Source organism: Sporothrix schenckii (genome assembly GCF_000961545.1).
Source record: "Sporothrix schenckii 1099-18 chromosome Unknown Cont42, whole genome shotgun sequence".
In the NCBI taxonomy this organism is placed as follows: Eukaryota; Fungi; Ascomycota; class Sordariomycetes; order Ophiostomatales; family Ophiostomataceae; genus Sporothrix; species Sporothrix schenckii.
In genome coordinates, this window is record NW_015971143.1 from 1,428,004 (window position 1) to 1,695,650 (window position 267,647).

Sequence of the window (267,647 nt, forward strand, 5' to 3'; positions counted from 1 at the left end):
ACCCTCCACCACCCAAAAGCCGGTGACGACGTCAATGTAGTTTAGTTGGGTAGTTGACATCACCTTTTGCTGCGTAGCTCGTCCCTTCCCTTTCTAGACAAGAGGACCTGGCCATCGCCAGTCTCTCCTTCCCTGCTCGTGTCTCTCGTCTCCCCACCTCCTGCTCGCTTTATTTTATTTTTCCTCGTCTCCCTTGCTCCTTCTCGCTCTTTCTCTGGATAAAACCTAGTCATACAAAAGTAAAATCCTCTTTTCTTCCCTCATACACACTTTCTCCTTATCATTTCTTCCGTCTTCTTGCAACGCTCCCACGCTGCTCTCGATCCTCCGCATCATCAGCGCCACACCAAGGTCAGTTACCACGCTGTTTGCTTGTTTGCAGTGTTTGCTGCGTTTGCTCTCCTTCCTGTTCTGCACCTACGCTTCTCGTCCCGTATGGGCACACTGTGACTTGCTACTCTCACATGCTACCACCCACCCCCTTTTGCACTTCCACTCTTCCCGTGTCTGTCTCTATCCTCCCGCGCATTTTGACTGTCTCCCTGTCTCCTGCGCGTGCGGTTGTCCCGTGTGACCATTCCGTGTGCACAACAACACAACCAGTTGCACTTGGTGCGTCGTCATCACAAGCCCAGCAAAAATCGGGTCAGAAAGGCTCCCACAGAGAGAAGGCCAGGTCGCCTGAACGCGAGGTCCTCCCGGGCAGGCAGCAATCCAAGCGCGAGAGAGCTTGCATTTGCTGTCTCGATCTTGTCCCGAGAGGTATTTGCTTCTTCGGGGCCAAGGGCCTAAGCTGCAGATAGAGAAAGACGTGTGTTTTCTCCTATCGGGGGCGGTAGTACGAAGCTCCAGAAAATGCTTTTGGCCACTGTTGCATCATTCAAACCATTTTATTTCCACCCCTAGTCCTTCCAAGCTGGGCCCCCTTTTCATTCCCATTTTTTTTTCGGCCTTCTGCCTCCTACGATCTCCTTCATTTGACTTGCATCGCCTGTTTCTGTCTTCTGCTTCTCCTATTTTGCTCTCCCAACTGCACACCAGTGAAACCGCGCATTTTCTCCCTTATCCGAACCAACCTACAGAATACTTCGCCCCTCGCTACGACAGCCCCTCCTGTCTTGCGCAACAGCTAACATTGACCATTTGGGTTTAATGGCACAGGCTTGAAACAAAAGAAACTACGAACATCCAAGCACATCCAGAGACCCCCTCTCTTGCTCCTCTTCCTCCTCCAAATCATCTACGCGATTCTGCAGACTCGCTGCCCGCTTTCGAAGCTTCCAAACAACCATCCATCGTCGGACTCGATTCTCGACTTCCCTTGTCTCCCGCACATCCAAGCACACTCGAAGCTATGGCGGACACAGCCGGTTACTCCACCAACGGTGGCGTCACGAGTTAGGTATGTATTATCCATAAGGTTCAACGTTTGCACGCATCGCGATGCTGCTTCGGTTCCCAATGCGATGTTCATGGACGATATGCTAACAAGCCCGGATAGTTGTCCTCCTTTGCAGTTTGAGCCCTTTCGTGCTGCCTTGATTGTTGTCGTGTACTGATAAAGCTTCCCCTTCTATTTAGATGACACTTTTTCAACTGGTACGCAGCGCACCTTGTTTGAGTCAGAGTCCTGCCATATACCAACAGTGCAGCTAACACGTTTTGTCTCTTTTCCACAGGCCCTATTGCCACCGCCGCCAAGGGCGAGGCTGCAAAGACCTCAAGCGAGTTCAACAAGCTGGCCAACGCCCGCCAGACCCCGTCAACACCCGCGGCCACTGGTCAGCCCCTGACGCACTACCACTCATTCTTTTCCGAACTTCTGTCGTGGAACAACCCCCGTACGTATATCCAACGGACCCCATAAACCGACTGCGGCACATGCAACTTGAGCTCTTCATCTGCTAACAGCGCTGGGTAGGCGCCTCCGGAATTGCCTATGCCTCGATCGTGGCCTTTATTTTTGCCGTCAGATACCTCGACGTCATCCGGTGGGGTCTGAGGCTGACGTGGATGATCCTCGGCGTCACTGTCGCCGCTGAGACTGCGGGCAAGCTGGTCCTGAACAAGGGCCTTGCCAGCCAGATCCGCCCCCGCACGTACTACACCCTCCCGCGCCAGGCGCTGGACAATGTTCTCGGCGACGTGCACGAGTTGCTCAACTTCTTTGTCATCGAGGCCCAGCGCATCGTCTACGCTGAGAACGTCGCTGTGTCCGCTGCTGCCTGTGTTGCTGCTTTCCTGTCGTACTACCTCGTCAAGATCGTGCCGTACTGGGGTCTTGCTCTGATCGGCACTAGCATCGCCTTCATCGCGCCGCTCATCTACAAGACCAACAAGGAGCTTATCGACGCCCAGGTCAAGAATGTGTCTGATCTCGTCGGCGCCCAGACCAGCCAGCTCCGCGACGTTGCGAACAAGCACACCGCCCATGCCACCGAGGTTACGAAGCAGTACATGGGCGACTACACGGCCAAGGCCCAGCAGTTGCTTGGCGGCCGTTCTGCTCCCGTCTCTGTCCCGACACCCGCTGCCTCCAAGCCGGCTCCCGCCGACACCAAGGCCGCGCCTTTTGCCTCCAAGTCTGTGCCGGTTGCTAAGCCTGTGACCGTCGTTCCGGCGGTCGTGGCGACTGCCCCGTCTGTCCCCACGACCGAACCCGTGACGAGATACGAGGAGACCGACTTCCCTACCGCTCCCAAGGTGGATCTAAATTCGCAGCCGCCCAAGGTTTCGGCTGAGGAGCCCCTTGTCTCCCTGTAAATAGGGCGGTATATATGGTTTTCTCTATGACGAGGCCACCTTGGTTGTGACCGTTTACCACTCACGCTGTTTCCTTTTAGCTCTCCGGGGTTGAGAGGACGGGCGTCCCTTATTTTTAATATTTTCGGCTCCTCCCTTTTTTTGTTTTTCCTTCCTTTACGTTTTATCGTCGGCTGGCCGCCTCAAACTTTCCGGTTCATGGGCAAATAGACTTCAAACGACGAGGAACCAGCTGTCTTCCTCTCTTTCCTTGACGGAAAAGGGGCCGAGCCGAGCTGTATGACTGACAAATGACCTATGGTGAAATTACTTTTTGTGTTCGGTAGTTTTTCGTTGCGTTTATATACAAAGGAAAGGGAAGGAACAAGGCTGCAGGGAGAGATCGAGTTTGTTCTGCTATTGTTACGTATTCATTTTGCTGTTGGGAGAGAATGCGTTCGGAGAAGCTTGGCTGGCTTGCGTTTTGCATTTTGCCCTTTGCTCTAACTCTTTTTTGCTTTCTTTCTAGGGCAGGACGGGACGAGTTTTGGTACGTTGTTGAAATGCTTTTGCAAAGATTGTACGAAATATTCGTTTTGCCTCGTGTTGCTACGAACGAGAAGTTGCTTATGATGGAAGTAAAGTTCGTTTGAATGTCCTCCTATGCGTGCTGGCCACTAGTCTCTAAGAATGTTGTGATTGTTGTCTTTATGGTACGCTTTGTTCGTCGTTGGCGTCGATGCTCCAACTATCTATCTCGTTGACGTCATTCGATCCGACAGGTGGAACAACTGCTGGTTTTTTGGCGATTGCGGGGCGCACACGACTCTTGACACAACGTGTGAGGCTTTGTGTCCTAAGTAGTAGAGAATTGGAAAGGTAGAGTTTTTATGCTTATTTTTTAATGGCTATGAAAATAGCAAATAGTGACATGCCGGGCGCCTTGGACAGTAGGTTCTAGTTAGTAGGAAGAAGACGTTCCTTTTTTTGTTCTCGGCCTCTATTTGACGAGCCATTTGATATTATGAAAAAAAAGGATAATAAAAACATCCAGTAAATCGCTTTTACATGCCAACGCCCTCTTTTTTGTTGTATTTAATACAAATGATAAGCAAAAAAAAAAACCTGAACCGTGCCCATGATAAAAGAGGATTGAACAAAATCAAAGACATGAAGAAAAGTAAAGAAATCGTCACGGTCCGGCCACGTTTAATGGTAACTCGACAAGTTGCGACGCAAAAGAGGCCGCTGGTCCCGCTCCTCGTCCGAGTCGTCGACGGTGGCGACATCAACTGCGTCAAGGTCAAGGTCGACCTCGTCGTCGTCGGCATCCGTGTCGTAGGGGCCTTCGTCTTCGACGTCGTAGTCGTCGGCGCCCTCCACTCGGTAGATGAAGAACTGCACAAAAATGCACATGTCGAGGAACAGCGTGCCCAGGCTGCCGGCGAGCCACGACAGGTTCACCAGCAGGTAGCGGCCGTAGCGCGCCCGGGCGTCCTCGGGGGTGCAGAGAGCGCGGACCTGGCCACTGCAGCCGTCAAAGGCAAAGATGGACAGGACGTAGGTCAGGTTGCCGAGGCAGGCAAACAAGAAGAAGAGCATGCTGACGCCCTCGGTGGACTGGCGGCGCCAGTTGAGCAGCAGCTGGGGCACGCGCGAGCCCAGGTAGAAGACGGCGCAGAGGTAGCCAAAGACCTGGCCCCAAAAGTTGAACGACAGGTCGCTGTCGCCATCCGAGCCGTCGGCCGGTGGTACGGCCCCGCTGTTGTCGTCACGCTGGCTGCCACCGCTAAGGTACCAGCCAGCCACACCAGCCGCGCAGACCATGAGCATAGACATGGCGTTGAATACAACCGCCTGGAACGCGCCGGCGCCGCCCTCTGAGGATCTGGTCCCGGCCGCCGTCAACGTCGTCGCCGTTGTCGAGGTATGGGCGGCGTGATCGACAGTCACATCGAGGCTCCCCAGGTCAGGCACAAACGGCACGGCTGGAGACAAGGTGGACCAGTTGGAGCCACGGCGCTCCTGGTGATGGTGGCCTTGGTGTTGGTGGCCGTGGTCGTTTTCTCCAGTTGTGCCGATTCTTCTGTTCCTCTCGGTGTTCTTGGCCAGGAGCGATGTGCGCTCGTTGGGGCGGCCATTTTTGGTGGTCGTCGTGTTGCTGCTGCCGCCAGCAGCATCTACTGATCGCCGCGTCTTTTTGGCGCTCGGCTTCGGTGGCACCACGTCGTCGCGCCAGGTGAATCCGCGGTAGTAGAAGCACTGGCCCAGCAGTACAATGTCGGCAATCGTGTAGTAAACGGCAAGAATGATCTGTGACAGAGACGGATGTTAGCAAAAGAAGCAGATAGTCAAACGCTCGAGCGCTGGCGAGTGCCATACCATTGTTGGCAGCACGCCTTGCAGGACGGCGCCCAGGATGTTGAAGACGTCGCCGGCAAGCCAGACGATAATGAATTGCAGAGACAAGCCATCGGCACTGCTACGGCGGAAGTTTTCGATAATCTGTGGAGAAAAGACGACGACCCAGCAAGCAATCGAGATGGATCTAGACAACAGGGCTGTTAGCAAAGGCTGCCAAAGACGGGCCACACTGACGAGGAAAGGAAGAATAGTCATTTGGTATCACGCACCCGCAAATGCCAGAGATGGCCTCAACGTCGAGGTTGAGCGGTCCCGTGGGAGGAACCATGATGGACAGGAAGGACGCCCAAGGGCACCGCCGTCGTTCGCTTGGCGCTCGTTGTTCCCGTCCTGTCCACACAGAGCAGCTTGTCGAAAAGCTACGAGGCGACAAAAAAAAGAAACAGAAAAAGATTCGAAGGATGCACGAGACGACTGTTCCTACAGCCCAGTAAAACAGAGTGGAACCGAAATGACGTTTTTCACAGTGGGTCGGCCTCTAAAATTTGGATGGTCGTAGCGCGTCGGCGGTGTCGGAGGGAACCGAACGAGCTTGATGCTGGTGATGGCGAGACGTTTGAGAAAGAGAAAATGAAGAAGAGGACAGAAGAGAGTGGACGTCAGAAGCGATACCGAGAAGGAGCCTACGACAGAAATTGGCAAGAAGTGAGGGGACGCGCGTGGCCGAAAAAAGCTGGCAAAGTGGGAACTTGGGGAAAGAGCTTCCCGAAGCTGACGTTGGACTTGCACCTCTTGTTAATCTGTGACTGGCAGAAAATTTTTGAGCCGAACAAAGACGCCGCTGAATTCGCTTACATTCGGCGAGGAAAGAGCTAAACATACGGGTGGAATCTTCACCGCCTTCCAATGCGGGCGGGCGTGGGACATTTCTCTGGAGTGCATAAGACAGACACCAAAAGACGTGACAAAACCGGGACTTGACCGTATCAAATAAGCTGCTGTACGAATTATCACAGTGTATTCCAACATAAGTCCGAAGAGTATCCAACAAGTCAGGATTGAAAGAGAAGCCAGGGTAGACGTGAGCGTCTACTTCTAGAAGCTATTCCAAGCTACAACCACGTGACCAATAATCGTACTCATTCCTGCCAAATCGTTTCTCAGTGCTGCAACAATTGACACCTCCTCGCCTTGACCCCAGCCGCCAGGGACGACCTCGGTTGACGTCCCATGATTACTAGAATTTCGTGGTCTCTGTCCCATCTCTGTTGTGGTGTCTGGCTCGCTGTATTTATTTACTTATTTTTTTTTATATATTTTTGAATTCTTCAATAATTTTATATTTTCTTGTCCTACTATTATGTCCGGTTTCTCTCTTCACCCTTACCAACTGTTTTCCTCGTCTCCTTCTTTTCAAATCTTCCGTCTTCCTCTGCTTTCTTCCCCTCTTTTCCCATATACCCAGACATCGGGGACTTACTTCCACGCGGCTGGCCGTCATCGCTTGCGCTAGGCGGTGGCCCGCCGTCCGGGGATTGCGACACTTCAGGCCTCTCCACGTTCTTTCCCTTTTGGGCCACTACGCTGATTTATAATACCGGTCCGGGCAGTTTCTCAGTCGTCAGTCCTCGTCTCTGCTGTCCATTTTGCTGTCCATTTTGAGAGCAATAAACACCCACCGGGCTATCATCGCCGGCCATTACTTTTTATTTCTTTTATTTTTGTCTACTGCGTCTATTGCTATAAGCCCATCTCCGCTCCTGCTTTCCCCTCTTAGCGCGCTATCGTTCACTATCCCCTCCGAAGCGAAATCCCCCCTCTCTGCTCCTCATCGGAATCCGGACAACAGGGCTTTGTTATCAGGACAGTTAATTTGCTTCTGATTTCCTCTTGTCTCTCAGCACGGAAGAGAGGCACTGCGCCGAACATCGCTGGCGAAATTGAACCAAACGCCGGCACAACTGGGCATCGGGGGTTTCGTTTGCCTTTTCTATCTCCCATCTCGGATCCGATCGTGACGCAATTTCGGCAGTATTTCAACGAATAAGCTGAAGCACGGGAAAAGAAACTCCGACAACGCTCCCCTTGCTGATATTGACGCACGACCGCAAAGTTGACCGCATCTCAGTCCACCGAACACAAAAGCTTTCCGACCTTCCAAGAAGCACTCCGGAATACAACGCCTCAACATCCACGCCACGCCACGCACAGTACCACACACCTCTACCACCAGATATGTCGATTCTCCCTGTTGCCGACCTGCCCGAGTTGCCTCCCGACGACTCAATGCTGTACCGCAAGTTCGGCCGGGAGGTGGCCAACTACTTTTCCGGCAGCCCGCTCAACCGCGTGTCGTTCCTGCGTACCGACCACAAATTCCTCCGAACCGCATTCGCTCACCCCTCGGCCCGCTTCCTGCTCATCGACAACCTCGCGCCACTGGTCCACGACACCACGCCGCCGCGGCTCGCCTGGAGCACGCGCGCTGAGATTGCGTCGGTCGTCGATGCCGACCCGTTCGAGAAGACCGAGGAGGAGGCCATCAAGGCATACAACTCCGAAAAGGACCCGCTGCCGATCGTGCTGTTCCTGGGCATCGACGAGAAGAACAAGTTTGCCGAGCCCAGCGACCCGGCCGCCGCCCCCACGCCCGAGGCGCCCTTTTCCTTCAACAGCTTCTCCGGCAGCCCGTACTTTGCCGTCGACATTACGCCGCGCGGCGGCACCGCCGACAAGGCGCGTGCCCTGATCGAGGCCTGCAAGGCCAAAGGCTTTTCGTTCTTTGCCAACCCCCGCAGCATGAGCCTGTCGGCTGCAGAAGGTAGGCCCCCTCTCCGCCCTCTCTGCCCTCTCCGCCCTCTCTGCCCTCTCCGCCCTCTCTGCCCTCTCCGCCCTCTCTGACCTGCTGCCCTTGCTCTTTCTCCAGTGTTCGCTGTCCGCTCTCTACCCTCCGCTAACTGCAATGATCAGCGGCTGTGTATGGCCAGGCGCGCGGCCTGTTCGACTGGAACGCGCGCAACCCCTTTTGCGCCGGCTGCGGCCAGCCGACGCTGTCCGTCAATGCCGGCACCAAGCGCACCTGCCCGCCGACGGACTTGGCGGGCGTCGAGCCCGGCGGCGCGCCCAAGGAACGCCGTCCTTGCGAGACACGCAAGGGCGTCTCCAACCTGAGCTTCCCCCGCACGGACCCCACCGTCATCATGGCCACCGTCAGCGCCGACGGCACGCGCATCCTGCTGGGCCGCAGCAAGCGCTTCCCCAAGTACTGGTACAGCACGCTCGCCGGCTTCCTGGAGCCCGGCGAGTCGGTCGAGGAGGCCGTGCGCCGCGAGGTCTGGGAGGAGAGCGGCGTCACTGTCGGCCGCGTGGTGATCCACAGCTCGCAGCCGTGGCCGTTCCCGGCGAACCTGATGATCGGCGCCATCGGCCAGGCGCTGCCCGGTGAGGGCGAGAAGATCTTCTTGGGCCACGACCCGGAGCTCGAGGACGCCAAGTGGTTCACGATGGACGAGGTGCGCCGGGCGCTACAGTACGATACGGCCGCCCTCGACGACCCGGTCCGCACGGGCTACAAGGAGGGCGACCTGCGTCTGCCGCCCAAGACGGCCATTGCCAATCAGCTCATCGCATCGGTGGTCGCGGGTTTCCACGAGCAGCCCAAGATTTGATTGTGCGAGACAATTTGTGGACTGAGGCGTGAGGGGTAGGCGAAAAGAAAACAAGAGGAAAAAAATCACTGAAATCATGGCACCACATAGAGATAGAATCACAAGAACCTTTTTCTGTCAAACGTTCGTCTCTGCTTTGACTACAGGGCGACAGTGTGGTGTAATCGTGTATACCTTCAGGGCTCCAACAAAGGTAAAGGTTCAATGAGAAGCTCTGGGAGCGGCAGCTGTAGGCCAGCCCAGTCATCCACGACGACACTGTGCTGCCGTTGCCAATTCGGTATCCATGAAGTGATATCAACGTTGAAGTCGGCAGCTTCAAGACAGCAGTGCTCATTCCGCAGCTCACCATTTGCTACATAGCCCATGGCGTCCCGGTTGCCGCATGCTAACAGTATGCAATGGTGGTAACATGCTGTAAAGCGTGACTTCTAATAAATAGTAGCGCTCACAGTGGTCGTGAACTGAAATCAGCGGATGTTTTTGTCTGGTAGCCTCTCGTATCACTGACAGTCTAATTTCTCGCGAGCAGCATATCATCTCGCTTGACAGTGAACACGAACCGAGGAACGTCCAGCGCGTTTCTCGTAAGATGCGAAATAGGGGCAAACCAAGGGGGAAAGCAAAACAAGTGCTTGCGAACACAAGCAAGATTCGTCGTCAGATACGATGTAGTGTGCCGTAAAAGGACTGAAAAGCCACAGTAGATCCCGTTTCAGATTTTCAGGGTCTGTTTTGGCACGGCTTGTCAGCGAACGGCAAGCACTTCCAACGCCCCAAAAGCACGAGGAGGCCGGCATTTTGGGCCCGACAAGGATGTCAAAAGGTCTGAATTGTGTGCCCCTTTTCGACATGCGTTCTTTCTTGTTTCCTTCCTTTTTTGTTCTCCGTATTGTGAACGCAGGCCTCCTGCGGCCATCATTCCTTCACGGAAAATTTAAGGGTGTTTCTAGAAGACGTGCAGAACGAATCCTTGTGCCCCGATCATGCAGGTCGTCGAAGCTGGCAGGAGAGAGGAACACCAGGGGTGGCCAGCAGAAGCAGACAGCCCAGCAAATCATTGTCCTCTGTGACCCATAGTCGCCTTTGTCTATCTGTTCTGCCTCTTCACCTGTTCACCTGCATGTACTCAACTGCTCAATGTCCACATCCGTCCATACAAGGAACATCAGTCCAGCTTCAAGCTAGACCGACAAAGCAGGGCCCAATGGCAGATGGCAGAGCACCCCTATCTCGTCTCCGATTTTTTTGTTTGACGAGCCATTGGTCATTGGATGCTTTTGTCTTGTGCCACCAGCGGGAACAGGCAGCTGCAGAAAGAGGTCACGTCGGCCTTGTGCGCTCGTGTGATCAACCGCAACGACTAGTCGTGTTGGATGGAGGCGGTGAGTAGAGTTGTCAAATAAAACCAGCAAAATTGCACATTAGCACAACAGTAGCTGTCCTCCGCAGACATGCTGCCTACAATCGATTCACAATGGCACAGCGCAGGTAGCCGAATGCTTGGCTTGCGCTGTCGAGAGTACATTGCCCTGCAACCTTTCCGGCCGGCGCGAACCCTACCGAGAGTGTCGTGCGGGACATTATGCAGGCGGATGTGATACTCGGGGCAGCCTGCTTCATAGTTTTGTACTTGTTCTGTCGTCGTTTGAATTTCGCGCGTTCGGTCAGTTTCACGGCGACGTGCTTCTGTGTACATTCGTACGATACGAAGTACTAACCCTTCCGTGCATCGTATCGCATCGTGTCGCAATCTGCAATCACAGGCTGTGTCCACATGGAATCTCTGTATTTCGTAGGTCCTGGGTTTATAGCGTGGGTGGGGTGGGCTTTTCGACGTGACAGGGCAAATTAAACACGAAAATCACAAATTCAACGAAACGAGGAAAACAACAAGAACCGGGTGCACTATGTGCCCCGTGCTTTCCTCATTGACGTACAAGGACCGTGTTTCACCAGGAGAAATTGGTGCGGCCAGCGAAAGAAAGCAGGAGCGAACAGGGGCTGTTGATTGGGGAGGGAGTATCACTCGATACTTGGTCCCCAGGGAGAGCAAGTGCAATGGGGTTGCAGACGCCCTGAAGTACGAATAAGGAAAGAGCAAAGGGGGGAACGTAGGAGCAAGGGAAAGAAGGAAGGTCATGCTCCCATACTTCGTAGTTTCCTTCTTGATCGCCTTGGATGCGGTGTTCCGTTTTCGACAAGGAAAGTGCGCCTGGCCGTGTCATTTTGACTCTGGCCAGACTCGTCTCAGTCCGAGAGCGTTGCCAAAGCTTCAACAGCAGTAAAAGCAGACAGCAAGCAGTGGTGAACGCGGCTTCAAAACTTAGCGGCTCTATTTTACTACGCCCGAAATGTGTTGGACTTTGGGGCTCGAGGGCAGCAATGCTTTACACTCCGATTTTGCCCTTGTCATGGACGTCGTCTCGAGAAACAAACCAGGGAAGGAGGCAGGAAGCAACAAGAGAAGGAGCCACTCTGCGCTTGCCAGCGAATAGAAAGCCAGAATACGTGACATTGTCGTTCTGATAGTGGAGACGTCTCGTTTTCTTCTCTTTCATGAAATAATCATTTCTTCGTCTCCGTTCTTTTTCTTTTTTTTTTTTTTTTTTTTTTTTTTTTGCCTGAGCGCGAGCGGTCTGCAATCTGCCCAATACCAACCAACAGACACCGCCAGCCGACCTTTGGCTACCGTGGACAGCTAATTTTTTTGCTTGGTTATGCCCCCAAAACGGCCGCCATATTATTACAGGCACACAGCCTGCATGTCTGCCACGACGCACCTCAGTGGCCCAGAATTTAGAACTTACAACACAGTGCCGCTCCCGCTTAATGCCATAATGCCTTAGCGCATGCTGCGATAAACTGCAGCGGCAGGTCAAGCCGCCAGTGAATCGCTCTTTCCTCGCAGTCTGTCCGTGTCTGATGCATTTGATATTTGGCTCAGTGTCCAAGGCTGCTCCTGTTCTTTTCCCGTATTCCGGCTGCCCTCGTCGTTCCTGCTTTCTTCATCTGTTCTGGTCTTCCTCTAGGTGCTGCTTCCTTCCCTGCAATCTCCAGTCCATTTTACCGCACTGTACGACTTACAATTCCGTATATGAATGCCTGCTGTAATTTTGACATACACAGTGTAAAGTCCTGGGCTCCCCTCCTTCCCCACTTCAATGCCGGGCCTATTGAAGCAAAGAGCCAAATGGTTAGATAGTGAAAAGGCGCAAAGGCGCAAAGGCACCAGAAGTGAAAGGCGGAAAGAGGCTAACGTCGACGCCAGCTCCCAATCCAAAGCCTCTGCATCCACCCTCCAGTTCTAGAGTTTCGCCCTACTGCTGCTTCTCCGCCTACCTCTGGCCGCCTGTCCCATCCCCCCATCTGGCCCATCCTACCCAAGTCGCCTGCTCTCCCTCAACTGTTCGCTCTTGCCTTATCCAACCCTCTCTCTTACTTGCCATCCACTCTTCCCATTGTCGTATATCTCCTAGTTACCTGCTCCAACCTGCGCATCTCTCGTCTTCGGCGCCTCTCCAGTGCCCATCCAAACCACCACTACACCACTGGATACCACCAAAACGCACGCGCCGACAAACGACGACAATTCCCGACCGGACGCTCGAGGATTCTTACCAGAGGCAATTTCTTCCCACCCACCGACAAGCCAATCTCTTCGACAGCACGAGCATCTTGCCCGCAATCGCTGCCTTTGCCAGCTTCGCCATCTTCGTTTCCCCTTCATTGCTACGCCTCGGCCATATCGCCGCTCTGCTCTTCCTTCTAGGTAGCAGCCTCAGTTATCGACAATGGTTGTCGCAACAATCAAGTACGTGTTATCACTCCGGCCTCTCTGCACATCTGGGTGTAGTATCTCTCTTTTGGGGGCTTCCTGACCTCTTGTTGGTCCTCCGTTCTCCGCGTCGGTCTATCGGGCTCGTGTACACCCGGTTGCTTCTCCTCTCTGCTCCCCTTTCCTTTCAGCGCGTTCCCATACCCGCTGCATGCGATTCCTACCGACGACGTCATCTACTGTCTGTTCTTGCGTCATGTTTTATGGCCTTTCTGGTTTCATTTTTTTTATGTTGCTTCTCCCAACGCTCATCACTAACTGGCATTCGTTTTTGCGCAGGTGCGTGGTGGTGGGTGACGGCGCCGTCGGCAAGACCTGCCTGCTGATCAGCTACACAACGAACAAATTCCCTTCGGAGTATGTGCCGACTGTGTTTGACAACTATGCGGTCACGGTTATGTGAGTCCATACCCACCTCCTTTTTTTTATTGTCCTCCCAACGAAAGCCGCCTGTCGCTCACAGCGCTCTCTCTCTCCTGCCAGGATCGGCGATGAGCCTTACACTCTCGGTCTGTTCGATACCGCCGGTCAAGAAGATTACGATCGCCTGCGCCCTCTGTCGTACCCGCAGACGGATGTGTTCCTCGTCTGCTTTAGCGTCACATCGCCTGCATCGTTTGAGAACGTCCGCGAGAAGTGGTTCCCCGAGGTGCATCACCACTGCCCCGGCGTGCCGTGCTTGATTGTCGGCACACAGGTCGATCTGCGGGACGACCCGAGCGTACGGGAGAAGCTGTCGAAGCAGAAGATGGCCCCTGTACGGAAGGAGGACGGCGAGCGGATGGCAAAGGACCTTGGTGCGGTCAAGTACGTCGAGTGCAGTGCCCTGACACAGTACAAGCTGAAGGATGTTTTTGATGAGGTATGCACTCCTACTCTTTTTTGACCTTTTGTCTCGTGCACTACTAACAATTGCAAGGCTATTGTCGCAGCATTGGAGCCGCCCGCACCCAAGAAGAAGTCGCACAAGTGCCTCGTTCTTTAGTTGGACGCGTTTATTTGCTCCTTTTCCAATGCCATACCGTTTCTTATCATCCCTTCTCTCACCGCAGAGCGATTCAAATACCTGCTGTTGTGTGAGGTAATTGCTGCTGTCGCTTCGGTTTCTCAGCTCCAGCCTTTCGTGTTCGTACCCATGCTATTTTCTCTGCTCCATTCGATCAAGCTCTGCTTGACACGTACCCCACAGCCATGACCAGAGGCTATGTAACCGAAAAAGCCACATGTGGACCCGGTGACGGCCATGGTGTTTGGTCGAGGCGATGACCAGCTTGCGCCTGGAAGGCCTGTGTCCTTGCATGGCACAGGACGTTGGAAAGATGGGAAGAGACTATGGACGACGGGTAGATCCAATGGCGAGTAACTGCCGGCGTGAAAAGCGTCCGATCATCGATAGAAGGGCACGTCCGACATGGACGATATCCTGTTCGCACCTCCCTCTCCCTCTCCCTGTTCCGTATCCGATTCGCATTTATCCCCATTTTCGTTTTGATTCAGGCCATTTCTTTTTTCTTGTTTTCGCTTCGTTCTTTTTCTCTTGTCTCGTCCCGGAGATTTCTTCAGTTATAGGACAAAGTTTGGCGATTTGGAGTGCAATTGATTTTCCCACCAGCTATTCAAGATACTTTATGCTTTCGTTTTGGTTGGCTTTTGTTTGTCGACGCGAGTACTACTGCCGCTTATTGCTATTTATGCACACGCATGACCATGTGCTCCTCTCAGGACGAGGAAGCATATGCCGTGCATCGGAACGGGCAGCGGCTTTGGCTGTCCTACGTCCCAAAAGCGCCGGCGCGTAGCTTCCGAGTTGCTTGGACTCCAAGTAGCACATGGCAAGTTGAGCGACAGGCGCTGAGGCGGTTGTGCATTCCACATTTAGCGCGATGCTGCCGCATCGCAGCCAGCTGCTGTTGCCGTTTTGGGGGGATGGGGCCACTTGGTGGGTATTGGCGAAACGAGCAGGCAGCTCCCCGTTGCCTTCCCCCCTCAGTTTGCGGGCACTATTCAGCAGCGCTTTCCTTTTTGGGAATGTAGACGCGATTGTCGGATAACGCAAGCACGATGGGTACATCGTCGCCCTTTATCTTTGTCTTCTTGAGGGGTCGTCTTTCTGCCATTTCTGTGTTCTCGTTTGTTATTGGGATCTTTTTGCGATTTACAGTTAGGAAGAAAACGGACGAGTTGCCGAACACCGGAGACCCCTTTACCTGATTCTCCCCAGTTTTGGGATATTGGCGGTACATATATATAATCGAAGACCTTGCTAGGTTCCGACATACGAGCTTCTTGTTCTCTGACCGTCAGAATTATTTTGAGCATTTTGTCTTCCTTGGATACCATTTCTGCATCTTGCCATACCTTACAAGCATTCTCAATGCCACCATCAAGCGTCCGCGCATGGGTGCTGGCCATTGTGGCCGCACTCGCTGCTGTGAGCCCAACTGAGGCCTGCGGCCATCACCGTCACGGCCACGACGACACGCCATTCTCCAAGGAGTATCTCGACGAGCTTCAACGCAAATGGGGCAGCGAGGTAAGAGGCATAAGACATGGGTAGACCGCACACATGTAGCGGATGTTGCTCACCAAGTGTTTTCGTTAGTGGTCCTTTAACGGCATCGGCTCCTTTGGGCACCTCGAATACGCGAAATGCCTCACGAACCCGGAGGAACTCTACGATATTGCAATTATCGGGGCGCCCTTTGACACGGCCGTGTCCTACCGGCCTGGCGCGCGGTTTGGACCCCGTGCCATCCGCCAAGCCTCGAGTCGGCAGACGGCCCTCCGCGGCTTCAACCAGCGAGCAGGCATCAACCCCTACCGCAGCTGGGCGCGCATCCTCGACTGCGGCGACATCCCCATTACGCCCATGGACAACGTGGTGGCCGTGCAGCAGATGTCCGAAGCATTTGTGGAGCTCGGCAAGCGGCCGCCAGCGTCGGCTACGGTCCTGCAGCGACCGAAGCTGATCACGCTGGGCGGTGACCACAGTCTGGCCCTGCCGGCCCTGCGGGCTCTACATGCCGCATATGGGCAGCTGCGGGTGATTCATTTTGATGGTACGTAGCAGGAGCAGAGTCTGTACCACGTGTTCGTGTCCCCGTCATCTGACAGTCAGTAGCCCACTTGGATACGTGGCACCCTGACAAGTACCCGTCGGCGTGGCCGTCGGAGCAGTCGCGTTACAACCACGGCTCCATGTTCTGGGTCGCCGGCCAGGAAGGCCTGCTCACGAACGCGACCGGTGCGCCCTCTGTGCACGCCGGCCTGCGCACACGACTCACCGGCGACGACTTTGACGACTACTACGACGACGACCGGCAGAACTGGGTGCGCCTGAGCGCCGATGATCTGGACGACATGGGCGGCGCCAATGCTGTGCTCGCAGCCATCCTTGCAGCCATTGGCGACAACGACGATCCGGTCTACCTCTCCGTCGACATTGACGTGCTGGACCCGGCGTTTGCGCCCGGCACCGGCACGCCCGAGCCTGGCGGCTGGACAACGCGTGAGTTGATTCGGATCCTGCGGGGACTCGAGGGGCTCAACATTGTGGGTGCGGATGTGGTTGAGGTGGCACCGGCCTACCAGGGCCCCGGCGAGGAGACGGCGCTGGCGGCAGCGCAGGTGGTCTACGAAATCATGAGTTCGATGGTGAAGCGTGGTATGGCAGGCATGGGCAAAGAAGGCCTCGTGTATGAGAAGACGGCGGCAGAGTCTGTGTCGTCTAAGCCGTCCAAGAAGGAGCGCGTTGTGGATGAGCTGTGATAGAGACCGGTGTGAAAAGAGACGAGTTAACAAACCTGGCTTGAAGAAGGGAAAGCAAGAGACGACAAGTCATCTGCGGCAGCGATAAGGCCAGCCCACTGTACCCACGTATCGTACCAAACGGCATTCGTGACCTCTCCTTGTCTCATCTTCTTATCAGGGGGGTCTGGCAAAGGCCATGGAGAAAGATAACAACGCGGCTGGATTGTCCATGTAAGAACGCAAAGAGAATGACAACTCCAACCAACTCTTTGAATTCCCGTTGCTGCCAAATGTGAAAACAAGACTCAAACAATCCGCCAAGGGAAAAGAAAAACCAAATGAGATCAATTTTACTCTTCATGTGTCGTACATGACCTGCCCCGTCGTTATCGCTCCATACGGCGTTGTATGATCGCGGTGACTCGGTCCCAGGCTCAATCTCAATCTGAAACCGGTCGTTTTGCTGTCTCGCTGTCTCCTGCCCACAGAAATAGCTGTGACTCAGAAGCGCGAGCAAAAGACGACGAGTCAGAGCGACTGGCAACCAGCCCCGCCCCAATTTTGCGCCTGCGCTGCCCTCATCCAGCGCTGGTTCGCCCTAGCAATATTTTATCTCTGATAACCCCACCACTGGATATCTCTTTTCTTCCCGTTCTCCTGTCTCTTTTTTCGTTTTCTCTCCCCAGACCACGCAACCACGCCCGCGATAGACAATTGGTGCTCATGTAAGTGTAGGATTGACGACGCTTCTGCTTTGCCGTTTGGCACATACGTTTTACTGACTTTTGTCCCCTCCGGCGCAGAGCAATTGGCAATCTACGAGACAGCAAGATCAACAAACAACACCAGACGAAATTACCCCCTGCCATCTCTCTCCCTCCCTCCTACTATGGCATCGGCTCCGGAACCCGCCGTGCGCGTCGACAAGGTGGAGGCACCGCCGGTCTACATCGACACAGATGTCGGCAAGGACGACGAGTCGGCCGACGGCACCGAGGCCAAGCCGTTCAAGTCGCTGGCCCACGCGTACATTCAGAACCTGGACAAGCCTGCAAAGGCGTACCTGATGCGCTCGTCGACGACGACGCCAGCCGGTGGTGACGCGGCCGACGAGGCGGCTCGTCTGCAATGGAAGGCGCCGGCCAAGAGCGCGGCCAAGAAGGCACAGACGCTGCTGGACGGGCACAAGAAGAAGCTGGCGCGGGCCGAGCAGACGCTGGCCAAGGAGGAGGAGCAGAAGCAGCAGCGGGCCAAGAACCTGGAGGCGGCGAAGTCGGTGACCATCCAGGAGGACCCGGCCCTGCCCAAGGCGCAGACGATCAAGCTGTGGCAAAAGGACGTGCCGCTGGGCGACCCGGCGACGGGCGTCAAGGGCACGCGGGTGCGCGTGTTTGGGCACATCCACCGGCTGCGCGTGCAGAAGCAGGCGACGTTTTTGACGCTCAAGGACGGCTACGGGTTCCTGCAGTGCGTCATTGCGGCGGGCCCGCTGACGTCGACGTACGAGGCGCTGCTGTTTGCGCAGGAGACGTCGCTGTTCTTGTTTGGCGAGCTGCGCACGGTGCCGGCGGGTGCGACGGCGCCCGACGGCCGCGAGCTGCACGTGGACTACTACGAGGTGTACGGACGCGCGCCGGGCGATGCGGAGGCGATTACGAACATTGTGGCATCGGGCCAGCAGGACCCGTGGGAGTCGGACATGCTGGACAAGCGGCACCTGGTGCTGCGCGGCGACAAGGCGTCGGCCGTGATGAAGCTGCGGTCGGTGCTGTACGAGGCGTTTGTTCTCAACTTCAAGGCGCGGCGCATCGTGGCCGTCTCGCCGCCGGCGTTTGTGCAGACGCAGGTCGAGGGCGGCGCGACGCTGTTCCGCGTGCCGTACTACAACGATGACGCCTACCTGACGCAGTCGTCGCAGCTGTACCTGGAGACGTGCCTGCCGAGCATGGGCGATGTCTACTGCATCGAGAAGTCGTTCCGCGCCGAGAAGTCGCTGACGCGCCGCCACCTGTCCGAATACACGCACATTGAGGCCGAGCTCGACGCCATTGTCTTTGACGACATGCTGGAGCACATTGAGGACATGATCTGCAGCGTCGTGGACGCGGTGCTGGCGGACCCGGCCGGCAAGGAGCTGGTGGAGCTGCTGCACCCCGGCTTCGTCAAGCCGGCGCGCCCGTTCAAGCGCATGAAGTACACGGACGCCATCGACTGGCTCAACGCGCAAGACCCGCCGGTGCTGAACGAGGAGGGCCAGCCGCACGTGTTTGGCGACGACATTGCCGAGGCGGCCGAGCGCAAGATGGTCGACACGCTCAACGTGCCGGTGCTCCTGACGCACTTCCCCGTCGAGGTCAAGGCGTTCTATATGAAGAAGGACCCCGACGATCCGCGCGTCACCGAGAGTGTCGACGTGCTGATGCCCAACGTGGGCGAGATTGTGGGCGGCTCGATGCGCATGGACGACTACGACGAGCTGATGGCGGCCTTTAAGAACAAGGGCCTCAACCCGGAGCCGTACTACTGGTACCTGGACCAGCGCAAGTACGGCACGAGCCCGCACGGTGGCTACGGTCTGGGCCTGGAGCGCCTGCTGGCCTGGCTTGCCAACCAGCACACCGTCCGCACATGCTCCCTGTACCCGCGCTTCATGGGCCGCGCGAAGCCGTAAGGCGATGGCAGCCGCTGGAGCAACGTTTGGAGGGGAAGACGGGAATTAGAGACTGCATTGTTGTTTGATAGAAAAAGAGGTCACGGTGAAAAATGGAAGGGATGGGTGAAAACCGCATGCGAGACTATGAAAAGAATAATGAAATTGATGTAAACGCTGCAGTTGTGTATGAGCTCGTTTGTAGCGGAGACGGAGATTGTGAAACGTTTTTGGCCGTGAACAGAGTACTATAGGCCAAGCGTGCTTCATGCATGCCGGTGCGGTTCTCCGTTCTAGATCGTCGTCGCCCAAGCCAAGGGGTGCGTACTGGTTCCTTCCTCAAACATCGATCATCCGGGTGACCAGGCCAAAGCGAGGCTCCCCCATGGTTCTTTCCCTCTGGCTGCTGGTGTGCCTGTGCTTTGGTCTTTCCATCTGTTCACTCTTGGGCCGTCCTTTCCTTTTGTCGACTGCTCTTTTTGTATGTTGTATTATTTCCTCTTCTCTCGTCTCTTCTCCGCTTTTTCCTTTTGGCATCCCCCTTATGCACGTTCCTGCATTACGCCAAACGGGCCCTGCAGCGCCCAGTGGACCACTTCGCTGAGTCTGTTTGGGAAGGTGCAATGCCCTCTGTGCACCCGAGCGATTCTTCACTCTTTGGACCAGCCATTTGGACCGGCCATTTGGGCCAGCCATCCATCCGCCCGTTTTCTGATGAAGAAACCGTCTGCCGCTTGTGTTGCCAATCCTTGACCAAACATCGAGATACAGAGTTGTTTCTGTGCGTGCTACTCTGTACTTTGTATCTTACCCGGAGCTGTGGTGAACCCCTGAGCAGGATACGACGCAAAACAATTCTGAATGAAATATTGTGCGCGCCGTCGTTCGTTGAACAAGGCTACCAAGCATTACAGCATGCAGCATCTCACAATAAGATTACCTCCGCCCTGAGGACGTCCACAAGGCTGGGTTGGGTCTTCCGCCCCTGACCTTTGCTTTGCCCGAGGTGGAATCGTCTCCCTTACTCATGCCTTCATCCGGGTCCCTGTTCCTTCTCGCACACTTTTGACTACGATGTACGCCTGCTGCTCCTCCGGCGCTTCTTTTGGTGTCCTGTTTAATGTATGTCGTACCCAGCATGGAGTTGCGAGTCACACGAGTCGCAGCGTCGCAGCGTCGCAGCCACTGTCGTCGCCGTTGATTTCCAGCCAGGGGAACATGGTGACGGCTCGTCATGCTGTGTGCGACTTTCCACATTGTGGCTTTAATTTTGAAAAAGGGGGGAAAGGCCCTGAGCCTCAATCGAGTTGGGTTGCACGCGAGGCACAACGATACTCGAGAAGCCGAGGAGGACAGGTACGTCGTAAGAGACGTATCGTATATTACATCGTTTCTCCACTTCTTCTTTTTCTTCTCATGTTTCTTCAACTTCTTTGGCCAACCTCACCGTCGTCCGTCATATCATTCTTCTGCCAGCTTGGAATCCTCGTCTGCTGGCTGTCACTCATTGCCTTGCCCAAGCCACAAATATGTTGTGCCTGGCGAGGTAAATCGTAGTGCGGAGGAAATGGGAAAGACGTTTTACAAAGGACGGCCTGTGAAGGGCGTGCTCTTTCTCTTCGGGGTCTCGCCCAGTCCCGAGAGGAGAGAAGCGGATCCCTGGGCCTTGTCTAGTTATTTTACGGAGCACGCGTGTGGCGAGTGCAGAATACATTCTATTATTAACGCGATTCTCCGGAGAAGCTGGGGAGAAAGAAGGAAAGGGGGAAGCGTGGAAAAAGGCCAGAGCACGCATTCCGGTCTGTTTCCTACGCTGATGCGCATTCGAGATTTGCATTTTCCGTGATCAGCAGATGCACAGATGCGCCACAATATGGGGATCATAGAATACCCCTTATTAACCTTAGCTCTACGTCAGAAGTCGTGGAAAACATGCTCGACGGTTCCCCAGTCTCGCCATCGCACGCACACTTGTGGCCTTTCCAAACGAAGCCAGAGATTGATAGAAGTGCAAATTGGGAAAGTAGAGGAGAATAGAGGAAAATAGAGGAAAATAGGGACGCTAAAAGTCCTAAATGACGCCAGGAAATGAGCAGTAAGCCGTCTCGGCGCTGGGTCAACCCCTTCTGAACGAATTCTCAACGGCTCTCTGCCCTTCCTCAAGACCCTGACACTCTGACGCTTGGACGATACGGTCCAGGGTTGGAAATCACGACCTGCGCGACTTCATTTTCCGAAGCAGTGACGAGGAGTGCAAATGAGGCTACATGTACCGCACATTCAGGCATTTGGCAATGCATGACCTGGATTTCGACATCTCTGCAACAGCACTCATATCCGGCCACACGTGCCTATATCTCCAGCCTTATATAGATCGTGATATTACCATCGTTGTTAACTGTTTCGAGGCCGTTGTCATTCTTTTCCTTTCTCCTTCCCCTTTTCCTTGACCTCCCATAGGACCCTTCACTCCATTCTCCCGCACATGTACCACGTCTCTATTGACGTTTGCATTCCGTGTCCTTTTCAACATGTGGTAGAAGGACTTGACCCCAGATGTCGTATCTTAAATCCCATCTGTGAGGGGGCCGCAATTTATCCCCGTCTTGCCCTCCCTCTGAGCAGCACAGAGAACCCACAATGTAAGGCATCATACCAGTAATCTTTCATCCGTCGCTGGGCCGTGTGCTTGCTGTCCGCACTGCCACGTCCCAATGCGCCAATGGGACACTGTGCCGAATGCCCCAATGCCATCAATGCCTCGTATACGTCGACTCTCAACGCCATCGCCAGCCTTACCGATGCCCGCCCGGAAACAGCAGAAACAACCTGGAAATCTTAGTGTCCTCAGTAACAAAGACGCCAGCGGGATCTGGCAAACAAAGACAGGAACTAGCCCGCTAGCGCAATCCACACGCCAGGCTCCGCTTGTCCATGGAAAAAGAGGCATTGCCTGATGGTCGGAGGTCAATTGCTCTCTCCAAAGTCACCAGTCGGCACACGGTGCCTGTCATCGGTCGTCCACATCTAACAGCACGGTATTAAAATACGATCCAAGTCATCGTAGTCTGTGCTAGTCAGTGAGACGATGCCTATGCTCATCGGGTGTGCCTTCGTCGACGAGATTCATGCCTTCCTCGTTCACTGCGGCTCATGGTCACGTTTTCTGCTTCACATATTGTGTCCGTCGTTCCTGCCGTGCATCGTCGGCACGTTCTCTGCGTCCTCTCCATGTTTGCCTCTGTCGAGCGCACCTTCTCCATTCGTCCTTTTCAACTGCATGAGTATCCTTTACAGTGCCATGCATCCCTTCTCACCTTCCTGCTTACTGCCACCTTCTGTACTTTGGGTGCTTTGAGCCTTCCCTTCTTGATGGGTCCAGCCAGGGCTCTTTCCCACCTTAGAAAGCCAGCACCGATTTCCCCTGAACGGGCCTCATTAAACTTAGCGCGCCCCAATTAAATGTCTCCTGTCCGCTTTGGGCAATCCACAAGCGACCAACGGGAACATCACCCCCCCTTTTCCACAATCCAGCTAGCCTCTCCCCTGTTTCTCATTCTCTGTCTCTCTCACCTCTCTGCACCATTCTGCGTCCTTCACTCTAACCTTTTCCCTCCTTTGCCCCTACGATCCTCTTCTTCGCCTCCTCCACCTTCTCCATCTCTACCCTCAGTCTGGTCTGTCGACTCCTTTCTTCTTCGTCTCTCGCTTTTCTTCATTCTTTCATTCACACTCTTTTCCCCGTTTCCTCACCTCTTCACTCTCTCTTTTTCGATCTCGTTTTTCGTTCCTCGGCCTCTCTTCTCTACTCCTCTTCTTTCTTGGTCATCCACATCTTTCTTCGTGGTTCGACTTTCATTCTTCAACCGGCTCTTTTGCCAGCTTCTGCTTCTTGCTTCTTGCTTCTTCGTTTCTTTTTCTTCTTCCATTCGTCACTGCTCGCTTATTCTCCCCGTTATTCGAACTCACTCGTTTGTTCGCCTTCGCTTGGTTTCCGTTCGACTGAACTTGGGATCTCGTATTCTTTTTTGCTTCGGTACTTCTCGCCATCTCCTTCAAGAGCAGTTTTGCACCTAGCTCGATACACCTTTGCAGACATTCTCTTCGCTCACAGCGTCTCACTCGCTCGCCGTGTTCTGTTCTGTCGCCTACAATCTCTTACTTATTTGTTTGTTCTATACCGCCGAAAACAACCCAGAGTCTTTGGCTTTTGCTCTGGTCATATCCACGACCATCACAGCCAGCCCGTTTATAATACTTTTCTTGGATACATTTTGTCTTCCCGAAACGACCGTCCAGCTTCGAATCCTTCGACCTCGACCAGCTCGTCTCGACGACAAATGATCAGCTTTTTGTTCCTCGATACCCCATAATTCTACGCTTCAATTCTTGGCTCGCCTGGTTTACCTACGTCCCTTTTCTTCCCATTTCAAGAAGCCCGTGTGCTTTCCCGAATCGACAAACGGCTTTCTAGACGCCGACGTGTTTAGGTTCCAACCTCTTTCGTCTCGACCACCTTCTTCTCCCCTATATCCTCGCTTCAACTTCGCGCTCACCTGTCTTCGATCTCCCGCAACGAACCACTTCCGTGCCCGGTTTCAGGGTACGAATCATCAGTCAAAACGGCGGTCCTATCTCACGTTTCTCGGGACAGCCTTGTCCCCCCTCATCTGCTCGGGATGCAGGACATGAACGCCCCTGTCAGCCAGCCTGGCCCCAACGGCGGCCGCTTCGGTCACGCCTCCAAGCCCTCCAACAGCGATACCGGTTTCTCCCACGGTGCCTTCACCTCCAACATCAGCGGCTTCGGTGACCGCCACCCGCGTCGTGCGAACATTCCCAGCATCAACACCCAGTCCATGAACCAGCCCCCTCCTCCGACCACCACCGCCGCGGCGCCCGACATGACCACCCCGGGCACCGCCTTCGACATGCAGTTCACATCTCTTCTTCCGTCCCAGTTGCTTCTTGGCAGCCCTTTTCAACCGGGTACCCCGGCTGCCTTTGCCACTTCCCAGTTCCAGGGCCAGATCGGCTACCAGCAGGCCCAGCAGCTCCAGCAGGCACAGCTTCAGGCCCAACAGCAGCAGCAGCAACAGCAGCAGCAGGCCAATGGCCAACTTAACGTCCAGACTAATGGACAACAGAGCCCTGACCAACAGAACATGTCGCCCCAGGCCTACCAGACGATCGTTTCACCCTCGACCTACGGCGCACCCCAGTTCTACTCGCCCCAATCGCCCAGCGGTGCGTTCAACAACGTGGCCGGCCAGATCCAGGTCCCCATGCAGGCCGCGTCGCCAGTGGGCCTGTCGCCTGGTGTCGTGAGCGGCACCAGCCGCACTGTCTACCTGGGCAACATCCCCGCCGACACGCCCGCCGACGAGCTTCTGAGCCACGTCCGCAGTGGTCAGATCGAGTCCGTCCGCATGCTGCCTGACAAGAACTGCGCCTTTATCTCCTTCCTCGACGCAAGCTCCGCCACCCACTTCCACTCTGATGCCATCTTGAAAAAGCTCTGCATCAAGGGTCAGGATGTCAAGGTTGGCTGGGGCAAGCCGTCCCAGGTTCCCACGTCCGTGGCGCTGGCTGTCCAGCAGTCGGGCGCCTCGCGCAATGTGTACCTGGGCAATCTGCCTGAAGAGATCACGGAGGATGAGCTTCGAGAGGACCTGGGCAAGTTTGGTGCCATTGACACCATCAAACTCGTCCGCGAGAAGAACATTGCTTTCATCCACTTCTTGTCCATCTCCAACGCCATCAAGGCTGTCACCCAGCTGCCCCAAGAGCCCAACTGGCAGTCTCCGCGTCGTGTCTACTACGGCAAGGACCGCTGCGCCTACGTGTCCAAGACGCAGCAGCAGAACGCCGCTCAGTACCTCGGCATTGCCCCTGGCTATGCCAATATGCTGACCGGCGCCGATCGCGACATCATCTCCAACGCCCTGGCCCAGCAATCTGTGGCTGCTGCTGCGGTTGCCACTACTGCCGGTGGCATCAGTAACCTGGGCAACCGCACCATCTACCTGGGCAACATTCATCCCGAGACCACAATTGAGGAGATTTGCAACGTCGTTCGCGGTGGCCTGCTGCACCACGTCCGCTACATCCCTGACAAGCACATTTGCTTTGTCACCTTCATCGACCCGACCGCGGCCGCCTCGTTCTATGCCCTAAGCAACCTGCAGGGTCTCATGATCCACAACCGCCGCCTCAAGATCGGCTGGGGCAAGCACTCGGGTGCTCTGCCGCCGGCCATTGCCCTGGCCGTGAGCGGCGGCGCGTCGCGCAATGTGTATATTGGCAATCTCGATGAGACGTGGACTGAGGAGCGCCTGCGCCAGGACTTCGCCGATTTTGGTGAAATTGAGCTGGTCAATACGCTCCGTGAGAAGAGCTGTGCGTTTGTCAACTTTACCAACATTGCCAATGCTATCAAGGCCATTGAAGCTATCCGCAGCAAGGAGGAGTACAAAAAGTTCAAGGTCAATTTCGGTAAGGACCGTTGCGGCAATGCTCCGCGTCAGCTCCAACCCGGCAACGGCAACAACGCCAACTCCCAGTCCCCACACAACGAGGCCGGCCGCATCGCGTCGCCTCCGCCCAACGGCTCGACCAGCCAAAACAGCGGCTCGCCGACCAATACCACGTCGCCTGGCAACAACCCCAACCAGCCGGCCGTCACTCTCTTCAGCTCGACCAACAATGCTCTGACCATGTACCTTAGCCACGTCTCGCAGCAGGCCGCGCAGCAGCAGCAGCAGCAGCACCAGGTGCTCGTTGCCCAGCAGGCCGCACTCTTTGGCACCGCCGCCTCGCCCTCGAGCGAGCTGACTATTGAGGTGCCCCAGGGTCCCATTATTTCTGGCCACCAGCAGTCGGCCAGCATGTCCAACGGCTACGCCAACGGCGGCAATGCTACGACGACCAACGGCACGACCACGATTGGCGGTCTATTGGCGCCCGGCAACCCGCGCGGCCAGCACAACCGCGCCGTGAGCCTTCCTGTTCTGGCCCCTGGCTTTGAGAACGGCGGCACCAGCCCCAACAGCGTTCCCGGCGGCGCCAATGGCGGCGCCAGTGAGGGCGAGCGCCGGGGCCACCAGTACCAGGCCAGCTTTGGCGGTATGGGCGCCGGCTTCGGTCTGGCCATCCAGAGCGGCCTGAATGGTTGGGTGGAGGAGGAAGTTGCCAACTAAACGAGAGGTGTACGCGTTTGCATTGGTGGGGGGTATAGCTGTGGACTGTTGTTAGGTGTATAGTGCATTTTTTGGACTCGGTAGTGGAGAGCCAAAACGAGTCGAAGCTGTGAACGGCAACGCAGATTGTTTTAGCTGTTGTAATTGCCCCATCTTTTGGATATGTTTCCCCCTATCTTCTGCCTATCTACTATCATTACTTGTTATATTTACTGTTTCGGCTACTTTTATTTCTTGTTCCTATTATATTGAACTTTGGCTGTTGCTTTTCTTCGTTTCCTTTGCATCTCCTCAGTCACTTCACTTGTTCTATTTTTTGGTTTCTTTACTTTATTTTTGCTATTTGCGCGTCTTGCCTTTGTCTGGCTTGAGAGGCCTCTTGCGTTTACGATCTTCTGTCCCAATCTTTCGCAGTAACAAAATACCAATAATTCCAGGTATGCTTGTACCATGCGTATCTTATCCGGTCAGGAAACCTGTCAAATTTAAACAACTCATCTTTCGCTTATGAAAGATCAAAAAGTGTCTTAATATGTGCAACTGCGTCCCCGCAGGTCGAGAAGGCTAAACTATATAACAAAAACCGGCAGAAGAAGTATGGAAGACAACGAAGACCATGCTGAATAAAATGGCAATAAGGGTATCGCCTCCAAATGCGCACGCTGATATGTACATGCTATGTTTTGTTTGTGGCCACGCCCAGACGCCAGAAGATATGCCAAATAGATGTGTGATGTGTGGTCCTCTCACGAGGCCAGATGTTGTGCAACCCCAAATCAGGTCGCTATTGTACAGATCGTGATAATATAGAATTTGTGGGAAGAGGGGACTCGGTGGCAGGTCGTCCCCCTCCTCCCCTTTGTTTTTGTCGTTCCTGTCGTAAGGGCCATGCAAAATGCAAAACTGCAGAACCGGCCGAAGTAAACCCAGCTGAACGCCATCCCAATGCCATGTTTGTCCTTTCGCCGAGGGGGGGTATCATGATAAATCCAACCGCTGGTGCAAATGAAACCGCCAATGCAGGGAAAAAACAAGAAAACACCAATCTCCAAACAATCAATCAAAAAGACACCCCAGTATAGGCCAAACAATAGAAATCAAAAAAGACAAGAACATGACAGAACAAGACAAAGCCGCAGCCAAAGCCACAAGACAATGCAAATCCGCCAAACAATGCAAGCACAAGCGCCAAAGTAAATCTCAATCAAGCCACCCAAAAACAAGACACATGCGTCTTTCCCTCCCCTCGTTCCCCTTCAGCGCCCCCTCCTCCCACGAACACTACCTGAGTTACAAGCCCCTTAGCAGAAGATTCTAGGGCCTCCGCCGCCAAGGTTTGAAGGCACCACGGCTCTCCTCACTGATTAACAGTGAGAAGAGACGCCGCACCAGGTAGTGCTCGTTCCAGATTCGGCCGGCCCGGAGCGCAAAGACGTCGACCACGTCGAGATGCCAACTCTTAATCAGCATCGCAATGCGGTCAGTGTGCACCACTTTGTGGAGCAAATCAGCTGACGCCTTTGTTGCCCGCTCCGGGACCGGCCATTCCGGATGCTTGCGGACGTCCCTCAGGTGTGCCAGCAGATGGTTCGACACGAAGTCGGCCTTGCCCTCGCGCCGGTAGGTCTGGAGCACATTGTTGAGCTCCACCCAGTCCTCGAGCTGCCAAGCTCGACCCGGCAAAGGTATGTTCTTGGCGGGAGCTTCCCAAGGGGCGTACACGATGGCGTTTGAGGGGAAGAAAAACCCCTCGCCCGCCACCGCTGCAGCCGCCGAGGTCTGCGGGACTGGATGGTAGGGCCGGGTTACGCTGATCTGGTGGGTGTCTGCGAGCATGATGTCGGACACCGTCCGGTCAACAACGTAACCCCGGCCTTGGCTTTCCTGCTGCGAAACCTCCTTACGGTCCCACATGCGGACGTCTCCATCCTCACCGACCCGTTCGATGTTGGCTTCCGTTGCGGGGCGTTCGGTGAGGACCGGCGAGGGCAGGCGATTATCTGTGTCGAGCTGAAAGTGCTCAGCAAATTCGAGGTCGGTTGCGTCTAGACTCTCCCGTACCGCTGCAATTTCCTGGCTCGCGCCGGCCATCGTGCTGCTTGTAAACTCAACAACGCGGCCCGGCGTTTTAGGCTTTGTCGTTGGCCGCAAGCACGACTTGGTCGGTGACGCGGACTTTGCCGGCAGCGGCTTTAGCAACGGTGTCACGAACGAGGACTCCTCCTCTTGCTCCTCCTCATTCACCCCCGACTGCTCCTGTGAAAGGTAGCTGTCGTCACCTCCTAAGCTCTGGGGAGACTGTTCGACATCGTCGCTTGGGGCGTCAGTCTGTGGGGTGAACGAGGTACGGGGTCCGTCGTTGAAGCTCGCAGGTTGGGCTCCGGCCTGTCTGTCCTGGGCTACTTCCAGGGCACGACTTTCCTGTTGTTGGCTGGCCGAGCGGCCCCATCGCACTGGCTCATTCTGCGCCGCCGTCGACTTGACTGGTTGGGGTGCAGGCTTTTTTGGCGTGATGAACTGCAGCGAGCTGTTGCGTTCTGTGCGTGGTGGGCGGGCAAGGCTCGGGTGAGCCAAGCTCGGTCGACTGAACATAAACCGTTTCCGGGGCGCCTCGGAAGACATGAGAGCCACTAGCTCTTGGTTGACCGGTGCAGGTAAGCCTAGTGGCGAAATTTCAGGCGACCCGACAGGTGATGCGACAGGAGAGTCGACGAGTGGCCGTGAGTGGCGAGATTCCGAGGCAGGAGGCTGGTTCTCTTTGGACCCAGACGCCGTCTCTGGGGATTGGCGGTCGGCGGCCAGCTGGTCGGCGGTGGCAGCAGAAGCAACAGGGGGGGAAGATGCCGAGGCAACGCTGGATGTTTTGGCCGTGACCGTAGTACTGGCCTTGAAGTTTTGCAAGAAACGCCTGCGAATTTCACTAGGATTCGCAGGAAGTTGTTCAAGGGCATCCTCCTCTTCAATGATGCGGTCACCTTCAGAAGGCCGGCTTCCTCTAGACGAACGGCTGCGTCCGCTGCCGAGCTGCAGCTGCCGGGAGTCAGCAGAAGCAGGAGTAGCAGGTGACGCCTTCTTGTTGGACGTCATAGGATTGGTGGGAGGCAGCGCGCCGAGCGCATCTGCCTCCGGAGTAGGTGTAGCGGCCTCGGGAATGGGCTCGCTAGGAGGATTCGTAGCAGCCAGCTCTCCAATGGAATCTGGCTGCTCGTTGAGGTCTGGCTCAGAAGAGGAGACAAAGGAGCGATTGGCTGTTCGAGGAGGAGCTACTAGGCGGCTCTGCTTCTGCTTCTGTACGGTGGCGGACTGGGGCAGGGCCTCGCGTGCCTCACGCCGGCGCTCGTGCTCAAGGAACTGCTCCATAGCTTGGCGGCGGCTCTCCTCATTGTACTGGATGTTCTTCTTCGACGTAGGCGGCAATTGGCGTGGCAGGGCGACCGGGGACGAGAAAAAGTCATCGAGATTGAAGCGACCGGCCGGACGAGGTGAGTTTTTAACTGAAGACGATGGGCCTTGGAGCTCGTCTGCCTCCTCATTTTCGACACTGTCCTCCTCGACAAGAGACTTCTCGCGGTCAGGGTCATAACCAAGCGCCGCTGGGGCAGGCCATTGCTTCCGTGCAGCACGTCTTGCTTCCTGTCCTTGGATGCGAGTGACCCTAGGATCCCGCATCGGCGAACTTTCAGCAATGGGAGCAGATCGTTCAGATGAGCGGGGAACAACGATGGGTTGATGCTGCTGCAACTTCGTCGAGGCAAATCGGGTCGTACGCTCTGCCTCAATGGCCCAAATGTCGACGTCGTCGTCGAAATGTTCCGACGGATACGCTTCCACATGGATCTGGGCCTGCTCGCCAGGAATGAAGGTATCCATGCCCACGTCGTCTTCGTCTTGCACGTCCCGCTCGCTTTGGGCGGATTGTCTATCAGGCTCAATCTCAGTTATGGCATGAACATCTTGACCCTCGCCACTGATGTCGTTGATCATCGACATTATAGCATCGGAACCGTACTGAGTCGAGTTCGCTTCGCTGGTCAGTAGAGTCGCCTTGGGTCTGCTCTCAGATGTGGTGTTGATATCGGGAAGCGCGGCGGTGTTAATAACCATGTTGTCCTCGGCGTCAACATCAGCTTCAGCCAAGGAGACGATATTAACGTCCATGTTGTCCTCAGCATCAACTGCGGCCTCGTTGCCAGTACTGATCTCAATATCCTCAGAATTTGTTTCGACTTGGGCATTGGCCTCGGTATCGGCACTAGTCTCAGTCTCGCGGTGGTGGTTATCATTGCGGGGCGTCCGAGAGATCAGCTTCGTAGCAAAACCAGTAATCGAGCCGGCGACGCTATTCTCCCTAAAAATGTAGGACCGCCAGGATCGGTTCGTGTCGCTGCCAGAGCCAGGTTGCACGTTGTTAGCACGGGCCGGAGTCTGCATGCGTAGGCGCTTGACGGTGCGCGGACCGGGCAGACCAGAGCTTCTGGGCTGAGCGTCGAGTTCTGCCTCGGACGCAGTACGCTTCTGCGGAGACGCTTGCGCAGGCCGGGCTGCCGGAGTTGGTGAGATACCTTGAACACCACCGGGGGTCGAAGGTGGAAGAGAGGCTGGAGAGCCAGAATCGGGAGCAGAGACTGAAAGACGGGGCGAGATGACCTGTGCGCCGTTCAAGACGAGGTTCTTGAATCCGGAAAAGGGTGCCTTGGCCATGTTCCATGCAGCTCTTGGCATGGAGGCTGGAGATTGCTGGGTCGTAGTGGCGGCTGGATGCGACTGTTGTGACGGGGTAATCGCCTGGGGCCCCTCATTGGGCTCCTCGTCAACCACTTCCTCGTGCTCGCTTTCCTCGTCTTGATCGTCTTGATCGTCTTGATCGTCTTGATCGTCTTGATCGTCTTGATCGTCTTCTTTACTAATGGCACCTACAGCGTTGTCATCCTCGACGTTATCATCCCCGACGTTGTCATCTTCAGCAACAGTAGGGCTTATAACGTCCGTAGCGTCCGTGTGAAGAGTAACTTGTTCCGCATGGCCAGCAACTTCATCGTCCTCCTCACTTCCTTGCTCGCGGAGAAGCTGGTCCTGAATAGGGCCCTCGTCAGCAGCAGGCTGAGGACTGCTAGAGTCATGGCCTTGGGCTGCTGCGGGCGACTGGGTGTCTCTAGCAACTGAGCTGCGGAAGGGACTGCGCAAAAAGCCTTCATTCTCCTTGGGCGTTGGTGGGTCGGAAGTGACATTCTGCAGAGCACGACCTGCACGAACAATGGGGGAAAGACTAGGACGAAAGCCTTCAGAGGGGACACGGAGGTAGTCGTTCTGGTCAGCAGTGACGGGGTAGCGCGGCGACTGGAACGCCACGGGAGTTGTTCGGATCTCGTGCAAGAGGCGTGGACGCTGGGCAGCTTGCTCAGAGATAGCAGCGTGCTGGGCACGAGCGAAGTGGATGGGGGGCGACGAGGTAATTTCTGCTTCCACGTCCGGTTGGCTATGTGCGGCTTGATAGTCATTCTCAGCTGTGGCGTCAATGGGGCTGCTTTGGCCTTCATGGTGCGGCTCGACGGCTTCGACGTTGGCGTTAGCACGGGCACTGCCCATGGCGAACTGTCCAGTGAGCTCAGCTTGGTGCCGAGAGAAGAAAGGAGTGGTGGATGTAATGGTCTGCGGGACCGCCGCTTCAAGCACAGAGTCTGGAATCTCCGAAAAGGAGTCGTCATACTCCTGGTTGTTAAACTGCTGCTGAGGTTCTGGATTGGCCGGTTTGGGGGCTTTATCAACAGAAGCGACAACACGAGGAGTAGCGGATGGGCCATGTGCGTCAAGGAGCGACTTCCGCGCAATGACCTCCCGCAGAGACTCGTCCTTCTTGCGGGGAGAATCGGACTTCGCCTCGGGCGAAGATTGTTGCACAGTCGCATTCTCTCTTGTGTGAGTTGAGAGGGTCGCGCTCTGCGTGATCTGGGACGACTTTGCAGCGGACGCGGGGACGGAGGCGGGAGCGGGGGAGTCGGACTGATAGATGAAGTCCAGGTAGCTAAGCCCATCGTTGTCGTGGGCCTCAGTGGGCTGGTTGCCTTGGCGGACGGATTGGAGAGAGCGGTTGACAATGCGGCTGGTCATCTCGCCCATTGCGGGCATTTCATCGTTGGACGTACGGAAGCTAGTTTGCAGCGACTCGACGCCAATCATGCTGAAGTCCTCACCCTGGGCAATGGTGTCCATGTCGCGAACATTGGGAGCAGCGCCTGCCAATTCAGACTCGGCGTCCGAATCAGCTTCGTTGTCATGAGTACTTCCAAGGAGGACAGCGTCGACGTCGTCACCTTCGCTATCGGGGGCGGTCACATCGCTCTGTGCCAGCTGGGCATCACGGAGGTTAGAGGCTTCATGACCGAAGGGTGATTCCACGCTGGAGAAGAGCATCCTGTCATCGGGATGTGCCTGATCACTACGACTATGTTGCGAATCTGGGCTGCGCGAAGGGGGACCTGTGTCTGGCGTTAGTGAGTTTACATGAGATTTGGGAGAGTATTGGAAGCGGGGACTGAGCTTTTCGTCTTACCATTCTTGCGGTTGCCCGTAACTAAGGTGTCATCTTGGACGCGTTCGGCAGCGGCGGGGGGTATGCTGGCCTCAGCAGCTTGTTCTTCTTCCGCTAGGGCACCAGTGTACATGATATTGGTGATGGTTAAAGTAGGCGCCTCCATCATGGGAGACGACAGTGTGTCTGGAGTGATGAGAACACGTGCTTGAGCGACTCGGGGTGTGGCAGTGTGGAGGTCCTCGCTGTAGACCGGCGCATCGGTGGTACTCTCAATGGCATCACTATGGGAGACAATTGGAGGAGCAAGCTCATCCTCAGAGTCACTTTGGTTAGGGGGGGCAGCCTGGTCAATGATGTCTTCACCGGGTTGGTCTGTGACATCGGCGGTCTCCACAAGGGTAACGGTTGCGCTGTGCGCTGTGTGAGTGGTCTGCACCTCTTCTTCATGAACACCGCCTGTGACAGGGGCAGGTGACGTGGCATTGATAGAAGCAGTCTCCACGGCGTCATCGCTGTGATCAAATGTTTCAGGGATATCATAGTTTCCGAATCCGTTGTCGCTAAAGTAGTCATCGGCAGACGGTGCTCCATAGGCAAAGTCCTCACCGGAATCCTGGTCGGCTGCAGCGGGGGCATCAGCAGTATCATCAGCATCGGCAGACGTTCGCTCGAGATCGTCCCCATCATGCTTCTCTTCGTCGTCAACGATACTAGCGGGCTCGGTGTCAAAAGTGGGCCGGGCAGGCGTCTGGACGCTGATCAGGTCGACGGACGAGAGAGTAGTCGGCGCGGGAGAGACAGCCACCCGCATTCTGCGAATCGTGTTCGGGGTCGGGGCATGCAAGGGATGCGCAGTGATTGCATCGGAGTCGTCCATAATAGGGTCCGGGGAGGCCGATGCAGTTCCATCTGCGAAAACGCCAAGTTCCGCTCGCTTCTGGGGTTCTTCAGCCCGTGGCCCGTTGGGCGGCTGCGTGGCCAATCGTTCCTCCTGCAGTTGCTCCTCGTGCACATTCTCTGCTATAGCAGCCATCTCGTCAGGGACCATAGCCTTGCGAGGGCGACCACGGCCACGCTTGGTGGGACGCGATTCCGAGGCAGACTCCGCTTCGCTTCCCGAGAAAGCGGAGCTAGCAGTACGCTTCGGTGTGCGCTTAGGAGTGCTCTTAGGGGCGCTCTTGGGGGTAGCCTTCGGGGTGGCCTTGGGGGTGGCGGTCTTGCGTGCGGCTCTGGGTGTGCGCTTGGCCGGGCTGGACAAAGCGGGTGTAGCTTCGACGGATGCAAGCTCATCGCCTGTTGTCTCTTCTGCCTTGGGCGTCGCGGCTCTTGGTTTGCGACCGCGCTTCAAGGGCGACGAGGCAACCTTGGCAGCAGAAGCAGAAGTCGCACTTATGGGGCTAGACGGCTCAACGATTGTGGTCAGGGGCTTCGGAGTTCCGGAGCGACGGGGCCGGCCACGCTTGGGCTTGGGGGTAGCGGCAATGCCAGTCGTCTCGGAAGCATCCTCACCTTCGTCGTCGGAGAGGCCGCGCAGGGGCACTTTAGTGGTCATCGTGGTCGACAATCGAGGCTTCCGGCGGGTGGCAGAGGTCTTTGTAGGCGAGCCCTTGGAGGGAGAGGGGCTGCTCTGGCGGCGACGCGATGAAGAGGCCGGTGCGGCGGCGGATGAGGTTTTGAGAGGAAGGGAGGGGACGGGCGTCGAAGCAGGGAAGAGACGGCGGCTAACCTTCCCCTCGTCAAAATCGGCAATGTCGGGAATGTCGTCGGCGAGGCTGTCTTGGCCGTCGATACCGTCAGCTGCATTGTCCTCGGTCTCGACCGTGACGCGAATCTTTTGGGGCGAGACATTGCTGCCCACGTCCAAGTGGAAGGTCTGCTTGCGTGGCGAAGAGAACCGCGACGGGTGCATGCGGTTGTGAGGATCCAGAGAGTACATGCTGTTCGAGCGTTGGCTCCGCGTGATAGGCCGGCTTGCGGACGAGAGCATGGGAAGTGTTGCAGCATCGTCATCGCGTTCGTTCAAAGGGTCAGGCGAAGACGCCGAGCCCCGTGATGGAGTCTCCATTGCGAACTGCCTGTGGCGAGGGCAGACGCAGAAGGCGAGGGAGGGACGAGGAACGCCACAATTGTGAACGTCACGTAAAATAGAAAGAGAAGGATGGTGGGTGAAGGTGATGAAACGCTTCGCAACCAAAGAAAGAAGACCAGAGTCGGTCGCGAAGCGACGATCAATTGAACGAAGCAGGAGACGCGTTGGATATGGGTAAGAAAGGGATCTTGCGAACGATGCGCATAAGGGATCGAAAGATCGCGTGGACGCGAGAAATGGTGATGTTGAAGAAGGCAATCGTACTGTTCTCAAAAGCGTGTTTCTAAAGTTGAGAAATAAGCGTGGTGGTGAGAAAATAAGAAGAGAGGCAGGAGAGCGAAAAAACAATGGTGGGCAAAAAATAAGTTGACGATGCTTAAGCTCTGCCCAAACAGCAAGAGCACAGCAGACACCATAAAAACGGAAGGAGCTACGGGCATGCTACGCGCTATAGGTGTTTACTGTATTACCCTATTTGGGTTAGCGTGACAAACGGAGGCAGAACGCGTACCCCGCCAATTCGGCAGGAGCCCTGAAGAACAGGCACGTCGAACAGGTGGCTCCTTCCCCAGTAAAATGCAACGGCTCTCTGCAGGCAATGCCTGGTATGTGGCACGATTGGCACAATTAGCGCAAGAGCCAGTGAAGCCTGGCGTACTCGAGAAAGCCGGCGCGAAGTAGTGAACCATTTGGCAGACTGCAATACGAAGTACCTTACAACGGAAACACGAATTAACAACCTTTCTGATCAGAATGTTCAAAGCCAATACACATCTTGGCGTCGACATGCTTCCTGAAGTTACTCATCCCAAGGACATGATATTCGGTATATTTCTTTCCAAAATAAAACAACACAAAACATACTGAAATATTATAATATTAAAATACAACATGAAATTGAACACGATATCTAAAACAAAAGAACGTACACAAAATCACAGGCCTGCAAAACCAATCATTATGAATCGTTACAACACGTCATGTCTTCCAACCTCACGGACCAAACACCAGCGTCCGCACCTCGATGCTCTCGCGCGGCTCGGCGTCTGGCAGCGCCCGCGAGTCGCTGAAAGCCGTATGCGCCAGCCGGCCGCCCTGGACAGTTGTGTTGCCCGGCCGCAGGGCCTCGCTGTCAAAGCACTCGAGCAGCAGCCGCTCGTCGCCCGTCATGCCGCTCAGATAGTGCCACTTCTGGTCCGGGTGGTACTGGATGCCGGCCGTCTGGCCGATAAAGTTGCGCTCCTTGGGGTAGCGGTGCTCGACGGTAATGACGTCTTCGTCGCGGACACTCGCCGACGAGGCAAACGCCAGCGGCGACGACTCGACGGGGCCCTTGTTGAGCGGGCGCCAGACATTGATGATGCGGAAACGGCCCTGCAGCAGCTTCTCGGCCTCGTCGGCGGGCAAATGGCGGCGCACGCGGTCCGCGGCGGCCTTGGCGGTCTGGTCGATGTGGACGCGCAGGACAGGACCGCGGGTAGGGCCGGAGGCAGCCTCGGCCTTTTGCGGGCGGCGGATGGTGTGATCAAAGAAGACGACGCGGGTGCTGCCCGGCACGTTCTTGAGCAACAAGGCCTCGACCTCCGGGTAGTAGTTCTTGCGGATGGACTCGTCGTCCAGCCACTCCGTCTCGGCCGACGGCGGCTGGTTCTGTACGACCAAAAAGGCGTTCTTGTCGAGCGACTCGGGCGAGCTGGCAAACTCAGCCTCGCGGCCGCGGATGTCCTCAATCACAACGTCGTGGGTCGCATCCGAAAAGTTGCGCTGGGGTTCGCCCGCCGGCGGCGTGTCGACATAGTTGAAAGGCACGGCGCCGTCAGCGGGAGGAGAGAAGAAGTTGAGCGGGGCAATAACGTCACCACGCGGGACGCGCTCAGTCGTGGCAGTAATGGCCATTTTACCGTGTGATAGTAATTGAGGAATATATGTAGTCGTGGTCTTTCGTGTGATGGAGAGTGGTAGTTGGTAATGTGTAGTGGCTGTCGACGAGGATAATTGTTGATGATATTCGCTTCCTCCAACGCAAGTCTGAAAAGGACGACGCTTTCCTTTTATATTATACTCTACAAAAGGCTTCGCATCATCATCTTGGAAATCAATGTTGATTTCAAATAGCCACTAGAACACTCAAGTGTGCCGGCCAACCAGCTTCGAGATGCACCATGCGTCCAACTGCAAGACGTTAAGGTGATGGGGAGACGTTTTGCCCCAGCGGACCTGCTAGTATTATTAATGATCGCCCCGATGGCCGCCGAGCGACCGCAAAGACGCCATCGGCAGCCAATATCACAAGGCGTTGGGCCAGTGCGGGGAAGAATATGTGTCTTGGAAACGGAGTACTCCGGCGTCCGTATTTGTGATTCGATTATGACGCTGCCAAACAGTTGAACATGAATCAACGTAGTACAACATACTGCCCATTCATTATGAGACTCTTCGTTATTATGGCTTCAAGCTGAAAGCGCGGATCCTCACGACTAATCGTGGCGTGTCCTGCACTCCTGCCTGAGCCTTCTGTCGTTCATAGGGCGTACCAGGTGTGACATACGGAGCACTCCTCTGTACAGCGTATCATTGCGAGTCAGTCGGGATTTGGCGTACAGCTGGCCAAGATTCTGAGAGCTGACGACGTCCTTTGCGAAATGACGTGTTACCAGATTACCAAAATCGCGGATTTGGTCACTCGCGACTGGTCCTTCCGTTTATGGCCCATGACTTCGCACTAGTGCGACCAGTGAAACCGTGCATCGGCCGCAGTCTGACAAAGCCGCCAATGCACAATGTATGACTACGGGGACGTCACGCATCTCCCAGGGCCATTGGAAGCATCTCGAAAACAGGAGTACGAACGGCAGGACAGGATTAAAATAGCTGCGTCGCGGATGGAGTCTTACAATTACCCGGAACTACGATGCGTATTGTATTACTAGAGTTGTCAATGTCCAAGTGCAACTGTATTGTGAGATGTAGGCTATCTCTCGATGGCCCGCGATTATGGAAAAGAAATAAGGACGTTCCTGCATTGTCCGATGATGTCGAGCCCATCTCTCTAAACGCCATTAAATACAAAACGTAAAACGGCAAGAAAAGTCGGCATTGTGTGTTGCCAAAAACACAACAAGACAAAAATAAAAAGGAAATGGGCCAAGGGGGCGATTGGGAGGAGAATAAAAAACGCATACGAAGACGCAAAGACGATAAAAGGAAGTACACATGGTGCACATAAGAAACGCAAGGCTAGCCAGCCTTGCCATGCTGACACAAGGAAACACGCAGAAAGAGACAACCAGTCGTAGCGTGCCTGAACCACAGTACGATTCGCTGTATTACCATCCACTTGCACAACCCAGCCATGCCCTCGTAAATCCGTGATTGAGAAAAACACAAATGCTAGAAACGCAGACGAAAGGATATAAAACAGCCGAGACATATAAAAACCAAAAAGCACACACGCATCAGTCAAACACAACTGGGACCTATTGGTTCCGTTTCCGTTGCGCCCGTGTATTGCTGCCTTGCCGGCTCATAGCCGCGCCGCCCTGGCTGCTCTGCCGGCTCATGGGCGTGGCGTGCAAGGCCGCGCTGGACACGGCCGCCGCTGCTGAGAGGGTAGCCCCGCCGCCGCTGCCACGCTCGTTATGGTGGCCCGGCGTGACCGGCTCGTCGCGCGCTGCGCTCGTCGGCAGGCGCAAGTCCTTGCGCAGATCGTCCGGGTCGTCACGCTCGTGCCGCAGGTATGCCACGTAGCGGCTGTCGTGAGGCGAAAAGGCCGTGGCCTCGAGCACCTTGCGGCCGCCATTGGCATTGTCAAAATTGGAGCCGGCACCGTGCACGCGCTCGTACTGGCGCAGCAGCTTGATCACCGAGAGGTCGGAGCTGACGTCGTCGCTGGAAAGCGTCGTCGGCGTGTTCGCATCGATCTTAGAGTGCGGCTTGGCGTAGTTGCTCATAAACATGGGCGGCATCTTGGGCTCGTTGACCACCAGCTTCTCGAGGTTGCTTGGCATCTCAAAGTTGTTCAGCGCCTCGAGACCCACCAGCCGGTCGTCCACAAAGTTGGCCGCCTGCTGGTTCTGGTGGTTGCCGCCACGCGTGCTACGCGTGGCATGCGACGGCACGCGCTCCATACTGGCGGCCGCGGGCGTGGCGTCGCGGTCGTCGTCGTCGTGGTCGCCCGACTCTGTGTCCGACGCCGACGAAATGATTTCGCCGTTGCTGTTCAGCTTCGTGCGGTGCGACAGCAGATACTTGTGTGACGCGAGCGCGGCAGCATTGTACGTCATGGCCAGCTCCTTGTCGGTAAAGAGCTTGTCGATGCTGTACACCGGGCCCGTGACCTTCCGGTACGCCAGACGATCGCCTTGCCAGAAGGGCGTCGTGCCGTTGTTATCGGCGCGGCGCTGTGGTGCGGGCGAGCCATCGTCGTCGGCGCCGTTCCGCTTCCGTTTCCGTGTATCACTGATGCCCGACAAATCGTCGGCCGTCTGCCGCAGGCGCGTGGTGCGCTTGCTGTGTGTGCCGCCAGGGCTGGAGGGGTTGGCAATCGAGAACTGGTTCGGGTGGAGGAGGAGGGCCGAGGCGTCAGAGATCTCGAGGGCTTCTTTTTCCTTGGTCAGGCGGACCTTCTTCGCGGTAATCGCATTCGACAGACGCTCTCGGAGCGTCGCGGACAGCTGGCGGTGCTCGCGGTTGGCCGTGTCGGTCTTGAAGGCATAGGTGTTCTTGTGCTCCTGCGCCTTCTTTTCGTACTCAAACTGTGGGGGAGAAACAAGGCAGGTTAGGAACAAATTCTGCCTGCATGGATGGCGCCACGCCACGTTCGTTGTGTCACTGCTTACCTTTTGTTTTGTCAATTCGGCGTCACGCTCTTCGACGAGATCTTCAATCTCTTGGATCCACTGCTGAAAGGTCGGACCGGCCATCTCGAGCAAGCCACGACCGCCGCCACGGCCCTCGGGGTCAGGGTCTCTGTTGTAGTCCCGCTCGCGGCTGTTGCGGTCCTGGCCAAGGAAGTCGAGCGGCCGGTCGGCATAGGGGTCGAGCCGCATGACCAAGTTCGTGTCGATCTGGATCTTTTGCAGCTGCTCGCGGTAGGTCATGTCGCGATCGCGGTTGAACTTTTCGGAGAGAGCGGCCAGGCGGTCGGTCAGGAGCTGGCGCTTCTTGTCGCGCTTTGACTGGGACTGGGTCGGGCCAGGCGAGGTTGCGCGGCGGTCAACCCGCTGGTCGGCGTCATTGCCGAGGCCGCTTTGTGGGTGGGTGTCTGCTGTCGCCATCTTTTGTGTTGTGCGAGTATGGTTGCGGGTGTAGGAGAGTGTCGAAAACGTATTCAAAGTGTCCGAAGAAGTAAGGATGAGGCAACCGGTTGAACGCTCGAGTGTTCTGGAGCAGCCACAAAATGGAGCTGTAGCTCTAACAAAATAAGGCCAAAGACGAGGAGGCTTGGGGTCTTCGGTCAACAGTTCGCGATGTTCGAGAAAGGAGGGGGGTACTGGAGCGTTTTCTCAAAGACGCTCTCAAAACGAAGAAACGAAAACAATGCCCTGGAAAGACGAAAGTGACTGCAACACTATAGTGTGCCCGAATGTGCGAAAAGACACAAAGGACCGAAAGGTGAGAGGAGGAGTCGTAACTATCATGCGAGGACGGCTCCTTTCCAGCTTTGCTGGTCAGAGATCAGAATGGGGGATCGGAGGAAAATGAAATTCAAGAAACTCCACGGCCGGAGAGCATGGGCGAACGACTGCATAAAAGAAAGAAGCGATTGCTGGGAGAAAAGGAAATCGAGATCAAGTCAAGATATAAAGACAGGACGTCAAGATGAGAAGGCGGAAGGGGGAAAGGGAAAAAATGGCTGCAGCTGCGACTGTGTAAGAAAATCGGCACTTGGTCGCTCCTGCTCGCACTTGGTCACTGTAGTTCGCTCTCGTGCCTACCCAGTATGTTAGTATGTTGTAGTAGCGCCGGCGCGGTATCATTCACACCATGGACCAGCTGAATGATACGACCAGCGAAAGCCTAGTGGTCAGTCTGGGGAGCATGAGTCGGCAGGTGGCAGGGCCAGCTGCGTGTGATTGGCTGACTGCGTATTGTTGGTCATCCAAACAGATCCACATTCGGAAACGGCAGTGCATTTTTCCGCGTACTCGGCGCTGTACCTACAGGAAAGGAAGGTGCGGATGACAAGGCCAACATTATGCGACAGCAGCAAGGGTAGATTTGACGGTGACAACGGTGACATAGCTGGTTCGTAACATGTCAATTGGAATCTCAAATGCTTCATATTGAAGTACAGCTGTAAAACATACAAAAAGAGATCTCCATGCGTGTTCATCGCGGCCTCGCGTTGCTTTTCTTCCAAGTGTGGCGTCATGTGACCGTGCCTATTTGGCGTTAGTAGCGAAAATCCTCTATCCCGCTTTGGCGCTACAGCGCGGGCAGTTGCTCCCTGTCGTCACTTTCGGCTCTCGTTGTGCTGCAGAATCGCCAAACGACGAACCGAAAGAGAAAAGACGATGAGAGCAACATACGCCTTGCAACACCCCTTCGACCACTCCCACGAATATCCATACACTCTCAAAGTATAGACGAGGCCCTGAGGCGCACTACGAACAAAGGAAGGGCGACTTTGAGCGAGTCATTCATACATCGACTTTGCGGACTCATTTGCAGTTTATATACGCAACAATCTTTTGACTGCACGACTCGCCGGAAGACTTTTATACCTTGACACACGACGCTATGGAGAATCTGTCCATCTCTGAACCGCCGCCGCTGGGCGGGCCTGGCGGTCCCCAGATGCGGCCACCCCCACAGCAGCAGCAGCTGCCGGCGCAGATGTTCACAACCGCGGCCCAGCTGCTCGACCTGACAGACAGTATGTGGGACAACAGATGGAGGCAGAAGGAGGCAGAAGGAGGCAGCGACGTAGGAGAGTGACGACTGACACTGCGCAGAAAAGTTGATTGTCGTCCTGCGTGATGGGAGAAAAGTGTTGGGCGTGTTACGAACATGGGATCAGTTTGGTAAGACGGCGGCCATGTCCACTCAAGTTGTTCATGGGGCTATATTGCAGCTAACCACGACCTACATTTGCCAGCCAATTTAATATTACAAAACGCGGTCGAGAGGACATTCCTGCCACCGGGCGCATTTGAGGCCAGCGCCGCTCCCGAGAGTGCTGCACAGGGCCGGGGCCTGTACGCCGACATCCCGCGGGGGACGTATCTGGTGCGCGGCGAGAACGTGCTGCTGCTGGGCGAGATTGACTTGGACCGCGATGACGAGCCGCCACCGGGCCATGACAAGATCGATGCAGAGGTGATGGCGGAGCTGGCCAAGAAGAAAAAGGCAGCAGACAAGGTGGTGGAAAAGGCGCGGGTGAAAAAGCTCTCGGGCCTCGGCTTCGAAGGCGAGAACATGGGCGAGATCCTGCTGTAGGAGAGACGGGGCGTGAGAGACGATGCTCGCCTGAGACCAGCAGAAACAAAAAAAATACAGAGATGTACTATGTGTGAGCAACATCGGTAATGGTATTACCGTTGTGCTTTGCCATGCTATGGTATCCAATTATCGGGCACAGCTACGGGAGAAGGGGGTGAGGAGGCAGATCTTGCGGCCAGAATGTCGTATTCATTTTTTCCTGTCATTCTGCAGGCGCAGCTCTTCTTACCACTTCGTTCACATATCCCGCCCTTAACATTTGATTTAGACAGCGCAGACCACACTCCGTCCTATGTTTTGAGAAAAGAAGGGCGGCGGTCACAAAAAAAGAAAAAAAGAATAAGTAGTGCATTCAAGCCTACGCACCCTTTCCCGTTCCTTTGTCTTGTTTTCTTCCCTTGTTTCTACTACAACCCGACGGAGAAGCCTTCCACCTTTGCGTTCCATTCCGCTGGAAAATGCGGGCCCGGCGACCCATCCCACCCGCCCGCCAGCATGGCCACTGTCTGCAGAAGTGCGCCGCTGCTCGGCATGTAAGGTGTGGGCACGCGCGCGCCACCAATGGGATAACCGGCATCGTCAAAGGCGAAATTGGGGTCCAGCAGGTAGGCCAGAGCCTGGTGAACGTCGCCGAGCCGCAAGGAGTTCATAGCCAGCAGCGGGAAGTCCCAGCCGTAGCTGGCCTTGAGGTCCCAGACCTGGCGGATCTTGTCGGCGGTGTTTTGGACGACGGTGAGGTTGAGCGGCGCGCCGCTCGTGTTGGATGGTGGCGGCAGCCAGCCGTAGATGCCCGCGAGGGCCGGGTGGTCGGTGGTGGTGGCCGGGTCGGTCCACATGTTGGGAACACCCTCGTAGACGGTAAATGTGCCGTTTTCCACCGGCAAGGGTGCCAGTTTGTCGCGAACGTCGATCCAAGCCTGGGGCACAGCGTCCGTCCGATTTGTTTGGCGCCGCTTCCAGCGGATCGCCACGTCCAATCCAAACCGCCAATAGGCCAGCTCAAAGGCCGGGTTGATGGTGGCGTTGGGATTGCCTGTTTCGGAGACAGGATACATTGGCGGTCCGAGATCGTACACGCCCGTGGTCGTATTCAGGAACGCAAACGACGCCATAAAGTCGGCCGTGGCCGTGACGATGGCGTCCCACTGGTCCAGCGTCGAGGCGTTGGGAAACGCGCGGTAGTGCAGCTCGGCGAAGTATATTGGGTGCGGCTGCTGCCAGATGAGCAGGGAATTGATCTCGCCGGGCGCACTACGGCCGGTCGGGTCGGTCATCTTGCCCCAGCGTGCGCCCTTGTAGCCCTGCTTTGTGGCACGGTCGATCGACGACGGAAGGAAGCGTGTGTACATGTCCGGCAGGCTGCGGGCGAGAAGATCAAAGTGACCCCAGCGGGCAAAGTGGACGAGGTGCCAGAAAGCCATTTCGAGCTATAAGTGTGAGTCTTGTGATGGGCTGCTATGAAGACCACCTCGCACCAAGAGGGACATGACTTACATGGAATTTACCATACCAGCCATTGTTGACAAGGCCTGTTACGTGTCAGCTGTGAACAAGAGTGCTGTTGTGTGAGACGTATATTTACCAGATTCTAGAATAAGTGTCAGCTATGGCGCACCACGTTTTATTTTCGATAGTTCTCGATGCAACTTACCTTGCGGAGCATTCGTCGATGCCGAGTTCACCACGGTCAAGTACTGCGAGAGGATCGTCCGCCGCTGGAGCTCTTTGGCCTCGGACGAGTTGCTCGCCGTTAGATCCACAAAGGCGCCCGTCGTCCAGTAGTCGAACCACCAGTCGGTCGCCTCGTCGGTAAGACCGCCATAGGACATGGGCACGAAATCGCCGGCGCTCGAAAAGGCGGCCACAAACAGAATCTCGGTCGAGTTGGCCGCCGTCAAAAGATAGCGGTTGGTGCCTGGCTGCGGGCCGGAAACTTGACCGTAGTTGTTCCACTGCAGCTGCAGGTAGTAAGACGTGCCGTTGGCATAGTCGGTGCCGTTGGTGCCGTCCTTGCTGGCGATTGTGCGCTGAATGGTGCCGTACCACGGGTCAAAGACAGTCTCGAACGTGTCATAACCAGAAGTTGAGGTGGACGACTTGTTTGGGTACACGCCGACAAAGGGCGCGTCAAACTTGCTGGTGTCTGGGTAGGGGAAATCCATAAACAGCCCGAGATCGCCCGACGCCAGCAGGTCCGACCGGATGGCAATGCCCACCATGTCCTCTTCTGGATGAACCCATGTCTCGACCTCGACAGCGGTGCCATTGTAGACAAACGACGACTTGATGCTGCCGGTCCACAAGTCGAGTTCCTGCGTGGCATTGACCAGGTCGGTCTCGGTAACGGGCTTGGAGGCCGCTGCTTGCCCAAAGTCGAGGCCGATGCGCGCCAGGTTAATGCGCTGCGGGTTTTGTATCAGCCAGTCCGAGATGGCCTGCTCGGCCGGGTTCGGCTGGTCGTAATTGACCAGGCGGCCGTGCGTCTCCCAGTCGAGGCCGGTAAAATCGGCTGGTACGGCTGTCGTGTTGCTGCCGGCAGCCGTGGATGGTAAACTGAAGTTGTGCCAGCCCCAGGTCGACAGGATGTTGTAAGGCAAGAAAGTCTGCAATCCGGTGATGTCAGCGCCAAAGGCTAGATTGCCGTTGCCGACCTGCAGCGGCGTGGTTTTGAAGCTGGCATTGCGGCGGACGTTGAACGACTGCACAATCTTTCGGCGATGGATCGTGGACTTGGGCGGGTTGGCGGCCTCGGCGACAAGGAGCAGCGACGCAGCAGCGAGGCCAGCGGAGAAGTGCATCCTTATGTCGGAGAAATGAAATGTGAAGCAACGGTCGCGTATCACTTGATATTCGATGCTACCTCGGAGAAAACAATTTTGTGCATCATGTAAAGTCCTCGAATGCCCCTATAAAAGACGAGGAAAGGTCGGCTGAGGCACAAGGCATGCGGGAACAATCAACCGACGACTGTGCTTGCTCGTCTCCGTCCAATATCGCTACCTTGCAATGACGGAACAATCCATTCTGCCCAAATTGATAGAGGAAACGAAAGCTCCCCGGTGCAGGCGCCGTCAACTTAGCCGGCGCAGGCCAGAACCCCTCTTCTCGGCGCAATGCGGTGTCCGCTCATGTATGCGCAAGGATGATGGAAATATGTCGTACGTTAACCGATTCCACTTGAATTGAGTGCGCATCATAGCCTTTTTAGGAATAAACAAGTCAAATATGGCACCCGTTTTGGCCGGCGGATTAAGGCGGTTCGGTCAATATATGGCCGAGGCCAGCATGTTCTCCAGAAACAGTGGACTACATTCTCTTGTCGGGGTATATAGGCAGTTTGTCGCCATCACGAAACAAATCGACCAGGGTATTGTTGACTTTTTTTTTTTTTTCAAAGAAAGTAAAATAAGAAAAATCTTCCACAAACAAAACAAAACGTAGTTAAAGATAAGAAAAATACGTCGTAGAGCTACTGCGAAATGAGAAGGCCGTCGAGCACCCTTGCAGGTTGAGGGATCTGTCAAATGGAGGAATGCGTTGTCGTTGTTCCGTCAGGCCGATATGCGGTGATGCTTGATTTAGCGGCAGCGTATATAGGACGCCACAGTTGCGCCACACAACTTGGCTGGCCCCTCCTTATTTGGCGCTCTCTGTTCCTGCAGTCCCAGCAACGGACCCAAAACGGCAACGACGTAAACATGCCAGACACGCCCAGGCCAGCCTGACTGATCATCGCATGGAGGGGACATCGTCCACAGCCTCCGCCAATCCACCTAATCTGCCACCTTCGTCGCACATGTGTATATCTGCGAGCCAGCAACCTGACTTGTGCGTCGCCGCCGCTCCCTAGAATTAAAAACGACTTCTCATCCTTTCTTTTCGCCTCCAGTCGTGCATCCCGACGGTCTCTTTGCTCTCCGCATCCGATTTTTGTGTCGCATTATCGCATCTTCCGTCCTTCTTCCATCCCAACGTCGACGACTTTGTACGCTCGAAACATTGCCACTGTCGCCATGGCCTCTCTCCTGACCACAGTGTACGATGAGCCATCGAGTGCCAGCACCGTCGAATCGCAACCGCATCGCTAACATCGTCCCAGGAACGCGCGCACGCGCAACCAATTCCGGCCACGCGCACCGGGCAAGGGCGGCAATACGAGCTACCAGCTGCGGCAATATGCCGAGGCGACGCTCGGCGGCGGCAGTCTGCGCAAGGTAGTTAAGCTGCCGGAAGGTGAAGACGAGAACGAGTGGTTGGCAGTCAATAGTGCGTACCCCGGGTGCTCAAAGACCACCAGGAAACTTGGCAAGCACAACTAACGTCCACCTGCAGTGGTCGACTTTTACAACCAAATCAACCTCCTCTACGGGGCCATCACCGAGTTCTGCTCGCCCCAGTCGTGCCCCGAGATGAAGGCCACCGACGAGTTCGAGTACCTCTGGCAGGACAGCGACAACTACAAGAAACCCACCAAGATGCCCGCGCCGGCCTACATCGAGCAGCTCATGGCCTGGGTCCAGAGCACCATTGACAACGAGGCCGTCATGCCCAGCCGCATCGGCGTGCCCTTCCCCAAGAACTTCCCTTCGCTCATGAAGCAGATTTTCAAGCGCATGTACCGTGTCTACGCCCACATCTACTGCCACCACTACCCCGTCATCCGCGAGCTGGGGCTCGAGCCGCACCTGAACACGAGCTTCAAGCAGTACGTGCTCTTTATCGACGAGCACAGCCTGGCGAGCGGCAAGGACTTTTGGGGACCCTTGGGCGACTTGGTAGAGAGTATGCTGCGGAGTGATTAGAGGGACTGTGTCTTTGTTTTTGGCGAGGGCCAGCTCTGTTCTCTTCTCCTTCTGGGCCGTTCTTTGCATTTCAGCTTTCTTGCATGTCGACAGTGCATTTGTTTTATGCCATGCCCAGGGTCGGGGCTGGATGTTGCTGCGGGCCGCAGTTTTGTTTTACGTTGACCTCTCTGCAAATTTGGCCTGCGCATTGTCTGGTTGGCGTTTTGTTTGCTTTTTCGATGGGATAAAAAGGGATGTTACTGATATCAATACACTGTTTGGATTTACGTGTATCGAGTGAACTGAGTATGTCTGCCTGGGCCGTATTTGTAAATTCTGTCATGGAAAGTTGCGAAGACTAACGCGGCTTGACTGCACTATGAATACTGCACCATTGACAACTGTAATCCTGCTGCCAAACACTTGCCAGCCTTGCCAGGACTGGTCGCTGAACGCTCTGATTCCGGTGAGTGATTTTCGTATCTGAATTTTACAGTTATTTTTCGATTAAATTTAAATACCCGGTTCAGAGGCGCTATTTCCACCCTTAGGCCTTAGTGCCAGGGCGCGGCCGCGGGAATACAGAGCCAAAACCTGCCAAAACGCGTGCAATATTTGTAGGTTTTTCTGCCTCAGGCATCCACACTGTGCCGAGCCAGTGGCCGGTTCCTTCCTTTCCACCATTTCCCCCCAAACCCGAGAAGCTTTCGTTTTTTCGAGTTTCGGTTTTGCATAACCTCCTCACGCCGCACGACTCTCTACCGCATCCAATTGTCTCGGCATCCACCCCCGACGACAACCCGACCCCCTTTTTTTCTTCCTCTCGCTCAATACACACCAACATGCTGTCGAGACAAGCAATGCTCGCGGCCCGCACGGCTGCCTCCCGCCGCACGGTCGCCGCCGCGACTCCGGCTCTGATGCGCGGCTACGCTGCCGCCGCTGCCGGCTCCCAGGCCCAGACCAAGGACGTCAAGGCCCCGGTCGCCCTCTTCGGCCTTGACGGCACCTACGCGACGGCTCTGGTATGTCTTATGTCCTCCCGGCTACACCACCGTCGTCCCCGCGCCCCTTCGCACCTCCCCATCCCCCCCTTGTCTTGTGCGTTGTTCGTCTCTCCTAATTGAATCATAGTACACTGCTGCCGTCAAGACGTCCACCCTCGACCCCACGGCCAAGGCCGTTGCCGCCCTCGCCGCCCTTCTCGCCAAGGACTCCAAGCTCGGCGCCATCCTCGCTACTCCCACCCTGTCCACCGCCGACAAGACCGCCGTCATTGCGGAGCTGCAAAAGTCCACCAACAGCGCCAACCAGCCGACCGTCTCGCACTTCCTCCAGACCCTGGCCGAGAACAACCGCCTGGCCCTCCTGGGCGACGTGGCCACCAAGTTCGGCGAGCTGATCCGCGCCGCCAACGGCGAGGTCGAGATGATTGTGACGAGCGCGCAGGCGCTGGACAGCAAGACGCTGGGCCGCTTGGAGACGGCGATTGCCAAGTCGACGTTTGTCGGCCAGGGCAAGAAGCTCAAGGTCACGAACAAGGTCAACCCGGACATTCTGGGCGGCCTCGTGGTGGAGGTGGGCGACCGGACAATCGACCTGAGCGTGTCGGCCAAGGTGGCCAAGCTCAACAAGCTGCTGACGGACAACTTGTAAAGGGGGTGGGGGCCCAGTGGCAGTTTCGTCGTGAATTGGAGAGGAGGGATAGATGACAGGGAACATGTCGTGGGTGTTAAGTCCCGTGTACTTTTTTCTATACTTTTTTTTTTGTTCATGAAGCCGAATTCAAATCATGGTGACATAAAGAAGAAAGGGGCGATGACCGAAAGTCTGTTTTAGACGAAAGGGCTGCGGCTGCAACGACGAAAGGAAGCGAGAAAGCGGCATTTGTTTTGTAGAAAGCCAAAATAACAAAAGGCAACATCCGATTTTGCCTCAGATGACACAGGGAGAAGGTGGTTTTGTGTATATAGTGTGTATTGTTGTCTAACCATTCCTTTGGAACATTTACAAATTAAGTGCCAGCTTCTTTTAAACTATAACAACCTCGTGCTCCTTGAACAACACAAGAAGCCAACAGCATTTTGAAAAAAGTAAAGAAAATCCATTGTAACAGACTACGGCAAGCAGCACAACCAACAAGCAAAACCAAAAAAAACTTCTATCCCGAAATGTATTCTTTATACCGCCGCCGTACTTTATTCCTTGTCTGCCTGGGCCTCATACTCGTAGCCTTGGTCGTAGCTGTCGAGGCTCTGCGAGCTCTTGTACCGCTGCAGCTGATCAGCAATGTACTTGTTCAGATGCTGATCCGCCTCGGCGCGCTCGCGCACGCGCTCCGGGTTGTGGAAGAACATGGAGCCCGACCGTGACGAACGGCGGCTCATGCGTGACCGCGGATCACCGTCCTCGACAGCATCGCCGTTTTGTCCATTGGCACCATGAGCACTATTCTCTGGGTAATCATGGCCCAGCTCGCCGTCGTTGGTTTCCGACTCGCCGTCGGTGCCAATGAGAAAGTCACTGCGCGCACCGAGCGAGCGGGCTGTCGACGAGCGGCGGATGCGCGGCATGGAACCCGACGAGTGCGGGGTGCCCGCCTTTTCGTAGCGGTCGAAGATGTCGTCAAAGTAATGGTTCATGCCGGCGCTGGGTGTGCGAGGAGTTTGTGGGAGACGGCAGGTAATGCTATAATACGGTCAGTACGGAGGCAGGAAACTATTGTGAGAAAGAAGGGGACCAAAAACATACCCTGTATCGTGGATCATGCGCGCAATGAGACTTGTCCAGCCACACTGGTGCGTGGCACCGAGACCACGACCGGAGTCACCGTCAAAGTATTCGTAAAACCACAGGTTGTCCTTCCACAGCGGGTCAAAATCGAGCAGGTCGTTGCCGTCGTTGATGCTGCGGCGGCCGTCGTCGTTGCGCACGTACAGGTGCTGCAGGCGGTGCTGAAGCTCCTCGGACACGTGGCCCAGATGCATCATATCACCCGACCCGACAGGGCACTCGACCTTGAGCGTGTCGCCAAAGAACATGTAGAAGCGTTGCAGCGACTCGACGAGCAGGTAGTTGACGCAAATCCAAACCGGGCCGCGCCAGTTGCTGTTGCCGCCAAAGAGGCCGCTGTCCGAATCGCCGGGAATGTAGCCGACGGAGAACTTTTGGCCATTCACATCCATCGAGTACGGATGGTCTTTGTGGTACTTGGACAGCGAGCGGACACCGTGGGGGCTGAGGAACTCATCCTCGTCCAGCATACGCTCAAGAAGGCGCACCAGGCGCTCCTTGCTTACAATGGACAGCAGAATGCGGTCGCCCTTACCGCGCTTGCGAATGGATGCCATGTTGCGCTCGGCAACGTCGCAGCGGTTGTTGATGAACCACTCGACACGGCGCTTGAAGGTCGGCAGGCGGTTCACCAGCTCCGGCTCCAGCGTCATCGTAGCGTACATGGGGATCAGACCGACCAGCGACCGCACAGGCAGCTGCTGGATCCAGGGTCCGCCCCATGAGATGGCATCATAGTAGAAGCCATCCTCGTCGTTCCACAGCGAGGACTCGTCCTTCTCGCCCATGCGGAATGTCATTGCGTCACTGATGAGAATAAAGTGCTCAAAGAACTTGGTGGCCATGTCTTCGTACGTGCGGCGGTACTTGGCCAGCTCGAGGCAGATGTTGAGCATGCTCAGGCAGTAAAATGCCATCCAGCCCGTGCTGTCGGCTTGCTCGAGGACACCACCCGTGGGCAGCGGCTCCGACCGGTTGAACAAACCGATGTTGTCAAGGCCCAGGAAGCCACCCTCGAACACGTTCTTGCCGTCTGCGTCCTTGCGGTTGACCCACCAAGTGAAGTTGAGCAGCAGCTTCTGAAAGACACGCTCGAGGAAGTCAAGGTCCTGGCGACCGTAGATCTTGCGCTCAATCTTGAAGACGCGGAACGTGGCCCATGCATGGACGGGCGGGTTGACGTCGCCAAAGTTCCACTCGTAGGCCGGCAGCTGACCATTGGGATGGCAGTACCACTCGCGCGTGTACAGATCGAGCTGCTTCTTGGCGAACTCGGGGTCGATCATAGCCAGGGTGATGCAGTGGAAACTCGAGTCCCAGGCGGCAAAGAAGGGATATTCCCACGAATCAGGCATGGACAGAATGTCGTCGCAGTGCATGTGCTTCCACTGGCTGTTTCGAATCGCTTTGCGATCCGGCGGCGGCGGCGGCTGGGTCGGGTCGCCGTTTGCCCACTGGTCCCAGATGAACAGGTAGTGCTGCTTGCACCACATCATGCCAGAGAAGGCCTGTCGCTGGACGTTGCGCATGTCGTCGGACATGGGCATGGGGCTGATTCGGTAGTAAAACTCGTCGGCCTCCTGGCGCTTGGTGTCGATAATGTTGTCGACCTCCTCTTCGTCGAGGAAGGTCTCGTTGCGCTTGGAGAAGCGGAAACGGACAACGGCGCACTCGCCGGGACCAACGCCGCCGTCCTCGTTGAACGAGAACCAGCCGGCAAACTTGGTGCCGGTCTTGGCCGGGTTAACGGCCTCCTTCTTGCCGTCCACAATATAGTCATGGAAAGCATCCTTCACGTAGGTGGACTCGTTTTTTCCCTCGTAGAGGGCCGCAAAGTTGGTGTCGTTGTCGGTGAAGAGCAGCTCGGGCTGGACATCCTGGTCGCTGGCCCCAACACCCGGCGAGGGCGCCAGCAGCATGTATCGGTCGCCCAGGACGGGGTGGCTGGACTTGACGAGGTTGTCGTCGCAGACCTCGATGGACGGCTTGTCCTCGGGCTTTTCGCGGCCCCACGCCCATGTGTTGCGGAACCACAGGTGCGGGATGATGTGGAGAGGTGCACGGTCCGGGCCGCGGTTCCATGCCGTGACACGGAAAATGAGGGCATCCGGGTCGTCGTCCTCCTTGGCGGTCTCAATATAGATATCCCAGTAACGATCCTCGGCAAAGACGCCAGTGTCGAGGATCTGGTACTCCTTGTCTTGCTTGCCGCGGCGCGCGTTCTCTTTGAGAAGATCTTCATATGGGAAAGGGGCCTGGGGGTACTTGTACAGGTACTTCATGTAGGAATGCTAGATGAGACGTTAGTATTCGGAATGTGCGACGTGCGTGGCCGTATATGGCGACTGGGCCGGCAAAGCAATACGTACAGTCTGTGAAAGAGGAGGTCAGTACAAGATGGCATTGGGTCGATGAGGGGAGAGACGAGAGAGTAGGACCTACTGGGGTGTTATCGAGGTGAAAGTGAGCTTCCTTGATGCTCTCGCCATGATTGCCTTGTGGGTTGGACAGGCCGAAGAGGCGCTCTTTGAGGAAGGGACTGGTCTGTTAGCAAGATGCGTGACGCATGCGGCAGAGGATGAGCAGAAGAAGAAACCGACTCTTTCTCGTTCCAAAAAGCGAAAGCAATGTTCTCGAGTCCGTGCGTGTCGCAAACACCGGCGATACCATCCTCGCCCCAGCGATAGGCACGCGATCGTGCGTGTTCGTGGGGGAAGTCTGAAGGACGTCAGTGGAAGCTGCAAGAGGCTGTTGAGGGGCAGGTTAAGGAGAGTCAAACTCACGGCTCCATGCGTCGCCATCATGGCTGTAGTCCTCACGCACTAGAACACACGACAATTGTTAGATCACGAGCTTCTCGGACAGTCTGGTGTGGACAAGCTGTTGTGCGGATGGGCATATGCACGCACCTGTCGCCCACTGGCGCTCCGAGACGTAGGGACCCCATTTCTTCCAGTATTTCTCCCGCGTGCGATCCTCCTTGAGACGCTTCTCCTCCTCGGTGAGGTACTCGCGGCCGTCGACGAGGACCATGGTGACAATGTGGGACGGTGGGATGGTGGTGGGGGAGTTGGAGAAAGGTCAATTGGACGGCTCAACTTGGAGCAAGAGGCCAGAAGGTAGTAAGTCGGCAGGGAGAGTGGTAGAGACGTGGGAGAGGAGCAAAGACGAGTTGAAAGAGGAGGGAAAGAGACGGCTGGGCGACAAAGGGAACAAGGAATGAACTTGTCACGAATGCGCTTCGATTCGGGAGTCGTCGTTTGTTTGCCGCTGATCTTTTTGCCGTTTGTCTTTAGGAGCTTTCTTTTCTCACAGATGATCTGGTGCGCCACTTGTGCCTGGCGCTAGAGCCAAAAGCCGGAGGAGAAGAAAAGGACCAAAAAGCAAGTAACAGGAACAGCAGCAATGCAGGAAACGGATGCGAGCTGTCGAGAACGGTTCGGGTTCCTCTCGAGTCCAAAACGTAGGCAAAGGAAAAAAAACGAGAGTTGCTATTGGGTGTTCGGAGATCAGAGTAGTAGTGGCGTGGTGATGGCAGGTGGAAGGCTGCCAAGGAAGGTGGTCTAGATTACGAGTGATGAACGGAGTAGTCTACGGAGTAGGTCGTAATGCGTCGTTGCAGAACGTGCCTGCCAAATCAGAAGAGAAGAGACCCAAAGACGGCAATTACGAGACATGGGGCAGGGACGAAGGATGGCGGCAGGGAAGGGAAGGTGTGGTCGCCATCAACTTCGAGCATTTAGTAGAGTAGTTCCGTTGCTCTTGCCGGATTTCTGCGAGCAACAACGCGAGGAGGGAAGGTGCAGAGGACGGCAGGAGGGAGGCGAACTCGAGCACCCAACAAGCTTTTGTTCTTTCCGAGTTCCACCCTACGAGTGCTACAGGAGCACGACTTGCTCCGTTTAATTGCTCCGGTTTCTTATGCACTGCAACCCGGGCGGGATCGGTGAATGATAGCAGAATCTGCGGAGCAGAGGAGCTTGGCCGACCCGCCGGTACAAAACTACAGACAAAAGCTGCGATGGCAGACGATAAAATAGTGGGGTGACGTCAATGGACTAGTTTGAAGCTCCCTGGTGCTGCCTAAGACCACAGAGCATTTAGAGAGCAGTTACATTCGTACAGTGTCTCAGTGTCATAAGGAAGGGCGGAGGAGCCAAGTTGCACTTGCAGAAAGCACAAAGCAAAGCACAAAGCACCCAAGAGCAAAAGCTCCGATAAACCGTGCGACCAGGTTGTCGGCTGTGTCTCACATGCAGCAGCTAGTTGAAATGCAGCACTGACAGGAAGAGATGCAGATAGATGAGGGTACATGTGCGAGCGTCGAGTGGGGTCCACGACGCAGTGCAACGATATCATGGTCAAGCAGGCTGCTGCTCGGCCGTGCGCAATTGGTTGTTCAAAGGAAGTCTGTTCAAAGTCATAACGTCATCACTGTGCCGGGGTGTCAGGATGAGACGTCCGGTCGCTCTGAGCGGTGAGTGGAAAACGTGCGGAGAGCAAGGAATAGACATGAGAAACAAAAGCACAGCATGAACCCTGGCTCCAGTTGCAGAAGATACGTCAATTCGGTTGTTATTCTCATCACAATTCGACAGGAACTGCATCTTGAGGCCCGTGTCGCTGCTATTGTTGATTACGCGCAGCCGGGTGGACGGCAATTGGGTCTTACTCTTGCTGCTCTGCGTTTGTGGTTGTGTTGGTTTGAAGCTTCGTCGTAATTTTGGGACTGGGGCCTGGCCTGGTCTAAAAGTTTGGCGCGGGACGGACAAGGTAGAGCAGGGCGCAGGACAAGGGGCAGATCTCGGTCAGGGGAGAAGCTTGGTCAGCGCACGTTTGTTGCTACGGGTCTGGACGCTTGTTGGCCGCCGGCATGTTTAGAGGGGTTTTCATGTGCTTTTGTTGTTGAGATCGTCCGACTGCCACAGTAACTTACCCATACTATCGACATCCAACAAAGGGCGGACATCACGCGGAGTTGGTTGTTCATGAGTGTATGTGAGAAGCTTCGCTATGTTTTACGTCTTTGATCTTTTTTCTTTTTTTGGCTCTCTTACAGAAAGAGACACAATGAATACTACAGCCATTCATAGCCCAAAAAATCCAACGAGGCAAAACGAATTCAACATGGCCGAAAAACAGAAAAGGTAAAGGCAAAGTCTGACGCGAGCATACGCCTGTTCTCCCATCTATCTGACCCGAGAAATTTTTGTATCATGCTCTGCTATTTGCTGTTCGCGAGCTATTGTCGCTGTTATCAACGTCATCATCGCTGTTCGTTTGTCTTCCGTAACATTATAACTTGGCTTTGACGGACGCACCAGGACCCGTAGCCTCCTGGTTCACGACCACGTCGCCGCCAGCTGCCGGACCTGCGCCGTCACCAAAGAAGATGACCTGCACCGTGAGATCGTCCCTGCGATTGTTAGTGCCCTGAAGAAAAGATGAAAAGATAAAAGATAACAAAAAGAAAGAAAGGAAACGAGTGCACGGGGAGCTTACCGGTAACGTCTGGAGAAGGGTGCTGGCAGCGTCAGGAGGGCCGACACCTGCTCCTCGTTGGAGCCGCCCAGCGCGTTGCGCACCAAGTGCGTGGCCGCGTTCTTATCCTTCACCACGAACCTGTCTTTGTCGTCGGGCGAGATACCCCACTGCCGCAGCCGGATCGGCGTGCGCTCGCCGTTCTTGCCAGTGCTGCCCTCGACGGCTGCCTCGACAGGCAGCGCGTTGCCCGCCTTGCGGCCAAAGACCTTGGACCATGCCGACTCCATGGCCGAGCTGCCCGTGTTGCCGCTGTGGCCCGCCGCCTTGGCCTGCGACTCAATCCACTTGCCCACGAGGCCGACGGCCTCTTCGTTGGTCAGCATCTCCCAGAGGCCGTCCGTAGCCATGACGATAAAGTCGCCGTTCTCGGGCTCAATCTTGGTCGTCGTCACCACCGGCTCGGCCGTGACGTACGGCGGCGTGCGCATAAACGGCGACTGGCTGCGGCCAAAGAACGAGTTGCGCAGGCGGTCCGACACGTCGCGCGTCCACTTGTACGAGGCATCGCCAAACGCGCGCGTGGGCTCCAGGCCGCCCAGCACGCGGCCGTTGCGGATGACATGCTCTTCGCCAGGGTGCAGGCCACGCATGCGGGCCACCTCGTCGGGGTTGCTGCCGGTCTGGTCGACCGAGAGCGGCGTGGCAGTCCACTTGCCCGACGGTGAGCGGCGGCCAAGCACCGCACGCGAGTCTCCGGTGCAAGCCACACGCAGCAGCTTTGATTTGCTGTCGTAAAAGGACAGGAGTGCACACGAGCCGGACAGCGCTGGCGCCAGCAGCTCGGCGGCAACCGTCTTGGATTTTTGGCTCAGGACCTTTTCCGCGCTCTGGTTGACAATATCATCGTCCAGGCGCGTGAAGCCGATCTTGATGGCGCCTTCAATGGCGTCGGCTGGCGGGCCGGCCTCGCTCGGGGCAGCCTTGTACGTCTCGTTCAGCTCGTGGGCCACGTAGTTGATCAGCGCCTGGCGCAGCTTTGCCGACGTGGTCCATCCGCTGTCAAAGGGCAGGTTAGCATGAATTTCAAAACCATTTGAAGCAGAAAAGGGTTACACATACGAATGACCGTCAAAGACGCCCCAGAACATCCAGTCGGAGGAGTCGCTGCTCACAACGCTGCCGGCAGCGCTCTTGGTCGGCACCTCGACAATCTTCTCGGCGTGGTCGTCCTCGATCGGGTCGTTGCTGGCCAGCTGCACGAGGTCGTAGCGAAGGACGCCCTTGCCGCGATTGATCCCGTACGACTCCTCGTTCGTGCGCAGCCGCTGCGTCACTTGGTCGGGGGCCAGCATCTCGAGCACGCGCCGGCCAGACCCGTCTGTCATTTTCAAGATCGGTCCGTCGCCGACCAGAGTGCCTGTGCTCAGTTCGTTGGCGCCAATGACAAGCACGTTACGCGTCGTCTGTGCAGCGTCCGAGCCCGTCGTGGCTCCGGGTCCCGCCAGGGATGCGCCCGTCGTGGATGTGACGGCACCGGCCGCCGCCACCGCCGCTTTCGTCGAGAACAGAGACTGGCCCGCAGGTGTGCCGCCCTGGCCCTGGTATGCGTAGTAGGCGCCGTAACCGACAATGCCCGACACGAGCGCAACGGACAGCCGCCGGACGTGCATGGAGGAGTGGAGCGGCTCGCCCGACGAGTTGGGCGGCGGTGGTAATGAGGACGACGACGATATACGCGACGATCGCCGCTGCAGCGAGTGGACAAACGGTGTCGACGAGAGGCAGCGCACTCGCTGGCTGTTGAGGGCCTGGTAGTGCTGGTGGTTGTGGGGATTGTGGTGGGAGGCAGATTGGAGGAAGAGGGCGGCGGAGCGGCGGTTCGTGCGTTGTAATAGGCCGCGGACCGTATGCTGGCTCGTTGTCCGGAACGCCCGTACTGCTGCGCGACGCATGAGGGCGGTGGAGGGCGAAGCTGATGAGAAAAATTCAAAGGAGAAAGCAGGTCGTAAGGAAGCCTCCAATAAATGTGGACGACGGCGAGACGGGAAGTTCTAAAACGGCAGGGGTTTCTGGTGAGGTATGGCAGTTCGGCAGAGGCGGTGTGAACTGTACATAGAGTGAGATATGCTTGTCGACTTCATAAGGTCGATTGTCCCTGTCCGAAATATCCTTCACAATGATCTCAAGATCGTTTGAAGACGAGGATGCGGATTGGAAGCCGTCAGCGGAGAGACGGTGGCAGAAAGAGCAGGCAGGTGCCCACCGAGGAGGTGCTTGCCACAAAAGAGGAAGGCGGGCAAAGGCGGGTGGGACCTGGAAGGAAGAGCGACGGTGGCGCGGGGTGGGTGATCAGGCATGGATTATTTGGCGCGGAGCCAGGGCGAGTCTGGATGACAGGCCGGGATAGGCTGCTAAGTAGAACCTGACTGGCTGAGACTGCGAGGCCAGTGACAGGCGTTTGCACGCTGTAATGGCACGCGACGTTAGCGCCTGATTGCGGCAAAAGCCTCGGCTTAAGGCCCTATAGGCTCCACGAGTCACAGGCCGTCATCTAAGTCACATCTTCCCATGTGCATTCAGCCTTGCTGTTGGGGACGACCTCTACGACTTTTTTTTTATATATACAGACAACTCACCGTCGAAGCTATTTTTCTGAAGAACGAAACATACTGCTTACGTGCGCACGCACGCAAACATACACACAGACACACGCAATGGCTTCTGCGCCTGCTGCTGACCAGACAGCTCCGGCTGGACCGGCCACGGCGGCCGAGTTCGAGGCATTCGACAGTTTTCCCTGGTCAAAGCATCGGGTCTTTTTGGTATGATCCTGAGGAGGTTTGGGATAACGATTTCACTTTGGAAGAATGTGCAGGAACTGACAAAGTACAGCTTGGCCTCATTGAAACCCTCGGCGGCCCCGACGCCCTACGCCCCAATCCGACACACGAGGGCAGCGCCGCCTTCTGCCGTACCGTCTTCTTCCGCCGCCAGACTGGTCGCCGCGTCGACTTCTCCCGCTATAATGGCTTCCGTGCCGACCATCCAGAGTACCCATCAATCGACAGGCGGTTGCTGAGTGCGCTGTATGCAGCGTCCGCCAGCATTGAGGGCGAGCTGGGGCTGGGCGACTTGTCCCTAGGCGGTAGCTCGAAGACGTCGTCAACGTCGGGGCAAGAAAGTCCAACGTCGCCCAATCCGCTGGCCTCGCCCAGCACGAACCGCAACAGGCGTCTTGCCGAGGCTGTGGCTGCCGGACCCGTGATCAATCCCTTTGACGGGACACCAACACCACCGGTCGACGCGGAGACCAGCAATGGCAGTGGTGTGGACATCCCCTCGTGGCAGCGGAGTGCACCACGTAACACGCTCAAGGTCGATCGTGCGGCGGCACCAACAGGGACGGGCGGGGGCGGTGCAGGTGCCGGCGAGGCGCCGTACTCGGACAAGTTCGCCAAGGTCGTGGAAGCCATTCAGACTGGCAAGGAGCTTGACGGCATCAAGCAGATTCCCGACACGGTTATACGACAACCAGTACGTTTGCCACCCAGATGCCATACATACGACCTCTAAGTATCATGCTGACTATCTAGGGCATCACGCCGATGGGCAAACTGAAGGCACCACGCAAGCCGTGGGAGACTGCCGCTTCGGCATCCCCCCTGGCATCTGGCCTCTCGTTCGTTGATGGCGCTCTGACACCTTCGGATGGGGAGCAGGGACAGCAGGAACAAAAACTGGGATTGGGAGGGGGCCAGCCTTTGGTAGACTTGGAGTTCCCTGAGCCACCTCCGTCACCACCTGCAGATGGGGAGATACCGACAGAAGCAGACGGTGGGAGCAGCCCGGTGACTAACTAAAGAAAGGGAGGTGTATTTCAAAAGCGAGTATTATTGTTTTAATTATTGCAGTCTAAACCGTCTTGGGCTTTGGCTACATTTCGAGATTCTCAAATCGTGACACAAATCGTCACCTTTAATCATATCATACAGTACGGGGGACACAGCCTCAATATGTATCCATGATTTTTTATTATTTACTTGTCTACCCAATCCTCTTCCCCCCTCCTGTATATGTACAAAATATGCGAGAGAAAAAGGAATAAAACGAAAAACTCGAAATGGAGCAAGTGCACGAAAAAGAGACGCGGGAAAAACGAAAGAGAACAACAGAAATATGGGGGAACAAAATGGGGACAACGTTATTTTTGGGTGTAGGCGGTGGCCTCGTATAATGTTTCGTTTTCTTTGATTTTTTCTTCTTCTTTCATCCGCTTATGACCATCCTTTGTCGTTGGCCGTGTCAACGTGCCGCCACCCTATACGCCATACGCGACCTGGCCCAGAGGCTTGTCCTCGCCGGTACCGGGTGCCATGAAGTTGGTCTTGGGGTTGCCGGATGCCTTGGCGGCGGAGCACCGTGCCATTGTAGGAGAGCTGTCGTTGGTTAGCAAGAAAAAAATGAAATGAATAATAAAAACAGAGACAAGAGAAACATATGGCGACCGGGAAGTACAAGTACGAACCTTCTTGAGATGACATCAGTAAAATAAAAGTTTTCAATGACCTTGGTCAGCGGCGCACCCGTCGCCTTGGTGCCCTTGTTCTGGTCCGCCAGCTGCACCTTGCTCAGCTGCTTCAGTGCCACCGGCTCCACAACATCGTATGCGGCCAGTGCCGGGCTGATCTCCACCATGCGGTCGCGCACCTGCGCCAGGTCATCGTAGGCCAGGGGCACGTTGAGGAACTCGCTTGCCGCGCGCAGAATCTTCCAGTCCGTGCGTGCCGCACCAGGCAAGCTCGTGGCGGGTCGCGTCATCTGCACGCGACCCTCCGTGTTGACGTAGGTGCCAGACTTTTCGGTGTAGGCGGCACCGGGCAGGACAACATCGGCCAGCTGCGCACCCTTGTCACCGTGGTGGCCCTGGTACACGACAAACGCATCCTTGGGGATATCCGCCTCGGTGATCTCGTCGGCGCCGAGCAGCCAGATGAACTTGGGCTTGGTCTCTGCGACGGCAGCCGACGGAGGCACGAAGCCAACCTCGTAGGCGCCGGCGCGAGAGGCCTCGCGCTGCAGAACGTTGTAGCCATTCCACTCCTCGGTCAGGAACGTGGCAGCGTTCTTCTCGACAAAGCCGCCGATCAGCTCGTAGAAGCCCTTGGCGTCGGCATGCTCAGTGACACCCGAGCCCACAATGATCATGGGGCGCTTGGCGGCCTGGAGCTTCTTGCCGAACGGACCGGCCAGAGCCTTCTTCAGAGCGGCGTGGTCGGTGCCGAGGTGCTCGAACTCGAAAGTGGACTCGAAGGACTCGCCAACAACGCCAATCTCGAGGTCAGAGCGCAGCCACTGCTTGCGGATGCGGGCATTGAGAACGGCCGCCTCGTGGCGCGGGTTGCTGCCGACAATCAGAATGGCGTCGGCCTCCTCGATACCGGCAATCCGGGAGTTGAAGATGTAGTTGGAACGGACGTCGACGCCATGAGCGACGGGGGCGCTGCCATTGGGGGTGTCCAAGGCCAGGTTGTCAGAGCCAAGACGGTTCGCCAGGTCTTTGAGGACGACGAGCGACTCAACATCCACGAGGGCGCCGGCGATGGCCTTGAACTCGTTACCCTTGGGGGCAGCCTTGGCGAAGCCGTGGTTGACCTCAGCCAGGGCCTGCTCCCACGAGGCGGGCTCGAAGCGGCCCTCGCGACGCACCAGGGGGATAGTGAGGCGCTGGGTCTTGAGGCCGTCGACAGCAAAGCGCGACTTGTCGTTGATCCACTCCTCGTTGACATCGTCGTTCAGGCGGGGGAGGACGCGCATAACCTCGAGGCCACGCGAGTCGACTCGGATGTTGGAGCCGAGGCCGTCGAGCACATCAATGGACTCCGTGTGCTTCAGCTCCCAGGGACGGGCCTTAAAGGCGTACGGCTTGGAGGTCAGGGCACCGACGGGGCACAGGTCGATCACGTTGGCGGACAACTCGGAGTCGAGGTTCTTCTCCAGGTAGGTACCGATCTGCAGGTCGTTGCCACGGCCGGTAGAGCCGAGCTCGGGCATGCCGGCAATGTCGTTGGCGAAGCGGACACAGCGGGTGCAGTGGATGCAGCGGTTCATGGACGTCTTGATCAGGGGGCCGATGTTCTTGTCCTCAACGGCGCGCTTGCCGTCAATCTCGTGGAAGCGACCGCGGTCCGCACCGTAGCGCATCGACTGGTCCTGGAGATCGCACTCGCCACCCTGGTCGCAGACAGGGCAGTCAAGAGGGTGGTTGGCAAGCAGGAACTCCATAACACCCTCACGGGCCTTGTGGACCAGTGGCGAGTTGGTCTTGACGACCATGCCGGGCTGGACGGGCCACGCACAGGAGGCGACGGGTTTCGGCGCACGCTCGACCTCCACGAGGCACATTCTGCAGTTGCCGGCAATCATGAGCTTTCTACAATAGAAATATGTGTTAGCTGTATTCCACCGATGACAGATGGTTGGCATATTTGTCCATCGTATGTCATATGCCATCGTTTCTCGAATGCAGTTGCGTCATCGGCTAGATTGGGGGATGCACGCACTCATGATAGCAGTATCTGTAGGATCAACGGGTTAGGTATTGTCACTCCAGAAGACAAGACAAAACGTGAAATCGTGGACCAGGCCAACTCACCTTGGGACCGTCGCGCCCGCCTTCTCGCAGGCCTGGATCAGGGCCGAACCGGCTGTATCACATTGTCAATATCTCGAATTCTCGGCCCCCGAAGTCATCGTTCGGAGGTCATGGCCAGTTGGACAGGCTGTATAGCCTGGGCATACCTTCTATGGACACCTTCTTGCCATCTGTTTAGCCCCAACCTCGTTAGTATCACCATGCATGTCGTTGATAGTCAACACATGGGTTGTCAAGGCGGTCCGTACCGATTGTGAGCTCGACCTCCGCTGGTCTCTGTGCTGTGGCCGAAAATGCCCGTGACGCCCGGACGGCGTGTCTGCCGGTCCGCAGCGCTGTCCGGGAAAGGGCTTGCCGGAGCATTGTGGTTGTGTGGGTTGTGTAGTGGGTGGAGGTGGATTTCCAATCCAAGGCAATTATGCGGGAAAAAACAAGCAAACAAGCCGCCGTGACCGTTGGCAACGGAGAGCCGGAAGAGGGCGGCGACGGGACAATTGGTGCTCGGCAACCGATAAAAACGTGATCCCGATGATCAGGAGTCGTCGTGGAAGGGGGCGCGTGCGGTGGTCGGGAGCCTCGCCTCGTTGCTGCTGTGCTGCGTGTCGTTCGTTGCACACTGTTGGGATTTTTCGAGGTGGGCAAAATGGAGACAGCCAGGCTGGGACGAAGGGAGCGAATTGCCTTTCCGCTGAGAGTGGCCGCGATTGGCTTCAGGCGGCCTCTGATTGGCCAGAGCCAACAAGAAGTACCCCACACCCGGAAAGAAGCTCAATGGGCGGTGTGACTGGGCAAAATCTGGCATGAATGGCTCCAAGGCCGGTGTTCGTTGAGTGCTCTGGTACTCAACAGGCGGTCACTGAACCAGCATCAAGGACATATCCGATTCTATCAAGTTCAGACTTGGTAAACTGTATGCGTACTTCTGTATAAAAATCTCGGAATATTGATATCGCCCAAACAACACACATATGTACCGTATTCGACCCCATTCACGTGACATATCACACTAAAGCCAGCCCCTGAAAGTACCTGTAGTTCAGCGACGATTGTGAGGTGGAGTAGGTATTACTTTGTCTCAGAACGGAGGTCCCACTTTATTTAAATTTCAGACCTTTAAAACGGAAAGCGCAGTCCATTTTTTTCTGTTTCTATTCTTCTCTTCTTTCTCTCCATATTGTACTACGGGCACATTTTATTGTAGGTGAGCTTGGACATCTGTTTGCACGCGAGCAATCGTGTTACAGCAGTTTGTTTCAGTCGAGTCCCCCTCTATCTTGTGCTCAAGAGAGATTTTCTTGGAACGGCACCGTTTATGGAAGCATGGTATTAGCAGTGGTTTCTCCTTGTGAGAAGCTGTGGCCATGACCACCGCCTCTTACCGCCGGTTGCTACATTGCTTCACACATGTTGGAACGACATTTACGACAACAGCCTGGCCTTCGGTCTGACGTGAGAACGATTTCGACGTTAGGAGGAACGGACTGAACATTGCTATGGGTGTCGTAGGAGTCGTAAAGGAAGGTATCCGGACGACATCGAAACATCGTGGCGGCATCATGTCCCCGTCATGGCTACATCTTGTGGCTCCTCCGCCGCTGTACCCGAACCAGAATTGGATCCCGGCCTTTCGTCTTCCGTCTCCGCAGCCACCCGTGCTTCCCTGTCTCCCGGCAAGGAGCCAAACCGCTCGTCCAGCAGTTTCTGCTCGCGCTCCAGATTCTCTGTCCACGTTGCTCGAAGTTTCCCCATGTGCGCGTCGAAACCAGACATCTGTCCCAGAGCCTGCTCAATGACTTCGCTCAGCTGCCGTACCGATGCACGCCGCCCGCCGCGCACTTCACCCGCTTCGACTGGGAACCGCAGCGGCAGGTGTTGGTCCAGATAGGGTGCGGCGTTGTAGTCGACGCCAGGAACGGCTGGCGCACGCATGGTGGCGATCATGACGTCGATCTCATCGTGCGAGATGGTCTCGTCGTCGTCGAGGAGGAGGTTGTCGGTAGGTGGCAGCCGATCTAGAAGTACACCGCCCTCCGTAGCCTTTCCCTTGCCTTTATCCGTAGAAGGTCTTGCACTCGTGGTACTCTCGGCCGGATTTGGTGCTGCTTCGTATGTTTCTGCCTCTTTTGCTGCGTCGGCTGATTCTCTTGCTTCCTTTGCTGCCCGTGCTTCCGCCATTTCCGTCTTACGTGCCATGGCGGCTCCGATAATGTGTCGGCGGTCCATATCCGCCAAGTACATGAAGCCTTCTCGCACGCCTGTGCGGTAGTATTCGAGCGTGTCCAACATGGCTTTGGCGCGCTCAATGCGACTGCGCGGTGGGTCAAACGGCTGGGTCAAGTCGGCGTCGGCGCGGAGCGGCACGAACATGGCCGGAATCGCGCTGGTGACCCGTGTTGGCGGAAGCTTGTATGTAGTCGCAGGGGGCGTCTCTTGTGCGGGCGACGACATGCTTTGTGGAGGCACTGTTGATTGCACGGTCGGTACCACCGGCGTTTCAGTTCCCTTCTCTGCTGCTTGTGAAGTTTGACCCTCGCCCATTGGCACATCAATGTCCGCCTCAACTGGGGAGACTACGAGGCCGTCGTCGCTCATGATGGGCCGAAGAAGAGGTAGCCAGGCCGGGTAGTGTTATTACTTGGTCGACTGCAATGGGCGGCATTCGGAAGGGCCTCTTGAAAACGTATTATGAGTCGTGGCAGTTCATTTTCGCCAAGAAAGCAAGAAACGTAAATGTGCAAAGTGATTGCAACTCTGTAGCTGTTTTGGAGCTTTATCTGGCGAAGCAACCTGTATTGGCTCCCCATAGCACCTATATTGTTAGTATTATGTAATTCAAGCAATGAGTTTTCTGGGTGGCATTTCAATTTTTTATCGTGAGCTGAATGCTTGAAAGGCATTTTAAATTATTTATTCCTCTTTTGGCAAATGTATAAAAGGTTAACTTTGATATTTTACATTTCACAATTTAAAAGATCAAGAAAAGCGAAATGTAAAGGGTATATATGTCAAATGCGAGACATTCATCCCTACAATATTCTGGCTTCTGCGACGTGACGTCTTCCAAGGCGCCAAAGTCAATCTCTTTACATTTTGTACAGTGAAGTAAGTGATGATATGTACACGTAATGGCTAAATAAAACGACAAAATGTATATGCAGAACAGTAACCCAAGTCTTTAGTAAAATGACACGCGATGGTTTTGCCTCGTGTGGGATGCAAAGTCTCGAGACACCAACAGCGCAGACATTCCTTGGTTACCGTCACCTTGATGGTAAGATCTTCCGGATGTACTCGCGCAGCACCCGCAACGCACCGCGGACGTGGTCTTCCAACCGCCGGTCTTTCCGCCGACGCATCCAAAGCAGTACAAGAGCTAGGACAAAGAGGTCCAAGGTGACATGTTTGAACAGCGCCCAGGCCAACCAGCCAAACCAGGCAACGGGGCTCTTCTCGCGGCGAGACCGGAACTCCCGCCCTGATGTGATTTGTTCACGCAATGCTGCAATCTCGGCCGAGAGCTTGACCATGGCGCGCTCCATCATTTTGGACCACCGTTGGCTCCCACGTTTAGCCACATCACCAGAGTCTGCTCCAGCAGCAGTGGCTGCCGCTGCCGCGGCACCGGACCTCTGACTGCCCCCTCGGCTGCCTCCTGGACCGGCACCGTATTGGCTTCCGTTGTGAACTGTGGTGATACCGCGCCGCCGTCTTTTTGCTGCGGCATTTCCACCGTCTTCATCCTCTTCCTCTTCGTCACCATCGTCGGCGGAGGCTGCTGCCTCGAGTTCTTCTTCGATCATGCGTATGCGGTTCTCCCGTTCGGCCTCGTCTTCCTCGCTCATAGGACTCAAAATTTTCATGGGCCCGCCGTCCGACGCCGTTGCTGCTAGGCTTGGTCGCCGGTGCTGCCGCTCGTTCTCGTGGTCGTGGTCGTGGTCATGATCGCGGGTATGGTCACGGTCAAATTTGCGATCGCGGTCGCGCTGGTCTCGATCTACGTAGTCTCGCGTGTCGTAGTACTCGTCCTGTCGTGGGGACTGGGGCATGCCGTATAATGTGTCTTTCCGGAAAGAGCCAGAAGAACTGGGGCTGTGGTTGTCCTTGATCTGGTTCCAGACAAATTCGAGTTCGGCAACAAGCTCGTTGGCGGTACTATTGGCAGGCACGGGGTGAGTCCTCTGTTAGCTTCGGCTCCAATGCAGTCAGCAAGTCAGCCTGGATGGCAAGGGAGCTTACGGTGTTGTGGCATAAGTGTGCATGGTCTCGATCAGGCTCTCAATGTAGCGGCGCTTGGCCTCGGTCCGGCCGAGTCCTCGTTGGGCATTCCATGCATCCCACTTGTCCTGTTCGCGGCGCAGCTCGTCGACGGCGAGTCCGGAGTAGGCGTTGGGCCGCTCCATAACGCCGTCGATGTCCCCCTCCATGGCTTGTTTGTAGAGGCCATAGAGGCGCATACGGTCGCTGGGTGGTGGGCGGGCGGCGCCCGTCTTAGGGATCTTCTTGACGGTGTTGAGCGCATGGACGAAAACGCGATCTGGGACGAACGGAAGAGAACATGTCAGCATTGGAACGATTTGGCATAAGCCGGTACCAACGGTGTGAGGAGAGATGTACCAACTGAGTCGGCCATGGTTGGCAGTTGCGTGAGTGAATTGGGGCTAATCGACGGATGCAGAAAAGGTGTCGGCGGGATGTGATGTCACGTATCACGGAGGACTGTTGTCCTCGATAGGTCCACAGCGCACGCTTCCGAAGCCTCGTCAGGCTTGGTTGAAGTCGCCCAATGCGGGCTATGCGCAGGAACAAAGGACGGTGATGAAATAGAAAGACGAGAATATGCCGTGTAACAAGAAAGGTCGACGCACGTAAGGGGCGACGGCGCGTGAAGCAACTGTATGCAGTGAGAGCCGTGCTGGTGTTTAGTCTTCCAATGTTTTTGGCTAGTCCGTCACCGTTGAGAAGAGCCGAGGGTAGTCGCTGGCAGCTTTTGCAACGTCAGGTACACACGTCGTCCTGTTGGGAAAGAGCGACTGACAGGGGAGGCGCGGAATGGTAATCACCATGACAAGACCAGCAGGAGCGATGGGGAATAGGAGGCTACAACAAATCACAAAAGAATGAAGAGGAAAGGCAATGGCGATGCTTTGACGCGGGATGGTCCTTACTATGGGCGATTCTCAGCTATTTGGCGGAGAAGGGCCTGGCCACGACACGCACTGGGGATGAATTGGGGTTCGTGGAGTGACAGTAGAGCAAAAGTGTGCAAAGACAGAAAGAGCACGTCTGTCGCTGGTACACCTCTCTTTGGTTCGCTTGTGGAGGCGATGGCTTTCTTTGACTTGCCTCGGCGTGCGGAGGTGCAGATCCGCAGGGCCTGTCAAGCGCGTGCTGTTGTCTGATGTATCATGTCGTAATGTAAGATAAGTACTGCAGTGCTGCCGTGAATTAATTACAGCTCCTATATTGCCCTATATCTGATAGTCGCGAAAGCCCTATTAAACGCTAATGTTCCTGCAAACATCCTACGGGCGCTGAATCATACCCCAGCAAGCACCCGCGTGCCTGGAATGCCCCTGTAAATCAAGACGCTGGCGCCGAGGCACGTGAAAGAGATTCAACTACTCATAACGTCTCGACAAGCATTATTCCGTACGGAGTAAATATTTAAGCTCCTCAGCTAGGTATACATAAAGTCGAGTACGTGCAAAGGGAGAGCTTCTGATTAGAAAACCCGAGCGGGGTTTAAACACTGCTCGACACCTCGGTCGTATCAGATTTCTTTTGGTTTGATTTTAATTTGATTTGTTGTCGTCACATTTCTGTGTCTCCTAGCAGTTTTAGTCTGACGTGAAGCCCGGTCACGAGATCTCAAGCTTCAGGATGTGCTTGGCTTTTATCGCCATAGATATTTGCCTTTTGGGCTACATAGAACTTCATCTTTGCCTTGTTCTCCAGCGCTCGTTCGGCAGCCTTTCCACCGGCCTCCTTCTTGCTCAGCGCCGAACCGTATCCGAGGCACTCTGATTTGCCCCAGGCGTCTACCCACACGGCCACCGTAAACAGCGGCATCTTGCTGTGTTTATCCCGAAGAACCTTTTTTGTAGGTGCATCTTCGTACCGGATTTTGACCTCTTTGCATCCGATCAGTGCAGCGAGCTGGACCTTGGCGGTCAATGTCGTTTTCTTTAGCGGAGGGAAGTCTTGGGTTGGTTCCTTCGTTGGTGTGCTCTTGTCACCTTGTGATGCGATATCAGCTTCCGTCGAGACTGTTGCTGTCGCCGTTGTTGTTGTTGTTGTTGGTGTTGTTGTTGTAGCCGGCGTGTCATTACCCGGACTTGCTACTGCATTGGCGATCAAGGCTTGCATCGACAGTTGCGGTTTGTCGACCGAAGCTGCAAACGGTTGGGTATGCATCTGGGTACGACGGACGTTATACTTGCGCTCAATCTCTTTGGAGAGCGACATTGCCCACAAGGATTTGAGCCACCGCAGGGCGATTGTGACGCCGTCGTATGCTGGCACATTCGCAGCGGCTGGCGGGCGTGCACGAATCAAAGCCCCTACGTAGGCCTCGAAGAGATCGCCATTCACTTTTTCTCGTTCTTTGGCCGCCGCTTTGGTGCCGCGCGCTGGCGCGCTGTCTGTGAACTCGGCAGGGAGCCTGGCGCGCTTTTCAATTCCATAGTGTGTTGTATACTGTGCCAGGTTGGAGTTGCGTAGCAGGCCCTCTCGCATCTGCGACTTTCGTCCAGGCGTCAAGTGCGGAAACGTCTGTGTAATGATCTCAGAGGCGGCGTAGTAGATGAAAGCGTCGCCTAGAAACTCCAGCGTCTCGTAGTTCGCGACCTCGTTCCAGCCACGGTGTGTCAAGGCCATTTGTTCAAGCTTTTCGTCTGGGATGGGTGGCAATGGCGGATACTCAGTCGGAATGTCTTCGACTGTCCAGGCTGTCATGCTTACTAGACTTGGGATTAACGACATCGGATTCTGTATAGCCACTGCCTGGGAAGCTGTGAGGGTAGGTACAACTAGGCTTGAAGCAGCTCGTGCTGCTGTTTTTGGTTTGTCGTCGCCATTTTGGCTGGCAGAAGAGCCCTCACTACCGAGCGTTTGAAGTACTGGTAATGTGGTCTTGTTCAATGTGAGAAGTCGTTCCAGAGGCGCGCCGTATTCGCCAGAGTCGCCCAGTTCCGCTGCTTTCACGAAAGCGCGAATCTCTTTGTAGTATTCTCGTAACAATGTGAGCTTTTCTGGTGGTATTAATGGCGTAGCCTTTTGCCGCTTCGATATACCGCCAATCTCAACTGTGACGTCTAGAGATCGTTTTGACATGATGTCAAAGAATGCGGTGAGAATGCTATGAATGAAGAAAACAAAGCCCAAAAACATTTATATCACCAAAATTCATATCGAGACTAGCAACTTTTTGATGTTCGAGTTCCACAGTGCTGAAGTGTGATGTGTGAATATGCACTGGTATATTTGGACTGTGTGGATACAATGTCGACCAATTACAATCGTCATTTGTCACCGGCTTCTAGCGAAACTGCGACCAGAAAATAAACCACCCGACGACCATCCATTGCTTCTGCGAATTTCCGGTCGTACGCTTTCCTGTCCCACGAGCAACGGCGGCCCATTCTCTCCACGTCGCCAAGATGAGTGTCCCGCGCGCAAGACTGCTGGAGCTGCTGAAGGTAAGCATCTCAATTGACCCGTATCCCTCGTCCTGCGACCCGACAGCCCATTGAACCTGGCCAAGCTGATCGAGCTGATGAGTATCACCAATCATAGGCCCAGTGCAGAGTCTTCAACATGACCTACAATCCCGAGGGCATCCGCACGGGCAACAAGGTCCTGCGCCAGAGACTTCGTGGCCCTGCCCTGGCCTCCTACTACCCACGAAAGGCCGTCACCATCCGTGATCTCCAACGCGAATTCGGCCCCGACTTGGAGGCATTCGACGAGTGGGACGAAGATCGCCTGGAAGGTCTCGCTAAGTACGTTTGCCTACACTCCGATGCGCAACGACGCTCGTCAGTTTTTATGTCGATTTGTTCGGTACACTGACCTCCATTCTAGTCTCCGTGCCCGTGGCAAGGGCAACGCAAAGAAGAAGGCTGCCGGTAAGTTCTCCAGGAAGTAGTCAACTACCAATCTCGAGCCATGTGCTGACTCAAAGAAGACCCGAAAAGGAAATAAATGCAAAGCCAAACAAATAGAGCAATTGTACGATAGCGAAGATGTTATGGGCCGGCAAGAAAGTCGCGCTTTTCGGTTAGGCCTGGGCATGTTTCTACGGTTTTTTTCTGCCGAACCTTCCCATTTTGGATGTCGCCTACCACGCGAGATATACCAAATATACCAAATTTTTCATTTTCTTCTACCGTTTGTTTGGTTTGTCTTCATCGCTGCCTCTCTGACCGTGGAGAGCAAGCAAAGTCTCGGTCTTTCGCGCTACTTGGCCATCGAGGTGCGTCGCGCCTGTCGTATATGGTCGTGGGAAGAAGAGTAAAAAAGGGGTTGCTCGAGGCTACCACTCGGCAGAGGAAGGAACGTTTAACACAGCTGCACAGGTTAGCCTGCCACGTCGGTACGATCGTAGGGCATTTTTTGATCTACAATGCCTGCCGGTGCCTGCCATATTGGTTTGTTTGGGTCGAGAAGCGTCGTGCTTCCTGCTTGCTCTTCGCTCTTGCATTTTGTGGTGCAATACTTAGCTCACGTTCTTCCCGGCTCCTTCCTTTGGGGTCCCACTATCGGGCATATTGTGCCCAAGTGCTCTTTCCTTCGCAGTGCCTCTTGCCTAGTCAGTCGTGCTGAGTTTAATTCTCTCGGTCGATTTGTCCTGCTCTGATGTGGTGGTCTGGTTTGTAGCTTCTTGTCAGTGACTACATGTCTTACTTTGCTTGGAGATGCTCCTTCTTTGCTCTCTTTGCCACACCCTCAAGAATTCCTTGGCCAAGAAGCACCGCGCCCCGCTTCAAATCTCCTGTAACACGGCGACGTGACAGCATCTGTGGCAAGCCAACATGGCCGGTCACCGGCACGGAAGGGTGTGTATCCGGGGCGAGGGCATATCTTGGTGTGTGTGCCCTTATCTACACCCGTTTATTTCTCTCCGCGCGTAAAATTTTCGTGCCACGCTCTTTCCTTTTGGGCATTACAACAATATTGCGCTTGCGACTCCCTCCTTCCGTTCTGGATTTTCATTTCGCGATATTTACACCTTCTCCCTTTTCTCCTTTCCCTTCTCTATCTCCCTCCCCTGATCAACCCATATATCACAGTCACTCCTTCCCCTTGTGCTGTGTTATTTCCAGTTGTGGCAGGTGGTCGAGAAACGACACGATTGGTCTTTCCTAGGGAAGATATGTCTTGGTTATGCCATAATACTTCCCATTTGCCGCCATATGTTTGTCCATCGTGTCTTTTTTGTATTTTTCTTCCCTTTGTCTCCCATCCACTCATGACTTCTCGTCCCATGCCCAAGTCTCTGTTCTGTGGTCTATAGTTTCTCTGCTTCTTCCGTTTGCTCTCAATTTCCACCATAGTCTACTTGATTTGTGACACCCTGTCCACGCATCGCACACCTTTTGATGTTCGATTGTGATTTCTGTTTCTCTCTTGTTTGTTTCTGATCATTCCTCGTTATTTCGCGGCGGAATACCGATCAGTCACTCCTTTACCACATCAAAATCACCAAAAAAATCTGTTGTGTTACCTTCTTTCAACTTAGACGCGTTCTTTTCCTTCCTTGGTTTATTTCACGGATCTATTGCGGCATCTGCGTCGTCATTTTTGTCAGCTGCGTGTGCAGACAAGTCTTCACTGTGCAAAACTAGTCTACCACCTTGCTCGAACAACACCATCTGAAGCAGAACCGTTGTCGACAGCTATGTCTCCGCGGCATTCTACTGGATCTCCTCTTCGGCGTCACAATTCAGGCTCTCAAGGGTTTGGCCAGGACGAAAATTCTCTCGGCTATCCTGACAACCACACAGTACATAGCTCTCAGGTAAGTAGACACAAGTACCCCCCCTTTTGGCTTTACAAGAGTGTCGGATCTCGCTCCAATTCCGACTAAATATCGGCATTCACTCTCATAGAAGCGTTACAACGACAATACCAGGAAGAAATTGATACATAATCCTAACACTTGGCTTATGATTGTTGTTTAGAATTCGCTCTCAAGCATGCGAGGAAACGTGGTGACTTTGACCACGAACAAGCTTGCCAATCAAATGGGACCCAAGGTGCGTCTTCTGCAATGTACTTAATACAGAAATACGTCAAAACTTGCAGAAGAGTTTTTCTTTCTCATCGAGACATCTTGCTGACATTCCTTTTCTAGAAAACCCACGAGTCTTCGACTTCCCCCACCGTCTACCCCATGGACACTCTTCTTGCTAAACTCTCAGAGCAGCAGGCCGCTATCCGTGAGCAGAACGATGGGTTGAAGCAGGCTGAGGAGGATGCCTCTTTTGCCAGAGCCATGGAACAGCAGCAAGGTTGCAGCTCACTGCCTATCACTCCTGGCATCAACGGCCTCCAAGGATCATCTGCTTTGATGCTTCGCTCTTCCAGTGCCAACCAGCCGGAAAGTTCAGATGAGGTACTCCGTCTCAAGCTTCAGCTCGCTCATGCACAAAACAAGATCAATATCCTTGACAACGAATTGGCGAATACCTGTTCTATCAAGTCAGATCCGTCTCAGGCTCTATCACTGGCCAACACTGACCCTGATTTTCCGTCGGTCCCTCTGCCGGACCAGATTGGCCCTCCTGGGATGATTGGCTTTCGTGCCCCTAGTGCAGCCCGACCTCTGTTCAATCGTGAAAACATCTGGGCACAGGCAGATGAGCCTCGTCTTGAAACTCTTGACAACCCCACAGGTTCTATTGGCCGCGCTCGTAGTATGTGGCGTGATGATATCAAACAGGGTGGATTTCAACAGTCTTTCCCTAATGGACCCAGCTCGGTTCCTATTGGGACAGGCCCTTACACCTCCCAGCCGGCTTCCATCTGGCCTCCTAGCCGCCCTGGCCATCAAGCATTTTTTGATGCTAACCTTCCAGGTTTCAGTAACACCCAAGGTGCTTTGGATGACAGCCGTGGCCGGATGACCCCGGATACCGACCTGCTTCTCCGGCCCCAGCGGCCTGGGAATAGATCTGATTCCCGCAATCCCAATACCCAAGCCTTCAATGGCTACAGCAACTTCAACGCTGGGCAGGTGTTGTTCGATACCAACCCCGGATTTTTGACGGGGGGGAGTGGCCCGAACATGAACAATAACAGCCTCGGCATGTTTCCCCAATTCCAGCAGCCGCCTATCGGGACTCCGTTGTCGCCTCATGCTACGGAGTTTAACACCGACACTGCGTCGTCTTGGAAAGAGGTGGGTTTCATTGCTTCCCTGTCGCTTTCCCATCGTGTTCAATTATTTTTTCACTTCCCTTCTCTTTTGCGTCCTTTTTTTTACAGCTATATCTATGATATGCTTGTATTGTTGATTCGACTTACTAATGATCCCCCTCTTTTTTTTTATTAAAACAGCTCACCATTCCAGATAATCAAACTTTCCTGCCAACGACCGAGCCTCTGAATTACCGTCGCCTGCTTGACCGAAACGTCAACTGCAACTAGAAGTATATTGTTGACAAAATCGTCAGTAGCAACGACCAGCAAGCTTCCATCTTCCTTCAGCAGAAGCTCAAAGTCGGCACCTCGGATCAAAAGTATGACATTGTTGAGGCAATTGCCGCCCAGGCGTATCCCTTAATGATCAATCGCTTTGGAAATTTCCTGGTCCAGCGCTGCTTCGAGCACGGATCCCCCGAGCAGATTGTCAAGATTGCCGAAGCCATTCGTGGCAATACGCTCAGCCTCTCGATGGATCCCTTTGGTTGCCATGTGGTCCAGAAGGCGTTCGATTCGGTTCCTGAGGACTACAAGGCAATCATGGTCCACGAGTTGCTTCGCCGCATCCCTGAGACGGTTATTCACCGCTATGCTTGCCATGTCTGGCAAAAACTGTTTGAGCTTCGCTGGAATGACTCTCCTCCTCAAATCATGAAATACGTCAACGAGGCACTGTGCGGGATGTGGCATGAAGTTGCTCTTGGTGAGACAGGAAGTCTTGTTGTGCAGAACATCTTTGAAAACTGCCTAGAGGAAGACAAAGTAAGCTGTCGACACTCTGAAATGTGCATTTGAACTTACAAAGACTAACCTACCCAGCGTCCTTGCATTGAAGAGGTTCTTGGAAACATTGACATCGTAGCCCACGGCCAATTCGGAAACTGGTGTATTCAACATATCTGCGAGCATGGTGCCCCTGGTGATCGTGGTCGCGCCATTGACCATGTCATCCAGTTTGCCGCCGAATACAGCATGGATCAATTTGCATCAAAGGTGGTCGAGAAGTGTCTGAAGATTGGCGGAGCGGATTTCTTAGGCCGCTACTTGGATCGCGTTTGTGAGGGCAGAGTCGATCGGCCTCGCATCCCGTTGATTGACATCGCCAGTGATCAGTACGGCAACTATCTCATCCAGTACATCCTAACGCACGCCAGCACACAGCACAGAGAAGTTGTTGCGGCCCACATTCGGAAGCACATGGTATCTCTCCGTGGCTCCAAGTTTGGATCGCGTGTTGGTATGCTTTGTACCAACCCGGCTGTTGCCACCCGTCCTGGCCCTGGTATTGGACCTTCTGTGGGACGGCTGCCTCCTCGCTACGGTAAGTAGCCAGATCTTCACTGGCGTACATGACCGTGGATCTGACATGATTACACTCTTCTGCAGCAGGTGCTCCGCCGTCTCGCCACCGTGCTGCTGGTGCCCCTGGACTTTACAACGGCGAATAGAAGGCTCAGTTCCCACCTTTGTTGCACCCTTTCGTCATCCCCCCCTTTCCTTTTCTCCTACCGTTTCCACTTTCCATTTATTTTCGGACATTATTTCTATGCTTCATTTGCAATTGTTGTGTTTCACTTATCTTCTGCCCACTACTCGCTATTTCAACGCACAGAGAGTTTTCCATGACCAGCTCGGCCACATCATGTAACTGGTTCTCACTGAGAACATATTTCCTATCTTCTATTTACAAATCACTCGACATCCTACACTCGACAGGCTAGCGCCCGAATCGAATGCTTTGGACACAGCATGGTTATTGTTTTGCAATATTCAAATCTGTACTTATATAAGTACACGTGTTGCCACAGCTGATCCCAGGCGCGGTAATCGGTCGCGGCACACTGCACTTCTTTTTCTTTTTTGTTTTCGTTTCGTATTCGTTTTCCGTTTCTGTTTATATGTTTTTACGATGTGATCCATCGCTAAGCCAGAGAGCTAAGTCTCCTCAGCTTAAACAAAAGTTGAAATACGTTTCTTCCAAATATGGTGGCTGGGGGTGCGTTGCCTTCGTTGTTTGCCAGGGGAGGACAGGAGATGGCGAGTGGTGTGCAGCAGCAATCAACAAGGAAGATGTATTTTATATTTTTGTTTTACTTGATGGCAGGAAGCAACGAGGCAACCTTGTCATACACTTGCATGAGATAACTGTTGTTCTTGTATTTCTATATGAAAATCCAAAATCACATCACAGGCTTCTTTAGACAACAGAGTTCCAAGCATGTTTGTCAGCTCCCAGTGAGCCGCTGCTCGCAACGGAACGTATCTCACACACAGTTTTGTCTCTTTGAAACCCATTGTCGTTTGATGGCTGCACCAAACTTAGAGGTGAGGATCAGTTACGTGTATGGAACCAAAGATCTTTTGATTGCGTTAAAGGCCAAAACTAAGCCCCTCTTGTTCTGTATTTGTATATATTGCACATTTTCAGTGGGTAAGGGAGATGATACACTCCATGTATTCCGGTTGAGTCGCCGCGTTCCTTTTCTCCTCTATTTTCTTCTACTGCATTTGTAGAGAAATTCATTCACAAGTATTCATTTACAAGACGATCCCAATTTTTCTTTACGAGCTGCAGCTACACTGCATGGCCCTCTGCTTCTCCGGCACATCCTGTGTCCAGCGAACTTCCTCGAGGGCATCACCCTGGTAGGGCTCGCTGCTGCCGTCAAACGTCTGGCCGTTCCACTCATCCGCAAAGGGATGCAGCGCCATGTGCATAATACGGCGCAGCACGTCGCGCTCGCCGTCGCGCTCGACGCGACGAATGACCTCGTCCAGCACCCAGCCGCGGGGCACAAAATTGGGGTTCACGGCTTTCATGCTGCGGATGCGGCGCTCCTCGCGTTCTTCGCTCGTGGCGATGGTGGTGGTGGTGGTGGTGGTGCTGCTGCTGTCAGCCTCGGCTGCGGCCTTGTCGCTGGCCATAACCCGATCTCGCCAATCGGACAGCCACTCCGCCACAAGACGGCGACCGGCCTCTTCGCCAACAGCGGCCGTGACACCTTCGCGGTAAAAAAACATCTCGGCGGTATGGCGGCGAGCCTCGGGCGTCTCAATGTCAGCAAGGCGCACGGAACTCAGGCGGCGGAAGAACATGTTGAAGTCAAGCTCGATCTGTTCCATGACATCGAGCAGGCCCGTGATGAGCGGATCCATGTCGCCCGTGGCGGCGAGGTCCTTGTGCGCAGGAGCGGGCAGGCCCAAGCGGGCCATGAACAGGCGCTTGTACTCGGAGATGAACAGGTTCTTGTACTCTTCGCCAACGCGCATAATAATGTCCTCGGCGTGCGAGGCGAGCTCACCGGCAGCACGCTCGACGCTGGGCGGGATGGTCGCCGGCGAAGCATGCGCCTGCTGTGATTGTGGTGTTGGTGTGGATGACGGGGTCTCCACATCGGCTATCTTGCCACCTGCAGCAAGGACGTCGGCCTTGGCCAAGCCAATGATACCCTCTTCAATGAAAGACGGCTCGTCGACCCGAGCGCCGGCGGCCAGCAGCTCCCCTACGGCCTCACCAAAGCGCACGAGGTTCCACCAGATGATGGATGGTTGGTTGCGATAGCTGTAGCGCAAGTGATGGTCGTCATGGTTGGGTGTGTAGGACGGGTCAAAGTTGTCCAGGAAGGCAAAGGGGCCAAAGTCAAGCGACAGGCCTAGGACGGACGTGTTGTCGGTGTTGAGCACGCCATTCATGAAGCCATACACTTGCCAGTGGGCAACGGTACGCGCATTGCGGCGCACAATCTCGCGGTACAGGCGAGCATACCGGTTCTCGTCCGTGCCAGCGGCAGGGCCATCGGGTTCAGTGGGACTCTCAATGGTGTCCCAGGGAACACCCCGAGGAGGGTGCAGCAGGCGCTCTACGCTGTCGTCGTCGGGAGACAGCTTGTCAGCTAGACGACCGGGTAGCTTGTCCCAGCCGCCGTAGACGGTCTCAGCGACATAATCGGCAAGCTGGCGCGTCAACGGCCGGTCGCCGCGAGTACGTAGCAGGTCAAATGTGCCAAGCCGCAGCCAGCTCTCAGCGAAGCGGGTGACGATGGCTGCAGGCTCAAGGCGCTCGCGGTGGACAAGAACGTTGGGCAGCAAGGTCAGAGCAAGGGCACGCGTGGACGGGATCCCAAGGGCATTGAGCGACTCGCTGACGACGAACTCGCGGATGCTGCTGCGCAACACAGCACGGCCATCGGCAAAGCGGCTGTACGGCGTCATGCCAGCGCCTTTGAGCTGGATTTCGTACGACGTGGGCGGCGGTTGTGCAGAAGCACCTTGTGATACAGGCGACAGCTTCGAATCGAGGGACACTGGCACCTCGAACAAGCTAATCGCTCGTCCATCGCCCAACTGACCGGCCCACTGGCCGAACTGGTAGCCGCCATAGCACTGAGCCCAAGGGTATCCCGTTTTGCTAGCCGACTGTGACGACAAATCGGAGGCCGCTTGGCTTTGCTGTTCACTCTGCTCGGCGCTTTGGTCTCCGCTGCCTCCCCCTTCCTCTTCCTCGGCCGCAGCTTCGCCGCCTTCCCATCCCCAGAGCTTGTTGCCGGCCACGGTTTGACGGAAATCGTCCGTGCCAGCTTCAGACTGCTTAAGGCCCAAGTCCCGCAGCGCTGCCGGTGAGACGGCCAGCAGCTCTGGGTTTTCTTGGTGCTCCGGCCGCACAAATGTGTAGAGAGCGCCACGCACCAACCGCGGGCCGAGTTTGGTACGAACAGCGCGATGCGAGGACAAGGGCGTAGGGAACTGCGGATCGGTGGGCAGCGATTCGGTGAAGCGCCAGGTCTTTGGGAGGGAGGCTAGAGTGTGGCCGGAGTCGCTGGAGGAGGACGCCATTGCGGCGTGAGATGCGAGGAAGTGCCGGCGGCGGCCAGGCGTGTGGGCAAGGACGTCGGCACCGCCCCAAAGACGAGAGACGGGCCCTGCCAGGCGGAGATGCGGTGTGTGCAGGGAACAGGTCACAGCAGCAGCAGAGACGGCGAAGTGTTGGCAGCTGGCTGCTCTTGAGAGCATAGGCGACGGGTGAAAACGGCTCGCTGGTCCGTGTGAGAGAAGGCTCGATTTCTTGCAGGGCACACTCTTGGTATTCTGAGTGGTGCTTCTCGAATATATATATCCAGAATACCAAAGGGCAGGTCGGCGTATCAAGGGCGAGCGTGGGACGCGCAGTTCCTATGTACTCCCATAAGTCGATACGTCTGTCTTGTTGTTACGACGTCTGGGGCTTTCCAAAAGGGTATAGAGACAGATGACAAAAGTGAACACACACGAGAGTGATGTGCAAACAAAAAATGTAAGGAGGCGGCTTGTTGCAGCGGAGGATGATGGAGTGTGCAGGAGCGTTCGACAGTTGCGGTCCGGTCTTTGGTCCCAGTGCTCTCGCGGCAGGAGGCAAAGCAATACGTCAACGGGCGGCGAGCCCCACTCTTGCGCAAGTGCGCTCGGCGTAGCGGGGGAAAGTGACGAAAGCGAGGGGAAAGAACCGCGATGGGTTTAGCATGGGCAGCCCGTTGGACGGCAGGAACGGACTTCAGGAACGGGTCTCGGGTCTCGAGTTGTCGCTGGGTAGCGCCTGCTTTTTAAAGTATCACCGTCCAACGTACGTCTTTGCCTTTCATCTCCTATTTCATTTTGCATTTTGCATATGGACAAAACAACGGCACACAGCATGCAATAAAAGGCTCTTGTATTCGTTTGGCGGGTCCTTGCAGTTGTCCCTCGGCGACTACAAATCAAAAATTCAGCCGGCCCCAAGTGAAAACTAATGCACACCAGCAAGCCATTCCAGGGCGTCCAGCACGCATAGATCCTCTATAGGAACATTTTGTTTGAAACCTCTTCCTGCGCTTGAATTGTTTACAAACCATTGGAGGAAGATAGGATGCTGAGGCACTCTTGAAGAACTACCTAAAAACACATCAGTCTCCGCACTCGGGTTTGTTTTGTCATATTTTCCGTCTCGAGGTGCACAATCTGATTTGCCAGCTGCATGGCACCGTGTATGAGGACCTCTCTGGTCTCTGAATTTGATCATTATTTGATCATTACTTTTGATTTGTCCATTCGGGCTATTTATTAGTTTCTCTCCTGAAAAGTCATACAAAACCTAACCCACACAACGTTCCTTGGCTCCGTCTTTCCCACAGACCCTAGAACACATGTGTACCGGGCATTTTGGCCGACGGCAGGCTGTCAGCACTTGTTGCCGTCCGCTGTCCGCGGAGTTCATGCATTAGTACATCCGCATATTTTGAGCTTTGCCATAGCGTACGATGTGTGTCTCCATAATGTTCCGTATTTTGTGTAGACTGCTTGGTTGCTTTGTATTGTGGTATCCGGCGTTTTCTTCGTAGCCCTCGCGAGTTCCCTCATGATTCCCGTCGCTCTAATCCTTTGTGCTGCTAATCTCCCCTTCCTATTGCGTCATCGTTGAGCTTGCTTGCCCAGCTTCCATCACCAGAACTTCTGAGCTGCTAAAGGCGCAACCACCAAACGACCTCTGCAGCAATCGGGGTGCCACCGGCGCACGCCAGACATTGTCCCCATTTATCAGCTCTGGTCGTGTGACGGCTGTTGCTCTCTGCTCCGCACCGGAAGAGCGAACTCCCAGCTCCCTTAGACTTCCTTGCTCCCTTGACTCAAATGCTCGCCAGCTCATGATTGGCAAACATCCTCAAAACCTGGCTAGCTCCATCCCGGACGGACGCCGACGCAGTCAGACTGGGTAAGATCAGACTGGGTAAGATCAGACTGCGTAAGATCAGACTGGGTAAGATGCCAATCAAGTAAAGCATTTTTCTTTTCTTTTTCTACGATGTATGTGCACTTATTGGTGTTACGTCGATTTCCTCATTCCTGGCCTTTATCTCGGCTCTTCTATTCTCCCAAGCACCAAACACCTCCTCTATCGGAAATCCCTTCCGCCTTGCTGCCCCGCATTTCTTCAAAGTCGTCTTCGCCCTCCCAATTGTGCCACCGACGATGCCCAGACATCTGACGGGCTATAGAAACAGGTAGAAGTAGAAACAGTGTATAATCGGAGAGGTTCCTTCCCATCGTGTGCGTAACCGATCCGGTAGCTCTTTCCTCCAGCCTCTCCCGGCTCTTTCCCATTATAAATCGGCCGATCCTTTTCCATTTCCGTACTTTATTTTCCCATATTTATCAATGCGTCTCCCATTCAGTCGGACGTCTGTCTCTCCATCACTCGCTTTGTCTCGTCCTTCCTCGCCTATCTCGACAGCGGCGTTCTCTTGCCGCACCGCTGTGTCATTTCCTGCGCCCATCCGCCACTGCAGTCAGTTTCCACAACCTCGGCACACCTTGCGAACAACTCCCCTACAAACCAGAACAATGGCTTCTTCCGCTACCACGACCGCCGACGCCGCCCGTTTTGCCAAGTACCTCCCCGATATCAAGCTCAACGACGGCACCAAGATCCCCATTATCGCGTACGGTCTCGGCACGGCCAACTTCAAGACCAGTCACACGTTTGAGCAGAAAATTGTTGACGACACTGTGAGCGCCATCAAAGCTGGCTTCACCCATCTGGACGGCGCCGAGGGATATGGCAATGAGGAGGAGCTCGGTGCCGCCATCAAGCAAGGCGGCGTGCCCCGCGAGCAGCTGTACATTGTGACCAAGTACAACCCCAAACCCACCGGCACCGTCGAGGAGGCCTTTGCGCTGTCCCTCAAGAAGCTCGGCGTGGACCACGTGGACCTCTACCTGATCCACTGCCCCTTCTGGGAGGGCATCACGGACGAGCAGATCCAGAGCCGCTGGGCCGAGCTCGAGGCCATCCAGGCGTCGGGCCGCGCCGTCTCGATCGGGGTGTCCAACTTCTTGCAGAGCCACCTCGAGGCCTTGCTCAAGACCGCCAAGGTCGTGCCCGCCATCAACCAGATCGAGTACCACCCGTACTTGCAGCACGGCGATCTCGTGGCATTCCACCGCAAGCATGGCATCGCCGTGTCCGCGTACGCCCCGTTGACGCCCATTGTGCGCGCCAAGGGCGGCCCTGTCGATCCCTTGTACACACAGCTGGCGAAGAAGTACGGTGTGACCGAGGGCGACATTGGCCTGCGCTGGGTCCTTGACCAGGGCATTGTGACAGTCACCACGAGCTCCAACTCCGAGCGCCTGAAGAACTACCTGCACCACCTGACAAGCTTCAACCTGACGCCCAAGGAGGTCGAGGAGATTTCTACGGAGGGCAACAAGAAACACTACCGTGCTTTTTGGAAGAATATATTTGCCGAAGACGACCGCCGTTAAAGCGAATAGACAAGCCGAAAAAATAAAACAGAAAAGTATATTCGCATGTTCTATATTGAGCTTTGACAAGAGGCCGCAAAAAATACCAATAGATGATTCATTTTTGCTGCATGTCCGTTGAAACTTAATTGTCCCCGCGTGCGTGGTTATAATTCATCGTCAGACTCAGAGTCACTGCCATCCATGTTCTGATCTTTGCTGCTACTACTAGCAGGCGGCGCCGCAGCAGGGCCAGTCTTGGGCTTGCCAAAGGCGAGTGTGCGGCGTGGTGGAGGAGCTTCGTCCTGAGCAGGTGCTGGGTCCAGCACTGCTTTCTTTGGCGCCTGCTGTTGTACCTTGCCCTTGGCGGCTTTGGTTGCCTTTGACCTTTGCGACTGCTCTTCTTCCTTGACCTCGACATCCTCGTCCATGGGCTCAGCATCCTCCTCGCTTTCTGTAGAGACGTCGTCGTGCTCCGTTGTGCGGTCGTCGTCTTCCGACTGCGTGTTAGACGCAGCTTCCGCCTCAGCTTCGGCGGTAGCGGCCTCCTTGCCTTTTTGACGTATACTTCCTCTCGTCGCAGTGCTAGGAGCCTTCTCGAATTCACCCTCGTCGGAGTCCTTTTCGTCTTCCGACACAGCCGCTGCCGCGCGCCGCTTGGCGCCAGGTTTGGCTTTTGCTGCCGTTGTGGCCGCGCCTCTCCCAACATTGCCAACCCGGCCGCGTGCCGCACCACGCCGGCCCCGCGTTGACGCCGGCGCGGGTGCAGATGTCTCGTCTTCCTCCAAGTCTTCCTCCTCTTTGATCTCGGCCTCAGCCTCAGCTATCTTTGCGGCCTCCGCTTCCGCTTGACCCGCCATGGTGAGCTGCCGGTACTGCTGCCGGATCTTGGCCTTCTTCTCGTTCAGCAGTAGACAGAAGTTTTCTAGGAGGACCGCCTCGTCCGCTTCCTTGGTCTCCAGGAACTCGTCCAGCTGCGCTTTGAGGTCGTCCACCGCCGCCTGCAGGTTGCGTTGCTCTGCCGTGGCCGCCGAGAGCTCGTTTGCTACCTTTGTGCGCTCCTCCGCGACCTCACCGCACCACTCAAATAGCTCGATGCCCTCATCACCATCATACGTCAGAGAGAGTGTTCCCAAACGTTGCTGACATGTGGCTGTTAACATGTATGACATTTGACGACAATAGGAAAGAGAAGCAGCAGACACCAGATGCAAAGCTTACAGTGATATTCTGGACTCTCTTCCGGATAGTGACGGTGAGCGTTGACTCCTCCTTCACTGTCGCCGTCGCGTCAACGTTGTCAACCGAGCCCTGGCCTAGTAGGAGAAACGAGAGGATCTGCTCCCACTCCTCTGGCGAGCAGGGCGCGTTCTGGCCTCGCAGTTTGTCGATCCGGTCATGCCGTACTGGAGGCGGGGTGGCAATAACAGAATATGATAAGTTTCGTGCGTTTGTTTCATACAATCCAGAACCAAACGGATCTTTACTAGAAAACAAGGGACCCTGCACTCGGCCGCTGACTGGGGTAAACACACTTACAGGCAAGGACGTACGGGGCCACGCCCTCTGTGGCCACCAACCGTACGTTGAGTGGTCGAGAAGCCGAGCCAGATGGTGACACGCGGACGAGCACGAAGGACCCTTCTTCATCGGAGCGCGGCATCCGAACCACATGGGACGTCTGGTCCGCCATTATAATATTTGGGTTTCCCTAAGCGGGGTGCAGAGCCGGTGGAGGCAAAGGGATAAAACGAAAAGTCGAAAAGAAAATACACCGACTAAAGCTCCAGCTGCAAGGGCTATATCACGGCGCGACGTGAGAGGGCAAGGGATAGCCAGACGAAGTGAAACAAAGCAGAGATTTGAGGGTCGTCATGAAGCTGGTAGTCTTATGATGCAATAAGAACGTCGATATATACCCCGGCGAGCAGGCATGAACAAGCAAGATTGGTACAGGGAAATGAGAAGACGACGGCAGTCCGTGTGTCGCGTGCTGTATGCAATAGTGTAATAAGTGTAATATGTGGAACGTGAGGCGGGCCGCCAAAGTGAGAACAAGGGGAGGGTCCACACGACAACTCAGCAAGTGGGTGTAAAGAGACAGCAGTGTATCTTGTCGAAAAAGTACGACAGGCGATGGTTGTTTCTTGCGTCTTCCTGTCTTGACTCGCGAGACCCTGAGAAACGGACAGCAGAACAAGTTTGAACGGCACAACCTTATTTCACTGCCTTATTCGTCGTTCAACATACGACATACAGGGTTGGCCTGAATACCCCAGGTGGATAAGATGGCGTGTTCTGACAGCCGGGAAGAGCTATTTGGGAGCCGGATATGATGCCCGACGACTGGCGTCGCAAGAGGTGAGCGAGGACAAACGGGCAATGGGAGGGTTGGAGTACGCCGGAATATGAAACTGAAGTCGGCAAAGCGAGGACTGTGGGGATATTCTGGAACGTCTTTGAGAATAATTCTGGGCCACTATTTTTTCTTCACAGAGCGCGCCGCTATTCATTTAGGCAGCCATGCTCGTAAATGGGTTCCAGCCGTGCATTGCCTTGCGACCCAGCGTACAACGTAGTGTAGGATAGTGCTGGGAACGGTGGGGTGCGTTGCAGCGAACGAATCGAAAAGTTCACGGACGTGTGATGCATGGACAGTCGTAGTTGTTGCGCCTCAGATCGATCGGAGGAAGAAGCTGAGGTGGGTCGCACATGATTGGCGGACGGCGGAAGTTACGAGGAAAGCACGAACTTTCGTTTTACAAACTGACTGATTGCAGTTATCACGTGCTCGTCTGTTTAAGCAGCAAAGTTAACCTACGAAGTTTGTTGTATCACTTAAATTTGGCAAGTGCATCAATCTGTTAAAGACGGTATGCATCGTGGAGGAAAGAGCTTCGCGTCGACTGCAATCTGGAAGTTTATACGGCGACGGAGGAGGACGGAAAGAGGGGAAGCCTGCCTGAGAGCGGCAGGAACGCGTCTGTTTCGCGTACCTGACGCGCTGTCAAGGCTGTTGTGTTGTTGGCCATGGACTATTCCAGCCAATCCGAGACGTGGTTCGTGCGCTACAGAGCCCGCTATGGTCCAACTGCAGCTTTTCAGAACCATCACTCGGCACTGCACCTTCTGCAACTGGATTGCGCATGCCATGTGGCGTGGCCGCCACAGGGCTTATTCAGGCCGGACCTGCATTTTCAGCGCCTGTTTTGGCACTGAAACCTGTCTCTGTCCGACTTGGGGGTCAGTTGACGCACGGACCTTTAGCCTGCCCGCCCCTCGTCCACCGTTGTTCCGTCCTCTGCCAGCCACATCAGGCCAGGAATGTCCACTGTAAAAAAACTACTCTACGGTGTAGCTGGCTCAGAAAATAGCACGGATCAGCACTATCCCACGCGCAACCCACCACAACCTCTCGATTTTTCGCATTTTTTGCTCGTTCGCACCTGCGTCACCCCTGCAAAATCACTCTGAGTGGTTGGCTGTGCCTTCCCCAACCACCTCTTTCCAACTCTGTCGCTCCATCGCACTTTCTTCCATTCCCGCCTGATTTTCGCTGCATTCCAAGATCTTCAAGCCAACAAGCCCTCTTTACATTTTACCTTGACACAGTTCTCGACTCTCTTTTTGCGCTCCCGCACTCCTCGTCGTTTTGTTTTCTTTTCCTTTCTTTGCTTTCCTTTGTCCAGTCGCTCTCGGAAAGCCCTCATCGCCGGGCTCGTCTGTTTTCGTCCCGTGTCGCGACAGTATTGCGCGGCCTCTTTTCGACACGGACCGACGACCAGGCGAAGATCCAGCAGACGTAAAGGACGAGACGACAACAACAGCAACTGGAACAGCAACATCCTCGACGACAATAATAGCAAGTGCGGAAACAATAGCAGCTCTAGCTACAATACTACACCGCGCACCCGCAACGTTTTGCAACCAATATCTGCAGTGCCTCGCCATGTCCTAAGAACAGAAATATCACGGTTCCATTTCATTCGCTTTCTCTCTCGCCGTCGAGCCGCTTCACAACTTTTAATTCGATATCAGCCTAGAAGGTAGACCACGATTGCACGAGCTATTTCAATTCCCCTCGACTCTTCTATTATTCCAACTGTTGGGTCTTGCGACCTGGGGAAAAACGCCGCCGTTAAGACGTCCTCTTAAGATCCTTTCCGTGTCGTTTGTGCGGACCCGTTACTCCGCCTGCGGGAAAACACTTCATTTCTGTTAAGATCAGGGCCCGGGAAAAGGAATTGAAGTCACGGACGACACACACGAATTCAAATTATTCGAACGAGTGACTTTATTTTTTCGCACACACGACATTACTTATTGAGACGCGTCTCTGGCCATCTTCGCATATCGACTGGCAACGCTCAGTCTTTTTTTTTTACCCACCAGCACATGGCCACTGACAACTATGAAACTCTTCCACTGATTGCGTCTCTTATCCCGCCAACCAACGAATCTCCAGTCTCCCATCTACATCTCACCTGCCCTCGCCCCTCGCACGCGACGTCGTCCCGGTCAAAAGCTTTCGTAGCTATTGGACGACAGAGCGAAGCGTTGTAATTAGACGAAACACAAAATTTTGACCGATCAAACACAACAAAATGGAACCATTGCGCCTCAAGCCGAGGCAGCCCGTTGAGCATGTGGTGGAGAACTGGGATGATGATGACTTTATGATTGATGGCGACGACATCACCTTTCGCAGCTCTACAAACACTGCTCCATTGGCGCCTAACAGTCGCCGCGAGTCACATTCATCGTTCCGTTCCGACTTTGAATCCATTCACGCCGACGAGGAGCAGCAGGTTCTGCTCCCGGGCGACGACGAGAAGTCAACATTAGACGCCATTGCACTTGCCACCAATGCTGGCATTCCTCTCCCCACGAATGTGCCGCCATCGGCCCTCATGGGTGGCACAATCAAGCGGCTCGGAGGCCGGAAAATAAAAAAGATCTTCCAGGAGGACTGGGGTGATGATCTGGAATTACCAGATGACCCGCAACCCCTGCATATCAAGCCTCAAGACGGGTCACAGTTTCCCGACGTGTTGCGTCAAGTTAGCGGCAGCTCCACCCAAGCAAGCCCCGTCAAGTCGGCCAAGCCTTCACCAGCTCTTATTCGTCCGGAGTCCGTAGCACCTGCGCCAAAGACGTCCGGTGCCGCGTCTATAAACTTGGACCAGTTTCGGGATTCGGATGACGAGGACGACTTTTTTGGTGACGGTATCGCCACTATCAAAGTCCCGAAGACGCGTCAGGCGCCCAAGCCAATATCCATGATTACACCTCCGACACCACAGAAGAGCGCTGGCCTCGATGACGACTTTGAACAAGACCTGGAGCTGCCCTTTAATGGAAAGTTGACGTTGTCAAAACGGAAGGACATCCCCAAAACGCCATCGAACGCGCTCGACGATTTCGAGTGGGGCGAGGGAAGCCTGGGGACACGCTTCGGCGGAACCCGGCGCGATGGGCGCTCCAACCGCAGCTCTTCTGTTTCTGCTCTCAGTCCCAGTGTGTCGAGTTCGATCACTGCTGAGAGCGAGGGTGAAGATGACACATTTGATGGTCTTGTACTACCAACAGGCCCTGTCAACTTTGGAGAGAGACTGCAAAAGAGGCGGTCAAGCCGTTCGCCCCAGCGGACTTCCAAGGCGGCTGAGGAGCTTCAACCACAGCAGCCATCACAGATCTCGTCTCAGCCACCAGCTGCTTCTGCGGCTTCTGCGGCTTCTGCTCTGGGTATCTACCAAGCAAAGCCCCGCGAAGCGGACAAAGAGGACTTCTTGACTGGCCTTGATCTTGGGGACGGCGAAGTTTTCGATACCAACCGCATGACCCTGCACCGTCATGTCCGGCTCAAGGAGACGCGGCCAGCGAGCCCTTCACGTCCCAAGGCTGCTGTGTCCATTACCTTCACCAATAAGCCTACATCCGGGGCATCGCGGTTGCCGCGGCCAATGACCCACGAACGCACGCATACTGCTTCCTCTCTCGAGCCTGTCTCTGAGAGTGGCGGCCCCATTATCAGCCTTGCCCGGAGATCGCAGTCCCGCCTCGGCCATTCGGCACAGTCGTCTGTGTCTAGTATTCCCACCCCTTCCACGCCTTCCTCCGTTCAGTCTATGCCACCTCCGTCCACACCCCGCCGACGCGAGCTTGGTCAGAAGACGTCAACGACTTCTTTGCGAAACGAGCCCACAACTACCAATGCCCAGCTCCTTCGCCTGAAGAGGTCACTGCCGGTCATGAGGCAAAACCCTTCCCCTGCGCCAAGGCCCGTTACAGCACGCGGTGGTTATGAACGTCCTCCGTCGCGGACCGACTTCGGTGGCCGTCCTCAGTCTGCCATGCGCCCCAAGACGCCTACCGATCGCATGCGCCCGGCCGTAGAGAGCTCTGCTGCTCAAGCCAGGAGAAACCCGATGCCGTTTCTTCCGGCTGGAGCGTCACAATCTCAGTCACACCACGTCACGTCGAAAAGCTCGCGAACTTTCCGCCGCCATGATTCTGATACTGCCGTGGATCTGCGGCCAAGTTCCCGTACCGTGTCACGCTCTACGATGCGGTCGCCGAGTCCCTCAAAGAGAAATCGCTACGCGGATAAGCTGACACAAGATGGCTCTTGGCAGCAACTCAACAAGCCTCGCCGTCAGAGGCAATTTGGTGACGGTCATGAGCTTGACGCGTTTGACGACCTACCTACGTCCTCAACGGCAGAATCCCGCTTCCTGCGGCAACCGGCATCCGCTAATCCCAAGCTCCAGCTGCGCAACAAGATGTACCAAAACATTCTCCCAGACCGCACCACAACACCTTCCCCCTTGACGGTGTACTCGCCAACAACCCGGAACGACAACTTGCCCCATTTCGCCCGCGACACAGCTGCGAGTCGGATTGCGCGGGAGACTTCCATCGCGCAGCGCATGCCGTCGGGATCTGGCCCTCTTGCGCCCCTGACCACGCAGCGCGTTGCTCAGCTGTCCACCCGCAACAACTACAATGCACCCATCATGCCACACCTTCCCCGTGATACCATCCGGTCGAAGAAGACGCCGCGCCGGGTCCCGCAGTTGAAGCCGCACCTTATCTCCAACTTGAACGGCGCCAAGGAGTCCAAAACTGTCAACGGCATGTTCTACAACCCTGTGACCATGCGCTGGGAAGGCAATGAGAATGCTCTTTCTGAGTTTGACCCTCCCGCATCGTCGCCTTCAACTGCGTCGATACCTCCGTACCTGCTTCGCGAAAAGGAGAACGCGACGCCTCGGCCCGCGCTCATCACTCCTATTGGCGCCACAAAGGGTGTCCAAGTGGTTGGTGGCATGGTGTTTGACCCCCAAAACATGTGCTGGCTGAAGCTTGGGCCCCAGAGCAATACCCAGAAAGAAGGTGACGATTCTCTGGATGGGTTTAACGGCATAGACAGCGATGAGGACGTCTTCAAAGACATTCCGGACTTGGACGATGTGGCCGACACCACCGAGGCAGGCACTGGCCGGGTCAGCGACGTTAAGGACGATTGGCTGGTCGGCGAGGAATTCGACGTGGGCCCGGAGTTTATCCGCCGGCAACGCGAGGAAGAGCAGCGGTGGAGAAAGAAGTGCGAGAGATGGATGGTCTTCGAAGACCGCAAGCAAAGTTCTTGGCGTTGGCTCCTGCAGGAGATGGTTACTCATCCGATGTAAGACCGCCGAACCAGACTTCTCCTCCCACCTTGTCGTCAATACATCCGCCCACACATTTCATACTAGCCGAGCGTTTGGGAACGACGCATTTAATACCCCATTCATTAGCATCACCACACACCCACCCACCACTCATAACATACGACACATGAACTATTCCTTTGCCCCCTACCCTGCATCCTGCCCACACCCCCTTCAACACTTGTACCAATAATGTACGCATAAGGGTGTACGACCTGGTATTTCACATGTCGAGCGTCAGGATCGGTTGTTATCCACTTGGCCACATGTGCAGCATGGCGATGCTCCCCCAAGCTGAAATCCCTACCAAATTAACGGCGCTATTTTTATCCGGGGAAAGCGGACGGTATCCTCTGCCTTGACGGGACTCAAAAAGCATATTCAGGCGTGTTATTTGGCTTTTGTTTTATTATCTAACTTTTTTCACTTTATGACATGATGGGTTTATGATTTTTGGTTATGAGTCTTCTGTTTCTTTTCATTCCACCAGCCTCGTTATCTTGAGTGTCTTTTGTTATTTTATGGTTTTTTTAATATTGACAGCCGAAGTGTGGCTTTCGGGGCATTTTATGTATGGATTGCTTGTACATACCATAGACGGCCGGGGGGGGGGGGGATGAGTCGCAGAGAAACGGGGAGATAGAGATGCTCCAACAAGCACCTGAAAAGAAGCAGTTAACATTCATATCGTTGCGGTGATGATGGTGGGCGATGTTGATGTGACGCGAATGACATATGATGCCAGTTCGACAAAGAAACAACACGAAAAGGAAGCCCGTAGTGTGTCATGTAAATCAATATTAGTAATAGGAAGTAGCAGAACAAAACACCAAACTCTAATGATCCGTAATGTATACAAAAGATAAACATGGTCAAATCAAAGTCCAACTTTTACCCCAACCCTTTCGTTATGGAACGCTATTTACTTCCTCGAATGGATGACCAACCTATACCGCAGTGCCTATTTGCTCTTTTTCACTTGTGCCGGCTTGCCTTTTTGCGTCTTTGGCGTCTTTTGTGTTGCCGTCGTGGCCTTGTCCTTCTTCTCAGTAGTAGTAGGAGCAACATCAGAGTCCGATGTGGTGCTCTCCTTAGCCTCCTCCATCTCCGTCTTGGCCGTCTTGGCCGTCTTGCCCTCTGTCTTCGCGGGCTTGCGGTCCAGCATGTGCGGATCCAGACCACGGCGACGCATCGCGTTCTTCCGCGCGCGATCCATGTACTTGCTGTCCTCGTCTTCGTCGAAACCGCCGAAACCGTCATCCTCGTCTTTGTCCTCGGCACTGTCCTCGCTGATAAGCATCTTGTCGCTGGCACGGGTGGCGTCGCCATCGTCAACGTTCGTCTCGGCGTCGGAGGCACCGAAAGCGGCGGCGGCTTTGGTCGAGCCGCCCTCGGCGCGGATAGCGTTGGCCGGAGTGGGGGCAAACTTTTTGAATTTGGCGACGAAGAAACCGTCGACGTTTTGGTGGTGGGGGTAGAAGCGGCGGGTCTGTTTGATGGAAGGGTCAAAGGACTTGCCCATGAAGCTGGTGAAGCCTTCTTTGCCAAAGGGAAGGCCAGTCTCGACGAGGCGGACGTTGGGGCGGCGCTTGAGGGCGTAGGCGACAACGGCCTCGTTCTCCTCAACAGCGACGGAACTAGACCAGTTAGCAAGATGTACACGGACCATATGCATATTTGCAATTGGATAAAAATAATGGAGCACGAAAGGACATACCAAGTAGAATACACGAGGTAGCCACCGGTCTTGCTGGCGTGGTTGACCGAGTCAATGGCCGAGAGAAGCAGCTGCTTTTGGATGTGAGCCAGCTGCATAAAGTCCTTCTCCGTTTTGTTGGTCTTGACGCTGGCATCTTTGGCGATGACGCCCGTGCCGGAGCAGGGGGCGTCGAGCAGGACACGGTCGAAGCCGCCCATGACGCGGGGGAAGTCGCGGGCGTCGTAGTTGCAGACAATGACGTTGCGGGCGCCCAGACGGTGAACGTTACCAATCAGACCCTTGGAACGGGCCTTGGACGGATCGTTGGCAAAGACAACGCCCGTGTTCTTCATCAGCGCAGCCAAGTGCGTGGTCTTTCCACCAGGGGCAGCGGCCATATCGAGGACACGCTCATGCTCCTGGGGCGCCAGGGCCATGACGGGCAGGAAAGACGATGCGGCCTGCAAAATGTAGTGGCCGGCCAGGTACTCAGGCGTAGCACCAAGGGGCACGTTGGACTCGAACACCTGCAGACCGACCTTGCTCCACTTGCCGACAGGCTCGAGGGTGACGCCGCGGTTGATGAGCGACTGGGCCAGCTCACGACGGTGTGTCTTGAGTGTGTTGGTGCGCAGCACAACGGGACGGGGTGTCTCGTTGGCCTCGAAGAAGGCGAAGGCCTCGCGCGGCGGGAACAGGTGAAACAGCTTGTCGGCGAGGTACTCGGAGTAGCCGTAATACGCGCAAATGTCTTTGATCAGCTGGGCGACGTACTCGGTGCGCGAGCGGTCTTTGGCGGCCAGACGGCCCATGTCCTCCAAAACCTGGATAGTCTCGCTGATGCGGGTACGTAGCAGCTGCAGGTCGGGCGCCAAGTTCGTCTTGGCTTTGCCGCTACCGGCGCCCGGCAGGCCGTCCTCACCGCCCTCGCCGTCGTCCTCGCTCTCGTCAAACATGTTGGTGCCGACAATATTGGTCTGTAGGGCGCTCTCCTTGAGCTCGGCCTCAGCGGCGGCGTCGTCGCGCGCCTGTTTCTTTTCGAGTTTCCGCGACAGGCCTTCGATGTTGGCGGCCGTCAGCTTCTCCTCGGCGTCCGACTCGTCCTCATCATCTGAGAATACAAAGCCGCCCTTGCCGGTGTCTTCCTCAATGTCCGAGTCCATCACATCGTCCTCCTCCTCGTCGTCGTCTGAGCCTAAAAAGTCGTCGCCAAGCATGACAGCCTCGTCGTCCGAGTCCTCGCCAAGCAGAGCGCCGCCAGCACCCTCGTCGGAGCCAATGCTTATGTCGTCATCGTCATCGCTCGAGTCCGGGTCCAGGAGTTGTTTCTTCTTCGGCACGGGTGCCGTCTTGTCCGTCTTCTTCGCTGCGGCCGCTAATGTGCCGTTCTTCTGCACGCCATTCGTTGCTGCAACGGCATTCTTCTTTGCAGGTTTCTTCACAAAGGCAGCGGCAGATTTCTCTGGTTTTGTGCTGTTGCCCCGGCGGCGCTTCGAGGAAGGGCTGTCGGCGCTGGCGGCGGGCGAATCGACGGGTAGACCAGCTTTCCGCTTGAGACGGGCAAAGTGCTCTTCGGAGAGCGGCTCGGGCAAGCCTTGCTTTTTGCCGATGCGGCGACCAACACCCATTGTATACGAGGTGGAAAGAACGTGGCAGAGGTGGGTGAGAGTATTGGAGGGAAATAAAGGGTTGGAAAGGCGGAGGAAGGTGAGGATGTGAAAAGAGGACGGTACGGCGGACTTCCTATTTGCACCTGCAATTGGCGGGTCGTTTTGCTGTTGCTGCAGAAAAATGGGCGAAACTTTTTTTCCTCGACTGCGACCGATAAGAATGGATAAGGGAGGATCCACTGGCAAAAAAACGGTACCAGCCACCACACCGCCCACCCGCCTAATTGCATTTGGCTAACAATAGGGGCGCTCAGGGGATAATCAGGATGTGGGGTAGTCATAGCAGCATGACGGTAGCGCTGTTGAGCAGGTAGCAGTCAGTGAACAACTGGTTGTAAGCTGTACTCTGCATACATCACCACTTTGAGTTTCTCCATCCACAAGGAATAAGCACCAGCGATTCGCCCTTTGCACATTCTTTACAACAAGCGCCACAATGACCGAAGTCCAGTTTGCAAAGTCCTTCCTGGGAGCGCTCGACGGTCGTCCCGTCAAGCTCCAGGCCGACTACATTGAGGATCCCAAAAGCTATCCGTCACGGCCACCGGTACGGCGATTGCACCTGTTCTATGAATCGCCTCGTATTGTCAAACGCTAATACCTCATTTGCACATCTAGTACACACTTCCCCGTATGCCGAAGCCGATGAAGAAGCCCGCGTCCGCCTCCAGCAGCACCAGCGCACCGGGCCAGGCCCCCGCCATCACCGTCTCCATCAAGTCGCTCCACCGCACGCAGCCGCTCGACGTCGTACTGGCGAGGCCCGCGTACGCTTTTGCGCTGGCGACGACGTCGCTTCTGGACGTGCGGACTGCGCTCTCCGAAACATCGCACGTCCCTGTGGACAAGCTGCGTCTGCTGTACAACAAGAAGCCGGTATCAGACAGCAAGGTGCTCAAGGACCTGGTCGCAGATGAATCCGAAACGGAAATCAAGCTGGGCGTGATGGTGGCCGGCGGTGCCGAGACAGTAGCAGCGGCGGCTGAGGCGGCGGCATCCGTGGCAGCTGCACAAGCCAAGGCGGCGACGGCACCAACGGACGGACAGGAAACACCGACGGCCATTGCAGCCGAGAGCGAGGCTTTCTGGAACGACCTGCGCGGGTTCTTGGTGAAGCGGACAGGGAGCAAGACACAGGCAGACGAACTGTTTAGTTTGTTTTTGCGGTCGTGGGAGGAGCGGATGATATGATGAAGGTGTCGATTTTGGGGGGTGGTACATAATGAAGGCAGAGAGTGGAAAGGCCATCAACGAGTTACGAGTCACAGGACGTGTGGACAGATGTATATAATCACACCGAAGTAGGTTGTGCCCATGAGGAATCAGACCCAATGTCTTGTCTCATTTCGTGTCTCTTTTCTCCTCCTTTGCTGCTATAAAAACGAAAAACGAGCAAAAAAGAGGCTTGCCATCACACGGCTCGCCCCTATCCATTGATATCGTCGTCTACTGCTCTCCCGGGCTCAACCAACAGCCTTACCAGCCCCTGCTCTCATCTCATGGTCTTCCCCCATGCCTGGCCATCCGGCCCTTGTGATAGGCCGCAAATAATCAAGTGTATTTTGGGTGCCTCCAATATGTAGTATAGTGTTGTGGCGGATGTGAAGCGGATGCGGGTGGTAGTAGATTTTTTTTGTTTGTGAGGTTATTGTTTCACGGCTTCATTGCTTAGGTTTAGGATTCGACGTTTTAAGATTGTGTACAGCAGGGGTTTTGTGTCTGCATACGCGCTTAAGCCTGGCCTTTGCTGACGGTCTTCAGCACGGTCTCGTACTCAATGTCGTCGGCGTCGTTTGCCTGGATCTCAACGGCAATACCAGTCAGGGCGCGGCGCAGAGCCTCCTTGGACGAGGCATAGACCATCTTGGCCATGATCGGCGCATCATCGGGCGACCAAGCAATGAACGTCAGCTTGTTCCTGCACCGGGGTCAGTTGCTGTCAAAAGACGCACGATGATCATCAGAGAGTAATGACATACCGGGTACCTTCGCCAGAGGAAAGGTCGTACTCAAAGTCGTAGACAGCGTATCTAGGGCCCTTGCCCTCACCCTATACGAAGAAATGTGTCAATAGACATTGGGTAAACATGAGAGGGGGCGCATGTGGTCGAACGCACGGTTCTGGTCTTGGTGGTGGCGCTGACAAGCTGGTTGCGGAAAACCTCCCAGTCACCCTCGGTCGAGGCGTTCTCAATGACAATTTCGGTGTGTTTGTCATTCAGCTTGTAGATGATGTACTTGTACTTCTTGCTGAGCTTGAGCTCGTTGTAGGCAGTAACGCACTCCTGGGAGGCGGAAGCACTGGAGAAGGGAAATGCGTCAGCGGTCGTCCGCTCGCGCGGTCACATAGGAGGGCTGGCATTGATGCGATCGCGAGTGGGCGGCGTACGCAGGCGGCCAGGATTGCGGCCGATGCACCGGTGGACTTGCGCGGTGACGCGCCGCCCATCCGACCGCATCAATACGTCCGTACTTGGTGTCAAAGCTTACCCGGATTGAGACTGTAAAGGCAGGAGAGTTAGCAGATGAAGCTTGACCACAAAGACAACCCGAAGTACCGCTATATGGGATCGGCGGGCACACGACCAAGGTGGAAAACGTACCATTGTGTGTGAGGTTGAGGAATGGGAAAGAGCAACGATTGTCTATCATCAAAGGCGATTTGTTAGTATAAGCAAGCTAGCTTGACGAAAAGTCGCAGATAAAGCGACGAGATGCCTCCAGGTCGAGTTGGCGGGATCCAGCTTCAGATGAACAGCTCCTCCGTCGGCGCCCCTCACCCCATAACCCTCTACTGTCTCGCAACGAGATAGGACGGGACAAGAATCAGGGACCCAAATTGTCCTATCTTCGCCGGACTCGCTTCAAAGCTTCAACTGGCCAGGCTATCGCGGGAACGAACGGCTGTCGATAGCTTCAAGGACAAGGAAACCGACGATGACGATACCGAGGAGAGAAAAGGGGCAGAGAAAAGGGGCGCTGGCGGGCGCTGCGCTGGTGGGGTGAGGAACGACCCAGCGTCGCAGGACATACCAAGAAAAATCGACTCGAGGTACGACAAATTGGAAATGCGAGTTGAACAAGAAAGATGCAGGTTGGGGAAAAGGTACTGAAAAGAAGAATAAAAGAGACGGGAACTGAAGGAGAGGAAAGAAGAGGAAAAGCGGCGAGTTAAAGCGGAGGAGGGGGAAAGTGCGCTGGGCAAGGCGGTGCTGCTGTGAATAGTGGGGTGCTCTTATTTGGGTGGCCTTTTTGCTGCTGTCGACAAGAAGAAAAGCAAGGCACGCCAAGAGGCAACCGCAAGCAAGCAAGAGAGCGGTTTTGGCTAATGCCTTGTCCGTGGTGCCTGTGTGTGGCGCTTGTGCGTGTGGTTCTTCTGTGGCGGGGTTGCCCAGGCGATAGGCAGGAGCGAGGGGTGGTGCCTGGGACGGTGCTTTCATAGCTTAGAGCTCAACCCGATGTACGGACGTCTTGCTCCGTGCGCTCATGGACGAATGCCACTTTTGCACTGTACGTTTGGCTGGCATTAAAATTTTGAACCAGGCACAAACAATTGCAGCGTTGCAACCGTTTTTGCTTACATCTCGTCATTTTGATTCCTCAGAACAACGGCCAAGGCAGCAATGAAAAGACATACCATCTTGATTGCCATTTAGGAAATATCCATTAAATCTATCTAAGCCCCAGAATGATATCATTTCATTGACAGCTTGTTTCATAAGGCAGACACATTTCACTTGGATACAATTCGTTGTAGCACGTTCTGTCTAATTTGGCAGTTTCGCGGCACGTGGCGGCTATGGATGGAGCTGTTGCAATGTACTGTATCTCGCACTGTACGGTCTAGCATCAGACCTTGACGATCTGAGAACCTAACGGTGTATACTCCGTAGAAAGGCAACAACGCAGGCATATGCCAATTCGATAAGGAACCTTTACGAGCATATTTTTTCAGGCAAATGTATTGGTTGGGCGCCGAGTACATGATTATGGCTCTAGTACATGTGATGGCAGTCGTCGATCGACCTTGATGAACCCCATACACAAGATCTTCACTTTAGTTTTTGTTATGTTTTATTCTAGTTCTATATGGCAAGCTTTTTTGTAGTGATGACAAGGACATTGTGAGAGAGGGAGTGGTGCTGCAAGGTATAAATAGAGAGCAGATGTGAGTTGGCAGATAGTAGAGAGGAGAGTGTTTTTTGTACAAAAGGCAGACCCAGTAACCCAGAAGACAGAAAAAAAACACACAGAACATAATAAGGTCATACACATATTAGGCCCTGAAAAGAGAACCAGAATGGGAAATCAAACTCCAAGAATGACTCCTCCTTTTTTGTCACACAGTAGTATACGGCCTCCCCGTAGACGACTTCAGGCAACAGCATCAGCAGCATCCACGGCGGTTAATGTCGTATTCATTCGTCTTTTTTTAGGACTTCGCTTGGAGCTATTTTTTTTTTGTTTTGGCGTTTGATGGTGGGCAGATGCAGCGTCGGCTTTCGGGCATCGGGCATCCCCTTACATCATGCCGCCCATGCCACCCATGCCACCCATACCGCCCATGCCGCCCATGCCGCCAGGCATGCCAGCAGGGCCCTTTTCCTCAGGGGCGTCGACAATGGCGACCTCGGTGGTACCAAGCAGCGAGGCGACACCGCTGGCGTCAATGAGACCGGTGCGGACGACCTTGAAGGGGTCGAGAATACCGGCCTGGATCATGTCGACGTACTCGCCCTTGGAGCTGTCGAAGCCCTTGTTGAAGTCGGTGCCGAACTCGTCAAGCAGCTTGCCGACGATGACGGAGCCCTCAAGACCGGCGTTCTCCACAATGGTGCGGGCGGGACGGGTGATGGCGTTCTTGACAATCGAGATACCCAGCTGCTGGTCGAAGTTGTCGGGCTTCAGCTCGCCCAGGGCCTGGCTGGCGGCCTTGATCAAGGCGGTACCACCACCGGGCAGGATGCCCTCCTCGACGGCGGCGCGGGTGGCGTTGAGGGCATCCACAAAGCGGTCCTTCTTCTCGCCGACCTCGACCTCAGACGAGCCACCGACGCGGATGACGGCGACACCGCCCGACAGCTTGGCCAGACGCTCCTGCAGCTTCTCCTTCTCGTACTCGGTGGTGGTGGGGTCGTTCATGACGCCGCGGATCTGCTCGCAGCGCTGCGAAATCATGTCCTTGGAGCCCTCGCCGTTGAGCATGATGGTGTCTTCCTTGGTGATGGTGATGGAACCGACGGAGCCGAGCATGTCGGGGGTCGCCTTCTCGAGCTTGACGTCGAGCTCGTCGGTGAAGACGGTGCCGTCGCTGAGGATGGCAATGTCGCCCAGGATGGACTTGCGGTTGTCACCAAAGCCGGGGGCCTTGACGGCGGCAACTTGCAGCTGGCCACGCAGCTTGTTCAGGATGCAGACGGCCAGAGCCTCGCCCTCAATGTCTTCGGCAATGATGACGAGGGGGCGGCGCTGCTGGGTGGAGATCTCGAGGGCGGGGATGATGTCCTGGACGGCGGAGATCTTCTTCTCGGACAGCAGGATCAGAGGCTTCTCGAACTCGACCTTCTGCGACTTGGCATCGGTGATGAAGTAGGGGGAGACGAAGCCGCGGTCGAAGCGCATGCCCTCGGTGACCTCGAGCTCGTCGTTGACGGTCTTGCCCTCCTTGACGGTGATGACACCCTCCTTGCCGACCTTCTCCATGGCGCTGGCGAGCAGGGCGCCGATGTGGGTGTCGCCGTTGGCGCTGATGGTGGCGACCTGGGCGACCTCGGCGGAGGTGGTGATGTCGCGCTTGTGCTTCTGGAGGAACTCGACGACGGCGTTGACACCGGCCTGGATACCGCGGCGCAGGTCCATGGGGTTGCAGCCGGCGGCGACGTTCTTGACGGTCTCGGAGAAGATGGAGCGGGCGAGGACGGTGGCGGTGGTGGTGCCGTCACCGGCAACCTCGTTGGTCTTGGAGGCGACGTCCATGAGCAGCTTGGCGCCCAGGTTCTCGAACTTGTCCTTGAGGGTGATGGCACGGGCAACTGTGACGCCGTCTGGAGAGGAGGAGGGGAGCATGTTAGAACGAATTCGGAAGACGCTACAGAGCTCTGCTATGCAATCTGGAGCAGGACCTACCCTTGGTGATCTTGGGCGAGCCGAAGCTGGACTCGATGAGGACGTTGCGGCCCTTGGGACCCAGAGTCGTGGCGACGGCCTTGGCCAGGGTCTCGGCACCGGCCAGCAGTGCGGCACGGCCCTCAACGCCGAACTTGAGGTCCTTGTGGGCGAAACGGCGCTGTGTCAGGTTGAGGCCGGTGGTGGTCGAGGTGCGCAGGCCCGAGAGCGCCGAGGCTCTTGCCCGCGAGGTCATGGCACGCTGCATGATGTGTGTGGAGGGGAGGGAGGAAAGGAGAGAAATGTGAAAAAAGCAGGAGAGCAGGAGAAAACGACAAAACAATGTCGAATTGTCTCGATGACGAAGGACGTGGTCTTGGGAGAAAGATGGGGAAAGAAGGGGAGAAGGAAAGAGAGCAAGAGAGAAGATGTGGCCGTCGTGCTGGCGAAAAAATTCTAGAGAAGCTCTCGTCGTGTCTCCGCAGGGAAGGCGAGACCGCCGAGACACAGAAAAAAAAAATCCAAAAAGTCGAGCACACTGTGCCGTCATTGGGCAGGCGCGGATTGGCCCAAGCTTGTTTTGGTTTAGTGCACCAGCCGCCCAACCCACAGGGTCTGCCAGCACCTACGCTCGCACTCAGCGCAGTCTTCTATGCAGTTCTACGGGGTCCACTTTTGGCCGTCTCTGGTCTTTCTCTCTCACTGAAGCACTCTTTTCGGCTGTTTCCTGTGCGACTTGCAAGCCAAATAGCCGATGCCGTCGTTGGCTCTGGGGCTCTCTGTTGCTCATCCTTCCCCCCTGTGCTTTTTTTCTCCGCACGTAGCCGTTCGGGTTGCGATCCCCAGAAGCTCGGCCGCCACTTTCCCGCATTGGTAGTCGAAACACGAGGCTTAGGCAGTGAGGCAGAAGAAGGCTGCCATTGTGGTGGCCCCTGTCCAGACCGCGTCGATGCGTCCAACGGGTAGAGGCCACTCGTTGGCAGCGTTGATGGTGCTCGCTCGTTCACAACGCGGACCATAAAGACCTAGGCGGTGTCGGCTCTATAAAGGGTGTCTCGCGTGCAGCCCCCAGTTAAATAGACAATGTAGACAAAGCAAATTCAGTCTCAACAACATGCCGTATACGATCTCCGGGTATGATTCTGAATAGCTTGGAGATTTTGACAAATGCCTCTAGGGGTAATTGACGACGAATAATGTCTCGCTCGGAGATACATGTCCTGGCCTTTGTTGCTCTATCGGCGAGACATGATCATGGCAAGCGGATGCTTTGCCAGCAGCCACTAAATTATGGGCCTAGTGCACTGTAATGCCCTATAATTTTTAAATTCCTCGGAGAGCGCTAAATTGTACGCGACAGCACTATAAGACGCTGTAACATGATTTCGGAATGTATCGCGACAAAATCACTTTTTGGAGTTTATTTCCGTCTGTTTACTACGTTTTCGTTTGATTGTTTTATCGGTTCGGTCAGGTATTTTTGTAACGTTTGTAAATTGCTAGTACCATATGTCTATACCCTATCCATCAGCTCTGCGATCTGACTCAGGAACGTAATCTTACGTGTCAGATAAAACCTCAAATAAATCAAATGCAGGTCAAGTCTATCAAGAGCACGGCGCGTCGTGCTGGATCCCCATTCCTCTTTCAAAGGTTCTTCTCCTTGACGTCTTCTCTCCTCTCTCCTAGTATTATTACATGGATCTTAAAATGTATACCACCCTGTATAGCCATTCTTGTCCTTTTTGTTCTTGTGCGCCGCTGTAATTTCGACTATGTCGCTGGTGTAGAAGTTCGGACACCGATTGCTGTCTATGCGCAGTTGTGGATGTAAACGATGAAGGCGGCCGTGAACAAGTTTTGCGTACTGTAAAATGTGAAAACAATCCGTGCCATCAGAAATAGGGGCGATGCGAAACAAATTCGAAGCGTAAAACAGTGTAAGTTAAAAGTAAGTGATGACCGGAACGTTAAATAAAAACAATGTAAAAGGGCAGCTGTTAAAAACAAAATGGATAGAAATACTAAAGCAGGTGAAGAACAGACGACATGCAATGCAGGACGAAAACAATGTTGCTCGAGCGCCGACACACCATAATATAGGCGGCCGTGAGGTCACCTTCCGTGTGGGTTGGCAACGCCAGTGTTTGGGTAATCGTATGTATCGTGGTAGCGCTGTGTCGTGGTGTATTAGTCGATTGTTTTGTGCAGTGAGAAAGGAACAAAATCACTTACGTGGTTCAGGAACTGGTTGTTGTACTGTGCACCTGTGTCGACGACTTTGTTGAAATAAGCGGCGCCGTCGTTTCCTTCGCGCATACCCAGTGGCGTAAAGCCGCCCGCCATAGACGCCATGGGGGTATGTTGCTCCGCGCCGAACGAAGATAGAAGGGTGTTGTGTTGGAGCATGGCACTGACCATTGGAGGTGCGTGCATGCTGTTCATTCCCGCATTGTCGACAGCCACATGGCCGGGGAACAATGGAGGCGAGGACGTCGAGGAAATAGTACCGTCGTTGTTGAATGGGGCGAACTGCGGAAGCGTGGGAGGGTACAGCTGCTATTGTAAAATGTTAATCAATGAATAGCAAAGCAAGGAAGAATGTGGATGCGATAGACGAGTGACTCACGCTCATTGCGAGGTTGGGGACTTGCGATCCATAGTGGCCGAAAAACTGCGGATTGAGTTGCAGCAAGTTGGCAACTTGGTGCTCCTGGGCCATTCTCTGCTCCGCGACCAGGTCGAGGGCAGCCGTTGCCTGGTCTTGGAAGTCGACTTGGTCCGAAAGCAGCTTAATTAAAGAGTTTGGTTCCTCTTCGTCGTCGCTGGAGCTACCGTCGCCGTTGCTGATTGCGTCGACAGTGTCCTGGCCGTCCTGGCCATCCTGGGCGTCATTGTCGCCGTAGATGCCCAGCACGTCGTACGTGTTGGGCAACTCGTTTTGAGGAGAGCTGGTTTCGGCGGCGTACTCCTTCTCTTGGTCAGCTGCATCCTCGTCACTGGCTTGGCCAGGATTGAACGAGGTCTCGCTCCCAGGGGTAGCCGGAGAATTGTGGGCAGAGACTGGCACGCTGGCTTCGGCTTCGCAGGCTTCAAGAATGTCGCTATGCTCGTTGTCGTCCTCCTCATAGTCAGCTTCGTGGTACGTCTTGACACGCTTCACCCGTGAAGAGCGGCGGTGAGTGGTTCTGACAGGGGTGAGTTCGTTCTCGCTGGGGAGGTTGGCCGGGCTAGACGAGGTGGCAGCTTTCTTGGCGAGCGTCTTCTTCTTGGTAGTGGGCTTGCTGGGCGGAGCGAAATCTGTCGTCGAAGAAGTGTCCTTTGCCATGCGTTTCTTGTGAGGCGCGCTGCCAACCTTCACCTTGGACTTGGGGATCTTTCTGTTGTTCTGTCTGAGAACCTGGTTGTTGGCATCGACGAGAATGCCATCCTCGAGAGCGGAGTCTGGATCGAACGGCAGACAGAACACATCGCGGTATTTGTGAGCGCTATGCTCAAATTTTTCCTTGAAAGTGATGGCTCGCTTGGCTGCAAATAGGGGCTCCCCCTCGCTCCAGCGCACGTTTTGAGGCATGCGGTAAAAACCGCGCATGGTGTAGTGCGAAGGATCGCGAGCACCATTGGACTTGGGGAGGTCAGGCGGCACGAGGTGCCCATTCAAAAAAACGGTGTTGCGAAGACGGGCAAGGTGCTGGAGGATGGCACTCCCAGAAGATCCGGGGTGAAGACGGTGGGCAACTGCATCCCACGGAATGTCAATGTTATGACGGGCGCACTCGTACTGGATTGTTAGAAGCAGCTTGGCATCCATATAGGCGCCTGGTCACTTGAGTTAGTACTTGACGTCTAAATAGATGATCCAATATTGTATCTTTCGGTCCAAGAAATAGGAGACGAGAAAAGTAAGAAGCAAGAAAATGGGCAGCCGAATGGCGAGGGGGGAAGTAGACGATGAGTCCAAAACGTAGGCGAATAAAGACGAGAAAACGAAAAGACGTCCAAAAATAGTATTTGTTTGTTCCAAAACCTCTTACGGTTCCAGATGATCAGGTCACGGCCGGTCAGGCGCCCATTACGGCGGCGCTGCTCGGAGTTGGGTGGAATGTGAGACATGTCTTCGTCGTCGTAGTCGTCCTCAAAGCCATAAAACTCCTCGCCAAGGACAATTCCTGTACGATTGGCAGCCCGGATGGCAGCGGCTTCGATATATTCTTCCCATTCCAGGTCTCGGGGGCCTGAAAAGTCTTGGTTGTCCTGGTTGTCTTGGCTTTCTTGGTTCGCCTCGTCATCGGTTTCGCAATCGTCTTCACCGCCATTCATGATGGGGGCGGATCTCTTGCGTTTGAGGGAAGTAGCCTTGGCGGTGGTCATAGGGGCAGCCGAAACCTTTCCTTTTCCCATTCCTTGGCCCGAAGAAGCCTTGGTCATGTTTGTGGCCTTGTCACCAGTGGCTCGCTTAGCTGCCACTCGCTTGTTATTCGCCATGGTTTGTTGACTGCAAATTTCCTAGCAGGTCTTTGAGTCATGGTTAGTATTTCTTATGCACAAGATGTGTTTCATAGGATTGAAGGTGGTGAGTGTAAAGTGGCAAGGTGGTCGTTGGACAAACTCTGGGTGTCGCTCGTCTGTGCCGGAGCGTATAGACGGACTAGTCGTATATGCGGAGTGTCGAAGTCCTTCCTGCGAATCGATGCACTTGAGTGTCGAATATAAGAATGGAAGTAAAATGGAAACAATCTGTTGGTCAGCGATGATCGTAACGTAAAGATGATGGCAATGTGAAAGACGATGTACGTTACGCACCGTTGAGTAAAGATGATTGGAAAAGACGAAAGATACTGGACGTGACGCAACAATAAAAGAAAGGCAGTAGTGACGGCGGGCAAAATAGAAAGATCACGCGAAAGTAGAAGAGGTAGTGACACGAAGGAAAAGTAAGGGTAATGTCGAGATGTAGTCGAAGAAGAAGTGAGTGTCGAAGAAGAATAAATGCTGGGGAAAGTAAAGCTGTCGAGGTTGAAGTAACGAAGGTGAAGAAAACAAGAGAGAGAAAAGGAAGGGAAGAGGAAGGAAAAGGAGATTGAAGAAAGAAAAATGAATTCTATTTGAGCCACAGAATAAGCCGTTTAGGAAGGTAAGGAGAGGTCGAAAAACTCTGGGAGCTCAAAAAGGTCGGCAGAATTTTTGAACCACAATGAGCTTCGGGAGCAAGGAGCTATTGGAGTGGAGAGTGTCCTGGAGGACAACAGGTCGAGGGTGGGGGGGAGAGGATGAGACGAACACCCAAGAGGAGGAAGAGGGAGAGAGACGAGGGAGAAGGGTAGGAGAGGTGGTCAAAAAGTGGGCGATTAAGCGAGTTTGACTGGGAAACGAAGGTGAGGACAGAGTGACGGGCCAGTCAGAGCCGAGGAAATCAAAGAGCTCGACCTGGAGAAGCTACAAAAAGTCCTAGGATGGTCATGAGAGCTGTGGCCAAGGATTGTGCAACGCCTGGGGGGCTGGGAAGGAAAAAAACAGACCCGCTTCGTGTCCAGTCAAGCAAGATTTTCATCAGAGCGACAATGGTTTGTTTCAGGGCCGGACTGTGGAAAGGCGACCGGCCGCACAACTTATTGTTTTCGACTGAGAGTCCGTAAACCCTATCCAGTACGGCTGTAAAAGAAGAATCTGAACCGCCTGGCGGTGGGAACAGATGAGAACAGAGTAGATGAGGCGGTCTAGGGTGGTTGGTGGTGGTGGTGGTGGTAGTGGTGGTTGTTCCTGGTACCTGCCAAGCCTTCGCGCCCTTCTATGTACACCTTCTACATTCTTCTCTGCAGCTTCCACAGCTTCTATTGTTAGAGCGGAAGCTAAGCAATGATCCTCGGCACTTACAAAAGTTCCGAGACAGGGAATAGGGCCTTCGGACTGCTGCAGATTCTCAGTACGTTTGGTGGAAAATCCGGGGTGCGTCAGATTGAGTGGAGCCCCTTGGCCTGGGTCTTGGCCGTTGGGAGGATCTGTCGATCAGGAAAATGTCACTCCAACTGCCGACGCAAGCGAGTGGAGCACGGGCTACCAGCAGAGCCTCAAAATAAACACGCGCAATAGACGCCAGGAAGACGTCCAACTGGTAGTGGGTGTGGATCGGGAAGAAGCGGTCAAGAAACAATACCAAGGTTCATTCGCCTGACGTACTCGACTGTGAGAGGGGATCAATTGGTCGACTCGCCAAACCGGTGGCTGGGAGCGGTGAAAAAAATCGTCGATGGCTGCTCTTCCAATTTTGTGCGGTTGTGGGTGTGTTTATTTTCCGATCCCTTATCGCGTCGATAGACACCCCCATTCGGCCCTATATTTGCAGCCTGTGTCCCTGCGCAGCACCAAAAGCAACCTGCTCAGTGACAAAACACTCTTGCCTGCTTCGAGTGCTCAGTAAAATGCTAAGTAAGCAAAGTCCGCCTGTGCACGAAGGAGCGGCCCTTTTGTGGCAGACAGCGGACTATGTACACCTGATCCGCCGAACGTGCACATATTCTATGAGAAAAGTGCACCTCTCATAGTCTCATTTGCACTTGCAAACAAAGCCTCCGAAACGGGCAGATCTCTGTGTGGTCTTCTCTTTCTTTTATTCCCTCTTTGGAATGTTTCCTTGTCTAACCTTGAAAATGGCGAAAAAAGACATTTCAAAAGGCGCTTTGGCTACTGCTGCGGTGTCAATAGTAGATTTGCTCGTCACAAGGGTCGGCTCCGTCGCATCTGCCTCTCAAAACCACGACTGGCTTTGCACGCACAACCAGTCAATCCCGATTGCTACCTCAACAGTGGCGAACAGTTTGATCAACTTTTTCTCCTTTATAATTTGCATATCGACGAGTGGCACGGTTTTTGCACAGATTTGTCCAGCATGACCAGTCGGTGAGAAACCGTACGTTTCACAAAGGAATCCGAATACGGCGCCCCGAGCAGTGTATTTAGTCCACATCGGTGCGGTCAATTGCCAATGCACACTACCATTACGCACCGTTTCTTAAAAGCAGAGAGGTTACACCCCGCAATTCACAACTCACTCAAAATTGTCCCAACGGCAGACTCGCATTTTAGTCGCCATGCTCACGTTTCATTTGCATCAAATTATCGCAAGACTCCTACAACTTCAGGAAAGCACTATAAAGTGCCGTAGACAATACTCCTCCGTCTTCTTCTTCATAGCCCTCTAATTTAATGCGCAAACACGCGACAGCCACACAAATATAAAGCACGTGCCCACGTCAATCCAACTGGACATAGAATTGCCCCGCTTTTCACACTTGTCGACCCTGGTTACCGAAATTATCAAGGGAATTGGTGCCATCTCAAAGGATAGCAGAGCATGGCTCTTCGAGTCGAACGGTGCGCTGAAGACGAGAAGGACGGCGTGGGCGGGACGCGGAGAGGGTTTGGAAACCCGGAGGAACGCAAATGCTCGAAAGAGAATCAACGTGATGGGCACGCAACAGTACAGACGGCTTGCAAGGGACATCGGATAGAGGGCGAACGATGATGACGGGAACAAAAAGTCTCAAAGAAGACGAGATCGGTTCGGACATAAGTCAAAGTGCAGCCGCGGAGCAGGCGAAAAGTTGTCAGAAAGATCACAGTCGTATATTCGTAAATCGTAAATCGTCAGGTCGTGAAATCGAAAGTTAGGTGGGAGTGAGACGAGAAGTCGACAGAAAAATAAGATCGAAGCAGTCGCTCTTCAGATCCCCTGGTCAATTTCGTGGCCTTCGCTCTTCACTTCTGCCAGAGCTGCCTCTGCAATATCCTTGACATCAGCCTCGGATTCGAGCTTGATCGCGGCAGTGGTCTTCTGGGCTTTGGCACGCTTGGCAACAGGGTCGCGGTTCGGCATGTCATTGACGGCAACAAATTGGCTTCCGTAGTACTCCGTAGCAGAGTCTTCGCAGGCAGACTCGTAGTCAGCATCCGACGGGTTGCTCAGGGCGTCGTTGGCAGATTCACGCTTGCGCTTGACCGAGAGTGGTGAGCTGTAAACGTCGTTCGAGATAGTTGTGTCATCGGCGTTGCTTGGATAGGCAACACCATCTGCTTTGTCTTTGCGATTGGCACGCGGCTTAACCGGAGCACGACGCTTCGGCTTGGTAGCGGTATTGCTAGTAGCGGCGAGGGATTTATTGTCGCTCTCGTTCCCTTCGGCTTTGGCTTCGATGGTGGCATTGCAGGTGCCAAAGTCAGTGGCCTGGGCACGTTTCTTGAGTCGTTCATATCTCTTGGCACTAGTAAAAAGCGAATGGCGAGGATTGAAAACAGAGTGAGTCAAAGGCGGTTAGTAACAGGATTCATGAAAAGTGAGAGCAGGCAGATAGGACGTGATGAGACACGAGTCGAGAAAGAGGTAAAAGCAGGCAAGGAGAGATGTTAATTACGCAGCATTCTTGGTGGGGATATTGAGATCGGTGGCAACGGCAGCAAAGTCAATCTGAAGGCAGAAGAGCGAGAAGGAGACGCGAAAGTGTCAGTCCAAGTGATGCCACGAATACGTAAACAATAATGCAAAGTCGCGTTGAAACGTGACAAGTAGGGGTGGGCGGAGACTCACCTTTCCGCCGTTGGAGGTATGCTTGATGCAAGCCGGGAGGAAAGAAATCTGTTCGTTGGTCGACATGGTTATGGCGGATGTTGAAAGCCGTGATCTCAAAATCTGCTGATGACTGTTTTGGCGGGTGTTGGTTGCGTAGACGACGCGACTGCAAATGGTCAAAGACGCGCTCGTCAGAGGCCAAATGGTCGAAAGTATGGGCAAAATTGAGCTGAAGAAAAGAGAAAAAGATAACGGCGAGGTGGTGAGAGAGGCTGCTCACGAGGCTAAGAACAAAGTGAATGCGTTTGTTGGTGTGTGGAAGAGTGAAAAGAGGAAAGTGTTGGTGTGCAGAGTAAGAAAAAAATATCGAAGGGAGAGCGTAGAAAGGAGACGTGTCAGAGCAAAATAAATCACCGGGAAGGAGGGGAGAGGATAGGGAAGGAGCGTTCAAGTGCGAGGGAGGGAAGGGAAGGAAGGAGCGTCTGAGAGTAAACAATCAAGCGGAGGAAGGTGCAAACAAGAAATTCAAAGCCCGTCTACATAGGCTGCCTAGCTCAGCTGGCTATTACGAGCAACGTTGCTTTTTTTCAGTTGAGCAACTAGCACATAGGCTTCAAGAGTGTGATGTTAATTCTGTCAGCGAAGTCTCTGTTGCTAGAAATATCCATTCGATGTATTTGTGCATCTCTTGACGGTCAAAATCAGAAGCCGGACTGGCATAAAACATGTTGTGGCCACACGAAGTTGCTTTAATTTCTTCTTTCTACCAAGAAAATAATCGTGTATGTCTCGCTGTTTTCTTTCTATCACTATCCTGGCCTCGACAGACCCGTCTTCGAGCGTTTTATTTTTTTTGTCCCCTCTGGAGTAGAAATGTCTTCGACTCTGACAATCACCAGTCTTGGACAGGCAACGTGTCATCCATCTTTCCACCCGTCTGCAGATCCATTTGATTCCCGCCAGACACTCGACCGTATGCCTGCATGGTGCCTGCAAGGTGGATGCCAGTTCAAGACCAGGACAATGTCCCATTACATGGAGAGTCACGGATATATGCATCAGGAAGCTCGCAATACATGTCTGGCCCGTTGTGCAACCGCAAGAATTTCTTTTCGACCTGCTCTCGAATCCCCTGCAAAACACCGAGCGCTTGGGAGCGCCCAGCATCGTATCCGTCACAATAAACCTTCTCAAAAGAAACCTGTGAGGCAGAGTGCCTATCTCTGTAGCCGTCGTCATTGGAACCGTTCCTGGTATGTTCAATCCCCGGCCCGAAGGTCTGACGAGTGTCGTGAGTTGTGGGGCGCTGTGTCCGCCATTGGGTAGGCTCGACTTCTCCTGGTGATCTTCTGAACGAGTCGTGCATCGGAGAAGTGTTCCTGCCTGTGTGGTCCGGGGACGTCCCTGCAGCCATAAACGAGTTGATTGAGGTGGCATTAACTGATAAGGACGACGTCGTTTCGTCTTCTGCACCGAGACGGTCGCGAAAACGGCCCCCGATACAAGCATCTGCGTCCTGCTCCGCGACACGTTTGGCTATTCTTCCGATTCCGTCGAACCAGCTAGACCAATCTCGCATCCACATTTCGACGGTGCTGTCTCTACTATTATTGACCTTATAACAGGGCTCGGTTTGTGCTCTGTCCAGCTGAGGCTGGTTTCCCGCCTCCGATAAATCATGGCCCTTCGAGGGCAGGCCAAGACTTGTTTTGCTTCTGTGTACATGTAACGGAGAAGTAAAACGCGTCTTCTAACCCTGGCTCACGTTGGGTTTCAGAGGTGAGCTTTGTCTTTTTCTGTCTTGAGCAGAGCTCAGCTTCAGGTACAAATTCTTTCTTGGTGGGATACTCTTGGTTGAGCTTGCCTTTGACAGAGAGCAGGCTCGCTTGGGGCTTCTCGACCTCCACAAACCCAGAGGCACCGAAAAGCGATTTAAACCGCGGCGCTTTTCGTTCTTCGTTCCAACCCGAGCCGCCTTCCACTTCTTGAATTGTTGTGGTATCCGACCCGTCGACTTGGGTCCATTCTCCCACCGCGAGTATACAGTCAGCCGTCGCGGGCTCCTGCGTCGCGATGGGCTTGGTTCTCGATGAGAGATGGAAGCACCGGATGCGCCGACCCAAGCGTCTACAGCCTCCCGCGCTGGACCTCCTGCGTTTTGAGAGTCTGAGAGCCTGAGCTGCGTCGGTGGAGTCTTGGCGGAACCGCCGCCTGAAATCGTTTCTGGACCGGCTAGAGGAATCATTTTGGCTTTTGACATAAACAAGAAAGGCGCGATGGAAGACTGAGAAGTTGCGGTTGTGTGTTTCGCGAGGTTCCAACAGCAAACTATGAATGGATGCTAACGTCTGTCTCGATAGGCAATACTAGCTTCGATAACGATGAGAGGAATAATGCTTGACGTGGTGAAACACATGAAGTAGCGAGTTGGAAATGGACGCCTATTTGGTTGCGTTGTTGGTGAATAGAGGAACAGAAACGACGTTGGCCTCATAGGAAGACTCTCTGTTTACTTGTCGCGGGTGGACATTGATGTTGTTGCCTTGTCCTATGCTGTGGCTGCTATGTTGCCAGGTCGTGGAAGGCGCGACCACTGGGCAAGTTGTCGTCCCTTCTTTCCGGCAGCAGTTACACAGACGACACTGCCATTCTTTCCTCACGCAGTATGACACAGGCCAGGTCGTCCGAGCACTTACCAGGGACGGAGCTACGGGGATAGAAACTCAAGGCCAGCAGTCAACCTAAAGGGCAGATATACAGTCACTTGGAGGGCATCTCTGCGAGGGTAGTTATCTTCTGTGCTTGCTCTCATGATGATTTTTTCCCCAGTGACATCTGCTCCCTCCGTATGCTCGTGGCCTACACTTCTGTTACGCTTACACATTTCTATACAAGTTTAGGAGGGGAAATCATCGATTGGAAATTCAGACTTTCTTAAACGATCCGTAGACATCCGCAACGTTCCTTTCTTTCACCACAGAGTCTTGCCCGACTTTCTTCTCAACCTGTTTCAATGCAGGGGTATAATATTTATTGATTCCATCCATATCGTATCACCAAGTCGTGTTGGGCTCACGTTTTCTGTGTGAATTTGCGGGCTTGAGCGAGGCTTAAATGCCCTCCTCGGCAGACTTGTCTGCCTCCGAGGTGAGCCTGTTGAGACCACGTTGTTAGTAAGGTGTATTTTCAAGCACTGGAGAGCTTCAGCCGTACGAGGCAAACAAACAACGTACTCATCCTTGACAGCAAAGTCCTCGCTGCCCTCACTCTGCTCGGTCTTGGCCTTTTTGGCAGATATTTCTTTGACGGATGGATCGTCACTATCCTCTTCGGTCTTGGCGGCGTTCTTGCGCTTGCCGCCGCTCTTGGGTGTGCCCTTGGCACGGGGCGTCTTGGGTGTACGAGGGGTCTTGGGAGTGGCGGGAGCCACGCCAGGCTCGCCAGAGCCCACGGTACGGCGGAGCTTCTGCAGATGTTGGCTGGAAAACAGATGTGATTAGTGAGTGCTTTAACAGACAAGAGAAAACCAGAATGGATGTGATAAATGACGAGTGTAAAGATAAACAAGACGAAAGGCAATAACAAAAGTATAGAAGAAAGTACACAACTGCTTTGGGCGTGAATTCGTAGCCCATTTCGGTGGTACGCTCGACAATGGCCCGGATCTGCTCAGCACCGGGAGACAGCGTCTCATACATGGCGATGAGCAAGTCCCGGTTGCTGTCGGCGTCCCAAGTGTGTCTGTAGTGGGCCATGTTGGGCAGAAGACAGTGGATAGACAAGTAGATGGATGGTAGAGCTAGGCAAGAAAGAGGGAAGTGAAAAGTCAGGTAAAAATGAGCGTCTTATTGAAAGTCGGGAGTGTGTGGCGAGGTAGAAGTGAAGAGGACGAAGGGGGCAGCCACTGGCTCTGTGTTTGTGTTTGTTCTTGTGCTTGAGCGGGTGCTGAGTAGAAACAGGATGACTGGAGCAAGTTTGTAGGAGGCAGGTAAAGACGGTGAATAAAGAGCTAGACAGAGGGAGTAGTACTCTAGTCCGCGGAAGGTAAACTGGTATCCCAGCTTGGTCATTTCTTCGACAATCTTCTTGAGATTAGCAGCCGGTGGCTTGTACTCTTCGACCATGGCGACCAAAATGTCTCGGTAGACACCTGGAGCGTTCCAGTCTTGAGCGAAGCGCTTCTCAGCAGACATAGTGAAGAATGAGAGGACGGTGACGAGGCGATGACTACTGATGTGCTGATCTGGTGGTTTGTGAGGAACAAGGTAGTTGAAGAAAGAAGGAGATTTAGTAGAGTAGGAGAAAGGGTAAGAGAGTGTAAAGTAGGAGAGGTAGATGTTGAAGTATAGAACGTTGGAAAAATGCAAATAACGACTGCGAGTGAATAAAAGTGAAGTTAGGTGAAATGGGACGAAAAGTAGCGTGAAAGCGTGAAAAACATCCATAGTCTTACTTGAGGCCGTGAAATGTGAATTGATGTCCTTGTTGGGTGGTAATCTCCACGATCTCTTTGAGGGTGCCCTGCGACGGCTTAGTCAAGGAGATCAAAGCCAGAAGTATATCGCGATAAACGCCATGCTCATCCCAGTTTTGACTGAACCGCTTGGTCGACATTGTGCGTTGAGTAGTTGAGCTTAAGGAATAGAAAAGAGGGAGAGGAACACAAGGATGAGGGTAGAATAAAGTGCAGAGGAGCTTCGGCTCTGGCGTAATCGTAGTTGTGGTGAAAAAAGAGTGAATGTAAGAGCAGATCGATGGGAGAAATAGGTAGAAAAGGAGCGAAACGCGAGACGATGGCGAGGGGTTTAAGTATATTTTTGGGTTGGCCACAGGAGGAAGAACGAAGGAGCCACAAACTATGGGCAAAAAGCACCGATAAGAACAGAAAATCAAGCCCAAGACCAATGAAAAAAAAATAGCGAGAGGTGCAGAAGCAGCAGGTAAAGGCAAAAGGAGAAAATACCGAATAGCATCCCAGGTAATGACGTGGCCATGGGCACCAAGATAGGCGACTATCTGCTGCTTCTGTTCGGCACTGGGCGTAGAGTAGATGTAGAGCGCCATGAGCAGGTCGTCTTTTATGTTACCATCCCACTTGGACATAATGACGGTTGAAAAGTGACGTTGTGATTTGATGATGGTTTGGTGACTGTGGTGAGGATTGATGTGGAAGTGTTGGTGTGGTGGTATTGACTTGCGAGGATTGGGTAGTGTTGAGGAAGGGCAGAGTCAAGTGGTGACAAGTTGAAACGAAGGCAAGAAAACATAAACGCGATATACGAGGAAGGACAACGAGTCACGTTATAAACTATGCGAATGCTTTTGCAAAAAATCACAGAGTGGAAAGGGGGCGTGTGCGAAATACCGAATGCCATTCCAGTTCACGTCATATCCTCGGCCATGCATATCGGCGACGATTTGGTTCTTCTGCTCATCCGTCATCGAAGGCGGGCAGGCCACTGCCACCACCGACAGGAAGAGCGCAGACATGGCCCCTTCATCCCACTTGATAGGCATAATGGGTGATGGGTTGGTTGAAAATGGGATCGAGGAGCGTTCGGAGGGGCAGCAAGTTGAAGAGCTTGCAGTGAATGGAGAAGCGATATGACAAGTGTATCAAAGCAGGAGAAGAGAAGTAAAGAAGCAACAGGCCGTATGAGAGACGAAGATTCAAAAGTGAAGCAGTATCGAGTAGGAGCAGTGACGTGGTAGGGAGTAGAGTAGCGCAGGCGAGAAGACAGATGCGTCATCGAACAGTTGGGCAAGGTAAAGGAACGTAAAACTCAAACGTGGAACAGTGGGAGAAGCAAACGACTACAAAATCCGACCTCTGTAAATCGACCAGAACGCGCAAAATCAGCACAACTTTATATAAACCTACCGCACACCTTCCCAGGTAAAGGTCGCGTTGCTGGCGGCAAAGGACGCCATGATAACCTCGCTTTGCTTGGCGGCAGAGCTGTCGGCGGCGATGAGGGCCTCGTTGAGCGCGACGCAGAGCTTCATGTGGCCGTCGTTGTCCCACTAGAACGTCAGCGATGGTGCAAGCATTGCAACATTGCTATTCTAGCTGTCTTTCCGGCCCCGAGATTACCGTCGACATACCTTGTTGGTAACCTCGGCCTTGTCAACCTCGCTGGACGACATGGTGACCTGTGCTGGCTTGTAGGGTTTTCGTGATTAGGCAAGTGGACTGCTGGACACGCAGTTAGGTGGTGCTTTGTCGTAGAAGATGAGCGTTTGTAGATGTATGGGTGTAAATATGTCGGCGACGAATCGTAGAAGAGTGGCGATGTTGCAATTGTAAGCCGAAGACGTGGAGATATTGACTACGCTCGTTGCAACACCATTTCATGGGCTGTAGTGGAGTGTGGGAAAGGGGTCGCTCCTCTGTTCATAAACGATCATGAAGATCTGATGGCGGTGTGGACGACGTGAAAGCAATGCACGAGTTAAGCTTAACACGAAAGGTGTGACAAAGAATAAATCACGTAAATCATATAAATCATATCTTCATTCAGCACTCGCTAACCAAACATGGACAAATATAAAAGGATCCAATAAAGGCACAAAATGGGGAGGCCATTGGAGCACACCCATCCCTAATCGAGAAACAAATCCAACCAAGAAATCCCAAAATGTCGTCTTCCCCCTAGATATGCAAGTGAACCCAATTGTTATATCCCCTCGCAGAGTTGTCATTTAAAAATCATGTCTTTCAGTCGTAAGTGCAAGCGGAAATTTGTAAAGAAATTCGTGGAAAACAAAGTCTGTCGTAAGGCACTGTCGTCAGGCCCTTGTATCCGGTGCTGAAATTGGTTGTCGTAGATTCGTCTCAAGCTCTAAAGATCCCACCAGAGCAGGCCAGGTGTTTCCATGAGTTCGGATGCATTCTATGCTTCGCCGTAATGGAAACTGGATTGTTAGCAGGGGATAGAGCCTTTGTGGCAAGGAGAGAGGTGGACTCACTCTGTCGGAAAAGCGGCACGGTTGTGTGCAGCCAGCGCGGTCAAAACCGCTTCGTCCTCGAGCGTCGAGTCATGAGCGTCAGAGTCCAGCTTTTGTCGTTTTGCTTCGTGGTCGTCGTCGTGTTCGTCGTCGGATGCACTATCGTCCTCATGTTCACCATCCGCGTCATGCTCTGCCGGTATGCCCGGTTCACCCATGACTTGTGTGCCCATGTTCGCCATGCCCAAGCCGACACTGGCACCGACGCTGGCGCTGATGCTGGCGCTTCCGGGCACACTGACGGGACCCATTCCAGGCACGTCTTCATCTTCGCCAGCAGCGTCTTCGAGCGAATGTAGTTTGGGTTCTGTATTGTTATGTTGTTGTTGTTGCTGCTGCTGCTGCTGTTGTTGCTCAATGAATTGTTGGAGACGATGCTGGCTGAGAATCTGGTGCTGCCGTTCCTGAAATTGCCTCTGTTCGCGCAGATGCTGCTGGAGGAGCTGCTGATGAGCAAGCTTTTCTTGAGCGAAGAGCTCCGCATAGTCCGTTTGTACAGGTGCATCGTCGACACCCGGGGTTCTTTGCTTGTTGTTTGGAAGCACGTCTTGTGGTAATGGTCGGTGGCTTTGATGCTGTTGCGGTACGTGTTGGTGAATATGTTGGTGTTGATGTTGCAGGTGCTGGTGTTGCTGCTGCTGCTGTTGTTGCTGGTGGTGGTAGTGTTGTTCTTGTTCTTGTTGTTGTTGTTTTTGTTCGTGGTGGTGGTGGTGTTCCTGTACCATGTGGTGTTGTGGAACCTGATGCCCATGTAGATGCTGTTCTAGCTGATGCGGGTCGTGGTTGTGGTTGTGATGTAAAGGTGCGTCGGCAGTCGCGGCCCCAAGATTGTTGCCGACCACGCCACTGGCAGCCAGTCCAGCCACATTGTCTGCAGACGAGCCATTGCCTATTCCTCGCGGTGGGTGGACAGGAGCGTGGCCGTGTGTATGTGCCAAGAGAGGCTGCAGACCGCTCGCTGTGGCCACAGCAAGGAGATCCGAGCTCAAGTCGGCTGCAGTGCCGTTCCCCGTAGACAACGGACCGGGTGTTGCAGCAGTAATCGGGGCATCAGGGTCGATCTCACCCTCGCCGTCAGGGTCGACCTTGCTGTCGTCGGCGTCCACGTCAGCTTTCACATCGGCCAACGCGGTGACCATGGACGCCGTGTTGTCGTCCACCCGGGAGCTTAGTCTCGTGTCGGCACGGGTGTCATCACCGTTGCCCTCACAGTCCTCGGCTGCCGAGGACAGCTTCCGTGACCGCCGTCGACCAGGGCCGCCCGGCCGGCGTGTGATGGGATTCAGCGCTGGATCAATCCGATTTGCGGATGCAGCCGCGGCACTGCTGGCACCGCTACGCGGTATCGTGCCATTGGCCGGCTCGATCTTGTTTTGCGCACGCCGAAGGCCTTGAAAGTGTTGTCTGGAAGGGAAGGCATTAGTGCCATAGAAGGCATGTCGTATCTCACAAAAACCGCCAACAACTGGAGCACATACCGGCAACCTTCATTGGAGAATCCGTAGCCGAGGGTGCGCATGTGTTTCCCGATAATGGTCCATTCTGCGCCGCTAATGACGCCAATGTGTTTGACCGACAGAATGGTGAAAAAGAGGTCCTTGTCCGCTCGGTCGTTCCAGTTCTTGCTGTTCATCGTATGTAAGAAAGCAGGTCTCAGCCCGGCCAGGCGCGGCGACAGAGGCGGAAGAGTGCGGTCGGCGCCTCTCTCATACGCTGGCTCTCATAGCAAAATCGACCTTGAAGGAGCCTCGATTTCCGACGTGAAGTGGAGCGAAATGGAGTCCTAATAATAATAGGGTGTGGATGAGCGTGCGGGTGAGTACAGTGGTCTCGACTCTTGCTGGTCAACAGACTCGACGGCCTGGCGCGCTTGTGATTGCTACTACTCTCCACAGTTGTTTCAAGGTGCTCCGCAGCGAGCCACCGTTTTGTCGTTGTGTTGTGCAATGGTGTTTTGGGTGTGCAGAGAGATTGAGGTTTGAGGCATGTCAAAGTGTTTACGATTTGGCGGCGGACACACCTATCCCCTAACGCGAGGCTGGGGCTGGTACAGTGAGGGGAAGGAACATGCACTACTGGCGGGAACACGAATAGCTAGCTCAGTTGCGTCCTTCCTGGTACTCAGATGCACGTGACTCTATCCGAAAGCGCGTAAATAGGTTGCCGGCGAGTCTAGCCAGTCTACGAACATGCAGCAAGGTCTACGGCGTAAATTCGTCCTCTTGCTCGTCGTCCTCGCGCGTCTCCGAGGACTTTATCTTGGCCCACTCTCCTCAGGCCACAAGGCAACAAACTGACGCAAGGGAGACAATCCAGAAAAGTGGGGGGCCCCAGCTGCTGCCTGAATTCTCGCTGTCTCCGTTGCTCTTGCCGCCCCTCTTTGTCGAACTTGTTAAAGTGGCTGTCTCCACTTTTTTGTCAGATCATGTGCTCAGGCGTCAATATCGTGTCCATTTTGGCGCCGGTGCCTCCTTCCCACCCCAAGCCTCCCACCCCGCCCCTGCCGGACGTGACGTGTCGCACATCTTTTGTCTGGACTTTCCCATTTTTCCTCTGTTTCCCGTTTTTCGCTCCCAGTCGACGGAGCATCGCAAATTCTGCTCTCAACACTAATGCGCATCCCCCTGCATTCCTTGGGTCTCACCCCCTTTCCCTCCTCCCCCCATCCCATCCTGTTTCTGTTCGTTTCTTTTTGCAAGGCAGCCCATTGCAAATGACCGTCTCTTTCGCCGTAATTGTCCTCTCGTTTTGCGAATTGCAGTTCGCCTCGTTTTCGCACTTCAAATTTTGCCATCCTTCGTCAGCCTTGCACGTTTCCCTTTTCTCCTCTTATTTTCGTCTCCAATCGAGCAGGCTGCCGCTGCTTGGCAACTTTCCTGTTGTCCTTGCTTTTTTCTGACCTTCCAAACGTGGAGCAGGCGGATCGGAGGGGCGGTCAAGATCGCTCCGCTAACCTGAACGCGACCTGGTCTTGTGTCGTTCCTCTTGGCTCGTTTCTCTTTTAGCTTTTCTCGTCTTTTACTCGTCTGTTCCGGACTTTTGCATTTTATTTCCTGGCACCAGTGACTCACTTTGTCGTCGTTCCAACAACCCTTGCCGTCCCGCACGCCTCGTCATAGGTCACGGCCTGGACTGCCTCTGTTTCAACCATCGTTTATCATTTGTCGCCCGTCGTTTAACTAATCCTTATCCTCTCTTCGACGGTGCGTTCACATTCAACACCTCTCGCCCTCTTCTCAGTCGACTGTCACATTGGCTCCATTTTTCCGGTAACGCAACGTAGGCCACACCCTTCACCCCTGCCCTCTGCCCTGTGCTAAAAGAAAACCACTTTACGCGAACTGGTATTCCCTCGTCTTTGTACTTTTATCTCCACCCACCCTCTTTCGCTCTCGTGCTGTAGCTTCTCTTTGCACTCCCAATTCATTACTTTCACGTTCACGCCGTGCTCTTGTGTATGTACATTGCGGTTGTCACCTGAAACTGTCCAGTAATTAACCAGGCAACCGCTCAGCCTTGATTGTCATCTTGGCCGCGCTTCACATATTGGAAGCACGCGCCATTGTACATCGCATCTGCAGGGGCAGTATCCTTTCGTTCTGCCTCTCGTTGACTCTTTTTCCTTTTTATTTGTTCTCGTGCTCGTCCGCCTCGTCATCTTGTCGCAATTCTACGTAAGCTGCGACGTATATAAGCCGCGTGCCCATCCAGAATTCTCTTTTTCGTTTCTTATCGGCGCTACTTTGCCTAACGTTTTGTATTTGAATATGTTTTTCTGTGTTTGTCTCTTCGACTCTCCTAGCACACAGCTAGCCATTTCCGCTACAAGCGCACCCTCTTGCCGCTCTTTGTCTCTCTTACACCGGCCAACCTTGTGACAACTACTGCCCTCCCATCAGCATTTCTGTGTTTGTCAGTCGACATTCGCCCACTCTCGTGTTTTTTTCTCTTTCTTTTTCTCATGTCTTTTACTGTCCACACCCTACATATTCTCCTTTCCAGGTAGCGAATGACAACGTTTCCATTGTGACAATCTTCTTCCGAGCGAAGATCTTCGAAAAGGATTTATCGTGGGGAAAAAATAGCAAGAGAAAAGGTCCTGGGCATTCGTGAATATATGTAGACGCCCGTTCCTCCGCCGTTCTTCGTAGCCCCCTCCCCTGTGCACACCCCCATCCCCACCCAAGCCAACAATTTTACCTCAGCCGCATATATTCCTGGGACCTCGCCTCCCGCCCAAACACTTGATTCTTTTTTTTTCTCTCTTTCTGGTTCACGTCTGCCGTATCTTCTCTCTTCTCTCCTCCCACCACTCTAATTCTTCATTCGTGTTCTCTCTGTAGCCTTTCATCTCTCGTTCCCATCGTTCCTTTCGTCTCACCTCTACACCGGCCCTATTCAAACTGTTGAAACAACACACCGGGCATCAGGCCGAGATCGTACCGTGTCCATCCCCTCTGTGCCCTCTCCTCTCGGCCCTCTTTTCTCGGCCTTTTCTCTGTTCTGCATTTCCTATTCTCGTCCAATCACCCGTGTTTTCACCAGCCATCCTATAATACGCACCCCTTCTGGCTGCCTTTTATCTGTTTCACTTTCGTGACCTAAAATTTTCTTATATAGACGTCGTCTTTCTTCGACAGGAACAAGGCCCTCGTTTTTCTCCCTTTGCTTCTTTACTTTCAAAAACTCAGAAATCAAACTACCGCCGTCTTTCACAATGGGCTCCAGTAACAACGGCGCCAGCAGCGGCGAGAGCGGCAGCTCCGGGATAAATCCCGACAAGGCGATTGCTCGTCTGTTGTATGCAATGCTGAAGCAGAAGTCCTTGAAGGACGTAAGTGTTTCATTTCCACTGTCTTCGCAGTTACCCTATCTTCGCATCATCTGATCTAACCTTCCTTCGCAGATTGACTGGAACCAAGTAGCTGCTGACCCTGCCCTCCTCGAACGCATTTCCAATGGCCACGCTGCTCGGATGCGGTACTCCCGCTTCCGCCAATCCATTGATTCCCAGGTTGCAAAGAAGGCGGCCGCAGCCGCGGCAGCGCCCAAGAATGAAAGCAACGGCAACTTTGACGAAGACAAGGCCGGCATCGTCCAGCAAACACTCCCTCGCAGAGAATCCAAAACGAAATCCAATGACCCCAAGGGCAATAAGAGAACGGGCGCGGCGTCAGGAAGCACAAAGAGGCTACGAGACACGGAGAGCGATGACATTAAGAATGTCGTTATGAAGAAGAAAGAAGTAGCCAACCCGGATGAAAAGGAGAACAAGGACAACTTATCCCCAGACCCGGACTTTTTTTCGGATTACAACACTGGCCTCCTTCCAGACACTCCGGACAAGGATAAAGACAGCAAGGACAGCAAGCTCCTCCAAAAGCTAAAGCAGGACCCGGGATTCCTTGACACCAAGACCACGACGGAGAAGGCGGTGGACGACTTGCAGTTGTCCCAGACATCGTTCACGTCGTCTCTTCCCTCGCCTCCCACAGAGACTGTTCCGTCCATGGAATCCATTGCCAATCAAGATCGTACGAAGAAACTGAGAAAAATGTACGCGTTCTCGCCGACGATGAAGCCCGGCACCCTTCACCAGATCCCCCTCCCACGCGGTGCCATGTCCTCTTCCTCTTCTCGCATCTTGTCGCTGCCAACGCTGCCCACGGCGACGGCATCCGCCTCCTCGTCCGCAACCAGCCCTGTCAACCTCGGTGGTGTCTTGATGATGCGCCACCACTCAGCCGGATCCATGACGGACACAGCACCGAATCACCACCGTCATCATCCCCAGCCGCAAATGATGATCCGTCAGACGCGGATGATGACGCCGAGCAGCGACACAGATCTCCACCTTGGCGCGCACCATAACCACCGGCAGCACTTTGCCCACCACACGCAGATCCCCATCATGAGCGACCTGGCGTCCGTTGGTGGTCTTGATCCTACGTTTGACTTTGGCAACAACAATGGCGGTGGCAGCAACAGCACGACTGGTCATCCATCGCCGTGGATGGCTACTCCCTTCTCGTCGCCTGCTATGCCTGCCTTTGACATGTCCCCATACAGTACGACCCTCGACGTCGTGGGTGGCGGCGGCGGCGCCAACCAAGACGGCAGCATTGCCGGCGATACCCAGTCGATGCCCAGTCTCTTTCAGACGCAGTACAACAGCCAGCAGCAGCAGCAGGAGCAGGAAGCTCTACAAGCGTCTCTCATGGCCCAGGCCTTCACCAAGAACAACGGCTGGGACGTGATGCTTACGCAGGCCAACGGCTCCGACCAGAACCACAGTATCTGAGTCCTGCTGGTTTTGTTTTCTGTTGTTATGTGTCTTTCTGTTTTGCTTCTCTTACGGAATTTATGTTCTTATATTTATACTCCCTTTTTTCGTTTTTCGTTTTGCTTTCTCCGGTTTCCTATTTTTTTTCGTTTTGTCAACACGTTCGGATGGAAAGTTACAAACAAGGCAACAAACACGACGGCAAAAAAAAAGCTGCGGAATGACGAAGCGCAATATTTATGTTTTTTTTTTCTACCTTTCGGTTCGGTCTTTTTTATTGGCAATATTGCGTGGGATTCCTGTTTCGGATTGTTGTACGTTCAAGTTTTACGGCGTTCGGATGACTTTCTCTGCAGGTATTGTTGTTTTGCTGATTCTTCTACGTGCCTGTCAACATGTTGTCTGCGTTCCTTTTTTTTTTCAATGTTGATGTTCCAAACTGTTGTGCACCACTCGAAACGATGCGGTCTGTTTATTTGTTGCCAGCGTTGAGCTGCTTTTACATTTTCCTCTCGATGGCTTGTCTCGCCAAGTCGGATGTAATATAGAAAGAAAAGAAGAAAAACAAAAGAAAAATGAAAGGCCACATAATGCAAGGGGCCTTCATATTCATATTCACTCGTTATTCTACATTCACCACAACTAACATGCAAATCTCTACTTCTCATTCACATTCACTTGTCTCTTATCTTGTGTACTATGTGTCAAATATGTTGTACAGTAAACTCCTCCAGTTTATAAGGTTAGCCTTCGCAGCCATTACGCCGGGCTTTGGTTTGTTCTTTCGTCCCACGTAATAAACTAACCAACACAACTAGTCCGAGCTCAGACGAACTTGACTTTCGTCTCACATTTTATGGTCAAAATAAACAAGCTCAATTCTTCAATGAGTTTCGTTTCACTTGATTTTGAATTTGCTCGGAAATTCGTTGATAAGCTCTTTTAAACTCCCAGGATCAGTACGTCTATGTCGTCTAATGACATGGTTGCGCCAGCCATTCTCCAGTTTTTTCAACTCGTCCTCAGATCGTGACCGTGAATATTCAATCACCTTTAAGTCTCACTTGCCTTCATCCTTTCTCTCAGCTTTCCTTCACTTAACGTTGAGGCACAAGCTGACGTTCATTTTATTTTCTGCGCCCTTCAATATTTATTTTATCTATTTATTAATACATTTATTCTTTAGACTGTTGAGAATTCTTTCTCTTTTTTAAATTTATAAAATATTATCATACAGAAATCCCTTCAAATTTCCATTCACTTACTTTCAAGTTCTCCCCTTCTTTGTTCCCTCCCCGCATATCCTTCTCTTACTTCTTTCTTTCCTTTCACGACGGCCTTCTCTCTTCACTATCACAGCTCAGCTTATTGAAACCTTTAGCCCTTCCCCCCCCCTCTGCCACGACACCTCAAACACCTCACGTCCATCCATCTGTTAACACTGTCCATTGACAGCAGATGATCACCAGCTATCCACAATGGAAGATACCGCGGCTCAAGATGTTGCCACCGACACCACCAGTGCCCCAGGCTTCCCCGATCCCAGCCCTCAGGAGGCCATGTTCTTTTTCAACATGATCAAGAACATGAACAACCAGCCTGACATAGATTGGGACGGCGTCGCCACTGACTCTGGATTCAAGAACGCCGCTGTGGCCAAGGTGAGATCTTCATCCTTTCCCGATTCCAAAAAGGCATCCCTAACACTTTTAGAAACGCTTCTACCAGATCAAGCAAAAGCTTGGTCTCGACTCGCGCACCAACACAGCCGTTGTCAAGACGCCGCGCACTCCACGCACTCCACGTACGCCAAACACACCACGCAAGCCGCGCAAGACCAAGGGCACCACCGCCGTTGCTGTTTCTGCTGCAAGCGATGCCGCTGATGCCGACAATGAGGACACGGAAGCGGCTCCTCTTACACCGCCCAAGAGTGCCAAGCGCCGCAAGACCAACACGGGAAAGGCCGTCAGTATGGAGCTCTCTGAAGCCAATGTCAAGAAGCTTCGTGATGTCAAGCTCGAGGCCAATTCTGAGGCCACTCCTGAGGCCACTCCCAAAGCAAGTCCCGAACCGGCCACTGACAAGAAACAGGGCAGAAGCCCCCTCCCCTTCCACCGCGCGCAGCAGCGCACGCCTTCAGCCTCAGAGAGTGGCAGTGAGGATAAGAACTTGGCGAACGCCGAGGATAAGGGTGTAGCTGGCCATTGCGTTGATGACGTGATGCTTGACAGCATTACTGTGACTCCTCCTAGAGTCAAGTGCCATGGAGACGAATTGATCAAAGATGAGAGCGAGATTTAATTAACTCTACGGAAACACCCACTGGACTACGAGGTTGCACGCAAAGTGACGGGAATGTTAAAGGGACTATATATGCGAATGAATGAATGAATTGACGCCGGAGGCTCGCAAGGGTTACCCTAGAGGACATGTGGTCTACAGGAAAATGAGTAAGAAGAATCATTCATACGGTGGACGGACGATGTCAGAACGAAAGAAAAGACATATCTGAAACTCAAATAAAGCGATCATTCATCTATTTGTTTGGTGACTGTAAAAGGCAAAGAAAGCACAACGTAGTGTCTGTATTGACAGTCGAATTAGTAACCCCAAAACGCCATACCCTGTCTTCGCGTAATCTGAAGATCATGACTACCATAGAAAAATACAAAAACAATTCAAGGATGTCTCATCGCAACCTTTACCTCCGCGGTTTCTTTTCCGTTCCCGAAGACTCGTCATCCTTGTCGCTGCCCTTCTTCTTCACTGCCTGAGTCACGCGCAGACTCTGACCTTGACCCGCAAAGTATTGTGGCTTGCCGGCATTGGCTGCCTCCTCCTCCTTTTGCTCCTTGGTCTTCACCGGCCGGATGTGGTACCCAAAGAACAGCTTGTTCGCAGGCAACCGTAATGGTTGAGGGCCCGTTCTCCGGCGCGTATTGCCAGAGCCTTCGGCCTTGTTGCTCGACACACCGGCTACGGGTGTCGACGGCTTCTTAGGTGTTGACGCTGACGAGGCGGTGGTTGCTGCTGCGCCCTTTCCTTTCTTGGTGCCGATCCGATGACCCTCGCCTTCAAAGTTGGTGCCCACATGCGCGGCCGAGCCCGGTGCGATGGCATCGTAGTTGATCGCCTGCGCCATGCTGCCCTGGCTGTGCAGCACACCGCCCGCCGGCAGTCCACCGCTGAGACCGGTCCCTGCCACGCTGCGGGGCGTGCTGGTGCCGCTGTTCTTGGCCGCCGCTGATAGGGCGCTCCGGTCCGGCTCGACGTAGCCCACGGGCGGTGCAAAGTCCACGGACACGTCCGTCTCGATCATGCTGACGCCCATCTTGTCCGTCTCGGGCTTGACTTCTAGGACCGCCACGTCGTACACATCGCCGTTGTATTCAAAGCTGAAGACGTCGCCCTTGGTCAGCGTGGCAAAGTTGCGGAATGCGCGCTCCAGCACGGCCTTGGGATCGCTAATATCGAGAAATGCGGGCGACTGTGGCTGCAGCTTGACCATGCGAGCCAGCTCGAGTGACGTCGTCTTGATCTGAATCATGTCACCAACGTCCAGCTGCAGCGTCTGCATCATCCACTGCGGGATGTAGGCCCGGCCCTCTTCGGCCACAAACTCGAGCACGCCGCAGTGCGAGTGCTTGCCCTTTTCTGCGTTGACCATCTCCATCAACAGCGGCCACTGCACATGCAGCCGGGACACCTTATCGAGCGCCGACGGCGGCAGCAGGATCTTGGAGCCGTAGTTGAGCTCGGGACGGTCGTTGCCTGGTGCCATGGCCATTGGGTAGCAGCGGTAGTATTCGTCGAAGCGCATCGCAGCGGCACCGCGGCCGCCACGCCGGGGGTCGAAGCCATAGCCGGTGTTATACTAGACGGAGAAAGAAAGCAGAGTCAGACCGAATTCGCGAGTCCAAGAGAAGAATAGAGCACCTGGAGGTATGTTTGATGCACGCCTCACCATTTTATGTTGCTATTCTTCAAGAGTCGCTGTAAAAGGCGTCGGGTGTAGATCTCTTTTCGTGGGTCGAGAAGGTTGACTGCATGTACTGATAACGGTGCACAAAGAGAGAGGTGTCGGAAATCCGTTGGGTGGTGGAAAGTGAAGAGTCGTCGTTCACCATGTGGCAAGTTGTGTACGTCGGAGATATTGGTGCGTGCGTTGTTGCCTCTGTTGGCTGAGGCAGCTAACAATGACGATTTGCGGACCCACCCACTGGTCGGGGAAGTTGGGAGCTTCAGACAACAAGACGCCTGCCAAACGAGGGGCAAAGCTGTCGCTGGTCTGCCCAGTTACAGCGGGATAGGTGCTAAAACGGCGCCTGAACATCTCTGTAGAGTCATGTGACGCAGCCGATCTAGGCCTTATTAGGTCATTTTTGGTGTATGCTATACTGTCAAGGCTTCTGCAAAGCTCCACAGCCTTGCGAACACCACACCATTTTGCAATCATACTTTGGACAGCTCACATCTTTCGAATTGAGTTCGATATTTCATATACCCACATTCCTCAAGACATCCACACAATGTCATCCAGATATGCCGCTGCGCGGCCAAAACGCGCCGGCGAGTCCTTTGCGCGACAACATCACGGTGGCGGAGGTGGAGGAGGAGATGGAAATGGGAGCGACGATGAGGGTGCTAGTGGTCACGATCCAGGCAAGAAGGTTACTTTCGATATGCGCAACCCATCGGCGTTGGCCCCAGAAGCGCGTGAAGACGACGAGGTGCTGGAGGCAGATGTGATTGGCGTGAACGCAGGCGCAACAAAGCGCGGCGCGGTCAACATTGACGGTTACGACTCAGACTCGGACAATGAGACGTTCAACGCACGTGCGGCACAGCGGAAACGGCCAGCAAAGGCATCCGATGCCGGCGTGGGATTTAGCGTGTCAGGGAATCCAGACGTAGAGGTTAACTTGTTTGACGAGCTGGACAACTACGACAAGCGGCTCAAGGGCGAGCCAGTGGGAGATGAGAAGAACGGTGGCAAGGGCGGCGGTGACAATGCCGACGATGATGACGACGACATGTTTGGTGGCGGCGACGATGACGAAGATGAAAAGACCAGAACAAAAAAGGCGAGCAAAAACGGAGATGGCGATACCGATGAGACGGGCAAGAAAAAGTGGAAGGAAGTGCGGTTCTTGCGAAATATCGAGGGCCAGGAAGAAGACAGCAAAAGCGGCGGCCACGTTCGCCTTGACGAGGAGTCAAGCAGTGACGAGGAGGATGCCGAGCTCGCCATCCAGGAGGAGGGCGTGGACGAAGAAGTCGGTCCGGGCGGTCTCAAGAAGCACGCGCCTCGCATCGACGCCTTCAACATGCGCCAAGAACAAGAAGAAGGTGCCTTTGACGAGTCCGGCAACTACATCCGAAAAGCCGCCGACGCGGACGACCTGCACGACAGGTGGCTTGAAGGTGTGAGCAAGAAGGAGATGAAACGTGCCGCGGCTGCACACGAAAAGCGCGAGGCCGAACTGCGGCAGGTCCGCCGGGAAGAGGACGATATCATAACAGCGGATGTGTTTGGGGCGCTGATTACACGCCTGGAGCCTGGCGAAACGCCACTCGCAGCACTCGCGCGGCTGGGCAAGAACGCAAATCAGTCCAAGAAGCCAAAAAACAAGCGCATCCCAGCGTGGCGGCTCAAGCAGATGGAGAAGAAGAAGCAGGCCCAGAGCGGCGACGATGGCGACGATGCAGACCAGATGGACGTCGACAAGACGAATGCGTCTGGAGAACCCAAGGCGGCTGATGACCCAAAGCAGGCGCGGCTGAAGAAGGAGATTGACGTCATTACGGAAGCTGCCGACCGTCTACTAAACCGCGACTATGCCGAGATCTACGACATGGTCCGGGAGAAGCTCATCAAAGAATATCGCGTCGAGACTGGCGAAACGTGGGTTGACCCAGAAAAGCCGGTAGACAATGGCGTTCCAAAAGACGTTAACGCTGCCAAGCTATGGGAATATCGGTGGATTGATGGCCGAGACGGTGGAGTAAAGCAAGGGCCCTACGATGCACCGACCATGAAGGCATGGCAGGATGCTGGCTATTTCGAAGGCGTTGAGTTTCGACCAGCAGGGAGCGGCGGTGCTTGGCGCAAGGATGTCTCTTTTGCATGACCGGCAACACCTTGGGCTTAAATATGATAATATAAAATCCAACGCATGTGGGCGGAGTTTTGGTCAACGAGAGAATAGGTTTACAATAAAACCACAATTAATTTACGTCAAAGGTATGATGGTAAATATATGACAGGGAAATCGGTTTTACTAATACAATGTATTTTAATTATAATCTACCATCCCACTCCATGACGCCTTTTTTTCCGTCCCCCGAGGCAGCTATAAAAGTCGTAAACAGCAAAGAGCATAAAAGACAAAGGTAGCTAGTCTGTAAGCTTCTACAAGACCAAGTTGACTGTGTAAGGCAAAAAGAAACACAAAAAACAATAAAACAGATCGTTGTCACCTCTAGACGGTATACGTCCATTATCCACCTTAGCTCATGTCCATCTTCTCGCCGTGGCCGTTTGCCGTCAGCGAAAAGTCGACTACGCCGTCGTTGCCAATCAGCCGCTTCTCCGACTCGGACACAAACTTGACGCTGCGCACCGGGTCGTAGAACAGCTTGAAGCTCCGCTGCACGTCCTCAACCGACACTTGCTTCGCACGACGCTTCGCGCTCACTAGCTGCGACGTCGTGATCAGGTTGCTGGCATAGCGCAGGCCCGTCTCCTGGCCAATCTTGGTCAGCAGCGCCAGCGCGTCCGGCGTCAGCTCAACCTCCTCTTCCTGTGCCCGGATGCCCAGGATCTTGTTGATCTCCTCGGGTCCGTACGGCTGCGTCGAGATGATGGACACGCGGTCCAAAAAGTCCAGCGGCAGGCCGTGCGGGCTCTTGTAGTCTGTGCCCCGGATGCGCGACTGGCCGCGGTTGCTTGCCATAATGACAATGGGCGCCAGGTTCACCTCCAGCGCACGGTTGATGTACGAGAAGCACTCAATATCCAGCATATGCACCTCATCGATGAACAGCACGCCGGGCACAATCTCCGCCTTGCCCTCCTCCTTCCACTCGGCCACCTTTGTGTTGATCTGGTCACGGATCTCGCTGCGGATCTCGCCGGTGTCACCCGCGAACAGCGCCAAGAAACCCTGTGTCCGCGAGTTGATCACGTCAATTTCGTGCAGCGAAACGGTGTGGACGACCTCTTTACGCTTCTGCAGCTCACCCTCGGGGCACTGCACGAACTTGGTGTCGACACCCATGGCGTCGTAGTCCCGCGACCGCGCATACGAGCGGCCCAGCTTGGTGATCTTGCCTGACGACTTGTCGATGGAGATAATGTCGCCAGCCATCACACGCTCCTTGGTCATCGCGTCAATCATCTTGCTACCCATATCGTAGATGGCCTCCATGTCGGTGGTCTTGATTGTCAGCTTGCCCTGCTTGGCACTGCCCGTGACGCTGCGGTCGATCTGGATCTCGACCACCTCGCCCTCCATGATCTCGCTCTCCTCCTTAATGCGCACACCGATGGATTTGCGGAATGCCTGTGTAAGGGCTTCGGTCTTGCTCATCTCCAGCGAGAAGATTTCGGACGAAGCAAGGGACGTAAACGGCACGTCGGGGCCGAGGGACTGCGCCATTCCTGTTGCAATAGCTGTTTTTCCGGTGCTGTTGTCGAGAAAGAACATATCACGTCAGTCAACGCCAACATTTGCACAGCCTAGGTCAACCACCAACACATTGGTACACTTACCTAGGTGGTCCGGCAATGAGAACGGCGCGGCCGGCAATCTTGCCCTGCTTGATCATCTCCAGAATCACGGCAGCCGCCTTGCGAGCCTTCTCCTGGCCAACAAGGCCCTGAGACAACTGGCGCGGCTCGAGTGTATCAGCATCGACGCCAAGCCCACGGATGTGGGAATGGGCAGCAATGAGGTTCAGGCCCCGAATGTCCTTGCTGTCGGAGGAGGTGATCACGGTCTATACCAGAGAGGGAGAAGACACACGTTAGCCACGCTCGCCACGGCGAAGCATTGGTCAGGATTCGAAGAAACATACAGCAGCCATCTTTGCAGAAAAGAGAAACAGGTCAGTCCCGTGCGTCCACTCGTGTTGGTCGTCAATTGTCGTTAAGCGAGAGTGATGGCCGTACTATTGTGGTGATAAGTTGGCTGCGCGCGCTGTCAAATAGGTCTAAAATTTTTGGGAAAGAGGGCCGCAAGTGTAGAGGGTGGTACGAATTATTACAGGCGCGTTTCGGCGGCTGGTTGAGTGCTGAGCTCAAGGGATTGTAAGAATGTATCCAGTACAATTCCCAAAGCTAGTTTGGTTTACATTTGTGTGGATATGAGGTGTCCAAGGTACTTATCTCCTAATCTTATCAACTGCTGCCGTGACTGAAAGTCAGTGTGCCTCTTTGACAGTGTGGTAAGCCTAGCCTATTGCAGTTGGATTTGTTGCAAAACGGAGTACGCGCGACCCCAGGGAAGTGCTTCACCACTTGCGCCTTCCCAAAGTAATATTTCCAAGGCGCTCCTGCCTCATCCGATGGCATGAAGTCAACAAATGTCATGTCGTGTTTCCGTATTTGCAATATCTCAAAAAAAAAAAAACACGCCCATATGGCAGCGCCCAAATACAATCAGAGAACGAAACGAAATTCTACAGACGCAGCCCCTGCAGTTCAGCTGAAAAGCGGGAGCATACCACCAACACGAAAATAGTATCCCATCTCTGCAGCCAAAATCTCCTCGTCCCCTATTTTGTGCTTCCAGTAACCCTTAATCTCGACGACAGAACGAAACCTTCAGTCCAACATCCATCTACAGCATAATCAGATACCCTTATCGACCGTACCCACAACCCCTCGTGCTTCCTAATCGTTGGAATCCGCGCGTTCGCATAGACGTGTAACGCACGCGCTCCACACACGCCACTTCTGCACATACAGCAGTTTAGCCGTCCCAACAACGACGTCTTCTGAATAGCCGGCGTACCGTAGGGCAACGGTCGACGAATACAAGAGAGAAAGCACAGCCACTTCCCACGCCACAGACTGTCACAGTCTCGATGACAGCTTGTCATGGTGCACGATCATCGGTACCAATCCGCTGATACATGGCGGCGAGACTCGGACGATTACGATTTCCGTAGGAGCCAACCGTCTCGCTACTCGCGGGACAGCAACCGAGACAGAGAATACGACAGGAATCGAGACCGAGACCATGAAAGGGACCGCGGCAGAGAGAGAGATCGCCGATGGGGCCGGGATATTGACCGGGACCGGAGTCGGGATCGATCTTCTGGCGCTTCAAATAATACCATTTTAAGTCCGACTGGGCAAGAACGGGACCAGAGGCCAATGGAGACGGCAACAAAGGGCGCACTCGATGCCGCTCCACAGAAGAAGCCATTTGAGGGACGGCCAGGTTCGTATCTTGCGCGTCTGGACTTTGCATGCTCCGACTGGATGCAACTTTCTCTGCTCTCACACCCTCCAGTTGTACAGATGACTGACACTTTTTCTCGTGCAACAGTACCCAAAGGTCCAAAGGCCGAGCTGAGGCATGCCGTCCAATCTGCTTCGTCACACTCCGAACCCAGAACCCCGACAAGTCTCAACGACAAGATTCCTCTGGTCACAAACAGCCACCCCAAGCCAATCGAAACCAAGACTAAGGATTCTTTGGCCCACATGCTGTTGTCCATCCTCAGGAAGGCTAGAGATTTGGGGGAGCATGAGCATGCTAAGAAGTCTCTCGACGTACTGGACAAAAGGAGAGAAGAGCAAATGCGAGCACTTTCCAAAAACTCCGACTTTCCGTCCTTGCCTGAGCTCCACAGGCCAAAATCAGACGCTGAGATTAGACGGCGAGAGGTTGCCGAGCAGAATGTGGCCAAGAGCACGGGAGATCTTACCTCGGCAGTCAAAAACTTTATGCCACATTTCTTTGCGTGGAAGCAACCAGTTGCTACCTTGGAAGGAGATGTGAAAAGCCTTAACACAAGGCAGGAGGTCTTGGAGTCAAAACTTCAAGGCCGGTCTCTGGAAACCTTGGAGGAAGAGAATACGACGCTACGAGATCAAGTCAGAGTTTTGGCTGGACTCGTAGAATCTCTAACCACAAGAGTGGACAGTATGAGCTCGACGATAGACGCCGCAAGTGGTACAAGCACAGAACTTGTACCGCAGGTCGATAAACTTACCGCGGAGTCGCAAACTCACGCATCTATGATCGGAAGCATACAGGCAATTGTGGCCGACCACAGTGCAAACATTACAAAGATCGATTCTGTTGTTTTAAAGCCAATAAACGACTTCATGACAATAGAGAAGCCGCAGCTGATGGAGAAGCTGGAGAAGCAGGAAATCGCTCTTGGAAAATTGAGGACTGAAATGCTTGCAATTGAGTCTGGCTTAAAAACATCCCCGCCAGCAGACGGACAGTCGCAAGGACAGCATGATAAGGTGCATGGAACAGGTTCTAAAACTGCACCTGTTCCCGCCCCTACTGCCTCGAATGCTGGAACACCGCCCACTACAACACCGCTGGCGTTTCCTGGAGACGACTTTACGAGCTTGCGGATAGAAATCAGTAGGCTTAATGAGCGAATTGGTCCACTGGAGAAGATACCGGAGACGGTCGAAAATATACAATCGCGGCAGGCGAAGGCGGTTGCATTAAACAGCATCGAGAGAAACAAACTTCGCGACGAACTGCGGAAAGAAGTGCGTACGGGATGGGACAACTTGGCCGTGACATTTGGTGATCTCATCGACAAGGAGACCAAGGAACGATCTATGGATAGTGAACGTCTGAAGGAGCTCGAAAGGACTCTTCGGGATCTCAAAGAGCTGCCTGGCTCTACCACCGACAACGCCCGAATAGCGTCTACGACAGCCAACACCGATGTGGATATGGCAGAAACAACGCTGGAACCATTTCTCTCTCCGGTGCCAGAGCCCGTTAGCACAGTTGGCCCTGCTGAGCCTATTGAGCCTATGGAGCAACTTACGGCTATGCCGCCGGCCGTCACGCGAGTATCGAACACAGGACCGGCAACGAAATCGTCACAACCTGGTAGCAACCCCGATGTACGAGACCTCGAAAAAGAAATGCGGCTTCTTCAGCAGAGAATGCAGTATTCAGAGGATGATGTACGGGCGGTGCGGGTCGAGTTTGACGGGCAATGTGCCACTCTGAGGATGATGGTTTCGACACTGGACTCGCAATTCAACAACCTGACAACCAAGGACTTATTCCACGCTATCATCGGCCACTTGGAGAAAATGTACCCAAATGCACGGCAACTGCAGGAAGACGTGAAGAGAATTGGGCTCGATGTCAATTTAATAAAGCAAAACAACCGAATCACCGACGAGACTATCCAAAAACTGGAAGATATCATAGCTGCGCCGGTAGGCCAGAAGCGGCTTTTGGCAGGACGTGCGGACAACGGAGGTCATGTGGGTGAATCCTCGTCGATGATAAAGCGGCAAAAGACCAGCGGGACTACACCCAACGGCAATGCTTCCACGAACAGCCCGACGAACCGCCCTGTGAACGGTGCTGCCGTGGCCTCGGCGTCCGCCAGTTCGTAGCCTGCGAGGCTCAGACTATTATTGGCAGCCCCTTATTTTGGCAGCCAACCTACACTTAGTATTTTATGACCTCGGAGATTGCATCATTTTGTTACAAGGGCCATGTTGCCTTTTATTATCTATTAGGTGCGATAATATTTGGTCATTGGGACTTGACGGATAATACCTGGTATATCTGCAACTGTCAAAGCGTGGCTATGCAATGGCGACTTTTGTTGTAATGCAATAGTACTCGACGGAGAGTTAAAATACCCGACGAAGACAATCAGATCAAATTCGGAAACTACAATGGTGATAGCACAGACTGTGCCCGTTATGGTTGTTATCTTGATGTGTGTTGCCGCGGATTTGTAGTGTCTTAGATGTACCGCTTTCGGCCTCCACAAACGTTGAGCCTGCCCATTGTTGACTTCACCCTCGAACGCTTTGTTCTTTCCTCACTTTAAGCAACGCAATTGGTTGTTCCCTCAATAAATTGAGAGCTCCCCAAAACGGAAGGTATGGTGGCGTCCTCCTCAACTCTGCACTTTCGACGGATTGCTAGTGATTGGCCTGTCGTCGATATGCGCCATTGTTGGTGCTGCTTCTATTAGGCTTCATTCAGAACAAATAGAATATGGAGTAGAAATGCGTCGAAGAAAGCTGACCTCTGGCACTGAACATCTTCTTGCGCCATAATGCAGCGTCTCTGCTAGCGCTGTCTTACGATGTACTGTTCCTTCGCGCTTTCCCTGAACATTGCCTTCCTTCGGCAGCTAAGAACAAGCATGGATCAACGACAACGCAAAGTGCCGATCGTTTGCGCCTTCCGTTTCCCCAACCGCAGCTTCCTTCTGTGACGTTCTCCTGCTTTGCTCTTTCCTCGTTCTAAGATCCTGTTGTTTCAATTTCTTCTATCTTAACTTCTATCTTCTGTCCTCGTCACATTCTTCTTCTTCTCCTGTTAACTTTTAGCACTCATTTGCACATTGGGCCCATACTCGGTTCTGTCCCCGCACGGCAGTATCCTGCGCTCGGGGATTTACGACCGTTCAATCTTGGGCTTTCATTGGGCCTCTTGGCTCTGCTGTGTTTCCACGTTTTGCTCCTTCACGCGCACCAAAAACTTGCGACACAACCAACAATAGCAAGGGGACACGACCAGATAACCGCGGTCCACTTTTCACTAAACCGCCAACAACAAGCGGGACTTTGCCCAGCACGCCAGTAGTTTGTCCTCGCTAGTGGTCTTGCGTTTACCCACACCCCCTAACCCGCCAATCCAATTCTGGCCATCCCTCTCTCCATACCTCGCTCGCTCACCCGTCGCAAATCCACACTTCACTCGTCTCTCTCTCCGCCATATAACATACGAATACTACCACCACCACCAACACCACCGACACCACCGACACCACCGACACCACCACCACTCGTGTCGGCTGTCGTCCCACCTTGTCGCCAATTCCGCCACGCCCGACGGCACTCTCTCTTTCGACGACGTACCGCAGTAGAGGGCATGCTCGATCTTACTCACTCTCATCGCCGATAGCCGCGGCCCAGACACACGTCGCGCGCTCGGCGATTCGTTTCCCGCCGCTTTTCCCAACCTTGTCGCTCTTGTCCTCTTGTCATCTTGTGCTAGCAACTGTCCCAAGTTAGCTTTTGGTTTCCGAACGACAACGCCCTGTCAACGAGCGAACGGACGGCCCAGTCGCGTCGCGCCTACCAACCTAGCCTGTCACTTTTCCCGTCGCGAAGTGCCTCGACACTACCACCTCGAGTCCGTCCACGCCGGCACGTACCGAGTCGTCGTCCCGCGTGTCCGAAAGGCCGATCCCACGGCTACGATTGGACTTCCTGCCAGAAAACTGTTAGTAGAGACACGCCGGTGGAGAGAGCTTGTCACCGCCTTGCCTTTCGCGTTTGCTGTGCAGTGTTGTGACGTGGGCGGCGCATCAAATCTAGTCGACGTAACCCGATCGCCTTTTTCATCAGTCATACTAACGTTGTCTTCTAGCCAGTCTCCTGCGCGACATTTTGTCGATCACAGCAAGACCGATCTTTGCGAGCGTCCGGACTCGAAGCACTGCCGTTTTACCTGGTTCTTTGTGGTGCGCACCCAGCTAGCAATCTCGGCGGTCTCGTCAAGCGACTGGCCTTGACCAGTGTCCCATGCAGAGGCGCGTATGATAGCAACGACTACCACCCAAGCGGCGCCTCATGAACGATGATCGCCCACATTCTTTGATGTTCACGAATCTCAAATCAAACTCCCATCGCGCCTCGCGACCCACGCGGCGAATGTGTCTCTTGCCGACAGAGAGACTAACACACGGCAACGAGAGTTCATGATCAGAGCGGACCTCGGCACAGTGGACTCCAGCACATTGCTTTGGCCAGGAGGAGGGGGGCTTGCAAGAGAAGGACTCGCTGCGTTTGACGCATAATCACGAGGCTGAAATATGGATGTTGCAGCGCAGGAGATCAACAAGCTTGTTCAGCGCATCCTGCCCGATCGGCCATACCACCTCTCTGTCTCCGCCACCGGCCGCTACCCAGTGCCTCCAGGCCTGTGGCCCAATACCTCGCCACTGCAGTACACCACATTCGTGTCTGAAGCTGACCGTGGCATCCTGCTTACACGACCCTATTTTGACATTCAACTGGAAACCGAAGACGACCCGAACAACACCAAAAACAAACGCGGCAAAGCCACGTCGTCGACCAGCACAGCACTGCCCGGTGGTAGCCCTGCGGGGGCCGGCAACAAGGGCGAGACGAAGAAACCCGTAACAAAGATGTCCTTTAAAGATTATCAACAAAGCAAGAATCAGAAAAAACTACCTGGCTCACCAACAAGCACTCCCACCACAACAACCAAACCAGACACAAATCTGCGCAAAAGCGAAGGAGCTATGGCCTCCTATGTTGATCGGCAGCATCTGCCCCCGAAACCGGAATACAATGGCGACAGGTAAGTGAATTATGCAGTGGCATTATTGATAATGACCCAATGACCGCCAGTGAATGGCAAAGGCTAACATGCGCAGAAAACAACATTCACCTTCAAAATCTCCAAGGCGTGCTCGCAGCCCCAGCGCAGCTGACGGCAGAAAGCGCATAGCCGACTCTAACGACGCAGCGAACCGACCGCACAAACGCTCGAGGTCCGATACCTCCATGACCTCTAATTCACCACCGGCTGCCTCTTCTTCTAAGCCAAACCACCGTATTCACGACCCACCAAGTCCCCTCGATCTTAATAATCGACGAGACGATAGGTCAAAGCCCACCGCAAACCAGCAAACATCACAGGCTAAACAACGAGACAAGTACAGAGATAGAGACGGGGATCGAGACCGCGACAGAGACCGCGACAGAGACCGGGAGAGGGATCGGGAACGCAACAAAGATCGGGAGAAGGAAAGGGACAGGGACAGGGACCGGGATTACGATCGGTACCGTGACAAAACTCGAGACCGTGATCGCGACCGCGACCGCGACAAGGACCGGGATAGGGATCATGACCGTGAACGTGAAGGTCAGCGCGAACGGAATAGGGACCACGACCGGGATCGAGACCGTGGCCGAGAACGAGACAAGGAGAAGGAGAGAGGTCGCACCGACGCCGGCCGCCGTTCGTCACTCTCGCCACCTGTGCCCAAGACCAACGGGCATAAAGCCCACACAAATCGGAACCGCGACCGGTCGCGGTCTCCCGACGACGGAAGTGGGCCAGTATCGGCGCTGCCGCCTATCCTTTCCCCACTCCATTTTAACCCCGAACGCGGTTCTAGCTCTACGAAACAGCCCCGTTCCAGCGAGTCTAAAGGCCCTGGCATAGCAGACTCCAGCAAAAGAGATGAGTCGCCGTTACGCATACCACCTCTTCTTTCCCCCACACTGCCTGCCATAGTTGAGCAGGAACTGTCTCGTTTGAAGAATGTACCGAAGGACAGCGAGCCAAAATCAAAGTCGAGCCACGAGTCAGGCCATGCACCATCTGCAGGAAAGAAACCTTTCCGACCTGTCACGGATACAGACATGGGTGACGCCTTTCTCAAAGAGGCGTCGCACAAGGAAAGCCACCAGACAAAGGACGATTCGCACAAAGAGGCAAAGGAGTCCTCTTCACAGTCTTCGTCCTCTAAGCGGCCTCTTATCGTTGTCTTGAAATACAAGAAAAAGAACGTTAAGAGGGTGCTCCGCTTACTTGCCCTTCAACAGACACCGTTAAAGGCGCCACTGAAACAGACCGAGCGGTCTGTCAGTCTCGAAAACACACCATCGCCGGCTCAAATCACAAAGAAGCGGCCTGCGCCGTCTGACAATTCCACAAACGAGCCACTGCCACCCTTGTCAGCTACGTCGTCTTCCTTCAAACACCCAAAGACAGTCGCAGAAAAGAGTGTCTCTGCCTCGCGGACGCCTGTCGGACCCGCCACGCCCGTTAAATCCACGCCCATGGCTCGTGTGACATCCAATACCTCGCAGGTTCTCACCCCCGGTGACTCGAGCTACACGCCGCGTTCGAGCGAGCGGCCGCCGACGAGCCAGAGCGACCATACGAGCAACCTCACCGTTTCTGATTATCGCCGACGTTATGATACGTACGTCAAGCTGGGGACGAAGCTAAAGCACGACCGCGACGCCATTGTGAAGAGCAGGATGCCAAATGGGTCGACAAAGCCCGACGGCTCGTCTGCTCCAACGCTCAACTTGACGCTGGCCGAAAAGAAGCTCGTCGCTGTACTTAGTCTAGAAATGGTTATGTCGTACCTCATTGCCTTCAAGTCTCTCAACCAGGGACGGTATCTGGAGCGGAAGCCAGGCGACGTGACGGTGTGGGAGCGGCTCATGCCACACTTTGCCGAGTTGCGGAGCCATGCCCGTCATTTCCGCCCACTGGAAGCCATGACTGTACAGCTGCGCGCGATTTGCTTTGAGCAGATGATGGCGTCGTTTGTTGGCCACGACGCCGAGTCCGTTGCGTCCAAGCTGATGGTGGCCACCAAGCAACGAATCGACGCGTGGACTGATGTGGCCAACTGCGTGGATGCGGTTAACGACAGCGCCCTCAAAATAGTCGTGGGCCCGTGGCTGAGTGTCGAAGATACGGTCCGTACCATGCTGCCGACCGTTCGGCGCTGGAACGAGCGAGAAAATGCAGGCTGGGAACAGGAACTCCAGCCCCCGAAATAGGTTGCCCGGGAGCGCAAAGTTATTCCACGGCGCGCGACACGCCAGGCGACGCGCCAGGCCTTTGGCATTGATAAAACAAGGAGGAAGAGGCAAAACTTATACACTCGTGGAGTACCTACAGAAAGGGAGAGTGTGTGAAATGGGAAATAGGAAAGGAAGGCAAAGCAGGCGCATGAAATACCCCCATGTACTTCTATTTTAAAGGAACAGAGCGCGGTTTATTACTATGACTTCAGTTCATTTTACTGTCGATGAGATGTTGTCTGCTTTTCTGTCATGCTTGCTATTTTACTTTATGATTGTACCCTGGCCTTACTTGCTTTCACATGGCTTTTTTGCCAGTGAATTTCTCTAGGGATGGCATTTCCCTTTCTTTTAACTTGCATGTTTTATGTCGTTAGGGAGGAAATACCTTGCATGCAAAGGAAAACAACGAGGAAGACGGAAAGGTGTTTATAGGGTATGAACCGGTTAGTACCGGGCTAGTTAAGAAAGACAATATTAACTCGCTATGCATACTTCGGAAGAGAACAGCTTGAAAGATGGAAAAGGAGGTCCCTTTCATCCTAACGGGTGAGCCATAATGTAGATGGCGTCTCCAAATGGTTTCAATTTTTCATGATATATAAGTCCCCGGGTTTGCGTGTGAAACAAGCTTGTGGTGGGATATTTCTTAATCTTGCAAGGTGGAAAGTACCAAACAATCCTATCAGTGGCAATGAATGGCCTGCCTTCTGTCGACACGGAAAAATCGACCAAAAACCAGAAAATCAAAAAAATCTCTGAGAAGCGTTGACATGAGGCGGGGGCATTGTTGGGAATCTTTGGAACAACTCAAAAAAAGTGCCCAAAACGACCAGAGCTACCTCCAAGACATAAAATAGCAAGAAAATACCAATAAAAAGAGTATGTGGACGAAAAAGCACCCAATAGCCAATGACACTTTGCAAACCTGGCAACAGGTAAAAGATTACGGACGTGAAGAGACCTCTGTAGCCATCGGCCTAGCCCCAGACTGCTCAAGCGGCCGCACAAGGTGCGAAGGGTCAGCGAGATGGGCACAGTCGTTGCAGTACCACTCCCCACGCTTTGCCACATCCACAATGGCCGTTTGGCCTAGACACGCCGTGTGGTATTGCCGGCGGGAACACTGCTAGGAGTGTTCGTTAATATTTTAGACGTATGCTGGTTAGAGTGACAGGGGTATTAAAATGATAAACAAACATACCTTGTTCGAGCATATCACCGAATCAGCCACAGCGCAGCGGAAACCGCAGAGGGGACAGCCACCTGTACCCCGGCGTGGTGCATACACTTTCGGCACAGACGTGCTTTGAGCCGCGGTGAGGGCTTGGTCGTCACCAGCTGCTATGGACTTCTTGAGGGACCAGGCTTCATCAATGGCTTGTGTAATGTTGTCGACATCGCTATCGGTCAAGATGTCATGGGCCATCATGACGGCCATGAGCTTACCAAACTCCATGGCACGGTCCAAGTCCGAGACGAGCCAAAGGCCCTTCTCCTGGATGAACTGCACCATGGCGCGTGGGATGTAGGCGTCTGAGGCAATGCGTTTCAAGATAATAAAGCGGTCCCATTCCTGGATAAAGTCCTTCTCTGCCGGGGTCAGGTCCGTGTAGTCCTGGACAATCTCACGGTGCTTGTGGATGCGCCAGCTATCGTCGACGATGTTCGTCCTCAGCGTTGTCCCAGGTTTGAGAAGGGCCTTGCTGAGAGGATCGTATAACGGCTGCCGTGTGGAAGGTACAAGAATTTTCTTCTTTAGGTTTGGCGGCGCCGGAGTTGGCGTAGGCACACGCTGTGATGCAGCAGGTTTGATTTTTGGCTTTTTGAAAACGGTATGTTAGTATAATTTTGAACAATGCTCACAAACAAAATAAAATAGGTAAGGAAAATCTACCCGTGGCGCTTGTGCGTTCTTCACGACTTGGTCGTCGTTGAGTGGTCCGCACCTTGCGGTGACCCAGGACTCATCACCCTGCAGGAACTTTTCTATATCTAGAGCTCCAGTCGGCCTGCCGAGTTGGTAAACAATATCTTGCAGGCGAACATTGCTCGAATCGAGGTCATGCACAATTTTGAAGAAGTGGTCGCCACTACGAGCACTGGGTCGGTGCTCATATTGAAATATGTACTTGGAATGGGAGCGGAAGTGAAGACGCAGATGGTCCAAATCCAAGTTCATCGCCATACACATGCAACATTGAAAGCCGTCCACAGACGCGTAATCCTGCTGATAGTAATATGTCACTTTGACATGGCAACTCGACCCGTTGCTGTTACCATTGGTGTGGCCATTGACGTTGGCGAACAGGCCGCTGCCACGTTTTCGCGGACCCCGGTCGCCAATCTTGTGCGCTTTGTTTGTAATGTTCCGGACGTTGTATTCGGGCTGGTCTCGCCTTGCACGAAGTGAGCGGCTCGGCGTAGACGGCCACTCCAAATCGTCATTGTTGTCGTCAGCGGCTTCGGCTGAAATGACCGTTGTTGGGCCAGCCGTAACGGTCGCACCCGAGGAATTGGCGTTGATCTGAACATTGAGCTCTCTGTTCAACTGGAGGTTGATCTGAGTCTGAAGCTGCCCTGAAAAGTCGGTCGTCGCAGCGATGCCGTTCGTCACATTTGGCGTCCCATTTATCGCTCCATTTGTTGTACCGTTCGCCGTACCATTTACCGCATCGCTCACCAGCACGTTGGCGGTGCCATTCATGTGGCCATTTGCGCGTGCGTTTGCAGTTTCGTCTGATGCAGCGCTTGCGATCTTCTTGCCTAGTGTTGAAGTTGCGAATTGGGCACGGTAGGACTGCCGCCGGGGCCAAAGGTCGCACAGATCGAGCGTAGGCGGCGGCAGCGGTTCATCTGGGTGCAAAGCAACAATCGTCGGAAGAACACCCAAGTTAAGATGCCTACGCGGCCGCTCGAGAAAACCTGTCGTCCACCGGACGTCCATGTCCATGACAAATTCAGTGCGAACAGGATCGTGCTGCACACTTTCGCGGAGCCATAGCGGAATGCGCATGCGCGGGCGGCCAAAGAAATCGCTGGACTCGGCATACAGCACGCAGTCACAGGCCTTCTTGGGGCGATAGTCGCTGCCGCGGAGGCTCGCGTCTGCCAACGATAAAAGGTCGAGCGGCGGCCATGGCTCATTGCTTGCAGTGGATTCAATCTCAACACGCAGCATGTACTTGTCGGCCAACCCCAACTTGTCGCCATGGTGATGCAGGACAGCAATGTTTTCAAGCGGCACGGTGAAAGGTTCAAGCACCAGCTTCGCCAGCCCGTACGGGCCGCTGGACGCACGAAAAGCGTGAACTGCACCAATCTGGGCGGTGCAGTACATGAGTTGGGTGCGGCCATACTTCTCGCTCAAGATAGTGACCTTGAATCGAACATTGTGGCGCGTGACCTCGGAGGTCTCCTTGGCAGAGAAGCCGTTGGCGAAGCGCAGGCGTGGGGTGTCCTGGTGGAAGATGTTGAATGCATGGATCCGGAGGCCATTGGAGCGGTCGCTAGGGCATTGGGGCAGCTTGACGAGGTCTTCAATGGAGCTCGGCGCACCCTGCAGCGGCGGGGCAACACGTCGTCGTTTTAGTGGGTGCATGTAGGATTCCTCGTCGACGCCGTTTGCTGTTGGAACCGCAGATATGGGCGCGGAGCCCGTTGGCGGCGACTGGCGCTTCCGCTTAGAGGTCCACTCTTGGCACGCTGTGACACCGGCAGTCCAATTGCGGTGCAGGAACGGCAGGCGCCGGCGACCTGGTTCCTGCGGCATGGCTGGAGTTGATGCAAAGGGTGTTATGAAGTCTATAGGGAGTGGAGGAGGAGGAAAGGGTGTGGCAGACGAATATTGAGCGATGTGGGAAGAGGATAATGGGTGGCGAGTGGTGCGCATCTGGAAGAGCCAGTTTGCGGTATGAAGACACGGCATGGGACGCCGGTGGCCATGGACCGCGCGTCAAACGAGGACGGGACGAGAAAAGTGTGAAAAGTGCGAAAAGCGCAAGAAACGATGCGATGACGCGTGAGCAAGAGACGTGAAAACAACTGCTACGCGAATGAGATTCAGTGACAATGTTGGCGATGTTGATGAAAACAAGGTGTGGCGAGTGACAAGGAGCAGCCGTTGACGAAAGTTGGTGACTGGCGAATGGCGAATGGCGAGCGTGAGGTGAGCCTGGCCCTTTCGCAAACGCAGATTGTTTGCAAGGCTGGCCCCCAACTCAAGAAGTCAAAACGACACCACGCAATCGCTGTCACTGGCCCTCGTCACAGTACTTGCTGGCGGCGGAATGAGCATCGCCTTGGCCGGGCGTCGGCTCGGCTGTCTTGGGGTGTCTTGTCCCCTCCACTGCGGTAGCCGGTGATGCCGTTGATAGCGATGTTGTTGTTGTTGTGATTATAAACCACAGGGGGGGACACAGAGAAACAAAGCGAACGCGACACGCCGGTTCTGCAAGATAGCGGCGGTAAGAGCAGGGCCCAATAACGGACGGAATGCGCGCGCAAAAAGGGGTGCTCAAGAGGCTGCGGAGTGGACGTGACGACAATGTATTGTTCGGTATCGCGAAAAAGAGGTTGTTTGGTCGTTCAAAAAGTTTTGACTTGTGGCAAGCAAAATCGCAAAATAGTAGAGTCAATTAGGTTGATCGTGCCTGCCGGGCCGGGTTGGTTTGGCTTGGTGTTGCTTGCCTGTGGAAGTTCTTTCTTCGCCGGGGTAGTATTGTGCTGCGGGAAGTCGCGGTCACGCTTTTCCAATACGCTCCTTCCCCATAGTACAAAACAAAATTTGTACACAATACCAAAACGAACGAATGCGTTATTCGCAGAGTAAACGAAAGAAAGAGGCAAGGCGTTATCCCTGGCATGTAATAAGTCGTACACTAGGGACCGTTAGCGCTTGAAACCCGCACTGTCTTGCGCTTTCCTCTGGTGAGTGGACAGGTGCTGTTCAATTAGGGGCTCCTCGGTCAGGCCAGTCCCACTTTTTCCCGTCCTCAATAGTGACAACAATGGGGCATAAGTGAATCTTTTGCTATCTTCCAATATAAAATGAGCAGAGTCCAGCGAATGAAGTAACAAACGTGACGGGCTAGCATACGAAACACAACACCTAATCTGACTGAGCCAAGAACGGCCTGAGACGGACGCAACTGTTGTCTACTGACGGGTAGCAGCTGGCAACTCGTGATACGTTCACAAAAGTCACGTGCACTGAGAGCCACTATCCTGGGACTATCATCTGCCGTGGACAACATGAGAACATCTCGGTATGCCACATCGCGGCAGAAAGCTTGCCGAGCATGTGTGCAGGCAAAGGCGAAGTGCGACAGGCAAGCAATGAATTGTAGCCGTTGCCTCACCCGGCGTCTATCATGTGTCTATCCACAACCATCTGCGAAGACGACATCAACGACGAACGCTTGCTCCGATCCCCGGGTAGGTGATCCGGCGACACCATTTTCCATTACCATTCCAGTGGGCGGCTCGACCGATTACGCTGAAGAGGGCCTCGCTGGTGGTGTGTCGGGGGTGTTAGCCGGCGAATTGATTTGTCCCATAAATGCAGACGATATTAGCATACGCTGGATGAAAGCCTATGTGCCAACACCCGGTCAGAAAGTTAAGGCGTATCAGCCGTCAACAATTTCATTTCTCTACCGCTCGCTGAAGGCATATTCGGGGATGGCCTTTCATGGTAGCGGTATCCCGCCGTTTATCCACCCGGCACAGCTGAGCTCGAGCAACAATCTTATGACGCCAGCAGCGGCAAATGACGTTCGCATATCTTCAGCAGCGCTCACGACGTGCCTAGATCTGGTGCACACCTGTGACATGACGGTTGCAGGCCCAACTGAGGCTGCTGCGGGCATGATAAAGCGCGAGATGGACCGGATCTACGCGGACGCGCAGCAGCAGAACCTGGCCCGCACCGTTATCGACCACTGGGCGTCACTCGCCGCTTTCCAGGCATACCTGCTCTATGCCCTTGTGCTATTTTTTCAGCTCGATCACCAGGGCGACCCGTTTCTGAGCCAAGCAATTATGGCCCTGCAGGACATTGCATGCACCAGTTCCCAGCACGGACTCGTGTGCAAGGCCGAGCACGACGTTGCATGTCCACGCTGGGCCGCTTGGGTTGTCGCCGAGGCCAAGCGGCGGACACTCTACGTTGTATATTTGTTTGACAGCGTGCTCTCGGCGCACGACGGGCTGCCCACGTACCTTGGTACAGAATTGCGCGGTCTGCCGGCACCTAGTAGCAAGGCACTGTGGCAGGTGTCGACTGCGGCAGACTGGAACCGAGCTTATCGGCACCATCTCGACACATGGACGGACACAGGGGATACTAACATGAACTACGCTGGTTTGCGTATTGACGAGCTGTGGCCGTATACAGATCCTCAAGACGCGCCTGGGCTTGCACGTCGGCAACGACGAGTTGACCAATGGCTGGAAAGCGTTGATGAATATGGTACTATGATGTATGCAGTCACAAGCAGCACGCATGGGGGATGACTTTGAGCGACTTGAGAGTGATTTTGAATTCACAAGAGTCTCGTCTGGTAATTAAGTTGTCTTTGTTGACTTCCGGCAAAGACAAACACAATGTCTACTTATTGAAGTTTTACTCGTCAGCATCATACCAATGAGGTTCGCGGGAGAATAACTCAAAAATAGAATGTAAGGAGAGACACGACAACTCAAAAACCATAATACATTTGAATTACCAAAGACTAATTGCTTGTTGGTTTTAGGACAACAAACGTCAGCCGACTGCCCGAACCTATATCTCACATACTGGCTCTGCCTTGCTTCGCGTCAAATGGGCCTTTCGTTACAACGAGCTAACACGCACGGGGACCCCTGGCCCAGCGCCCCCAAAATCTCAGCTCCAGGGTTTTTCTCAACTCCGGCGCTCAACTCCGGCGCTCAACTCCGAGGCTAGTCATGATGGCTTACATCAATGTTTTGCCACACTATCACCGACACATATATAAGTGACTGAACACTCCGAATCCAGATCTGTGACAGAGCTTTCTAGAGCCTTGCAAACCGCTTTGGATGCGTAATTATTGTCATGGCCGGCCCTGTACGCCATGAATCGTCACCGACTGCCGCTTCGGCTCCAGATGCTGCGGCTTCGTCACCGACCGAAAGCAAACGCAGCGAAGAGCCATACAGCATCTTTGACCACCGCCAACGGACACTGATTGTGTTCCTCGTCTCTATCGCCGCAACTTGTAAGTGGCCGGCAAGTTTCTGGCTGCCCTCCATCTGCTGCGTATACTAACGTACTCCCCAGTCTCTGGCTTTGCGTCCAACATCTACTTCCCGGCGCTGCCCACCATCGCGGCCGACTTCAAAGTCTCGTCTGAGCTCATCAACTTGACCGTGACGACTTATCTCATCCTACAGGGATTGGCACCCAGTCTCTGGGGTCCCATCTCCGATGCTCGCGGACGCCGTGTCGCCTACATCGGCACCTTTTGCATCTTTCTAGCCGCCTGCATCGGCCTCGCCCTCAGCCGCACCTACGCGGCCCTCATTGTCCTGCGCGGCTTGCAGAGCGCCGGAAGCGCGAGCACAATTGCCGTGGGCTCGGGTGTGGTCGGCGATGTCAGTACGCGCGCCAACCGAGGCGGCCTGATGGCCGTGTTTCAGGCTGGAATGCTTGTGCCGGTTGCCATTGGACCCATTATCGGCGGCGTTTTGGCCGGGTCGTCGTTGGGGTGGCGGTCTATTTTTTGGTTTCTCGCCATCTACAGCGGTGTGTTTCTTCTATTCCTGATAGTTCTGCTCCCCGAGACGCTGCGAGCCCTCGTCGGAAACGGTGGACGCAACCCGCAAACACTCGGCCCCTTTGCGCGGTATCCGCTTCGGCTCTACCAAAAGTACACAAAGGTGCCGTTCACGCCCGCAGCGGCCCTGGCATCCGACGGCAGCAGCAGCAACCGCAAAAAGGTTGACGTCTTGGCCTCGCTGCGCATCCTCTTCAGCAAGCAGGCGGGCCCCGTCGTCCTCTTTTTGGCGACGTACTATGCTGGCTGGCAAATGTGCATCACGGCAATGTCCACACTCTTTGCTTCGGAGTACGATCTCTCCGAAACACAAATTGGTCTAACGTTTATTTCCAACGGTATTGGCTCGATCGTCGGCACTCTTATTGCCGGGAAGCTGTTGGACATGGACTACCGGCGCGTCAAGAACACAGCCGTCGCTGCGGAAGACGGGCCGGAGGGAGGAACCGTCGACTCTCATGTTTCCCTGGAAAAGGCCCGACTGCGCTTGCTGCCCATATTTGCCACCATCCAGTGCGGCTCCCTGCTCATGTTCGGCTGGACCATTGACCGCCACGTCCATATTGCCGCGCCCATAGTATCAACTTTTATTACCGGCTGGACCGCCATCACCACGCAGACGGCCGTCTCCACGTATCTTGTCGACGTCTTTCACGCCGGGCACCGCGCAGCAGCAGCCGGGGCCAGCATCAATCTTGCCCGCTGCCTGCTTGCGGCCGGCGGTACGACTTTTATCATGCCGCTGATCAACCGCATTGGCACGGGCTTGGCGTTTACTGTGTGTGCCAGCCTGCAGTTCGTGGCACTGGCTGGACTTGCTGTGCAGTGGCAGTATGGCGCTGCCTGGCGGGAGGAAGCAATACAGAAGCAAAAGAAGGACGAAGACGGCCAGGATCGTCAAAAGGCCCCCGCAAGGACAATCTAGTCGGGGAAGGTGAAAGGCAAAAGGGAAATCGATTTCATCACACAGCATCACATAATCCAGCAGCAATGCATTTTTGGAGCGTGCATAGCTTTATTATGGCGTTATCATTTTAGTTACTAGCAGACACCAAACAGATACACATAGACACCTGTATGTTATTTACCGTTCATAATGAACACATTAAATGGAAGCCCCTTCTAACGCATCAAAATGTGCATCTAATCTATACATGCGCAATCACCACGCGTAGTCGTTGGCCTCGGGTCCGTCTCCCGTCCACTCGTCGTCTGAATTAGAATCGTCACTGTCCAGAAAGTCCACCATGCGGTATTGAATCTCGCCGGGCTTCTGGTTGTCGATGCGGATATCGACCACATCGCACATGCCATGTACAAAGGGTCGGGTGCGCTTGAGACCGGAAGATGATCCCTCACCACCGCTGATGTCCATCTTGTCGGTTTCGTGGTCACTATTCTCACGACTAGCTTGCTCGACACCTTTACCTTTCTCATCCCAGGTATGCTTGCCAACACTTTCATCCTTGTCTTCATCGTCTTCATCGCTTGACGGAATGTCCTCGTCCGTGTCCGGCTCGCGGTATGACATTCTGCCGGTTGGTGCCATGTGGCGCAGGCCCCGTGTTGTGCTACTGGCACGCGACGACGGGTTGGACACATGAGTGGCAATCCGGTGGCTGCGCCGCGACGGCTCCGCATCGCTATGCCGTGCCTTCGCCTTGGACCGTGGCGATACATGCTTCTGCGGCTTGGTATAATACGCCAGTGAGCTGGCCGGCTCTGGCGCAGTCGTACGTCGCTTGAACACACGATCCAGTGTCGCCTCCCACCGGTCTCGCATCTCACATCGCTGTCTCCAGGGGATATCCAACATGGCCTTGATGGCAAGGACACGCAGCTGTGGTACGTGTGGTGCACTATCAACGAGCGACTGGAAGAAGACCTCGGCCGCAGCAGGTTCCCATTTCCGCAAATGCTCAAGTTCAATCACTTCAATGCTAGCCGGCCAGGCCGGTACTTCGTCAGCCGTCAGCAGGGTGTCATACATCGGATTCGAGTCGTTGTAAAATGCATGGTGACTGTAGTACGTCAGGTTCATACGCAGCGCCTGCAGCTGCGGGCATGCAGTGCCCAGAACCGACAAAAAAGACAGGCTGAGCGACTGGTTGTAGTGCAGCGTCAGCTGTCGTAGCTCCTGGCCGTGTGTCACCAGGTACTCGGCAAATTGATCCGCCGTCACGTCCCAGCAGTTGACGAGCTCGAGATGCTGCAGAGTCTTGGGAAGCAGCGGGAGGATTAAGTCGTTCGCTGCCGTCGATGACTCCACAGCAAGGTGGGTCAGGTTGGGCAGCGCATTGAGCAATCCCGCAAAGTCCACTGCCTGTTGCCGATCTGCCTCAATGACTTCCGGGTCCTCGGCATTCCTCGCATTCAGGGACGGCCGTTGGTAGTTGACGAGGCTAATCTTGCACAACCCCGCAAAAGTTGGCGACAAGTGCAGTGTCCGCACACGGTCCAAATCGAGGTCACGACCCATAAGGCGCTGGTTCCACCGCCAGCTCTTCAACCTAATAGCGGTGGGAACGGCAGCCTGGGCAAGAGGGGCCATACTCGCACTGCTGCCTTCTTCCTGTGGGTCGCCATGTCCGCTGCTATCCACAGTGGTATTGGTCATAGCAGGCTGAACTGCGCCGAGTGCCTCAAAAAGACCATCAGGGTAGGTCCAACGCAGGTTCTCTGTTTGCTCTCTATACGGAGGCATGTCTTTGTAGTGGTATAGGTCGAGGTCGACCAGGCGAGGGCAGTAGGAAACCAGGCGCGGAATGTCCAGATGGCGACCCTTGTAAACGCGGCTCGCCAACGACCCAACATCGATTTTGAGCGCCTTCACTTTTTGACGGTAGTCAAAAAGCGTCGTAGACGGGTCTTTGGCCAAATGGTCGACCAAGTTGTGCGCCATATTCATCGTGAGCATTGGTGGGCTTTCGTACAGGGCTCGCAGAGCGGGCTCTGTGAACCCTCGGCATGTACGACTAGCAGCCAAAAGCCATCGCACCGACGTAATGTTGTCGAGCGGCGCAGCGCCATAGGAAAATATGCTCGATAAAACCAAGTATGGCAGCGTGGACCATGGTGGCCTGTTGGTGCGTGGCGGCGATAAAGCCCGCATGGTTGGTGTGCGAACACCGTCACCTTTTCCACCCGCGCTCTTCTTATCATCGATATGAATCACGACCTGCTTTCCTGACTTCGTTGGTGTCGACTTTCCGCCGCGATTTTTCCTGTTGGCATCATGTGCATCTCGTCTACTTCGTCGTGGGGAGGGCGTAGACGCCGTAGGTGCTGCAGAATGTGCAGGAGCGGACGAAGATGAAGCTACCGTGCGCGGCTTCTGTCGTCTCCGCGGTGCCCCATCGGAAGACGGCGAGAGGTAGGCATCGTCTCCAACGAGAAATTCAGCTGTTGCCCTGCGCTGTGGTTGGCGTCGGCGTTTCGAGGGGCTGTTGTCGGGGGTGGACACATCGTCTAAGCGTTGACGTTTCGACGGCAGCCGGGCCGTAAAATTCCTGTCGCCAGGTTCGCCCTCGCCATCGTCACTGTCACTGTCTGCCAAGGACTCGTCAGAGTCATCGGAATCTTGTTCGCGCTCGTGTTCATGCTCGTCCTCCTCGTAGTACTCCTCCTCTTCCTCGCTCTCGCTGACTTCCGCATAAGTTCGTAGGGATGCATGTCGTGTTGCACGGTCGTTTGATGAACGCAACGGTAACCTAGAAGACGACCCCCCCGCCTCAGTCGCTGTGTTTGCGGACGAGCGTTGCCGTAGTCGGGAAGACATTGCGATCGGAGAGAGCACAAGGTCCTTCCTGGCGCAAAGCGCGCGGAGATGGCCTCGTTTTAAGTCGGTTGTCAACCGCATAGGACGGTGCTGTGGTTGTGTTGATTGGTTCTTCTCCGGGATGCTCCACAGTTGCTGCCTGGAGAACGGAACGGAAGGGAAGTCGTCGAAAGTACAAAAAAGGAAGTCTCAATCCGAGTGCAAAAAATCAAAGGGAGCAAGAGGCAAAATACTGGATAAGGCAATCCAAACTGGTGATTGCGGGGCTCAAATCACCCAGCATTACTCGCCGCCGCTTATGCAAGGCACGCACTAGTCTCGTCTGTGCTGCGACTCGAATAGCTGCACGTGATTTTTCCGCGCCAATCTGCCCCAGGCCAGAAACCCGGGCCAACCCGACACGTTGGCACCCGTCACCTCTTGGCTTTTATTGTGGACTCTAACGAGGCTGATGAAGTGCATTGGCAACCAGGCTCCAAAGGACAAAGAGGGGACAGGTTGTGGGAAGGGTGAAGTTTCATGAGCACAATTGAAGTCAGCGTTACTGTCACAAACGTCAAGAAAGTGCACGAAATTGAAGCGCTATATATTCTATATGTCCTTTTGCTGCCCAGTCATCTGCCGTATGCAGTATAATCATGTTCGTCTTGAAAAGAAGAGAAAAAGAAGAATGTGAAAGGATAAGGGTACAAGAACAAGACGTTCTACATATGAAAAAGAATGGGAAAGAAGCGAAAAACGCCTTAAAAAATCAAAGATCCCAGCCTCTCCAAAACTCCTCTATGGGGGAAAATACAGTATTGAAGGTGTTCGAACATGATGGAGTCTCACTAGCAATACCAAAATACAAACCGTCCGAATGAGTGGAACTGTGTGCACACATCCACATTCCAATTGTTCCGTGAATTTTGGCATCCAGCAAGTTCAGTCACCTAGGGACGCCGTTCACGTTCAAAGGTGTCTCATAAGTACACCGTAAAGAGACTGGTAGTAATATTAACTTGGAAACAATGGTGAAAAGCATATCATGTAGCAGTAGGCACCTGGTCGCCAACACGCCAGGTATCTTCTTGCCGCGTGCGAGGGGGCATCCAGGAAGCAGTGCCAGCACTGCTGCCGCGGAGAGTCTCACGGCCGAAATCATCAGACTTCTTGTAGTCCTCGCCCGCCGACATGGAGTAACCAGCCGTGTACGGATGAGGGCCCGCTGCGAGACTTGAGGAGCCATTTTCGAATAAGCCTCCAGTATTCTGCAAGCCAAGGCCGATGCCATTTGCCGACGGCCCCGAGTTAAGTGGCAGAAGAGGCTCGCCATCCTTGGCGCCCGTCATAGTGCGTGCACGTCGGTCGGCCTTGTTCTGATTTGTGCGGTCGTACAAGTACAGGCCAAGGAAGGTGAGGCCAATGCCAACGGCCTGCACCCAGGTGGTCGGACTGCGGAACCAGACAATGGCCACGCTGATGACGAACACGCGCTTGATAAGACTTGCCACCGAGTAGGTGACGGGAGACACCCGCGACAGCAACACAAAGGCCAGCATGTTCTGTGCAAAGTGGAAGAAGCCGTTGAAAACAAACTCAAGAAACAGCCGGCCGTGGTCAAACGAATCCGGGCCTTCGGTCAGATCTAGCGAGCCGTCGTATAGGAAGTCTCCGAGCAGGCCAATGCCCTCGGTCCAGAACCAAATGGGGCCCGTAATGACAAACGCCATGCCGGACGAGTAGCACAATAAGTTCAGCTTGTCCAGCTTGCGCGCCTGCACGCTCAAGCCTTCGGCTTCAGCACGCGACGCCTCGTTGAAGAGCTTCTTGGAGACAATGTTCTGGGTCACAAAAATGCCGGTGGCCACCAACGCGTATAAAATGCCCAGCAGCTGGCCACCGCTGAAGGAGTGGCCGCCAGAGCAGGCCAGCGCCACGCCAAGCGTCAAGGGGACGAGAGAAAGGTAAGTTGCAGTCGGGTACCGGATGTCAAGGAAGATGCGGTAGGCGAAGACGGTAAAAAGCGGTGAAAGGCCCTTAATTGTGTGCAAAAGCGAAACGGATATCTTTGTTGTTGCGGTTGAGCTCAGGAGGTGGCCAGCAATCTGGAAACCGGCCAGCGGCAGTGTCGTGCGGATAATCTCGGCATCCGGGTACCGAATGCCGTGCTTAAGTACGGGCATGGCGCGTTTCAGCGATGGAAATACACGTGCCAGCCATGATAACAGGATGCAGAGAAAGGAAACGAAGGCGAACTGGACGATCGTGAGGGTAGCGGGCTTCTCGAAAGCGTTCAAAATCGACTTTGATGAGGTGTTTGTCAGAGCAGAGGATCCGTACCAAAGGATACAGAGGAACTAGAAGCAGCCAAACATCGTCAGTTTCTCGCTCGCCATTGAGTTGGGATTGCTGATATAAAAAGGAAATAAAAATAGAAGACCACATACGATTAGCATAGGCGAAACAGGCGCTTTCAGCGCATCGGCAATCTCGTGCACGTTCTGACTGGTACTACCAGATCGCGTACGTATTGTGCGTAAGGCTTCACCAAGACTCTTCTGTCGCGAATGGCCATGGCCATGGCCGCCGCCGTAGCCGTTGGTCACGGGCGGCATGTTCCAGCGCACGCTGCTGTCTTTGCGGGCCCGCCATTGGTCCACTGGTGGCAAGGACGGCTGTGCTGTAGACGTTCCATTCGCTTTGTTCGACGAAGCGCCATAGCTGTGGTCGAGTCCGGTCGTGTCGTGAACATCGAGTTCGGGGAACTTTTCGAGGCCCTCATCTTGAGAGCCCATCGCGACGTCAAGCGTGCGTCGTGGCGCTGGCGCGTTATTTGGTGACGGCTTGCGGAGGACAGTCGTAGCTGTTGTTGTCGCATGAGGCATAGTATAGGGGAAAAGGAAGAAAGAGGGTTAAGGATGAGCCAAGAACAGAAGGATGGAGCAAGAAGCAAGCTGGATGGCGGAATCGGGCGATGCTTCAGATCGAGAGAACAGGGTTCAGTGGCACCCACAGCCAGCGCATTTCAGTAACAGTGCACTGTGGATGGACGGACAATTCGGCAAAGAAAAGCGGTCGAGGTAGTAACAGGCAACAGACGAGGTCGGAAAATTAGCTGAGATTTCACCGTCGACGACACGGCTCGCTGGGTGAAAGGGGCGGTTGCAGACATGAAAATGTGTCGCAATTCAGCGGGATACTAGAACGTACAAGCGTGTGCAACCTCGTGCAGGACTGGCGTCAATACGAAATTGAGAGCGGGTCTTCGTATCGGCCAGTGGTACGACGTTAGCTGGCGAGTACTACGACTACTCGTCGCAGTGGTGTTCTTTGTGTTTGCACAAATGAAGAAGGATGTTTATCAACGGCGCTAGCACGAATTTGGAAGATCATAATCTGGACACCAGCCACATTTTTGCGCCACATACGAATGCTCTCCAGGCGAGCTATCACCAAAATTTCGCCATGGCGCGCTGCAAAGCAATTATCAAGACGTCAAAATGCCTACAAACTGCAACTATCTTTTGTAACCACCACACGGCCAAAGTCATAAACTGGAATCACCAGACGCATTTGTTGGACGACTCCCTATTCATATCCTCCGAGAGTGCCTATTTACATTATCTCCGCTGCATAGACTGCGGTCTGGGAGGCAATCATGGCGGCCCCCAAGATGACCAAGAACCAGATGCGGCGAGCGAAGAAGAAGGAGGAGAAGAAGGCCAAGGCAGAGGTAGGTAATAGGAAGCTAGAAGTAGGCAATTGCCTTGACACACATTTCGGCCATTCCCATACTGACATGTCCAAGTCTGAGGCGGCGGATCTACAGTCCCCGGAGAAGACCGGCGCAGCCGAATCAACAACCGAAGCTAAGCCTGACACAACATCACAAGCAGTGGTAGAAAGGGAAGGGATAGACAATGCAACCGAACCGAAGAAGGAGGGTCCAAGTACCGACGAACCCAAGGTCGAGCCCGAGATGATCCTCGGGGGCTTCGACTACGACGACCCAGCATTTGCCCAGTTTAAAGACGTCTTCAGCAAATTCGGTCCCAACCCTGAAGACGACAATATTGCACGTGAAGCGAACGCCGGCAACCAGGGTGAAGTTTTCATGAACGACCACCTGGAGATGATTCCAGACGAGGAGGATGAGGACGGCGGCCGGCTCAAGCTGTCCAAGAAGAAGCGCAAGAAGCTCAACACGCTGTCGATTGCCGAGCTCAAAGCGCTTGTCCAAAACCCAGAGGTCGTCGACTGGCACGATGTCTCGTCCTCAGATCCGCGTCTTCTCGTCGTCATCAAAGCCCAGAAAAACGTCGTCCCTGTCCCCGGCCACTGGTCCCTCAAACGCGAATATCTCTCCAGCAAGCGCGGTGTCGAAAAGCCTCCCTTCCAACTGCCCCCCTTCATCGCCGAGACTGGCATCACCGAGATGCGCGATGCTGTGCTTGAGAAGCAGGCCGAACAAACACTCAAGCAGAAGCAGCGCGAGCGTGTTCAGCCAAAGATGGGAAAGCTCGACATCGACTACCAGAAGCTCTACGACGCATTCTTCCGCTTCCAGACGAAACCCTCCCTCACCCGCTTCGGTGATGTATACTACGAGGGCAAGGAGTGGGAGACGGAGTTCCGCAACTTCAAACCAGGTCCGCTCAGTGATCTTCTCAAGGAAGCTCTGAATATGCCTCCAGGTTTCCCACCACCGTGGCTGCTCCAGCAACAGCGCATCGGTCCCCCGCCATCCTACCCGAACCTCAAGATTCCTGGTCTCAACTCGACACTACCACCAGGCGCTTCCTGGGGCTTTGCTCCAGGACAGTGGGGAAAGCCTCCCGTTGACGAATACAACCGCCCCCTATACGGCGGTGATATTTTCGGTGTTCAAGGCGCCGACGATGTTTCGGCTGCCGTTGACGCCAGCCAGGCATCGGCGGCGACCGGCGAACCGATCGAACGGGAGATTTGGGGAGAGCTGCAACCACCAGGGGAGGACGAGTCTGAGGAAGAGGAAGACGACGAGGACGAGGACGAAGACGACGACGAGGAGGACGAACGTGATGTGCCTGGCGGCTTGGAGACGCCCAGCGGCTACATCAGCTCTGTGCCCACCGACCTCCCGACGGGTGTGGATGCGAACATTGGAGGCGAGTTCGACCTTCGCAAACAACGGCGCGGATACGAGACCGAGGAGTCCTCGGCGGGCCGCCCTCCACGGTCTGCATACACAGTCATCCCCGAACGGCAAGCACAGGCACATGGTTTCTTTGGCAGCGACCGGACATACGACCTCTCACGAACAGGCCGGGGTCCAGCTGTTCCTGTACTAGGCCAGGACGACGATGGTGCACGCAAGCGCAAGAAACCCGGTGATGTGGATGTAGCACTGGATCCCGACGCACTGCTAAGCAACGACGGCATCAGCAAGGACGAGTTGAAGCACCGCTTCGAAGAGGGCCGGCGGGAAGAGGGTGTTGGTGCGCAGTGGCGGCAGTACGACGACGATCTGACCGATATGATTGCACAAGAGAGCCGCAAGCGGCAGAAGGTGGTTGAGGACCGCAAGACGGAAAAGAAGAAAGAAGCCAAGTACCGCTTCTGAGAGAGCGTGCAGTTGTCGTTTCAGGCTTTGCTGTCCTTTTGATTTCTAGTTGATTACTTGGTTTTGGGATACTCTCTATTGTGCATTGTTCTACCAGGAGTTGGTCGGCGGGCATCTATCTACCAAAAATAATTTCTTCGCCTCTGTAACAAAAGAACATTCGTCTTTATTTTTCATTAAATGTCCAGTCCCCATCGATTTCCACGTTTTCAGTACGCTATGCCGTGCCATGCCATGCAGTTGTATAATTAGTCTAGTACGCCGTGCTCCAAATAAAGTCAGGAGGCCCTTAGTCGATCAGCCAGTCTTCCATCTCAATACCCATACTACGGCCCAAACTACGTACAACTTCCCATCCAACGTTCACACGCCACTTGCCGGCCCGGTCAATGGGGTCACTGGCCGCACCACTCACACGCACGATTAACCTCAAGCTCGCCAGAGTCGCAATCGCCGTGTTCCGGTCGCTATCCATGATAGCCGCGGCCGAGTTCCGGCCTGCTGCCGAAACAGGTGGCGCACGCGTCCACTCGCTGCGCACGGCCACAAAGATGGCCATCAAGCGCTCCAACGTGAAGCTGTGGGCGCCCAGCAATTTTCTTGCAATCTTGCGGTGCTTGCTCTTCGGGCCAGTGCGACCTCCACCCCCGCCCATGCCGCCACGTCGTTTCTTTTTACCGTGGTAGTATGTGGAGAAGAGCGTCATGTCGTGGCGAGTCGCGTTGTGAGAGGCCAGGTAAGCACACAAGAGAAACAAACGGGCCGTAGCCGGAAGAAGAGTGGCTAGGTTGCGGGCAGCATAGAGATTTTCGGCCGGAGAATCTGCTGCGTCCTTTGTTGCAAGTTGCGGTTGCGGTTGCGACTGTGACTGTGCTTGGGGCGCTGCGGCCACAACGAACTGCGGGTCCAACAAAGACTCGTCCTGGAAGTGAGAGCGCGCCGCAATCAGGAGCTTTGAAAACTCTCGCGGTCCGTGTGTGCCGGCCAGGATGGGTGCCGTAAACTTGGGCCACAGTGCCGTGCAGGCCTCCTGGAAAGCAGGCAGGTTCCGGCCAGCTGTGCGAGTCAGAGAGTCGTGCACCGCCGTGCAGAGTCGCGTCCACAGTTCGTTCGTCTCCTCCTGTGTGGCACTTTCCAGTGCTGGCGGTGGGGAGCGGCTGAGGATTTCGACAAACTCGGCCTTGGAGTAGTTGCCAAACTGAATGTGCGGGACAAAGCTCGTCCGCAGCATAGAAGGCGATGGAAATGTGACAATAAAAACAACAGTAAGGTTGGGAATCTACATCGGGAGGTCAGACTGGGCTGCCTTGGCATCGGCTCATGCTTTCGGTTGCCTTCTTGTAACGTACCACTTCGGACAGACGGGCCAGTCCCGGCAGGAGCGTTGCGGGCGCATCCCGCTGGCGGTCAATGGCGTCAAACACTAACACAAAGCGCCAGTTTTCGGGGTGCTCGCTGTACTGGAGCATATTGGAAAGCTCGACGGTCAGCTGCGAGAGAGTCTCGCAGCGCCGGGCCTTGGGTCCGAGGTACCGGACAGAATCCGAGACCTTGGCCACCGTCCGCTCGAAGAGATGCCGCGCCGTGACACACTTGTTAGAGTCAACAATAGCATAATCAAGAATGCTTGCAAGTCCACCATTGGCCAGGCCGGCATCTGTCGCTGCACCCGGGGCAACGGCAGATGAGAACATGTCCAGCACACCGGCTGTCACCGCACTCTTTCCGGTCGCCTCAGTGCCATGAACGACGATGTTTCCACATGGCGCGAGGGAAGGCTAACGACCAGATACATGTTAGAACGTCCACACCAACGCCCCCACGGTGAGCTGTCTCTTTCACGCAAATAGCCATGCACTTACATCAACAAGGGTCGACAAGGTCTTGATGTGCTGCTCACGGCCAGGGAAGCTTTGGAGGTGTATAATGGGCTGTGCCTCCAAGGACCCCAGCGGAGATGTCGCGTGCATCGCACAGATCCTGTCGAGGCAAAATAGTAATCCAAACCTATCTGTGGCGGATGCAGATAGTTCTGCGGTTCAGATAAGGCTATGCTCAAAGCTAGGCAATGGCGTCACGTTTCACGACACTCATAAACCGGCACCCAACTGTCAACGTTCGCATATCGGCATAGGCCGTGGACCGTTTTGCATGCGCAAGGGGTCGTTGAGCGAACCGACGCGTGAGTGACGCGCTAACAAGTTAAAGGGAGACCCACATATCGAGCTGAGTGACCGACTGTCGGTAAGTTAACACGAGGTTCGCAAGGTGCTGCCGCCTGGCGCTGTAAAATGGCCCTGTAAGCGTGCTGACGGTTCTTCAAGGCCGTCGCTGACAACTCTGCCTCACGAACCCGAGTTCAACTTAAAATTTGCTGCAACGAGCTACCAGTCGTCAGTTGGGGCTACGTAACGGCAAGAGTCACCCAGGGATGTCATAAGCACGGCATACATCTTGAAGTAGAAGAAATATAACCATACACACTACATTCAGTGCCGTATTCAGCATGGACAAGAACCGTAGCACTTACGAGAAAAGCTTGATTGCACAATCAAATACGATGTGCCAAACTTGGGCAAGCCATAGAGCCTGGCCCAGAAAGAAGAGTCAGCGCCGACGTCAAGTTTCCGACAAACATGCCCAAACAGTCCTAGACAGGGCTGGGGTAAGCGAGCTGTATGACTTGTCACAGTATGGGATACATGTACTGTACAGGACGACAGACCAGAAATGGGGAAAATGTCCAGTCCCATCGCGCATGTCAGATCACATCCCCGTCCCATGTTCTTGCCTGCTTCGTGTCAGATTGTCGGGACGTCCTCTGCTCTTTCTCTTCAAGTCTGACGCAGCTTCCAATTCGATTTTTTGCCCTCATGCTTTGTGCAGATCGCACCTTCCACATTTGCTCACAACCCTGTACCTCGTCGTCACTGGTTGATAAAATTTTAAAGCCATGACTGTATCTTACTCTCCTGCATGCCACGCAGCCCTAGCCGCCAGTTCATCCTTCTCTATCCTACTTAGGTCCATTTTCCGGTCGCATTTCCCACTTTGGCAACATATCCACTGTTTAGCCCTGCAAGTGGTTGTATCGGTACACAACCCGGACTAAGATCGGGCTGCGGGATAGTTGAGCGCCGCACGAAGCTGTTGTCAGATACACTCGGATCCTTCAGAGGGGTCATTGACACCGCAGGGCACTCCTACTCAACATATCGAAATCATAAATGTGCTTCATGCAACAGCGACAGTAACGACAGCTGTTGCGACGACAATATCAGAGCGTCATCCTCGAATATGTCGCACGCTTGCACCAGGTCCGACAACATCGAACTTCAGCAGACTCCACTTCCGACAACGTCGACATCACAATGACCTCGATACCAGAAATCAACATTGAGTTTGAGGATTTAGGCGCTGCGCCGGTATCTAGCCAGCTTACGCCGGCCAGAACCATCAACGACCGGCCGTACCACGCAAAGCGGCCTCATAAGAAATCCCGCGCCGGTTGTGTGAACTGCAAGACCCGCAAGGTCAAGTGCAACGAGGAACGACCACGATGTCGCGCATGCACATTGCGCAAAGAGACATGTGTCTACCCGTCCACACAGCACACATTCTCTGCGGCCAGCTCTGCTTCGTCTCGCAGCGCCCGCGCGGCAGCACTCTCAGCAGCAGCAGCAGCAGCAGCAGCAGCAGCAGCAGCAACAGCAGCAACAGCAGTACCAGCTGCAACAACAACAGCAGCAGCCCCCGCCTCGTCTTCCTCTGCATCAAATTCGTTACTGCCTCCTTCCTCCACCTCATCATCGTCTTCTTCTGAGGACGGGTCGTCCGCCGTTGCCTCCAGCGTCAACTCTCGGAGCGCTTCTCCGTATTTATACTCGTCAACGAGCGACTCAGCCAATGTTGAATGGGGCTGGAATGCCTCGAGTAGTGGCCCTGTGCGCAAACAAAACAGGGGTGGCTTCAACATGCTCGAGGAGCCATTCTACCTCCCACCGCAGATCGACCAGACGGACATGAAGCTTCTCTGGTTTTACACTGCAAAAGGTTTCGATGCATTCGCAGCAGAGGCCGGCCACCAGCCACAAGTCGACGAGATTCTGCGAGTTGCGATTCCACGCCATGCTTTTTCCAGCAGGTTCCTCATGGACTGCTTGCTCGCCCTGTCTGCCCTCGAGCTGCAGATACTGAACCAACCCATTGAGCCTTCTCGCATGCTCATGTACCGCGCTAGGGCTTTTGCCGGCTACCGCAAAGCAATCGAGAAAGCCACACCCGATACGTATCCTGCACTCCTGGCCTGTTCTCTCCTGCTATGCTCGCTGTCGTCGGAGATGTTTCGCGACACAGACAGCACACCCCTGTACATTCTCGACTGGATGGTCGTCTGGCGCGGAATCGGCCTTATTGTGAAGCTTATCAAGCCGGAAATGCTCTTCAAGTCGGGCATGTCCCTACTTTTTGCCCGGCCACCCATCAACCTGGATGCATCAACAAAGTACATCCCCAACCAGTTGCTCTTCATGGTGAGCTCTATCCGCCACGGCGAGCCTGACTATATGCACATCAACATGTACTATGAGACACTCAAGTATTTGGGGTCGCTGTACCGGGAACTCGAGTCGGGCATGGGCCGCATCCTCAGCCTGCGCATCATCACGTGGTTCACATTTCTACCAAAAGGCTTTGTCGATGTGGTCCGCGAACACCGGCCACGAGCCCTGGTCATTCTAGCACATTACCTTGTCTTTATCAAGCTATGCAGGTTGTGGTGGATGCAGGGAATTGCAGACAAGGAAATCAAAGACATTCGCGACGTCCTCGACGAAGACTGGTTGTTGTTCATCTCCGGACCCCTTGCGGCCCTAGAGACTGATGATGAGATCTCCATTGGCAAAATCCTCCTCAATAACAACTCTTGGCAGCCGGACTTTTTCTACGATCAAACTCGGGACAACCAGCTGAGGAGCTTGGGACTTGTTGACAACACCGGCCGCAATATCATATTTAACGGCTCCTGGATCCAAGCTGATACAGGGAAGCCAGCAGTCTGGAACATGACCGAACCTCTTGACACATCATCGGCCATCTTTCGCCCTGAAGAGATTATTGGACTCCGGCATCTAAGTCTGGATATCCCAGGCGAATCCTCCTCCGCGAAGGAGACCACCGGTGACGGCATTGACACCACCAATATAAACCCTTGAAGTAACCAAAAAACTTTGTTTACACGAAAGTATATTATCGCAGCCAGCTTGGATAGGTCGAAATGGAAATCGTATCACAACGTCCTATTTTGCCCTAAATTACAACCGCGCATACCATTCCAACATGCCTAGGACACCTGAAAACGCGACGTCTTCCCCTGCGTCATCTCTTGGTCCTATCTACATCACATCTACCCAAACCAACACTCACTCGCCGTCAGATTGGATGGCACAAAATGACCGATGCTGGTGGCATAAATGCCCTCGGCATGATCGCCATCTTCATCTATCTTGTGGTTGGACTGCCGGTAGTTCTTCCTCGTATCTGTCCGTGTTGTCAGGGCGTTGAAAACATTTGTCCTCTGCTTAATCTCTGCCTAATAGTTTCAGGGGCCCAACGTGGAGTCAGCGCTGCCGTGTCAATCTGCACGAGTGGCCACAGCCCGCTGTAGCCCTATGAGATAGGGATGGACGATTGGAAATGCTTGGGCCAAGGACATGTGGGAACTGGGTAAGGTGGTTGATTAAATACACTTCGCACCTCCTCTTTGGCAAAATAAATATCTAGCAATATATGTATGATATATTTAGTGGTGGAAGATGCGCAATGGAAGACTGGCAGGGTGGCATCATACATCAAGGAAGAGGTTGAAAACTGACACTTCAACCTTCCTCATCGCGGGTTGTTTTGATTCGTGGGGATTGTGGTGAATATCAGTCAGTCAGCGGGAACCGCTATGCCGAGTCACATCCGTAAACACCTTTGTCTTAACCGAATCTTCTTTTCACTATGCTTCTTGGTATTCTATTTTCTACTATCCCAAACATTAAAGTTATACACTTCTCGGCACGGTTTTCTGTCCAATAACAATAATTCCATTTTTCGTGTTTGTTTTCCCTTTTTACAGTTTCTTTGTAGTCTTATTCATTTTATTTTCCTTTTTATTTATTTATTCCACGTGTGAGTGTTGTATTGTTTTTAGATCTATTTTTGTCATACTACCTTAAAACCTGTCGTAACTTCATCGTATTATAACACAGCGTTTTATGCTGAAATAAGCCCTTGGAGACGACTAAGAAAAACGAAAATGAATGCTTTATAGGACATGGCTTATACGATACATGGGATGAGTAAGATTCTTTCCATGTAAAATGATAACCGACAGCTTACAAGGTTGTGTCAAGTAATTTTTTTCGTTCTTTTCCCTTGGCTATATTTTATACAAACATATGAAATAGTAGCTACGATCAATATACGATGTATTAAGGAGTAAAACACACATTCCAAAATCTACCAGAGGCAGCTATAACATCAACTACAATAGATCACTGGGAACGATATAAATTTCAAGAGAAAAAAAGAAATGCTTTATTAACAGCTCATGCTTCTACTTACAAGACATGGGCGAGGGAGACGTCCAAAACAAAAGCCAAACATAAACGACTAGACAAACACAAAAATGCTTCCGCAGTAGGCTTCGTTGAGATTTGAAGTTGTTTTGTCGCTTTCGGGATTCACGCCCCTTTTTTATATATTTTCTTGTGCTTTGAAAAATATTCTTTTTGCTGCGGTCCCCCCCTTATACAAGATTTTTTACTTATCTCGAGAAAAAAAGAAGAACAGGCAACAAAAAAAAAATGTACATCACACACCCGAGAACACGATAGTAGATTACAAAGAGGATGAAAATGATATTCCCGCAGAACCCTAACCAGACACTGAAACCGAGGGGTTACCTAGTTTAGTTCTGCTCAAGCTCAGCCAGGATCTTCTCACCCTTGGCCTGGGCAGACGCGAAGTTGCCAACCATGTAGAAGGCACCCTCGGGAAGGCTGTCACCCTCACCGCTCAGGATAGCCTTGAACGAAGCGATAGTGTCCTTCAGATCGACCAGCTGGCCTTCGATACCAGTGAAGACCTGCGCGACCGTGAACGGCTGGCTCAGGAAACGCTGGATCTTACGAGCACGCTCGACTGTAAGCTTGTCGGCCTCAGACAGCTCGTCCATACCCAGAATGGCGATGATGTCCTGCAGCGACTTGTACTCTTGGAGGATCTGCTGGACGCGAGTGGCGGTCTCGTAGTGGTCGTCACCGACAATACGGGGGTCCAGCATACGCGACTTGGAGTCGAGGGGGTCGACAGCGGGGTAGATACCCAGCTCAGAGATACCTCGGGACAGCACAGTGGTGGCGTCCAGATGGGCGAAGGTGGTGGCGGGGGCGGGATCCGTCAGATCGTCAGCGGGCACGTAGACGGCCTGGACGGAGGTAATTGAGCCCTTGCGGGTGGTGGTAATACGCTCCTGCATCAGACCCATGTCCACGGCGAGCGTGGGCTGGTAACCGACAGCGGAGGGAATACGACCCAGAAGGGCAGACACCTCAGAACCGGCCTGGGTGAAGCGGAAAATGTTGTCGATGAAGAGAAGCACTGACAAGTTAGTAATTCTTCGATTTGGAACTGTACGACAAGGAAATAATTCAAAACATACCATCCTGGCCCTCCTCGTCACGGAAGTACTCAGCGACAGTCAAACCGGTCAAGGCGACACGGGCACGAGCACCAGGGGGCTCGTTCATCTGACCGAACACCAGGGCGACCTTGGAGTCACCGTCAAGCTGAATGACAGAGGTCTCCTGCATTTCGTGGTACAGATCGTTACCCTCACGGGTACGCTCGCCGACACCGGTGAAGACGGAGTAACCACCGTGGGCCTTGGCGATGTTGTTGATGAGCTCCTGGATGAACACGGTCTTGCCAACACCGGCACCGCCAAACAGACCAATCTTACCACCACGGGCGTAGGGAGCAAGCAGATCGACGACCTTGATACCAGTCACGAGAACCTCAGCGGTGGTCGACTGGTCAACGAACTCGGGAGCCTCAGCGTGGATGGGACGGAACTTGTCGGTCTTGATGGGACCGCGCTCGTCGATCGGGTCACCGGTGACGTTCATGATGCGACCGAGGGTACCGGGGCCGACGGGGATGGTAATGGGGGAACCAGTGTCAGTGGCCTTAGCACCACGGACGAGACCCTCGGTACCGTCCATGGAAATGCAGCGCACAGTGTGCTCACCCAGATGTTGCTGCAAGAATGGTTAGCATTGCTGTTCAGCCTCGTACCCAAAACCCCCCCAAACCTCGGCAGCGGGTAGTAAACATACGGCGACCTCAAGGACCAGCTTCTGGCCATTGTTCTGGGTCTCCAAGGCGTTCAGAATGGCGGGCAGCTTGTCCGTGTCGAACTTGACTGTGAAAAGAAAAAGACGAGGTTAGTTGTTGCTCAATTCAAGAAGCACGAATAATGCGTAGTGGTTTATCGAGGCTTTCGGGATTTCCGTTTCCGAGCGTCCGGACATGAGAATCGACAGCGATCCGATGCAATCTTTCGGTGGCGCATTGGACGAAGTGCAGACGACTGCGAGGGGGGTCTCGATGTTGATAGAAAAAAGTTTTTTGGTCGGAATCTTACCATCGACGACGGCACCAATGACCTGAGGGATTTTACTGTTAGCGATGCGGCGACCGAAAATTGGATTGACGACCGGGGGAAAAAAAAGACGTCGGGTTCTGCAAAGCGTTAACCTACCTGGTGAATCTTGCCATCACCGACACTGGACGTGCTGGCGAACCGGCTGCCGTGCAGGAGGGAAGGGGTGATAAAGTTCGGGCGGACGATGCGAGGCGTCGCGAGAGACGAACGGGCTACGCGAGCCGCTCTGGCGAAGTTGGCGCTGGAGAAGGAGAAACGGACGGTCAGCGGTCAATTCAATATGCATTCTGTCGTTCGTTGAGGCCAATGCCTGTTTTCGCTCGGTCCTTACCTCTTGAACATCGTGGCGATGGTAAGGAACGCTTCGCAAAATGTATATGGAGAGGTGAATGGGAAGGAAGAGAAAGGTTGCGGAGGAGGTCGGGAAAAAAAATGCGAAGCAAAACAGGAGCTCCTAGTGCACTGTGGTTGTTTTGGTTTTTCTGCCTGGGGCGGAAATAACTGCGGCCTGAGGCAACAACAGAGCCCGTTATGGGGGGGTGTTGGCCTCTATGGCGGCCCCTACTCCTACTGTGTCCTCGCTATTTTCCCTCTTTTCACTCTGCATTTCTCCTTCCTCCCGAGGGATCCCGTGCCTTTCAATAACCGAAAGCCCCACTATAGCGAACCCACTCAAGGAGTCGAGAGAAAAAGGAGCACCCGTGAGAGTCTTTTTTCCCTGACCCACCTGATTTTCTGCAGTGCCTCCTCTTTTTGCTCTGCTTTACCCCGTTGTGCTCCTCCTCTGTGCTCCTATTCCAAGCTTCCTGTTTGCTTTAGTCCCGTCGATGGCTCGTCCACGTGATTTTCAGACCGGAACTCCATCGCCCATGCATCTTTACCGTTACTGCGAGACTGCGAAGACTGCGTAGCTGCCCGCCAATTCAGGTACGGCCAACCTTTCGCCTTTAGTCCCTTGCCACTTGTGCGCCCCTGAAAATACAGGTACAAATTCTGTGTGCAATGAATATGGCAAAAATTATCGTGATGAAGCTCCTGATAGTTTGCTACAACTTGGAAAATACCTAAATTAATGCCCATTTTATCCAACTAGCAATCTATGCCCATGGCGCAGCAGCGACCTTGCCTATGAATATTATTGCCATTATTCGCAGTTTGTCCACCATAATTTCGATCTTGTTAACATCCATTGATCTCATAGTACGTTAAGTCGTCGACTCCAGTGCCAGGACCTGGGGAAGAAACAAAGGCATTAGTAGTGGGGACACGATAATGGCGAACAGGATTCTAGGGGCCCAGCTACGGTAGCTGGAGATACTTCATACTTACAATAGCTGTTCGGCTGGGGGCGTAGACATGCGTCCAGTTGCTCCGCTCATTCCATTTCATCCTGTGTTCATGTTAGAATTCGTAGTTGAACTAGAAAGCGCCAATCTTACCCCCTTCCCCCGGAATAGCAATACTTACGGCGTCGTGAAAAATCTTGTTTCATGATTGATCCGCTTGTGGCCGCCGAACTGCTCGTCGTCTGAGCTCAGCACAATCTTGTATGTACCAGCTTGTTCGACACCCACGCGATAATCACTAAATGACGACGACGGATGGAAGTTGAAAATGAATAGCAGACCGGCTCTCTCAAACACAATAACCTTATCGGACTCGTTCTTGAGAGAGATGTAGGCTTGAGATGCGTGCAGCCAGCCATACTTGGCTTCGAGCTGGTTCATAGCGCTGTCAAAATTGTTGAGGAACTGATACCTCAACAAGTGGTCTTCGGTCAGGTTCAACTGCCGTCTGGCATACCAAAACGAGTTGTTGTTGCCCTCACGAGGAAAGTCAAGCCACTCAGGATGTCCGAACTCGTTGCCCTCGAAGTTGAGGTAGCCCTCGCCTCCAAGACCATGGGTCAAAAGCCGGATCATTTTGTGCAAAGCCATGCCCCTGTCGATGACGGGTGTCAATGGTGATAGAATAGACATGTTGGTGTACATTTCGGCATCACAAAGGTGCATCATGAGTGTCTTGTCGCCCACCAAACTATAAGGAGAAAACCAGTCAGCCAATGTCAATTGTATCATTCCATCATGCAACACCCCCACCAAATCTTTTGGTACTTACGCCTGATCGTGGCTCTCGCAGTACGCAATGGTTTTCTCACCATGGCGTCTGTTGGTCAGTGTCCAGCAGATGTTGGCCACATCCCAGTCCTCATCCTTCTTTTCCTTGAGAATCTTGATCCACATGTCGGGAATCGCCATCGCCAGGCGGTAATCGAAACCGACACCACCAAGGGCCATAGGGAGACACAGGGCCGGCATGCCTGACACGTCCTCAGCGATCGTGATGCACTCGGGGTACAGCTGATGGAGCATGTCGTTTGCGATCATAAGATAGGCCACAGCCTCCTCGTCGACATCGGCACCGAAGTACTCGTGGTAGCCACCGGAAAAGCCCCTGTCGTGAGTCAGCGATGGGGACGTACGCAAATATTTGCACCACAGACAGGATCAAATAAGTACTTACGTTCCGATACCGTGATGGAGGTAGAGCATGCTGGTAACGCCGTCAAAGCGGAAACCATCGAAGCCATACTCGTCCATCCAAAACCGCAAGTTGCTGAGCAAAAATCTCAGCACCTCGTGGTGACCGTAGTTGAACAGCCTGCTGTCCCACAGGTCGTGGCGACCCTTGGCACCGTCATGGAAGTATTGGTGATCAGTGCCGTCAAACTCATTGATGCCGTCAAGAACATTCTTGGAAGCGTGGCTGTGGACAACGTCCAGGAGAACAACAATGCCCATCCCGTGGGCGACGTCGATGAGCTCCCTCAGGTCTTCCGGGGGCCCATAGCGGCTGCTGGCCGCAAAAAAGTTGTTGATCTGGTATCCAAAGCTCGCGTAGTATGCGTGCTCCATGACAGCCATCAACTGGATCACGTTGTACCCCAAGAATTTGATCCGGGGTAGCATGTTTTTTGTGAACTCTTTGTAGGTTGCGACTCTCTGGTCTGGGGAGGAGATGCCGATATGTGCTTCGTATACCCGTGCACTAAGGGGTTTCTTCGGTCGGGGGTTCTTTGGGACGTACCGCTCCGAGGAGGGTGGGTTCCAAAAGCGGGCGTCGTATGCAGGTGACACGGAGAGGTCCTGGGTGACATATTTGATCCACGCCGGTAGGCGATCGACGCGCTCTCCGCTTGGTAGGACGAGAGAAATCTAATGACCAAAGCAGTAGAAGTCAGCAATCAGTAACATATTTGCTGAGGAGACTTGGATTGCAGGAAATGCACCTTGATCTTTGAGTTGTGAGGGATTTGTGGCTCGCCATTCTTGGACGGCAGCTTCAATTCGAAGACGCCAAAATCATTCCTGGTCATGGGGTGAGAGTCATGGTTCCAGCCATCTTGTGACCATTAGCGATTGAGCTTGACATTGTGTATTCGCTTGGCAAGGCCGGTGTCATTCGGACGTACTGAAGTCGCCAATAAGAGAGGCTTGGGTGGCATTCGGTGCCCATTCGCGGTAGGTGATGTTGTTGTCCTTGTCGACGTTCAGACCAAAAATCTCGGCGCCCTATACGTTACAAAGGTCAGCATTCTGCCACAGACGCTGTTCGAGTTCAAAGGAAGCCGATACTGACCTTTGAGAACTTGTCAAGGCCACCTTCTGTGGTGTTAATCTTCTCAATCCATTCTTTCGATTTGGAGAACCGTCTCTTCAGGGCATCCTTGAACGGCGACAGCCACGGGTCGATGACGGTAACACCTGGTGTTGAGCTGTCAATACAATATCCTCCCTCTCCCCAGCATGTTTTGCTGTGCCGACCCAGGAGTCTAGAAGCGCATGTTCGAGGAGTGGGGCATTCACCTGTGCCATCCCGAGGCAGTTCCTCGACGGTCGACGCCGCGGCGGGTTGGGTCTCGATGGTAGGCATAATGCGTGGCTGTGTATGTCAATTGCTCTGATTCTTGTCTCTGCAGAAACCATAAAACGTGGACAAAGACAACGAGTGAAATAAAAGGAAATCTGAGCAAGGTGAGCTGCAGGGTGTTGAGGAGAAGTTGGAAGCTCTGACGTCTAGACCAGTACTTATGGTGTTTTATGGGGCGATAAGAAGCTGGCCTTCACGGCGTGCGCGAAAGCTCGTTACGAGGGGGAGCGCTCCGGATTGGGGGCCGCAAGACAAGGCGAGCGACTGGAATTGAAATGGGTCTCAGAATATGGGAGGCTGCTTTGGGTTTTGTCTTGTTTCTGAAGAATTTTCACGGCCCTTCTCTGTTTTCGGGTCTTTGTTTATTTGCCATTCGATTTCGGCTTTGCACTTGGCAGAAGGGAGCCTTCACCCCCAACAGTTTTGTTTTGCTCCTTTCCATGCAGCGCTATGCCTCCTGGAATTCGACATATTGATGACGTCGTGGCAAATTTCTCGCAGGAATTTCGTAGCAGAAATGCAGCTGGCCAATCGCTAAAGGTCCGCTGTATAAACAGACCTACATTGCATGCGACCCTAGCTGGTAGCAGAAAGCATACGAGGCACGCTCTTTGCCTCGCCCCTGGCAGCTTCGAACGAGCAATTCTCCGTGATGAGCAAGGTTAAGATTAGTTAGCGCCGCTTCCATGATACCATTCTTGCTTCTGATTCTAAAATTCAGGTATTAAGAGGGCGCACCGCCTTACCCCGGCTTGGTTCTTGAACCTACATGCAATTCTCAGAACGGACAGTGCTTCCAGATCTCCTTCCGAGGCCTTATGGCCGGCCAGCCTGTGGAACAGCGTCTGCTTGGGGGTGACACCTTAGCCGTTAGTAGTAGCTAAGGAACGGTCGAGGCACACTTCGTGGGTCGCCCCAATGAGATCTTAGCCTTGGCGTGACAGACCACTCTCGCTCAGCGGGCTGTGCAGGCGAAAGCTGGCAAGGTCATGCCACTACGATAACTAAGTCAGCTCTCTCTTTGTTCTTATCGGTCGTCGCGCATCGGTCGTGTGGGGAAGTAGCCAACCACAACTGACAGCACCTCATCGTACGCTATTGCATAAACCGTATCTGACATAAGAAACTTTGGCTGAACAATGAACTGCGGCGTCCGCTGTGTCTACTAACTACGATATTCTGTCCTGTCTCCATATCTATTTCCATTCAGACGCGACATTGACCCCCATATAATCGCCATTTGCTCCATCACGACTTCCTCAGCCTCGCTGTGCCGATTTCGCTCCGGCGGAGTTATTCCGACCTAAGCCGTCGACGTGAGTCGAATGAAGTAGTGACAACGACACTTTCTCTCACCATTCGACTCATTCATGCTTCCTGCTCAACTACGTTCCGGCCAACCACATAATATATTCCTGGAGCATGTTCGGCGAGCAGTAAATCGCCCCATGTCGGTCGTTGCGAAACCGCGGTCTGCCGCGCTCCTCGGAGTTCCGTTTTCTGTGTCAAGGTCTGTCACGTCACCTGCACAGCCGCTTTTTGTCCTTGCCCACAGTAGGTGGGCTTCCATTTCACAGGCCGCTTTGACGGCACGTCGGCGGACACGGAACTTCAGTTCGGGCTTTTCTAGTAGCTATGACCCGACCGATGACGCGGGCCGTGGTCCTATGTTCAATAAAGCCAAATTCGGCGTTCCACAGTTCTACCCACGCGACCTGAAGAAGAGAGTCGACGACTACGTTATTGGCCAGGATCGAGCGAAGAAGACAATATGCGCTACAATCTTCAACCACTATCAACGGCTACGTCGCAAGCACCACCAAGACGACTCGGATCGCGTATTGCGCGAGAAGATGCAGCGGCAGCGCTTTGCCCGAGACCGGGACCTTCACGACAAGCACAATGAAAGTGGCATAGATGGTACGATGTCTCCTGATCCACATGAGCACTTTCGGTTTGCTGACTGGAAACCCACAGACGAGTTCCCCGATCGCATAGAGGAGACGGCATTCGCCGACCATCACTCGGACCCTGCTGAAAACTTCTACGCAAAGGAAGACACATCTATACCTCAGCACGTCAAGATTGACAAGAGCAACATTCTCCTTATCGGCCCTACAGGTGTGGGCAAAACGTACATCCTAGAGTATGCTAGAACCGTACTCTGGTTTATCATGGGACGCCCTTGTTACTAACATTTTGGCGCAATAGGACGCTCAGTAAGAAGCTAAACGTCCCGTTTACGATAAGTGACTGCAACAGCTTCACCCAAGCTGGCTACATTGGCCAGGATGTCGAGACATGCATCGAGCGGCTTCTTGTCGAAGCAAACTTCGACACGAAGGCTGCAGAGTATGGCATCGTTGTCCTTGATGAGTTTGACAAGATCGCTAGAAGAGAGACGACGCACGGTCGCGATGTCGGCGGAGAGGGTGTGCAGCAGGCTCTTCTGAAGCTCGTTGAAGGAACCAGAGTTACCGTCAGCGTGAAAGACAACCGCTCATCGTCCCGCTCTGCAAACCCAATCACGACCACCTACGGGTCGCCCAGCTCAACATCACCGCCGCAGGCGACACCACCATCTGCAAAAATGGATCAATACACCATCGACACAAGCAACATTTTGTTTGTCTTTACGGGCGCTTTTGTGGGGCTGGATAATCATGTTATCCGTCGAGTGGCCAAGCCGTCCATCGGATTCGGGTCCGAGATTCGAAGCACCAAGGGCTCGCCCCTGTCCGGTAGCAAAGCCGTTCTGCCGTTGGAGGCGTACGCGCATCTTCCTCACCAACCGTCGTTTGTGGACCCGACCACTGTTGGCTTTACACCCTTGGACCTCGCCAGCCCACTGGACTTGCAGGCTTTTGGGTTCATCCCGGAGCTGATTGGTCGCGTTCACAACATCTGTGCATTATCACCATTGTCACTTGACGAACTATACCGCATCTTGACGGAGCCTCGCAACAGCTTGGTGGAGCAGTACACAGCTCTGTTTGAAACGTACCCCAGCCGTCTTCGCTTTACACAACGGGCGCTCTATGCCATTGCCGAACGGGCACAGAAAAACGAGACCGGCGCCCGCGGCCTGAAAATGGAGATGGAGCGTGTCCTCGCAGAGCCCATGTTCGATGCGCCTATGGCGTATGTATTGATCACAGAGGCATGTGTCAAGGGCAAAGAAAAGCCGGGATATTGGGGCAAGGACGGGCGATTTGAGATTGAGCGGCGAATACGCGACGAGGATGAGGGCCTTAATGTAAACGGAGACACGAATGGCGGCGTTTCGTTTGGGCAGTTGAGAGAGGCCGGGCAGAGTGGTGCATAAAGGACAAATTCCTAATTGCGGCCTGTACAAATCACTTCAGAGCGTTTTAGTTAGTTTTGTCAATTGATAAAGCGGCGTATCTTTCGTACGATAACGGGCAACAATGAATATGCCGCTGTATGATTTTAAATAATAAATATGCATTTATATCTGGGATTTAAGATAGTCAGCGGTACCTCCGCAAACATCGGCTCCGTCCTCAAGACCCATTTCGGGTAGTTTTATAGTATCACGTTGTCTTTTCACCGAGGCACGTGGCTTCGAGATGCGTATAGGGCCTTCAGCTGGGAAAAAAGGCGAAATGCAACGTGTTTTGTACTTTCGTTCCTTTATGTCAGCCCTTGTCCTTCCCTTGTTTCGGAGTGCCATTACATCACTTTTCCGTTCATGAACAAAGAGACCAACACAGCAGCAGCACGCCAACGAGCAATAAACAAAGGAAATAAAATATGACGATGATTTAAATGACAGCGAGAATAGCAAGCGGCAGATGTTTACTGCTTGGGAGGCGACTGGATCTGGCTCTTGCCCTTGTAGCCCTCGGACGCGATTCCGGTAAATGGGTCGGCCTTCTGCTCCAGCAAACGCTCGTTGGAAGCCTCCTGCCACTCGCGGTTCATAGTGTGTGGCGCGGGGCCGGCGAACAGGCGCAAGCCGGCGAACAGCAGCAACGAGGCACCGACACCGAAGACGGTGTACAGGGCAACCTTCTTGCCCTCACCCGGCGGCGGCAGGGAGCGGGGACCGTGGGGACCGAAAGCGATCCAGTAAGCTGTTGATGAAGGGAAGAAGAGAGAAAAACGTTAGTTGATGTATATTTTATGGGCGTTTGATAGGGCACGTAGCATGATGACATCTGTGCAATATGCAAGCTCGACGCATGTCCAGGAGAGCACAATGGTCCGTCGCCTGAGACCGTATAAAGCTGGTATCCATAAGATCCAACGTTTCCATGCAACGGTAGATGCCAATTGATATCAATCCCGCTGCTTGGCGCGCCCTGCGAGCTCCGACGGCAATTGTGCATCTCACGAAAGGGCCTCATACGATTCGCAGCAAACCACACATCTGTATCACAAACAGGGCCTGACTCACCAGCCTTCTTCTCCTGGAGAGTGAGCTCCTTCCAGCTACCCTTCATGCGGTCGCGCAAGGCCATCCAAAGGTCGGCCTGCTCCTGGAGCGGTAGGCCCTCCCACCGCTTCTCGATGTTGGCTAGAGTCGGGTTCGAGATGGCGTGGGTGGACGCAGCGCGGCGGGCCACAGAAGCGATCTGCGGCTGCTGCACGGCGCGCTGGGCGAGGGTGGTGCCGCGCACCAGGGTAGTCGGCCGGACACGGTACATCGTGAAATTGGGCTTGGCGCAGGAAGATTTAACTCAAAATTGTGAAAATTTTTCCGGTTTCTGCGCTGATAGACGCAGAGAAAGACCGCAAGACAAGATCTAGAGGGGAGATTGGGAATCGAAAAGGTTAAGGCTGAGAGCTCAATCGATGCGAAGTCGTTGAGTGGCGGTGTTGTGGTTGGCGATGATGATAGCAATGCAGTGGTGGTAGTCGGGAGGACGAGGAAGTGAAAAGAGGAATTTCGTTTTGGTGGCATGCCCAGTTAGCTGGGTGCTCGGAATCGTATGATGGAACCTCCCAGGGCTCCACCAAAAACCCGAGGGAGCTTGTCCGGACGAAAGAAATCGCTCGCATTATGTCGTCCCCACCCTTCTTAACAATTTCCGATGGTGACTAATCCCGACAAGCCAACAATCCAATCATCGACGATGCTAAGTAGAGCGAGGGGAAGCACGACAACAGCATTTACATTTGGAAAATACTTTGCTTTTGGTCAATGAAGATCAATAAAATCTATAATAGTGAGTGCCGCAGATGCAACCCGCAATTGAACCCTTTGGCGATCTCCCCAGACTGTATATGTACAATGCTGTATATATAGCGAAGTACTGCTCGTCTGACGGTGCCTTCCTCAGGCGGGACACCTCCCAATTCGCCAATCAGAGCCCGCGAAACTCCGTTGGTTCCGCAGAACTTGCTGGGACGCCGCTAGTCCTCTGGAGAGTCCCATTTTGCGGTACGAAACGTTTTCAGATGGCAGTCGCTTGAGCCGGATATGATCAGGCTCCGTATGAAACCCGAAGGACGGCCGGCGTGCACGTAATAGTCTCTCCGTCTTGCTGCAACTCGGTCTATCGCCTGGCGGTACTCTCTGTCGCTGCTGGTTGTGCGTCCGAGTTTGGCTGCTGGGGCGGTTGTATCGCACTAGAAGGCAAGGGTGTGGCTTTGCCGACGGAGCTGCTGCAGTTAACACGTGCATGCCTCAGTAAGTTACAATATTTACCGAAAAGCAGGCCAAAAACCAAGCCGGGAAGAGCATCAGATATCGTAGGGTGGTAATATACTTACGAGTTTGGGAGGTCCAATTTCCCTACTTCATCCTGGCCCTCGAGATAGGGCTTGAATACATATATTCCTGAATTTTGGTAATCGAGTCAGTTTCTCATTGCCTTAGCTGTTCTCTTTGCATTGCGCCAGAGGAATGGTGAATTGAGCTGTGAGGTGTGTCTCGTAAGTTCTGATAAGGAGCGAGATGCGTACCGTTTGCGACACCGGCAGTGACAGCCAGACCAAGTGGAATCATTCGCTGATAAGACATGATGGTGATGAGGAATGACAGAGCTGCATCGACAGGGCTCAGTGACCACGAAACAGAAGAGGTGAATATCGTGAAGTCGCGCGCTAGATGAATTTGCATATGAGTTTGGGCTACAGTGCTTCGTAACAGTGCGATGTCGTTAAATGGGCAGTCACGCTGGGCGACCCCGATTTAGTGGGCGGCTTTAGTGGGGTTTGGCCTCCGTGCCGCCAGACGCGTCTCTGGCAGACAGATTTTCTGACAGACGCGTCCCACCTTATTTGCACTATCATATCGTCACCATTGACCTCCAAGTACATATCGACAGCAAAAGGTGCAGCCAGCCGCATTTCACGACTGTGTCTACATATTTGAACCCTTGCAGCCCCAAAAGAACCAGGCACTTACCCCAAACGCGAGAACAGACACAAACACAAATGGGTTCCGTTTTATGATGCAGCACCCGACTCAATGGGGAGACACTGGCAGCTGCTGGGAGAAGTCCCAGATTCCGACGATGAAGAACTCGGCAGCCAGGAGCCGCTGCAGGACGACCATGTCGAGGGCAATACTGCTGTAAAGACTCAAGAGAGCAGCAGGGACGCAAAAGAACCAGGGGAACCATTTTTGAAGATCGTACTTACTCCTCATCGACATAACCATTTCACGGGAGTTTCATCTTCATCGAGACATGCAGCACACGGCCCTAGAACACCTTCCCCAACACGGATCTCGACACCCCGGAGAATCTCCCCTCCACCCGAAGACTCAGCTGACGAGATCGATCTCGTCTATGACGGCGTCCAGGACAACGAGCAGGATGAAGAGCCGCGCTGCGACCTACGCTCAAGCCCGCCACAATTCAGCGTTCCCGAGGCACTGGCCAACAATATAGTACAAGCCCTGACGACGAACGACGACAACGTACTTTCAGGACAGGAAACGCCGTCACGCCAGTTACAGAAATCCCAGCAGTCTCAAGGACCTCGAACTTCCCAGGCCTCTTTGCAGCCACAACGGTCAGGGCATTCCGATATACCACACAGTTCACTAACACCCAAGAAGGGAGACCGACGACCACGATCCCACGAACCCCCGGCTTCTGCGTCTATTCCACCTGCCGATCCTTTCTCATTCTCACCCACGTCCTCCCTCTCAAGTCTTTCACGATCACCTTCACCCGTTGCTGATGGACCTGCTCGCCGAAGCTCTGGAGGTCACGAAGTGGCTCGCATGTCTTCCCCGTTTCCCGTCCTACCTGAGTCTCCTCCTGCCTTTCGACTAGGTTTCGTACGATCTCTTCGACCTCGAAAGCCGATTCAACAACATCCATATCTGCTCGAAGGTGCGCAGTATGCACTTGCCATGAAATCACATGGTGTGAAGCCTGTTCGCACCGAGTACGGCAGCGCTCCGCGGAAACAAGTCGTGGATGAGGATTCGCAAGAACAGGAGTTTCAGCAAGAAGAAGAAAAAAGTCAATTGCCAAGGAGACAGTCACAGAACGACGCTGCTCTTTTTGCCGGTAGCCTATATGATTTCCCTAGCAGCCAAGCTAGTCTCGGCGACATTGCACTGTCTTCCTTAACTCCTCGAACATCAACGCCCGCACACCGCCTCCTGCCTCCGAGCAGCGAGGATGGAGCCGACAACGGAACGGATAATACAAGCCCGCCCGATGAAGACGACTTCCCAACTCCTCAAACCGTCCTAGATCGGCAGCACAAGCGGCAGCAGGCTCGAATTTTCAAACGGCAGAGTTCGCCAAAGACTGCCTCCGCCGCAAAGCGGGCACGGCTGGTAGATGCAGCTCTTCAAGATCAGTCGGCTCGTGCCAAATGGATACCCGTCCGTATGGATTCGTCGCCGGACCAGCTTCCCCGTTCATCTGCACGGATGCATGTATCTCGGCCGCGATCTGTGTCCCCGGTTACTTTCCTTTCAAGGCAAGAAGGTGTAGCAGTTTTGGACGATGATTCTAGTGACAACAGCAATGACGAAATTGAAATCACTGACGCGAGGGAATGCACTGCGTCCCCACTGAACGACATGGCCGAAGAGAGCCATAGCGACTCGGAAGCCGTACGCAAAAACAGCAGGCGGATCAAAGGGGTTCTGCCCGCGTCTTGGCTGCGGCTTGATCAGCAAAAATCAACGCAGGTCGGCCTTGACAGGGTGACGGCCACCCAGAGGCGACCTGGGCAACATAACCACCAGGCCACCAGAAAGGGCGTTGCATTGCCGAGACAGGGCCAGGCCACCAGCTCTCTGGCAACGATCATCTCATTATTTGACGAATCAGACGATGATGTAGATAACGATAATGAGAGCGTGGTGGACATGGCCAAGCGGTCAAAAGCACCGGTAATTGAATCATGGGATTCGGATGAGGAAGGATATTCACCAATTGTTTCTCTCATTAACGACGAAGACATTGGTTCGGTGATGGAGGACAACTCCATTGATCTAATGGCACCGAGAGTGAAACGAACCAGGCTACCAGCAGCGCCTGGTCCCCGATCAAAAAGACCAAGGATGCGGACGCAGAGTGTGCCCAGTGGCACTCCAATCCAAAAGACACGACAGCCCAAAATCACGAAGATGATGCACCGATCTGCTTCTGCTTCTACAGGCAGTCACCGATTCTCCCGCAAACAATCATCGTCTACGAGGAGACGGCAAAGCAACCCGCACACAACCAGCAGCAGGAGAACGCCGAAACCACCCGCCACTCCTCCTATGCTGAGCATTCTCGATTTCGTTGAGCCCGCAGCACCAGCGTTCATCCGTGTTGCGGCTCGTACTGCAAGGCGAACGGCTAAGCTAGGAAAGACGAGCCCTTCTAGAAAGATAATCAACCTCGGAAGCCGGGGTGACAACGTGGACGCTCTATCTGTCCTGCGAGACTGGAAAGCTGGGAGAATCAGGCCCAAGATTCCAAACCCACCCAGACGGCTGAGACAGTCTGGACAACAGGCCCCGCTCCAAGAGATGTCGCCGAATCTTGCACCACACTCATCTCCCCGACCACAGCATATACAAAATTCAACCGCGGTAAAGAAAAGCCAGTCAGGAGCTTTCGTGAACCGCATCCCTCAAACCAAGCTTGCCGCACTACCACGCCCGTCCAATCTGTGGATCAGCATGGGCTCTCACATGGATCCAATGATGCGGCCAGCACAACTTGAGGTTGCGGCGAGAAGCAAGCTGGGCGCGGCTGGTTTTGTTTCAAAAAAGAAAGAGCTCGATGCCTTGTACTGCCGTCGGCGGCGGGATGCCATACCTTTACCGAGCGTGCGACTCGAGCAATTTGTCGACGACCAGGCATCTGCCTACAGTGCAATCGACGACAATATTTCTGTGGACGACCATTCTCTTAAGCCACTGGGCTTTGGACTGGAACAAGAAATTGAGCTTCAACCTTCGCGACGGCAGCATGATATCAATTCTGCTAAGCAGATGCCTGAAAGCAACAACCGGTCAAGATTTCGCAAGCGCTACAGTCCAAGGCAGATCGACACATCTGCACCGCGATTTGCCCATGCTTTGGATCACATTCCCCTGGATATTGGTCCTGCAAAGGTCGATTTCGTGGCCGATACCGTCAATCTCGATAGGGACAAACTGCATGGGCTAGGGCCTTTCGGATCGCAGTACCCACAACACTTTGATATCTTCGCTCTCGACGGTGACATCTTTTTCCATCAAAGCACCCTCATCGGCAGCGGCCGGCTGAGTTTGGCCCTTGGGATGGATTCTTCGGATAGCTCGCAGCCTCTCCATAGGCCAAACCTTACAACTTCGTTCCAACTGGGCGAGCGAACGCTCAGCTGGAGTGTGTGGGATGAGGTTTCATCGTCCGAGTATGGCATCCTCATGGACTGGTTGGCGGATAGCCTTCACTCACCTGCTTCCTCGCCTAGCCTTGCTGGGCCGAAGGTGCATACAATGATCAATTTCGTTTTAGATTTTATCCAAATCACCATGGCCAAGGCGACATCTTCGCCAAGTGTCCGAAAGGCCTTCATTGTACGAAACCTTGAGGTTATCAAAAGCCTCATTCGCCGGTTTGAAGCGTCGAACCTGCAGCATGAACAGCCCTCAAGCGACTCAAGAAAGAACAATCGCCTGGCGGCGTTGACCGGGATTCTAACAATCAACACATGGCTCCTGCAACTTTGCCGAGACACGCCAGAATGCGTTTCCTACTCGGTCCAGGTGGAAGATATTTTAAAGTCAACTGCAAAGCAGTCTGTCCAGCTTCTCATGAAGCAGGGTCTTGGCGATATACGTACCTCCTACAGCGACTTTCAACGGGGTCTTTTCCGGGACCGTGGCATTCGAAGAAATACGCAAGTATTGAGCTCATGGGTCGTTCTCATGCAAGTTTTGGAGCATGCAAGAATCCCACGAGGTGGCTTTTGGGATGTCACGTACTCGGTTATGCTTGCTGATAATGCAATTAGTACTTGCACACATGCTAGCCAGTTTGAACAGTGGTGGCAGGACATGTTTACGCTTCTTCCCCTTGGCGAATTCGACAACTCTGGCGTGGTCAGGCCCGGAATACGGCTGGCTATACCCCTTGATGGATGGGAACTTCCAAAAAAGGCCTTGGACAGGGTTTTTCAACTCTACAAAGCCAACCCGCACCAATCACCGAGCTTCAATGCGTACTGCCGAGCCATCGTGGGCCGTTGTCACTACCTCGTCCAGGAATGGGGCTGGCGTCGTTGCAAGGCCATCGTCGGCACGATCTTCGACTTTTACGGGTCACAAGGATTTGCACACTTGCGGAACGAAGAAGCACATCGGTCTCCCCACTTCCTTGAACAGCTTGCGGGCAGTCCATCACTTGCCATTGAACCAGACGACCAGTGCTTCCACATTTTCATCAAAATGCTTGGACTTGTCATCCTGCAGCTGAAGAGACTTGGTCAGTCCAAAGAGCTGACCAACCTGATTTCCCGCATCCTCCCGAACCACGACCGCCAATTACTCAAAGAAATGGACGTCCATGAGAGAGATCTCGCTGCCCTTCGAAATCACCATGACCTGCTATGCACCCTGTTCTGGGCTACACCTCCCGACATCCGACCGCCTATTCATCAGATCGAAAAACTTGTGGTGCCCGCGAACTCCCACAAGGAGGCTTGTTTGATAAACATCCGTGCCTGGAACCAGCTGGCGCGGTTTGTGATTGCCGCCGATGAAGGCTACGGTATCTTCAAGAGCTTCAATTCCTGGATGAAGAATATCTTCCAACAAATGCTAGAACAATATCTCTCTGCAGAAACGGACATGCACAGACAATTCCAGAGCTTGTCAACAGTCATGATGCAAGGCATTAGCCCTGATATGGTCAAGGCTATGGCGGCTGCCAACAAGGCAGCCGCGATGGATGTGTTGCATGCGTGCACTGTGTCTTCTCTGGACGTTCTCCGGCACGCCAAGTCTCTTGGGGTGGCAACGTATTGTTTCAATGTCGACCAGCTGAGTGCAATCTTCACAAAAATGGATCTGCCGGGGCCTAAGACGAACTGGAGCATCCTCAGCACCGCTCTCGACGTTGTGGATCATTATATGGATCGGCTCGAGAAGGCCGTGGACGAGCAGTACTCCAGTTCGGCGGATGCCACAGACCCACAAGAGGCAGACGACGCGGTGTTGATGCTTGATCACAGGCTGGCCAAAGGGTTCTTCCATCTGGTCAACACAATCACACATATGTCATGGGAGGACCTACCAAAGTCCTCCGCCGACCTACGAATTGCATGCACAGAACGAAGCGTTACCATTGCAGCTCGTCTAGCAAGCCGGTTCATACATTCGGGTCTGTACGGCTTGTCCCGGTTCTTTGGATCCGGCGACTATTGCATATTTGAAAGGTTGCCACACGCGCCGGGCCTCTTGCAGCGCAAGTTCTTGCCTCTTTTCGTATCGGCGGTGCTGCGGAGCAACGTGTTTGATTTCAAGGACCTCGGAAACAGTATCCTAGAGCTGTGGATGCTTGCCATTGTCAAGCCGCAGAAGTTCTTGGCTTACGAGAACCGGCTCGCTGACGTTCTAAAGACGCACGATATTCCTTTTGTTCGGCGAGCAAATATACCCGCAAACGATCAGACACCCAGCTACGACACCAACCGCGCGTATTTCGCCTGTTCCATGACGTCCATACGACAACAGCTGCGGGATGCAGACGGCACCACGCGACGACAACAACTGCGCAGCGATTTTGCGCGAGCCTTAAAGCTCGTGATGCAGCAAATGAAGGAGGACCTACGATATGCCAAGACGGAGCCCGTCGAGCACGAAAAGTACATTGTCTTTGTGCGAGGTGTTGTTGCTTTGATCCGGTCACACGGCAGTGACATTTGCTCGTTGGACACCTTCTTTTACGACCAAAGCCAGGAATTTTCGCCTTCGCCCGAAGACCCTCAGCTGAGGACCGCCAGTATCATAACATACGGCTTGCGACTCAGTGAAGGCGAGGCTACAGCGGCACCGCAGCTCTTCCATTACCTACATAATAACTTCAATATTGCGCTCGCCAACAACAGTCTCGACCAGGAATGCAAGATCCTGGAACGGAGCATGGAAAACGACGTCATATTCGGATTTATGCTGGAACGGATGCTACCCGCGATTCTCCGCGCAACAAGCGAGGCAGAAGAAGCATGGCCGTTGTTGGATGTGTACTACAGCGCGATGGAACGGTTTGTCACGCGATCTCCTGTGCCAAAGAACATCGGCGACGACAACGTCACGGGCGGAATGATTGGGCTGCTGGAGGATATTGTGGCATGGTTCCAGTGGGCAGCGGTATCTTTGGCAGCCGATGCGGCGCGTACTGGACTCACATTTCGTGACGCTGGTTTGGGTGATGCTACGGAAGGGGCTGGCTGTGACACACAGCCGATGGTATTTTGTGTACGGGTGCATACGATGGCCCAATTGGCAGCGCTGGCCAACCTTCTACAGCCGTACTTGATGACGTGTTCATGCCTACCCACTGCCCCATCCATACAGGCGAGGCTCGACGGTATCGTTACCGGATACTACCAGTTTATCGAGTCTGCTCTGGCCGATCTCGCACCTGTGCGTGTCGACAAACGAAGACGATACATCCATCCCGACAACACCGTTGCCGACGAACCAAACGATGGCAACAACCAACTGGGCCCAAAGACTCTGTTTTCATCATTCTTGGTAGTCGAAAACAGCACCGTGTCCTCGAGTCTGAGCAACAGTTGCACCGTCGGGGTGCGCAACGACAACAGTTCCATTGCGAACACCATGAGGAGGTACACGGGAGGCAATAACCGACCAGGTGACGGGTCACAAGTGGACCAGTTCAACAGAAGGATCGTGCAACACGTACGCGATAATTGGATTGTGGACAACGGATCCATCACAGTGCGCAAAGCTGGTGCGCGGCCTGGGATTGGGAGGGGCCCTGGCATGATGGCCGGCTCGGCGACGACGGCAGCAGCGGGCCCGGGTGTCCCATTTGGACCGTGGTCCATGGCTGAGCTTCTGGCCGAGTTACAACTGCAGCTACAGCTCTGGACATTACGGCCGGCCAGTGCTTACGGCATGGGACCGCAGTCGAGGCGTTTGTTCCCGGGTCGGTTACGGGAGAAGAGACGTCTCTAGGTGGCAAACTGCCGTTATGCAAGATACGGTCTAGGTAGGCAAGCGCTTTAACAAAGAGGCGGCAAGCCGTAGCATGCTGTATGAATTATAAACAGAGCCTGCTCGAGAAAGAAGCCGGCATACTCAAGTAGTAGTACAACTGTCTATTTCGTCATCCGTGATAAAATAATTGAAATCAGGCTGCAATGTCGCATATTCGACTTTGGGCGGCCAGCCTCGTGGTGTCTCGTCATGATGCGACCAGGTTACTGGGCAGCCGTGCATGGCGGCCATCCTATGATGACGATAATCGTTTGAAGTACGACATACAATGGCGATGCTGTATGGAGTAAATATCGAACTGTGTGATGAAGTGACTGAGCGTCTGTGAGAATAAAGTCTTTACTTGACTTGGCAGTCCGCTCGGCCCCTGCTCATGTCTGGCCAGCCGCCCTGCGGCAGCATGCAGGAGAGGCTGGCGAGTGCTGCAGGTCTCACCGTCTGTATGCCCCTTATTGGTTTTTTTATTCTGCCCTGGCCTTTGTATCGAAACAGAAAAACGACTGGTGTTCAAATTTTGACACACAGCACACATATACATGTCTGAACCCTTTCTATCTCACTCTCTTTCTCTCTGCACAGATTAATTTGTGCCGCCATTTTTTCGAGGCTTTCTTGTATCACGCCCGTGTCGTCATAGTGAACGGCCAAACAAATCGTGGCTCATTCCATGCACGCCCACGTACCCGGCAATTACAAAGGCAAGACAAACGAAGAAGAATTTCTGTCCTCCATAGGGGAGAAACAAACATTGTTGACAAAGCACCGTGGGGTGGAGACTACATTAGCCCATGCTACCCCCCTGTCTCTCGCTCTCTCGTTAACGGAAAACTGAATGCAAAAAAGGGACAAAAGACACGACCCTTTCGTCAAATCACAGGCTGTAGCTACACACCGTCTCTTTGGTTCATTTGTTCGTCCCTCTTCTGTACTCCCCGCCTCTCCTACCCTGGCTTGCCATGTGGCTCCACACGAGCCATTCTCGTACGCCGCCCGTGTCACTTGATTGTCTGGTCCTGTGCGCCGACCACCACCGGCCTCGTTGGGCTCATTGTTGGCCGTTGATCTGCACCTTTTTTGTTCTTTTCTTATTTTCTTTTTTTCATATTTTATCCTCCATCTCACCTGCTTTGTTCTTCTTTCATCCTGCATTCCGGCGTTCGCTGTAGCTCTGCCACGACGCTGAATTACAAATAAAGAGCCGGAACGACCAATTTCACTCACTATTGCGTCCCACTACTTCCTGCCGTCCACTAACACATGCCCTCAACCTCGAGGTTAAATGAAAGCCACCAACCAGCCATGTAGCAATATCGTGCTGTGTGTCTTGTATGCCGTACAGCCGGCGGGAGAAACGAAGCACGGTGTACATTGCATTGCAGTGCATGTACGACATACGGAGTAGTTTGTTCATGGTCAGGCCGCAACGGACAAGGGCCTCTCGATTCCCTTTAATTTTTATTTTTCTAGAACACTCACACTCGGCTCTTGAAGACACGGGGGCGCCCATTAGTGTACCGTGAGCCAGGCCTGGCTTAGCCGAACCACAGCGTTTGGCTGGGAGCACACGACGTGATGCTATGGAGCATTAGGTATAAACTGAATCGTGTCTGTGGCAGAGCCTGCGACGTGTACAAAATACGACTCCACTGCAGGGCCGCTAAGAGTCCAGATGCACTGCGTGAAAATAAGTCACGGAAACAGATAAAAGAGGTCCGTGGGGACCAAGGCAAGATACGATTCTACGCCCTCCTAGCCGCTCGTCTCGTTACTATGCGAGCCGGTCTGCAGCGGTTGCTTGTCGTCGATGCTCGACCGAAATGTAGATTCCCCGCCTGTGCGCGGCGAATCGGAGCCATGCATCATTGGGCTGCCATCGTGGCTCACTGGGAAATGTGCGTTGTTCAACTCTGTAGGTCGGGCCATACAGAGTTGCAGTGAGCTAGCTAGCTGTTCGTTCCTGCCCTCTTAAATTCCTCATATCCCCGCCCTCTCGTTGGCTGTTGCTTCGTTTGAAAGTCTTTTAGCACCATCCCCTCGTCTTGTTTTATTTCCCGTCTTCTGCTTGTTATTGGTGCCCTCATTTGTGGTTGGCTGGTCTCGCCTCGGCCGTATTTCTCACGTGACTGCTGGTAAAATTGTTGCTACAAAATGTGAAAAAGGCTCACAGCCCGCCCGTTTGGTGCCTCCCACGCGCCAATACAACGCCGTGTTTGGATGTGGGTTTCATTGCTATGCGCCCTTGTCTTGCCCATATTAGTTATATCGCCTTGTGCTTTACCTTTCGCCACGGCTTGCCCTGCAAATTGCAAGGGCATCCATTGCTCTTTCTCTTTTCAACCCTTGCCTCAGTGGCACCTTCCTACGTAGTCTTGAATGATATCCTGAATGACACTGCCTCTTCAGGTTGTTTCCATTTACACAAACAAGCACCAGCACACAACCACGATAGCCACTTCCACGAGAGCTATTCGCTCCTTCCTCCTTTCCTTCGTCTACTTTGGGCAGCCTTCCCCATGCGACTCCCTTCCCACGTTTTTCTAGACAGCTAACCCTGCTCTTCTGTTACCGTCTTTGGGGATTTTTTTTTCTTTTTCTTTTTCTTTTCAGGTTATCACCCTTTGACTAAACGCTCTCTCACCGTACCTTTTATCAAGGGTTTTGGGAACGTCACCGCAATTCCGGGACTCTTAATGCGACCCCGGTTGTTTGCTAGCCCTGCCTCGCGTCTTAATCTGTCCCACCCGTGCCCACTTCCACATCCGCCAGCCTCCTCTCTCGTCTCATCAGGTGTAATGGAGGATCTTTAAGGCTGTGTCCTTTGGAAGGCCATCTTCTCGCTCTCTATTTTCCAGACTCCTCTCTCCTTTCCCATTTTTGTCGGCCGTTCTCCATTCTTGGTTTGTTTCCCTTTTTAGCCAATTTATTTTGGGAACATCTGCAATTTTTTGGACGCCATCACCTCACTTCTCGCATCAAGGCCTCCGCACGTCCAGTTTTATTCGCCTGGCGCATCGCCATCCGCGTCGCAAACGCCAAACACGATACTGACTGCGCATTCTTTGCTCAGTGGTGTTTCGTGGCCTTTCGTGACGGCACGCACCATTTACGCCAATTGGCTCCTCGTCGCCATCTGCTCCCGACTTACTTGTAAATGGACAACAAGCGGTACCGGGACGCGGACTACGAGGCTGCCTCGGCATCTGGAAAGCGCGCGCGCCTCGATTCGGCTGGCCCTGCTGGCCCCGGTGACATTAAAAACATTGCACACCAAGTACTCTTCAGAGACCACAGCAGCGAGAGTAACAGCCGCAGCGGCAGTGGCTTCTTGGCCGTAAACGACTCCAGCCATGCGCAACCCCTCGTCGCATCGGCTCACGACCACCGCACCAGCAGACCCAATGGCCCGGTGTCCGGCCATGACAGCGCTGCCAATAGCACGTATGCAAGCAGGAACGGCAACGTCGCTAGCCGGACAAATTCCGCCAGCCACACTGCCATCGTCGCAAGCGACCGTGCGCCGCTTGAGACCATAACGGACGTCAGTCGGCAGTTCAAGCAGGCGGTGAGTACAGGCTGGGATCAGCGGTCTCCGACGTACGCGGGTGCCAATGTACTACTCCTTTACTGGGAACAAGACAGCCACGAGGTCAAAGAAGCCACATGGCGCCTCGACTCTGTTTTTCGGCACTCGTTTAACTATGCCACGGAGACTATCTCGATCCCCTCAGCCAACGCTGAGTGGGTGCTTAATTCTACCGTGGAGGCATTTTTTAGCAAGAACAACACGCCTGAGAATTTGGCTATTCTCCACTACGCCGGACGTTGTCTCGCGAGCGAGACACCGGGGGCGCCCCCTATCTGGATGCCGTACGTTACCACACCGCCTGCATCTGTTCTCTCGTTGGAACCTACTAGACAGTTCAAGCCCTAATTAAACTAACTTTAAAAGACGACATGATGGTGCCGACATTGCCATAGACTCGGGAGCCATTGAGTCAGCTTATAATGGCTCACTCTGTGATGTACTGTTGCTGTTGGACCACAACTGCATCCGCCATCGTCAATATCCCAAAAACCCTCTCGGTACCGCACGGCGCAAGGCCGTCGAAATCATCGATGCGCCTCCTGTTGAATCTGAGCAAGCTCATGTCAGCTTCACAAAGGCCTTGGCCGACGAGTTGTCCACCGTCGCATATGGCGACTCACTATTAGTCGAAACTCTGCATAAGCGGGTTGCGGCCCGGATGACCATACATAAGCCCCGTGGCCGCGGCCGTCCACCAAAAGAGCCCGTACCAAGACCCATCGCCGATCAACAACACTTGCCAAATCATTACTACTTGCAAGAGTTCCGCAGCATCGTTCTTGCCCCCATTCCGAACGAGCCACAAGGTAAGTGAAGCTTAATTTTACGAAGGGAGCTATGTCCTGGGCAATGACCACGAGTGGCCTCGAGTTTATTGACTCTTCTCCATAGTTGTACTGTGCATCCGTATCCTAAACGGCGCACCGGATATTAGCAAATGGGCCCAGTGGATATACGACGCAAATCCACAGGCACGGAACAGCGTTCAAATCGAGGGACTGTACTCGGGGTTCTCGACCATGATTGTGGTTCGAGTTCCTGCAGCTGATTGGGAACTCTTCGCCAGGTGTCCTGCTGGATCGTTTGTTGGTTACAGCACAATAGGAGACATCCCTTCCAACCTATTGAGAAGGATTGATGAAGACCTCTCTGCGAAACTCTGGGCTGAAGATGAACCGCCACTACCACCAAGACACCCATCAACGGCCAATAGCGCCGCCAGCTACCCACCCCTCCCTTCCGCCAACTTTTTCACTCCCCGGAAGTTGTTCGCGTCAGATAGACTCGAAACATCAACTAGCGGTGTTGACAGCGATCTCGGCCTTAAGAAGGTCAGAAAGGCATTGCCGACTGAAAGAAAACTTCTTCCTTCGGGTCCCGGACCTACTTTCTTAACAAACCGGAGAATTGAGCAGACCCCAGTGTCGACCGACCGAGCCGTGTACAGGCCTCCACAGACCAGCATTCATCAGCCGCACGAGCAACAGCGTGTATCTCAGCAAGAACTGTCTCGCCAACTTGTCGAAAGCGGCCTTTCGGAAAGAGATGCGTTGCTTGTAGCTGCCGCACAGAAGCCGTTTAAGATCTCGATTAAGTTGGCTGGCCAGAACCACATGTGCAGCGAATGTAACGCTGGGTTTAAGGATGTCGAGTCGCTGCGAAACCATGTGCGAAAACAGCACACGCGACCCTTCCACTGTGTATTCAACTGGGCCGGGTGCGAGTCAACTTTTGCCAGCAAGAACGAATGGAAGCGTCACGTCATGAGCCAGCACATTTTGCTACACTACTGGGTTTGCCAGGTGGAATTATGTAGCAAGGTGGTAAACAAAGCACCGGGTGCCGCTCACAGCAGCTTTTCTCTTCCCAACGGTGCCATATTTAACCGAAAAGACCTCTTCACACAGCATTTACGGCGGATGCACACACCATCACATGTTCGAAAGTTGACGAAGCAAGCTAAAATGGCAAATAAGACTGCCAACCATCCCGCCATTCTAGAATGGGAAAATCGCATGAAAGATCTACAGCAGGACGGTATCAAACCGCGCTGTCGGCTGCCGGACTATATGATTTGTCCGTCTCCAGGTTGTGGTGTTGAGTTCCATGGCAACGGTGCATGGGACGATCGTATGGAGCACGTAGCGCGACATCTCGAGGGTGCTGCCGCCGGCCGCGAGGCGCTGGTTTTTTTTGGCGGCAAGTCCGATCCCACATTGACCAACTGGGCCACGCGGCCCGAGGTAGGAATTGCTAAGAGGGTCGGGCCGGACGCGTGGCAGTTGGATAATCCACTCCGGCCCGAGATTCGGGAGTGGACTGAGAACGATCACGATATGGTCGGCATGTCACCTAGGCTCCTTGCTGAAGAGAGGATCCTGCCTTCAAGCGAGCCTTCTCAACAGGACGAAGGTGGCGGGGATAATGACAAAGCAGAGCATCGCGACTCTTCGTCCGACAATAGGAGTAGCCGAGAAAGATCCAAGTCGGTAATCGAGGTTGCTGGACCACAGTCGCCGATCAGAGGTGACAGCACGGATCCCGAGCCTGATCAACTAAGCGGCCCTAGTCGCACTCCCGAAGACGAAGTCACAAAGGATGATGGTGTCTCGAACCCCCAAATGGCGCCCAAGGAACAGCTACGGCAATCTATAGAAGCCAGCAGTCCATCCATTGTCGCCAGCTAGAAGGCTGATGGCAGTCCACTGGAGGGATGGCCACGGCCGTGATTGCTAGGGCCCTAGATGCGGAAGAAAGGGAAATCAATGTCAAGTGGATCAGACATTGTATGAAGTGTCGAAACCACCTCCTTATTATTAGGGTCATTTTTGCAAAACAGAAAACATTGGGGGTGGCTTCACGAGCACACAAAAATAAGAAAACACAGCCAACACTCTACGATCAACGAGGACAACAAAAGGGGTTTTACTGAAAAGCAACAAAAATTAAAATAGGGTTCCCCAAGGGCAACCATTACGTATGGCGGAAACAACCAGCGCAGCACTTTTTCGTCACGTTGTTCGTCCCTGTATATGAAACATTACGCGTCTTTGTTGACATGACGCCGAATTCGTTTTTCTTTTAGGGTATGTGGCGATAGGTACGAACTCTCGCCAAGGTTTTGGAACTCACTCGCCCATTTTCACTGTTTTGTTATCCAGTGACAAAATTACGTTTTTAAGGATGATTTTTTTTGTCATTAAGACGATATTTATTCTATGTGCTATCTATGTAGCAATACAAACAAAAACAATTGGTTTTGGACCTTAGTACGGAGAAAATAAGGCTACTTACATGATTGAAATTTACAATAACCGACGGCCCTCGTGAATCAACGCGGTCTGACTGCCATATCTTACATTGTAAGGATACAACAAAACACGCACGACACATCTTACGCCCATAATTTTGACTAGGCGGGCTGCCGCACACGGGCCTCCTCGGTTTGCGGCGGACCCTTAGCCACTTCAAAGCCCATACCCCGCTGCCGCTTGCGCCTGCGCTTGCTACTGTTGTCGCCGTAGCGCTCGTCAAACCGACGGATCGCCTGCAGGGATGCCATGTCCTCGCTGATGCTTGCGCCAATTTCTTGCAGTGCGCGGTCAAAGTGGCGGCCAGACAACACGCGCCGCTCCGGGAACACAAACGGATCGGGGCCCGTGTGTGCAGCTTGTGCCCGCACCTCCTCACGAACAGCAGCCATGGCGGCTGCCACACAGAGGTTTTTGAGATCGGAGCCGGAGTACAGCTCGGTGTCGGCAGCCAGTTTCTCGAGAGAGACGGTTTCGCTGTCGAGCACCTCGTCGCGTAGCATCACGCGAAGGATGGCAAGGCGGCTTTCGCGAAGTGGGAGGTCCACGAGGAGGCGCCGCGGGAGGCGCCGTAGCACGGCCTCGTCAAGGTCAAAGGGCCGATTCGTAGCCACCATGATGAACGCCTTCATGTTGGATGTGAGGCCGTCCCATTCGCGCAAAAACTGATTGATGGTTTCACGATGCCCACCACGGCCGGGCCGGGTTTGGCGGGCGCCGAGCAGCGCATCGGCCTCGTCGAGGAAGATGACGACGGGTGACAGCTTGCGCGCAAGGGAGAACAAACCCTGGACGTTCTTCTCGCTGTTGCCGACCCACATGTCGTTGATGCTCGCGGCACTGATCTCAAGCATGTTGGCGCCACTCTGCTTGGCAACGGCCTTGGCCATGAGCGTCTTGCCTGTACCAGGGGGTCCGTACAGAAGACAGCCGGGAATGCGTTCCGCAGCAAGTACACCATACAAGAAAGCCTCTGGACGGATAAGCGACAAGGAGGTCAGGGCCTTGAGGGACTCTTTGACCTCAGCTGGTATCACGATATCGTCAAAGGTAGTCTTGATTTCATTGGCATCGATTAGGTCGCTGAGAAACTTCTTTTCGTACTCGGTGTAGTCGCTGGACGCCACTTTTTTGAGGACGCCGCCGATGCGAACCTCATGAGTTGGCTCAGATTCAGCATCTGTTTCTTGGTTGACCGTAAGGGGCGAGTAGTAGGGTTCCTGGGCGCCGGTAGTCTCTTTCCACATTTTGTCCTGGTCCTGCGTGGATCGGAGTGCCCGTAGGAAGGAGTGCTCGTTGAGAGTGTCTTTCAACTGTGACGAGAGAGCGGGTGCGTGTGAGGAGGGCTGTGGGGAAGGCATGTATCCGCTGTTACCAATAACCTGTGCGGCAAAGCGGTACACCCAATGAATGTCAAAGATTGTAGATGAGAGGGCAGATTTAAGCTCAGCATTGACGCCGTTTGGCCATGTGAGCGCATTCTGATTCAGCTGCTGGGACGTCAGTGCCGAGATCATTGCCCGGATGTTGCTCAAATTTTCGTTGAATGTGTCCTGTGCTTCCATTTTGCGAGTCGAGGTGCCTTCAGCCACGCGGTATGGAATGACGTGGCAGTCTTCCTGGCGCAAGTCCTCCGCTCTCTCTAGAAGACTGGGGTTCGCGTTCATGTCGGCTGATGTAGAACCAACCAGAACGATTTTGCGGCCCTTTTGCCAAAGACGGTCGACGATGTTGCGTAACTTGATGAGAATCTGAGTGCCTTCGATGGTGGAGCTCAGTTCGAGAAAGTGGTGGACGTGAAGGATCAGGTTATGTGGCTTTGTGGCCGTAGGTGTCATTTTTGTTGACGGCGGTGATAATGGTGATGAAGATGGCAACGACGACGACGGCAAGGATGTAGCATCCGCAGCGCGAACCATGGCCTCGAGAACGTTGTTAATCTTGAGATCATCCCATCGGTCGTCCGGCTCAGATGTTGCGAATCCTTTCATTGGCAACCGGGACATCCCCGAAACCCTCATAATGGACACGGGTATGCGCGACAGAGACACGTCGGAGTCGTCGTCGCTGTTGGGCAAACTTCGCGAAACCGTCTGGCCATTCTTGAGCGCCGCCGAATAGCCAAGCATGGCAATATTCCCGCGAGCCCAGTAAGCTGTCTGGCCGAGATAGGGTCCTGCAATGTTTGCAATGCTGCCAGCATCGAGATGAACCACATGCGCTGACAGGGCGCGGGCCACGTCGTCAATAACATTCACAGCCTTGCTCCGGCCCTTGTAGTTCATGATAGCCAAGACAGACACAGGTCGTTTCGAGTCCTTGCTTGATTTCGCCGGTGACACGGCGCCTAACTCAGTCGCAACTGTAGAATATAGTTCCTGGAACACGAGGTACTCGCCGAAGTCGGTCCTTGTAGGAATACCATGCGCAATGGCAGAGTCTGCTGCCATTGCAATGGAGCGTGGCGAGCCCTTCTCCAGGCTCGCCTTGATCGCCTCTCTGGATGGCTTGCCAAATGGACGGTGCGGGAGGCTCAGAGCATTATCCGGGTCCAGCCGGCCAATCTGGGCCGTTTTCGTCAACTCAGATACATTTTCTAAAGGTAAAGGCAATGTCCCAGGGCCGTGATATGCGATGGATGCTACTGCATATGACGCAGCGGCAGCAATTGCAGCTCCCCGCCTTGCCACGGCTTCAATTTGCTGACCGTCACGCAGATGCGCCGCAGCCTGGGCGACCTTGTGCGCGTCCCAGGAGGCGCCATCTATCCAAGCATCAAAGTAGCGATGTAGTGTCTCCCGATCGCCAATGGAGAGCGAGGAGAGGTCGGTGCCGTCCGGCGATGAGGTCTGAGGAGGTGTGGAAAATATGAGATTGCTAGCTGCCTCGAGGTCGGAGCTGAGTGATTGTGCGGACGTAAAGGTGGTATGGTCCTCACGGTACAGACGAACTCGGTCCGTTAGGAACCAGTCGGGAAGGGTAATGGCCGGCATGCCGTCCTGGTTCCGGGTCCGTGCTGCTCGATTACGCCCACCACCAATCCCAACGGCCACCGAGAATGTCTCCTTGGGCCCATCGGCTGATTGCGTGGCCGTTGCGGGTTCCGATTCCGGTATTGGTACTGTCGGAACTGTGGGAGCTGGTGGCGTAAAAGGGGTTGTCTGGCTAGCGGCTGTATTGACCGAAGCTGACGTTGTCGGCCAAGTGTCCTGGCTTGGGCCGCTGTCCTCTGAAGCCCCCTTGCCTCCGCTAGCCGCATCCTGCGGTCGTGGTTCATCGTCTCGGCTGGGATTGGGGTCACCCGTTCGTGCGGACCGCGCTGGCGAGCCGATGAATCCACGGACAGCGCCGAGCGTCGGCCTATTTGGGATGATGCGACGGCGGTATTGTTTGGGTGCCGCCGCCACCGACTGTAGGGCCCGGGCCCCTACGGTATGCATCCGAAACACGTACTGTTGGCTGCCCGTCGCATTGGGCTGTTCTGGGAGTCGTAGCGTGTCCCTTTCTTGTCGGCGCGGGCCTGTTGCATGAGAAGGTCGGATGTTAAAACAGCGGATGAAGTTCTGATGCGAAATTCTTCTTAAAAGAGACCCTATAATACATAGTTGCGCTAATCCTGGCCAATAACAAGCCGGCATGGCTGAGCCTGTTTAAACCTCTTTCTTGTGGCCACTAAAGGCTAGCGCAATACCTTCCCCTGTAAAATGACAAGGTCGCTATAAGTGCTATTGGGTCATTAGTATTTTACTTGCTATTAAGCCATTGAAATAAAAAAAAGTGGTATTTTATTCCACCTATCCAGGTACACCGCAAGGCACATCTATCTATTTACGGCCCCAACTATGACTCGGTGCTTGGTTTGAGCCCCTCGACCGTCAGCGCTGCCTTGTACAAATTCTGGGCTGTCTCCAGACTGGTGACGGTTGGCCCAAGCAAAACATGCACTGCCTTTCGACCGCCGCCGATCATCTCCGGCCGCCACCGGATGCGCCGGCCTGTGCGACCAAACTTGACGCGAATCTCCTCCTTCTTCTCGTCGATCACTTTGTTCCGCACCTCCTCGGCCTCGTCGGCTACGGCCTCAATCCGTGCCATGGACCGCGCCAGTGATTCTACGTGGTATGCCAGTTCCTGTGCCCGATCTGGGTCCCCGGATAAAAATGCGTTCCAGAACTGCTTGAGAAACTCCGTCGTCGTCGCGTTTGTAATGTACGCTTTTTGTGCAATTTCCGCCGGGATTCCCATCGGCGTCTGCTCGTCGCTGCTGTGGCCGTAGAGTTCGGCACGTTTCTGGGCGACCGCTGCGAGAACCTGCTTCTGCGCTGCCTGCCGTGCTGCCCGCGAGCCCACGTGGTCGGGTCTTCGGGCGTTCTCCTCGTCGCTGTCGCTCTCTTCGTCAATCCCGAGCCCTGCGTGCAGGTCGATACCACCGGCGCCGTCACCTTCTAGTGTGTCAATGTCCGCTTGAACATCAAACAGTACTTCAGACGGCACCTGCTTGTCGTATTCTTCTTGGTCTTTTGCCGAGGCTGCACTGTTGTCGGAGAAAAACTGGCTCTGCTCGCGCACGCTTAATATTATGCGGCTGGTCTCAACGTCTCCCCGCAAGTCCCGCAGTGCCAGTTCCTCTTGTGTGTCAATGTCGGCTTGTGTGGTGGTGGTGGGGTCTTGGTCAGACGGCGCGACCGTCGCCATGATCTTCTCGCTCAAACTGTTCAGCGTGCGCACAATGGGGATGTTGGATCGTGGCCGCATCTCGACATCTTGGCGGTTTCCGCCCTTGAAGCCGCCCCGGTTCTCCTCGTTGGCTTCGAGGTCGATTGTATGCGGGACATGAGAAGAGAGGATAAGACTTGATACGACCGCATCATCTGCCTCGTCGAATCGGTCAAACAGCGGGTCGGCACGCTCGCTGTCCAAGACGCGCTCACCTCGTAACTTCTTGGAGAGTCTGCTCAAGAAGAAGCGCGACCAGAACTGCGCCTCGGGGATGCGCGGAACGTTTTCGTTGTAGATGCGCTGCACCAGGGGGTGCTGCTTAAGGATCATTTGCACCTGCTCAAGGCTGATGTTCAGCTTCAACTCGCCGTCCACCGTCTTGGGTTTGATGGTCGACAACACATTGTATGCGCCTTTCTTTTGGTTGGTCTCGATAGCGTGTGCTCGAAGAAGCGACGTCCTCGTCGACCAAAACTGCGCGTTGAAGGCAGCGTCCGATATTGATTCCGGTTTGGACTTTTGTGCGTCCATGTATGTCTGGTGGAGAGTTTTGTCCTTCTTCATCAAGGACTGCTGCAGCTCAATGTCCACCTTTAGCTGGCTGTCGTCGAACCAGCGCTCTGCAGCAGGCTTTGCGGCCACGGTGTTGGCAAACGACATGGCGGCGGAGAGTCCCGCACCGGCATCTGCGGCCTTGGCTCGGCCGCCGCTCGACGGAGTGCCACCATCGGGCTGAGGTGTGCCAGCGGCAGAGATTGGTTTTGGGAGGCTTGGATCATTCGCACGGCTGTCTGCTATTATTTGCGACAGCAGGTCTTTGACAACATTTGCTTGGGGTCGGGCGTCGCTGGGGTGGTTGAAGTGGAAGAGGTAGGATGTCGGTTCGCCTTCGGTGCCAGGGATCTTCTCAAAAATCTTGAGCATGACCTTGGGGACTGTGTCGGGGGTTTGCTGCAAATCTATGCTACCGTCAGTTTTTGCCAAGAGGACAGTCACACACCTGGCACATGGGGCTATACCAAGCCAGACTCACTTGTAATATTCGCTGTCGCCAGCGTCACGGCCGATCCTCCCGCCACAGGTGTCCATGTGACCCGGGTGTGGTCGTCCGACACCGCAAGGATGCCCTCTTTCTTCTTGTATACGGCATTTCCCTGAGCAGCCGCCATGCCGGGCGGTGTGTTGTGGGCTCTAAATACCTGTGCTGCTCGTCTAGTCTAGGCAGACCGGCTTAAAAATGCCGTCACGCGAGATTGCCTTCGTCGTCATTCAGACTTCGCAGCTGTCGTCCAGCAGACAGCAGGTCACGCTATATAAAGCGTCAAGGCGCCATTCACAGTCCGCTAGAGTGCTATCGCATCGGATTTTTCTCCGGTCGTTCGAAAGTGTAGTGTTAAAGAAGAACCAACGTTGGATTCGACTTACGTCGTGAGCGGTCGCAGCTCAGTAGGCAGCTATAAGTGGGTCGCCGTCGTGGTGCACGACAGTCACCATCATACTATGATCGTTTGGTCCCGTGACATCCACATTCTGACAGGCCGCGACCTCATACCACGCTGTAATAGATCAGCTTTCCATCCCAGTCCACAGTGTCTCCCCAAAAATGCACGGTACTCTTTTCTGCGTCGGACCGCTGTTCGTGGAGCGAAACAGGGCCCTGAACGCACCGGAGGATGCGCGTTGTTAGGAGCAAACCGTTACCGTGCGCTCTACTTTTGCCCTCATTGCAAGGTCTGAGAGCCGGGATTGCCGACAAGTTTTTTCTAGTTACTCTGCTGCGCTGTTCTATGGCACTTGTGCATTCCTGCTCAATGCAGCTGAAATATTCTGTAAAGACACCAGCGGAACGGAAGGTGTGGGGCTACAAATGTCTATGGGAATATTGCCCTGGGGGGGGGATTGGCCTAGTTTTCTTTTTTTTTTTTTTTTTTTTTTTTGTCATGTATTCGACTTTTGGCTTTTCTTTCCCTTTTCATTATATTATCACCACAAACTTAGAACAACTGGTTGTTTCGTCTTCTCATTACCTATAATAGGAGTTTTAAACATGTACATCAAAATAATGCCAGTTCAAATGCGTCCTCACCTCAGTCTAGTGATACCCAGCTCGAGCTTTGGATCCTTTATCTATAAATATATATTTTAATATTTATCGTACCTTTATATGTTCGATGTAATGACATGTGCGACCTCGTAAAGTTATGTCTCACGGCATACATGCCTTACAGTTATCAGACTTTCTGAATTGTAATTGCGCGAACACCTTCTTCTACGTAATAATTTCCCATGGCCGCACCACGCCGTCGTCGCCAGTTGTCACCAGCATTTCCTCCACGCCTCTTCGATCGGTGCCGGCATCAAAGCGGCGGCACCATATGATATTGTTGACCTCATACGGCCCGTGAGCGCTGGCGACCGTGCCGACAACACGCCAGTGCCTGGCCGGAGCGTTGCTGTGGTGAGTGGCATGAGAATGAGTTTGGTGCTGGCTTTGCTCGTCGTGTTCTTGAGCATGATCATGAGCGTGGTCGTGGCCGTGTGCGTGATTATGGGCATGGTTGGTGACACGTCCTAGGCTGCGACTGCGACCATTCGAAGCAGCTGGCGCGTTGCTATTGCCGTTGGTCATGTGAACATCTCCGTCAAGCATAGCGGCAGCCTCGTCCTCGGTCGTCAGGTCATCCTTGACGCTTGGTGCCGGGCCATCAAACTCGGCGTACACTACCACTGTACCATCGCTGCCCGTGCTCGCAATCAGGCCGTTGGATCCACTCCAAGACGCGGAGTAGATATCTCGTGTATGGGCGCGTGGTAGCACAGCCGTACAGGTCCATGGCTCGTGCAGGGAGCGGCGCATCGTGTTGGGGACACCACCAAGATTGCTGCGGAACAGTGGGTTCGCGCCTTGGCCGCTGCCTTTTCCGTCAGTGCCCACCTCCTCATCCTCGTCTTCCACTTCCAGCTCCCAGATACGTAGAGTCTGGTCGGCAGACCACGTCAACAAACGAGGAAAGCGCTTGCGCTCAAGGTCGGCCTCCCACTGCACCCCCCAAACGGTGCCCGCGTGACCCTCAAGAACGGCCACGCACACCCACTCGCCGTCGCCGTCCTCGCGCCAGATGCGGATTGTGTTGTCGTAACTGGTGCTGGCCAGCACGTCCAGGCTGTAATGGCGCCCACTACCGCTGCGGCGGCCGGGCACGTCGGGGCACCAGGCGACACACTTGACGTCACCCTCGTGCTCGTTGAGTACGGCCACAGTCTCCCATTCGTCGTCGTCCTCGTCGCCGCCGACGTCTTCCCAGATCCAGACGGACTTATCGCGGCTGCACGTCGCCAGGTACTGGCCCGAGGGCGAGAACGCGACGCTCTTGATTTCATGCTCCTGGCCCTCCAACACGAGCGTAAACTCCCAGCCGTCGTCCTCCTCGTCGCCCTTGTCGTTGTCGTCTTCGTCGTTCTCTTCGCCATCGTTGTCGTCACTGTCGCCGTTGCCCACCCGCCGGCGTCCGGCCGTGATCTCCGTCTCCAGGCGCGCACCGCTGCCCGACTGGTCGTTCTGTTCATAGCGCCACAGACCCGCAGTCGAGTCGAAGCTGCCCGTGACCAGGCACAGCTTATTGGGCGGTAAGCTTGGCTTCCATGTGGCCGAGCGGATGGACCTACTGTGGCCGCCGGTCAATGAACTGTGAGCAGAGAATGTGGCGAGCGAAAAGATGGTGACGGATTTGTTGTGGGCGGTAGCCAAGAGCGGGAGGGTGGGGTGTGGTATAGAAAACCAGCCGCGCTGGTAGAGGTCTGGTTGGAAGGACGGCAGTGCCCGGATCTCCTTCACAGATTGCAGGCGAAGGGACTTTTGTTGCAGCGACGTCTGCGCAGGATCTGAGGCCGTGGTGGTTGAAGATGTAACCGCTGCGACCGCGGGGGCGGTGGCGGACGCGGGATCCATTTTGTGAGCCAGATGAAGTGGATTACGGGAATCAAAGGTTCGTTGGTGATTGATGACAGGACGCAGTTATTGGCCGTCTAAAGTCAATCCGCCCTTGTATCGTTGTGTGGCTGCAGGACCGGGATCGGCGTCAAAACGACTTTGCCGTCTTGATCAGGATGGTTAGCAAGCAAATGGAGAAAAAAGGCCTATTAGCGGGATGGCACAAAATATTACGTACTCAACAATGTTTGGGTATCCCACATAGCTTAGCATATACCGCTAACTTTAGTAGTCATAGTTTACGGAGCGTGTAACGCTCAATGTAAAAATCAATGTACGGAGGACAGTAATTGCCATTACTATTTCAAAACAGGATATGGAGTATTTAGGAATGTCATAAGCGTAATACGCTTGAGGTTACGCAGACGGGAGTGATCTATACGCTGGTGAAGTAGAGCATTGGGCGCTTTATGCACTGCACTTCAGATTTTCTTTGGCCTTATGCGACTACGATAACCAGTCACGTTTGCGTCAGCCCTGCGGTCATGTTGTCGTCATGTCGTGAGATAAGAAGCAAGATCGTACTTTTAGGTTTGGGTTGACTCTATTTTATTCACAGGATATATAGGTCAAGAGACACCCACTACTCTTCAGAGAAGCAGCTGTTTGGCCAGCTCGGTACACGCCAATTCCAGCATAAACAGAAAGTCGATTCTACCGGAGGGGTGTCTACGCAGGTTCGGCCCAGATGATCCCTTGTCGCGGAAAAATGGGAAGACATAGGTGCAATAGCAATAGGAACAGGCTCGGTCGTGGCAACGTGCACTTCTCCCGATGCTCCAGGACGCGTGCACGTAGGATGTGCACTCTCTATACCCTCATCTTGCCTTTCTTGCAAAAAGCTGTAGTCACTCAGCGTCACGCGCCGCGCTGGTCTGCCGTCGCGGGCCTCCATCTCTGCCACCGTTTGTACCGATGTGATTTCTGGTATGGTATCGCTCGCGCCCCGAGGACCCGGTGTGTCAGCATTGTTGTCGGCGCCATTTTCCGAATTGAACCAAGAAAATGGCACTTGTTGCCCTCTGTTTAAGTCTGTCGGCTCTGAAGCCTGTGGTATTTCTGGTGGAGCTGGCACAGGCGGTGACGGCGACGCGGGCCTTGCAAATGGCAACGTCTCTCGCGCCCAAGGATGGTTCACAATTGTGTGCTGGCTCACCGGCGGACGCCAGACCGGCGGCAGCGGACGTGGAGGTGACGAGCTGTGAAAAGTCGAGGAGTGTCCGTGCAACGGGCTAAAACACCCACCAGTGCTAGTGCCACCGCCGATTCCCTGCCGGCGCGTGCCGTTGCCGCGTGTGCGTCTGCACCCGGAGCTGAAACCGAAACGGCTCGGTGATGCTGTCGCGGGCCTTTCTCTCCGCCGCTAAAGGGAGAGGTTCGAAAAAGGGCCGTTACTGAGACCGTTGCTGCTTGTCCGTACGGTACTAGTATTGCTAGTATTGTGCATCGGCTGGCCAGTATCGTAGCGCCGCAAAGCCAGTCGTGACTCCAACGTTCGGTTGGCGGACTCAAAAGATGGCACACCCGGTGGCGTGGGACGGCGCCTTGGAGGGGTGTATTGCGGTTGCAGGGGTGCTAGGATTGGTCCGGATGCTGTCTGGCGAGTCGGCCCTTGCTTTTCTTGCTCTTTTAGCTTCTGTTGTCGGCGGTAGACAAGAACTCGGAGAGGAGGCGAGATTATGGATGCTGAATGATCAGTATCCTCGCATTCCACTCCGGCGGTGTGTATCCCGTCGTCTTGAACCCATGGCATCACTTCTCGAAGACCTGATGGATCAGCGACGCCGGAGGCGGTTGAAGCCGGAGAGGTGGATCTCTGCGTAACGGAAATGGGTGGTGGCCCAGCACTGTTGTTGATATGAGCGTATGAACCTTCTTCTGCGAGAACTGGTATAGATCCCCGTAGCAGACTGGACGCGGGAATGGCGGGGACTATGTAGGCGGCGTCATCGTTGTCAACACTGCTGGGGGTATTTTCGGATGAATCTTTGTGTCTCCATGAGGTTCGACAGCCAGCCAGATTGGACGCGGTTTCGATACTGGGAAAGGTAGCGGGGGTGTGAGAACAGTCGGACGAGGATGGCCCTGCGGCCATTGTCTGTGTTATACTTATGTGTTGGATAAGAATATTCCATGGGTAATTAAAGTCATGTGATAGTAATGCCTGCGGGAGGATAGAGGAAACCTATGTACATTTCGTATAATTCTTATTTCGTTTAAGTCTTACAGAAAATTAAAACGCATCATGATATACCACAGAAAAACATCCAGGGAAGGTGCCGCTTATGACATATACCTGCCTAATTTGTTTGCTGACTGACAGAAGTCAAACAAGCAAGACCAAACATCGCAGAACGGCACTTACCTAGGACGGTAAATTAAACCATTATTATGACGCCTTTCAACCATCGAGGCCAAAATCCAATGTCTCCTCACCTGGCATGTCGTTTGCTTCCCCATCCATCCCTTGGCTTGCCGTCGACTACAGTTTTTGTGTATGTTGCATGCGTACACAGGATGGCTGCAAAGTACGTCGGTAAGTATAGTGTAAGGCGCCATAAGCATGTGCGTAATTTTCAATGAGCTCAGCCTATCATTGCCTCTATGCGGAGTGGATGGTGACCACGCATCTGCCGCATTTTGGCGCTCCGTTGTTCTTCAAATGGTCTGTATCAATCGTATGACAGGTGGTAACATTCCTGGACGAATATCTCACGGTGTCTTTAGGATGCGGGCTCATCTTTGGGTTTATCATGGCGGGAATACATCTTATACTCCAGGGATGACGAAAAGTCGAACTTGCCGGACTCGACCTGAGCCCGGGTGGCCGTGAGCATGGGCTGAGGGAGACCCATGGACTCCAGAAACGCGACGGCTGTTGTGTTGGTTAGTTAGTCAAGGCCAAAAAATCTAACGTTTGCAATGGGAGGGAAGCACATACTGTCTTTCCACTCGTATTCCTGTCTGCGTCGGTCCCAGTTCAGTTCCTTTGCCATAATGTCGATGACTTTGGGCAGAGCCTCCAGTGCCGCCTGGGCATTCAAGAACGCCAACCGGGTCCGCCGCGCCAAAACATCAATGGCCGTCTGCGCATACTCGTGGCGAACAGCATACCGCACCTCGCCATCGACAAAGTCGTACAGCTGTGAAATTCGCTTACCACGGACAGGGAAGCGCTTCTCTGTAGGGCCGCACAGTGAGCCAACGGTCCAGGCACGGTCACCGTAACTCTCGGTCAGATGCTTGGCCACATCAGTTTCCAAGCCGAAGTGCTGAATCAGGTGGATAAATAGCGTCCGGCTGAAGCCGTGAGCACCAATGAGGCGCACCTGATGCGTCTGGCAGGACCCGTCAAGAATGGCGCCATCATCAATCGCTTCGCTTCCGCTCACTCGGGGCACATTGACCAGCGGCTGCGGCAATAGGCGAAACTCTTTGATAGCGGCATCAACGCATTCTTCGGCCATCTGGCGGTACGTGGTCCACTTTCCACCGGCACATGTCAGCAGGCCCGACGGTGACACGTCGACCAGATGGTTGCGCACTAGTGACTCGGTGTTCTTGGCCTTGGGGTCTTTGACCAGCGGGCGGATACCGGACCAAGCAGCAAGGACATCGCCGCGCCGCACATTGATATCAGGCGAAAGGTAGTGGCGGATCTCGTTAAGAATCCACTCAATAGACTTGTCGTCGGGCAAAGGGTTTTTGGCGATAGCAGCAGGTTCATCGGTAGTGCCGGCAATGGTGTTGCCTTGCCAAGGCAAGAAGAAGATGACGCGGCCGTCCGACGTAGACGGGTCGATCAAGCCCATTTTGCCGGGGCTGTAGTAGCCTGGCAGAGTGATGTGGACACCCGAGGCTGGGGCCACAATCTCTGCACACGCCGGGTCGTCCATCCTGCGAATGCCATCGGTGAAGGGCCCCGTGCAGTTGATGACGCATTTCGCGCGCACTGTAATGTCTGTGGCGGTCTTACCGTCACGCTCCTGCACCGTGTCACGCATGGTGGCACCTGTCAGGCGACCATGTTCGTCCTTGGTCAGAGAAGTAACCTCCATGTGGTTGACCACAGTAGCACCGTACAAAGCGGCAGTCACGGCAATGCTGACATTCATGCGCGAGTCGTTGTGGGCGCCATCGTAGTACACAAGCGCGCCCACCAGCCCCGACTGCTTCAGCATGGGAAACGCATCGATGGCCTTACTCTTGGTCAAAAAGTACGAACTCTCGATACCCTCGCTTCCGGCTAAAAAGTCGTAAAACTTGGTGCCGGCCCAGTAGTAGGGGACTTTCCACAGGCGGTCGAGCGGCAGCATGATAGGCAGCCACGAGCTGAGATGCGGCGCCGTCTGCAAAAAGTACTTGCGCTCTTTCAGAGCCTCCTTGACCAGCTCGTACTGCGCATAGTCCAAGTTCCACACGGCTTTTTCGAGGTAGCGAACACCGCCGTGTACGAGCTTGGTGCTTTTGCTGCTAGTACCGCTGCTGAAGTCGTCACGCTCCACGACAGCCACCTTCAGACCGCGTGTAGCCGCATCCAGGGCCACACCTGAACCCGTAGCGCCGCAGCCAATGATAAGCATGTCATACTCAGCATCCTTGTCACCACTCGTGCTTTTCTTCAGGTCGGCAATATGCTCGTCGCGTGGCTTTGTGCGAGGAAACCGGGGCAAAGTGAATGTGCCGTCGGCGCCATAGATGGGAGGAGGGACAACGGGGGGCTCGAAGCCGGGGATGTTGCGTGGGCGATAAACATAGTAGACGAGTCCACCCGTCCCTGTGGCCGCACCGATGGCGATGACCGCCCGACGAAAGGTGCCCGGACCAAAGAAGCGACGCATTGTGGGTGTTGAAAACTGGAACTAAAGCAGCTTCAAGCTGTCGCTTGAAGTGAGCTTCAGGAATACTTACTTTGCTGTTGCTGGCCGTCGAGGAGCCAGCCCTATCGAAAAGAAAGGATGCAACGTTGTAACAGAGCTGCAATGTCGATAGAACAATGTCGATGAAACTGATGCGAATAGGATCAAATGAAGTCGACGGGGACCACGGAATAAAGGACCTCGTTAACAAACGAGCTGATAGGATTGGCTGGTGTTGAACAGCTGCAGCAACAGTCACTAGTGAGAGCGATGACGACACGGTGGAGCAAGGGAAGATCGGTTTAGGTGAGAAGCGACATTTGGTTCAAATAGCGGCTGAAAAGAGACCGCCTAGGAAACGAAATCGTCAAATTCGCAATTAAATGGTTTTTTGGGGGGGGGGGGGGGGGGGGGAGACCAAAAACCAGGGCAGGACGAGAGAAGGAAAAAAGAAAGAAAGAACGACTGCTGCCCAGCCAAAAAAGAACACACTGTAGTCTCCACGGCTACGACCGAAAGTCCGATCCTCTCATCCAGAGCACCTTTTTTGTTTGCGAGAAAAATTGATTCGTTTCCCCATTATTCGGCTGTTGTACGGCTCGATCGCAGCTTGCATCGACAAGCGAAAATCTGTGTTCTTGCGTGGCTTTCGTTTGCCGCCAGCCCGGGGTGTCTCCGATTCACGCCGGAAGTAGCTGTAACTCGCATATGGGTAAAGATCTCATAGCACAATTACCTTACTGGTCTCAGACCTCACTTCCTCTTCCGGGCAGCTTCACTGTGTACTATCGCTCAACGAGGCCGACATGCTAAAAAGCAACGGCCCTCCTGCCCATGCTGGTCAGAATATTTCCTCCAATGACATGGGTCTGGAACAGCTAAAGTGGGGGCGTCTCGTGGCTGAATAAGCGTCGTAGACACACAACAATATCACATTTGTTACTGTAATCTCTCTGCCCCAGACTCTCGCAACAGCTATAAAGGCTTAAAGATACGGAAAATGCGAGAGTCCATCGACGTACAGCATACGTAGACGACTATTTAGTATGGCCTCAGCAGTCCCTTTGTTACAGTCATAACTCAATCAAACCAGAATTCATTGTGAAAGCAATTATTGATTAATCGTTACTCGTCTGAGTAGGCCTGAACCCTCTTGACTCGTGATGTCCGTTTTTCATTAGAAGAGCAGAAGAATCACGAAATCCTTCTATATCATAACCAGAGAGCTGATTGCCCAAAAAAAAACAAGCTAAAGATCAGCTCGGTATCGTAACGCCATAAACCGTTCAACATCCCTTTTCCTATTCCAATGACTCCGAGCAATGCTAAAAACAAAACTAATAACAAAAGCAAACGATGCTCCTTGGGAATTTCCGCCGCGGAGAGTCGAGACCAGATTATGTGACAAAAAAGAGAGATAAGGGCCAAAAAGGGGGAGAAATTAAGAGAAGATGGCAGGTAGGATGATGCCTCCACGGACCAGGCAGGTTGGAAAATAAGAGTCGGTTGCTTTCGCGCACAGTGGTATAATTGCTGACCAATAACGTCAACTGTGGTTCGCTGGGGACCGATTTCGAGGTCAAAGATGCCTCCGATACCGATACCGCCCTACTGTTGAAGGACTAGCCACGGTGGGCACAGATACTGTTGAAGATGGACTTAGCAGGTCCGGCACGTGCGAATTTTTCCGCTATGATAGCCGCGACGATTGCCAGTGAACATGCGATGGAAGAAACTCCGCCGTCGTGTTTGTCCATCACATCGCCGACGTCCAATTGCTTGTCCGCGGTCTGAGCTCATGCTAACAACACTGGTGGTACTGCTGCTGCTGTTGCTGTGGTTTTTTTGTTGTTGACGCTGCGCGCCAAGTCATCAATTAATGGTGGGAGGCTAGTAGCAACAGAGCACGAGTTCGACTTCCGGTGCACAAGCTCGGCTTCCCACCTGTAAAAATCATCATCGTAGCTCAGGCTTGCCGTGGTTGCGCGGGACAGCCGCCTCAAGCCAACATCGTCTGTAATGTTACTGGACCTGCTACCAATGGTTTGGCGGATGGTGATGCTGCTCTGTCCTGCGTGACGATCGACCGTGGTGGAGCTGCTGACCGTAGTCCCAGAAAGTTGGACAAGTCCATCAATGGATGTGCTGGAACGACAACCCCGCGGACCGTGGATGCGTCGCCGTTTGACAATGCGATGGTAAGCTCGTCGCCGTAAAGACTGGTTGCAGCGATTGTTGCAGTCTCCAGCGCCGCGGGCGTCGAAGTCGCACCGTAAGAGTTGCAATCGATGTGGAAGTCCAATGACTGGCCAACATCATGGATGCCGTTGTAGTCACTGTCATCATCACTAACAACGTCAAAAGGCAACCAACAAGCAGAGGTAACTACTTCACCGTCCGTTGGCGTTAGGGGCGATACCGAAGACAAAGGCGACGAAAATGCCGCGTTCTCGGGACAAATTCCGTGATAAGACGGTGGCGCACTCCGAGACAAGTCCGTTACGCGTCGGACACTACGCTGAGCATCGGTCAATGTCGACGCGGACATAGCGACTGGCTCTGTGACCGTTACTTGACACATTCTGGTCGCTTGTGCCTTGTTACCGACGGGCTGAGAACAAAGCGTTGTCCCGGATGAGGCTCCTCCCATTCAAAGCCACTGTCAATGACCAAACTGTTACTCAACTGCGGCAATGGAGCAGCTCTTTGACGAGTCGACGCAGCAATTTGGTCATCTGAATGTTTCTGTATGGAAATCGGTATTGCCATAGTTTCGGCTGGAGTGGCATTGATATCGGTGACGCCAGTCTGACCTGGTGCAGTTGCAGGGACTGCTGCGCTGTCAGTGGACGCTGGTGTGATTGTGCTCGTGGAAGAGTTTCTCGGTTGCGACACGACCCGCCGCCTTCATAAGTTCTGGCCGGGTTGCTGCTGGTCAACGGCCATCCCGCTCGATGCATCGCCATCAGCGGATGCCGAGGAGGAGCCTTCGCAAGCGACGGTGCTGTGGTTGCTGCCGTTCGAAGTATTGTTGGGGCGGCGGCTGGAGCGTGTCATTCGGTTCAGACTACCGAGGCCCAGCTTTGCGCTCATTCTTTTCCAGCCAGCATTGTGGACGGAAATGGCACGCTGCAGGCCGTTCGGCGACGTGCTGAAGTTCCAATCCGACGTCGGTGGTGTTGTCGGCGGCGTAAGCGGTTCGCCAGCCGGAGGGGTCGAGCTACCATTGTCATCGACGAGTCCAACACGCTCCACTGAGGATGCATCCGCGGAAGAGGCCGAAGGCGAGCGGCCCCGGCCTTCGCTACGGCGAGTGAGATTCAGCTGGGGCAGAAACGACGGCTTGGGGGAACGGCTGGAATCATCGCCACGAGGGCGTGATGAGTCCTTCGGCATACGCATACGAGTGCGACCCTGGCGAGCATCATGTTGCTGGTGGTCGTCGGCATCGTTAGTCATGGGCTGGTCCTGCTCATGGGCGGCTGTGTTTACAGAATCGACGAAGGAGAGCAAGACCGAGTCGTTCATAAGATCATAGACGATGGTGACAGCCTCGTTGAGTTCTCTAGGGTGGGGAGGCAAACGGCTCTTATCCAGAGCAAGGAGGCGGTCTCGGACGGGGCCAGGAAGGTTGACTTCGCGAGGGCCTAGAGGCGTGATGTAGGTGCCAATAAGTCTGCGCCAAATAGCACAAGTGTAGTCGCGTGCGTCCTGTGACCATTGTGCGGCATCGTCCTGGCCCTCGTCTAGTTGCACTTGAGCGAACGTAGTCTGATAACGCTCGGCCTCCATGGTGAACTCGAGCGTTTCCAGGCAGTGGTTCTGGGACAGGTAAGCCATAAAGGCGCCGAGGGTCCATGGTGGTGGTGCGGAATTCGCGAGAATATCTTTGAGGGTTGGGCGGTTGGTCGCCGCGAGAAAAGCGACACTTGTGGGTCGTGAGGATGCCATGGTTGTGGTAGACTTCGGAAGAGATACGTTCAAAAGAGATGACGAAGACGATGATGGGGGCGAGCGAGTCTGTGACGTGACAACGCAATCGCCGAGGCCAACAACTCCAGGCCTCCCCGCAACTGTTGAGGGCTCAGGAGAAAGCTCTCGTGGGCTGGTGGACGGGCTAAGGTAGGGCAGTTTTGAGGTGATCCGAATCCTCCTTCGTTTCATACTTTCGACAGAGCCGAATAGGTTAACGTCGGATTTGACCATTAGTCTGTATGGAAGGATGCCCAAGACGGAGACAACGCCTCAAAAGTCGGCACAGAGAAACGCCATGCAAGTTGTTCTAATTGGGCGATGTGTGAGGGTATACCGTCGTGGAAGGCAGTCGTAAAGCAGCAGAGACGAAAAGATTGACAATGTGCAACGCGTCAATAGGAAAACGCGAGGCAGTACTAAAGTCCTTTATTCGAGACTGCTCCATACGCCGTGTGCGCTTGTCGCCGTCATAAAAAAAAAAAAAGAAACGGGGAATGGTTCCCTCTCAGTCGCCGCGGCAGGGGCCTCTGTTAGGGTAGACGAGTTAGGGAATAGTAGTTTTCCAGATTTTATGCAGCTTTCCGAAGCAGCATAGTCTGAAAATGCGGTGGTAAACGATGCGACACAAGAGAACTGAAAAAATAGGTCAGGCGATATTCAGACAGAGCCGACGAGACAGGCGACATCCGATCGTGGGGTGAAACAAAGTCGTAAAGTCGGGAACACAACAGGTCGAGTCGTGATCAAAAATCTTTCGAAAGTAATAATGACAGGGTGATGAGAAAAGAAGTAAACGTGACCGAATAGGAAGTGGGCTCGACAGTAGACCTTTGGGGGGGGGGGGGGACAATATGCAAAAAGGGAAAGGGGAGAGGAAAGGAAGGCGTGAAGGAGGACGGGCAGAAGAAGGAATGGATGATGCGAAGATCTTAAGAGAAAGCGGCCCAGGCAAGAAGGCAGGAGTGAAGGATGGCCAGCTAGTCACTGTGCCTGGTGGTGGGTACAAGAAAGTACCTTGTACCGGCGTCTCCATAGAAGGAATCTCGTGCTTGTTGGCGGGCAGCGAAGGCGCAGATTGGCTCACTTGCTTGGCATTTACGGGGCTTCGAATTGTTCTGTGGAGTAATTAGAATGTGGGCTAGGAGACTAGCTGACTAGTCAGCCAGATCCATCGGGCAGGAAGAAAAGGTGACCCATCATTGCGGAGTGCGGTACATGGCTGCGTGCACCAACAGGGGGGAAGGTACAAAGGGGGTGGGGGGTAGACGCACCCCCTTTCGATGAAGGGAGGCGATGGGAGGCATCAGAAATGCAACCCACCACCAAGGACTTTAGCGGGCTTCCAGGCTTCTGGAATGTTTTCCATTTCCATCATAAAGGCAATAAGCAGGCAAGGAGTAGCCTGGAGCAGGTGATCAGAAGGGGATTATGGATTAGCAGACCACTAGCAGATAGCGGGCTTCCCTTCTAATCAGTTGCACTTTTGTAACTCTAGGTTCGTCAACCATGGTACTGAATCCCAACCTGCCACACATTTATGCCCATCTCGGCGATTCGATGCAAGACTCAGACTGACTGAGCCATCACTTAGTAAATTTCAAAGGAGATGGAAGAAAAAGTGTTCACATAGAAAGAAATAACGATTAACAGAATAGAGAGCGAAATCATTACGAAGTACCGAGAATATGTGTAGACCAGATAAACGAACCACGTCGTGGGCAGGATCCTAGTCGTCGGTAGGGTGCTTGTCCATCCAAATCAGCTGCCGTTCACTTGCACATTGTCAACAGGTGCAATTATTACGACGTATCCTCTGCGCAAAGGCTGCTTTAGCGCGTTCTGCAATGTGCAACAAAGCAAAATCTATGTTTTGGCTTGCAGCTCACAAAGGAATGTGATGACAAGGGCACGCTGTTGTGGGTGTTCACACACTTTGCGAGGGCGCACTTGATAAGAGAGGGGGGTGCGAAGGCTGGAGTGAAAACCATAGGCCAAAAGTCCACCCCAGCACGGTGGACGATCAAAAGGAAACAAGTGCAATTCTGACGGCCAACGGCTACAGAATCAATGTCAGTTGACAATCCAGTGTTTTGTCTCAACTTTTGTGTTGTCACCATCATACCACCCGCAATACGCCCCTGACCCCAATCAATTCCATTTGAGTTTTTTCTCATTCAGTCATTTTTTAACTTAAAGTTATATTCTCTTCTAGGTGCTTCTAAAGTACCTCTGTTATGGCCTGTGTTGGTTTCGCTTACGAAGTAGCGCAGTAACACGGCGCAAAGGCGAACTGCTAGCCACGCCACCGCTGTATGTATGGTGGGGCGACTTTGAAAGTAAATACGGCAGGGCCGATGAAAAACGAGAATGTGGCCGAGGCGTTGGCAAACAGGGGCGGGGAGAAGCAACGCAGGACGTATCGTTGAAAAAGCCAAACAAGCAACTGACAACCAGAGAACGAACAGGCAGAGGGCAATACTCCGTAAAAAAGGAGGAACGCAAATGAAAGAGCCCGGGTGGGCCGCAGTTGGACTGGCTTAAAACAAGATGCCACAACCAAAGAAAAAGAAACGAAGATGGCGGCCCAAGCGCAAATGTCATGGTCGGTGTAACCTGGCCGTCCTTTCCTGCACCAAGGGTGCGCGCAGAACGAGGTAAGCAGGCACGAAAACTTCCTCGTTGCAAGATACTTGTGTGATTCTCCGTTGGTGAGGTAGAAGTATATCCTACAACTACCAGAAAGCGCCTGGTCGGCGCTGTTGCGCAATTGCGCGAGATGCTCTAGATAACGGCTGAAAATCAGACGGCAAATGGGAATGCACAGTACGACTTCGGCAATGGGCAATTGCGAAAACAAATAGCAGTTATCATACGCATAGTTTTCCTAGTGTCCTCTGTTTCCGTCGTGTCCCTTTGTTCGCGACTGGCCCCGCTTCAGGAAAAGCTTGCTCTAGAAGCACGCTAGAAGAGTTCCAGTGGCGAGCCTTGTCGCCCGACTAAGCCAGGGCCAAAAGTCTGCAAACCCAAACAAAGTGAGTCAAAGGCCGAGAGACAGATTGCAAGGAGTGGTTGCACAGCCAACCACACAGGGTGTGAAGGCGAAAAGCCTTCACAAGCGGTGCAGCAAGGCCAACAGGATGTAAACTGTCATACAGACTGAATAAGTAAAAAGATAAGCTCCAGTATTACAGGGAAGCAAACAGAGAACCAACCAGTATAGAGGAAGGGATGTGCAGACGAAGAGGTTGGCGTTGATTCAAACCTACGGCAGTGAGCATCTGAGCTTTAGCGGGAGCTCCTGCTAAAAATGGCATCGCCAACAGCAATCCTTGGTGCTCTAACGACTGTGCCCACAGGTTTAACAGATCAGACCAGTAACGGTCGTCTGCTTGTCAGACTTATGTTGCATGACTTTTCCCATGTTTGTCGATATTGATCGACGTCTTTTCGTCATTTCTTATATTTCGGCTTTCTTTCCCTCTGCTAGTAGTTTCTTTTACCCTTTCTCTTATTCCGCCGACTCGAACTCTGTCTTGCCATTTACTTTGGTCAGCAACAATTAGCGGCCAGTACCGTAGGCTAAGCACCAAAAGAGTAAGATTCCACGCCTGAGATCGCCCCTGGCCTCTTTAACTTGGCGACACCCATGAACGGGAATTCAACGGCCAATGGGAAATGGACCTTGATAAAAATATGCAGAAATGCAGAGGGGGACGTGGCATTAGCGGGCAGATAGGGCCGCTGGACTTAGCAGGTGGGTGTGAACGCCTACAAAATCATGACACGGTCGATCAGAATTCTGAACTTAGTCTCAGTTGAGGAACTGATGGCGCCAAAGACGGAAGCGGCGGACATGAATATACATAACAGTCCGGGCTCACAAAGGTACAATATAATGTATGGAACATAGCTGTCGTGTCAAATGGTACAGGAATGGAGCATGAATGGAATGTAGAAACAAAAACAGATAGAACACAGATAGAAATCGGATAGAACTCGGGTAGAACTCGGATGGAACACAGATAGAACACAAATAGAACACAGATAGAATGTAGAATGAAAGAAACGAAACAGCCCCCAAATCGCCTTCTGCCATTGGGAAAGGGACGTCGAGATCAAGCAAGCGAGGCAAGGATCAGAGGGTGGCACGCAGCGGGAAAGCTTCAGTGAGGATGGGAGGTTGCAGGTGGGCCGCAGCCCATGCAATGCAAGACGTCTATGTTGTACTTCGTAAGTGCGCGAGCGGCGCGAGGAGAACCCAACCCCAGCATTTCCGCCTCTACAGTCAGGCCGGTAGGCCTTAGAGTGGGCTCCAGTGGAGACTTCCAGCTGACAACTGTTGGATTGTTTTGCTCTGAGAAGGAAAGACCCAGAAAAGCAAGCGCCAGAGGTCTATGCCCCTTCATACCTCGAGGATCGTGGCTTTTTTCTCCTGCGCGCGCGTCCTGCCTCCCCCTGCGACACCTTGATGGCGATCGTTTGTTTTCCTCTCTATAAACCATGGAGCAAAGAGCACCGACAACAGTCTCCAAAGCTTGAAAGCAGTAATTTGCCGTCACCATTCACCCCCATATGAACCACAGTCAAATACTTTCCGGTTTCATCAACTCTCTTCACCGTTTTTGTTGTAATGCAAAGACACGTCGCATCCTGTGCACCGCACTCTGACCGCTTTACCATTTTGATCTCATGTTCTGTGCACAGCAACCACAAAATGTGGCTTAATTGCTAATATTCCCCGAGATAGCCCCTATCCTTGCACACCGTCCTCGACACCACTCCAGCCACCAGGACCGTGAGTACGACCACGACCAAAACCGACATCGCTTCGACTGCTTTCAACCTGTCTTACAGCACCTCGGGAGACGCGCTAGCTGCCGGTTTGTTCATACAAGGGCGTTTTTTTGCCGTCTCCCAGCCTTGCCAGGTTCAACATCGGAAGACGTGCGGTGTGTTTTCAAATAAAGTATCACGAGCGGGAAACGAAGCTGCACGTTGAACACTAACCGGTTGTCCGACGAGGTCCTGCAGCTACTCATATAACTCGGACAGTGGTATTTGCAGTGTATAGTGCTTGTTTTACACTCGCTGGTAAAATACTGGCAGGCCCAAACCCAGTTAGTAGCCAGGCTGCTGGGCAACATTGTGCCGTGAGGTCATGTGGTTGTCAACCACATTGTCAGTTTTGATATGATACGCTACTGTCCCTTGTTGGGGTCTACGATGTAATAACTGCTGGCGTCTTCTTTCTTACACTGGCTCGGGGTCGAGTTGTCACCTGGCTCAATCCAGTTGACGCAGATACATTTTGGTCAAGGCAGCTTCTTGGCGCTTGCATGATACCGTCATATTCTGGAGGAGCTTCCTTTGTTAGCACCGTCCTTCTTTATGTCCTTCTGAAGTTAACCGTTCCACCTGTATTTTGTAAACGTAGCCAGAAAGCTCTAGCTATGTAATTACGATGTAAAAGTAAGATAATATACGGTATGGAGAATGTATACGAATAAGCGAGTGCTCGTGGACTTCGATTATCCCACATCGTGAATACAAGTGCAGGTATTCCCCGTCTTACGTCCTTTCCTGGCAACTATTAGACCGGAACTGTCACGGCGTTAAATTTCCTGTATTTTGGAGCGCACGACCATTGTGTACCAAAGTTATTATTTCACTGGATGTCCCTCCACGGTAATCTCGTTACACTCGGTACTTGCACGATCATTGTTTGGATTCGTGATACAGAAAATAGTCGAAACAACCGGCTTCGCCATCTTTCGGTCCAGGGTGGTTCTGAAAATTAAGGCACATTGTAACTGCACTTGTGTAAGACGTGTCCCAAATATGCTTTCCCGAAACAACAGAATACGTTTGACGGATTACGTGTCCTATGGCTTCCTTAGTATATATATATGTACGTATAATTCCTTCTTCTTTCGTATTACATTAATAATATATACTAATCGTGAGATCTCTCACTATATACGCATTGTTACCGTCCCTGCGCCGCACCCTTGCACCTTCATCGCTTTGAATAGGCGGATAAATTTCTAGCTGGGTCTTTACCTGTTATTCATATAATACGTCGTACATATACGTCGTACATATACGTCGTACATTTACATGTGCATTTGTAACAGCAGGCCGTCTGTGATGTATATGTATATCATGTCATTCTTTCATCATATCGCATCCTCGTCCTGGCCCCAGCCGCATCGTCTCCTGCGTTTCCCTGTAATACGCTACTACATAATGCACCATCTTACATGTGTTACATAAGATATCGAGGATACGAACGTATTTGCACAATAGACTGGCATGGTTTACTATTACTTTCTCACCCTTACAGTACACAGCTACATTGCCTACACATATTCCGCCACCAGTGGCGTACATATGCCGTATGTATAGGATAAAGTGCGCATACTCCGGACTGGCCAGACATATCGTACGTTCTGTAGACCAACCAGATCTCGGCAAGCTGTATATTCGTTTTGCTCTGGCAAGTTCCGTCTGCTGCCCTCTCGTGTTCTAATTGGCTAAAATCGATATTACCAACCCACCTTTCCATGCGCTGTTAACTCTTCCAGTCATGTTTATTTGTCCTTGTTCATATTTTCTTGACGCACTTCCAACCTCGTTGGACCCCAGTCAACGAGTAACGACCGTGGAACGGCTGGAGCATAGTTCAGCTCGAGGAAGCCAACATGGTAAAGCAAGTAGAGTATTGCGAAGCGAAGCTGTCATATATTGACCTAACGTTTCATTTCTTAGCAACCCTACCTCCCTCACCTGCAATATTACCATTTATTTGTACTGGTATAATATGTCGCCTAGTCGTCGTTCTGCCCGGACATCTAGAGTTGGCAGGGGGATGCGTGTGAAGATTATTGATATTCTAGATATCACTCCTAACAGTCTACCTTTACTTTCAATGGTGCAACGAAGTGAAGGGTGTCATAAATCGGACGATAAACTCTTCATTTATTCGACACTGCCCCACGCGCAGTCTGGATGCCCCATACTTTGCGTCCAGGCGCTTGTCTCTTGCACTTTTTGGACAGTGAGCCTTCTATTCCTTCGTGCCAGGAAGCTGTCTTCGTTTCTCTTTTCTCTATTCGGCGTACGTCGGAGGACAACCGATAGCAGCAGCTGCCAAACAACGACTAGACCGTCTCTCTAGCCGGCAGTGGACTAGCTATTGTTGAACATCCCTATAATATACCATTGAATCGGTACGGGACAACATACGACGCAATGCGGAAATCATACAGATCTCAGAGATGGCGGCACATTCAAGGAGCCAAGGCCCTAGCGAGTCCCCGAGTCAAAGCCATGTGAGCTACCCGGTAGCGGAAAACATACGGAAAAAAGAAGGTTGAAAGCGGTTTAACCTCGCCGTCGCAAACCAGCTAACCGATGGGCGTAGCTAGGCCAGTGGCGATGGCCAGGGCCAGCAGTTCGCAATCACGGAGATTGGTACGGAAGAGGAAGGCATAAACTTTTAGTGTCTCCGTCAACAGAGAGATCCGTTCTGGCTTGGCCTTTGTTGAGGCCTCTTACCTGAAAAGGCAAGTATGGTTACGGGGTAGTCAAATGTTGGAGAGGGATACGGTTAATATCGTGATGCAGCGGCATTGGTCAAACTAGGATAGACGGAGCGAAGAAGAGAATGGGCCAAGAAGCCTGAAAAGAAAAGAACAAAGGTACTAAGAAAAAAAGGAACTACTTTCAGCCCATTTCCTGTCATACGAAATGGGGTTCTCAATCCGAGGGAAGGGATACGCAGAAAATGAGGTAAAACGATTTGAAGTGCCTGAACTGCATAATTTCTGGAAGCGCCGAGGGGTGGTGTATCTTACAATGACAGCCCTTTCGCTGCTTTTTCTTCTGTCGATTTCTCCCGAAGTGGACACGGTAGGGGTATATTGCACAAGATGACTGTTTCTAGAAGATTACCACTTTCGGAGTAGCACTCATTAAAGTGGATCTTTCGTCACGGCTTGTCCGATGGGCGGCACTCGGGACACAAACGGTGATAGGGGAGCGTGGTTTGATATCTTACATGCATTGGAAACGGCCGTTGCAAGTATTGCAAGCCTCGTTGTCACACAGAACCATGCACGGGCTGCTCCAAAGCACGACAAGTGACATCGGATTATGGAGTTCCTGTTCAAAGAGAGCCGTCGACGGAGAACTGACTAGCATTGGGCTCCGAATCGTAACAGTTGAAAAATTACGTCCCAAGAAAGGAAACGAAAGAAAACAGAATACACTCCTACAGTCAAGACCTGTCCGGCCCAAAGGGAGACGTCCAGCGACAGGAAACAATCTGAGTTCGTCGTACGAGGGAAAAACATGAGACCTGCACTGTGGTGGAATCAAAAGTGGACTCGACAAGTGCCAGGTGGAGCGTTTAATGGTTGACTTTTTGTTTTCTGTGTGTCACCGCCTGCTGTGCAAGGCCTTGAGCCGCGAAAAGCCTCTTCTGAGCGAGCGAATAACATATGGTGGATTAGGCTCGGCTGTTGGAGACGGCTGCTGCTGGTACTATGCTTCGCACTTCCGAGAGGGCGTCTCCCCCGACCTTTTCTCGAACATCGTGCCATAAAGGATCTGCCAATACAGACGGTGCAATTTAGGCTCACGGCACGCCTTTCTCGACTGGGAAAAGACAATAAACGGCGAGCCGAGACCGAGCTCCGCTGCAACACGGCTGCCCGTCATGTTGTATAGGGCGACGGTTTTATGTCGTTTTGGGCGCTGACTTTCTTAGAGCAGTGCGAATTGGGAAAGTACAAGCACCAGTGGCTATGGTACGTTTTGTGCTAGAATTCGTTCCTTCGTCTAGTGTGGGTATCCCCTTGTCCCATATCGTATCGTACTAAGAATGTATCTAAGTACACTAAAAAACAGGCCCGTATCCGATCCCCTTCCCTTGCTGGCCGGCCGGCTGTTTCCCTATGCTCTTACCATCCCTTGAGCGTAGCAAGCGTATCTATGCTCCTTGCACGTCGTGCACTGATATAAACGCGTTGAATATCCTTGTGAAACGCAAATTTGATCCTCCGATGACGCCAGTCGCAGTGTGCCATGTAGTCAATGCTGTTGGTATCCATCTCCGAAAAGCAGAAATGAAAAAGAGAGAAAGAAGAAAAGAAGCAAAAATAATTAGAACACGTAACATATTCAGAACAAAATGATGACATAAATGCAAAGTGACGTAAGTCAAGGAACTGTTTCTCACAGCCCAGTAAGGTCTAGGTCGCCAGAGAAGCCGCCATTGATGAGTGTGGCGGCAATGCGGTCGCGCTGTAGAGGCATTTCTACAGCCTTGTAATAGGACGGATCAAGGCCGAGTGACAGAAACAGTGCGTTGGTAATGGTATGTACGCCACAGTCCCAGCCATTCGTTTGGCGCGGGGAGTCGTAGTGTTGCACATGCCACTTGTCCGAGAACTTGTCCTTGAGAAGCTCCCTAACCCAGCGCATCACTGTGTCGGTAACTTCGCGTCGGCCAGCACCTTTGTTGCGCAGCGAGTCCATGTGCGTGATCGTAGTGCGGCCGGGCCGCACCACGACCAATGTCCAGTGATTGTGCTCGCAGATGGGAATGAGGATTGTGTCGATCTTAAGGAAGTTGTCCCTTGTCACACCCACACGCTTCATCCAGCGTTCGGTACCAGCAGCGCCTTTGGTGGACAGCGGCTTCCAGAAGAAGGAAGTGAATGCATGGCACTTGGGTGTTTGCATCTTCGGGTTTGTGATGCCTACCTTGCCGTTGATATAATTGGCCAGGTGAAGCAACGAGCCGTTCACAATCTCATCGTTGAGCCACTCTGACTTGCTGACAACAGTCTTAAAGTCGTTGCGTCGGAGAATGGTCCCTTCCGGCGACTTGGCAATGTCTTTGTTTGGGTCGGCGCAGACAGCAGAGTTCACACGGGAGTGCCACGAGTCCGATAGAGACGAAATAACCTGGCGTGCAGGTGGACGCAGCCCAGACCGTTTTGCAATCTCTTCTTCTTCCTTGCGACGGATTTCTGCCTCTCTCTTCAGACGTGCGGCCTCTTGCGTAGCATGCCTCTCTTTGGCAATAGTACGCAACTCGTCTGCCTTTAATTTACTTATCCGAAGTCGCGGCATGAACGTGATGTCATCATCATCGTCTTCTGGGAAGATAGAAGTCCAAGGCAAGCGGCGTTGGTCAGCGAATTCAACACCAGCCGCCGCATTTTCGACATCAGTCTCATCATCTGATGCAACCTCAGTTGTTGCAGGAGATGGCGGCAATGGCACACCAGCGGCGGCTACAGCAGCTGCGTCCGCCGCTTCTTTAGTATTTCCAAAATCGGTGCGTGCCGTCGTCTCTAAGCGGGAGCGCTTGAATTGTCGAGGATCCGGTGTAGCTGTTTTCGCTTTCCGCTTAGCGGGCATCTGATAATCTTTGATAAAGGGTAGTGCATAAAACTTTGTGCGACACGGTTGACCATGGGCACCGGCCTTGTATCTCTGGGATAGCAAAGACCGAGAGGGCGAAATGAGGAGGGGCCCACTGCCATTTGCCAGGCGGCGAGAAGCTTTGAGAGAAGCTGCAGCAGCGCTGACGATTCGCGATCTGCGAAGAGCCTCCTGTGACCGCGCACTCGATGTGCCGTTGCCATATATGCGGCAAACTGGAGGGTTGCGCCATTTGAAGAGAGAAACGCTTGTCTCGGCGCGGCTGCCGAGCCACAGGTTACGCAGCTCTTCCGCTGTGACCGATTCCACTGCTCCGTCATCGTCGTCGAAAAGGTATCCCGGAGGGTGGTTTTGCCGCTCAACTGAAACAAAACTTAGAATGGGCTGTTGGCGGTGGAAAGCTTCCAGGTCGACAAGCAACTTCATGAGGGACAGCTGGGAAATTTGCATGCCTGGGTGGCCCCATTGGTGTGATTCCAAAATGGCAAATGCCAGGAAGTCGCCCACAGCGCAGAGGCCACAACGACTGTCCCAGAACTGCTGTACCGACGTGCTGATCTCGTTGTACAGCACAATGCCTTGGGACTTCATGGTCTCAAAGTTGCCCGGCGCGTAAAGGACGGAAATCCACCGCTCTGTTGCCTCGATGGCTTTTAAAAACTCCACCGAAGCATCTTTCCAGGCCTGCTCCGAGTTTTCACCGGAACGCTGAAACATGAAATTGTGAACAACGGCCGACAAGCGTGTCTCGTGGCGGTTTTCATCGTCAAAGCGCCGCACAACGGGTCGCGGGTAAGGACAGCGGGCAACATGTCCGGCCACGAGGTCGTCTTTCCACGCGCGCAGAAGTGAGGCGATTGCTTCAAATCCGGCAGGAGATATGTGGTCGTGAGGACCGTCACGCCAGATAAGTTCGTAGTCTTGGCTGAAGGGGAGTGGGTCGGGGGCAATGTTCGTGGCAGAAGTAGGCGGTTTTATGCGGTCGACCGTGATTGCGTGGTGTGCTCGATCGGCCGCCACATATCGCGCCTCGGGGTCATCGGTCGGAGTGTTATGCTGCAGTATTCTCTCAGATATAAATGAGAAGCCGTTCCAAAACAGCTCCTTCAAAGTTTCCGGCCGCATGGCGGCCGTCATGGCGCGTAGCCAGCCAAGCAATCTCCGAGCCAAGGCGACGACGTCTCTTCGAATCTGCAACGCGTTGGCTTATCTCCCAGTTTGCGACTCGAAGGCGCGTCAACAAATCTCTTCTGGTCTTGGTATGTCCGCCAGTGCCGTCTTTCTTTGCGCTGATTGCAGGGCTTTTGGGTGTCCGTCGGTTCGGGGAGGGTGAGCTGGGGGTTGGTGATCGCGAAAAAAGCAAGTGAAGCAACTCTCGGGCGAACGTCAAAAAAGTGTCGATGGCCATGCCATAGGTGGCTGATGGTATCCGTGTTCGTGTGTTGAAGCGAGAGGAGTCGCCGCCGATTGCGGTCGAGGGTGAGTGGCGGGCGAACAACGTGCGCTTTGTGGTCGCGATTCTTGGTTGCAGACTTGCACTCCACACAGACCCGTTTCGGCGGCAGCTTCCCTAAATTTTCTTTGATACGGTGCGAAAGACCCGCTGCCAACCTCGCCCCTGCAAGGAGCTTAACGGAGGCCTAGAATAGTCGTTAATTGAGTATGATGATGACTCATCAAGGCAGTCCTCTATTCATATGGTGCACCAAGCATCTCTCTGAACTGCTATTGTTCCCACTGCACTTATACAACAGAACTGCATTGTTGTCGATGAGCCGACGATGAACATACGAATTAGTAGGACTGTTTGACCAAACCTAGCAATTGTTTATATGCCAAGCACTCTTTATAGCGCTCTCAGTCATAATTGCGACTTTCCAAGGAAATGAGAAGAGTACCGTTTGTCCAGAACGATTAAACTTATAAAATGGGATTAAATTAATTTTAAAAATAATCAAGTACATCGGACTACCACACGCTGAACTTACTGCCGAGCGTTGGCCTCAACACAGACTCTTAATCTCTATATTCCGATTTTTGAGTTTACTACATTACATATGTACTTTGGCACACTCTATGATGTGGCTATGCAATACATAAAATAGGACAGCGGATAACAAAATACAACAAGGAGAAAGTAGTTTACAGCTGCGCCGACTCTTGGCCGAGCTTCTTTGTGCAGAATGACCCGAAGTAAGCGTTGAGCGCATCCAATGTGCCGCTGCCCTCTACAAGGCTCGTAACAATACCAACATAGCCGTCAGGTCGGACCACAACAACGCCGCCATGGTCTTCGTCGAAACCCATTTTAACATGTGCCGACGCACGTGCGTCCGGCACACGGTAGCTCCGTCGATCGTCGGCGTAGACGTGATCCCGGTACCGTGTGAGAAGGCCCGGCACATCGCGCGAGATCTCGATATCTTGCCGGCGGCCAGCAAAAATGACGCAGAAAGTATAGAATAGGCTGTGGGGGTTGTGCTTCTCGTGATACGAAACCGTGTCCACGTCCGCTCGTTGGTAGGAGGCGTAGAACGAGTTGCGTTTCCGCATGCCACTCTCAAGGTCTCGGAGAGCGGCCGCCGTAGTCGATGCCTTGCCAGCAAAGATAAAAATACGGAAGGAGCCGTTCATGGGCACCTCCTGTTCAAGATGCACAACGTTGGCGTCCACAACGCGCGTCACATCTGCATTAGTCAAGAGCCGGCCAGGGCGCAGCTTGTTGGCCTCCGGGTCGACAGTTGCCAACTGTGCTGGGTGGTCAGGGGACCAGGTAATCAGACTGGGCTGGTACTTGACGCCGTAGCCGCTTGTGAACTCGCAGCTCTCCTTGAAAACCTGCACAAACGCATTGTCGTGCTGTTCCTCACTGCTCGGGTTCGAAGGAGCCTTGGACTCGGTCGCGGCTTCCACCATGCTGGCGGCTGGGGGCTTCTCAGAGAAGAGCTTGGCGTATTTGTTGTCGAAGGAGAGGAGCGTCTCGGCCACCTCCTTGCGCTCAAACTGGTACGTCTGCAGCAGGCTGCGGTTGGCAAAGCCCTTCTCGACAAGGTGGATTTTCCAGGCGAGGTTCTGGGCGTCGAGGAATGCGGTGTTCATGCCTTGACCAGCTTTCGGCTAGAGCACACTGTTAGTACCAATGAACCGGATGAACATTGTGCACCGATACAATAATAAAACACTCGAGGGATCCGTACACTGTGAGTGTGGCAAGCATCGCCCCCCAAGAAAACGCGATGATCAAGCGTGTAGTTGTCAGAAATACCCTGGCCGATAGGGTAGACCGAGTACCACTCAACCCGCTCCCACTCGATTGAGTATGGCTGCAAAATCTTCTTTGCATGTGCCTGCACTTCCTCCTCGGACGCCGTCTTCCGCGGGTTGAAATCTGAGTCCGTGGAAGAGGCAATCTGAATATACAGTCGGACCATGTTATTTTCACGCGGAATGACCATGATGGAGCCGTCCCGTGAGTGGATGGTGCACTTCATCTGTATTCGAGGAGGGCAGGATTAGCAAGGGCGTCCCATCAGTGTCCAGAACAAACCTTGCACGGAGACTCGCCTTGATGTCCGGGAAGTCGGTCTTAACAACTCCGTCCATGACGCCCCACACATAGGAAATTGGGTCCTTGTGGCGGACCTGGATGCCCAGCTTCTGGCGAATAAATGACCGTGCACCTTCGCCGCCAAACAGATACTTGGCCCGGACGGTCTCCTGCGCAGAGCCATCGACGTGCTCGAGTTGGACCTCAACGGGGTATTCGGGATTCTGTGCCTCGTCGGAGTGGAAGCCTTTGATCGTCCACGGCCGCAAGATGGAAACGTTGTGCTTCTCAAGATCCGATATGAAGACGCGCTCGATGAGTCCTTGGTGAAGAAGGGTTGTGAAAGGGTACCGGGCATCTATGAAGCTGGGGCAGCTGGCCCATGTTCCCGTGCGCTCAATGCCGTCGCCGCTCTTGGGTGGGTCCCAGAAAGCAACCTCATACACGCGAGCTGGCTGGTGAGCCATGATGGCGGGCTTCAGACCCATATTGCGCAGAAGATCGAGAGAACGTGGCTGGATACCATCGGCACGGCCCGTGGGTGTCGGCTCTGGTCGGTTATCAATGTGCCTGATCTTGTAGCCCCATCTTGCGAGAAGAGTTGACAACATCAAGCCAACAGGACCAGCACCCACGATGACTAGGCACGGGCGAGTAGCAAGTTAGCAACCCCAGACCTCAGAATCTACGGGAAGCAACTAGGCTGGCACCGCACGAGCGTGTAAACATACCAATGTCATAGTGCGGCGCAGATTGAGACGTCATATCCGCGTAAAAGTGGTAGGTAAAAGTGGATGCGAAGTTTTGGGATGCTCTGTGTGATGCCTTTCTGCGGGCCTGTACAGTCACAGAAACTTGTAGGTCTAATGGGAGCGGGCGGAAAGTGTCCGTACAGCGCAGTCGTTGGGTGGTGATTCGGTAGGAGAGTAGAGTGTGTACACGAGAAGTGTCCTAAATGTTGGCAGTAGGGTAGTCGGCGGGTGGGAAAGAAGAAACGGGGGATGGGAAACGAGAAATATGTCCCCGTTTATATCATGCGCGCCGCAATACGCTCGTACGGCTTTACAAAAGAAATATCGGACTGGTCAGCTACCGGAAGGGAAAGCTACCCATGCAACCGTCGCAACTTGAACCCGCGATTAAAGCATTGTAAAACAGCGCGAGATATTTGGACAGCGAGAGCCATGGCGAGAGACGATTGTGGAGGAAGCCCCCTTGCTACAGATAGCTAGCCAGTACACGGCAATATCGATCGGTAGTGTATTAACCACTGGGCTGTGATATGACGACGATGTTCTGGCTATGCGGGACCAAACCGACGGATAGTTGGACAATTTCCTTGTGGGGGCTACGACAGGACGGATCGTAGTGGCGCTTCGGGAGATACAGACGGGAGTTGGGTGAGGATAACTGTCTAGACGGTGCAAATAATCACAGAAACTGACTTTGCACGGTGGCGAAGAACAGGGGTTGGGGGGAATTGGGGATATGTGGGGCATATTCTTGAAGAACGCGAGAGCGCCGAAGATTAATACGACCTACGTACTTTCTTCTTAGCGCAGTCTGGTACACAGACAAGAGTCGCTTTTATCGCACGTGTGGCCCCCTTTTCGACAAAATCAACACTATGCGCGTATGACAGCAACCTCAGTTCGGAGAAGATTACGGCAAAGCCACGGCGAAAAAATAGGCACCTAGTGGGTCTGTCCCAAGCCTTATCTACGACACTTTGATGATACCCTTCCGACAGCAGTAGCCGAGCAGAAGCGCATCATGGTTTCCACAGTAGGCTCTGTCCACCGGTCGCCAAGATGCCCACCGCGGGAACCGAGAGCGGCACTGCATCGCAGTCAGCCGCTTAGGAGAACGGCTCACATTTGCAATGCGAGCCGACCTGAAAAGTTGTAGCGTCGTGTCGTATAGTTGGACTCAGGTATCCCCTACTCTTCCGTCTGCGCAGCCATGCCGGAGCATCAAATGGATCGGGGCCAGACTCGGGCCACTTCCGGGACGGCGGTATCTCGAGGTACAGGTCGTGCGTTGTGTGCAGGTCACCTGTTGACGATGAGGATAGTAGAAGCGTAGAAGCCATTGAGACCCCGGACGTGAACATTGTTTTAAGAGACTGTCAAGTGGCGAGGCCCGCAAACAAGTACAGCTGTACTGCCCGCATCGCTCTTTCCACATTTGGAAGGCAATCGCATCTTTTCGCTGTCCTTAGATTTTTGGCATGGCAACAGAACGGCCGACAACAAATAATACAAACGGGAAGTGTAGAAATCCGTCGAGGCCTTGTTCTTGCGCTCTACAATGGACTGCCTTCAAAAATCTTCATTGGCGAAGGAGGTCAGAGAGGATACCTTCGAGGACAGCATCTCAGTCCCCAAGGCAGTCCCATTGAGAAACCTTCTAGAATAGCACATCAATGACTTGTGGTCACGGGGTCACACCACTTGGCTGCTCCTTCCTCGTTGCTGTTCTTGAGAAGCCGAGGCAACCGCGTCTTTATTTTATTCTGCCTTCCCATAAATCAACTCACGACCACAACAGCACTAGGTCTGGATGTCTACATGCAATCTCGCTCAATAATGGCATCCCCTGACACAGAGCCGATGATGGGAAATTTCATCCCGCTGCAGTCGTCAGAGGGCCTCTTCCTTATCCCGCCCAGACGCACGCGCAGCCCTCGCCGTCTGCGTTCGCGATCACCCCGCCGGCACCGACAGGAGCCTGGTGTACACCTACATTTGAGCCTGACAGACTCGCAGATGGACAAATTGACCTCGACGTACGCTCTACCGGACGGTAACTGAATGCGTTGTGGTGGATCTTGTTCGCTAATTTGTATCGCAGCATAGCAGTGGATGACGGGCCCAGGCCGAAAACCCACCGTCGCTCGGATACAACAGACGGCGGTGATATCGGACTCGCTGCCACCCGGCGCCATCAGTCCACCGCGGACGACTTACACCCGCCAGCAGCACCTGTCCCTCTCCCCATTCTTCCAGGCCGCGAAAAGACAACATCGGCTACCTCAGCCGCATTGGAAGAACAGCACCCGGGCATCTCCTTTATCCATCGTACACGTGGCCGGGGCCATAACGACAACCGCCAGGATACTTATGGCTACACAGACTCCATGCTGTATTCGTCACCAACCCATAGCAATGTTAAGGCATCATCCCCCTGTAAGCATTCACCAGCCCAGGACAGCATGTCGACTCCTGGAACCAGCACACACGCAACGATAGAAAGCAGTGGGAAGGCGCGCAGCTTTGAGCTCGGCCCTGCAGCTTACTATCGTGGCGAAAGTGGTACCAACCTCCAGGCTGCGCCCCAGAATCAGCGGCAGATTCCGGAAGAGCCCGATATGACAGACGCCTCGTCGTCCATCTACTCCATGGACGACCTAATCAAAGCCATCCCGCATATCCACCCTCTCTATGTCAAACGAATCGCCGAGATGGGGCCCCCTAACAGGTCACCTGGACTGTCGCCCCAGCATCCGTCCAACACGCTTCAGGAGTATACTGCCTAGGCAGCAGTGTCTCCGATGTCCGTGTCTGAGCAGTTTGTAGGTGGAGATGGTGTGATTAGCACACCGATTGCTACGGGGGTTGGTACTGGTGAGAAAGCTGAGGTTATCGGGCATCGTACAGCGGATGCAAAGCCGAGCGGCGAATATGCTTCTATTCTTGCTGATACCCCTTTGCAAGCAGATGAGGCTGGTGTTGCGTCACGTGGAATGTATTCACCTTTAACGAGTCTCTGCAACGAGCCTCGGTTCGCGACAATGCGAAGGGGACACAAGGTCATGGTTGGCCAGAACGGGTGGCTTGAACGCCCAGGCAGCATCGCTAAGAAGCCGGAGCAACCTAAAAAAGCAGGCTTTTTTGACTCACTGAAGCGCATTGCGAAAGAAGTTGTACGTTGCGAGATTAAAACGCGCTGGTGCGATAGAATCAATGCTAATATCGTCCAAATAGGCCGATGCAACAGAAATGAAGTCTTCCCGCAGGGTGAAAGGTGGCGAGCGCGGACGTGCCTCTTCTCGTGTACGGATTTCCCTTGACCCACGTGAACAGAGCCTCTTATACTGTGAGCTCGAGTTCCTTTTGACGTCAGCACTGGACTGCTATATCAACAGCCAGTTCAACGCTGGGCGACTAGACGCCGATAAGTACAAAAAGGTTGTCGATGCCTGGCACCAAAAGGGCCGCCCAAAGGTCGTAGGCTTTCGCTACGATCTTGAGACTCAATTGGATCTTGTGTTTCTTCATATGAAGGACTTCCGGTTTTATGGCGACCGCGCTAGCGTACCGGCAGCGATCTCGGGAATCCTAGAGGCCATGCGAGTGAATGCGCGCGCATTGAGAGTTCGCACGTTTTGTCAGCCAGACTCGGTCATGGCCAAGCAACTGCTAGACTCGCAAAGCCTTCTGAATCTTCTCGGCAGCGCTGAGCAGCGCCAGATTCAGCTTGCTGAGGTCGTGCAATTTTTCAAAATTGTCCTTGAGCGTGAACACAAATTGCAGCGCACCGAAGAGGTTCGTGGGTTACCCCAGTAATTCACAGCCAAGACCCTTCCACTGGTACCAGAGGGCCACGGGGCCGCTCAAGTCACACTCGAGGCCGCTGATCTTCGTCGTGCCGTGGTTTTGATTTTGAATTTGGCCGTAGGGAGCCGATCGTTCACTTGAGTCGGTATTCCTACATATGAGCGAAGGAAAGAATGGGGAATTGCCAACAAATGGCCGGGTGTATGGAGTACTGATGTTACGCGAATATAATATGTGCTTGGTGATACCAGGCCAGGGGCGGGAGAGGTAGGCTCGCGATACTTCGGAGAATTTGCAATAGTTTACGGCGGTGGAGATGCCGGAGTTCGTAACTTTGTTTTCAATGTTCGGTGGTTGTCGGCACTACGTCTCTTGTACTTTTTTGTTATTGTTTACGAGGTGAAATTTACTTGACTTCCCCTCACCCCCAACAAAAGAAAATATGATTAAATGAACGAGACGCAAAATAAGACGTGAAATTGTTTTCATAAACGCGAACTGAAAGCCGGAACAGTTAAAATAGGCATCGAAATCATAATCGTCAAAGCAGCTTCCGCAACACAAAGGAATAAACATGAGCTAATCATAAGCCCTGAACACGGCCATGTTGGTTTCCGCATCACCGACGGTCGTCCCTGTCATCATAGGACCTCGACGAGTTGTAATAGGAATCAGCGGTTCCGCCGTGTTGGGGACGCTGAACGCGAGTGCGGCTATTGCTGCGACTGCGGCTTAGGCTGGCACTCGGACTGCGGCTGATGACAAGGTTGCGCTCGCGGTTATTGCGCCGTCCACGTCGACCGCCGCTCTCGTAGTCATCATCGCTGTCATCATCGCCCCGGCTGCTACGGGCGTGGCTGTGGGGACGGTCACTGATACCTCTGCTGGTGCCACCGCCGTGATATCCGAACTCCTGCGGTCTGTGGTCGCGGTCCCAGTCATGGTCATCCTTGTCGCGCTCTTGCCGGCGGTGTTCGACACGCTTCTCAATCGCATTGGCGCCGAGGCCGCCAACGGCCGCACCCACAATGGTCGAAATCAGCGTGGCCTTCTGGTGGTCACGCGAGCTGTGGTGACGGTGGTCACGTTTGTCGCGTGCACGCGATGCGGCCTCGGAGGCTTCGTGGGCGGCAAACCCGCCGACGATGGCACCAAGGACGCCGACACCAATGCCAGACTTGGAAGTGCTAAACGTTTTGTCGGCGGCATGCTTCACTTTCTCAAGTGGGCTGTGCGAGCCTTCGCGGAATCGGTCTGGCGACGGTGAGCGGTCACTACGATCGCTGCCGCGCCGCGAGAGCTCAGAGCGCCCAGTCGACAAAACTGGGGGTTGCGACCGGGGACGATGCCGTGTTGGTGGCACTTGGAGGGAGCCGTGGCGGCCAAAGTCTGAATCCGACGCATTGGGAGGAGGAGGAAACACGGGCACATTTGGGTCGTACGGCAGGCGGCCACCACCTGGGGCATTGGTCAAGTACATAGGCGGAAGCCCGGCTGAGTCAGAGTAGTCATCTTCCGGCGGCAGGTCATGGTGATGGCGCCCACGGCCGTGAGAAGAGCTAGGGCGTCTTCGGAAACCGTCGTCGTCGTCGTAGTAGCGTGACATGATAGTGGTAAGAAGACCCGAGGATGTAGCCCCAGGATTCAACACTCGCACTGTGGTGGGGCTGAGGGGACGAAATGGGTACTAAGAGGGGTGTGTTTTGGGCCGTCTGGAGATATTTGGGGTTGGTGATGTATCGGGGATAATACAAGAGAGAAAGGGAATGGGAAGAAAACAGGCTGGTCATTAGGTTGGCAGAGGCACGAGGCTGACCTGTTAAATATGAAAACCAAAGCCAGTTGTTGATCAGGCGGCTCTTTAGGATTTGGAAAAGGGAGCTTATGCAGAGGCACCAGCTTCGGGCAATAAAATGTTGCTGTGCCTCGTGGCGCAAGGGAAGACAGGAGCGTTTCTTCTGAAAGCTAGAGGCGGAGGACCAATAACAGAGGAGCCAGGGACGTGGGCCGCACGAAATGGAAGCGTTGTTTGTTGCACGGGGCTGTGAAATGCATATCCTAACCTCCCAATAAACGACCCGAGTAGCATGGTCTAGAAAGTTTTCATGTAATCTCACATAGAGACGGGATGGTGGTTACGAAGTACAGGTGGGGAAAAAAGAGTGTCCCAGAGGATTCAAAAGAGGCGGCTGACGGGATCCCCGGACGAAGGAAGTGATGTGTTTTCGACTGCACAAGAAAACAAACCTAAATGAGGCTGGGCAAGGGATACGGAGTTTGCGAATTACACGTCAAGAGGAGGGCTTGAGGGACTATGAAGGCAACGTGGGGAAGACGAGCCTAGAAGAATAGAAGCTTATTGACGCTCGAGATCCAGGGTGTTTCCAGTGGCCAACCGCTGACAGCGGTATGGGGGTTGGCGCGACCAGATGCCGTGTATTGTACTATGAAAGTTGTTGTATGCGAAGGGGGAGGAAGATATTACGACGCATGCGAAAGCCGTCTCTGACAGGGCCTCGGACTGTGTGCTCCCAGACCACTTCGTAGTCAAGACAGTAGACAATAGGGCGGGGCCAGAAAGTGATGTTACATTACTTACAGGCCGCTGTCAGCAGGCCTGCATGTGTTGCCAAGGCGGCTGTGCAGTGCAGCCCAGCACTTTGAGTCAGGAAGCACAAAAAATAGTTGCCCACTTGCTGCTAAGCTTGAGTAGGCCACATGACATTTGCCTGCACGTTTCGTTTGTCAAAGGCATTGAATCCGTTGAGCTTTACTTAGTGCCGATAACGGAAAAATAATGCCGTCCCAAAGCGGCAGCATAATAAGGTGTCACCTCGAGGTTTTCCTTAATGCGGTCTGGATGCGATGCGCCTCCGGTTGTCATCCGCTGTTGATGCGTCGGCAGGCGGCGACGGTCAGAGGTCGTTATTCCGTGAATCCGCGTCCGGCGTGGCGGTAAAGCATCGGCTGCGGCCACTTGCCGAGACTTAGCCGCGTACTAAAAGCACAACATCAACACGTAGTGTGGACGCGTACCGATCTGTGCTCCAGCAATTGGCCGACATAGGTCATCACGGGATTTTTCACGTGAAACTCTTCGTATCCGCACACGTCACGCCATTGCATCAACGGACGGCCGCGCCGGCGGTAGAACCTCGGAAAATGATCTTCTTTGGCGATGCTCTTAGTATCTCCACTAGACCAGTTGTGACCTAATTTGGCACCTCCGCCTCGCGCAGCATGACACTCGCAGAGATTTTACGCGAATGTAAGCTGCATGTTGCCCAGATTGCCACGCACACACAAATTTGACGCCTTGCTGCTCCAAACCAATGCATTTATTTTCAACATACCGGCAACGCCAAACCACGACAATGCGGATGCAGACGTCAATGCATGGACATCGTGGAACCATTAGAGGGCCGTCACCAAGCAGCTCGCCGAATCTTATCCGTTTATCGGACTTTACACACACATACATATACGTCCGGCGTCAGTCCTTCATCTAAAGAGAAGCCTCCTGTGGTTCAGTCGAGATACTGTTTACTGCAAATGACTCTGCTGTTTGCTTTTGAACCCATGCTTCGGACATCTCAAAGAACACCGACTACACCACGGACGGCAGACAAAGTAAGCGATGACAACCGCCCCCGAACTTGCGGCAACTGCAGGACAGAAGCAGTTGGCTAGGGCACTGCATTCGGAGGTCGACGAAAAGCACGGCGTCGAATTTGATCCGTCAGGATCGCGGCTACCTTCACCACCACCATCGCATCGTTTGACACCACAGGCGGATGCTCTTGAAGAAGCTACGGTGGCGGCGGCCTCACCGGCTTCGCTAGCCTCTCCTCCCCCGGAGCCCTTGCAGAGATGGAACGAGTCGAGGACAACAATTTTACGATATTGTTTCACCCTCTATGCGTTTACGGTCATGGGCATGAACGACGGCGCTGTCGGCGTAAGCAACCACATTCCTCTCTGACAAACCAGGTTGCTCCTCTGGCCAACCAGACTCAGGACTGCAGTACTCCGTACTAATCTAATACTCTGTTGATCAGGCACTGCTTCCTTATGTATGTTCTCATTACACACCAGCCCAGCGAATCTGGCGCCTGTTTGCCCGGCCTCTTATTGAAACCACATGTAATACCTTCTAGGCACGTTCCCTTATACTAACTTGCACCCCTCCCCACTAGATTGAATCGTATTACGATGTGTCCTACACAGTCATATCATGTGTTTTCCTGGCCTCTTTCGCAGGATATCTCTTTGCAGCCCTGGCCAACAACCACATCCATCACCGTTTCGGCCAGTTTGGTGTCGCCATTCTTGGCTCTTTCGGCCGTCTGGCCGGCTACCTCCCCATGATGTTCCACCCGCCATTCCCTGTTTTACCCGTCATCATGATCTTTCCAGGGCTCGGGAACGGAGTCGAAGACAGCGGCTGGAATGCGTGGGTCGGTAACATGGAAAATGCCAACGAGCTTCTCGGCTTTCTGCACGGCGCCTACGGCCTTGGTGCCACCATATCGCCTCTCATCGCGACCGCCATGGTAACCAAGGCCAGTCTGCCGTGGTACACGTTCTACTACCTCATGGTAGGTTTGTCAGGTCTTGGAATTGCCCTTGGCGCTATGGCATTTTGGGGTGCAACGGGCCAAATTCATCGCGAATCCCACAAATCAACGACAGGACAGCAACGCACTACAACGAGGCGCGTGTTGCGCGAGCCCATCACCTGGCTCATGGCCATATTCTTACTTGGTTATGTCGGCGTAGAGGTCAGCTTGGGAGGTTGGATCACCACCTTTATGCTCAACGATCGCCACGCTGAAAATTTTGCTGCCGGTCTATCGGTGACGGGCTTTTGGCTCGGCATCACTGTTGGGCGGCTGGTCCTTGGTTTCGTCACAGGTCGCATTGGCGAAAAACTGGCTATCACCGTATACCTGCTTTCATCGATTGGTTTGCAGCTACTCTACTGGCTCGTGCCGTCGTTCATTGCGTCGGCCATCTTTGTCAGTTTCCTTGGGGTTTTCCTTGGGCCACTATTTCCTGCCGCTGTTGTGGCTGCCACCAAACTTTTGCCACACGATTTCCATGTTTCGGCAATTGGTTTCGCCGCTGCATTTGGAAGCGGCGGTGGCGCTCTCTTCCCATTCGCAGTCGGTGCCATCGCACAAAGCAAAGGTGTCGAGGTTCTCCAGCCCATTGTTGTCGCCATCCTTGGGTTCATCCTTATCACTTGGTGCTTCCTTCCGGGTGGGTACAAGCGAGGTGGACTGGAGAATGCTAAAGAAAATCACGAGAGCATCGGAAATGATGTCGTCGTGGCCTACCGGTGGGTGACGAGCAAGCGCACAGCAGTGAAAACCCCACTGTCGCTGCCAACTTCTGTCAATACGGCCTCGCCAGCTGAGATGGCAACCATCAGCTCCTAAGCACTATTCCGGGAGTGCTATTCGGTTGCAATTTGCAGCAATTCGTCGGCAAGACGTTGCAAATAAAATCGTTTTGTGTCACGTGGAAGGTCTCTGAAAGTACCCGACATCCGGCAAATATCCTGTCGAGCCTTTTCATAGGCAGCAAGATCTCGATTTCCATACACATCTCTTCCTGACGAGTATCCTTTGTCGAGATCTCGAAAGAAAACATTAACGGCGACGCTGCTGGTGGAAATAGGCGTTGCCGTATGCAACCACAGCTGAGGGAGAAACAGGACGTCTCCGGGTTTTAAAATGGCTTCATGAATGCTGCACTGGGGCATGGAGGATGAAGCCAGCGCCAAAAACACGTCAATACTAGAGCTTGATGAGCCGGGTGCAAAGCCAAGTCGTGTGACATCGGAAGGCGGGAATAGGTAAAATCGCTTGGTGCCTTGAACCTGGCAGTAAATATTTGCCAGTACCTATTTTTTGTAATGTTAATAACAGAGCAGTACAGTAGCGACATCAACCAGAATTAGTATATTGAGTCTCATCCCCGTCATTTTGTCATGTATACTCCCCATACATGCTCAACCGGCTGCCAGAATAGATGCCTTTGAGGCCAGGCGAAGGAGAAAGCTTACATCATAATGTAGCCACATATTGACTTGGCCAGAGATCCGTAAGACTGAGCTGAAGAGCCGTTTTTCGACGAAGCCCAACTGTGGAGGAAGAACGAAATCTTTTGCAATCGTAGGGAAATCAGTGTCGAGTTTTGACGGGGTGCCAAAAGGCTTATCCGCTGACAGAGCTCGCAAATACCACTTTTTTCCATCTTGCACACCATGAGCAAACTCCTTGAATGTTTGCGTTTTGTACTGAAAATTCTTGGATAAAAAGTCCATGGATTGATCCGTCGATTCATGAACGACGACCTATAAAAAAAAAATTAAGGTAAAGCATATTAGCCATGGGTCTTCGGAGACTAGGTTTCATGAGTATAAGGAATATATCTTACCTTTCGTTTGGGGCCCACTCGTTCAGCCAGGTAGCTCAGGCTCCATTCAGTGAGACACCGCCCGAGATCGAGACGCTCAAAGACTACCGGCCGACCACCTTGAAGTATATTACTAAATTGCTCCGCTGAATTTAGTTCTATTCGAGGGATGCTGGAGATCGACGAGGTGTCCGTATAATGCACCGGTGACTCGCCGCAAATTGTTGATATCTCGTTTGTGATCGTCAGCGTCTTGAAAAACCTCCACACAGGTCGTTCACAGGTCGAACCGTTAAACGAAGAGGGCGTGCGTATATCAAAAGTGTACACCCCACGAGGCCACCTAGGCTCCGTATTGAAGCAAGACGTGCCGCCTGTAATGATAGTGATCTGTGAGCCATCGACTGCGACGATAGAGGCTCCCACAAAGAAAGGTCTGGGGCTCTCCGGACCAAGTCCATGTGCAATGTTCAGGCATTCGTAAGTCTCGTCTTCCTCTCCGCAGGAACGGAATCGTACAATTTCTTCTTTTGGTGGTATTGCTCCTGTCGTGCCTACACCACCGACAATGAAAACCCAGTCACCAACACGAGTGCTTAAGGCAGCATATCTGGCAAGAAGCTGTGTCTGCCAGCGGCTGGCTATAGGCTCAAATTTAATTGTGGATTCTGTAACTTTCGATACATCCAATAACCACTTAAATGCTTCACTGGAGACGACTCCGTCGCTGGCCATTCCTCCGGCCAGAATGCCCCGAAACAAGGAGAGATTCGTGCCCAGTGCACCAGTGCACGATAGAATGCAGCAGGAAACAGCTGGGGGTTGCAGGGTCCCCTTCACTGAACAGCGCACCCAACCTACGGTTGGGTGGTACACGAGGAGGTCAGAGTTGCCTGTCGTGGAGTCGAGCTTTCCGCCGGCTATCAGCACCAGTTTCGAATTCCCCAAGCGTTCAGCTGTGTGTCGAAACAGAGGAAATGGGAGGCAGTGCGTCTCGATCCACCGATTTGCGTCCTTCTTGAACACCCAGCAATCGTGAAATGGTGTAGCTGACGAGCCTTTACCGCCAACAAGAAGATAGCCGTAATCTCCGAGGTCTGTAAGGGTAAAATGGGATCGGCCCGCAGGTCCTCCTTGGGGTAAAGTAATGCGTGGCGACCTATCCAAGTTGGCGCTTTTGCTGTATAGGTCGCACGATCGGAGTTGACCTTCTTTTGCATAGCCAAACATATTGACTAAAACCTGTTCGCCCATAATGGTTTGGAGTATCATCGAGGCACCGAATCGTCTGGGAGACACGTCTCTTGTGTCGAGAGTATAGGAGACTGTGGCGTCGAAGGAAGACTTGATAAACTGCTCTCTGCAAATATCCGTGGCCTGGCTTTGTTGCAAGAACGTGTCTGGGCATAGAGTAGCGACATGTGCGTGAAGAACACAATAGTGGCTCGTAAGATAAACAAATTCTTCCCAGTTATCAAAAGCCTCGACCGTGTCAAGTTCTCGCCTTTGCAAGGGGGGCATGTACAGAGGATCCGACCATGCACACCACCAGGATCGGGCCTTGGCGTAGGCCCAACCGAGAGCTTTGAAGCGCCCCTGTTGACTGTTGGTAGTTGGATAACGTTCCACGCTCTTGGCTATTTTGTCTTTGGCCAAATTCTGAAGTATCGCCTGAGCGAACGGAGACGAGGGTCCGTCTGGGAAAATATGTTCAAGGAGGCAAAACTCGGCGTCACCAATGGCACCCGTCCAGCGTATGAGTGCATCAACAGCGTCAACCTCCATATGGACCATGGGCACCTCTGCAACAAAAAGAAATTCACTTCCATCGATATCAAGGACTCGTGAAAGGGCTTGGCCAATCTCAGACAAATCGTTCAAGTCGGAGGCAATTTGGCAGTATTGGTCGCTCTTAAGTAGAATGTGGGAGTCCTGAGGGAACTCCAGGGACGTCAGGGGCGCTAACAGCTCTGGGGTCTGCTTCACAATATCGCATTTTGACACCATTGTCTCTAGAGAGTCGATATCGACAAATGTGACGAATGAGCAGTGTCCAGAATGGCGGGCTAAGGAGCGCCATGGAAGGGGGTCACTGGATTTAGGTTAGCAAAAGCAGCAAGGTATGATGTATGGGCGTTTTGATGGAAGAATGGACGTAGAACAATATCTAACTTTCCACAACCAAGATTCACAATGACTTTTGGTTTCCGCAATGGCCGTGCCAGAAACCGACTGATCGTGGTATCGACCAGGCGCATCCGCAGATAATAGAGGCGGTTTATCAACGTAGAGCGTCTTTGGAACCTCTTCACAAAGAAGCGGAAGTATTGAATTTCGTTAGGGAAGTATAGGCGCTCAACATTCCGCTTAGAAACAAGGTCGAACGCATTTTTCTTAAGGACAGTATGCCAATACGATGTCAGCAAGGCAGGCTCTGGTTTAGGTAGAAAAAGAAAGAAAAAGGAAGGACATGACAGCGTTTCTTACATCCATTGTGCTAACTTGCCTTTTAAGACAAGGTTTCTGATAGTTTCTAGTAGTCTGTTGTTTTTAGAATTGTGACTGCAAAGGTGGTAGTTTCTTCTTCCGTCTTTTTTTGACTAAATTGTGCGTATACAGTTTCTGCTGTCTCTGTTCCAGTTTCTTGTTTGAGAATACTTCAGACGATATTTGGTCCTGACGGGTGGCCTTGCCGATGGAGGAGGTGGTCTCCTCACGTGCGCCTTCTATTTCGGCCAGTTAACTGGCACAGCGTATATACGGTCTTCCGCTAAGTCCCACCTGTAGCTCATTTATGAGCCCCGCAGCCAGCCTTCCCAATTCTAATGGTGCATTACATCCATAGCATCGCCCTGAAGTTCGTTTTCTCGACAATACTAAGCTCTGGCACATCTTCCGTCTTCACCGCGGGCAACCTTGTGATATTGTTATCAACCAAAACCCCATACAGCTCCGGTCCCCTTTATTGTGCCACTCTTCGTTTATTGCGGCGTCTTTGCCGTCGCAAACAGGCATCGCCCCTTTCGGCCAAAATGTCCGTCCCCGCGCTCAACTTTGTGACGTTCAACCAGGACCACAGCTGCCTGGCCGTGGGCACATCCAAGGGCTTCCGCATCTACCACACCGATCCCTTCTCGAAAATATTCAGCAGTGATGACGGTAGTGTGTCCATCATCGAAATGCTCTTTTCGACGTCACTCGTGGCCATGGTTCTGTCACCTCGGCATTTGGTGATTCAGAACACTAAAGTGAGTTATCTAACCTTTGGAGAAAAGATTATATAGCTGGTCCGTCTCTGACATGACACAGCGCGCCTCCGTCATATGCGAGCTTACATTTCCGTCTGCCGTTCTCGCCGTGCGGCTTAATCGGAAACGTCTCGCCGTCGTTCTTGAAGACGAGATTTACCTCTACGACATAGCGAACATGAGCCTCTTGTACACCATCGCAACATCTCCAAACCCCAGTGCCATATGTTGCCTTTCTCCATCCTCTGACAACTGCTATATCGCATACCCTCTACCCAATCCCCGCGAGGACCGCGACGAGAAACGTCCTTCTCATGCTCCGCCACTGTCGTCTTATATTGCTCCGACATCTGGCGAGGTCCTCATCTTCGACGCAATCACGCTTAAGGCCGTCAATGTCATTGAGGCTCATCGTTCACCCTTGTCCTGCATTGCAATCAACGGCGACGGCACATTGTTGGCGACAGCGTCTGAGACTGGTACCATCATCCGCGTATTCAGCGTCCCCAAGGGCCAGAAACTCTACCAGTTTCGCCGTGGCACATACCCGTCCACGATATACAGCATGTCCTTTAACCAGGACTCTTCCCTGTTGTGTGTTTCCTCAACGTCGGACACCGTTCATATTTTCCGCCTTGGGGGCCCACAAGGTGCCCTAGGCGACGGCCTAGGAGGCGCACCCACCGGCGCAGCGGCTTATGCTGGTGTCACGGATTTTGGCTCATCACAACAAGGCCTCTGGGGCCGTCCGCGCAGCCACGACAGTTTTAACGAATCTCCCAGCAGTACTGCCGGCTCGCCGCAGAACGAGTCCTCCGATGTAGCTGGCAGCAGTGCCAACCGAGATGGAACCGTATCCGGACAAAGACGACAAAGCGGCTCGTTTGGAAGCATGTTACGAAGATCGTCCCAAATCATGGGCCGTAGCGTTGCGGGAGTCGTCGGTTCCTACCTTCCACAGACAGTAACTGAAATTTGGGAGCCACTACGAGACTTTGCGTTTATCAAAATCCCACGGTCTGGTGCAATAGCCACTCCATCCAAGGCGACTCCGTCAGGAACTTCTTCCAACACCGGCGCTGGGAGCTTGAACTATTCTGGTGGGCCACTACGAAGCGTGGTGGCGATGAGCAGCAACAGCCCCCAGGTTATGGTTGTCACAAGCGACGGGGGATTCAATGTTTTCAATATCAATATGGAAACCGGCGGTGAAGGATATTTAGCTGACCATTTCTCGTAAGTGAACTGGACACACACGAAACAACGTGCCCAAGTTGACGTGCTAACTATCTACCGTTAGAATTTTGGACCGGGACGATAAGCTTGAGGCATCTGCCTATAGCGCATAACTTTTGGATGGAGTGCTTCCTCGTCCTGGAATTACGAATGCATATTCAGTTGGAGTTCGTTTGCTTGTTAAAGTAACTGCTTTTCATTTTCATCCTTTTTATACGCCTTTTCACCTTGCTTCTCTTTATTTCTCTCCCGTCCCAGGCATTTCTGTTATTTTACCCCCAGTTACTCTGTCGCTCAACAAGCACGATAGTAGAGAACTGGGCTGCCCATCTTTCTTGCATTTTACCGGTGTTACCTCAAAATGTGCTTTTTGGGATTGGCTTTGATTTGATGCCAGTTTTACGTTTTAAAGATTGGTTCCTTACGAGCCGTTGGGTCTCCTTTTCGGTGAACATTGACATTTAATTTTAATAATCCTCGAAATCGGACAACGCGTTTTTCCTATTTCAACAAACAATACCGATTTCCATCCCATAGTAAGTATCCGTTGGGCGCCTTACTATTATCCATAAGCGATATGTACCAGAAAGAGGGAAATCATAAATCAAAACACACTCTCAAGCAAAAGCAAACCGAGAAACTCGTCATAACACATAAACCGTAATAATTTTGAAATCAAAACGCTGGACAGCACCGCACCAATCATGTCTTCTTCTGCCACAATATTCTTGGCATGCTCCTTGCCCATATCTTGCATAAAATAGTAGTGGAAAGCATGTTTCATCGAACGTAAGGCTGGTTCATCAGTGCCACCTCGCGTGCGATTTCGCCCCATTCGAGCTCTCTCCTGATACCAGCTTTGCAACTGTTGGCAGTGGAGTCACCTATCATCTGGTTCTGCCGAAGCATTTCCTCCCATTTGAGAAGCTCGTAGGCAAACCGGAGATGCGGCTGGATTATGACGTTCAAGCGTCGTGCACGCACAAAACAATATGCTCTAGGCAAGGACAGCTTCATTGACCGCATGACTTCTGCGATACAAATCGTTGCACTTCTCGATACGCCAACGCGGCAGTGAACAAGCGTTGCGGTGCCCTTTCTGTGCCCTTGTTCTAAATTGGTGTAAAGTTTCAGTATAAAAGTTCAATGGAGGTTGAATCATTCTGGATCTGTATATCCAGAGAAAACAAGAAAGACTCACGTATAAATTCGAGGCAGCGATCGAACTCATCAGTTAGTGGATCGATTCCGTTGTCCTGCACACCTTGTACAACACAAACATTCTCTTCGCCCCAGGCTTCCAGGACGTCATCCCGCCACATGGCCATCTCCCCGACGCTCAAGATTTGAGTTATGCCCAATGCCTTGAGGAGATCGGGGTTGTTTGCATGGTTAAGGTTTCCGAGGTACATGTAGTCTAGCACTCTGCTGGGAAACGATCCATCTAGTGCTGAGAACCATTTTGGTTGGTTTTGAAGTGAGGCTGTAATGGAATCAAGGTCTGTTTCTGCGCATAGGGGTGACTCGCATAATAACCGTGACGAAAGTGCAGTCAGAAGAGCCACATCCGTTGGATAAGCGAAAAAATTTCGTTTCTTCGTTGTGTGGAGATTGAGCCAGGCATCGTGGATCGGGCGGCCAGTGCTATAACTGAAATAGGCAAGGCCAAGCATACTTGATTCCGTGTAGCCATCTGCACAGTGAATAAGAATCTTTTTCGGTTGAGACGCAGCTATAGCTGGTAACTCCTCTGCTTCGTCTGCCAGAGTGATATCGTGGCCGTCGTCAACGGGAGCGTTTGAAACATCCGTAAGAGCTACAAACAGGGATGGGTTTGCTGTTCCATGAGCCAAGTGGTATATCCACTTGCAAGACTCGAGGATTGCATCCGCTTCGATTTGTGACCATGTTGGGGGCAAGATGGTTCCCGATGATGGGAAGTCGAGATGTATCCTCTTTCCTGATGGGATGCCTGTTTCTGCCAAAGCACGCAGTGCACGAGGATTCAAGTGTCCCAGGTCGCTGCACTCGATCAAAACGTCGTACGAGGTTTCCTCTTCCGAATTCGGTTCGGGTGTCGGTCCGAGCCAGACATTCTGTGAAATTTCGGAAGCTACCGTCATGGCATACATTTCCGAACGCTCCTGGTGGAAGAAGTCAATGACGTTGCCAGTGATGTGTCCTTCCGAATCGGCGGACACTATGTGAGGATAAAATTCCTCAAAGACGGAAAAGTCGCCTGTACAGGCAAATGTGTTGTATCTGGGGAGAGCAATTCCCTCGATGTCATGTTTGTCTCGCCAGGTTTTCTGGGCAGCAGCAATTCTCCAAGCCAATTTCCGAACAGCAGCGCTGTCGTCGCCATACACAATGATATCTGAGGTCATGGCGGTCTTGGCTGCCTGGATCTGGAAGTTCCGCACAGAGAAACCTTCTTTAGGGTCGGGGTCAAGAAACTCGGCAGCGGTACCCGGCTGTAGAAACTCGCCGGGTGCAATGGCGCCTTTTAGGCGAGCGACTTGGAGTTGACCATCGGCCTTGACAATTGTCAGCCCGCGCAGACAGCAGGGCGTTTTTCGCATCACACGGCGGCGTTGGGAGAAAAACGCTTGTTGCATGTGGTTAACTGGATGGAGGCCGTGAAACCAAGGGAAGACAAGCGAAGGGTCTGGTAGCGGCTGGCGTGCAATATAGTCCACAGCTGCAGCAACGCCGGCCGGATCAATGTCGTGTATCGCTAACCCGTCATCCTCAAAGCGAGGGTAATGGTCTGGGGGGAAGAGAAGGGACTGCTGGGAGGGACTGGACTCGTCTGGCGGTGGAGACGGCGACGGTGTCGTTGAAACAACCGGTGGACCCGGCGGGCAGACGGGTATGTGCTTGTTCGGCACTGGGCCTGCTGGCAGCGGATTGGGCTGGGCTGCTTGCCCATTCAGTGTATCGACGTCAATGTTGATAGACGAGCTCAAGGGTGGCATGCTGGAAGAGGCGCGGTGCGGCGGCATCGGCCGGGTTAGAGCGATAGTAGCCATGCGGGGCTTGTCAGAGAAGGGTATATTAAGACGAGACAATGGGCGCAGAGAGAAGCAGAGACGAAAAGGCACCAAATGAAGACAACGGTCGAGGTCGTCCACGAGGAGTAGGGGAGGGTGCAGCGAAATAGTAATGATAGGCAAGGTGATAAAAGCGCAGAGAGTTGGAAAGGGAAGGCGGAAAGTGTATTTGGACAGCTTGGCAGGTTGGAAGGAGGACACAAGACTGATAAAACGGAAAGGGCGTGACAACGGTCGCCGTTCCTACAAAAAAAGTAAGCGTGTATTCAACGACGGCGCATTTATTGAGACGTATTATGAAGAAGTCATGAGGTCCGCGCGCATGTTCAGTCCGATGTCTTCGAAACACGACTAAGATGGATGTTCGAAGGCTGATGATAAGGGACGAGTAAACACGATTTACACATATGATGTTCAAGGCAGCAAACGGCGATATGGAGAAAAAGCAATGAATGGTGCATGGGAATGAAGAACATACTCAACCGGTTTCCTGAAAGTCGGGAGGGAATGTCTCAACGCACATCCCTCTTCTGGGCGGGGGCGATAATATTGAGACGAAAGACGGTAAATGGTAGCAAGAATCCAATTGGCAGCGACCGGTTGCGGCTACAATGCTCAGAGGTGTCGAGTATGTATAAAAGTGGTGTAGAAGTTCAAGTATGAGCAGGAGACCAAAAAAAAGAAGCCGGGTCGTGGGAAACGACAAAGGTGAGGATCAGGTCTAGCTTGGGCGGCTGCGGCACGAGACAGGGAGGAGAGTGAAACAAGAAAGAGAAGGAGAACGAGAGGAGCCGATACAACACCAGTAGAGGCGTATCAATGCTACACGAGCGAGAAGATGGGTGGCCGGGGAGCACTGGGGCACCGCTGTGGAACAGACGACGATGGCGACGAGGGCGATAGCGATGAACACAATGGACCGACAAATGGGAACTGTGCCCGCATGGTTTGGAGTGATAATCTTGTGATTGAAATGAATGGAGTACGACGGCAAAAATAGGAAACAGCAAGAAAGAAGGATTAGCGAGAATCTGGCGGGTTGTTCAAAGACTTGAAAAGATAGAGCATAGAAGAGCGCAAAGCAAAAGGCAATGCAAGCTAGACGCGGCGGCGTGGGCGAGCGATGGTGACACGATACAGGATAGTAAACGGATGTACACACAGCACGATAAGGCTGAGATGGACCCAACTCGAGCGGCCTGGTGGCTGTCGATGGATGGGGTGACATAAAGTGGATGGCAAGCCAGGGCACGAGAAGGTGTTAGGATGATAACAACGCGCGTCGAGTGATAGTATTGTGAATGATGCGAACGATACGAATGTTGTGAGGCGTAAGTACAACAGACGACAGTGGCGTGGATGAAAATGCAAGACAACGGGGCACTCGATCAGCTGGACCGGCCAATTCAGTAATTCTTGAACGGCGACCAAGGTTGAGAATGCAATGAGAGAGACACCAACACCAGAAACGCTCAGCTGGTTGCAAGGGAGGCTCAAGCAACGACCAGAACAAATGGAGGCCTGGCCACCCCTGATAAGAGCACCAGTCAGTGTTGGCGAATCACAACTGTGGGTGCGTGGCGGTTGGCTGCACCAGCCTGCAGCGAGCGGGGATTTTGTGCAGATCAGCCAATAGTTCGCCGCCACTGAGATCCACTGCAAAACGCCCCGCTTCTGCGGCGGTTAAGGTCTTGGGGAAGGGCTGGATGGCGTATCTTGGCCGAGCCTCGCACACAGATGAGACCATCGGTCGCGTTTGTCACTCGAGTTTGGAATATGCATCTGCTCTTTCGGCAAGTGTTATGCGGTGCAACGATTACTCTAGAGAGTAGACAGGATGGCAACAGTATTATTCGAAGGGCGTTTTGATTTACTTCCAGGAGTTTATACCCGTAAGAATTGCCAGTATCTTTTGAACCCTACCGTCGTTTGTTGTTTAGCATGATAATCAAGTAGCCACATATATGGAGCGCGTCGCTTTTAAAAGGGTACGCTCAGTCAAGGAATATATGCGTCATAAGATACAACCAGTGCAGGCGGAATGAAAATGAATCTTGAGGCAAGAACCAAAACACCTGGCGCGGATACCACGCCCTGTCGGGCTACATCCAAACAGAGTAAGATGCACCTGCTTTTAGCTGCTCGGCGCTGTAGCAGAAGCAGATGGGACATTTTTAAGTTACGGCTAGCCCCCGCGAGCAGGGGGATTTTGGGTCAAACAATTCATGGAATTCATTGCGTGTGAGCTTCTTTATTACTACATCGTACGAATGTACACATCTTATGGGGCACAAAGCCCAGGACCGCCCTGTCAAACAGTAGTCACGACCTGGCCAGGTGGAGAGAGGTCAGGCCAGGCCCACCTTCCCCATACCAGGTTTGATAACGCCGCTATCTTTGCGCATCTGTTGAACCTATTTTCGGAAGGCTGTCATTGTCATCAGCGGCTCCACCCCGAACCCAGAACCTTAGGCAGCGATTGAAAACCCGTGCTAGAAGCTTACAATTACAAAGTACTGGCTCCTGCCTGTTCAGGGCCTGCCCAGCAAACGTCACGGCCTTTCCTGACCCCAACTGCGACCGGCATACCCCCTTCTGTCCCTCCCCGCCCTCGCCGTCACCGAAACCATGCGGCCATCCACGGACTTTCAGGGCGTGCCGCCGTCTTCTTCAGATGTGCGGCACCTCTCACTGCGCGGCCTCGCGGTCGGCCTTGGCGTCGGCCTTGTTATATGTTGCTCGAACATGTACTTTGGGCTGCAGACGGGATTCGTGAGCACCATGTCGCTGCCGTCGAGTTTGCTCGGGTTTGGTATTTTCAAGGCGCTCTCGCGACACCTATCCTACCCATTTTCGCCCGTCGAAAATGTTCTAGTTCAGACGGTGGCTGGCAGCATGGCAATTGCTCCGCTTGGCTCCGGCTTTGTTGGCGTGCTGCCGGCTATGAATTACCTCATGAACGCAGATGAGATGGGGCCGATCAAGCTGTCACTGTTCAAAATGATAATGTGGTCGCTTGGACTCTGTTACTTCGGTGTACTGTTCGCCGTTCCACTGTATGGCCGTGTCTACACTCCCTTCGCTCAGCCACTTTTGACCCAATACTAATCCGTCAAACCGATGTGATTTTGCCTCCAGTCGGCGCCAGGTCATTATACGTGAGAAGCTGAAGTTTCCCAGTGGCTTTGGTGCCGCCGTCCTGATTGGTGTTCTACATGGGCGTAAACCGAACCTCGACGGAAGCAAAATTCCCTCGGAATTTGCAAGCCTTGCTGGTGAAGACAATGTCCCGGCCCCGGCCCCGGCCCCGGCCCCAACGCCAGCCATTTCTTCACCTATCGTGGCTGGCTCTAGAGCTGACGATATTACGATTGGCAACAACCCTGTCTCCGAACTCGAGATACGCCGTCGTGAGGAGTGGCGGGCCAACCTGCGCCTCCTCCTCGTATGCTTTCTTATTTCCGGACTTTTTACCCTTGCCACATACTTCTTTCCTGCTATCCGGGACGTGCCCATATTTGGGTCGACAGCCGCTGCCACGTGGCTCTGGACTTTCAACCCGAGCCTTGCCTACATTGGCCAGGGCGTTATCATGGGTCCGGCAACCACTATGCATATGCTTTTAGGGGCTATAATGGGCTGGGCGGTCTTGTCTCCTCTGGCAAAGTACCGCGGCTGGGCACCTGGTCCCACAGAGGATTGGGAGACGGGCAGCAAGGGATGGATTGTATGGATTTCCATTGCCATTATGCTGGCCGACGGCATTGTCAGTCTCGGTCATGTTGCCATTCGTTCTGCTTTTCAGTTTCAACCTGAGATACATGCAGCCATTGCAAGTCGACTGCCCTCGAGTATTTCCCAGTGGCCTTTTCAGAAGAAACTTACCTCTGGCTACACGGCCATTCGAGGCTCAGATACTGTACCGGAGGAGGTGTCGATACCGACAAGTCCCCTCTCTGAATTCACAACGTCTGTAGCAGGCCCAAGTGACGAAAACGAAGACGAACACCAAGGAAGTATCGACGGACAGCCCGACGATGACATCCTAGAAAGGGACGCCCCACCAGATCAACATATTGGTGTGAAGACAGTTGCGATTGGCCTGGTTCTGTCTATTGTCTTCTGTGTTGCTTGTATTCGCATTACTTTTGGCACACTTGTGCCTTTCTATGCGACTATAATTTCTATTACGATGGCACTCGTTCTCAGTGTCATGGGCGTCAGGGCCCTCGGCGAGGTGAGATAGGCCACATCACGACTTCATTTCCTTCTTCATCTGCTCAATCTGGTCTTTTTTTTCTAACATAATTTAGACGGATTTAAATCCTGTTTCTGGCATTTCCAAACTCACTCAGCTTTTCTTCGCGTTGATCATTCCAAGGTCACACAAAAGCAGTGTTCTTATTAACCTAGTCGCAGGTGCCGTGTCCGAAGCTGTAAGCTAAATTATTGATAATCCTCAAACAGCATTATTACTTGCCGCACAACTTACAGCAGACACTTCTCTGACATTGTACAGGGTGCTCTACAAGCCGGTGAGCTCATGCAAGACCTTAAAACCGGTCATCTCATTGGTGCCGCACCGACGGCACAATTTTGGGGCCAGGTTATTGGAACAAGTGTCGGCGCAGTTGTCAGTGCTTGCTTGTATAAGCTTTACACATCGTCAGTTTATTAACCACCAGTCATTATTCCCATTGCCTCCCCTCAAGCCGTGTTTTTGTAATACCCTCTGGGCTGTTCTATGGACATCCACTAACAATTTTCGCAGAGTGTATGAGATTCCCTCCAATCTTTTTCAGATACCGACCGGTTATGTGTGGATCTTTACCGCACGCCTTGTGACAGGCAAGGGCCTTCCTGCGCTGGCCGGCGAGTGGGCTATTGGCTCTGCTCTTTTTTTCGCGGCGATTACATTCTTGAGAATACGGACTGCCGAAAAATCATGGCATGCCTACATCCCTGGCGGAATCGCTGTCGCTGTCGGTACGAAACTGCTGTGTGGTGGCGCACGTTTATCTCTCCGAACCCCCCGCCCCTCCTGTTTCCCCTTGTATATATTTGTGCATGAAAGTGTCAAGTTCTAACGCATTTGATAGGCATGTACAACGTGCCATCGTTCACACTGGCCCGTAGCGTGGGAGGGTTGATCGCTCTGTATTGGAGAATTTCTAGCCGCAACGAAACAAGAGCCATTGTGCTTGCGTCGGTAGGTCCTTTTACACGCTATATTGGTTAGCGGTTGGCTTTTCATGACGACGTGTACATTCTAATGACCAACCTTTAGGGATTCATCCTTGGCGAAGGCGTCTTCAGCGTTGTGAATCTGTTCTTACAAACGGCAGGTGTTCCTCATCGATGAGGATAGCGTGTTTAGGCTTCGTCGAATTGTACAATCCGAGCGTGAATTCCAGGACATGTTGAAGCTCTTACTCAGAAAGAATCCTCAGGCCCCTATTCAATGACAACTCCCCCTTGCGAGGCCAGTATTAATACCTAATCCAGGATAAGAGTTATAGTACAGCGAATGATATGGGAGCTTGATTTGTAAATTTGCTTTTCTTTATATACAAATGTTTTATATCGTTTGTTAGACAAAATCGAAGGTTCAGGCTTTTTACAAAATCCGTTACATCATTATTTTGTCCACTTGTCAGGACCGTAGTCAACGTGTGCTAGAAACGCAGTCCCAAGATGATTCGTTATCTCAATGACCACGATTGCTGCTGCTGTTTCGCATCCCGCGTCCACATAACACGCAACGTTAAGGCACGTGGGTTGTCGTCCGCCGTAAGAAATGAGAGCTCACCATTTATGGCGCGGCCGTCTGCCGCTGTTAAAAGCTTGGAGTGTGCCTTGTTCAAAAGCAAACACTGCATCCAGTGGGTCGCTTTACCAAAAGGTCCCGTTGTGAAGGCGACGCGTTGTTTCCCTCCACCGATCCATTTCTGGGAACTGGCGTCGACAGGCTCTATCTGCACCGTGCGAGATGTGCCAAAGTAGATGTCAAACCAAACCAAGAATCCGTCCAGGGACTCGGCGTCTTTGAAAAGCTCCGATTTCCAGCTCGCGGTGAAGACGAGGTCCTCAACCTGGATGGTATGGAGGTCAAGATGCTTAAACATACTCGTCGTGCCTGCGATGGTCTTTTCCGGCATAACCAGCATCCGGGCATCGTTATAAATGCCTGCCTGCATGGCCTTCATATCAAAGCCGTACACGTCTCTCCAAAACGTGATGTTGTCGCAAATGTACTCCGAGTCGCTGACTGGGGCCAAAAATAAAGAGGCGTGACTCGGCACCAGCAAGCCGTCCGGTTTCAAATACTTGTCGCGGGCGTAGAGGACACTCGGCAGCATAGCCTCGTACAGCAAAGCATAGCCCATCCACTCACTGACGATGACATCCACCTTGTCGACGGGCAACGTCACCTCCTCGATAAGGCCCTTGAGGCAAGTAACCTGGTTAGCCAGGCCGTTGTGGAAGATGTTCTCTCGCGCCTTGTCGATAATTTCCGACCTATCCACTGCGACGACGAGTTTCGCACCAGCCTTGGCACAAAACATGCTCAAAATACCTGACGCAGGGCAGAAAGGTCAGAAAACAGAAATGAGAGAGCAACTCGGAATGGAGGAAAGTCATGAGAAACAGCCCAAAGGATATCATAATCCATACATGGGCCGCCTTTGCATACCTGTACCGCAGCCGATATCAAGGACTGTTTTTCCGGCGAATAAATCCTTGTTTGCATATATGAAATCGCGGTACGCGTCCGTCCTGATCGTATCCTTGAGCATGGTTTCATGAATGTCTACAAATTCGTACAGTGCGGTCAGCAGGGGCACACATTGGCAGAATGTTGTGCGCGCCGTCCCGTGAAGGGAAGTGGTTTTTACCGCTGTGGGAGTAGGACTCGAAGTAATAGTCCGTGCCTCCCGAGGAGGGCACTTCGCCTTCACACCTCTTCTGTGACTCCGAGGTCGCCTTCGCGTTGTCAGGTGTGTTAAGTAGCTTCGCGACATTGGCACCCTTTTGCGTATCCTCGTCCATGCCCCAGCGCTGGTCAAGAGTCTTCTGGACGGCCAACCGGTAGTTCTCGAACTGTTTGGCCAAGCTTTCTAACTCGGACTGAAGTTGGTCATTTTTTTTCTGAAGATTGGTCGCCGCCGTTGTCTCAGAGTCGGCGGCGTTTTGTTTTTCACCAGCGACAGGTTGATCCTGGGATTTGGGTAGACTGTCCAGGGCTAGGATAAGGGCATCATCCTCAAGAACGGGCCGGAGATACACGTCGCTGGAAAAGTCTTCCTCTGAAATCTCGGCTGGGAGAGCAGCTTTTTCGTACACCCGCTGGCGAACTATAAACAAAGTTAGGATATCTCCTTAACGAACCCTCGTCATTTTTGATGGGCCTTGACCAGACTCACTGTAATTGATGAGTTTCACACTGCCGTAAAAGTCAAGACCCAGCCGATTGCGGATGGCTAGAAAGTCAAAGTTGTGCTCTTCCTTGCAGTGGGCGATCATGGAAGCAGCATCTTGGAACACACGGTCATCTAGTAATGAGATAACTAACTGAGGTTCCTCGTCATCCTCGGGGTTGGCGTCGAGCCATCCTTCTTCGTCCGAAGACTCGGAGCTGCTCTGGAATTCACGCTCCGACATTGTGCGTATATGAATTTATGAGAAATAGCCTGAAGCAAGAATTTATAGGAAAGGTAATATGTGGGCAACTACAACTGGTTTGCCTGACTTTATCGCAGTTTGCAAATTTACTTTATGTACTTTTTGAGCTCTTTGTGGGGAAAGGCTTGAATTTTCTTTCCTGTGAGCGAAGTAGCCAAACAGCATGCAGCCCGCCACTAGCGTCTCGACCTTCATGTATTCTGCTGCAACTTATTCCCCGCCAATCTCTCCGCGTCCCTCACTGTTTTTTTTTTAAAAAAATAAAATAAAAATAAAATAAAAGCTTACCAAGGTACACCGGTCTACCCAGGCTTATATTCTGAAGTTTTATGTGTGATCTCCATGTAGCGTCTAGTGATCACGTCACTTCCTATCAATTATTATTAAAGCGCATGGTACTTGGAATACAAGTATCTCAAATTATCTCAGTCAACGTCATCGTCCTTGAGGTCGTCATCTTCGCCCTCACCCTCATCCTCGTCCTCGTCGTCTTCCTCGTCCTCATAGCCATCCTCATCATCGGATAATGACTCGCCATGTTGGCGTAAACGAGCCTGCAGTGAACAAGAAATAATGTCAGCGGTCAGCAGTCTATCATGGACTTGACTGCAAACAGCAAAAAGGCAGAGCGATTCTTTGCAAGTCATCACAATAATAGTTAACGCACCTTGTAGCCTGCCGACTTTTCTTCGAGGTCAGCAAATACCATTAATAAGTCATCCAACTCGGTTTGCGTCGCCTTCTTTTCTTCACGGGTTGCTTGTAGTGCGTCTTCCGCCTAAAATTTCATTAGACATGTACAGTTGGAGTGTTAAAAAGCGGAAGCCGCGCCCAAATGTTTGGGGATGGTGGGAACGTACTTCTTTAAGCCTTTTCTCGGCGGCTTGCAGCTTCTCGCGGGTCTGAACAACGTCCTTTTCAGCGGCCTGCAGCTTCTCACGAGTGTTCATGTTATCCTCTTCGGCGGCCTCAATCATTTCCCGAAGCTCGGCTTCTTGTATGCTCGCTGCGGCCAGTTTGGCCTCGAGGTCTTTGACTTTCCTCCTTAACTCGGCGGCTACAGTCTCCATGTCGTTTTTCTGCACGTTGAACTTATCGTGAGCAGCCTGAAGCTCTTGTGATTTGCTCTTGTTTGCCTAACCAAATTGTCAGTTTCCAGGTTGTTGTAGATAACACATCTACCACCTTGCCAAATATTGGCAATACAGTGACAAACCTTTAACAAATCCACTTCCAACCGGCTCCCCGTTGCTCGAAGATCTGCCAATTGCGCCTCAAGCCGACGTTGCACGCGTGCCATCTCGGCCTGTGAAGCCTTTTGCGCTTCCTCCATTTGACGCACCAGGTCAGCCCGGCTTGTCTGGTGCTCTATGCGGGCTTGTCTGCAAGATGGAAGTTGACGAAAATAGTTAGCTTCTGCAACCTCGTTCCAAGAAATCTTTCGAGGCAGCTATCGCCAGCACTTACCGTAAGATTTCCTCATGCTTACGAACAGCCATATCATGTGCCGCTTTGGCTTTGCCAAGGTCAGAGAACGCTTCATCCTTCGATTTCTTGTGTTCTGCCCTCTCTTGGCCGAGAGCATTTTCCAGGGCGGATATTCTGTCTTGAGCTTCGCGCAGTGTTCGGTCCTTATCGCCAAGTTCAGCACGCAGAGAGTCAACCAACTCACGAGAGATGCCCTGTTGAACTCCGTTCGACACAAACGAAATTTCCATGTTTGGGTCTTTATCAATGGCGCGCAGCAGCCTACTGTAATTGTCTTTGAAAAAGTCGACAAAAGCGCCATCAAAAAACACACTGGGAAGCTTCTCGTCTGTCTGCGGATCCAGCCTTTGGGGTATTACCTCGAAATCACGAAGTTGTGAGTACGCTCGGAGAGTATTGAGCTTGTTGATGTACCGATCGCGGCCCATTCTCGACATCAAAATCTCGTGCAGCTTTTTCCTCGGAATAGACGAGTCCTTGGTGGAAAACTCATAGAGAACGCCCAAGAGTAGAGCCGCAAGCCCTTGAATAGCAATTTCGTTGCTGGTGTTTTTGACCACCACTTGGATCAATCCTTGTAGATTGCTCCCTTCCCCTAGAAAGTCATTGACACCCTCCAAGTCCTCGAAGAGCCATGAAAGCAGCAGCATAAAGTAGCCAATCACAACACGCTCATCGTCTCCCCTGTTCACACTGCTTAAAAGGTGTGCCGCAGTAGTCTGTATGCTAGTGACGACTTCCTCGCCACTTGCCTCATCTCCCTCTGTCACAGCCATCACAAGAGCCTTGGCTCTTGGATTTTCGTTAACCAGGTGAAACATAATCACTGACGCAAACCAGTTGCGATAGGGATCGCTGGACGAAGAATGTGCAGGGGATCGCAGTAGTGTCGTTAATACATTGGCTGTTTCGTCAGCACCTGAATTGTGCCCGTCAATAGCTCGCTGCAAAAAGTGCAGTCGAGCAACCTCATGATTAAAGAAGTATGCTTTAAGACATTCACAAGCAGCCATTCGGACATCGAAAAACTGCGGCGAGGGCACACCCAAAGTTAAGTCAAGAAGACCGTCGATCACATACACCTCAGTGTGAGTGCCATTTGCATGTGCTTTTTCGTCGCTTGCTTTAGAGGCTGCGTGGTTGTTGTTTGTTGTTGGCGATGGGACACGGAGTTGCGCAAAATTCTCTTGAAGAGTAGCATTTCCTCGAATAACTGCCGCGCATGTCGACAATGCCTAAACACAATTTAAACTGTCAGCTGGGCTTGGCCGTGGACATCGACCAGCAGGGATGCTCTTAACGCCTGTGCATGGGTGAACTCACCTCTGCACGAATTTGGTTCTCGAAGTAATCGTTGAAAGACAGCTGTAAGGCATGGTATAGAACCCCGTGCCGCCAAAACTCTGCCTGGTTCTGCACGATTCCAGAAGCACCTTGAACGAGGAATAGCCGGATCACGGCCAGTAAAGCGTATATATTTCGGTTCCGTTGTGCCAATGTCCAGTCTGCTAGTTCGCCGTCCTGGTCATTGGGAGACCCAACATCTTTCAGAAGTCGCGCAAGCTGGGCTGTGCATAGAGATTCTCGAAACAGCGTTTGGTTGTGTGCGTTGAGCCGGAGAAGGTTGGCTAGCAGAATAAGACAGTCTTCGACAGCCCTGCCGCCATCCAAGACGGCTCCTTCTTCCTCGATGATTTTGAAGAGTCGCTCAAATGCATTCTCGAATGCAACAAGTTTTTGAATCTCCGTCGAAGTTGGCGTCAGATATGTCAGCAACGCGATTGCTTCGTTGCGAATCACATCGCGCTGGTCGTCTAGAATGGCAACGAGTCGCGAGATTCCGAGAGGAGCAGTGAAAATACACTCTTCCGTTCGGTCGGTTCGGGCGGCTAGGATAGCCGAAAGAAGCTGCAAGCAGTAAAGTCGCGAGTAGAAATCGCTAGTCTCGAGGAAGTCTAGGAGCAACGTGATGTTTTCGAGCCTCTGGGTGAATTCGTCTGCAAGCCAAAGAGCAATATCGTCTGATGCTTCTAGGCTGGTTTCATTCGGGTTGAAAAGCATCAGCAAGGTCTCAAGGACCACCTTGACCGTATCTACATCCTCGCCATCTTTTGAAAGACTTCCGATCAAGCTGCGCAAGGCTCCAGAAGCTACTGATGCCGGATACTCTTTCGCAAAGCTCCGAAGGCCTAGAATCGCAGCTCGTCGGTCTTCCAAAAGAGTCGCCGAACTTAATCGGCCGCTTAAAACAGATATTGTTTCACCGACCGATTGCTTGGCCGGAGCAGTGGCAATAGAGAACATGGCGGTAGCGACAATGACAGCGAAGCGAGGCGTCCAAGACGCGGTTGCCTTGTCAAGGTTGGTTTGTTGCACGCTTCAGCCAGATCACGGCTGTACTTCCATTCCAGTGTTTTTTTTTGTCTGCTAAAATCTGCCAATTTCATTCCCATTTGGGGAGGATTATTGTCGGAGCTCGAATAGCCTTGCCGCAGTTGTTGTGGCTGTGGATGAGTCTTGTGATTGCTAGCTTCGTGGTGTTTGCTGCTTAGAGTCAACATCCATCATTTAGTTTAGATATTTGGCATGTGTATTGCGGAGTATTGCTCGTAGGACATACTTAACGAACGAAACATTCATTTTGCGGTAGAGCTATGTAGTGCCCCGATAAAACGATTCTTATCGTAGAAAATCGGGTTTTATCATCATATTATACTAGCCAGTAGCTTAGTCAGTACAATATAACGGTGCGCGACCCGAAAATTCAAAGGCAGTCAACGACGCGACACTGGATGCCTTCGAAAGCCTAAAGTTTTTTAGGCATTTTATCAAACCCAGAACATCACGACAACAGGACGTGGCTTTCAGTTTCATGCAACTCATTTCGTTGCCATCGCTTTCCGTCACGGAGGCCCCATAAAAGTTACGAGGACAAATAAAAAGACGGCAGTTGCGATATCTTTCACTTTCTTTCGACACATCTTTGGACAAAGCCGTGACCGCACAACGCAACCTTTCCGCGCAGCCTGCAACTTCCCTTAACTAAGAAAATCTATTCGAACTACGATCCCTATAATACACTAGCCCCCAATTGTTAGGAAGCAACGACATAATCACCAATGATCCAAACCAGCGATTCATCAAAACAATACCTTGTGTTAACACGCCACGTACAGTATTGCGGTGTGCGGTACAACAATATTAGTTCCAATCCCTCTTTTATATTACCGAAAACCCCACCCCAGCCCATATCTAAGAATGGGTATCCCGGCTGCGTTCCGATGGCTCTCGAGCAAATACCCGAAGATCATCTCCCCGGTGGTAGAAGAAACACCGAAAGAAATGGACGACGGTGTCGTCATACCCGTCGATACAACGGGGCCGAACCCGAACGGGGATGAATTCGACAACCTGTATTTGGACATGAACGGCATCGTGCACCCTTGCTCTCATCCGGAAGACCGCCCCCCGCCAGCAGATGAAGAGGAGATGATGTTGGAAATTTTCAAATACACAGACCGGGTCGTCAATATGGTCCGGCCCCGCAAGTTGTTGATGATTGCCGTCGGTACGTTTAATTTACAGGCCCACATGTTCCTTTTACTTTGATATAGAGATCTAACTTATGTGTTTCATCCAGACGGTGTTGCACCTCGCGCCAAGATGAATCAGCAGCGCTCGCGTCGTTTTCGGTCCGCCCAGGAGGCAAAGGAAAAGGAAGAGGACAAGGAGGAGCTTTTGAAACTACTGAAACAGCAAAACGGTGGTAGCCTGTCTGAAGCGTCTCTCGAAGTCGTGTCAAAAAAGGCGTTCGACTCGAACTCTATCACACCGGGTACCCCTTTCATGGACATTTTGGCTGCCAGCCTACGATACTGGTGCGCCTACAAGCTGAACACAGATCCGGGTTGGTCCAAGATGAAAATCATCATCTCGGATGCAAGCGTGCCAGGTGAGGGTGAGCACAAAATTATGGACTTTGTTCGCGCTCAACGGGCGTCACCCAACCACGATCCAAATACTCGTCATGTCATCTATGGGTTGGATGCGGATCTCATCATGCTAAGTCTCGCCACACATGAGCCGTACTTTCGAGTTTTACGGGAGGACGTATTTTTCCAGGACAGCAAGGCGCGTCTTTGCAAACTTTGTGGACAAAAGGGCCATGAAGCAAGCGCATGCAGGGGCCAGGCGAAGGAAAAAGATGGCGAGTTTGACGAAAAAGACACCTCACACACTCAGAAGCCATTCATCTGGCTTCATGTATCTGTTTTGCGAGAATATCTCGCTGTCGAACTTGATGTTCCCAATCTTCCTTTCCGATGGGATTTGGAGCGTGCCATTGACGACTGGATTTTCTTGTGCTGTTTCGTGGGCAATGATTTCCTTCCTCATCTTCCTGCGCTTGAAATCCGCGAGAACGGCATTAATACACTGACGGCGCTTTGGAAAGAGAACTTACCGCTCATGAACGGCTATATTACAAAAGACGGGCATGTCGATTTGAGACGCGCTCAAGTCATCATGAGCGGACTTGCCAAACAGGAGGACAGTATTTTCCGGCGCAGAAAACAACAAGAAGATCGAAGAGAAGAAAACAACAAACGACGCAAACTTCACCAAGAACAAGGGAAGAACCGCAACGACACTCGTAACACTGCCCGAAGCTTGGGGGGTGATAGTGTCTTTGCAGAGGGCACCGCCGGCTTGAATTTGCGCCCTATTGCTACTTTCACACCCGAAACCTCAAAGACTATTACTCACGACGTGGTCGTGAACGGTAGACCAGCAACCGATGCGAACGTAGCGAACAAAAGCGCCGCCAGCGTTCTGAAGAGCCGCATGCAAAATCGTACCGCGCAAACTACGACCAATACAAACGATACCGCCGCATCTACAAATGAGAAAGACGCAGATCAACGGACCGCCCTTGGTAAACGCAAGGCCGATGACATTGAAGATAGCGTCAAGAGCACTCCACAATCCAGTGAGACGAGTACGCCGGCCACGAAGCTGCCTGTGGAAGGGTCTGTGGATACTGTTCGGATGTGGGAAGAAGGATATGCAGACCGTTACTACGAACAGAAGTTTCAGGTCGACCCAAAAGACATCGAGTTCCGCCACGGTGTTGCTCGCGCCTATGTGGAAGGCCTAGCCTGGGTTCTTTTGTACTATTTCCAGGGATGCCCGTCTTGGGAATGGTACTATCCCTATCATTACGCACCATTCGCTGCCGACTTTGTGGATCTGTCCAGGCTGGAGCTTCACTTCGAGAAGGGCCGCATCTCGAAACCATTCGAGCAACTCATGAGCGTTCTTCCAGCAGCCTCTCGCCATGCCATCCCTGAAGTTTTTCACGACCTCATGCTGAACGAAGACAGCGAAATCATCGATTTCTATCCAGAAGAATTCGACCTCGATCTCAATGGCAAAAAGTTTGCATGGCAGGGGGTAGCACTACTACCTTTCATTGACATGGCACGTTTACTTGCTGCCATAGAAAAACGGTACCCGCTTCTAAGTCCTGCAGACAAAATCCGTAACGGTATTGGCAAGATTGTTATGCTGCTGTCTGACGCAGACACGGCGTTATACGACGAGGTGACTTCAAATTTCTACTCGAAACGACAAGGACCACTCAAGTACAAGCTGGATCCTCTGGTATCTGGCGGAATCGCCGGAAACATCGAGAAAATAGATGATTATATCCCACACGGCTCATTGACCTACCCGTTGGAGCGAAAGGCCCTTCCCGACATTGAATATGACAGATCTTTAAGGTATGTCACTGCTTTCCATATTAAGCCCGTTTGTTGTATCGACTAACATTATAGTGTCAACTTTGAACTGCTGTCCACGCCACACGAGCACAAGTCCATGCTCCTACGCGGGGTTAAGCTTCCAACGCCCGTTATCAACCGCGGCGACAAGGAGGCATTGCTCAACAATAGGTCTGGCCGTAATCATGGAGGCGGGCCGCACAATAGCTACCATAGCAATAGCAACAATGGCCGGCCGTGGCATGATTCGGGCGGAAGACACCAGCACAACAATTATGGCGGCCACCAGAACGGTCGTGATCACCCACCGTATCACCCGGGGAACGGCCAGAGCGGACGAGGCTCATATCATGGAGCGTCATATCAATCTTGGGCCCCCCCAGTACCCGGCCAAGCCGGGTTTGGTTCTGGTCGGCCCCCTCCACCGCCTTCATCAACCCCTATGAACTTTGGGAGGTACAATGACGGTGATTACAATAATGGTGGCTACAGTGGTCGTGGAGGCAGATATGTGGGTGGTTACGACAATGGAGGTTACGGCGGCGGTAGTTACGGTAACGACAGCCACAACCAAGGTTACCAAAATCGCTACGACTTACCCCCACCACCTGGAAGCTACAATCAGCAGTCCTATGGGCAGCAGTCATATCGCCCTCCTCCTGGCCGGGGCCAACGGCCAAGGGCGAGTGACAACCGCTCCGAGGGTTACAGCAACTCTCGCGGCGGCTACCGTAGGTGAACAACTACGGTGGATTTACGAGGATTCCGTACCAGATCGGCTTTCCCAGCACGACACCGGCTATAGAAGCTGGCGTTCTCGGAAGTTCAGGGCCAGTCGTGGTTTATTCGATGCATTTAGTGAGTTATTTTAATGTTATTTCTTTTTCCTTTTTTAGTTCGCGTTTGTCTGCCAAAAATAAAATCGGTCGTGTTTTACAAAACCTTGTTCCCCGCTATAGTGAATCGCCAGGTTGTATTGACCAACTTTACTGCTTCGGGTTTTATTTTGTTGGTGGTACTTGACCGAGATGTGGACGCGATTACTTTCTTCAGCTTGAGGGTACAAGCGACCTACAGGACAGAAATAGAGAGTTAGTCAGTACAGAATAAGCTCTTCCCTGGTTTACAGAAAGAGACGAATGATAGCCCGCACTGCGATAAGAAGTGCGGGGGTCCAAGCGCCCCGCGCCGCTCTTGGGTGGTCTGATACAGCATATCGCTATAAACCATATTAAAACCCCTTACTTCAAAGGGATAATTAAAGTAGTTACCGCCAGGGGCAGCCAGGCCTTGTGGAGAGCCCAGCGAATTTACATCATGAGCATCCGTATCATCGAAAGGCTGTATTCAGATCATCGCCACGTCAAGAGCAATCGCACCCACCTGTGGCAGCCAAGTTGTTTTTAAGAAAGTACCCTAGGAACCCCGAAATCCACGATTGCAACCGGTATCTTTTTTGTGCCTCCAGTTCCAGTATGCTCCCCGGCCAACTCTTTCCAGATCCACAGCCTGCAATGTTCGTGGCAACGAGCATCGCGGATTAATTACCTCGGCCCTTTCTGTAGCCTTTGCTAATTCGTCGTCTCATTTCACATACAGGGCTAATCACCTCTCTTGGACCGCACACACTCTGTGATAGACCCCTTTGCCATGGTCGGCTCCGAATGCTAGTAACACTGGTCGCTGTTTTAGCTGTGCTGCTTTGCGGCCACAGTACACCGGTCCTGCTATTATCTGCAAGATGAACGGCGACGCTGGCTTGGTTGGCTGTCTCGTTGAGCGGCTCACTACCCGCTTACCCCACCGAACCGGAACCCACGGCGATGGTCTCTTTCACGATGAGATTGTTGCAATCACACGTACGACCCTTGTGAAAGTCAGTGCTTCCTCCATAGTTATCGTCCTCGACACCCTGCTATCGCTGCTCGAAGATGTCGCACGCCCTTACAACAAAATAGCCGCCTCTCACCCGCCCCATGTGCTTTTATCTGAGCTGTACGTACTTGCTCTGCTCGCCGACTGCTGCTCAAGCCACTGGGGCGCATCGGTGGTTGCTACAGACGCGGAGTCAGATGAGGGCGTCTCAACGAAGTGGCGCCGGGCCAAATCACCCCCACCCATTACTCTTGAAACCGCCCTGGTCCGGCGTATCTTCGAAGTGATCAAGATGTTCATGAACCCCATGCCAGATGGTCAACTACTATCGGCAAAGACCATTCTTGACGACTACACGGCTGAGAACTTGTCAGTGTCCGGTACCTCAAGCGAGGCCCCAAAAACGCCAGTGTCTTCACGATCCGATGATGTGGTCGGAACTACACAGATGATGGACTCTCGTGTCTCGGAAATTGAGCGCCATGTCAAGACGATTGTGGAATATGTGACGGCGTCCGCCTGGAAACCATCACTGGAATACCTGAAGAGCGTTTTCCACAAAGTCAGAACTGTTCTATCGGCTCAGGCCCCACCTCCTCAAAGTCTTGTCAATTCCGATGACGAGAGATCGTCCCTGGTCATTCTACGACTCCTTTCCGACTTTTGGGTTGACCGCCAGAGATTAGGCCACGTCCTACAGGAAGTTTGTTCGAGCTTTCTCCATTTCCGCAAACAATACCAGAACTGTATCGCCATCTCGACACCCTTATTGATCGTTCGATGGATTGAAAGATTTCCCGATGAGTTTGTCGAGTTGCATGTCATGCACCTCCGAGTTGATGGTACTCCGGAAACACTATTCGACATGGCTCAAACAGTAGGAGACAACGCCCGCCGCAAAGCGCTTTTGTACCCTTTACAAACGAGCCTTCTCTTTTTGCTTCCAGACGTATTCGAGGTAGCAAGCAACATGCGAGAGGCAAAGGGCGGCGGTGTGGCCAAAAAGGTGGCATACTTGGAGGGTTTGCGCAAAATGCTACGAAACAAAAACGAACAGGCGGCCTACTGTCTAGTATCTCTCCTCCGTGTAGCACGCCACTTTGATGCAGAGAGCGATTCGGCTCTCATGAGTTACGCCATGGATTTCCAGGATGAGGTTCACGAAGCTCTTTTTCGTCGGGCACCAATTACTTCCGAGATCACTCTTTTTGATCAAGATCTGCTTACAGCCGCTTTTGTCAGTTTGACGCACCTGAACTTTGAGAAGTGCGTAGAGTCTCTTGCCATTAATTGCCTTGTAGCATCTGCGCCACCATCCTTCAAGGTCGCAGTTATTCAGGCATGTTCGCACTTTGCCAGACTTGACAACTCCGAAAAATACGAGCGACTCTTCAGATCGGTGTCTGCCTTTGTGCAGTCCCAAATGAGGGTGAGTTTGCTAGGTTTCCTAACGTCCATATTATGAATCAGATCGTGCGGTGTTGAAAATTTATCAAAGCTCGTGGGCTAATGGAGTTCCAGACTATGTCATCCCAATTGACCAGCACCTACCCTACCGCTTCAGTTTCGAAACACAAGTCTGCCGATTATGGTGTTCCTGTCCCAATGATGTGCAGTATCCTCGAGTTTATAAACGCATCACCAATGACGTTGTTTCAAGGAGAGCCTAGCGACCCTGACGAAGGAGACCTCTTCTTCCAAAACAACTTCGAGTCGTTTATGGCCTGTATGGTCGTATCGGAGGAATCCATCAGGCGTCTGTCAATGAGTGTTGCTTCCCATCTGTTTACGGAAGAGACCGTTTCCCGTTATGGAGAAACGTCAAGATTGGCAACACAAAGATTCAAGGCGAATTTTTGGAAGGTCACGTATGCTTTTCCCCGAGATACTGAGTGATTTGTTGTGCATACGGCTAGCTCTCTTCTCTGGTACTTTTGTTTGCTAACCGTTTCTATTTTGGGTTTGAAATCAGGTCGATCGTTTTGACATCGATGTGCGACAAAATCAGCCCGTTTAGATTAGATGTAGGCCTAAAGACCATCCATGGCTATTTGGAGTCTCGCCTCCTACTTCTCAGATCCATAACTGTATGTCACCGGAATGACAGTGTCCTTTTGCATGGTTTTTGATTCTGACTAGATCCAGGAGTTGTCAGAATTGTCCGAGGAGGTCCCTGAACGAACGGCCTGCTCAACAAAACTCGAGACTCTGTTTTTAGTCTCGCTCTGCTCTTCAGACATTGAGACATGCCAGCTTGTGACCTCATGCATTGCGCAGTTCCTTGAGGAGTGCCGTATTATAGATACCGCATCCAAGAGTGCAAAGTCATCCTCGACTCTCCTAAGAAATGGAGATGTCTTCCGTGAAATTGGGTCGAAAGAGTTTCGCTTCACAGGGCTGGTTGCCTTTCAAAGACGAGTGAACGGCCTCTTGAAGAAAATGCAGTACCCAAGTAGCGGCATCATCAATGCATGGGAAATTGCTTTCGATAAATGGCTTCATCTTTCCAAAGAAGTTTCAACGACGCAGGCAGATGCACTTCCCGAAAAAACACTTGTTGAATGGCGAAACTACTCTGGGTTTCTTGCATCCCTCGGTGGCATCTGCACGCCTGACCAAGCGTCCATGCTCGAAGAGCCAACTATCAGCGGCCTACGATGGATAAACAGAACGTCCTCCGAAAATTCAGATGAAGCTCTATTGAGTCGATTTCTGAGACTGGGCATAAAGCTCTTGGCGACTGTGAACGTTCGGGTCCGTGAGACTATGCGGGAGGTTTTGTCGTCCGAGATTTCGCCAACGCTGTACCAAGCTCTGTTCAAAACCCTGGAATCCGAGCTCGATATTCTTTTTACAGGTGTCCTGGAGCAAACATCAAGGAGTCTAGAAGGCGAGGTTGCTTTTGCAGAGCAGTCTGTGTCACTTCTTCGAGCGTTGATCGAGCGGCTAGACTCACCGTCGGATCTCGGCGCCGCTTCGTCTGTTCATCTCGGGGCACTGACTCTCAACTTCGCCAAGTTCCTGGATACGACACCGGACTCGCCGAACAATTTGCGTGTGAAGATCAAAACCTGTCAGCTATGCGAGGCCGTGACGAAGAGAAAAGAACATCTGAACTTGCGCGATGATGTACGCATTCGAAATCAGCTTCTGGAAATCATTTTTGGCTGGATTGCACGGCCGCATTCCCCATCTGGCCATGTCCACGGCAGCAACGTGGCGAGCCGACAAGATGAAGCTACTCGTGTCCAAAAAGATCTTGATAAGGCCTGTCTGAAATGCCTAGCAGAGCTGACCTACCGTCTTCCCCTGCAGCCGGCTGATGGCCAGTCTGATGCGGGAACCAGCGAGCTAAAGTCCCACATGTTTCACACTTACTTCAACCGTTTTCTTTCTCTACTCAACCTTGAGCAAACCGAGCTTGCCAGAGCGGACTACATTGCCAGTTCTCCTCGGGAAGAGATTTCAGCATCTGAACTGGCAATCACAATTTTGTCCAACTTGCTCAGTGCTAACTTGGACGTTGGTTTGAAACGCTCTCTCAGCATCGGCTACCACGAAAATGTCGAGATACGTACGGCGTTTGTCCGGGTGCTATGTAACATCCTCATGCAAGGCACTGAGTTTAGCAACCTATCAGACACGGCTGTCGGCGACAAGTACGACGAGCTGATTGACATCCTTACAAACGATACTGCGCTGGCGACGTCCATGGCAGCCGTGTGCCCCAGCTCAGAAGTTGACGAACTGACGATTTCACTTTTAAATGTTTTTGAGAGTCGCGGGATGGGATTCGACCTCCTCGAGGCAGTGATAAAGCTCGAGGTTGAAGAAACTGAGAGCGAGTCCGAGCTTCTTCGGCGGACTTGCGTTGCGACAAAAATGCTGTCTGTTTACGCGAAGTGGAAAGGCTCCGCCTACCTCAAAGCAACCCTCCAGAAAGTTGTTGAGCGATTGATGATGACGGCGAAAGACCTTGATTTCGAGCTGGATCCCACTCGGGTGAAATCGCAGGATGAGCTGACAAAGAACGCCGTCCAGCTCCAGATTGTGGCAAAGGTTTTCATCGATGATATCAGTGCTTCGTCGTCGAAGATCCCCTGGGCATTCCGCAAAATATGCAACATTATCTCATCGGCAGTCACGACACGATTTCCGGAAGCAAAATACACAGCAGTTGGTGCTTTCATTTTCCTTCGCTTTTTCTGCCCGGCAATCGTCGCCCCAGAAGTAGAAGGCCTCGTGACGACAACTCCGTCGAAAGAAATGCGGAGAGGATTGCTGCTCATTGCCAAGATTATTCAAAACCTTGCAAACAACGTTCTATTTGGTGCAAAGGAACCTTACATGTTCCCCCTCAACGAATTTTTATCGTACAATATCTACGATGTAACGACGTTCCTTCGCAAAATCTCAGTTGCACCTGACGAAGTCGAGGGATCTCCAATAGGTGACGCCACTGACTTTGGAGCATCTGTCTCTATCCATCGATTTCTTTATGATCATTGGGATCATGTCAAACAAAGGCTAGCATCACAGGAACGACGAGACCACGTGCGGTCACCTGGAGAAGGTCCGCGCGCTCGCTCTCCCGTTCTAGAGCCGCTGCGAAATCTGATCACGAATCTCGGACCCCCACCGCTTGCTGTCACCTGGAACCGGCCACAGATCACCCTTAATAACCCACCTGCCTACTCACAGTTTCAGAACTTCATGCTGCGCAACGCCTTCAGAAGCAGCGAGTCATTTGTCACATCGCGGGCAGTGTACGATGGCGGCGAAAGCAAGGTGGGCCACTTCTCCCTTACTGAACAATTATACCATGCCGAGATGGTTTCTGCTTAGAGATGCTAACCGTAATAGGACGGTCTTTCAATCATCTGCATCATCTTGCGTAACATCGACGTGGATTCCATCGACTATGATACATTAGTATTTTGTTATCTCAAGGTAAGCCACTGCGTTCCGTCGTTTTAGGGCTGGTTTATTGATTTGCAACGGGAGGATCAAATCACTAAGCACTGCCGCATGTGCAGATCGCCAGCCGTCTTTGGCATAAGCCGTTTGGTCTCCTCATCGATGCAACGTGCTACAGCGGTCAAAGCGAGCCACCGGATGAGCTATTTCAGAAACTTGAGGCCCTTACGCCCACAGAGCTCTCTCGCCAGCTGTCCCGTGTGTATATTTACAACATGAACAGCACATTCCGGTAAAGCCTCCAATCATGGTGTTTGACAAAGAGATGTACTTATTGTATTCCCGTTGCATTATCCTAACACATGATAGAAAATGTTTCCGACGTATTCTCCGGGCGGCTGCAAAAAATGAGTGTAGCGTGTTCCATCCTGACAACGTCGAGTACCACCTTGTCAGCAATATGCAGGACTTGCAAGGGCATTTCCATCTAAGCCAAGTCAATATTCCAAAAGAGACTCTTAGTGTTGTCGGAGACACTAGGTATGTCTTTCAACAAATCACCCGTCTCTCGCGGTCCAGAGGGAAAATCGACGTGTCCATCAAGGTCGGCAGTCAGTTTGTTCAAATCACGACAACCAAGAAGCAGGAGATCCATCAGGGATTTGGCTTAAATGCCATCTTCAATGACATTTTTCGATTAGGAGACATCGACCAGGCCCCAATGTCCATTCAAACAGATGACGACTCAGCGTTCGGGCTTCGTGCTGAAAATGGTAAGATTGTAATGTACTTCACCAGTCCCGGAAAGCAAGATATCCTCCAGGCCATAAGGGGCGCCAAGGTGAAATACAGCAAGGACGCGCGGACGCTCAAGTCGTTTGAAAGACATGTTCGCCCACAAGACGTACCTGGCACACTGCTCAACCTGTCACTGGCGAATCTTGGGAGTGCAGACCATGCACTTAGGCTCTCATCCTATAACCTTCTTGGTGCACTATGCCGGGCATTCAAGTTCTCGACTGCTGCTGGCCTTCTATGCATTAAAGGTGAGCAGCGGCGTCGCCTCACCTTTGTCTGTTTGGTAATTGCATGGGCACTGACCAAAATTTGACATAGAAATATCCGTGCCTTTGGATCCATCACAGTTCATAATCAACATTAGCAAAAAGCTTGCAGAAGCAGAACCTCAACTTACAACGGACTTTTTGAACGAGTTTTTTGTTGGCTGGTACAGCTTCTCAGATGAGCAGAAACCCCTCAGTCTAGCGTACATGGCGCCCTGGTTGCCGGGTCTTCGATCTTTTCTTTTGGCAGGCGACGCAGAGAGCGACAAGGCCAAAGATAAGATATCCGCGATATTCAGAAAGCTGATTGAAGTCGCCGTGTCTGATCCGTCACTGAACTATATTCTAGAGCAGACGGTATGGCCTGCCATTTACCAAGACGAAACGCTGTTGGACCTATTTATAGAGGAAGTTGTCAAAACCGGACTATCCATTGGCATCCACGACGACCAGGCAGAGATTATAACATCTATCGTGACGGGTATTGGCACAATTACAATACGCGGCAAAATAATTTCTCGCCTCCGAAAAGCACTCAATCGATCCTCGCTGCGCCCTACAAAGTACCTGCCCGACAATGCCGTCTGGGCAGAAATATGCGTTCTTTTGCAGTTTTGTGTGTCACTATCGTTCGATAGCGGGATTCAGTCACAGCTCTACCTTCCAGAGATCTTCCATATAGTCACGATGCTTGCCAACATTGGAACGCCTGATGTCCGCTTCCTAGTTCACCGTCTTCTAGCCAATTCTCTCCATGCAGTCTGTACATCCTTCAGTCTCGACGAAGCCCGGCTCAGCAAGCTTCGTGGTGCCCTCGAGTCGCTGTCTGAAGGGAAGAGCGATCTCTTTTCCAACTTTGCGCCTACATCATTTGGCCGGGATGGCGCTTCGATATCGACCAACCAGGAAGTCGGACCGTCACTTGCTGCAACAGAATCCCTCGCAGCACTTTTGTTCGAGCTGTGCTCGGTGGCTGCGCCATCAGTCGACATTGCAAATGCGTGGCGTGCTCGTTGGATGAGCTTAGTGGCAAGTACGGCGTTTCAAAACAATCCGGCCATCCAGCCTCGTGCATTTACGGTGATGGGATGTCTTGCCAGAGAGGAGGTTGATGATGATCTCCTGTACCAAGTCCTTGTTGCCCTCCGTACAAGCATAGGCCGCTTTAGTGACGACAACAACAGCGACATGATGGTTGCCATAGTGACTTCCTTGTCGAAAATGATGGCCAAACTGCCGTCGGCTTCACGCTATGGCTACCAGCTTTTCTGGCTGGCCATGTCCTTGCTGCGGCTAGTTCCTCCGGGTCTCTTCAATTGCACGGCCCAGTTTCTCGAGTCGGTTTTGACCAACATCAGCTCGTCGGGTGAGATTCGGGGCGAGCGCATGATACCGTTCTTGCTACAGGGACGGGCACCTCTCGAAGATGCAGCACTGGCACTAGACGAGGCATACGGCGTCCATTTCAATAGCGAGAACTTTCATTTTGCTGCGTGCGCATGTCTTGTCCGGGGCTTAACCGACACGATGACAAAGTCAACAGCCCTTCGCGTGCTGTCTACACTCCTTGAGCTGACCAGCTGGACACCAACCGAGAAGGAAACGAAGGTGGCGGACATGAGCGGATCGCCATATTTGGCGCTCATCCTAGCGCGCGTCGGGAGTGTGGAAGAGTTTAAGGATAGCCTCTGGCATGTGGGAATCAGCCCCATGTCTCTGCCAAGCCTGGCACATGTGCATGCGATCCAGAATGTGTCTGCCATGAAGGAGAAAGACCTGTTGTTGAACACAGCGATGGAGCTTGTCGACTTCCAATATCTTGAGGATGCCTTGCAGAATCGGACTCTTTTGTGGCTAAACGACCTGGCGCGAGAGAAGCCCAACGTCATCTTGCATCTGTAGGTCCCTTACTGCTACCCTTGATATTCCCTTTTGATGATATTGAGCGGTACGAAAGAAAACGAGAAAACGAACATGAAAACATTCCTACAGGCACTGTGTAAGATCTAGTACTTTTAACCTCGATCTATTTTACTAACAAAACCAGATGTGCACCGATCGCCTCTATCTTAGACGAGGTGCTTCTACACTGCCAAAACTCGTCCACGCTTGAAGCAGCCCATGAGTTGCTGCAGACGCTCAGTTCTAATTCCAAATTTGCACAAGTCCTCGACTCCACTGACATGCTCAAAGCGAGTCTGGATGATATGGGTTTTGGGGGTCTGTGGAGATCTTGCACATTCAGCAACTCTCACGAGCAAGACGGGCACTGTTTCGGGTTGACAGAAAGACTTATCGAGGTGAGTAAAGAAGCTATTTCAAGGCGATACATAAAATACCTCGAAAATGGAAAACTGGACAAAATGAGTAGCGAGGCCAACACTCGTCTTCATTTCTAGTTACTAACAACTGTGTCAATGACAGCTTATCATCATCTGAGAGAAGGTTAAGAAAAGAAGCATAAAGACTAAGCGACGCATGTTCGGCTGGCTTTGTTGATATGCAAACGGCGGCATCAGTACGCCCCGTCGAGCGTCTAGATCCTCAGCCAAGTCGCCATCGTACAATTAACTGTCGGTATATTTACGAGGTTATCACTTTCTGGCAGTGGACAGATACTATCACCGTATTCCAACAACATGATCCGGGGGTGGCGGTGGCGGTAGTTGGTAAACACAGGGGCAGGTGGCGAAAAGTTAGAACCGTTATACTCGACAGCAGAAAAAATCACGTATGAACGAGACAGCTTGTATCTGCGATGTTTGATTATTTGGGGAGTTGCACGGACGCGAAAGGCACTAGAAACAACCACATGAGAGGAAAGCAGAAGGCACACGAATATACAAACAAAATCTATCAACGCTGGGCTGTTTCATACCCGCCAAAGGAAATCAACCATCAGTCACAGGTTATTAAGGAAGGTCGTCAAAATGTGCGAGTGCAAGCGGCCTAGGCAGCCTGATATAAATGGCGAACATCACGGCTACCGAGGTGGCAGACTTGGAAGCCGAATAAAATCATATTGACGGCCCATAGACGGAGACTGCCGCTTTTAGCAGGTACAGGCGAAAAGCTCAGATAGCCCACGAACACGATCTCCAGCCAGGAACAGTAGTACAGTACGGTGGATTGGCGACAGAAATAGCGGGGGCTAGCCAAAGACGGGGGCTCGTTAAGAGGCAAAAATGGTCAAAGAACTATCACTTTGTTGGCATGAGAGATGCTGCCAAAAAATGACAAAAGACTTCAAAGCAACGGGCCAACTGTGGGAGGCGAAGTTGAAAAGGCTGAAAGGAACTGGAAATGGGGTGGGTCAAAGGTCAAAGTGGGGCCCACTGTCAAATCTTGTCGGTTCCTACCGCAGCACTGGCTGACGCTAGCGGCAATGCCGAAAATAAATGCTGCACGAAAATGCAGGCCTCTGAGCCATTCCATGCATGGAAGCATGTTGGCGCCCGATATCCCCGTCAAATATCCCCGTCAAGATGGAAAGTTGGAGCGAGCAGAACCGGGGGAACCACGAGAAAAGAAAGGGGGAGCTAGGAAAAAGGGCGTCTGTAGATAAGGTAACAAATACAAGTAGGGCAGGGGAAATAAGAGAGAGACACGAGAAGCACACGAAATAAGCATGAAAACATCACGGAGGTACCGGGAACTAGCGGAGGCGAAGAGTGAGGTGTTGCCTTTCCGCAGTACCACGGCTTTTCGGATCCAATATCAGATTCGCAGGACTATGTAGACAGCAGCATGGTTGGATCGAAAGATGGAAGTGACATAATAGCAACACAAAATGACCGGCTATCGACGGAGAGCTCTTCATTTGGCGGCATGTGTTTAAAGCAACCAGGGCGTTGATGAGTGAGCTAAGGAAAGGTAGAATATCACAGTCCAAACACGGCCCTGGGGATGGCGATGATACTGCAAAATACACCGGCTGGCAGTGTTCAAACGGGTCGGTGGGAGGAGACGCGACCTGAGACTGCTCACCTTGTAAAGCTGCTAGCGAAAGCTCAACACAGCAACGGTTGTCGCAAAGTAGAATGACTAACAGGCACACATTATAAAAGGAAACTTTGTTTGGCCACCCCTACGCAGCTGCCTAGCACCGTTCGGAAAAGACTAGGTATAAGTCATGCATTCAGGTGCCAAGTTTGGGGAATACGTCGTAGACAGAGAGGTGTTTCGAACGAAAGGGAACTCTCTGTGGAAAGTGCATTGTGGCATCTGCTTATGAATCGGAGATGCAGGCCGGGCCGGTCGGAGCAGAATGATGGTGACAGGGTACGGACAAAGCCAAAGGAAGACTATGAACTTAGCTGGGAAGGATGCGAGGAGGCTGTAACCACACCGGGGACAAATGGCCTGTGTCGCGAGGCCAAGAAAGCAAAACCGGCAAACGAGGCGCGGGTTGACAGCAGGAGGATATGGTGCCAAAAAGGACACGGACACGACAACATATGATTTGTAAGGGCCGTGGACAGGCTCGCCACGAAGCGAAAGCGAACAGCGAAGGGCGATAGAAGACGATTCGGCGATGATTCGGCGACGATCGCCAACCGAGCGGAATCCAAGACGAGCCTCTCGGGGAATAGACTAGGAGTTGGCTCGTGGCCAACGTTGGTGCTGGAGCCAATAAAGCTACATTACCCCAATGTAGGTCCCCTCATACACCGTGCACAGTCATTTTAATAGTATCTCAACTTGCCCCATAGATCGATACGTGAGTACGAAAAGCAAATGCGGCATATTAAGTACGGAGCATTACGAATACTGAGTACGACGTATTACTCGTGGTAGGGTGAAAATGCAAAATACAAATCGTGGAGCATGGTCTGACTTTTCAATGCCGGTTGTGGTGAAAAGCGGAAGGACCGAGACAGGTCTGGTGACCAAACCGCCTAGCTTAAGTCGTGCGTAATCGACCCTCGCGTGACTGGCTGAATAGCGGTTCAAGCCACATCTTGAGCAGTACCGGGCTAGGCAGTCACGCGGATAAACGATCTCGTGATCTGGGGGGGGGGGTGGGGTATCCTTCGTTAATATTCACACCAGGCATCGCAGAACAGTCACTACGAAAAAAGAGTCAGAAAGAGGATGCACAATACAAAAATACGAGGCCAAATACGATTGCAGCGGCAAAATTTCGTAGCCAACGACGGACCAAGGGAAACAAAAGAAGAAAAAGAGGTGAGGAGAACGAAGGGGAAGGAGAGGGAGAGAGAGAGAGGCTCTTGACAAGACGGAGCTAACTACTACAAGCACGGTGCGGCTGTTGGGTTAAAAGGCCCGCCTGGGTTTGTGGATGTCCGAGGCAGGGTTGTGCGAGCCGTGAAAAGTGTAGAATATCACCAAACGCCCGAGACGTGTCTTTGGAAACGGTCTTGGGAGCCTTCTTGGAAGCGGTCTTGGCTGTTGCTATTGAAGACTTGAAGATGCGGAAGGGACGAATGAAACTTTGCAAAAAATCTTCACTCAAATTCTGCATCAGAGTTTTCCATTCCTGCAGCCCTCTGACCTCACTTTGCACGTGCGACCACGGCGTAAGTGTAGTACAGGCCGGGGTCTTCCGACGCACAACCTCTCCTTGACACCGTCGTATTGCGGTAAAGAGGGTAAAGAGGGTGTAGTGAAAAGTTTTTCTCGGGCAGCGCGCGTCTCTGGCGCGCTTCAGTTACGAAAGAATTAATACGTGGCTGGGCGGGAAAGTGGCCTACTCGTACGACGTATGTCATAATTACTGTCGAAGAGTACGGAGTACCTTCTCTGAAAACTCTGCTCCCGTACTTGCAACAAGCCCAATTGCCCCGAGACAGGTTGCGGAGTCCGCCGTCTGCGCCTGGCGTCGGCATTAGCGAGCGAAAGTTGGGCCAATATTTTCCCTTTTTTCAGCACCCCCGAGCCTCTTTCCACTGCAAAATTTTGCAAAAGTTTCTAATATTAAGTGTCTGGACCACCAGTCGTTAGGGGGGGGGTTTTATATGGCATGCATCTTCCATCTACCAAGACTATCGGCAGCCCCGTCAGCATCCTGGGAGTCTCTGAAAGGATCTGGCCACAGGCCTCTGGGCCGCTGCATCAATCGTCAGAGGTCTAGGCCTCACCTTCCCAACCCGCTGCTGAATCAGGCCTGGGCCACACAAGAATGAAGCGATGAAGGAGCAACAAAGGGCGCAGGTGCAGACTTTTCACAACGGCAATTCAATTCGTCTCAAGAAGGACAAACGTGAAACTAGGAAGCGTGAGCTGAAAATGTGAGATGTGAAATGCTAAAAGATGCTGGTCTAGCGAGGGCTTGGTAGGCGTGTGGTTACAGGTCGTATTGCAACATGAACGCCCTTCACAAAAGCGACACGGGACATTGTTTACGAGGCGAGTCGAGCGATTTGCCCCATGTCATTTGCCTTGGCTGCTCGTAACGGTGCCTGATTCAGTGTAAAACATAGGCCCCAACACAACACGAGGGTCGGCAAACGGGACAAAAAGTTAAGCAATCGTGAAGGTGAGGCATACATGGCCATACGACAAATGGACAAATGGCGCCGGAGTAACTTTCGTCTCTCCGGTCGCTGAAATTGTCAACGTTTCTGGAATTGGAATCTCGTCTCGTCGGAAGTTCGCTGTCAGATTCAGTCGCTTAACAGAGACGCTGTGGTGCCGCACGGTGATGCAGAAAAAGGCTCTTTTGGCAAAGCCCGTCCTTGCAGCTTCGCAGGGCATCGGTCGTGCCATTGGCGACGACAAAGTTAAAAGGCAGTTGCAACGTATACGATTATCATAACCGCGGCGCTGGAGCAGCGAGGCTCAGTCGGTGTACCTGCATGTGTGATGCCAAAGGCCCAGCAGGTACGGTGTGGCTGAGTCCGGGGGGG

At 53.3% G+C, this 267,647-nt stretch overlaps 88 protein-coding genes across 88 annotated transcripts; 37 read left to right on the top strand and 51 right to left on the bottom strand.

Moving 5' to 3' along the window:
* Window positions 1-1,354: 1,354 nt before the first annotated feature.
* SPSK_01727 (cwl1) lies at window positions 1,355-2,763 on the top strand (the record flags this gene model as incomplete). The annotated part of the gene is made up of 3 exons (XM_016728633.1): window positions 1,355-1,397; window positions 1,680-1,841; window positions 1,922-2,763. The coding sequence occupies 3 exons, from the start codon at window positions 1,355-1,357 to the stop codon at window positions 2,761-2,763; spliced, it is 1,047 nt and encodes a 348-aa protein (XP_016589985.1).
* A 1,188-nt stretch (window positions 2,764-3,951) lies between these two features.
* On the bottom strand, window positions 3,952-5,434 carry SPSK_01704 (uncharacterized protein; the record flags this gene model as incomplete). Its single annotated transcript, XM_016728611.1, has 3 exons — window positions 3,952-5,055; window positions 5,125-5,290; window positions 5,376-5,434. The coding sequence occupies 3 exons, from the start codon at window positions 5,432-5,434 to the stop codon at window positions 3,952-3,954; spliced, it is 1,329 nt and encodes a 442-aa protein (XP_016589986.1).
* A 1,907-nt stretch (window positions 5,435-7,341) lies between these two features.
* Window positions 7,342-8,774, top strand: SPSK_01721 (NAD(+) diphosphatase; the record flags this gene model as incomplete). Its single annotated transcript, XM_016728627.1, has 2 exons — window positions 7,342-7,927; window positions 8,077-8,774. The coding sequence occupies 2 exons, from the start codon at window positions 7,342-7,344 to the stop codon at window positions 8,772-8,774; spliced, it is 1,284 nt and encodes a 427-aa protein (XP_016589987.1).
* Window positions 8,775-12,808: 4,034 nt separating this feature from the next.
* On the top strand, window positions 12,809-13,597 carry SPSK_01924 (cell division control protein 42; the record flags this gene model as incomplete). The annotated part of the gene is made up of 3 exons (XM_016728822.1): window positions 12,809-13,011; window positions 13,096-13,474; window positions 13,532-13,597. 3 exons carry the CDS (start codon window positions 12,809-12,811, stop codon window positions 13,595-13,597), a joined length of 648 nt encoding a protein of 215 aa, XP_016589988.1.
* Window positions 13,598-14,986: 1,389 nt separating this feature from the next.
* SPSK_01731 (agmatinase) lies at window positions 14,987-16,380 on the top strand (the record flags this gene model as incomplete). Its single annotated transcript, XM_016728637.1, has 3 exons — window positions 14,987-15,145; window positions 15,215-15,671; window positions 15,734-16,380. 3 exons carry the CDS (start codon window positions 14,987-14,989, stop codon window positions 16,378-16,380), a joined length of 1,263 nt encoding a protein of 420 aa, XP_016589989.1.
* An 871-nt stretch (window positions 16,381-17,251) lies between these two features.
* On the top strand, window positions 17,252-19,033 carry SPSK_01612 (asparaginyl-tRNA synthetase; the record flags this gene model as incomplete). The annotated part of the gene is made up of 1 exon (XM_016728521.1): window positions 17,252-19,033. The coding sequence occupies one exon, from the start codon at window positions 17,252-17,254 to the stop codon at window positions 19,031-19,033; it is 1,782 nt and encodes a 593-aa protein (XP_016589990.1).
* Window positions 19,034-19,948: 915 nt separating this feature from the next.
* SPSK_10430 (uncharacterized protein) lies at window positions 19,949-20,269 on the bottom strand (the record flags this gene model as incomplete). Its single annotated transcript, XM_016736847.1, has 1 exon — window positions 19,949-20,269. One exon carries the CDS (start codon window positions 20,267-20,269, stop codon window positions 19,949-19,951), a length of 321 nt encoding a protein of 106 aa, XP_016589991.1.
* Window positions 20,270-23,691: 3,422 nt separating this feature from the next.
* Window positions 23,692-26,211, top strand: SPSK_01473 (negative regulator of differentiation 1; the record flags this gene model as incomplete). Its single annotated transcript, XM_016728385.1, has 1 exon — window positions 23,692-26,211. One exon carries the CDS (start codon window positions 23,692-23,694, stop codon window positions 26,209-26,211), a length of 2,520 nt encoding a protein of 839 aa, XP_016589992.1.
* Window positions 26,212-27,525: 1,314 nt separating this feature from the next.
* Window positions 27,526-34,808, bottom strand: SPSK_01359 (uncharacterized protein; the record flags this gene model as incomplete). The annotated part of the gene is made up of 2 exons (XM_016728274.1): window positions 27,526-32,687; window positions 32,762-34,808. 2 exons carry the CDS (start codon window positions 34,806-34,808, stop codon window positions 27,526-27,528), a joined length of 7,209 nt encoding a protein of 2,402 aa, XP_016589993.1.
* A 1,017-nt stretch (window positions 34,809-35,825) lies between these two features.
* Window positions 35,826-36,728, bottom strand: SPSK_01880 (uncharacterized protein; the record flags this gene model as incomplete). Its single annotated transcript, XM_016728779.1, has 1 exon — window positions 35,826-36,728. One exon carries the CDS (start codon window positions 36,726-36,728, stop codon window positions 35,826-35,828), a length of 903 nt encoding a protein of 300 aa, XP_016589994.1.
* Window positions 36,729-38,308: 1,580 nt separating this feature from the next.
* SPSK_01606 (uncharacterized protein) lies at window positions 38,309-40,108 on the bottom strand (the record flags this gene model as incomplete). The annotated part of the gene is made up of 2 exons (XM_016728515.1): window positions 38,309-39,586; window positions 39,671-40,108. 2 exons carry the CDS (start codon window positions 40,106-40,108, stop codon window positions 38,309-38,311), a joined length of 1,716 nt encoding a protein of 571 aa, XP_016589995.1.
* A 1,465-nt stretch (window positions 40,109-41,573) lies between these two features.
* SPSK_01955 (U6 snRNA-associated Sm-like protein LSm1) lies at window positions 41,574-42,272 on the top strand (the record flags this gene model as incomplete). The annotated part of the gene is made up of 3 exons (XM_016728853.1): window positions 41,574-41,709; window positions 41,789-41,857; window positions 41,932-42,272. 3 exons carry the CDS (start codon window positions 41,574-41,576, stop codon window positions 42,270-42,272), a joined length of 546 nt encoding a protein of 181 aa, XP_016589996.1.
* A 410-nt stretch (window positions 42,273-42,682) lies between these two features.
* SPSK_01490 (uncharacterized protein) lies at window positions 42,683-45,073 on the bottom strand (the record flags this gene model as incomplete). The annotated part of the gene is made up of 4 exons (XM_016728401.1): window positions 42,683-43,702; window positions 43,770-43,804; window positions 43,858-43,863; window positions 43,927-45,073. The coding sequence occupies 4 exons, from the start codon at window positions 45,071-45,073 to the stop codon at window positions 42,683-42,685; spliced, it is 2,208 nt and encodes a 735-aa protein (XP_016589997.1).
* Window positions 45,074-46,288: 1,215 nt separating this feature from the next.
* Window positions 46,289-47,077, top strand: SPSK_01925 (maintenance of ploidy protein MOB1 (MPS1 binder 1); the record flags this gene model as incomplete). The annotated part of the gene is made up of 3 exons (XM_016728823.1): window positions 46,289-46,311; window positions 46,375-46,541; window positions 46,608-47,077. 3 exons carry the CDS (start codon window positions 46,289-46,291, stop codon window positions 47,075-47,077), a joined length of 660 nt encoding a protein of 219 aa, XP_016589998.1.
* An 824-nt stretch (window positions 47,078-47,901) lies between these two features.
* SPSK_01914 (F-type H+-transporting ATPase oligomycin sensitivity conferral protein) lies at window positions 47,902-48,715 on the top strand (the record flags this gene model as incomplete). Its single annotated transcript, XM_016728813.1, has 2 exons — window positions 47,902-48,084; window positions 48,194-48,715. 2 exons carry the CDS (start codon window positions 47,902-47,904, stop codon window positions 48,713-48,715), a joined length of 705 nt encoding a protein of 234 aa, XP_016589999.1.
* A 542-nt stretch (window positions 48,716-49,257) lies between these two features.
* SPSK_01395 (glycoside hydrolase family 63) lies at window positions 49,258-52,885 on the bottom strand (the record flags this gene model as incomplete). The annotated part of the gene is made up of 6 exons (XM_016728310.1): window positions 49,258-49,747; window positions 49,811-52,143; window positions 52,295-52,396; window positions 52,449-52,570; window positions 52,636-52,674; window positions 52,762-52,885. The coding sequence occupies 6 exons, from the start codon at window positions 52,883-52,885 to the stop codon at window positions 49,258-49,260; spliced, it is 3,210 nt and encodes a 1,069-aa protein (XP_016590000.1).
* A 2,262-nt stretch (window positions 52,886-55,147) lies between these two features.
* On the bottom strand, window positions 55,148-57,288 carry SPSK_01529 (uncharacterized protein; the record flags this gene model as incomplete). Its single annotated transcript, XM_016728440.1, has 3 exons — window positions 55,148-55,268; window positions 55,355-56,392; window positions 56,456-57,288. The coding sequence occupies 3 exons, from the start codon at window positions 57,286-57,288 to the stop codon at window positions 55,148-55,150; spliced, it is 1,992 nt and encodes a 663-aa protein (XP_016590001.1).
* Window positions 57,289-57,512: 224 nt separating this feature from the next.
* On the top strand, window positions 57,513-57,743 carry SPSK_10434 (uncharacterized protein; the record flags this gene model as incomplete). Its single annotated transcript, XM_016736851.1, has 1 exon — window positions 57,513-57,743. One exon carries the CDS (start codon window positions 57,513-57,515, stop codon window positions 57,741-57,743), a length of 231 nt encoding a protein of 76 aa, XP_016590002.1.
* A 307-nt stretch (window positions 57,744-58,050) lies between these two features.
* Window positions 58,051-59,196, top strand: SPSK_01805 (uncharacterized protein; the record flags this gene model as incomplete). The annotated part of the gene is made up of 3 exons (XM_016728707.1): window positions 58,051-58,158; window positions 58,229-58,870; window positions 58,930-59,196. The coding sequence occupies 3 exons, from the start codon at window positions 58,051-58,053 to the stop codon at window positions 59,194-59,196; spliced, it is 1,017 nt and encodes a 338-aa protein (XP_016590003.1).
* Window positions 59,197-59,654: 458 nt separating this feature from the next.
* Window positions 59,655-62,351, bottom strand: SPSK_01453 (NADH dehydrogenase (ubiquinone) Fe-S protein 1; the record flags this gene model as incomplete). Its single annotated transcript, XM_016728366.1, has 5 exons — window positions 59,655-59,772; window positions 59,862-61,766; window positions 61,989-62,040; window positions 62,135-62,158; window positions 62,237-62,351. 5 exons carry the CDS (start codon window positions 62,349-62,351, stop codon window positions 59,655-59,657), a joined length of 2,214 nt encoding a protein of 737 aa, XP_016590004.1.
* Window positions 62,352-63,542: 1,191 nt separating this feature from the next.
* On the bottom strand, window positions 63,543-64,580 carry SPSK_01843 (uncharacterized protein; the record flags this gene model as incomplete). The annotated part of the gene is made up of 1 exon (XM_016728742.1): window positions 63,543-64,580. The coding sequence occupies one exon, from the start codon at window positions 64,578-64,580 to the stop codon at window positions 63,543-63,545; it is 1,038 nt and encodes a 345-aa protein (XP_016590005.1).
* A 668-nt stretch (window positions 64,581-65,248) lies between these two features.
* SPSK_01735 (Acyl CoA binding protein) lies at window positions 65,249-66,618 on the bottom strand (the record flags this gene model as incomplete). The annotated part of the gene is made up of 3 exons (XM_016728641.1): window positions 65,249-66,140; window positions 66,225-66,522; window positions 66,603-66,618. 3 exons carry the CDS (start codon window positions 66,616-66,618, stop codon window positions 65,249-65,251), a joined length of 1,206 nt encoding a protein of 401 aa, XP_016590006.1.
* A 1,238-nt stretch (window positions 66,619-67,856) lies between these two features.
* On the bottom strand, window positions 67,857-69,320 carry SPSK_01709 (uncharacterized protein; the record flags this gene model as incomplete). The annotated part of the gene is made up of 1 exon (XM_016728616.1): window positions 67,857-69,320. The coding sequence occupies one exon, from the start codon at window positions 69,318-69,320 to the stop codon at window positions 67,857-67,859; it is 1,464 nt and encodes a 487-aa protein (XP_016590007.1).
* A 326-nt stretch (window positions 69,321-69,646) lies between these two features.
* SPSK_02018 (mitochondral 37S ribosomal protein S27) lies at window positions 69,647-70,134 on the top strand (the record flags this gene model as incomplete). Its single annotated transcript, XM_016728916.1, has 3 exons — window positions 69,647-69,685; window positions 69,783-69,988; window positions 70,071-70,134. 3 exons carry the CDS (start codon window positions 69,647-69,649, stop codon window positions 70,132-70,134), a joined length of 309 nt encoding a protein of 102 aa, XP_016590008.1.
* A 1,752-nt stretch (window positions 70,135-71,886) lies between these two features.
* SPSK_10390 (Pumilio-family RNA binding protein repeat protein) lies at window positions 71,887-74,860 on the top strand (the record flags this gene model as incomplete). Its single annotated transcript, XM_016736823.1, has 6 exons — window positions 71,887-72,006; window positions 72,170-72,244; window positions 72,343-73,389; window positions 73,638-74,174; window positions 74,232-74,733; window positions 74,799-74,860. The coding sequence occupies 6 exons, from the start codon at window positions 71,887-71,889 to the stop codon at window positions 74,858-74,860; spliced, it is 2,343 nt and encodes a 780-aa protein (XP_016590009.1).
* A 1,114-nt stretch (window positions 74,861-75,974) lies between these two features.
* On the bottom strand, window positions 75,975-78,422 carry SPSK_01487 (uncharacterized protein; the record flags this gene model as incomplete). Its single annotated transcript, XM_016728399.1, has 1 exon — window positions 75,975-78,422. The coding sequence occupies one exon, from the start codon at window positions 78,420-78,422 to the stop codon at window positions 75,975-75,977; it is 2,448 nt and encodes an 815-aa protein (XP_016590010.1).
* Window positions 78,423-79,824: 1,402 nt separating this feature from the next.
* SPSK_10433 (uncharacterized protein) lies at window positions 79,825-80,067 on the bottom strand (the record flags this gene model as incomplete). Its single annotated transcript, XM_016736850.1, has 1 exon — window positions 79,825-80,067. One exon carries the CDS (start codon window positions 80,065-80,067, stop codon window positions 79,825-79,827), a length of 243 nt encoding a protein of 80 aa, XP_016590011.1.
* Window positions 80,068-80,762: 695 nt separating this feature from the next.
* On the top strand, window positions 80,763-81,686 carry SPSK_01878 (uncharacterized protein; the record flags this gene model as incomplete). Its single annotated transcript, XM_016728777.1, has 1 exon — window positions 80,763-81,686. The coding sequence occupies one exon, from the start codon at window positions 80,763-80,765 to the stop codon at window positions 81,684-81,686; it is 924 nt and encodes a 307-aa protein (XP_016590012.1).
* A 146-nt stretch (window positions 81,687-81,832) lies between these two features.
* Window positions 81,833-83,358, bottom strand: SPSK_01692 (uncharacterized protein; the record flags this gene model as incomplete). Its single annotated transcript, XM_016728599.1, has 3 exons — window positions 81,833-82,807; window positions 82,887-83,071; window positions 83,205-83,358. 3 exons carry the CDS (start codon window positions 83,356-83,358, stop codon window positions 81,833-81,835), a joined length of 1,314 nt encoding a protein of 437 aa, XP_016590013.1.
* Window positions 83,359-85,256: 1,898 nt separating this feature from the next.
* On the bottom strand, window positions 85,257-85,616 carry SPSK_10428 (uncharacterized protein; the record flags this gene model as incomplete). Its single annotated transcript, XM_016736846.1, has 1 exon — window positions 85,257-85,616. One exon carries the CDS (start codon window positions 85,614-85,616, stop codon window positions 85,257-85,259), a length of 360 nt encoding a protein of 119 aa, XP_016590014.1.
* Window positions 85,617-86,269: 653 nt separating this feature from the next.
* SPSK_01421 (cytokinesis regulator (Byr4)) lies at window positions 86,270-89,356 on the top strand (the record flags this gene model as incomplete). Its single annotated transcript, XM_016728335.1, has 1 exon — window positions 86,270-89,356. The coding sequence occupies one exon, from the start codon at window positions 86,270-86,272 to the stop codon at window positions 89,354-89,356; it is 3,087 nt and encodes a 1,028-aa protein (XP_016590015.1).
* A 982-nt stretch (window positions 89,357-90,338) lies between these two features.
* Window positions 90,339-92,704, bottom strand: SPSK_01493 (ribosomal rRNA methyltransferase Nop2; the record flags this gene model as incomplete). Its single annotated transcript, XM_016728404.1, has 2 exons — window positions 90,339-91,014; window positions 91,095-92,704. The coding sequence occupies 2 exons, from the start codon at window positions 92,702-92,704 to the stop codon at window positions 90,339-90,341; spliced, it is 2,286 nt and encodes a 761-aa protein (XP_016590016.1).
* A 478-nt stretch (window positions 92,705-93,182) lies between these two features.
* SPSK_01936 (uncharacterized protein) lies at window positions 93,183-93,937 on the top strand (the record flags this gene model as incomplete). Its single annotated transcript, XM_016728834.1, has 2 exons — window positions 93,183-93,293; window positions 93,365-93,937. The coding sequence occupies 2 exons, from the start codon at window positions 93,183-93,185 to the stop codon at window positions 93,935-93,937; spliced, it is 684 nt and encodes a 227-aa protein (XP_016590017.1).
* A 540-nt stretch (window positions 93,938-94,477) lies between these two features.
* Window positions 94,478-95,352, bottom strand: SPSK_01891 (cofilin; the record flags this gene model as incomplete). The annotated part of the gene is made up of 5 exons (XM_016728790.1): window positions 94,478-94,664; window positions 94,726-94,796; window positions 94,864-95,047; window positions 95,237-95,247; window positions 95,350-95,352. 5 exons carry the CDS (start codon window positions 95,350-95,352, stop codon window positions 94,478-94,480), a joined length of 456 nt encoding a protein of 151 aa, XP_016590018.1.
* A 279-nt stretch (window positions 95,353-95,631) lies between these two features.
* On the bottom strand, window positions 95,632-96,186 carry SPSK_10425 (uncharacterized protein; the record flags this gene model as incomplete). The annotated part of the gene is made up of 1 exon (XM_016736843.1): window positions 95,632-96,186. One exon carries the CDS (start codon window positions 96,184-96,186, stop codon window positions 95,632-95,634), a length of 555 nt encoding a protein of 184 aa, XP_016590019.1.
* Window positions 96,187-97,267: 1,081 nt separating this feature from the next.
* On the bottom strand, window positions 97,268-99,119 carry SPSK_01586 (chaperonin GroEL; the record flags this gene model as incomplete). Its single annotated transcript, XM_016728495.1, has 2 exons — window positions 97,268-98,790; window positions 98,873-99,119. 2 exons carry the CDS (start codon window positions 99,117-99,119, stop codon window positions 97,268-97,270), a joined length of 1,770 nt encoding a protein of 589 aa, XP_016590020.1.
* A 1,847-nt stretch (window positions 99,120-100,966) lies between these two features.
* SPSK_01492 (uncharacterized protein) lies at window positions 100,967-103,336 on the bottom strand (the record flags this gene model as incomplete). Its single annotated transcript, XM_016728403.1, has 4 exons — window positions 100,967-101,026; window positions 101,087-101,410; window positions 101,481-102,670; window positions 102,886-103,336. 4 exons carry the CDS (start codon window positions 103,334-103,336, stop codon window positions 100,967-100,969), a joined length of 2,025 nt encoding a protein of 674 aa, XP_016590021.1.
* A 3,235-nt stretch (window positions 103,337-106,571) lies between these two features.
* SPSK_01876 (uncharacterized protein) lies at window positions 106,572-107,498 on the bottom strand (the record flags this gene model as incomplete). Its single annotated transcript, XM_016728775.1, has 3 exons — window positions 106,572-107,109; window positions 107,260-107,312; window positions 107,433-107,498. 3 exons carry the CDS (start codon window positions 107,496-107,498, stop codon window positions 106,572-106,574), a joined length of 657 nt encoding a protein of 218 aa, XP_016590022.1.
* A 925-nt stretch (window positions 107,499-108,423) lies between these two features.
* On the bottom strand, window positions 108,424-108,999 carry SPSK_01986 (uncharacterized protein; the record flags this gene model as incomplete). Its single annotated transcript, XM_016728884.1, has 1 exon — window positions 108,424-108,999. One exon carries the CDS (start codon window positions 108,997-108,999, stop codon window positions 108,424-108,426), a length of 576 nt encoding a protein of 191 aa, XP_016590023.1.
* A 165-nt stretch (window positions 109,000-109,164) lies between these two features.
* SPSK_02014 (uncharacterized protein) lies at window positions 109,165-109,659 on the bottom strand (the record flags this gene model as incomplete). Its single annotated transcript, XM_016728912.1, has 1 exon — window positions 109,165-109,659. The coding sequence occupies one exon, from the start codon at window positions 109,657-109,659 to the stop codon at window positions 109,165-109,167; it is 495 nt and encodes a 164-aa protein (XP_016590024.1).
* An 865-nt stretch (window positions 109,660-110,524) lies between these two features.
* SPSK_01965 (uncharacterized protein) lies at window positions 110,525-111,169 on the bottom strand (the record flags this gene model as incomplete). The annotated part of the gene is made up of 3 exons (XM_016728863.1): window positions 110,525-110,567; window positions 110,648-110,893; window positions 111,018-111,169. The coding sequence occupies 3 exons, from the start codon at window positions 111,167-111,169 to the stop codon at window positions 110,525-110,527; spliced, it is 441 nt and encodes a 146-aa protein (XP_016590025.1).
* A 90-nt stretch (window positions 111,170-111,259) lies between these two features.
* SPSK_01928 (uncharacterized protein) lies at window positions 111,260-112,028 on the bottom strand (the record flags this gene model as incomplete). The annotated part of the gene is made up of 2 exons (XM_016728826.1): window positions 111,260-111,788; window positions 111,868-112,028. The coding sequence occupies 2 exons, from the start codon at window positions 112,026-112,028 to the stop codon at window positions 111,260-111,262; spliced, it is 690 nt and encodes a 229-aa protein (XP_016590026.1).
* A 687-nt stretch (window positions 112,029-112,715) lies between these two features.
* Window positions 112,716-112,931, bottom strand: SPSK_02105 (uncharacterized protein; the record flags this gene model as incomplete). Its single annotated transcript, XM_016728998.1, has 1 exon — window positions 112,716-112,931. The coding sequence occupies one exon, from the start codon at window positions 112,929-112,931 to the stop codon at window positions 112,716-112,718; it is 216 nt and encodes a 71-aa protein (XP_016590027.1).
* A 1,448-nt stretch (window positions 112,932-114,379) lies between these two features.
* Window positions 114,380-116,055, bottom strand: SPSK_01647 (uncharacterized protein; the record flags this gene model as incomplete). The annotated part of the gene is made up of 2 exons (XM_016728555.1): window positions 114,380-115,826; window positions 115,901-116,055. 2 exons carry the CDS (start codon window positions 116,053-116,055, stop codon window positions 114,380-114,382), a joined length of 1,602 nt encoding a protein of 533 aa, XP_016590028.1.
* Window positions 116,056-119,139: 3,084 nt separating this feature from the next.
* Window positions 119,140-120,723, top strand: SPSK_01668 (uncharacterized protein; the record flags this gene model as incomplete). The annotated part of the gene is made up of 2 exons (XM_016728575.1): window positions 119,140-119,256; window positions 119,329-120,723. 2 exons carry the CDS (start codon window positions 119,140-119,142, stop codon window positions 120,721-120,723), a joined length of 1,512 nt encoding a protein of 503 aa, XP_016590029.1.
* Window positions 120,724-122,183: 1,460 nt separating this feature from the next.
* On the top strand, window positions 122,184-123,009 carry SPSK_01909 (uncharacterized protein; the record flags this gene model as incomplete). Its single annotated transcript, XM_016728808.1, has 2 exons — window positions 122,184-122,366; window positions 122,419-123,009. 2 exons carry the CDS (start codon window positions 122,184-122,186, stop codon window positions 123,007-123,009), a joined length of 774 nt encoding a protein of 257 aa, XP_016590030.1.
* A 400-nt stretch (window positions 123,010-123,409) lies between these two features.
* On the bottom strand, window positions 123,410-124,675 carry SPSK_01772 (ubiquitin fusion degradation protein 1; the record flags this gene model as incomplete). The annotated part of the gene is made up of 2 exons (XM_016728676.1): window positions 123,410-124,582; window positions 124,673-124,675. The coding sequence occupies 2 exons, from the start codon at window positions 124,673-124,675 to the stop codon at window positions 123,410-123,412; spliced, it is 1,176 nt and encodes a 391-aa protein (XP_016590031.1).
* A 562-nt stretch (window positions 124,676-125,237) lies between these two features.
* SPSK_01662 (CD2 antigen cytoplasmic tail-binding protein 2) lies at window positions 125,238-126,839 on the top strand (the record flags this gene model as incomplete). The annotated part of the gene is made up of 1 exon (XM_016728569.1): window positions 125,238-126,839. One exon carries the CDS (start codon window positions 125,238-125,240, stop codon window positions 126,837-126,839), a length of 1,602 nt encoding a protein of 533 aa, XP_016590032.1.
* A 378-nt stretch (window positions 126,840-127,217) lies between these two features.
* Window positions 127,218-128,796, bottom strand: SPSK_01672 (RuvB-like protein 2; the record flags this gene model as incomplete). The annotated part of the gene is made up of 3 exons (XM_016728579.1): window positions 127,218-128,397; window positions 128,483-128,709; window positions 128,788-128,796. 3 exons carry the CDS (start codon window positions 128,794-128,796, stop codon window positions 127,218-127,220), a joined length of 1,416 nt encoding a protein of 471 aa, XP_016590033.1.
* Window positions 128,797-129,811: 1,015 nt separating this feature from the next.
* Window positions 129,812-132,331, top strand: SPSK_01474 (uncharacterized protein; the record flags this gene model as incomplete). The annotated part of the gene is made up of 1 exon (XM_016728386.1): window positions 129,812-132,331. The coding sequence occupies one exon, from the start codon at window positions 129,812-129,814 to the stop codon at window positions 132,329-132,331; it is 2,520 nt and encodes an 839-aa protein (XP_016590034.1).
* Window positions 132,332-134,775: 2,444 nt separating this feature from the next.
* Window positions 134,776-137,515, top strand: SPSK_01449 (uncharacterized protein; the record flags this gene model as incomplete). The annotated part of the gene is made up of 2 exons (XM_016728362.1): window positions 134,776-135,287; window positions 135,394-137,515. The coding sequence occupies 2 exons, from the start codon at window positions 134,776-134,778 to the stop codon at window positions 137,513-137,515; spliced, it is 2,634 nt and encodes an 877-aa protein (XP_016590035.1).
* A 970-nt stretch (window positions 137,516-138,485) lies between these two features.
* On the bottom strand, window positions 138,486-141,311 carry SPSK_01440 (uncharacterized protein; the record flags this gene model as incomplete). The annotated part of the gene is made up of 3 exons (XM_016728354.1): window positions 138,486-138,665; window positions 138,744-139,361; window positions 139,437-141,311. The coding sequence occupies 3 exons, from the start codon at window positions 141,309-141,311 to the stop codon at window positions 138,486-138,488; spliced, it is 2,673 nt and encodes an 890-aa protein (XP_016590036.1).
* A 1,600-nt stretch (window positions 141,312-142,911) lies between these two features.
* Window positions 142,912-144,055, top strand: SPSK_01806 (C6 finger domain protein; the record flags this gene model as incomplete). The annotated part of the gene is made up of 2 exons (XM_016728708.1): window positions 142,912-142,975; window positions 143,016-144,055. 2 exons carry the CDS (start codon window positions 142,912-142,914, stop codon window positions 144,053-144,055), a joined length of 1,104 nt encoding a protein of 367 aa, XP_016590037.1.
* Window positions 144,056-144,617: 562 nt separating this feature from the next.
* Window positions 144,618-146,263, top strand: SPSK_01653 (MFS multidrug transporter; the record flags this gene model as incomplete). Its single annotated transcript, XM_016728560.1, has 2 exons — window positions 144,618-144,780; window positions 144,843-146,263. The coding sequence occupies 2 exons, from the start codon at window positions 144,618-144,620 to the stop codon at window positions 146,261-146,263; spliced, it is 1,584 nt and encodes a 527-aa protein (XP_016590038.1).
* A 237-nt stretch (window positions 146,264-146,500) lies between these two features.
* On the bottom strand, window positions 146,501-149,116 carry SPSK_01462 (uncharacterized protein; the record flags this gene model as incomplete). The annotated part of the gene is made up of 1 exon (XM_016728374.1): window positions 146,501-149,116. One exon carries the CDS (start codon window positions 149,114-149,116, stop codon window positions 146,501-146,503), a length of 2,616 nt encoding a protein of 871 aa, XP_016590039.1.
* Window positions 149,117-150,141: 1,025 nt separating this feature from the next.
* Window positions 150,142-151,983, bottom strand: SPSK_10405 (solute carrier family 35, member E1; the record flags this gene model as incomplete). Its single annotated transcript, XM_016736831.1, has 2 exons — window positions 150,142-151,455; window positions 151,546-151,983. The coding sequence occupies 2 exons, from the start codon at window positions 151,981-151,983 to the stop codon at window positions 150,142-150,144; spliced, it is 1,752 nt and encodes a 583-aa protein (XP_016590040.1).
* Window positions 151,984-152,771: 788 nt separating this feature from the next.
* SPSK_01563 (splicing factor 3B subunit 2) lies at window positions 152,772-154,700 on the top strand (the record flags this gene model as incomplete). The annotated part of the gene is made up of 1 exon (XM_016728472.1): window positions 152,772-154,700. The coding sequence occupies one exon, from the start codon at window positions 152,772-152,774 to the stop codon at window positions 154,698-154,700; it is 1,929 nt and encodes a 642-aa protein (XP_016590041.1).
* Window positions 154,701-154,989: 289 nt separating this feature from the next.
* Window positions 154,990-156,670, bottom strand: SPSK_01644 (origin recognition complex subunit 5; the record flags this gene model as incomplete). The annotated part of the gene is made up of 3 exons (XM_016728552.1): window positions 154,990-155,979; window positions 156,050-156,478; window positions 156,563-156,670. The coding sequence occupies 3 exons, from the start codon at window positions 156,668-156,670 to the stop codon at window positions 154,990-154,992; spliced, it is 1,527 nt and encodes a 508-aa protein (XP_016590042.1).
* Window positions 156,671-158,071: 1,401 nt separating this feature from the next.
* On the top strand, window positions 158,072-159,913 carry SPSK_01588 (uncharacterized protein; the record flags this gene model as incomplete). Its single annotated transcript, XM_016728497.1, has 1 exon — window positions 158,072-159,913. The coding sequence occupies one exon, from the start codon at window positions 158,072-158,074 to the stop codon at window positions 159,911-159,913; it is 1,842 nt and encodes a 613-aa protein (XP_016590043.1).
* A 1,742-nt stretch (window positions 159,914-161,655) lies between these two features.
* SPSK_01537 (F-type H+-transporting ATPase subunit beta) lies at window positions 161,656-163,755 on the bottom strand (the record flags this gene model as incomplete). Its single annotated transcript, XM_016728446.1, has 6 exons — window positions 161,656-162,347; window positions 162,409-163,006; window positions 163,085-163,165; window positions 163,220-163,414; window positions 163,510-163,654; window positions 163,745-163,755. 6 exons carry the CDS (start codon window positions 163,753-163,755, stop codon window positions 161,656-161,658), a joined length of 1,722 nt encoding a protein of 573 aa, XP_016590044.1.
* Window positions 163,756-164,618: 863 nt separating this feature from the next.
* On the bottom strand, window positions 164,619-167,346 carry SPSK_01450 (1,4-alpha-glucan branching enzyme; the record flags this gene model as incomplete). Its single annotated transcript, XM_016728363.1, has 8 exons — window positions 164,619-164,645; window positions 164,743-164,803; window positions 164,881-165,450; window positions 165,532-165,867; window positions 165,937-166,628; window positions 166,703-166,815; window positions 166,886-166,985; window positions 167,053-167,346. The coding sequence occupies 8 exons, from the start codon at window positions 167,344-167,346 to the stop codon at window positions 164,619-164,621; spliced, it is 2,193 nt and encodes a 730-aa protein (XP_016590045.1).
* A 1,445-nt stretch (window positions 167,347-168,791) lies between these two features.
* On the top strand, window positions 168,792-170,668 carry SPSK_01582 (ATP-dependent Clp protease ATP-binding protein subunit ClpX; the record flags this gene model as incomplete). Its single annotated transcript, XM_016728491.1, has 2 exons — window positions 168,792-169,489; window positions 169,555-170,668. The coding sequence occupies 2 exons, from the start codon at window positions 168,792-168,794 to the stop codon at window positions 170,666-170,668; spliced, it is 1,812 nt and encodes a 603-aa protein (XP_016590046.1).
* Window positions 170,669-171,162: 494 nt separating this feature from the next.
* SPSK_01901 (cytochrome c oxidase subunit 4) lies at window positions 171,163-172,013 on the bottom strand (the record flags this gene model as incomplete). Its single annotated transcript, XM_016728800.1, has 2 exons — window positions 171,163-171,440; window positions 171,764-172,013. The coding sequence occupies 2 exons, from the start codon at window positions 172,011-172,013 to the stop codon at window positions 171,163-171,165; spliced, it is 528 nt and encodes a 175-aa protein (XP_016590047.1).
* A 1,769-nt stretch (window positions 172,014-173,782) lies between these two features.
* SPSK_01360 (hmg-i/hmg-y, DNA-binding protein) lies at window positions 173,783-180,967 on the top strand (the record flags this gene model as incomplete). The annotated part of the gene is made up of 1 exon (XM_016728275.1): window positions 173,783-180,967. One exon carries the CDS (start codon window positions 173,783-173,785, stop codon window positions 180,965-180,967), a length of 7,185 nt encoding a protein of 2,394 aa, XP_016590048.1.
* A 3,193-nt stretch (window positions 180,968-184,160) lies between these two features.
* SPSK_01420 (uncharacterized protein) lies at window positions 184,161-187,282 on the top strand (the record flags this gene model as incomplete). The annotated part of the gene is made up of 3 exons (XM_016728334.1): window positions 184,161-184,876; window positions 184,959-185,401; window positions 185,487-187,282. The coding sequence occupies 3 exons, from the start codon at window positions 184,161-184,163 to the stop codon at window positions 187,280-187,282; spliced, it is 2,955 nt and encodes a 984-aa protein (XP_016590049.1).
* A 725-nt stretch (window positions 187,283-188,007) lies between these two features.
* SPSK_01403 (mitochondrial AAA ATPase) lies at window positions 188,008-191,435 on the bottom strand (the record flags this gene model as incomplete). The annotated part of the gene is made up of 2 exons (XM_016728318.1): window positions 188,008-191,333; window positions 191,360-191,435. 2 exons carry the CDS (start codon window positions 191,433-191,435, stop codon window positions 188,008-188,010), a joined length of 3,402 nt encoding a protein of 1,133 aa, XP_016590050.1.
* Window positions 191,436-191,746: 311 nt separating this feature from the next.
* Window positions 191,747-193,794, bottom strand: SPSK_01543 (transcription initiation factor TFIIH subunit 1; the record flags this gene model as incomplete). The annotated part of the gene is made up of 2 exons (XM_016728452.1): window positions 191,747-193,584; window positions 193,659-193,794. The coding sequence occupies 2 exons, from the start codon at window positions 193,792-193,794 to the stop codon at window positions 191,747-191,749; spliced, it is 1,974 nt and encodes a 657-aa protein (XP_016590051.1).
* Window positions 193,795-194,894: 1,100 nt separating this feature from the next.
* Window positions 194,895-196,574, bottom strand: SPSK_01645 (cytosolic iron-sulfur protein assembly protein 1; the record flags this gene model as incomplete). Its single annotated transcript, XM_016728553.1, has 1 exon — window positions 194,895-196,574. The coding sequence occupies one exon, from the start codon at window positions 196,572-196,574 to the stop codon at window positions 194,895-194,897; it is 1,680 nt and encodes a 559-aa protein (XP_016590052.1).
* Window positions 196,575-197,621: 1,047 nt separating this feature from the next.
* SPSK_10435 (uncharacterized protein) lies at window positions 197,622-197,852 on the top strand (the record flags this gene model as incomplete). Its single annotated transcript, XM_016736852.1, has 1 exon — window positions 197,622-197,852. The coding sequence occupies one exon, from the start codon at window positions 197,622-197,624 to the stop codon at window positions 197,850-197,852; it is 231 nt and encodes a 76-aa protein (XP_016590053.1).
* Window positions 197,853-197,979: 127 nt separating this feature from the next.
* Window positions 197,980-198,711, bottom strand: SPSK_01943 (uncharacterized protein; the record flags this gene model as incomplete). The annotated part of the gene is made up of 1 exon (XM_016728841.1): window positions 197,980-198,711. The coding sequence occupies one exon, from the start codon at window positions 198,709-198,711 to the stop codon at window positions 197,980-197,982; it is 732 nt and encodes a 243-aa protein (XP_016590054.1).
* A 628-nt stretch (window positions 198,712-199,339) lies between these two features.
* Window positions 199,340-201,457, bottom strand: SPSK_01535 (glycerol-3-phosphate dehydrogenase; the record flags this gene model as incomplete). The annotated part of the gene is made up of 2 exons (XM_016728444.1): window positions 199,340-199,491; window positions 199,558-201,457. The coding sequence occupies 2 exons, from the start codon at window positions 201,455-201,457 to the stop codon at window positions 199,340-199,342; spliced, it is 2,052 nt and encodes a 683-aa protein (XP_016590055.1).
* A 2,017-nt stretch (window positions 201,458-203,474) lies between these two features.
* SPSK_01996 (uncharacterized protein) lies at window positions 203,475-204,023 on the bottom strand (the record flags this gene model as incomplete). The annotated part of the gene is made up of 1 exon (XM_016728894.1): window positions 203,475-204,023. The coding sequence occupies one exon, from the start codon at window positions 204,021-204,023 to the stop codon at window positions 203,475-203,477; it is 549 nt and encodes a 182-aa protein (XP_016590056.1).
* Window positions 204,024-204,382: 359 nt separating this feature from the next.
* SPSK_01842 (G-protein signaling regulator) lies at window positions 204,383-205,426 on the bottom strand (the record flags this gene model as incomplete). Its single annotated transcript, XM_016728741.1, has 1 exon — window positions 204,383-205,426. One exon carries the CDS (start codon window positions 205,424-205,426, stop codon window positions 204,383-204,385), a length of 1,044 nt encoding a protein of 347 aa, XP_016590057.1.
* Window positions 205,427-214,687: 9,261 nt separating this feature from the next.
* On the bottom strand, window positions 214,688-217,042 carry SPSK_01496 (uncharacterized protein; the record flags this gene model as incomplete). Its single annotated transcript, XM_016728407.1, has 1 exon — window positions 214,688-217,042. The coding sequence occupies one exon, from the start codon at window positions 217,040-217,042 to the stop codon at window positions 214,688-214,690; it is 2,355 nt and encodes a 784-aa protein (XP_016590058.1).
* Window positions 217,043-218,047: 1,005 nt separating this feature from the next.
* Window positions 218,048-219,336, bottom strand: SPSK_01764 (uncharacterized protein; the record flags this gene model as incomplete). Its single annotated transcript, XM_016728669.1, has 2 exons — window positions 218,048-219,022; window positions 219,103-219,336. 2 exons carry the CDS (start codon window positions 219,334-219,336, stop codon window positions 218,048-218,050), a joined length of 1,209 nt encoding a protein of 402 aa, XP_016590059.1.
* Window positions 219,337-219,343: 7 nt separating this feature from the next.
* SPSK_01892 (uncharacterized protein) lies at window positions 219,344-220,217 on the bottom strand (the record flags this gene model as incomplete). The annotated part of the gene is made up of 2 exons (XM_016728791.1): window positions 219,344-220,092; window positions 220,184-220,217. 2 exons carry the CDS (start codon window positions 220,215-220,217, stop codon window positions 219,344-219,346), a joined length of 783 nt encoding a protein of 260 aa, XP_016590060.1.
* A 1,823-nt stretch (window positions 220,218-222,040) lies between these two features.
* On the top strand, window positions 222,041-222,990 carry SPSK_01870 (uncharacterized protein; the record flags this gene model as incomplete). Its single annotated transcript, XM_016728769.1, has 2 exons — window positions 222,041-222,240; window positions 222,306-222,990. The coding sequence occupies 2 exons, from the start codon at window positions 222,041-222,043 to the stop codon at window positions 222,988-222,990; spliced, it is 885 nt and encodes a 294-aa protein (XP_016590061.1).
* Window positions 222,991-223,005: 15 nt separating this feature from the next.
* Window positions 223,006-224,020, top strand: SPSK_01851 (uncharacterized protein; the record flags this gene model as incomplete). The annotated part of the gene is made up of 2 exons (XM_016728750.1): window positions 223,006-223,377; window positions 223,439-224,020. 2 exons carry the CDS (start codon window positions 223,006-223,008, stop codon window positions 224,018-224,020), a joined length of 954 nt encoding a protein of 317 aa, XP_016590062.1.
* A 610-nt stretch (window positions 224,021-224,630) lies between these two features.
* Window positions 224,631-225,617, bottom strand: SPSK_01860 (uncharacterized protein; the record flags this gene model as incomplete). Its single annotated transcript, XM_016728759.1, has 1 exon — window positions 224,631-225,617. One exon carries the CDS (start codon window positions 225,615-225,617, stop codon window positions 224,631-224,633), a length of 987 nt encoding a protein of 328 aa, XP_016590063.1.
* A 2,031-nt stretch (window positions 225,618-227,648) lies between these two features.
* On the top strand, window positions 227,649-229,452 carry SPSK_01602 (MFS transporter; the record flags this gene model as incomplete). Its single annotated transcript, XM_016728511.1, has 3 exons — window positions 227,649-227,969; window positions 228,070-228,084; window positions 228,208-229,452. The coding sequence occupies 3 exons, from the start codon at window positions 227,649-227,651 to the stop codon at window positions 229,450-229,452; spliced, it is 1,581 nt and encodes a 526-aa protein (XP_016590064.1).
* Window positions 229,453-231,853: 2,401 nt separating this feature from the next.
* On the top strand, window positions 231,854-232,282 carry SPSK_02034 (uncharacterized protein; the record flags this gene model as incomplete). The annotated part of the gene is made up of 2 exons (XM_016728931.1): window positions 231,854-231,881; window positions 231,906-232,282. 2 exons carry the CDS (start codon window positions 231,854-231,856, stop codon window positions 232,280-232,282), a joined length of 405 nt encoding a protein of 134 aa, XP_016590065.1.
* A 1,184-nt stretch (window positions 232,283-233,466) lies between these two features.
* On the top strand, window positions 233,467-235,031 carry SPSK_01676 (uncharacterized protein; the record flags this gene model as incomplete). Its single annotated transcript, XM_016728583.1, has 3 exons — window positions 233,467-233,682; window positions 233,744-234,918; window positions 234,983-235,031. The coding sequence occupies 3 exons, from the start codon at window positions 233,467-233,469 to the stop codon at window positions 235,029-235,031; spliced, it is 1,440 nt and encodes a 479-aa protein (XP_016590066.1).
* A 667-nt stretch (window positions 235,032-235,698) lies between these two features.
* SPSK_01508 (Dual specificity phosphatase, catalytic domain containing protein) lies at window positions 235,699-237,950 on the bottom strand (the record flags this gene model as incomplete). Its single annotated transcript, XM_016728419.1, has 2 exons — window positions 235,699-236,030; window positions 236,120-237,950. 2 exons carry the CDS (start codon window positions 237,948-237,950, stop codon window positions 235,699-235,701), a joined length of 2,163 nt encoding a protein of 720 aa, XP_016590067.1.
* Window positions 237,951-240,599: 2,649 nt separating this feature from the next.
* SPSK_01439 (uncharacterized protein) lies at window positions 240,600-243,436 on the top strand (the record flags this gene model as incomplete). The annotated part of the gene is made up of 8 exons (XM_016728353.1): window positions 240,600-241,027; window positions 241,110-242,208; window positions 242,285-242,407; window positions 242,491-242,636; window positions 242,743-242,957; window positions 243,071-243,180; window positions 243,259-243,291; window positions 243,317-243,436. 8 exons carry the CDS (start codon window positions 240,600-240,602, stop codon window positions 243,434-243,436), a joined length of 2,274 nt encoding a protein of 757 aa, XP_016590068.1.
* Window positions 243,437-243,673: 237 nt separating this feature from the next.
* On the bottom strand, window positions 243,674-245,633 carry SPSK_01551 (protein arginine N-methyltransferase 3; the record flags this gene model as incomplete). Its single annotated transcript, XM_016728460.1, has 4 exons — window positions 243,674-244,548; window positions 244,666-244,759; window positions 244,797-245,326; window positions 245,396-245,633. 4 exons carry the CDS (start codon window positions 245,631-245,633, stop codon window positions 243,674-243,676), a joined length of 1,737 nt encoding a protein of 578 aa, XP_016590069.1.
* Window positions 245,634-246,079: 446 nt separating this feature from the next.
* SPSK_01408 (transport protein) lies at window positions 246,080-249,446 on the bottom strand (the record flags this gene model as incomplete). Its single annotated transcript, XM_016728323.1, has 6 exons — window positions 246,080-246,208; window positions 246,322-246,432; window positions 246,515-246,790; window positions 246,871-247,036; window positions 247,122-248,377; window positions 248,466-249,446. The coding sequence occupies 6 exons, from the start codon at window positions 249,444-249,446 to the stop codon at window positions 246,080-246,082; spliced, it is 2,919 nt and encodes a 972-aa protein (XP_016590070.1).
* A 954-nt stretch (window positions 249,447-250,400) lies between these two features.
* On the top strand, window positions 250,401-253,661 carry SPSK_01409 (5'-3' exoribonuclease 2; the record flags this gene model as incomplete). Its single annotated transcript, XM_016728324.1, has 3 exons — window positions 250,401-250,710; window positions 250,783-252,922; window positions 252,977-253,661. The coding sequence occupies 3 exons, from the start codon at window positions 250,401-250,403 to the stop codon at window positions 253,659-253,661; spliced, it is 3,135 nt and encodes a 1,044-aa protein (XP_016590071.1).
* A 1,002-nt stretch (window positions 253,662-254,663) lies between these two features.
* SPSK_01357 (neurofibromin 1) lies at window positions 254,664-263,177 on the top strand (the record flags this gene model as incomplete). The annotated part of the gene is made up of 9 exons (XM_016728272.1): window positions 254,664-256,226; window positions 256,319-256,665; window positions 256,770-256,884; window positions 256,937-259,585; window positions 259,661-259,747; window positions 259,834-260,006; window positions 260,084-260,760; window positions 260,831-262,676; window positions 262,826-263,177. The coding sequence occupies 9 exons, from the start codon at window positions 254,664-254,666 to the stop codon at window positions 263,175-263,177; spliced, it is 7,809 nt and encodes a 2,602-aa protein (XP_016590072.1).
* Between the last annotated feature and the right edge of the window lie 4,470 nt (window positions 263,178-267,647).